Here is a 288,358-nt window from a genome sequence, read left to right as displayed (position 1 = left end):
TTAATGATTTAGATTTGAAAACCTAGTAATGCTGTTCTAGTGAATCTTTTTTTAACCACTACGTTTTCTCACATTAATATAATACACTCGACATGATGTGTGTTCTTTCATTCGATGTTGACATTTTGTGTATTTCCCTCGTCCAGTGCAATGTGCCTCTGCCGGAGACCGTTAGGCAAAATATTTTGGCGTCCTTTTTCTTCTTTTTATCAAGTTTCATTTGTAATTTGTTTGTATTTTGCTTATTGCTTTACATTTTAAATACGGCCACTTACACTGTATTTATTATTCATAAGCAAGGTTAAATTAGCCATGGCACAACTTATATTGTTATTTTTCAAAATGATTTTACAACATTTTCATATGCATTCCACATTAATTTTACCAGAATCAAGCAGTAACTTTTTTACTACACATTGTCTGTTTTCACCATGCTTATCAAGCGTTCACGTGAACGAAATTCATTTAAATTAATTTTAATGCAACACTACAAAACATGTAATTTCATGAAGCTCGGTTCGTATGAACTTTACCAACCCAGCACTTGTCTGAATAAATACAATGTTATTGCAGGTTTTGAATACCTTGGTTGTTACGCAGATGATTCAAGGAATAGATTGTTACCACATGGAAGAATGGATTTGTACGAATCCATGACAAATCGGAAATGTGCGCAACATTGCTGTTTATTTTTGTCAGATGCCACATTCAGTGGAACAGAGGTAACAACATTGGCTTCCAGTGCCATGTTTTAGAGTTTTTTTTACCATTAAGAATGTTAATCAATAATAGGAAGATTAATTGTAAAGAGTGAATAACCAAAATATGACCAAGAGTGCCGAATAACGCCTAGATTCAATGAGTGTATGGAACTTGCTTCTCGCAAGAGTAATTTTGACAGTGTCCTCGGCACGAGTGATTATATTTTGTTTATTCACGATAAACAATGAATTATCCTATTTATTATTTAGATTTCCCTCACGATGCATTGCTATTTTCAATATAAATTTCAAATTTTGTGAACGGCGGATTGATATATATGTTGTGTTGTTTCGGGAGAAAATCAGAGAGTGCAATTACCGAATTTATTTTACAGTGTGAATAATGGAAACTATTTACACAAGGAACATTCAATAAATCATTGCTTTCTATATGATAAATATATATAATCTTGTTTGTTCCAAGATCCAATGCTCTCAAATAGCAACAAAATGAAAATTACAATTAAGACGTATGATTGATAAAAACTTTTGCAGATTAACAAGAAATGAAATGTATTGTTTAAATGTCCTTTCAAGAACCTACATGTTTAAAAACCCAAAAGTAAATTAAACAAAAAATATCGATATTTCAAGAATGTTCTTGTAAAAAATGATTGTTGTCGTCTTTTAAATATGTACAAAAGCATAAACGCGAGATTAAATGTTCCATGATATTCCGTAATTTTATTTCTATACTTGTGTAGCTCGAGAAAGAGTGTTATTGTGGCAATATGGCGAGCATACCACACGTAGCACTTGCTGATAATATGTGTACAAGCAAGTGCAGAGGCAATAACAGTGAAATATGTGGTGGTGACCATAAGATCAGCATTTCAAAACTGAGTAAGTAAATTTTGAAATTTTGTTTTAACATTTTTGTTACTATCAAAACAAGTTTCATAAGAATTGTTTCCTTTGCAAGGGTTTTATTTCGTATAGACAGTTACAATGCGTGTGGTGGTAAACTATTGTTATTTAAGAGTAATCAAGGGAACCAAGGTTATAGCGGTAATCCAAAGAATGTAATCCATGGACAAAGACCAGACATTAAAAATAGACATACACAACAAAGAACAGAAAGTAACTAAAATCATACATACAAAGTAACAAAAGTAAATGAGCAACTCGGACTCCACTAAAAAAAATGGGAGCATGGACCAGGTGCACCATCGTTACCATGGTTACTGGTTGGTTTATATGTGTTGTAACAGTGTTCACCAATGCATTTACAAATCCTTAGATAGCTCACAATTCAAGCATTGAAAGCGTATTTCATTCAAGAATAATTTTGTACGTTTTTACTGTCTTTAAGGTAGATCATTCCTGATATTTCTAGAAGATAGTTATTCCTATCTTTTCTCAAAAATTACCTTGAATGAACATACGATGTACGTTACAATTTCAATGTAAAATATACATTTGAGATAATTTAGCATTAATAAGGCATTTTTACATTTTATATGGATTCTCTACGGAATTTTCAATATTTCGCAAAGTTCTAAAATAACTGGTAGATACAATTTCTTTAAAATTAATAAAAAGAACACTAATCTGACATATCTCATATTTCAAATAGAAAATTGGAGTCGCCGAACTCTTTTTCTTTTTTTTTTTTTTTTTTTTTTTTTTTTTTTTTTTTTTGAAAGAGGCTTTTTACCAATAATGTTTGTATTTTAATCATACATTTAAAAAAAACACGGAAACTGACATGATGCAAATTGGTTTCAGATTTGTACTTGACATCATTTGTAACAAATAGAAGTTCGGTATATGGGGGTACTGTAAAACTGTTTTTCTTCATAGTTTGAAAATATATATTCAATTTGCACAAAAAGTCATTTTAACATCGATACAACTCAAAATATAATTGTTAATAAGTGATGTTAAAAAAATAATGAAATTATGAAAACTAAAAATTATTTGCTGTAATAATTTCAATTTACATTTCATTTGTTGCATTTTTTTATATTTGTCATTTTGAAGTGTTTGAGCTTTCCCAATGCTTCGGAGAGCAACAATCCTTGCCCTGGAAATCCCTTAGAGTTTTGTGGTGCATATTTAAGGTTGAGCATATTTAGATTAAGTAAGTTATTGTACATATTATGTGCATGCTAATATTCACTAGTCGTACTTGTACGTGCTGCTGCCGTGACATAAGATCGATTTGTTTTGTAGGATGCCCCACACCATAGATTAAATTTCATCTGTATTTTTCAATGAATTGTGTCGAATGTTCATATTGATGCTAATCTGTAGCTGTTTATTGCTTTAAACAATGTGGCTAAATGCTTTCGCATTAGCCAACAGGGTATTTTATGGAAAATGATTTTATAGAACATAAAATAACACGTGTAGTACATTGTAATTTGCTTAAATGTAAAATAATGTGAACATGTTTCTTAGGGTATTGTACACAGAACTGTTGTGAAGAATTCTGATTTGATCCATTTAGAGATATGACTACCAATAATAAAAACACTAAGGGTTGTTTGCAAATGTTTCATAAACCATTCGGATAAGGCAATTTCTGATCTTGGTTTAAGTATGCATCATGATATAATCTAACCTTGGAGATAAACATTTCATGAAAATATATTGACCCTTGATGGAGTTATTGTTCTTTTTGACGTTTCGTCTTCCCTTTCTGATGATTCCTTCTCAAAGATTCACTCTTCTGAAACCAAGTGCCAATGTTTTGAAACTTTAAAGAGATTTTGACTTCGATGCTCTTTACAATTTCCAATTAAGTGTTGCTCTTTTGGCTAAATAGGTAACAGCTATGATATAGGAGTTACAGAGATTCCTCATTTGCAGATTTTTTTTAATAACTGTCCTCCAAATTAGCAACATTGTTACTCTATTATTAGTATCGTTCATTGTAAAAATCAGGAAATGGGTGGCACATCATGATTCTCAATTTTGGTCTTTTTTTGCCTTCAAAATGTTCGGTACCTCTAGAAAACAACTGAAAACCTGTTAAAATATATCCTGAAGCATCCATGATATAGATAATATTTGAGTGTTGATATAAGGAAAAAGGGCAGAAACATTTTCCCGCCATTTTTTAATTGTGCATTTCAACTTGATCAATATCTTAAAAAAGATAAGTTTAACAAACACTTTGGTGTTTATTTATGGAGTTATCATGTAAAAATACATGGTTAATACAATAAAATCTCCGTGTCTTGTGCCACACCTGATACACATTTTGCCCGATTTTTAGACCAGAGAAGTACTTAATAGAGCGGGGTATATGAGTTATTTATTAAACGAATAGATATTAGGTACAAAAATATATGTACGAGTAAAAGAGTTATTGATAATGACCTAACTTACGAATTCTAGATTGTTCTATTGATCAACAAATGCTACCGGAAACAACGCCGGAAGTTACAAGTTTGTCAGAAGCTGAACTGGATGAACGGGTCAATTTCCTCAGGGAAGAGATATTGGTAGATAAGAAAAAGACAAGTTCCTTCAAATACACTAAAGTGTGTGCGCCTGATGATAGGAAATCATCGCAGTATATCGGCGTTGGTGGCATTATAGTTATAGTGTCACCTGCTTTGTTTGTAATACTTAGTGATATTTTTAACAGATTCAGGTCTGTTGATGGCAAAGGATCGTCCGATGGAAAATCACAGTAATGACACTTCAGGAATGAATAATTATTATATTTTCTTTTACTTTTAAAAATGGATATGATATCAATATCGGACAGATAGTGTGGAACGTACATACCTTTTAAATTCATTTGGGTATGTTATTTAGCTAAATTCTTAATTCTATGATATGAATAATAATTTTGAAATATTGATATATAGTGTTGACTTGATTGTTCATTCTGATTAAAATATGAAAACAACCAACACGTAACAAATGGTAATCGAAAAACCTTTTACTCCTTCATATTTTAAAATATATATAATGACGAATATTTCATCACTTTAAAAAGCAGAAAATACAATGTAACATTATAGATAATATAAAATACATTACCACTGCTGTACTCAGATTGATTTGTCAATAATTTAAGAAATTTGTTATGTTTCGTTCACGACACAACACGCAAAATAATAAAGTCTCCACTTTTATGTTACTAATGAAATATAAGGATGACGATTATTGCTTAAATGTTGGATATGGAATATGTTTGGATAACTATCTAACTAGTACGGCAAATTTATTTGAATATGGTTTATAGCAGCACATTGTGCAGGCCTCGCGTGTAAAACTTCACCTTCTTTTTTCTTAGTGGTTCATATGCTTGATAAAACTCCAACCAGGCAAGATAGTCTATGTGACATTTGTTTTCCATTTTTTTATCAAATACAAGCACACTACATTAACAATTCGTGTATTATGGAACATGAAATTTATTAACAGGTACACATACCGGACGGTTAGTGTAATAGTAGTTATATTTAGTGTTATGGAATGTTACTTGTCGGTTGTTGTCTAAGGACGTATAAGTCAGTGGAATGTTCAGTTTTGTTAATATCTTCCTTAAGATATACTTAAGATCAAGATTACAATTTCAAAGACCGATACGAAGTTTATAACTTGTTAATAAGTCATGATATCTCCACATTTTGCGTGTATTGACTACCAATCAAACTTGACACATGCAGTATTTCACTCCCTTGTTATGTAATGGATAGCGCTTGAGGAGCAAGACATGTTTACAGTTCCTTAACACAATATTATCACTCCTACATTCCTGTCTTGTGGAAGTTCGAATTATCAGTTTTTGTATACTGTCTTGATTTAACAGAGGATATGTATAAGTTCTATATCATTCTTGAGAAATGTTCTTGTTCTTGGAAGAGTAAGTTGGTATCAACACAATATTACACAATAGCTGGCATAAGAGATACCACATTTGGGACTGATAAGATGAATTTCTGTGTTATTTATTGGTACGTTCCAATTCTTAATTTAATTAAATTCGTTTACCAATTTACACCCTTCTACATTAGGTGAAAAAAATAAATAAAAAAAAAATAAAGTTGTACATTTATCACTGGATTCTAAAACAAGACTAGGAGTCTTCTATAAGCCTGATATTTATTATCCTATTCTTTTCAGGTTTAGTGGATCATCATGACCATGAATGGTTGCGTAATCTTGAAATGTCTTAACAAAATTTTGCTAAAACAAAACCAACTTATTGTGATAAGTGTAACTAATCAAAGTTAATTATTATGTTATTCCCGTGTTTTATTTTCAATATCATTTGTTACGATGCTTTTGAAGCAGGTCATATTGAAGCCTAACACGGCTACTATGGTTCTATATTTCTTTATTTAGTCAAATTAAACAACAATTATTAAAATACAACATTATCATATATTAGTAAATATAACAATTCGCAGTCTAACTTTTCAATACCATCTAAAGAGTTCAATTTACACTCTCCTCCCGTTTTCTTGTGGCAATCAAAATTTGTCAACCCTATTGTCCTTGTATCCCATCCCTTTTTCATTTCATCATCATCATTTCATGTTCATCGATTGAATTTAGCTGAAATATTACTGCTCGGTCGTTAAACCCCAACAATCGATCAATCGATATGTATACACGTAATTATAAATAAATGACGATTAAGTTATTCAAGTTCAGAGCCAATTACTAAATAATAGACATAAATAAATATACAAATAACTTAATGTCAAATATTTTTATGATGGCTACAAATCTAAGGGACAAAGTAAACTATCTACAGCTACATGTATAACAGGGCCAGTATGGTACGTATTACATCGCCTGAAAATGAAACATGAATGCTTGGACCAAAGATTATATGAACCCATTCAATACATAAACCCATTTCATAATCTATGAGACAATTCTCAAAAATGTAAATACAAAATTATTTTATTATGACAATAATTATAGATAATGGTATACAATAATTATGACAAATATATAGATCAAATATAATATAGATCCATAAATTCCAGATTCAGTCAGTCACAGAATTTTTCTAAAATCTGTCATGCTACAATCAAATACAGATTCATTATATGATATAGAAGGTCTGCAAGTCTCGTTCTATTTTTCTGTAACGGAATTTTTGATGAAGAACATGTTGAAATCCGAAAATCGGTCTGCATTTTATTGTTTACCTCCGAGATCTCGAAACGCTGTAATACAATGCAAAATCGTCCATTTTATGTTTTTTCTTAACACTTTTATCACGTTGAAATAGATAGTTGTCATTTTTATTGGTATTTTTATACGAAAATTCATTTTGCTTTTACATACTGGACCAAACACTCTGTAAATGAATTGAATAGCAGACCAGGACCCAGTCAGATGGCGAAACGTACAAACCCTATTCTCAGATGCATAAACCAACTCCAATCTATCTCATCAGTCGGGCGAAGGGGTATACTTACTGTCTAGGCCACTATTAAACGTGTGTTGTATGAATCAGATTCTTTATCAATTAAATAGATCAAAGTTGCTCTCAGCTTCATATGCTTGTTTGTAATACAGAAATAAAACGTACTCATTGCATTTACCATTAATTCCCTTCCACAAAGTATATTTTAAAAAGCATTTACCAGATTTAGAGTATTTTTTTACAAACTAAATGAGTTTCTATGTGAATAACGTTTTCTGCATTCGAGTGTGCATTAAATGCTTCAATTTCTATTACGGTTGTGTAATATTACTTCTTAGAGTCATATATATTAATTAATTTAATGTGATCTAACTTTTTGTATAATTTCATACCCAGAAGATTTATGTCTGACCGCAGATAACAAAAACAGGTGTAACAATTATGGTTCCGCTAAAGGAAAGCAAACCAACAACTGAAAGTTCAATATTTTATTAATGTATGCCATAATAACATCATATCATATACCAAAATGCTCCTTTAATTTAGCACAAGTTTTCAAAGCCAATTAAAAACATTTTCAGAAATATAATCCTTGAATCTTGCATATAAAGGTGCCAGACTGCCATTAAATAAACATCTTTTGTAAGTCCATATTAACCTATAAAAAAGGTAACAAAGAGTAATCATGGGAACCAAGGTTATAGCGGTAATCAAAAGAATGTAATCCAGGGACAAAGACCAGACATGGAGAACAGATATACACAACAAAGAACATAAAGTAACTAAAATAATACATACATAGTGAAAGCAAATAAGCAACTCGGACTCCACTAAAAACTGGGAGCATGGACCAGGTGCACCGGTTGGGTAAGCGTCCTCTGCTTTTCTAGAAACATCCACCGAGTTGTTCATAAAAAAGTCAAGTCCGGGGTAGTCGAAAGAGGAAAGGAAAACTATGACAGGTTGAACAAATCAGTTTTCATCGCGCATATGAATACACCGTAACGATCTACGAGTTCATGATGACGACCACAAAACTTCTGTAGTGATGACTTCAATCTTATAGCAATATAATCCTGTTCCAAAAGCCTATTTTTTAGAATTCTAGCGCGATACAAAAACTTTGCGTAGTTCCGGCAAGTTCTGGCATAACGTAAACGCAGGTGCTGAAAGAACATTGCCAAATTTTTTTAATAAACATGTATCTGAAGCAAGTTACTCTTTGTTATGGATTATATATATACTTCGTTGTAACAAGTAAAATGCTCAAAATGAATTTAGATGGAAACCATTGATGTTGGGACTACTTTCAAATCTATTTATAGCTACTTTCACTTTCGTCTTAGTGAGATACATATGGAAGGTCATTTGTATTGAATTCAAGGTGTTAGGATTAGATACTAAATATTAGATTAACCAATTATGGCAACAACTACAATGTTTCAAAAACTATGATAGAGTTTTGCAATTTAAAAAAAACTGCTTGCTGAAATGATGAGTATAGATGTACATGTATATGTGAAAAAGAAAGACATTACCATAAACAACTTTCTTTTTGCAACCCTTAAAATAAGGACAATGTTGTTCATTTGATGTTCAGACCAAAAACTTTTCAAGGTAAATACGGAATTGAGATTTAAGGTTAATATTATAAGATTTTTCATTCAATATGGCATATTGGGAGGCAGAATAAAGGGGTTTAGTTCAAAATATTGGCACAAACTGCTAAATTATACACAATTGGCCCCTGAGAGATGGTTGAATCAAACAACCTTGGTTAGCATGCTAACATTACCCCGTTAGCACAAATCGCACTGTTTTGAAAATTTTAATTCTAATACCCAAAACAAAATTAATTGTTCCTTTGTGCTCTACTGGAGAATCAATTCTATTTAAGTTGTATTGCTACTAGCTATTTAACACATGTGAAAGTAAACTCAAATAAAATGCTTTGCAGGGTGAAGCTTGATGCGACTTCAAAGGCTGAACCCTGAACATATAGGGCAAGTGAAGACACACTATTTAAAATTGACACAGCCTTGAGACTTTATTATGACTACATATTTGACACAGGATAAAAATTTGACCAGAACCGAAGTGATCACTTATTCCAAAATGGTTCCAGTAAAAACCTATACAATCAATCCCGAACTTTCAGTGAAGATATGGCACAATTCCCTTTCACTCAAGTTATTGTCAGAAATCAGAGAACAAGTACATGTATATGTCAATTTAACTTACACTCAGTAACCACAATATCTATAATATCTAAAATAAGGTATACATCTTAATCTCTCTAAATCTACATGTTTTGGTACTATTTGTATGGACCTGTCACTGTTTTTTCCCATAAACAACCTGAATAATAAAAGTATACATATTTGTTTTCAACACTGACTATGTACATACACTTGTCTAATCCAGAGACAACTGGACAAACATTACACTTGTCAAATGTTGCAGACCCAGAGATTTTGAAAAGAGAGTGTTACAGTGACATTAAAAATTGAGGTTTCTAAGCTGCCATTTACTAGTTTTTCAACTGTAACAACCAGAACCATCACCTGGATCCTCCATTATATTTTTTTATTTATATTTTAACCAATCAGATTACAGTATTTATCTCAAATTGATTTATTTATTCACTACATTTACTCCACTGAGTCGATATTACCTTCATTTTTATAGACGGGCCTAGTTGGCCTTTGACAATTCTTGACGTATCATCTACAATGTATAATTCTTTTATATCTTCCTTATTATTAGTATGGTTCGAGTTGTCACAACAACAGTTTGTTTGTCTGTGGGACGCCATGTCCCATATTTCTTCTTATATAAGGAAAATAGAAGTATGCTTCCATTGCAAAATTGTTTTCAGAACATTTAGATATAATGTACATGTAGGTCCTGCCTTTTTATTCAAGGGCGCTACATCAACACATTTTTTAAAAATAATACAAGAAATATTATGGCAACAATAGATACTGCCTTTTTAAATTTTGTCTCAAGGCCTATCCTGGCTTGACATTTTTAATTTTATCCGATTCCCTTCCCTCCCCCCACCACAAATAATCCTTTACTGCTTGGAACTTTTATAAAATATTTCATATTTTGAATTTTGTATATTTTATATCCAAACAGGCGTTTTAGCCAACATGTGTTGTGTGGTGTTTAGTATATAATACATGACAACATGTAAGAAAATGCCCTCAATACATTTTGTGTTCATCGGACAAATATCACAGAGAACCATAAGAATACTTTTTATTCGTTTATGTCTAAAATTGTATATATATTTACGACTGAAACCTTATCAAATTAGCTTTCAAAATTGTTTAATTGAAGTAAATTATTTGCACCAAAGTGATAAATATATCGGATGAAGGAGCATGAAACCATTTGAACATTCGATTTTCGCAAATGATTGCGTTGAAAACCTGACGGAAAGTTTAAATCGAAGTCAGTTGTAAATAAAAAATAGATGAATACCCGCATATACACACCGATTTTAAATAATCAAACATTTTGTCTCTGTGTTTACATCTTTGGCATCACCGAATAAAAACTCACACATAACCGGATGTCATACGTCGTTAATAAAATCTTGAACAATGTAGTATAAAAACATGTAGCAATAAGTAAGACGATTTTTGTTTTCATTTAAGAGCATATTCAAATTTTAGAAAGAGAATCTTCACTGCAGAATTAAATATAGTTAACAACACATTTCAGAGCGGAGGGATACACCAATCTACTTACGATTTTGACAGATCTAGTTCTGCAGGATGCAAGCAGAAAATGAATATCATCATAAATACTTTTTAGTTACAGTTATGCAAAATATATTATGGGTAAAATTTGTAGGCAATGACCAGATCGGTTCATTATCAACCGAGATTTAAGACTGTTTTTACATTGCCCACTAAGATTTTTAAAAAATGGCGGCTTCTGCCATGCTGACTTCAAAGTGAAAGTAACCACGAAGTGCGTGAAATACAAATTCGTTACATGTAAGGGGTAATTTGCACTAGATAAATGTGTAATGAGTTACTGGGAACAATTTGGTATCATTTGAAGGTGTACTTTCGTGGCCATAGAATTTTTTTAGATTCTCAAAATAAATACATTTTTTTCATTATTATACTATTTTCGATTAGTGACACATCAACATAATATGATAAATATAACGATAATAACAAAATTAACTTCTTGGCCAAGTTTCAAGTCTTATTATCAGATAATAACGAAGAAATTAACAACTGATATTTTCCTTTAGCGGAACCTTAACATTTCAAACAAAACGCAAAGGTAGATGCTATTAAATTACGTCCAATGAAGTTCGACTGATCAAATCAAACATACAAGTGATCAATACATAGAGGACGACAGAAAATAGAATGACTACACAGTATCTGGCAAGCAATACAAAAAATATGGCAAACAATACACATAATATGGAAAGCAATACACATAATATGGAAAGCAATACACAGAATATGGCAAGCAATACACAATTATGACATAAGAATTATGAAACCGTAAAAATACAAGTCATCACATTTGTCTTTGTTTTGACGTCTTTCGTTTTAGTTCATATTAGAGTTATTTCCCCTGGAATAATAAATCATATTGCAATTTAACAAATATCTTACATGTATGATAAAATACTAAAGCCTTCAAAGTTGCTAATCGTCAATTTTCACTGACACTGATTTTGGCTTACTTTCAACATCCGAAATGGTACAATTCGATATTCTCTAAAATCGGGTGACATTCTCTAATATCTTTGTTTCTTTTACATCATTGCATACACTTTGGTGACCGTAATGACCCGAATATTTTAGTCAGCTGGAACAAGAATAAACAACTGGCAATAATGGCTATATATAGATATCGGTGTCCTGATATTTGACCTTTATATGATCAATTGTAATGAACGGCTGTGCTTGAATCGGAAACTGCTGGAGTAAATTTCGAACGTCAGACGCTGTTCGGAGCTACAATGTGCATACAATGTGCTTTGGTTTAGACAGATGCCCGATCTGGCAAGGTTAAAACTACATTTAAACTCATATAAAGGAACTTTTAATATATCTGGTTTAGACAGGTTTTAGGTGTACTTAGTAGTTTCATATTTTTCAATATTTTTACGTTTTATTCACATTTTATTTGTATTCAGTTCCTTTTTTTTTTACTTTTTAAACGTGGCTATTGTTCACTAATTCATTATTTAAGACCAGTTTCACTGTGCATCCTTTCCATACAAACAATCGGTGATAATATAATGTTCCTTTGTATAATAAATACAAAAATACCAATCATATATTATGCTGTACATGTGTTTCAAAGAGTGACCTATCATAGGCAGCATTAGAATCAAAATAATAGGAAGATGTAGACAGAGAATTATTTGCTTAACAGAAGTACTCAAAACCAAAACTATTGAAATAGGAAGTCAAATCCACCACCGAGAGTTTCTACCTTGTTCAATGCATGAAATGAAGCCGCAGTGTATGAGGTATATTGAAATTTGTAATCCTGTAAATTTTTTTTTTTAAATATCAATAAAAAAACTGATATTTTTCAGAGTCAAACAAGGCCAAATACTGGGTTGGTGAATCCCTCAGGGACCTCTGGTCCACAACCATTGGCATCGGCCCAGTGGTTAAAAAATACAAAAATACCGATAATATATATTGAAAATTGTGTTATGCTTTACACGTGTTTCCTCCAGATTCATGAAAAAAAATTTGGAAAAAAAGACTGAACTACGTAGAGTATTATGTAAGAGTGTAATAGTGTATATTTTATGGGTATTTTTTTAAGGTACAGGTAAGACACACATCGGCTTTGTGCATAATCCGCAGGACAGAGTGTTGCCGTATATCAGATATGATGATGACAGTGCTATGACGAATGATAGATGTGCCCAACAATGTTGTACTTTCCTGAATGATGCCACTTTTAGTGGGACAGAGGTAAATTGCGTCATGATTTTGATCGTTTCCGGTGATAAAGCATTCAACCAGATACCAGTCGTTCCACTATTCACTTTGAAATACCTGCAGTTACAAGTCCGGAATATGGTGGCTACATTTTCCCGACGATTTCTTTTCTTATGCGCTGAACTGCTTAATAGCGTGTCCAAAATTAACTAAAACTACACAAGTCTTGTAATAGCAATGTAAAAATCAAATTTCTCATTGGTGTCAGTAGAGTTAATACTGTCCAGTTATTATGGCGGAGAAACATTTTGATTGAAAAAAAACTATTCAATATGTAACAACATTTAAAGTTTCAAATTATCCTGGAATCTTTAATCGACAACATATTTGTCCAGTGTGGTGGACGTTTTTTTTCAACAAATGGTCGGCATTCCAATGAGAACAAATTGTGCTCTCCTACCTGCTGACCTATTTTCTCACTCTTATGAGCTGTTTTAATAGTTGATTTGATCCAAAGGAAAGAATATCGTTTAGCTAGATCCTTTAATCTCAGTTTCCGCTATATAGATGACGTATTATCTTTAAACAATCCTACTTTTGGGGATTTGATACATCGCATCTACCCCAAAGAACTTCGGACAAAGGATACTACAGACACTGTGAAGTCAGCCTCGTATCTTGACCTACACTTAGAAATCGATGGTAAAGGAAAACTTTACAACAAACGTGATGGCTTTTCATTCAAAATTGTCAACTTTCCTTTCATCTGTGGCAACATCTCTTTAGCACTTGCGTATGGAGTCTTCATATCACAACTCGTACGTTATGCCAGAGCTTGCCGACACTACGCAGACTTTTTGTATCGTGCTAGAATTCTAACAAATAGGCTTCTGGAGCTGGGTTATGTTGCTACAAGATTGAAGTCATCACTACAATATGGTCGTCATCATGAACTCGTGGATCATTACGATTTGTTCGACGTGTTATAGTTTTCCTTTACTTTTCGTCTACCCCGGATTTGACATTTTATGAGCAGCTCGGCTTCTAGAATAGCAGCGGACTCTACCTACCGGTGCACCTGATGCAGTTAGTGGAGTCCAAGTTGTTCATTTGCTTTTGTTACTTTGTATGTATTATTTTACTTACTCTATATTCTTTGTTATGTATGTCTGTTTTCCATGTCTGATCTTTGTCCCTGGATTACATTCTTTTGATTACCGCTATAACATTGGTTCCCTTGACTACTCTTCCACCAATGAAATCTCACACATTTCAGGTCTAAAGGTTTTATGTTTCATTACAGGTCAACGTCAGAGTCATTTAATGAATATACTTTATATCAATAGCAATAATTAAAAAAAATATCGGCAATTATTTTTTTTTTTTTTTTTTTTTTTTGGTGTTCCTCAGAAAAAATTAGTAATTACCAATGACTGACGTTGTTGATAAATAGAATAACGCCATTTTTGAATGTATGCGTCTCGGTGACTTATAACATCTCGCTCTATCGGATTAACTGCGATATAATCTGTCTCGACCTGGAAACTGGGGTTATTCTGTATATATTTTGCACAGCTGTAAATTGTTGAAATCCATTGAATGCACCGCATAATTCTATGCACCTTAATATGCATATCTTGTATATTGACGAAAAGATTTTTTCCACACATTTCCTGACCTCTTCCTTAGAATGAGTGGACCAATATTTCATTTGAGGGGTGTCTGATAGTGTTTTAAATAAATAACTAGGCTTTCAAAAATTTGGAAATCAGTATTCTAGCATCCACTACGTAGAAAATAAAATAGTTAAATTTTCTGGCCTCCATATTCTACTGTACAATGTGTTGAAAATGAACTCATTTGAAAATGGATCTTCTGATTTGCAAATTTAAGAACACAATAAATATTTTGCCACGACCAAAACTGCAGCAACCCCTTCCACAATCAAATGGACGTCTCTTATTTGCCCCTATTCAATATTGTTCTAATGAGTGAGTGGAATGATCCAATGAACAATATATATTTTAGCTGTGAGCGGAATGTTATTGTGGAAATATGACTAATGTGCATAGTTTACAAACTACGTTTGAATCAGACTGCAGTTCTGCCTGTACTGGGAATTCGTCAGAAATTTGTGGGGTGTTTGTTGGAATAAACATATCGAGACTGAGTTGGTACTACTGTTATTTAAATTCTACTTTTAAATAAAATTTCAAACGTTTGTAAACAAGAGGCTCTTAAAGAGCCCGAATCGCTCACCTTACAAAGCCACGCCCTATTAACTAAGTAAGTAAAGCTATTTTGCTTTGCTGCCATGTTTGACAACAAAATGCAGAAAAAAACATATATTGAAACATTCTGTGAGTTCAAAAGAGTAATTAAGGCTCTGTAAAATGTTGGAAATGCCTTCAAAGTGTTTTAGAACCTATGAAAAAAAATGGGCTGGGGTCTACCTATGCCCTGTTATTCCACCCGATCTGAGGGGACATTAGCCTAGCATACATTTACAGAAAACGAACATAAAATTCAACGGTTTTTGAGTGATTTACAAAAAAAACTGTTTTTCGTCCCCTATTTTTTTTTTGTAACAGTGTTTTTCATCAATCAAAAATCCAAACGGTCATTTTGTACAGGATACCCTAAAAAAACAGTAAAATTAACTTTCATGAAATTTTATGCAGTAGATTCTGAGGTTAAGATTTTTTAAAGTATTAACATCAAAAACAGGAAAACAAAACATCTAAAAAGGGCAATTATTCCCACATGAGTCAACAGATTTTCATTAAAATCTGACCACAGATAGATCTCATCATGCTGGACACGTTTATCCTCATGCCGGAATTTGGTAAACCTAACTAATTTGGAAATATACACAAAAATCTGCTGTCTGATCCCTATATTCTATTTTTAGTAATGGCGTCCATATTTTTTTACCCATAAAAAAATCAAACGATCATTTTGAGCAGGACACACTAAGGATCAACCATTTAAAGTTTTATACAAATCCATTCAGTAGTTTCAAAGAAGAAGATGTTTGAAGAATTGTTTATGACGATGGCGACAGACGACGACAGATGACGACGACGGGCGCCAAGTGATGACAATAGCTCGCTTGGCCTACGGGCAGGCGAGCTAAAAACGGCTTATCTTTATCGTGAACATCAGTAATTACTACCTTCATATTCAACAAAGAATTTTTATGTTAAATAATAGTATTTTATTTATACTGTATTTTTAACCTTTTGACTACTGAAAAGTACGGACGTTATGCGCGACATTTATTGAAACACGTTGTATTAAGCCATTTCAAGTGAATTTACATGAAGGAAACGAAAACCAATAATATAGTATGATCAAAAATGTTTTCTGTACTGTTTTAACGACTTAAAGGCAGGAAGTTTAGCGTGCTGTATAACATGGTTTAACCCAAAATGTTCATCGAAAATGCCTATACAAAGTCAGGAATATTGCGATTATTTCCAACTTTCTGGTTTCTATTAAGATAACATCGTCATTTGCTATAAGGAACTTCATTCCTTTGATTATTTTTTTAGTGTTGCCGACATTTTGTATTTACACGACAAAATATATGAGAAAAAAAATCAATATTTGAATACATAAATAATGCTTACAGTACTCTCGGTATTTTTTAATTATAGATTGCACTGATTATCATCAATCAATTTCCGGAAGGTCAAAAATACCAGAAAATATTACAGGAATATCGATAGAAGAATTGATTGATAAAGTCAATTCTCTGCGGGGGCAGTTACATGTTGAGAAAAAGGAAACAAGTTCCTTTAAATATATCAAGACATGTGCCCCCGACAACCGGAAGTCGGCACAGTATATCGGCTTTGGTGGAATCGTAGTAATTGTATTATCTGCTTTAGTTGTGATATCAAGTGACATATTGAATTTGTGTCAACCAAAAACAAAGAGGAGGGCAAGGCAGTAACATCAACACACTGAAATACCTATCTTTGCCATTTAACCGGAACCATTGACTGTAAATATCAAGTAGTTTGTCAATGCTTGAGCGTCAACAATTGAATATTAAACTCTTGTTATTAATTTTTTGAGAGTACACATTAATGCGAGTTAATGGTGTTTACATTTTCACATCTAATATGTTAATCATCACTTTATTTTTTGGAACAATCGTGCAGTAAATACTCAATGTTTTAACAATCAGAAATTACCAGTTTCCGTTTGAGCATTTAATCGACATATGGAAAGTTTGAACATTTTTTGACAATTAATTGAAACTAAAATAGCCACTTTGTAATGAAATATATGAAATATTTTAAATCATATGCACTTTATGTATCTACTATGTAGATGCTTGTTATCATACTGAGGATTATTATTATTCTTTATTGAAAAGAGGCTGGTTTGTCACCCCAAACTCACCAAGCCTTCGGGAGAAAATCGATGTTAAAAACAAATATCGTCAAGGAAAATTAGTTTGCGTTACATTTAAGAGCACCAAAGATCTATATTAAAATACTTATCCAAAAAAAAACCGAACTCCGCGAATTCGAAAAAAATCCGGAAGTGACAAAAATACAGACGGAAAATTGTCGATTATTTTACATCCTTTCCCGAGGTATACTTTGAAAATTACTGGCAATTACGAATGACCCCATACATATTTTACGATAGAAGGCCACCAAATCAATAGATGCATTTAGCTGGTTTGCTTAATACAATACAAGACATTCTGACGTAAAGAATATTTATATGCAAAAAAAATATTTTAATAGTCATTGTAAAAAAATATTACAAATTACACACAACAAACAAACGATAGTCAACCACAATTATTATTGATCCACGTGTGCTAATTATAAAGGAATCGATGGGGACAAAACACGCATCCAGATGTTAAGATTATGACATGACATGGTATGGTTGAAACATCTGTTCCATCCGAAGAGAGCTGCTTTATTTTATTCACTGCTCAACAAAAGTAGAGATATAGTAAAGAAATATGGCATATAATATATATTTGATTGAATGGATTCCCAAACTTTTTACATATCAGACAGAAAGCAAATCCATGTGATACATACATACATGTATATATACTTGTCTCGTCTATACTACATGTATAACTATATATTATACTCAAGTTACAAAAATAATTTCACCACTGGACTCATCGTAAGATCACTGTATAATGGATGTCTGTAATCATAAGAACCTTTATATACACTGTATTATATAAAGACCATCATAATCAAGTGTATGGACAGTTACATTACATGTACCACATGTACCGCCTCAGTAGGTCTAGACACAAAAGTATAAACATGGCAATAGTTCTTTCCTTCTCACTCAGACACATGTATGTTATTTGCTTGTAAATATCTCCAAATAAATAAAGGACGCTTACCCTACCGGTGCACGTGGTCCATGCTCCCAGATTTTAGTGGAGTCCGAGTTGCTCATTTGCTTATGTTACTTTGTATGTATTATTTTAGTTATTTTATGTTCTTTGTTGTGTATGGCTGTTTTCTATGTCTGGCCTTTTTCCCTGGATTACATTCTTTTGATAACTGTTATAACCTTGGTTCCCTTGATAACTCTTTCAAACATGAGTTGAAATAACATCACCGTATGATAGACACAAAAATAAATAGAAAGTAACTTAATACTTGAATGCACTGGCCGGCTTAGTCGGTCAAGCTCAAACAAGCTCAAAATGTGCATACACAATAGACAAAACGTGCAGAAAACTCTATTAGACAAGAAATCATTAGATTCTGTCTTCAAACCAGTTCTGAAAATAGTTGAAATCTGACAAAACAATTTGAGGAACACTGAACTCCTAATAAACAACATCAAAACCGTATTTTTCGAATAAAATACATTGAAGACCTCCGCAAGGAATTTTGTTTTTGTCCCTGAAGATAAAGCTGCAAAAGTATATTGAAATTCTACAAAAAGAAATTAGAAATTCAACAGCATTTTTACTGACTACATTTTTCAGAAACCAAAATTATGAACAAACACAAACTCGTCGTAGAATTAAAGTTCCTACTATATACCATCTTCCCAAATTTCATAAATCACCTGATAAATATGGATTCATTTTCTCTTCAAGTCATTGGTCAACAACGAGAATTTCTATTTTACTAATGCGCTCAATACCATAAAAAATCTGATTTAAGTGCTTGATCAATTACATGCCCATGTGGGACCTTTCGGCTCTGTTCAAAGTTTTGATTTTTCAACTTTCTATACTCTACTTCCACATGATATCCATTATTCATAATTCATAAAATTCATATATCTTTTCGAATGGTCATTTAAAAAAATAAGGATGTGAAAATGTTTGTTCGAATTCTTATCGATCATTTTTTGTTACGAAAAACATATGAACTACTTTAATTGGATTTGTTTTGATATGCTTAGAGCACTCTTAGTCCTGTTAGACTTTTTTGTACGCATAAGCGAGACCGCTTATTGTCAAGTTATTTGAATTCCCATGGTACCGATTGTGCACCATTTATTGCAGACCTCTTTCTGCAGTGGTAGGAATCACAACTTATTGCTAGAATAAATAAAGACCCTTCCAAACAATATATGGTTGAAACAAATAATGACACCTTTCCTAGAATCTTGCTTCCCTTGATTACTTAGATATTTGAACAACACTGTGGCTCTAAACAACGATTACTTCAATATTAACAGCAATGATATATATCCTGTAGAACTATCTTAGAATAAAGCAAATATTGATAATAAAGAATGCCTGTTTCTTTATTTTAATATTCTTATCGATAATGTTAAGCTTAATACTACCTCCTTTACACTGACTTAAAAGATCAAGGTATCAAGGTATAATGCTTTATTGCCATTACTAGACACCATGGACTGTTAAGTACTGATGAAATTTCAAGACTGATAAGTTGTTCTGACAAATAATGATTGTAACTGGACATTTTAGGGCAAATGATTTTTTCACTATAATTCTACTAATCTCAAAGCCTATGAATTGCAATGAGGATTTTGTCATGACGACTGGTGAGTTCGTCAACCCGCAAAAATGCGTAAAATTAAGACACCCCATATTGTTGATAAAGCGAGAGAGTGAACAACAAGTTTTAACGCATCAACTATGCCTTTTAAAACAGTAATAGAAATGGTAAATTGAATATTCGAGAACGACGAGCACAACTGACCACAAAGCTGCATCTTATTTTAGTACCTGCTCAAGAGTCAACAGATGTATATTAAAAAGATCAGTTTTAAATGAAACTGTTGAAATAAACTTGGAATCTCTTGTAATTCGTCTTTGCAATAAGGTAAGTTAAATGCAAATGTTACTTGAAAATCAGGAATTCTGAATATGTAAAAGAGGTTAAACTTAAAACCATTTAACGGAAATAAACGAAATCCTGAGGTATAACAAAATCTTTCCTTTCTATTAGTTCATCTAAATGAACTACAGTTTTATGCATTAAATTATCTAACTGATCCAAACTCAAAAGATTAAGACATAGGCAAGATGTTACAATGTACTGACGGGACCGTGACGTGTAAGTAGATACTTAGCTCTACCTCATCATTGCAAATGTATATATATAGAAAAAAAAGGGTAAACAAATGAGGGACGATCATGAAATCGATTGACGGAGTTATATCCCGATCAACAAAGAACTCAACGTCCTTCGAAAGATAAAATCACGAAGAAACCAAAACAAATAAGAACAACACTAATCGTTATAAAATTTGAAGTCTAAATACTCCCAGAATGAAGTAATTCTTATTTCATTTAGAAAACCTCTTCTATATCTGCAAAGTATTTCGGGGAAGGGGGGTTCGTCCCTGGGATCTAATAGGGGCACTAAGCAAGCACTTTAATCCCTAATTTAAAAGGTGTCTAGATCTATCACTTGTGAATATGTGTTTGTCCCAATTTGACTTGAAAAAAACTTCTATTTAAGTTACCAATTATAGATGAAATTGAAGAAAATATGAAATTCTGAAAAGTCCCCTTTTATGAAAAACTCATTATTGTCACACTGAAACTGAAAAAAAAAGTTCTGAAAATTCCCATTTTTCCGATCTTTAAAGTACTGTCACTCTAAAAGGATAATCTAAGCGCCTAAGTTGATCAGATATGTTAGGTACATCAATACCTTAATCATGAATGCCTAAAATATTAGTTCTACAATATCAGTATGCTGTGAATTAGAATTCTGTTTGATACTGAGACCAGTTTTCTATGGGTAGACGTAATATTTTTAACAATTTTTGAAAATCCGTTCTGAAAAATAAGTTTTTCGTGGTTTATTTATGTAGAAAATTAAATTAATTATCAAATGATACCAAATTTGAGACGTTTTAGTCGAATAATAACGTATAGAGTTGAATTTATGTGACTTTTGACCGAAAAATCGAAAAACCGATTTTTCGCATTTTTGATCAATTCCGACCACGATAATCGCCAAAATTCATCAAAAGAACCCCAGAATTATGAATTGTGATAAAACTAAGCAGAAATTAGCAAAAGAGCCACTTTTATTGAAGCATTAATACCCTAAAGGTTATGTTTTTTTCGGCGGGGTGGGAGTATAGTTTTTCCTTTTTTTACCGCAAAACCGTAAGTGTTACTGCAGTTTTCTTGGTACAGTTGTAAAGCTGAATTATTAGGCTATACGATTATTTCTAAATTTGTTTAGTTTGTTCATACATGCTAGGCCAGGAAGGCTAAGACGCTCAAACAATTGAGTCACAAAAATCTTGGCTTTTTGACCCAGTGGAGTACAAATATAGGTTTATACTGAAAAAGAATCCGAGAATATTCGTTTGCAACAAATTGATTCGGTAATGGGAGGTATAGAGGTACTTAAAAATCACCATGAAGTTGATAAGTGGGGATGGGTGCACGGTGAGCCCACCCAGCCCAAGGACTATTGTAGTACACAAATCCCACACGTGTGTCGTGAAAAGTGATCCAATCTGCTTACATAATACTTAGTATGTATAATTATATTGATTAACAAGTTTATTTTCGTAAAATCATAGTCAAGTAGCATCTTTCGATAAGAATGTAATGAAAAATTTACTGTCGTCAACAAAGTATTCACCAGACTCGAATCAGAATTACAAATTATCACATTTTAGTAAGTTGTTATCCATTACGTTTTAGAACGGTTTAAATCCTATATAAATGGGAATTTGATTGGCTGACAGATTTGCAAAACTTAAAGAGTATTGGCTTACTTTTCAAAAGTAAGCCGATACTTTTTTACTTTATGCATAAAGTTGTTTCTATCGGCTTACGTTTCAAAAAGTGGGGAGACTATCTATATGCACTTCTTAGAAATTTGGCGGTTAACTAACCAATATAGTGAAAACTCAGTCCTTTATTTTCCGTAAAGGCTTAGCTTACGAAATATTTATGACAACCTGACGAGAGGTTCCATGCGCGACAAAAACTGCCAAAGTTTAAACCAGACTTGGCCAGAACAGTTCATACATGGATCCTAGTAATTTGATGTCAACTTGAGCACTACACTTTCTGAATATTTTGGCATATAAACCGTTCACCCAAACTCTGAATTTAAAGTTGACAAAAAACGTCATGTGGGGTGTCCATCTTCAAGGAGTCATAAAACAAATTCTCACGGCAAAGCTTTTACATGCCATTCAGGGTTAGGTAGTCACAATACCGGTTTATTCACCACCAAATTTCCAGGGTTTGCAAATGAACCGTTCTCCCAAACTGGAAAATCAAATCTAGAGGAAAACGTTGTGAAACCTCTAAATTTCTAGGATATGTGAACTGTTCTGAAGAAGTCTGGTTTCAAGTTTTGCAGTTTATGCTACGCAGGGGATTCCTTTTCAAGTAGTCAAGAAATATTTCGAAGCGTTAAGCTTTTGTGGAAAACTAAGGGCTGAGTTGTCAATATTATGGTTAGTTAACCGCCCAATTTCTAGGATGTGCATATGAATTGTTCCCCCAAAATCGGGACCCTCCCCCCCCCAAACACATACTACTTATTTTTCTCATTTTAGTTATGAATAACTATTTATAGATGTGCATTCTGAGGAGTGAAAATTTGACCGTGACGGGGAATAATTTGTTTTTATTTCCTTTATTTTTTATCTGTTTTGTTTGTTTGTCTGTATATTGTTGTTTGTTTGTTTTGACAAAGAAGGGGGGATGGAATTTGTTTTTGTATTAATATTTTTGCATCATTCTATATAGAACTGGAATTGCTTATTGTTTACATTATTCTGTTTTTATGTAACTGATTTGAGTTAGATAATTAATGTTAGAGGAGTTATCAATATCAGATCTAAAGATTTAACATTCGGGGTCCTACATGTAACCCAGTGTCTAAAATAAATTATATTCAGTATGTTACTACTTTTTAACGCCTATCTATGAAAAGCTAAATAACGACTTTTTTCTTGTTTATTTTAATGAACCAATTTTCAAATCAGTTTTACATAGAAAATAAAACATTCAAAAAATAGTCATAAGTAGACTGGACATTCTGTCCCCTTTAGTCAATGTTAAGTCTAGAAATAGCATTCAACATTCTATTTTAAAAGTTTTCAATCTCAGTTTCAATACAGCAATTCGAAATGCATTAGAAGTACGTGCATTAAAATAATACTGTCAAATATTTTTTACGAAATTATCCAATGATATATAAGAATTGCTCAATTCGTTGCGGGTTAAGTTTTATGGTTTTTAGGTATTGAAGCTCTTTCTTATTGTTCACTAGCATGATCTAGCTTATTGTTCGCTAGCTTGACCTTGGGCTTGACCTAAGACAGTTTACCTTTCATTATACTTAGTGTTTTGCATGTATTCAATAAGATAGATAGCATGTATTACACTTAACCAAAAGATACAAGTGTTTTAAAATATAATCAATGTTATCCAGAATTGGTCAACAGATTTTCTATTTCACCCAGGTTTAATCCATTCCACTTCTGTTTTTTTTTTTTTTTTTTTTTTCATAAAGATAAGTGTAAGGTTTTCCTCTTTAAAATGTAAAATTGTACACCACGTGACATCATTTCCACGCTGTTCTCCATTGTTTATACTTGAATATAATTATTACGTCATTGACTAATATGAAAATGACGGGCAACAGTAAGATAAATACTCCGCCAAAACCCAAGTACTCGGAAGATCGTCTAGAATCATCCGCCGACTTCTTTGTACTTTTATACATGGAAGTGCTCTTCTTATTTACGGAAATTTTCGTCTGTAGAATACCGATCTTTTCCGCTAGTTCTCTGTCCGATATCTGTTGAAAAGCTGTTTCGTAGCATGGACACAAGCAATCGTGTGTATTCGGAGTTGTTTCCGGTTCCGGTTTAGTAGTTACCATGGTACTGAAACCACTTTCTTTTGGAGTGGGTTTCAAATTACTTGATGACGTAACAAGCTGTGATTCACGACCAGTAGTTGCAAATCGTTCATCCGATGTATATCTGACATTACTAGTTGATGTAAAGAATGGTGCTTCATGATCTACTGTTGATTTTGCACTAGAGCCAATTTCTTGTGTCGGCTTTACACTTGATCCTATAATGAAAACAACTCAGATTTTAAATCATGTCAGATGATTTCTCGGAATTTGTGTATTTATAGAAGAATAAGGTTACCGGTTCATCAAAGTGATTTGTTTTACGTTTTGGCTAAAATTGCCTCTTGGTCGAAAATAGCTGTTAAATTATATAGTAACATCTGAATGTGACTACATGTTGGTAATAGCATTGTAATTTGTAACTTTCTTCATACTTCTGTTTTCTTTATTTTTACAATTCTTGTTATTTTAATAATGATCATGTCAAGGAGTTCTAACTGAAGTATTTTATTTTTTATTAATTCTGCGTACTACTTCTTGACGAGAACTAATATTTGACCAGCAGTATATTCTATTTACATTTTAGGACTATCTTGTACCTGAACTAATTTTGTATAGGCTGATGTAATCCTCGCCTCCGCATATTTCTACTTCATTGCCTGCACAAGGAACGTTACATTTATTGGGCTCGAAATTTGGATTGACTGACAACCTTGTTACGTTGTCACACCAACAATCAAACCCGTTCTGAAAAAAAAATGGGTAAATAATTAGTTGTAATCTACCGAATGTCTATTTTTGCAAGAAATTCCACAAAGTGTCCATTGTCTGTGGGTCACAGAAACGACATCTGTCCATTGTCGGTGGGTTGAAATTTAATTTCCAATAGAATTTAAGTTTGATCTTTAATTAAAACGTCATTTGATTCGCAGACTACAGACTATTTACCTGTCCTGTAAAAAGACGGAAAATGGTACACCTAAAATATAAACAGAAACCTTGAACATTGTAGTAGGAATATTATACCGGAATCATTGTTACATGCTAAAGTATTGTACCTAATAAATCACGTAGGCTCTTCGGTGGATGTTCAAAGAATGCTTCAAGTTTAGCATTGTCAGGAGATATGGGTTTGCAAAGAACAAATTTACAGGAATCCACAAATAGATGTAAAATATTACTAATAAAAGATGAACTTCTTGATAATGGAAAATCAGAATGGTATTCAATAATAGAAATTAATCTGATGGTAATAAGTTACGGACTTATAGATTATATACAAAATGTGTTAGAGACGAGTTCATACATGTACAAAATGTATATTGAAAATGATCACAATTGAAACAAATGCATCATAGAAGAGTTAGATGTGGAAGATTACTACTTGAAAAAAACGTACTCTGTAGATAGTTCTATTAAATGAAAGAATTTGTATATAAAAATAAAAATCTATTGAAGATGAAAACAATTTTTAATGTCTTGTGATTTTTACTTCTGATTTTAGCTCTAATATTTTATTTTGGAAGGCAGAGGAGATTTGTAGTGATTTTGGCTTTCTTTACTTGAATAAAACACCAATTTTCAAAATACTATCTGAACATGGAAATGTGCTTGATGTAAAAAAAAGTTGGAAAACTGTGAATTAAATCATTGTACTTTAATCACACACCTCTAAATACAATATTGCAAAATAATGAAAAATAACGTAAATTACAGATACACAAATGTAGGAGAATAATATCAGTTCTAATCATTTGAAATAATTGTCAAAAATGACAGTGTTACTGAGAAGTTACTTATAAAATAACAAATAGAACACATTTTGCGTGAAATCCTGAATAATTGCAATAATTGAAAGGCTGTAACGTAGATTACATATCTTGAAATATTTTAATTCTTTCAAACCTTTCTTTGAACAGTAATGTAATTTTGAAGGGTCGTTACAAATTTGCTTTTCAGAACAGAGAGTTTCATTCTGACACATCTTTTTTTATAATCTCAACATGATATTATAAGGTAAATTACAGAACCAAAACAAAAATTAGAACAATCGTAAATGTTTAACGCTAAATGTTTCAAATGAAAGAAAACCAACAAGATCATTCTTTATAAGAACACATGATAATTTTATCATTTTCACAATAAAGCCTTCTCCATGGCTATCTTGGCTGACTAATAGTCTTCAGTTGTTCAAGTGAAGGTTCTAGCACTTCGACCTACTCGAACCGGTTACTGAACTCTACATAGAATGTTCATATAACAACCCAGATTTCATCGTGTAGGCTTGGCCATTTGAAGAGAGGATTGTCGGTTTTTCCATTGTTTTGTCGCATGAAAGTTATAAAATATTCATGGTCTTTCTCATCTATTTCGAATACTTTGCCAACATACAACTTGTCGTCATACCTAACAGCAACGAATTGGCCAAATTCATAAAGAATTGGCCAATTCATAATTCGACTGTTTTACCGGAACATCAGATTTACCTACTATTACCTCAGTGATATCTGAATCATCTTTTCTAGTTACATTTTCAATTTGATCGTCAGTGTCTTCTGGTATATAGACTTCACCTGTTTCTGCAGCAATATTTTGCTTCAAGAAATTGTTGGTTGTCATGTCATGAAAATTCACTTTTATGCATTCAGTGGAAGATGTAGTTGCTGTTTTAGTTCTCTTTTTTCTTATTCCGACCATCATTGTTTCTGGAATTGGTTTTATAATTTTGTTTGTCTTTGCAATTTTTTTCTCTCCAATTTGCACATTCTGAAGATTGCTCGAAAATGTAGGAGGCGCTGACGTGATATTTCTGTACATATTGAGGATAATCATGGCCATCCTGGACCACTGTTTTGCCTTAATAGCAACGTCTGCAATGCGCTTCAATGTGCCACCGATTCCGTCACATACATGTACACCTTTGCCCTGTCCAGTCTCAAGGTAGTTCCAGGAAGCGTCCACAGCAAACAGATCAGAATGACTAGACTCTAGATAAAATGCTGTTTGATCCTATATTGAGAACTTGGACTATCTGCCCTATAGTGAATATTTTTCAACTGTGTTTTTTATTTTGTCTTTATTTCTGGGATCAATTTCTGCATGATGGTGTAGACGGGTTCCAATGTTATGGCGTAAATTATCTGAAACAAAAACTTTTGTGTGTGCCAACTTTTCTTCAGAATCATTGAAACATGCTCTAGAAATTCACAAACCTGTTTACAAATTGTTTCTATAAATTCCGTCATTGACAATTCTTTCTCAATAATTTACGTTCTCTTTTTTCCATCGGCCATGTCGACTTTCGTCCACTGTTCGTACTTATTTCTGTCTCCCTTAACCTCAAAAATTATATTCTGAGGATTGATCTCTTTCTTTCAATGTTTCTGGATAAAAATTGTGTTAGATTTAAATAGTTGAGCCTCAATCTAGTAAAGGTTGTAAAATAGAGTTTCCTTGATATTTCTGTTTTAAACCTCATGTACAAATATATCATGCTATCATTTAAATTACTCTTTTCTGAGTGTATCCCACTCTTGTCTTCTTTCTGTCATTTTTCCACGGCATCTCTTTCATCTCTTTCTAGAAAGGTAACAACCATCTGCCGGAGTGTTTCCCTGCCCTGCCCATTTTTTTCTTTATTTCTGGAATTTTGTCAATTTTCTTACATTATACTTTAAAGTTCTGTCTTCTCATGCCTGTTTTTATACTGAGGATTTTCTCCAACTTGTACATTTTCACTTTGCTGCCTGAAACAATCTTGGATCCTAACGCCTTTCCTTTTATAGAGTTAGCTTGAAAAGCATCTCCCACTTCTACGTTAACACGTTTTCAAGAAGAAGTTTGTCTCGTAGAACTGTTGGAACTTTTCTTGGAGATAACTCTTCAGATGTAATCTCTTTCATTGTCGGTTTTCTTGGTGTACATGTTTATTGTATGTTAAAACTTTCTACTTCGTTTTGATTATCATCTGCCTCTGTCTTTTTGGATAGACGACAAACTCTAGTTTTCATTTTGTAAATAAGTTTTCCCCAATTTATCATTATGTGCCTTCCGACGGTTTACCTCACTCCTTAGCTTCGAAGTTCCACGACTAAATCGCGTTCTTGTTCTACACCAACAATTGCATTTCGGTAATGTAATTTACGTTATTAATTTCTGTTATCTACGTTATTATTATTTCCATTCGGATATCAACGCTCTTAAAGCACTATACTGCACCATTACGGTTAAATGATTGGTTGCATACCGTTGTTTCGGCCTTAAAACAACGCTGCTAAATTGATTACCATTACAGATTGATTTGACTGAATACTTGTTCTCTTCTATATTCTTCAAGTAGTTAAGCAAACAATAGAATAATAACGTATATTTTTGATCTAATAACCCGAGACACAACCTTCACAATTCTGTACTTTATATAGTTGAAGTCCCGATAACGAAGATTGGCAAAATGTAGGTAACAAGTCAATAGAAGTCAGAATTTTTTTTATTTTTCACTAAATGAACCTCAAATTTTACACAAATGTGCCTTGTGTGTGCATTTTTATGACTATAATCAATTTACTGTGCCATTTCCATTTAAATTATTGCAATATAAAATGTGCATTTACAATGTCCAAAGTTACAGCCGGAAAATTTCCATTTTAGCTCTTTAAAACAGATGAGAAAAAAAATTCTGCCGGAACTGCAGAAAAAAAGATAAGGGCAATATCAGTTTTGTACTAGGGTGCAAAATGGACAATTACTGTTTTACTTTTGTTTGGTTGCTATGCTCAAGTAAAACGAAACTTGAACCGCATTTACAGATAAACAAATCAATGGAATTGTGTCATGTAGTCATAACGCGTGACGTAGATATACAATGATATACATGTACAAATGTATGTCATTCGATCATGGTGGAAATGCCGCGTTTGGTTGTTTACGTTAGTCTAACAAAGTATTAATAAATCATGGTCCTCTGGAACAAATGAATGACAATTCAATGTTAATTTGCTAGCGTGATCACGTATTTTAATGCTAGGCCGAAATCACTATGGCGGAAATCGTCATTTTACATGCGTCCTACAGCCAATGAACACGTTCATTGCCAATGAAATTATCTGGTTCTCGGTTCGGTTCATCTTAATAGTAAATTGTTTTATAATTTAAAACTTTGTAATTCATAATTAAACCAGTCTTCAGCGGTGGTACCTCTTATCAAGCCATATGCATGTGTTCACTAATGCTAGCGACACACTATACATCTGCTTTTACGTGGGAGTGTCGATAATAGCTTAGTGTCTGACCAAAACATTTTGTTGCTTTCATTATTAGTAACGATTGCAATCGATGAATACAATGAAAAGTGACCAGTTCATTACAACGAGCAGGCTTTTACGCTATTTAGATACCTCCTTTGTTTACAAAGCGAACGCGTCACCCCATGTTTGAAAACAAAAACAAGTGCTTTATGCGAAGTGTCTCATAAGTCAATATTAACTGGGTAATAATATTTCTTAAAGAATGGTAAATGTTATTTTTCTTGAATATTTTTATCAATTCATGTACACATGTTATATATTGTTACTCAACGAATAATTGGAAATGTCGAAGGGGAGATAATGAACTTGTGTAACATTTGTGCAAGAATTATACCACAGGGGTCCTTTAATATTTAAATTTACGACCTACATGTACATGTTTGCGCACTTACCTGAGTACCTGCGTAGCTAGCGTTTGGTAAACCGTCAATGCAATGATTGATACATATTTCCTTCGTCAAAGCATAATGGTTGAGAGGGATGTAGTTCAAAGCTCTTGCAAAAAATGAATTCAGAATGCAACCAAGGTATTCGACTTGTGCATCAGGACTAACATCTGGAACAGTCAAATAATATGAACATTTAGGATGAAATTGACCCAGGAAAAATGGTGTATGACAGTAATCCATATGTATGTCATTGCACTGCAAAAACTGTTTGGTTTGTATTGTCATAATATGCATACGACAAGCTATGATTGGAGTATTACTGTGAAAGTACCAATTTTCGTGGTTTTCTTTGGTTTGACAAACTATGCAATTTTGTTCATCCACGAATTCAAGAATCAACGAACTGACGTTTCTTCCCAAAACACAAAACTAGTACCCATGATTAACACAATGTAGTTTTAAAATTTGAAAGACTGTCAGTTAAATATTCTTCATAAAAATTTTTAAGCAATTCTATATACCATTTTTTTTTATAGTTTGTAAAATATTGAAAATTCCTTACAGAAACTAATATATACAATGTAAGAAATGAGTACATTAACTTTGAAGGCTTAAAAATCTCGAAAACAAGTTCGGTGACCTACATTTTACGGTATTAAATTTTCGTCCAGTTTTATCTTGGAGAACAAAATAGAAAAATCTATGTACAAAAACATTAGGTAAGATGTACATTAAGCTAAACCAAAGCATGAATGTGTTACTGTACATGATTTTTCGGAGAATTGCAGGTGTAAAGAAATACGTCAGTTGAAATCCAGTCAAGCTATTTTTAGCATACAGAAGTTTATATTTCTGCGTCTCTAATTTACAGGCGTACAGTTTTAGAAGTTGATAGGAATTCTAGCTCACCAGACAATTCCAATATTATTTGTTAACATTTTTATGTCATATTATCTCTGATTTAATTAAACAATACGATCATCAGTTTACTACACAAGTTCAAAAACTTACTACGGAATATCTGATATTGATAAGTTATCAGGTTGATACAAAGTACAAATTTTGTGATGACTGTCATTACAAAAGTCGCCACTGCATCAGAAGCCTAGAACAGAAACTTTCGTTACGTTTGATTATTTAAGGAATGGTTCTGATTTTTGGACATTTGTTTTATAAAAAGGTGAACTGACAATAACCTGTTCAAAATTAGAAACATTGAACATTTCCTTATGCTTTAATTTCTAATGAATCAAAGCCCAAAAAATTATGTTTCGAAAGGTCATATTTGACTCGCAGAGTCCGGACCAATCGACGTTAATGACGTCAAAGCACATGTACCAAGTCACGTTATACAAAAAACCTGAAATTGATGATAAAATGAACATGAAATGAAAAAGGGGTGGGACACAAGGACAAAGGGGTCGACAAATTTTGATTGCCACTGCAAATGGGGAGAGGTGGGTAGGGTCGGGCAATTTAGCCTCCTGTGGCGTAGCCCTATGGTTCCTACTCCGGGAGAATACCACAGTAGGGTTCTTTAACGTGCGAGGAACGTGGCATATTTCCCAACACGGTGCACCACTATGGTTTGCGGTCAGGTTTTCCGTATTATAGCCTGACATGTAACACGCCAGGGGTACCCCATTCCACCACCTAGGGCACACATCCCAGTTGCTCTGTGGGCAGAGCGCCCTAGCGCCCGGATAGGGTTCTGAGCACTATTTAGTCGCCATTTACGACAAGCTTAGCGCTGCTGCAGGCCTATTCTTTTATCACCCGGACCTGCACGGGCAGAAAATCGTTTGGAATTAATTTGTAAATCGCCACGGGAAAGGACCACAGATAGCGAATGGGATAGGAATTACCTGTAATTAACTAAAATGACACTGATTAGTGATAGGGTTTCAGGTTTTCACACCTTTTATTACCCAAGCTGACAAAATGGCTGACGAGTTCCAGTTAGTGAGGTTTATTCTCTGAGATTTATTACCGAACGGACCGACTAGTCGGTTCGAGTTTTCGAAAAATCGAAGTTCGAGAAATCCAAGGTTATTTATATTGATTATATAGGAGAAAATTTTGGTACTTTAAATTGTGTTCGAGAAATCCCGGGGGTTCGAGCCATCCGAGTTCGAGCGAGTGAAGTTCGACTGTAGATCAAGCCGATATTGTGTTTGCTGGTGGTGGTTCAAGTCAACAAGTAGAACTATTTCACTTTGCCGAGTTCCACTTATTGACACAACAGTCTCACGGATGTAAACGAACTTTCAAATCCGCGGAAACAATTGAAAGAAATGCACTTAATTACTTAAACCTTAGTATCAAAAGAGTCGGAGCCGTATGTCGTGTTGAGACATACATGTACCTGGTGCACATAGTACTCGTTCGTAATGTCTCGTGCGATTGTGGAGGTTTTTAGAAATTGAAGGCTGTGTTTATGTTAATCAGGTCGGAAAATCGTCCGAAGTTAATATAGAGTAAGACAACGTTTACAGAAGATAACCAATACAATACAGTATAAAGTATGCATTGTTAAACGGACATTCAGTGCAAGTGAACTGATGAGTTATCGCTCTGTGCCAAGACAGTTTATTAAACCTGATCATGAAACTTTATCAACAGTGAAAGTTTTGGGTATATTAAACTTTAGACGAAAACGAAAACGATCGGCAACTACCAAATATAAATCTCATTTAAAGCACAGGAAACAGACGGGTGTAAATTTATCAAACCTAACATATCCAAAACGTTCCAACACAGTTAGTAATTTTAAAGAAAATGTCATTTCGAATATAATCATCATGGGAGATTTCAACTTATACATTAATGATGAAAGAAATGCTATTTCCGAATTCAATAATTCCTTATGCGCTTTCGGACTACTTCAACACGTTGACTTTCCAAGACACATTCATGGCAACACCCTTGACCTAATTATTACGGAGCTGGTAAAAGAATTAATCTGTAGCACTTCTGAAAATCCAATGCCAACCGTGAAAAATGAAAGCACCCTGGCTAACAAGCCGATTATTTTATGGAAAAGATCCAGAAAATACGTGATCCACTGAAGGACTATGAAAACTTTAAGCCTTCTGTTAAAGAGGTTAACTCTTTTGAAACATTTGACAACCTCTCCGAAAATGAAATTAGAAAACTTATTAACCAGTTACAAACCAAATCATGTGAATTAGATATCTTACCAACTGAAATTTTAAAAACATATATGAATGAACCTCTGCCAACAATCACGTGACTTGTGAATCTTTCGCTTTCAAATGGAGTTTTCCTTCCAAATGGAAACAAGCAATAGTAAGACCTTTGCTTATAAAATCTGGGCTTGAACTTACATTCTCCAACTGCAGGCCAGTTAGCAATCTGTCATCCTATCTAAATCAATAGAAAAGGCCTTATAGACTGAACAAGCATGTAGATGAACATGATCTCCTTCCGAAAAATCAGTCGGCATACCGTCAACATCATTTATGTGAGTCAGCACTTCTTCGGCTCGTAAATGACATTCTTGGCGGCATGGAATAGTAGGAGATCACTGCATTGATAGCAGTAGATTTAAGTGCTGCGTTTGACACGGTTGACCACAGCATTTTACTAGATGCCCTTGCATCACAGTATGGTGTGTCTGACTCAGCTTTGAAATGGGAAGATTCGTACTTAAGACCGCGTAGTTGCCAAGTTCGAGTTTACTCTAGCGCTTCATTAGTTCGTGACCTCAACTGTAGTGTCCCCCAGGGAAGTTCTCTTGGTCCGTCGCTATATCTGACGTATGCTGGTACTATTTTTGATGTTGTGGAACCTACCATCACAGTTTACGGTTTCACAGATGACCACACAGCAAATAGACGATTCAAACCATCACCGAGTGAAGAAATCAAAGCCATTAATGAACTCGAAAACTGTGCCATTACCATCAACAAGTGGGTGAATAACAATAAATTGAAAATGAATAGTGCAAAAAAGGTATCTGGGTGCTTTTCTAGACGAGTCTTTAACGTTTAAGGAACATATAAAAAATGCAAAACTGCCATGCTCAATTATTTAAAGATCAAAAGCGTTCCGAAGTATTTATCTAAAAAAGCTACTGAGACTCTTGTGTTATCTTTGGTAGTATCACATCTTGTTTATTTTAATGTAATTTTGTATGGTATTGCTCAAAACGAGCTATCTAAAAACTCCAATAATTCAAAATATGTGTGCCAAACTTGTACTAAATCGTAGAAAATGTGATAGCTGAAAAGAAGCATTGTTTGAATTACACTGGCTGCCAATTAAAGCAAGAATATGCTTTAAAACATAAACTTGCATGTATAACTGTTCAGTGGGTAAGGCACCACAATATTTGACTGATCTTTTGTCACGTAAAGAGTCTGAACGAATTATGAGATCATCTGTTTCCAGTGAAGGTTATTGTAATTCCTTTTAATAGAAAGAAAACATTTTCTGGTAGAAGTTTCAGCACTGTAGGTCCAAAACTATGGAATTAGATACCTTTAAACTTAAGAAATTGTGAATCTTTCGACGTTTTCAAAAGTCAACTTAAATCATTGTATTTTGCGGACTAATTTTCACTATTTTAAATTTTGTATGATTATATTGTGTACATATTGTATTGTATCATATTTATACTATATATATTTTTTTTAATTGTAAAACGCCATTGAATATATTTTATATGTAGAAATAGGCGTTTAATCAAGTAATGACGTTTGAAGTAAACTAAAAAAATAAAAAAAATAAAACAATCGCTGATAGTGCTACAGTTTTACATGTCCATGTATTGTGTATAATTATGCCAAGATCACTACATGTACCTTATACAGAGGCTCCGTTACAATAACCGAGATAGAAAATGACAATATTTTAGAAATAAGTTGATGCAAGTAGTAAAATAACATTTAAAACAATCTTAATTTTTTTTTCAGAAGACTCAAAGAGTAATTTAACCAAAAAGACATACATGTAATATACAAATTTATAACAAAAGAAAATCAAGACACAAGGATTACAGGATAAAAAGCAAAGCAAAACATAACACAACAACTTACCCGTATCACGACAAATTCCACTGGATAACAAAAACATCACAATCAGCATGGTTTGAAACACTTTGAATTTCATGCTCGAACGCAAATTCTACATGTATATAATTTAAAATAATGTTAATAGGATCATGTGCTTTGCATTTTGTTGCAATTATAGTTAAACTTTGTATTTTTTCCCATCTTCATTCTGGTCAAATATGTATATTATATATATTACCATCAATTTTGTGGTTGTTTCTCTTTCTTTCTTTCTTTTTTTTTTGTTGTTTTTTTTTTTTTTTTTTTTGTTGTTTTTTTTTTTTTGAAAGTTTAATCTCATAATATCCAAAATAAATCCTGCTTAATATTTCAGCGATTTTACTTCCAGTGCTGATAAAAGAGGGATTATAGAGTTCGGTTAGTATTTTTCGATTTAAAAAAAATAAGCGGATTAAAATGTCATTATTTTTACTCTCTACGGATAACACCTTATCCTTTATGTTTTTTGTTAAATCATCTCAGTTGTACTTCCACAATCAATTCATCTGAGTTAAAAACTTGAAGTTGAAGTTGAATAGGATCCCGGATGTTCATATGGGTTAATGACTAATTAAAAGATCAAGCTGAATAGGATTCCAGGACAGGCTGAATAGGATTCCAGGACAAGTGTTTTTAATGCGTTCTGTTACTTACATTCGAGATTAAGCTTTAATTTTTGTCGTCTCCAATAAAAGTAAAGCGTCGATGAGAATGTGAGCAAAGGATCATCAAATCTATGGGCTAGGATCAAATCTATGGACTAATGATCAAATTTAATAGGCAAGACGATGATATATGGTTAAAAATAATCCAGCATGAAGACTTAAATAAAACGGCAGAGTGCAAGTGGTAGAAACAAAAGCAGAAACTGGTTTGAACATACTAAAAATCCAGAACAGGCTAGTAACAAAGTTAGGTCAGAAATTATACATTAAAAAATCAAGGACACAAAATTTGATCGTAGCCCAGTAGTCCTTTTTCATATTTACTGAATGCAAGCTATTATATTGTTTAAAGGACATAAACCACAAACACACGACAACCTGGTTGAAAGTCTCATTGGGAAAAGGGGAAAAAGGAAAAACAGTTAAACTTTTACTATTTTAACTTTGGTAAATACCTGAATGGTTTGAAATAAGGTATTCAAAAGTATCCAAGTACCGTAGCTCTAATAAATTGAATAGCTGAATATGAAGTATACTGCTGTCCACTGCTCCAATTTGACAGTAAACCAGTCTGTTGGATTTAAAAAAATGTACAAAGTTACCTCCCTTTGCTTAAAATCTTAAAGAAGGACTAGCTCAAAGTAACAAATGGTTGCTCCCATAGTCATGCCATATGATGATGAACTAGGTCACGTGGACGACTGTCGCTGTCTTAAGTTCTTCACTAAATAACCACGATGGAAATTGAAAAAAAATGTTGTCAATTAACTAATAAGTTACATGTATGTTAATGTTTGGATTTTTTTTCTGTATTTGGAAAAAAACATATGATTTTGTATCATTTGAAAAAGTATCTTGATACTCTTGAAGCTCTCTCACGAATACATCAATATTTAGCAAGAACGTAGAGACGGATGAATCCAGATTGAAAGGGACTTTGATCCATACGTTCATGCAAAAATGTGGGGTTTCAAGCTGTAATTTGCTTATATTTGTCTAAACCTATTCAAAAGTAAGTATATATGTGTGTGTGTGTGTGTGTGTGTGTGTGTGTGTGTGTGTGTGTGTGTGTGAATTTATCTTTAAGCTTCTGTGAAGTAGATATTTCTTGACTGCTTATATAGGGAAGATTAGGGAAAACTTTACCTCCATTTTTCATTGGCAAACACTTTTGATGTGTTATTTCCGTAGGTTACGAGGAATAAATTGTTAGTTTGTGATAAAGCAATAAAAATTCTGCGTTTTTTTTTATATGAGTCATATATACGCCTTAAATATATTTTGCCTGATTCTTAAAAAATATACAGTATTACAATGTTTTTGATCTTGTAATCGGGCTTTTGATGATTTTGTAAACAGTTTTGGGAATGATTTGGACGAGCACCGTCCCTATCAGGTCGATTTCCACTATTTCGTTCGGGTTTGAACGACTAAGACATTTAAACTTACAAAGTTTCAGTCTATTTTTTTTTATTTTTTTTTGTTGTTTATTTTTTTTTGTTTTTCGTGAAACGCATCGATCACAAAAGTTGAATCCGAATTCAACAGGTTTTTATACTTCGTTTTATTGAGTATAAAATTTCTATCAAGAACTACATATTTGTATCTAAGTGTACCATCTTTTTTTTTGAGTAACAACGATGTATAATGTTTTTGAGTGGGAGTTTTAACTAAGTGTGAGGAATAGTAGTGTGAAGAGTTGAAAATTGATTCTGTTTCAATTGAATCTTGGTTTAAACTAATCACTGTTGTTATTTTTTTTCTTGGACACGGCTACATGTTCAAAATCAGAATTTTACTACATCAAACGGACTTACATGTAATCAAATGATTCATTGTTGAAGGGGATATATATATTTTCGTATTTAAACAGTATTGCCCCCCTCCCAAAAAAAAAACAAAAACAAAACAAAAAACAAAAAACAAAAAAAAACAAAAATGAAGAATTAAGTAAACAAATTGGTTAACAAATAAAAAAAAACTTTTAGGCTGTTTGTATAAGAAAAAAAGTAATGTATTTTTAATTAATGTGACACCTTCCTTGACTCAGTGCTTCAGCACTTTGATTTCTTTTTGTTTTATCTTCTGCCCATAGTATTCATAACCGGTTTAAACATTAAAACAATGGGAATAAAGTATATGTTAACAGATGACTACTTCATACATGTAAATACACCTTTTTTTTAATACCGGTTCACTAAATGCATCATCACAGAGGTGTATAATTTGTACGGCGGCTCAGGCGGCTTTCTAAAACCGAGGTTTATGTGTCTTTTTTTTCCTTTGCATCCTGTCCTTGTGTCATTATCCGGTATATTAGGCTACGTCATATCATATATTTCATCATATTTATTTGCACTCATTCCAAATTTCAAGTATTTTAACCAGTACATTTACATGTAATGGTCTAGTCAATGAGATTCCCTGTCGATATACATGTAACCTCTTAAAAAAAAACACTTGTGTAAGTACAATTTTCTATTGAAATCAAGTGTTAGAATATATATGCTCTTTTGAGAAGAACAAGCGGTCATTTCACAAACTATATAAAACGTTTTGTCGTTTCCTTTCGAAGTTAACAGTGCTACATGAACAGACAAATGTTAGTGCGGACTGTGATTTGTTTTATACATGTAGTTTTAAGTGGTAAGTATTGTTTATGTTTGAGCATTAATTTGTTTTACTAAAAGTCAGTCAAATGCATGTCTAAATTCAAATTACTCTCTACAAGTACTCCACCAAAGTATTTCGGCGACAGAATGACAAGGGGCGGTAAAAATCTGTATCACTTTCTGTATCGACCCAAAAATCCTATATCTCCCCAAAGGCCACCGGCCCGCGGAGTGACATAGGTCAAGGGTTGATACAGATTTTAACATGTCATGTTCATTTTATCATATACTTTCACCATACTTTAAGTATAGTCTTTGAAGGGTGCGATATAAGGTATGCGATATAGGTCTAGGGGTATGCCATAGGGTCAAGAGGTGTGATATAGGTTTTGCGATACAGGGTAGATGATATAGAGTTTAAACAAACACTTATCATGCATATACAAAAAAGTTTTATTTTAATCTAACTATATGATATAAGTGAATATTTAAACCTATTTCATTTACCATCGCACCCTGTTTGGATAGTTGAAATGTATCATATGATCATGAAATGTCACAATCTGTATCACTAGTCATATCAACCCTCGACTGTTACATTTTGTACCACAATTGGGCCTCTTGACGTGTAAAATTCAGTACTTATTTCGACATATAGGAAGACTAAGTAATTCCTATTGGTTAAAATATGGTCATGTGGTATTCATTAATGTGCGTTAAAATGACAAGAGCATTACCTTTCGATAATGCCCGCCATAGATTGTTCAATGAAATAAATACAATATAGCTAGTTGCTTGTGAAGAGGGCATTATCGATAAATTGACTGTCGTTGGGAAGCGATATAACCTTAATACATTGCTAACACGTTCACTTGTGGTTCGAGGCATTATCAACAATTCAGGCTTTGGGTAGCCAATTTATCATGATAATTTGAATTCACTTTATTGAAATAAACACCCTAGTTGTTTGTGATGGGAGCATTATCGTTGAATTGACTGCTGTTGGGAAACGATATTGCCTGCTAACATTGCTAACACTCAAAAACACCCCAACTGGCCTCACTTGTGGCTCGAGGCATTATCAACGTTTCAGGCAATGTCGCTGTCCCTTGGGTAGCCAATTTATCATGAAAATTCCCTCTAAAATGCAAATGTTGTATAGATAGATGTTTACTGTACTTCATGAAAGACGGAAGTATTACAAGGGCCTCTGTATATTTGTCCAGATGTTTTGCGTTTTATTTTTTCAGACAACCGTGACGGTCTCTCATTTCTGATCCTTATCGAACGCAAAATTATACTTTTTCAGTAGTCGTCGAGGGTGAGCAGGGGCCATGGAGAAGCCATGGAGACAAGGAGTATCTGCTGATCACCGAGAACATGACTTGGTACGCTGCTCAGACCGTCTGTCAGACCTTTGGCGGGCACCTTGCTCATGCTGATACCAAGTCCAAAAATGATTTTCTGATGTCGATAACAGATGGTAATTGATGCTCGATGTTGTAAAGACTTCAAAAAATATTCAACATATATGGGCGCGGAGTGTAGAAGATATTATCACTAATGCGATGTAGATAGAGACTATAATCTGTTTTAAGTGATTGTTTCTCTCATTTTGCTTCATTGAAAATGTGCTACGGGTTAACGCTTTTACAGGCCAATGAAACATTCAATTCCATAACTTCCATTTTTTTCATTTCTATTATATTTTGAATATACATAAATAGGCAATACACAGTGATGATTAAAGAAGCCCACTTAATTTAGGGCGCGGACTATGCAAGTGTAACGATTAGCGTACTTGAATGGTACGCACAGCAAATGTAACTATTAAGGGAAGTGTTTTAAACATACAAAATGTACCACTCATGCATCTTTAAGTCCTCATTTATAGCAAACTTATAAATGACTATAATTATAAATACACCCGTCTCAAAAATTAAAGGTTCTAGATCGCGTCAAATTTGTGTTTTTTGTTTTTTGTTTTTTGTTTGTTTGTTTTTTGTTTGTTTGTTTGTTTTTTTGTTTTTTGTTTTTGCTATTGCTCATTTACATTTTTAAACAAAGTACACGTTTTATCTTAATATAATCTCGTTATAGCATCAAGCTGGGTTTGGTTGGGAGGAACTGATATTCATAGAGAGGGTGACTGGAAATGGGTAAACCCCGAGAGGCCAATGACCTTTACCTATTGGTCTACGACGGGACCTCAGCCTAACAACGGACGTGTGTCTAACTGTATGTGTTTCTGGTTATCACGTGCTGGCTATATGTGGGCAGACGAACCTTGTAGTCGTGAATACCTGTCCATATGCGAAAGGTATGAACCGCTTCTTACTCGATTTCAATAGATTAAGCAGACAAAATTTTGCCTGAAGATTGCTTTTCTGAAAAATGTTTAATGAAATCGATGACGTATTCCTCCAAATCCTTTTTATAAAGTAATCATTTTAACATTTTATCAGTTAGTCATCCTTTCCGTTGTTTGTAACTGATGCATATTTGTTGAAATTATCGAAATAGTAATAAAAATGTTGTCCATGTGCATCAGCCTTAATTACCGTGCCCCTTCACGCTCAAGCTGGAATAATACTTGACATTAATCTGTTTACGGTGTGATACATTCTAGTATAACGACTATATTAGCACATATGAGGAGCTTTTGTTAAAATCAAAAATGCCATCCCTGAAAGTAAGAAGAATTAGAAATATTGCAGTTGAAACTTTCAAGATAATAAATAGACAGAGCCCAGTATATCTACATGACCGAATTGAAATAAAGGAAAATAAATATAACTTCAGATATCAGAACACAGCAAAACTACCCAACGTCAGAACATCGAGGTATGGGTTAAACTCCTTTAGATATTTTGCGCAAAAAACTGGAATGACATGCCAGACCACTTTCGTAGAGAATCATCTTTTTCTCAATTTAAGAATCTTCTAAACTCATGGAATGGCAGGTCATGTCATTGTTCTGCTTGCTATGTGTATCAGCTCTGTTTTATGCTTTTACATTGTTGACTCTTTATTGCTGCTCTTTCATTTTAATCCTATTTTACATTTGCTAGTATTTGCCTTATATGTTGACTGATGGTTTATGTATGTTTACATGAAAAGGACTAGATAGTTGCCATGTACTGTATTTGTGATGTAAATGTTATTTATTGTAATGCATGTATGCCGATTTTAAAAGCTGAGCTCAGGAGCTTATGTTGTATTGTTTTAAAATATCGACGTTAAATGAAGCTTTTGTACTGTATTGTTTTGTTTTTGTTTTTTAGACCAATAGACGGGAGTAGCGACGACTCTAAATTCACAGGCACTGGAAGGAGAGATAACGAAAAATGCATGAAAATCTGTCTTTAAAGAAAAATTGAGTCAAACCACAACGTACAGAAGCTCCTTTATGATTTTAAGTAAATAAAATAATACTAAAAAATCATGTCATTAATAAATTTATAAATAGTTACATCTCAGATCTTGGTCGGCATATGGAAAATTCTTTCAACTTTTTGCATACATAGAAATAATCTGGTATAAAAAAAGTGCGTTTGTTTTGAATGTTCAATGTTATATGAAATAGCGATCAGCTTAAATGACATTTTTTTCTAACATGACATATAAATGAACCATACAACAGTAATATATAAAGAAAATACAATATTTTATTTACTTTGTACGCAACTTAAATCTTTAGGATATACATAAACGTTTAATTTGCCTTCAGCAGCGCCCCCCGGACAGTAACCAAAATCGCATACAACGTATATACGTAGTTTCTATTTGCCCTTTTGCGCCGATTGGATAAAAAATCGTAGTTGAATTGCAGCAAAAAAATCCGTATATCCCTTTTCCGCCAGAAAAAGAGTAACTTTTGCGCCAATTACAAATAAGGAAATTGAATATCAGAAAGGTATACAAATCTAAAGTAAAACGATCATAAAATAAAGAAAATGGAAAAAAAGAAATGCAATCTGTTGATGTCCGGAGAACTCGATAGGCGATAATTTGTGCATACTCTTGGGTATATTCTATGTAAATAGTTCATTAATCTAGTTTTGACACCTTTAGTTTCGTATCTGATTGAGTTAGTCTTCATTGATAGAAAGCCATGCACTTCGTTATTATGTCTGGGCTTGGCTTAGAGACCAATCAAATAGCTTGTTTCTTGGAAAAACTATGTAGATTTATAAAATGTATCACAAAAACAGATTTTCTCTAGGCTTACCTTTTAACATTCTTAAGAGGTAAATGTTTTCCTGGGCTATGAATGGGTGAGTGTGTGAAGTAAATTGGGAGTGTGTGTCTAGTCTTGTCTTGTTTTTTGTTTTTGTTTTTTATTGTTATGTCATGTCTCTGTACCATTGTATTTATGGTTTATGAGAATGAAATATCTGTATTTGTGTCTGTATCTTGTTATATCTGATGGAAATAGCTAACCAATCAGATAGCAGAATTCTATATTCCCGGACAGGGTTTAGCCAATCAGATTAATGTGTTTTATTGCTGTCTGCAGCGCCCAGCGTCCCTCTCATCAGTCGAAAATTGGTTAAGCTGAAGCAAGCATCATTTTCAAGACCCAATTTTCCCGCCCACCATTCCTTTTATATTACCAGTATATGGGGTCACCGCTTAATATTAATAATATTGTTGATTAGATAATTATGTATATTCATGTAAATTTAATCACTTTGATATATTTATAGTTTGTGTGGTGAACCACAGTTTAATTACCAGTCCATATAAAATTCAGACACTGTCGGTATTAAGGTGATTCATGATGAAGAAAAACCCACCAATCTGACAAAGATTTTCCAATCAACGTAAGCTCAATTTTTACGTAACAGTTGTCCTTTCCGTATTCAGATCTGTACTTCTGAGGAAATAATACATTTATCTCCCACTAAAATCAACCAAATTGAACAAAATCAAGAACGATAACTCTTGCAAAGTGCTAATTTCATGTACAATCTATATAATTTTTTTCTCAAAAGCGCAACACCCAAATGAAAAACAAAGACTGGTTATGTGATGTATAGTGTTTTCTGAACAAGAAATAAACGTGACTTTGGTGGGTTTTTGACATGCGTGAATCACCTCCTGTCTGATGTTTAAAAATTTAAGACTGATACTTAATTATTTAAAAAAAATGATTCATGCATTGCCTTCGTGGCTTAATGACTTTTGATTATGATTAATTTTAAATACATGAATGCATAATAAACTGTGGTTAGTTTGACCAAACCTGAGTTCCATTTATTTACAGGTACAACTATACCATGGTTATCCACCATGCCTTATGCTCTAAATGACCGTTGTATCCTTCGCTGTGTATCCAAACTTGGCATGTAACAGTTTCAAAATAAGTCGATTTATAAACTATAAGTCATTACATGTCACGTGTTGGCAGGGAGGTTAAGAAGAGGTAAGGTTGCATTTTTCAATCAAGTATCAAGGTGGGTTATTACCATAGTTGCGTAGCCCTTATCTACCAGTTTCAGAACATAGGGTTAATAGTTACAAATTTCAGCCTTTGGAGAAGTGAAAATTGATATTAAAAGTGATTGTGATATAATCGGAACGATTTGTGCTTAAGGAACAGTGTATACAGTTCTACCTTTTATCTGCATGCAATATTAAAGTAACATTTTTCCAAAAATGAACATTAACTCCACCAGGGAAACCTGCCGGTCCAAAGCACGAAAAAAAAAAGGAGGAGAGTCTATATTTACATTATTTAACTAAAGTGAAAGTCTTTCTTATACCACTTATATTCTGTTGCAAAACGATTATTAATTTATTGGCGCAATTTAACAGCGAAAATAAAAATAAATAAACTTGCGGAAAAGAGTTGTGACGCAAAAAGAAAACGCTAATCGTTGAGTGGGGATAGAAAATGTAAATAAAAAATCAAGTTTGTCCATGATCAAGAGTTGCTCATATTCTAAATATATATATAAAGACAGTACAGAGTTTTTATAATATTCGTCCAATATTTTTTAGTTCAAAAATATGCAGAGTAGGTACTTTTCACAACATATGGTATAAAAATGTTATGCTAAAACTGTAGAAAAAGTCAATTTGTCCATAATAGGCGGTGTACATCTTAAATATGACCGTGTATACACACAATGCTAACTTTGAATATAATACTTTTAAACGTGTACCTTTCGACTTACAAATTACATAATGTAGGAAGCACCCACAACATAAAGTGACAAAAAAGCTGAGTATTACATGCTAAAAATGTAGAAATTTCAACGTTAAAAGAGCTAGGTGCGCACAATTCGTATATAAACATTATACACAACGTGGAAGTTCGACAAATATGACACAAATAGGAAGCTGAACATCTTAATTTTGTATATATACACTATGCAAAGTTTCACTACAGTTGGCGATACAGATTACCCAAAGTATGCACTGCTCATAAAGTAAATATTGCTGAATAATAGCTAAGTCTAACGTGCAAAATTTCATAGCAAAAATCTGTCCCATGTGCCCAAAATAGGAGTTGCACCTCTTAAACATGTTTATTATGAACTATATGAAAAGTTGAAATATGAAAAGATTTCACTTAGAAACCGATGGTGGAGAAAAACTATTGGCCAAACTTTATAACAAACGTGATGACATTTTATTCAGAATTGTCAACTTTCCTTTCATCTGTGGCAACATCCCTTGAGCACCTGCGTATGGAGTGTTCGTATCACAACTCATTCGTTATGCCAGATCTTGTCGAAAGTACGCAGATCTTTTGTATCGCGCTTGAATTCTAAAAAATAGGCTTCTGGAGTAGGCTGTTGGTACAAGGTTGAAGTCATCCTTGCAGAAGTTCTATGGTGGTCACCATGAACCCGTGGATCGTTACGGTGTATCCATCTGCGCTATGAAGACTGATTTGTTCAACGTGTCAACGTGTCATAGTTTTCCTTTCTTCTTTCGACTACCCCGGACGTTACTTTTTATGAGCAACTCGGCGGGTGTCTCTAGGAAAGCAGAGGACGCTTACTCTACCGGTGCACCTGGTCCATGCTCCCAGTTTTTAGTGGAGTGCTTCTGTTACTTTGTATGTATGATTTTAGTTATTTTATGTTCTTTGTTGTGTATGTCTGTTTTCCATGTCTGGTCTTTGTCCCTCGATTACATTCTTTTGATTACCGATATAACCTTGGTTCCCTTGATTACTCTTTCATTACAGTTTGACAAAGTATGTATACCAAAGTGTGACGGAAGAACACACGGACGAAGTTGAGCATCTACTAGACCTGTTTCCACGCTTAGCGACTCATGTTGGAACATCTATTGTTTTAAAATCTGTATTCAAATTGCAGCCCATTTATACATTCTGTTTCCTATCGGGACTGGTCCAACCTTTTAGTACAAGTCTTTGTAAGGATCAGGCAAAATAGGGACAATCTGAACAATGCATGTCAAAACCTATTTGACAAAATGCTTTCATACAAGTCTCTTGTTCAATAAACATGTTTGAAAATGTTTGATTAGAATGTGACAAAATTGCGGCTTTTGACAGAGTGAATATCTGCCCTTGAAATTCCCGTTTGGAATGCATTTTAATGGAATTATTTGCAAGGAGAAATTATTGCTCTCCGAAATTCAAGTAAGGCACAAAAAACTATCCTAGCATTGGGGGCTTGACGTGTTTTTAACGAAAAACTACTAAACGGTCTTTTCGAAAATTTAGGAATTTTTAAAAATATTTTTCCTCCTTTGCAAAGTGATTTTAATTCTAGGATTAAAGTAAAAAAGTATGGGAACGAACTCTCACGAAAGAAAAAAAGAAATGGAATAAACTCTAGTGATAGGTGTAAATTTCAGTTTCCTGGTTATCGTACAACTGCAAGTATTTCAACGATGATGGGTGTCGTCTTGCGGCTTTTTTTTCCTGAATTTTGCTTATCCTGGAATGTAGAGGCACGATATTTAAACCGCTTACATTGTATAAGCATATTTCAAGGATCGACCTAAAACATAACTTTGTGTTTATCATATTCCTTCATTCAGCAATAGGCGTGTACTTAAGTATCGGTCCATGTAAGAATCTGCAGACAGTCAGTTAAACGTGGTATGAAAAAAACTCATTTTGATAGCGTTATTCGACTATTTGCACCATCAGAATCAAGGGAAACAGACAAGATTTTCCATATCATACTGGACCATTGAGTTACAATTGCACTTAAATACACTGAATATTAACATTTCAATGGCAAGTAACTCTGTCAAAAACCTCATTTTCTAAGATTTTATTGAAAAATTTCTGCGCAAAACCAGTGATGGAGAGATCAAATAATGGTCTTTTCAAATAGAGAAAATATCCTTGAGTGATATTGCATTGTCAGGTCGGTGGGGTTTTGACATGCATGTTTCTGATTTCTCCCATTTTGCCTTATTCTTACAAACATTTACACTTAATTCATTTCTAGATCTAAAATCAAATGGAAGTGTAGCACAGTGATTTTATAACTGCGTTTTATATTGCTGTAAATAGTTAAACGGTAATTTCACAGAAATAAAGTATAGAGGCACTTGCCACATGCTGTTGAAAATGATCAAATTTCATACTTTATTGTGATCTTGGTTTATTTTCAATGTTGTAGTTAATAATATGTAGTAATTAAATTTATTGTATTTAGTTTTTGGTTTATCAGTGCTTCAATGCTTTGATTGGGTTAGTAGCTTGAGCAATTGATTACTATCTCATTAGTTATGTTAACGATATATGTATGTATATAAGACCCTAGTTGAACTCTTTGGGTACTATTGATTTTTATTGGGTTCATTGGTCAAGTGGAAATTCTGGCGCAATTTGTGAATTAGTACTCACTCTTTATATTTGTTTTGAATTGGACACTTGTTTGATTTAGTCATATGATTTTCCATATTTTCACGTTGTTCCCCCGGAGTTCCGTTATTCATTTCTAAAGGTTAGTGTTTCTTTATTTTCCATACTTATGTATACATATAATTTAATTATCCAACTTTTAATTTAGACTTAGACTAGAGACTGTGTGCTATTCTGCATAATTAAGACTGATCGAGCTCTGTATGATATTAAAACTATAAACTATTTTAATAACTTTTTAAAGCGATTTAAAAATTTAAAACTAATGTTGCATACTACGTTTTATGCAGAATAGAGTGAGACAGAGATCTTTATATCTAATAATTTATACACATTAAACTTGCATTAAATCATGATCATTTTGTACAATTTTGTTATTTTTATTATGCACATGGCTTATGATAATTTTTTCTAGTATAGGTGTATGGTTTAGACGCAATACAGTGAATAAGAGACTACGAACCTTTGCATCGACCTTCAAGGTAAACAATTGAGAGTTATTATATAAACACTCCTTGAGACGTCCACGTTTCCCGTTCTAACGTTCGTGCATCGTTTATCGTGCGTTTGCACATCGTTTTGCGTTCGTTTAAACGAATGATAAACGCACGATAGAAGCGTTCGTTTATTTTTGTTCTTTGATTATTTCCTTGAGTTTGCTGTTATTTTTATATTTTTTTGCTATATAATTTCATTAATTTTGTTTTCTATTTTTTTTTTTGTCTTCATTATGTCAATATTATTTTTCGTCGTTCGTCTATCGTGCGTTTAAACGCACGCTGGGAGCGTTCGTTTATCGTGCATTTAAACGCACGATAGGAGCGTTCGTTTAGACGCACGATAGAAGCGTTCGTTTATCGTGCGTTTGGGGAGGTTTTAGCGTGCGTTTGTGTATCGTGCGTGCGGGAAGCCTAAACGTCTCAAGGATTGTATATATTTATTTATTTTACTAATTAGTTTAGTTCGTTTCTTTTGTTAATTTTCATAATAGGTTTTATTTTTGTTCCATACTGCCTGATTTTGAGGGTTAATGGGATATAGATGTGATAGCTTTATATAAAGAAGTATAATTGTTACATTGCTTACACTTGTTGAGATCTGGAATATAGTTTAAACCCGATATTATTAAGTTACGTTTACTTGGTAAGAGTAAGTAAACCCTTTTACATTTTTCAAGTACGATGCTCAATATAAAAAATAAAAAATATATAAAATATGAAAAATGAGTTTCTTACTACTGTAGCATATTAATTCATTTTACAGGTTTAATTATAATATTTTGTCATCTTAAATTTAATTATAAATAAAGGATCCGCTGTTTTATGGATTAATTGGTATTTGTAAAAGTCATCAGTCCCATTGTTTCCTAAGTATAAAATGTGACGATCTTTTTCGTAGAAAATACACGTTTTCAAGACCGACTGAAGGTTTTTTTTAACATCAATGACTACCCTGTCGGGTCTCGCGCGGACGGTATGTTTTCACGTGCATTTTTGTCGTTTTATACCTAATTAAGACTTAAGAATATCTCGGGAGTTGTTTCTGAAAAAGGGACAGCTGCTGTGTAAGGACACTTATCAATGATCAGTTTTCGTTGGAATTATCGTAGCTCATTTAGGCTCCAACTGTTTATAACCGAAAAGCGTTACATGTAGAAGGGATGTCTAAGCAAAATCAAAAAATGATGAAAATGTAAAGACAAAATTAAATGAAAAATATAATGATCTGTGGGGAGCAGCTTTGTATAAGAGGTCAAACCCTGAACAGTAAGGACAAGTATGGGTCGTGACTAAATGTTTTACACAGTAAACTAGATTTCCGACATACCAGGGAATGAAAGTGTTCAGACTAGCTATTATAGTTCGATAAACATGGTTTAAAGTTGAATTATAATTACATGTGTAGCATAAATTCAGACTATGTTAAAATTAATACATTTTGGATCCATGCCGATTTGGACTGCCCCATAAATGACCCATCTAAAAACAGTGCTCAAAAAAGTGAAAATAAATATCTTGTACACAGATTAACAATATTGATGAACTCCAAAGAGATGAATATTTTGATGTGATCAAGCAAATTTCTTCTTGGGATCCTAACATAGGACAACTTTTCTCCAATTCAAAGCCAGTGATTAAAAGTGCATATGACTTTGTAATCGCCGGGTCTTGATAACATTTTTGCAAGAGATTTCCCAAATTTTTATTTACAAATTTCATGGGAGAACCAATCATGAAAACTATTTCTCCACTTTCTAGGACAAAAACAAGATTGTAACGTGCTCGCTAAAGCACTAATTACTGAAGTATAATCAAACAGGCAGGCCAGGACCCAAACAACCACAGTAAGATCCACATATCAAAGAATACAAATAACTGTAAATCAGATCTTCTCCAAGTTAGTCATGACGTAAGCAATTTACACAGTCTTTTGGATCTTTGTAATGAGGACGAATGATTGTATTTAAGACTATAGTTCATAAAAGATAGGGCCACAACCACGAAAACAATTCCAACCTTCAGATTGTGTTATATTTTTTGTTACAATTTCATAAGATTCATACACTCATACAGGTACACTCCTTGAGACGTTTTTAGGTTACCCACACGCACAATACACAAACGCACGCTCGTATCGTTCGTTTAAATAGACAATGGACAATTATATTTGCACAAACACATTTACAGTAAATGGTTATGGCATGAACAAAAAAACAGAACAATGTAATATATATTACACATAAAATAAATGTATGACCATTGTGCGACAGTGGTGTAAATCTGATCAAAACAGATTAATCTATATAGTCGGCGTCACATAAATAACATACTGTTAAAATTTGAATAAAAATATTTTCTACGACTTTATTGACACCTACCGTCGTTTAAATTGTCTTAAATGACTTGCTCATTCGTTTAGCCAAACGGCTTCTCCCTAAACATTGAATCGTTAAATTCCGGTCAGATTTTAATTCTAGGTGGCAATATTTACATTGTAAAAAGTCGGCCATGTTTACAGTGATCGGGTTGCTAGGAGATGTTGTTTACGTTTAAATGGTTTGTCCAAAAACCGAAGAACCCAGAATGCAATTCGGCGTTATTTCGGATATCTCGGATTTATTTTACGCGAACAACGTACAATACCGAGAAGTTGATCAAGCAGACGATTGTCACCGGAGTTCGACGGGAACTTACGCACTTCGTTTGTAAACAAATCGTCCCGTAAAAACCAACATGGCGGATATTAGTATGGGATTTTCCCGTAAGGATTTGTTACGCATGATTTAAGCTAATAAGCGACTTGTTTTTGAGAAGCTGTTTGGCAAAACGAATGAGCAAGTCATTTAAGACAATTTAAACGACGGTTGGTGTCAATAAAGTCGTAGGAAATATTTTTATTCAAATTTTAACAGTATGTTATTTATGTGACGCCGAGTATAGTTTTAACGTTGTATATTAATATAATTTCTGTTAAAGTAAATTGACCTTCGATTCCAACATTCATTCATGAATTTTATAGCTACTTTTAGTATTTCTATAGAGCTACTGTTTAATATATATGCTATGTCTCTTTGTGTGTGGTGACGTTTTGCTGAAGAAATTAAATTATGGTTATCCAATTTCATTCTGTATTGATTTCTTCGCGGTGTGTAGTGGGTGCACACCGAGAAGAAATGATATTTATCCTCTATGTTCCCACTATCACGTGATTTACAAATACATTTTTCTCTCTCCATGTGTTTGTATATTTCTGATGCATGTGCACTCAAACGAAACTTACTGATGATAGATCTTTCTATTTTATATTTACATAAATCAATATATGGGAGTCTTTTAGACGGAATTAATATTTTACGGAAAAATGAGAGTTTTTCACTCATAGCTGGTGAGCCTACTAAATTTTGCTTAAACTGATGGTGTAGTCTTTGTTCTATTCTTCTGATATAAAACTGAAGGTTATTAAGTTGTAAGTTAAGATGACAGAACCCTTAATTTATTTAGTAGATTTTTTTTACATGGGACATCCACAAGTTGTATTTTTAAAAACTTCTCTGAACATTTCGTAGACTAGTGTATCAGGGGAGTTAAGGATATTGTTTAAAAATTTAATCCTTTAGATGTAGAGATGTTCTGTTCAGTTCTGCTAAGCATGCAATGTTTGTAGTTTTACTACTTACTCCAAGGATTTCTTTTTTGAATTTCAAATGAAAATGTTCATATGGGTCAGTCACTGAAAGTTTTTCCAGCTCCCCAGACTTCACTTCCATAAAGAATAACAGGTATTACCAAAGTGTCAAATAACTTTTCAAATAAATTACAAGGAACATCTATATCTATAACTTTTTTTAATATTAAACCAGGCCTTTCTTTCCTTCTCCATTAGATTATTTTTTGATAGATTCAAATTACCATTGTAGTTAAATGTAATGCCCAGGTAGCAGTAAGATTTTACTGTTTCTAGCATATTTTTATCAGTACTGAAGGTTGAGAAAATTTTTACCATTTGAATTGAATATTATTATTTTTGATTTTTGTGTTTACTTTGAAATGCAAAAATCATTAAGAATGCTAAGTGCATTTTGCAGGCCTTTTTCTGTTTCTGACAGCAGAATAATATCATCTGCATACATCAGTCACGTAATTTTTAAATTAACAATTAATATTGGTTCAGTGTTCCCATGTTTTAGCTGATAAAAAATACCATTTATAAACAGACTAAAAAGGGTCGGACTGAGGACATCACCTCGTTTAACTCCACAACTGGAGGGAAAATATTGACTTAAACCATTTGAGAATTAAATTCGGCATTTTGTGTTTTGATACATAGAATAAATGATACTAAAAAAAAATATTCGGGACTTTTTGTTTTGATAATATATAGAAGAGGCCCTCTCGCCAAACAGTATCAAACGCCGTTTTAAAGTCTATAAAGGCAAAAATGTGACCAGTAGTTCTTGATTTTGGTTTGAATCCAATTTTTATCGATCACTTTATTGGATTCAATAAATTGATACAATCTTTCATGAATAATTTTATTAAAAAGTTTACCTAAATTAGAGGTAATTGATATATCCCACTATAGTATTTCTTAACGTCCGTGAGAGACCCCAAACCATAGCCAAGGATGTTAAGAAACACCCCAGTCCGTCAGGTATTATAGATATGAGTGCAAACCGGGTCTATCAGTATTGAGTATAACATGTATAGGAAGTATAGGAACAGTCAGCTGATTGTCAGCGTCATTATATCCTGCAAATGATTGGCTAACACTGTGTTACAAAAGATTTTTGGGGATTTTAGTGGTTTATAACCACAAAGAAAGTCGAATTATCTCCTAGAAGCAACAATGTTCTAGCTTTATAATGCACAAAATAAAGGATGTAACGGATATACGGAAAGTGGTATCATTTTCAACTTTATTGTCATAGTGTTATTTAATAAAAACTCCATATATACAATTTTAAATGTTTATTGAAATATATTAACAAAGTAAAACAAAACTGAACAAGAAATTATGACACTTAATTTTTGGTTATAATCTTAACAAATGTACAAATAATATCAAGGTAGTAAAAAGTACAAACAAATTGTGACAAATATGCCCTTTACCGACTACGGACAAATTGTGATAAATATGCCCTGATACTGACTGATCAAAGTCATGAAATTATTGAACAAATTTAAAATCAGCCTTAAAATCACTGACAGACACAAAATAAGATCAACAAGTTTTGGTCTTTTCATCCTGAATTGAAAACTAACAGATACACAGACAAAAAATGAGATAAGTGTCTCAACTTTTTAAGTGAGTTTGGGTCTTTTCTCCTCTGTACAGTCATCTTGTGAAGATATCAGTTCTATGGTATCTTCCTCATCATCAGAGAATAAAACTTGTTCTCCTGACATATTGTGCTCAGGGCTCATCATCTATGAAAACATGGACAATTCAAAAACTGATATTTTATAAAATAAGAAAAATCTAAAAAAAATTAAATATTTTGACCAAATGGCCAGATTTTACAGGCCAACAGGACATCAGAAAATGAAATACTGAAAACTAAATATACAAATAAATACACACACACACATATATATATATATAACAAACGTGTGAGATATAATCAAAGCGCTGAGTCAAGGATGTCCTTGAATACATTAAAAAAAAAAATCATAAAATTGGTAACGGTGCACATTTTTACCAAATATATGCCTCCGGAAAAAAAAGGAACATCAGGTTGCAAGCCATCTCCTGTCCAGAAGATCCACACTCAACCATTTCAGTTAAACATGAGAAAGGGAAACACGGACATCATGCGAAATCTATATACCAAATATCTTAGCATTCCCTTAAATAGAAGCTGAGAAATTTTTTACAAAAATTTCAAGTGTGCACCACCTTAAACATTACAAAGTCTATCAGTAATCAGGAAGTAAATGAGCCACAAACCTGTAAAGGGGAGACAAAGTACAAATCATCATGCAAAATATGTTATAAATAATTACATTATGCTTCATCTAAAATATTAAAAAGTCGAATGGTAAACAGCAAGTAGATGAGCAATGAAACTGAAAAGGGGGAGACACAGTACAAATTAACTTGCATACAGCAATATGCAAAATATCTGAGCATTACCTCAAATACAAGCTGAGATATCCGCAACAGAAAACTCTAACAGATGGACAAGGTGATTGCAATAGGCCTCCACTCTAATAAAGTGGGGGTTTAATCCAAAAATTATGTTGAGAGTTAAATAAAAGATAAAAAACAAAACAAAACAAAAAAAAAACAAACAAAAAGCAAAAAAAAAAAAACAAGAAAGCAAAAAACAAATGTTGTACATGTAATTGTATTAAAATAATACAACTTAAAATGCTTTTTGGTTGAAATGTAAATTTTGTCGTAATGTTTTTAAATGATAAATCAGTATATAAGATTTTAGGTTTGGCAAATCACAATTCTACATAATTACGACTAAAAGCAAAATACTCAGATTAGTTTGCCTTTGTCTAAAACTGTCCTTGTACATTTATTGATAAAACCAGTTTCATCAAAAGCTGCCAGCTATAACTTAAATTACCTTAACTTGAACAATATCTGTAGAGAATGATACACTCTTCCTATCTTTCTCTGGAACTTCAACTACAAACTCTGTATGGTTAAAGAGAAAACAGCATGACTAAATGAAAAAAAATATTAAATTTCATATCTCTTGCATGATATCAGTAAAATAAATGGCACTGATAAAATACATCATATAAATTTCAGGTGTAGATTCAGGATTTCAGGTTGGAGGGGTTATAAACAGAATCAAATACAGTGTAAAGCAAGCAAAGAAAGTTATTGAGGGTAGAATTTGTGAAAAATCAAGGTTCACAGAGAAAAATTATCCCCCCATTTTCGGGGGTTGGAGAGGGATATGCTGGGTCCATCCCCTATGAATGCATACCTGCAAAACCCTGTCATCATCCTTTGACTTTAGGTTATTTATGAGATGTCAGGTAAAACTAATCCAATCTTTTTGAATTTTAACATATTATTCTTAGATGGAGCCCTGTAGTTTTTGTCCACACCTTTTGGAAATAAGGGGCTAAAAGGGGGAAAAGGGTGTTATCATAAGAATTGATAGGAAAAGTTTATTGTCGACCAGACTTTAATGATTAAGATGTCAATCTGTTCCTTTTGAAATTCTGTTTAAAACAAATTACAGGGTAGGCTTATCTTTAACTGTTCTGGAGTAAAAGGGGTACAAAATTGGGCCATGCACTAAAAAAATTAACTTTTTTATTTTTGGATTCCTTATAAAAATTCCTGCCTGTGTTTTTCAATCAAATATCTTTAACAGTTTTCAAATTATAAGGGGTCAAAGGGGCCACATCAAAATAAAAAAAAAACTTTTAGTTTTGGTCTGACTTAAACAATTTCTTTTAGTGGATTCCTTATAAAAATTTCTGCCTGGGTTAATTTTCTCAATCAGATTTTATACATCTCTTACAGTGTTCAAGTTATAAAGGGTCAAAGGGGCAAAACTCTAAAAAAATGCCTTTTATTTTTGTCCTAACTTAAAAAAATTCTTTGTATAGGATTCCATATAAAAATTCCTGCCAGATTTTTTCAGATTTCAGGTATCTTTTATACTTTTCAAGTTATAAAGTGTCAAAGGGGGCCACATCCCAAAAAAATCAATTTTTTAATATTTGGACCGATTTTGAAAATATATATTGAATTCAAATTTTGTGCTACATGTACATTGTGTCCAAAAAGAACTGTAAGTGCCTTAAAATGCTTAAGTGAGTCAAAAGCTAATATTGTATCCACACAAGTGAACAGAGTTCCACGGCTGTGGTCATATCATGCCACATTCTGTTAAGCTCTATATTTCTAGGTATCATACAATTACTATTACACAATAAAAAAGTGTGCACATGAGCGAGTTTGTAAAAGTAAACTAACTTAATTAGTAGTGTTAGGAATTGATTCAAATTTCCGAATTGATGATCATTGTACGAATACTGATCAAAGATTGATGATCAGTGTTTGGGAGTTTGATTAGGATGACTCTTCAATACCGTATTGCCAGAAGACCTCCATTACCTAGTTTGGATATTATTATATCTTATGTAAATGTGTGAAATCATCATCAGTAAAGCCACACGTTAACTTGAGGCCAGTCCATCCCCGGCCAACAGACAACAAATGGGATTTTTCAAGGTTAACAACAGAACAAATTGTCTGTCAACAGAAAGATAATTAGTCCATTTCTGACAAAAGATAACTTCGAAAAGGATAAAGACAATATCCTCATATTTTTAATACAAGAACAATTTGATCTTGATATCCTGGAATCCATCATGGAATCGAAGTTCCCCAAACGATTGATAACTTGATGTTCCCAATGATCGATACACCACTAATGATAAGACCAAATTATTTATATATGCAGCTTTACAATGATATTGTTTACCTTTCAAAATGCCCCTCTTCTTTCTTGGCTTAGCTTTTTCATTTTCTGGAACAAATAATCATCAAATTTAAAAAGACATACAGAAAATATGTGTAATAACTATGTCAATAATTATTGACAATAATAAATTAACAAGAAGACAATGTGAACCTTGATGTTCCTGTTGTGTGTAAAATTTGGCCATGTGATTAGCTACCTTGACCTTTGACCTTGACAATTCAATTGGTTTTAGATGTTCAAAAGGACTAAGTATGTGCTAACTTCTGTCAAAATACATTACAAGTTACTGATTTTTCAATCTGGTAAGTGAATCCAGAGATTTTGAAAGGGGCTATTCATTGCTATTACTTGCGCACCTTTGCTCAAATTTTGCAAGAAATAAAGAAAAATTTCCTTACGAAAATGGGTAGCAGGGAGAGTTTCCATCTCCCAAAACCCCCCACCCCATCCTTCTCTATCTGCCACTATTCATTCACATGGGGGTATTTCAGACCGACAAAAAGTACCAAAGGTGAAAAGAAGTCACAAGAATAATTATACATAGATATAAAATGTATGTTTAAAAAAACTAACTATTCTTAATTTTGACCATTTGGTCCTCTCTGGGCTTCAGTAAGGCTCTATATCTACTGTAGGGACTTAGAACAGGTGATTGATCCATGGACCTCAAACCTCCCTGTAACCTTGTTGGACCAAACATTGGACTTATATCTGTCACTGGATTTGTTATAACTTTACACTTTGTCCTTTTATTGTCATTTAAATTCTCAGGTTCTTGAAAATCAGTGTCGTTTGCTTCTCTTTTTTCAATACCTCTCTTCTTTGTTAGAGACAATGAACCTCTTCTACCTGGTGATGGGGTTCTGACCTTTGAATCCACATTTGCATTTGATGACTTTTCTGCTGGTTGTAAAAACTCTACATACTTGGGCTGTTTGGGCAAATCTTGGTTATCTCTGGGTTTCACAAGCTTGCGACCAACTGCATTTTGCAGTGTGCTTGAAGAAGATATTTTACTCAGATACCCATCTAAATGGCTCTCATACAGGCTTAACTTTTTTGGTGTTTCACTAGATTTTGGAGATCGCTGCCCTTGATTCTTAGATGAACTTTGTCCTTGACACGCAGATTTTGTTGTGTAAATTTTAGCATCAGTACATGTGTAAGCTGCATCTAACTGGTCTATTGCAGATGTTTGTGCTAGAAACTGATTATCATCATGCTCTTTCATTTCCATCCTTTTTAGTGACTCTGACTTTTGTTGCATTTGATCTTGAACTCCAACTATTTTAACACTCCTGTCACTTTGAAAGGTTGAAACAGTTTTATTTATGTTTTCTGTCTTTGGCTTGTAAATGCTGAGAAAATTGTTGTTCAATGAAAATGCCCCTTTAGCATGGATATTATCTTTGTCAGTACCAGGTGAACATGTTTCTTCTTGACTTGAATGTGAAGTTTGCTGATTTTTGTTGCCTTTAAGTGCTGGCTTCTTTAATTCATTTGTTACATTAGTTCTCTCAACTGGAAGCATTTCCTGAGACTCTCTATACATTCTGTCCTGGGAAGAGGTAAAATCCATATCATCATCTGTTTGTTGTTCTGAGGTGAGCTGAGAATGTGACTTATTTTCTGCAGTTTTGTTGACTACTGTAGCAGAATCATTTGAATCAATCTGTTGTTGACTATCATCATCTATTTCTGAATAAACTTTTGCAGTATAAACTTGAGAAATTTCCTGATCTTTCAACCTGGTTTCTACTTCTAAATGATGTTCCAGGTTTGTTGCACTTGTTTCTACTGGGTGTTGAGAACCTGTATGATCAATCTGTTTGTCTTTTGTTTCTTGGTTTTGTAACTTAACTGTTTTATAGACTGGAACATATTCAAATTCCTGTTTAAGGATTTTATCTTTACTTGGAGTACCATATTCAATGCCTTTGTTGCATAAAGCAGTATCCAATGTCTCTTCCACATTTTGACTTGAAACCTGGCCCGGCTCTCCTGAAGCTTCATTTACAATCATTGTACTATGTTGAACATGGCTAATTTTCACACCATCTTCATTTGAACCAATGCTTTCATCAGTCTGTGCTGATCTGTTAATAAGTGGTGGCTCTTTAGTCTGTGTGGCATTAACTGCCAGAGCAGGTGTGTATGTCTGTACACAAACATCAGAACAGGGTAAAGGATCTGTCTGTATAGGTATATGGTAACATCTAGCTTGCTCAGTTTGACTACCAAGAGTAGATAACTCTGGCATGACCTGGCTAGCTGTATCTGAGGTGTTCAGCATACATAGTATTGTCTGGTACTCTCCATCTTCCTTGGGCCTGTCTAGTATTGCCTAAAACATGTAAAAGAAAATTTGTATTAAAAAAAAAGCCTTATTGTAAGAAGTCTAGCGTGATACAAAAAGTCTGCATAGTTACAGCAAGCTCTGGCATAACATAGGAGTTGTGATATGAAAACTTCATATTCAGGTGCTGAAGGGATGTTGCCACAGATGAAAGGAAAATTGACAATTCTGAATGAAAAGTCATCACGTTTGTCATAAAGTTTGGCCAATAGTTTTCCTGTACCATCGATTTCCAAGTGTAGGTCAAGATATGAGATTGACTTCACAGTGTCTGTATTATCAATTATCTCAAGTTCTTTGGAGTAGATGCGTTGTATCAAATCCCTGTCTAAAAATTGTATAGTGATGATAATTCCGTTTAGAATGATGTAACAATTAAAACTTTTAATAGCCACATTTTAAACATACTTTTAGTATTAATGCTGTGGTCTATTCAGTAATTGTAAATTAATGATCAATTAATAATCTTTCTTGTACAAGCTGCCCAATGTTTTATTTTTTTTTAATTTGAGAATTTAAAATATAAACAAAAAACAAAAAATATATGCTAGTGTGACTTCATTTAAATGGTTAATCTATCCAAAACTATTTTACATGAGAAAAGAAAGAAACTGTCTTTGAAGGAAGTGTTAAGAATCTAGAAAAAAACAACTTAAAGTAGTCTAAATCTATTCAATATCATATCGTTAAGATTTCTCCACTTGAATATCAACCAAAATCAAGGTGTTAATTTAAACTGTTAGAAGTGATCACTATATGACCCTTTAGTCATTTCATGATGGTGATTCATAAAAAAAGTCTCCAATCCTTTGGTGGATCCAGGGAGTGAGTTTTGGGGTAAGACCCGCAGCCACATGTTTAAAAATTTGTTGTCACTTCTTTTTAAAAAAAAAAAAAATTGACAAAAATGACTGCCTGGACTCCCACTTTTTTCATAAATACACTTCTTGATTGGAATCTTTTCTTTTTACTGAGTTTCTAATTTGATACTGTGATCTCAACAAATTCAACCATCTCTCAATAGTGAAAAAAAAAGCTCTGTAATATTTCGTGCTGAATCGATTTTGAATAGTTGTCTCCATAATAAATTAATGCTGCAAGTCATTAGAGAATTAGTATCATTTCAACTCTTGGCTGTTCTGAACTCTCCAAGGCTCAAGTTTCAAATTTTTTAATTTAACTATAGACGTTTGATATTATATAATCAATGTAGGAAGTTGATATTATTCTAATACAGTAGATTCCTATTTATTGCTTACAGCCTATAGGTAGAATGGTATGATTTCTCATTATTTTAGGTTGGCCATTCGTGTACCCTACTCAGGTAAATACTTACGGACACCGATTGGACAAATTGTGCTGATACCCAAAATGTTTAATTAATTCCAGGCTCTGACAATATTATACTTCTAAAAAATTGCATTACATTATTTTAAAACCATTTTATATAAATATTACATAAATTTTAAAAATTCATAATATTTGCAGAAAAAGAGGGGAACTTTGACCCCAAACATCATCTGCTTAAATTACTAAAGAATCGAGACAGTTTTGCTATGACTTTGATTGCAATTTTAGTTAGTGAAATGAAGATATTACTGGAAAAAAGTCAGTTTATAGCTCCGTCATTGTTTTAAAGTTGTGAATTTTTCAAAAGTTTTACTACTGTCGCCTATGGGAAATAAATAGTACCATTCTATCTATACTGATTTTTGGCAAAACTGAGAAAATTAATGTTCCAGGTTTTTTTCTAATTCTTGCTATACCTGAAATTGAAGAAATCAGTCCAGGGAGTAGAAATACACAAATATTAAAATTATCTTTGAGCAGGTTCATGAAATTTTGCCGAGTCAGCATTTCTTGATTTCTCCTATTATTCACCATGAGAAGATATCAAAAATGCTCTGAAATTAAGTTTTGTCTATATTTTGCTCCATTTCTTATATTTCCATGTTGATTAGGTACTTTTATTATATTTTGGAAATTAAAACAATGATATTTCTTCAACTTTTCATGTTATGATTCTTCTTATACCACACAGCAATGCATAATTTTGGCCAGTATATGGTCCATAATGCAAATTCAATTTAAAATTGCATCGTTTGAGGCAGTACCAAATTTCAGGGATGAGATATTCTATAATATAACAACCTGTAAGGAATTGTAGTATTTTTTTTAATTTGCTGTTTGTTTATTGTAAAATATAAGGTAAACAAGAGGCTCCAGGTGGCCAAATTTAACATTTTGGAGATTTTTGGGTAAAGTAGGCTTGAATTGAAATAATTCAAAGTTTGTGTCCATTTAAACCACTTTCATGAAAAAACGCAGTCATTTTTATACTTCCTGCATGTGTGACTGAGCAATCTAGAAAATATGTTTAAGTTCTATGAGAGTATATTTATCTCTATATTTTCTAGTTTTTAGGAGATATACTTTATTTTTCCTCTTTTAATCATGCTTTATTAATTTACAATGTAAATCCAGTCATCAATAATAATTTCTGTTATTTTTTTTTGGTATATACTAAAGTGTGGAATGGAGTTGGTGATGTGGTTTTAGAAAATGGTACTAGTATGAATAAAAGCTTTTTTAGCCTCATTTAGATGAAATATTTATGCAGTATTCTAAGTAAATCTAGATTCAAAAAAGGTTCTGACAACAACTTATGATGATTCCAAAGCATAAAACTGAATGAAATAACATTTATTGATACAGTCATGCCAAAAATCATAATTTATGTAAATGGGGGTAGATATAGAAAAGTGCTTTTGAGGATAAGACAAATGAAAGAAAACAACTGATTTTTTATAGAAAATCTCAATAATAATTTACGACTCATAACATGACTTTAATTTAAGATGTTAAGTTTCAAGTTCTCGGAATAAGGAAAAAAAAATATGCAATGAACAGATATGTTCAATTTAAGATAAAACACTGTGGAAAACTTACCCATATCAATGCTTAACTTTATTTTTTTTTATATTCCTTATTCATTTACAAGTAGAAATACTCAATATCAAATTCTTTGATGATGCACCCTCATGTTGTTATTTCAGATATCTCAATCACTGGTCCTTTAAAAAAGAGGCTCTCAGGAGACTGAATCGCTCACCAGGTTGAATTTTACCTTTCAAAGGCAATAAATTTAACAACATTTGTCCAACATTTTTGACTCAAGAAGACTGGTAAGACTTACCATATGTATCTTTACAAAAATTGAAAGTTTCTTTTAATCTTATCATAGTTTTCAAGATATTGACTGAAAACTGTAAAAAAAAGTCATTTTTTCCCTTCCAAGGCAATAACTCTTACAAGGAGTCGTCTGACAACTTTTATCCCTGAATACTTTTGTAGTCCTAATAATAAATATCAACTCAGCTATTGAAAGAATTTGGCTAAGCCTAACGGTTTTGGAGATATATGCGAAAAACTACTGTCTGACCCCTATGTTCTATTTTTAGTAACAGCGGCCATGCTTTTTGATGGATAAAAAATCCCCACAACAGTTCTATGCAGGATACACCAAGTTTGGTTCTAAGTAGTCAAGTAGTTTCAGAGGAGAAGAGTTTCGTATAATTGTTAACCATGATGATGGACACCAAGTGATGGCAATACCTCACAGGGCTTTGGGAAGGTGAGCTAAAAGGATTACTGCATTTCAAACACAGTCTTAAACTGCATTTATTTTTAGTTATAAGTCTGTACTATATTCATATCCATGTTTACTTTTCTTGTTTTCATACACACTGTATGTAATAATGTAGAATCTACTGTGTTAGTCATATGCTTAAGTACCGGTAGCAGTCTTTATAAAAATCAGACAGGAGGTGATTCATCAATGTCAAAAAGCCACCAAATTCACTTTTACTTCTTTTTCTTAATCTGTTACAGACTACATAACCAGTCTAAGTTTTTCATTTGGGTGTTGTGCTTTTGAGATAAAATTTATATAGATAGCACATAAAATCAGCACTTTGCAAGAGTTATCTTTATTGATTTGCTTTAATTTAATTGATTTTAGTGCGAGATGAATGCATGGTTTTCTCCAAAGCACGCATTTGAATACAGAAAAGACTATTGTAACATAAAAAAATATAGCATCTGAAGACCAAAAAAAAATTATTTATTCGGTAGCTTTTTGCAGACAATGAATCACCTGTACCACAGGAAGTGCCTGAATTTTATATGGACTGGTACATAAATGAACCTTTGCTGCTTCAAGTTCCTCTGTCAACTTTACATTCTGTTGTGCCCATGCTGTATTTAACTGCTCAAGTTCTGTTTTTTCCACCTTGTGGATCTCTAAGTCTTCTTTTAGCTTCAATATACTCAAATTCAAATCTTTCTCCTACAATTTAGAATATTTTAATTTGATATGTTACAAGCTTTCTGATTAATTGGTTTTCTTTGAGCAAACCAGGTTATGTAGGTATATGAGTAATCAAGGGAACCAAGGTTATAGCGGTAACCAAAAGAATGTAATCCAGGGACAAAGATCAGACATGGAAAACAGACATACACAACAAAGATCATAAAGTAACTAAAATCATACATACAAAGTAACAAAAGCAAATGAGCAACTCGGACTCCACTAAAAACTGGGAGCATGGACCAGGTGCACCGGTAGGGTAAGCGTCCTTTGCTTTTCTAGAAACACCCGCCGTGTTGCTCATAAAAAGTCAAGTCCGGGGTAAACCAGCGAGGAAAGGAAAACTATGACCCGTTGAATAAATCAGTTTTCATGGTGCAGATGGATACACCATAATGACCCACGAGTTCATGATGACGACCATAAAACTTCTGTAGTGATAATTTCAATCTTGTAGCAACATAACCCTGTTCCAGAAGCCTATTTGTTAAAGTTCTAGCGCGATACAAAAAGTCTGTGTAGTTTCAGCAAGCTCTGGCATTACGTATGAGTTGTGATATGAACACTCCATACGCAGGTGCTGAAGGGATGTTGCCACAGATGAAAGGAAACTTGACAATTCTGAATGAAAAGTCATCACGTTTGTCGTAAAGTTTGGTCAATAGTTTTCCTTTACCGTCGATTTCTAAGTGTAGGTCAAGATATGAGGCTGACTTCACAGTGTCTGTAGTATCCTTTATCTCAAGTTCTTTTGGGTAGATGCGATGTATCAAATCCCCGAAATTAGAATTGTTTAAAGATAATACATCATCTATATAGCAGAAACTGAGATTGAAGGATCTAGCCAAACGATATTATTTTTTTCTGATCAGATCAGCTATAAAGTCAGCCTCATAAAAGTGAAGGAATAGGTCAACTTAGCTAGGTACTATGACATCATTAATGTCGATTTGCAATTAATTTAAAATATTTGGACTTTCATGAATTAGAAATTAAATTAAAAGGAATGTTTCTAATTTTTGAACAAGTTATACTCAATAACTACAATATAACTCCATATTTTTTATAAACTGAATTTAAGTGTTAACTGCAGTAAACCAGGTTATTTTGGATGACCTTGTTATAAAATTACAAACATTCCTTAAAAATACAATACAAACTAGAAACACGGTAAACTTTGTTCACTTATTGATGCCCCATTTCCAATGATAAAAACGTCAATTAAAGGTCTTAGTTTTTGTTCTTAAGGAGGTTGACCTAAGGTAAGGGACTTAACTCTTGAAATTGGTGATATGTTTGTATTATATTCAATTTCACCAAAGCCTTTCAAGCTTTCCTAGGAAACAGAATGAAATCAGTCCAAGTTACATTGATGCTTATATGGAAATGTATTAAAATGGTGAATACAAATGTTCTAATAATTTGTAAGAGTTGTGTCCCTTACCATAGGTCTACCTCCTTAATTGATGCACTTTCAAGGTAATAATTATATAATTTTGTATGAAAAATTAGCACTTTGCAGGAGTTATCATTCTTGGATTAGTTCATTCAGGTGAAAGATGAATGTACAGTTTTCTCCAAAATACAGATCTGTATACAGAAAGGACTACCATTAGATTAAAATATATATTGTATATGTAGACCGAAAACATTGTTTTTTATGAAAGTACCTTGAAGTAGACTGAAAAGTACCATTCAGCTTTCTAGGATTCTACTTGTTTTGGACTTGTTTATGAATTGGATTCGTGTTTGGCAATTTTATTGTTACTCTCATTCCCATCATTTGGGGCAAATGAAATTTTGATATGGGAATATTGTTTATTATATTATACTCTCCCTTTGACAAGTTTTTAGAAAGGATTTATTAAGCTTGGAATTGAGCTAACTTTACATGTTTGAAAGTTGATTTCCCCATAGAAACATAAAAGTTTGAAAAAATCCTAGAACACTGATCATCTGATCAGTGAATTTTCTGTACCCTGAATCATCAGAAATATTGGTAATGCATGAATATTATTTAGATTAATACTCATGATCAATATTATAGTAATGACTTTGTGAAATAGTACACCATTGTTCTGGAATAGTGAACCACCAAAGAATCAAGGATAACAATTTTGGATCTAACATTAGTAACTTTATTTTGTCAGTTTTGTTGTATAAATGTGCCCTGGCCTTGGTTTCATAAAAAAAATCTCAATTTGAGAATCTCCTAAAGTCCTGTGTTCTTCATCAAATCATCATTTTCAAGTGATCTGATTGGTCGAAATTTGAGTTGAGGAAGGCTTTTAGGAAAATCTCAATTTGACATGTTCTATGAAATTGGACCCTGATTTCAGATATTTCATAGTGGTAGTCTTTGTCTTCAGACATGTACATGTATTTGACATTTTTGAACTGATTTTTAGGTGTGTTTAATATTGTAATATTTTTTCCACACTAACCAAATTTTGAAGGGAGAGGGTTATAGTCAAGCCATATTTTTTTTGCATCTTTCCCAATTCACAAATGTCTGGACTCTGTATGTCTTGTTTTTACTTTCACCTTTAGTTAATTTTTTTATGTTATTTGAAAATTTAGCAGCAACTCTTTTGCTGCACCTGTGTATAATGATGTTTTGGGGCAAGCTGCAGCCTGCCCTGTGGTGTGAGGGCTTCCTCATCCTTCATCAAAGACCAATGGGTTGTTTTTTGCTTGGGCCGACATTTTTATCCCAGTGGGGTATTTTTGTCTTTGATATATATATATATATACACACACCATATCTACTCTCATTATATTGTTTTGTTTTTCCACAAAGGGATATTTTTGTATCAGTTGAGGACTCAAATTACTATTATAAAAAAAGTGTATCAAGGTAATTTTGAGTTCTCATTTTGAATTTAAAAAAATCAGTAAAATATTATGCCAGCAAAGCTGGGCAATATAATGAGGTATCAAATTCTGTGGAAATACTGAGGCATTCATTATTTTTATATAGTCATACAGCTCAAATATAAACAAATCTTGTGCTGGCATTTAAGAGAACACTTTTCTAATACGTAATACATTGATAACATGTTTTTAGCAAGCAATATGACTACATTTCAAATTTAAATTTGGGTGCTATGCCTATCAGACTTACTGTTACAATATAAGTACACTGTGGTATGGACTCCTACCACCCTGAGCTATATATATTTCTTATTACCTCTTTCTGCCATCTTTCAACTGATTCAGTATGTACTGATTTCTCTGTTGCCAAGTCTTTATTTAGTAAATGATATGCTGTCTGTAACTTGTTCAGTTTATCTTTGCTGGTCCCTAGTTCTGTAGTCAGGTTGATTGTCTCCCTTTTATACTCTTCAGCATTCTGTAAGTGCCGTTCTATTAATTTGTGGGAATCTTGAAGTTTGAGAACAATCTCCTTTAAGAACAGAAAATATATCATAAAAAGAGGGCAAGAGTGAAAAATTGCTATTTAACTACAGACATGTATCAGTCAGCTGTGTATGGACTGGCCCCGTGCAGGTCTGGGTGTTAAAAGAATAGGCCTGCAGCAGCGCTAAGCTTGTCATAAAAGGCCAATAAATAGTGCTCAGAAACCTAGCTGGGCCTAGGCGCTCTGCCCACAGAGCAACTGGTTTGTGTGCCCCAGGTGGTGAAATGGGGTACCCCTGGCGTGTTACATGCTGGGGTTGTCAGGCTATAATAGTGAAAACCTGACCGCAAACCATAGTGGTGCACTGTGTTGGGAAAGATGCCACATTCCTTGCAGGTTACAGAACCCTGCTGTGGTATTCGATAGGAGTAGGAACCTTTACGCTCCGCCACAGGAGGCTAAATTGCCCGACCTTACCCATCCCCCTTTTTCTAGTGGCAATCAAAATTTGTCTACCCTATTATTCTTGTGTCCCATCTTTTTTTTCATGTCATCATTTCATGTTCATTTTATCATCCATTTCATGTTCATCATCTGAATACAGCTGAAATATTGCTGCTCGGATGTTAAATCCTAACCAACAACAAATGTATGGACCATATGTTTTTTTTATCCCTTTAAAGATCCAGAACCTAAAACCAGCAAAACAGGACGTTTCAAGGCCAAATTTGCCATAAAATATTGTCCCAACTTAAAGACTGATTTACCATATAACTCAGAGCAATGAGCCAATGTTTGAACATGTAAAAGTTCTAACAATTGATTTTGTTCATTGCTTAGCAACCACAATCATGTACATCATTATTAGCACATCAAACAATTGAAAAAAAGTTTCATTTCATTTTAGAATTAGTTATCTATATTCTATAAATCACATTCCAACAAAGCAAATCGTTGATACTGATAAAATATTGAACAAATTCTTTTATACATTGATTATCTCCCTCACACTGGTAAATTGATTCATAACTTGCATTCTTGTCAGTTTAAAAACTGCCATTCCTGGTATTTTTTTCTAAATATTCTTGCCCCATGAAAAATACTTACTTAAATGATTTTAAGGTGGTAAAAATATAAAAATAAAAACAAGCAATGTTATAAAGGATATATCAATATTGACGTAACAATTGGTGGGAAAAAAATTTAAACCCCCCCCCCCCAAAAAAAAAAAAAAAACAAAACAAAACAAAAAAAACTGATGTCTTTCTTAACCAATGATATTCAAAACTTTATGGATTTATTTTTCTTTTAAACCTCTAGACCCATCAAGATTTAGGAAGTGGTGAACTTCATGCAAGCCTTCCTGAGAAAAAATATACTGTAATTTTTTTATACACATGTAATTACTTTTAGGAAATTAACATTTGTTTTTTTGGTTTTACAAAATACAAAATTTGAAAAAAAAAAAAAAATCAAATGATTGCTCACTTTGACAATCAAAGCTGCCTAATGAATGGTGTTTTGTTGAATTATGTAGGGTAAAATATTAAAAAAAAAAAACAACATCTAGTTAAAACAGGGTTTCAGTTTCTTAAAGTTTTGGTTAAGACAGGATTCTGGATCATTTAAAGGTAGGTTCATAATTTGTTCACTGAACTAAAAAGCAAATATGATACCTCAGAAACTTGATAAGCTTCCATATCACTATACTTTGGCGAAAAGTCAGATAGTGAAAAGATGGCATTACTTCCTAGTTTAATTTTCCTCTTTTGTCTATCCCGGATTTGACATTTTATGAGCAACCAATGGTGGGTGGGGTTGGGGGGGGGGTGTTGTGTTTATAGAAAAGCAAAGGACTACTGGTGCACCTGGTCCATACTCCTAGTTTTTAGTGGAGTCCAATTTGCTCAGTTACTTTGTACATGTTAATTCGGTTATTTTATGTTCTTTGTTCTGTGTGTTTGTTTTCCCTGTCAAGTCATTCTACTCTAATTATATTCTTTTGAATTCCACTTGAATCTTGGTTCCCTTGAATACTCTTACATAAAATTGTAATTCATTGCATCAGACGGAAATAAGCTTTTATACAACAACTGTTCTGTTTAAGCAGTCTAAGTGCTATAAGTTGCCAGAGTGTCATCCACTTCAAATACAAAACGTTATTTTTCTTGCTTAAATGTCCATTTTCGTTTAAACTTTTGTTGCAGTATAAAATCAATGACAATGCACTGACTTCACAAAAACTTTGTTATACGAATTGGCTTGAACTGGCAAAAATGCTTGGCATAGCCTTGCATTTTCTCATGGTTCTAAGCCTCATCTGTATATCAGTTTTATGTCAAGTCAGTGCACTGATATTGTCTATATATTACTTATGCACAGTAAAACCTGTCTATAACCAGAACCCATTCTGACATTAAAGTTCTGTTAAGATAAATTTTAAAGTATGGTAAAAAAAATCTATTAAGAAGGTAGACCTAGGGTAAGGGACATAACTCTTGAATCAGTGATATGTTTGTATCATGTTCAATTTCACCAAAGCCTTTGAAGCTTTCCTTTGAATCAGAATGAAATCAGTCCAAGTTACTTTGATGCTTACATGAGAGTGATGTCAAATGGTGAAAATGTTCCAATGATTTGTAAGAGTTATGTGCCTTACTCTAGGTTCATCTCCTTAAATGAATTTGACAGTGTCTGGTTTAGACAGTTTTCAGATTAATGAGGGTTCAGTTGTTTAGACAGGTTTTCAGATAAATAATGGTTCAGTTGTTTAGACAGGTTTTCCGATTTTTCAGGGTTTGGTACTGACAGGTTTCTCTGTATTGACAAACCTTGTAATTCTCTGATGTCCTGTGAAGGTCTTTCTTCATGGAGGTAAGTTCATGATTTGCCTGAAAACAAATCAAACATGTACATGAACATGTATAATCATGTGACGTAGATTTAGAAACAAGCAATGACACAGTCCAGCTAATAAAATAAAGATTCCTGTCTGTATTCAGTTTTGTCTTCCAAGGGCAATAACTCATTAAGTAAATTGTAAATTCTTGTGTTTACATATCTGCTTTAGCAGTTAAATGTCTGATTCTGTAAAAATCAGGCAGTGGGTGAAACATGGTATGAAAAAAATTGAAAGTGTAATTTGGCACCATCAGAATCAAGAAAATAGAAGAAGAATTTCCAAATCATTTTGATATATTGGGTTATGATTTCATTGAGAACAAGGGCAGATGACTCAAAATCTCATTTTTCTAGCATTCTATTGAAAAAATTCTGAACAAATCCAGTGATGAAGAGATCATTTGACAAATAGTGGCTTTTTCATATAGAGAAATAATCCTGGAGTGAAATAAAATTGTCAGATCGGTGGGTTTTTGACATGAATATTTCTGAATTTTCCTATTCAAATACGAACACTAAACATGTAAAGAATACTGTAAACTTTTTTCAATTTATTTCAAATGAGCACATAGTTAAGCATGTTTTAGCGATCATCTGTATTCAGCAAAAGCTTGTCTTAAATTACATTGATTAAAATATCCCTACACCATGCACCTTCAAAAGTTTGTATTTATAATTAACCCATATATGGCGATCACCTTTCTATTATGACAATGAATTCAATCTCTCCCGGTCAATTTATTCAAGTTTCATTGTATACATTGGTATAGTGTACAAAAATCAACATAGCAGATTATGGTGGCAGAATGAGAATGAGAATGAGAACATATTTGTTATGTCATTCACACAAGATGCTTTGTTGTTCCCACAACATCATTCCCTCAAAATACTATGCCCTTCCCACAAAAAGTTTACACTGTTGCCGCAAGGAACTGTAGTTCTCAAAAGAAACTCGTCATTTCCTCTAACTATTATGTCATTTCATCAAGGTACTATATCGTTCCCTCAAAATATTATGTTGAAGGAACAATATGGGAACAACATTAAAAATGTTTATTAGATGTCCGCTTCTGCCACTGTAGTAGATATTTCTTTTCATGTATTTTTTTGTTGTGAAACAAGTAAACTTTAAAATGATACCTTTACTGTTATTTTCTCCAATGCTTACATTTACAAGCTGTTCTTTCAAGTCAAATAGTTCCTCTTCTTGTTGTTTTGAACTTGTAATCTCGGGCTTTAAGTCAAGTTTTACTTTGGCATCTAGTAATTGGTTTTGAAGTTGAGTTATCTCCCTTTTATGCAGGCTAATAATACATTTTTGATGTTCATTGGTGTACATCAACTCTTTGTTCAGCTTTATTGCTTCTTTGACTATAAACATGAAAGACAAAAATGAAGTTAATATGTACACATTTCTGATAAACTGCTGTTGAGTAACAGAATGATGTGATGGTTGCCAGATTGACAATAACAGTAGTCTGGTAGTTCTGTGCCATCCTAATTTTCGAGAGGACTACTTGAAACATTTTCATGGTAGTTCTAGTGGCTATCTGAATTTGTCTTATTTTTCATAAGATCTAAGATCAAAACCATCATTACTGTCTCTGGACTACCTGTTTAACCTCTGAAGAAGTCCTGTTCACCACCAAAATAAATGAAGTTAGTCTCAAACCCTGGCATTAATGACACAGGTGAAACTTGAGTGCTTCAAAAGAACAATAATTCACACCCCTTATAAGTACCTGAGCTGCTTGGTCAATATTTAATCAACTATTAGCATGTTCCATTGTGAAGTCATAAAATCAAGAAAGTAAAAAATTTATAGGGCTGCTAAAAAATCAGCAGTCAATTTCACAAAAAGTCATAGGTGTAAAATTGAAAGTGTGAAGATGTCACAATACTATTTTCTATTATGACATTATAAATTACAAACAAAAGCATAAAACAGTTTTTGCTGCTTTCATTGATCTGAAAAAGCCTTCAATAGCATTTGGCGAGATGGTCTGTTTTACAAGCTACTAAAACAAAAATGTCCAAACAACTTATACAGAATAATACATTCTAAGTATTCTGACACAACATGTAAAATTAAGTTTTCCAATGAAGTCAGTCTACCATTTAAATCAGAATGCAGTGTAAAACAGGGTGATGTCTTAAGTCCTATTTTATTCAATTTTTTTATAGATGAGTTAAAAAATAACTACGGTAATAACGTCTTTACAAATCCAGTTGCCATTGGTAATGTATCTATTGATATCCTCATGTATGCTGATGACATTGTATTGTTATCAGAAAATGAAGGGTTACAAAATTGTCTTGATGAACTATTTCTTTATTGCTCAAACTGGAAACTTCAAGTGAATGCCAATAAATCCATAGTTATAGTCTTCAATTCAAATGGAAGGACATTCTTAAATAAGTTTAGATGTAATAATAATATCATTGAAACAGCAAAACAAAATTTCTACTTAGGAATACAAGTAGTACTAAGATATAATGGAAAATTCAATTTAGCCATAACCACTTTAATGGCAAAAGCTTGAAAAGCCTTTTTGAAAGTGAAGAAAACTATAACTTTAAATAACCCATGTAAATTATTGGAAAAACTTTTTGATTACTTAATATCACCAATTCTTTTATATTGTAGTGAATTTTGGGGAATATTTTGTCATATAAATGACAGTGACCCATTTGAAAATCTACATTTGAAATTCATTAAAGAAATTTTGGGAGTTAATTGCAAGGCATCTAATGATGCTTGCCGGGCAGAAGTCCGGCTCCCTCTTAAAACTCTAATTCATATTTCAGTTATATATTATTTAGATCACATCTATTCTTCTGAAGGTACATTGCATTATCAAATTTTCAATGCAACTAAAAATCACAATCCTTGGGTAAAAAACACTAAAGAATTACTAAATAAACTTGGATATTCATATATTTCCAATAAGAATATGACTTTCAAAAAAGAAATCAAAAGTGTAAAACAAAGAATAATAGATCAAAATTTGCAAATACAAAACTCTAAAATACTTCAATTTTCAAAATTAGACTTTTTTTCAGAACCACATATAAAATGGGACAAAGTCCAATATATACAGATATTGTTGTAAACATTTCACAACATGCAGCTATCTCAAAAATGTGGACAAGCTCCCATTATCTCATGAGAGGAAAGGGTCATCATAGTAATGTACCTGTTTCTGAATGTTTGTGTAGGGTATGCAATTTAAGTCATGTTGAAAATGAAGAACATTTCTTACTTCATTGTCCTCGTTATGAACAAGAAAGACAGAAATTAATTGATAAAGTAAATACTTTGGTTTCTGGCATTACAGATTACAATAATAGATCTAAAACCAATATTCTTTTAAATAGTAAATCACAACATATTTTGTGATGATTGGGGGGTTTTATGGTCTTGACTATCCTTCATATCTTGCATGACTGCCCCTTACGGGGATTCTGTTAGTAAATGTCTGTTAGTAGTTGGAGGTAGCAGAGCCCAGCCTTCGGTATACCTTACAAAAGAACTCAGAGTATGTCCTACTAGCTGCTGGGCTACTCTGTTGATGCTCTGGCCTACTCCCAGACCCCACGTGGGTCCGAGAGCGTTTCTCCACTCTAACTGTTTGGGAGTACGTCAATGTGAAGAGTGTGAAAATATTTTAAGAATGTCCTCCATATTCATACTGAATTGCTTTAAAATTAGAGATATAAGTCTCCAATAATATTGAATATGACAGAAATATTAAGCAATTATAATGTTACATCTCAAATTGATCATGTTTCGCAGTAATGTACATTTATTGTTGTAATAGGACATAATTATGCACTGTAATTGAGTTTGTGCCAATTAAGTATTTGGATTTGTATTTGTATTAAGAAGACTGTACCATGATATTTCTATACAGACAAAATGTTCAAAAACAAGATGATTTTTTAAAATTTTATAACAAATTATGTCCCAATAAATATTGACAATGTTATCAAGAGTTATTTAATCTGCATCACAAAAATCATACATCTTTTTATCTGAGGCCTTATGGTAGATTAAAAAAAAAAACAACTTATTTTTAATGTCAAGACACACTGATTGATTGACTGTGTTTAAATAGTGGAGATATGATAAAAAGTCACTGTTGACACATTTTAACCAATTGAGGGGCGTTATCTTACAAGCAGATTCAATCTTACCTACATGTTTCTTAAAAGGGTTATAATGAAAATATTGTTACTTTTATGTTTTGTAGGAGTTACTTTTGGGTTCTTATTGGACAGTACTAATAGTGCCACTTCAGGAAAACAGACATATCTTACAGTAGCTGAATATTATGGAGACAAATCCCTAACACAGCAGGAATTTGATAAAATACGTCAAGAACTTATCTCCTACCATGCTGACCAAGGTAAAAACCTTAACCTACTAGCAGCACAACTACAGGACAAGTTAAATGCCTTTGAAACCAAATTACAGGGTCAAACCATTGGGCATGGAAACTCAGGAAACCAGCAATCGGTGGAAGCTTTGGATCATAAGTACCGAGAGCTTGAGAAACAATACCGTGAATTACAATATGCTTCTGATGGTCTAAAAGAAGAAAATGAAATTCTAAAGAACAAAACCTCTTACTTAGAACAGAAAGTCGAAGCCTTAAACCAACTAAAGAATGGAAACCATTCCCAATCACTACAAGAGCTTAACCAAAAGACAGATTCATTGAAAACTATAGTTGAAGCATTTAGCACTACTGAACAAGCACGTGGTCAAGATTTTCTGGCACTCCATAATAAAGTTAATCTGCTTGAAATAAATGGACAAACACGAGACACTCTTTTGAACGCAACAAGTGCCGGACTATCAAACCTACAGAAGAATTTAGACAATAAACTACATGTTGTGACTTTAAATCAGGCAGCTATGGAGAATAAGCAGACAAAATTGGTACTTAACTTAGAAACCAGAACCACACAGCAAATTCTGAATCTTAAAAGCACCCTGAATTCATCAGTTTCTAGGTTTGACGATCAGCTCCAACCAGGTAAGATCATTTTTCTATTCTTTATGTTGAGTGAGTTTTATATTTTTTCTTAGGTATGGTATTAATTAGTCAACAGTATCCCAAGAAAAGTTAAGGTTCATTTTAAGGCTGAAATTGGGCTCCTTTATTTTTGTGAAAACTGATGTTTGAGTCAGAGCAAACTTTATCTTGCTGAACTAAATTGTTAAACCTGAAGTTAATTGTCTATATTTGTAAGTTATTTTTACTGAACATTTTGGTCATAATTATTTGTCAAAATAGCTGGTTCTTATAAATTTTATCAAATCAGTGAGTAAATTAGCTATTCATTGTGAAATACAAATATCTTAATATTCTGAAGTATTTCTGTCTATTTTATCAAAATTCCCGAAATTTGGTGGGTTTACATTGGTGCAAGTATCATACAATTGACAAAATGATCAATTTTGTACTTCCAGTATCTATTTTTAAAAAAAGTGTTTTCAGCAACAACTAAACAATTCTAAAATGGTTATGTTATTGTATTTCGTTAAGTACTGATTTGTAAAGTTCTCTTGTTTAGAAATTCAACCTAGTAGGGGCCAAAAACACCCCTAAGTGTGCCTTGTACTTGAAAAAAAATAATGGAGATTTTTGTAAAAAACAATCATCCAAAGACAAAGCATTTGACGTAGTCAAGAATAAAAAAAATGTAGTGAAAAAATTTCAATTTTCTAGCCATAAAATTAAAAATTAAAAATTGTTCATCACAGTCTGAATACTGTAAATTCAAATGTCAATAGTCAACAACTTACACAGATCTTAACACATGTCTTCCTACACAGAATCAAAACTGAAAGCCCTAGTGATGTTAAAAGTCACACAAGAAAGAGAAGTCTAAAACAATTAAATAATTACATTAGTAATTAATGTTCTACAATAACATTTATTTGTTTTTCAGTGATCCTGACAGCATGTCAAGATTATCATTCTTCAAGACATTATGGACGCTACGGAGCAATGAATTTTCCAACAATAAAAACAGCAGTAGGCATACACAACATTACTTCATTCAAATCCACGGGTAAATTCAGATGTGAGGTTCCTGGGTACTACCTTATAATTCTAACAATGGAAACACAGAATTCTTGGGGTGAAGTCCAATTTATGCTAAATTCTCTCAACAAACACAGACAGTATATGACATATAATATGGGAAATGGTTTCACATCTTCTGGCATTTTTACATCAGGGACAGGCGCTATATCATTACACCTCAGGGAAAACTATGAAGTCTGGATCAAACTTTTACAATCCAATACAAGATTGGGTGATTCCTGTCTTACTATTGTGAAAATCAATTGAAATACAATTAACAAAGTCATTTTTACAGAATTCCAACAAATAAATATTTCATTATTACTACTTGTTTCAGCTTTTTAGCTCACCTGGCCAAAGGCCACGTGGGCTATTACCATCACTTCACATCCGTTGTCGTCGTCATCATTAACAATTTTTCCAAACTCTTCTCCCCTGACACTACTTGACCAATTGAAAATAAACTTGGTATGAATGTTCCTTGGGGTAAACTGCATGTAATTGATGTTTAGATTTTTGATTCGTCAAAAATCATGGCCACTGTTACTAAAATGATTAGATCTATTTAAGTCATATTTTGATTTTAATATCTTAAGCCATATTGTAGTTATTGCCCTTTTCAAGGTTTTTTTTTTTAATTACTATTTTTAATGTTATATTTTTTTAAATCTTCTTCTCTGACTTTACTGGTCCAATCAGAACAAAATTTGGTATGAATATTCCTTAGGGTGTTCTGCACAGAAATGATGTGGAGATTTTTTTATCTTTCGAAAAATATGGCTGCTTTTACTAAAATAAAACATAGGGGTCAGACAGTAGTTTTTTGCATATACATTTGTATTTCTAAACCTCTAGGTTTAGCCAAATTCTGACAGGGGTTAAAGTGTTAAGCATGAGGAGATTTATCAGTGGTACACTCTTTGCTTTTGTTTGTTCAGCCATGTTTGAGTTATTGCCCTTTTTCCACGTTTTATCCCTATTTTAATGTTATTTCTTTCAAAAATCTTCTTTTTTGAAACTACCAGACTAATAAAAACTAAACTTAGTATGAATTTTCCTTCATGTATTCTGTGTAGATCTGATGTGGGGATTTTTGATTTGTGGAAAACATGACCTTTGTTACTAAAAATAGGACAAAAGGTCAGTCAGAATTTTGTTAATAGAGTGAACCCTCCTTATTTTAACCCCTTTGGAACTCCCTTATATCAAATCTCTGAATCTGCCTATGATTTACATATTTCTCCATGAGAAATCCTCTAAATCAATGTTAACAAGCATACTAGCTGTTTATATCACTGACCCAAACACTACCTTGGATCATCAAGTATAAATGATTTTGAACAGAAGAAGGGATATTAACAAAGACCAGAAAGATGTTCAAATCCATTTAACAGATGCAGATTTGCAAAGTTTTATGCACAGACAATTTGACAAGTTAGGTTTCAAATAAAAATTGACTGATTTGTAAAAAAAACAACTCAATATCTAAAGTCTTCAGAACAAAAGTATGTAAAACTGAGTTTGGTATAGCTCATAAAAACCCCAATAAAACTGAAAGTTGGTAACTTTGGAAAAAATCAGCAAAGTGGAATGAAATATAAACTTGACCTGTAAGTAATCAAGGTAGACTCACATACCAAAAATCGGCTCAATATCTGCAAGCATTTATAAAAAAAAATGTGAAAAAACTTACATTTCGGTAAATTTTTCAAAATTAAAGGGCCTTAACTCAGACAAAAATCAGCAGAGAAGAAGGAAATGTTAACTTGTTATGCAACTCGTAAGGGTAGACTCTCAAACCAAAAATAAGTCAGTATCTGCAAGCATTTAGAAAAAAAGTGCACAAAACTTCATTTTTTTTCCAGACAGAGAGACAGAGAGACAGACAGACAGACAAATGGACAGATGGAATTTAGATGTAAAGTCCCCTTCAGCTAAAGCCAGTAGGGGATTAATAGGAATTCATTTTTCATCATATCTTTATACATGTATGCAGAGAAATTTCTAAAATAATGTCAGTACAAATCTTTTTATAGAACATTTGGACAGACTTGGGCAACCAGCAACACAAGTTTTTTTTCCTGGAAGTAAGAATAGTTAAAAGGTTAACAAACAAAAGATAACTGTTCTACCAACAAATTATGACAATTAAAATCAAAATATGGCAGTTCTACCTTTTGACAATAAAACAAAAGAACTTGAGAAGTAGCAGTTCTGTAATTTACAACATTTGACTTTACTGTGTGTTATAAATAATAGGGAGGTTGTGATCTATAAACATCATAAAATATGTATAGATTTACCAGATAAAGTCTGACACTTTACAGGTGTGACTAGGGATAATTACATTGTCAAATTATCGGTAATTACAGGTTAGTTCTTTAATCTATCTTATTGCTTAATTTTTCAGAAAAGGAAGGGAGAAAAAATAAGTAGAGATTTCAGTTTATTCATCAATTTAGCACGTTTAGCACATTAAATATTACATTTTTGTTGGCAATTATTTCAAAATTTAGATATAGATCATTGAGACATTCATTTACACCTTCAAAAATTTCAATTTATAGAATTGAAGATGACATGTTTTTTTTTTTTGTTTTGTTTTGTTTTTTTTTTGTTTTTGGTTTAAATACTGGTATTACACTTTACTACCATAATATTTCAAATAACACCAAAGAAAAAAAAACATGAAAAAAAAAACAAAAAAAAAACTGGACTTTGATGGCTTATTTCTACCAATTACATACTAATTAGGTTTGTTACTGAAACATCTGCACGTTGAATTCAGTATCATGGTCAAAATATATCAACCATCAGGATTCTTAATAAAAATCACACATAACATGGCACACCTGTCACCAGTAGCTCCAAGGTACCCATGACCCTTTCCCTCTGTAGTTTATTTTCATGCAAAATTAAGACAAAAAGTAGCCTAGAACACCTCTACTCCCTCCCCTGCTTTAAAATCCCTGGATTTTGTGTTGATTATATAAAGCTTTTGTCAAAATACCCAATGGTTATGAAAAGTTGCAGATGATAACTGAAAGGTGTGAGGTGTGATAAAGTTTGATGGACAAGAGGGGGTGATATGACTTAAAATGGCCAGAATTTACGTGTAAATAATGGGATCAATATGAAGTTCTAATCTGTATTTAATGATACTCAATAAACATACAAAATTTGAAAAAAGATCCTTCAATACATCTTCTAAAGTTATCATCCTGATACCATTTGGGGACAAACTTTTGGGGGGGGGGGTATCATATAATTATACCCCACCACTTCATGTGGCTGGGTAGAAAAATGGTGGAAATTTTACCACAGAAGGTACATTAATGGAAATACTACCCTTTCTTACTTTCATTCATTTACAATAGTAATATATATCTCCAAAATTCCAGATTTAACTAGAATTGTCCTTAAATGGACTGATGCCCCCTTCATTAAAATCCAGAGAGTAATGTAGTGGAGGTGTGGAAAACAATGCATGTGACAGTGATAAATGCTTAATGTGGGACAGATGGACAGACAGAGAGTATAATGAGAAAACTGAACATTAATTGAGCTCCCTTTAAGCCTATCGCTTTCAAACAGAGGTAGGTACTTGTGCCATGGTGGCCGAGTATGTGCAAAGCTCTTGGCTGGTATGTTTTAACCACAGAAGCCAAGTTGCTCACAATTCCAGGCGGGTTCAAAATAAAGAGAATTGTCACTAATCAACAGTTTATTACAATAGACTATACATAAAATACATGTTACAGGATAAAAAGTTATTTTGATATCAGAAAATTATGAAAACTCACATATATGGTGCACTCAATCAAGTTATCATCTAGAAGTTCTCAAATTCCTTAATACGGATTGGATCCATATGGTACAGGGGAGCAACTCAACAGACATCAACAATCGAGGAATTCTCCATATAGCGATAACTTCCTGTTAAGGCAAGTTACACTATTGTCAACATATACAATCTACGACCTCGGACCATCGTCTGGAACACGATAACTTCCTGTTAAGGCAAATTATACTAACGTCAATAATTCACAATAACTTCGGACCATTGTCCGGAACCTCGGAACATATTGTCCGGAATACAAATACTTCCTGTTAAGGTAAGTATACATCAAAATGTCAAACAAACATCATCAACAACAACGAGTTAACTTCCAGCTACGGCAAGTTACAACTCTCAGAAATAATATTCCTCTTGCATCACTTGTCTCGAAAAACACATCCCTTAACCACATAAAAATAAATCCCAATTTACATTCAGTCTGCAACCATATATTCCTAAACATAAAATCTGCAATCCTTCTCCTCCTCTCTCTCCTTTTTGGCCACTTATCCCATTTAATTCCACTACTAAATTTCAATCTCCAATCTTTTTTTTTAAAACTGAAAATCAAAGCCCTTATATACTTTTCAACACCAATTTTACACCAACTATTTTAATTATCATATCTTACATAACTGACCTAAATTAAGCACTAATTCAACACCAACTTAGCAACTTTGACAACTACTTAAAACAACATCCTACATGGGTAACATGATACTGTACTTCATCACCTTTCCTATAGAAAACCGCTTAAAATCATAACAAATATTAACTTCTTGATATAAGAATGACGGTACAATGACTAAATCAAAATATGCTTATATAGACATGCAACTAATTATCATGAAAATATACACCTCTACACTTGGTTACACAGGATATATTGATATGATTGGAGTACTGATTAATTAACAAAGAACTTTTTTCACAAAGGAGAATGATTCAATTTCAGAAAGTAATATGTTGCATTATACATGTACAAGTTGAGAAATCTTCTGTAAATTTTATCAACCAGTACTTTTGTTATTACCCTTCATTCAGCAGTAACCAATATAACTTTCTGACAGGATAAAAAAAATATGCATCACCTCATAGACCAGATTTTATTATGTGACTGTGACAACATCAACTATTTTTGATGTTATGATAGTTGAATTTCGATGCAGGAACTGGAACTGAATAAGTTTCAGTTTACAGGATATTTCTTGTACATGTTTAATACAACATACATGCATACATGTATCTGAAAACTTGATCCAACATATACATTTGTAAGTGTCTATCAATCATGCAGCAGAGGTTTGAATTAAAATACCCCCTCTCCACAACCACAAAAAATAAACAAATCTTTCTGGGTCAATGTTTGCAGAATCAAATTACCCCCTTCAGCAGAACTATAACGTAAAGGAAAAAAAAAAAAGACAGTTGAATTAAAGCAACTAACAAAGTTCTTCATTTAAAAATAAGCACATGTACTTTAAATCTATACAAAGTCCTTAAATATGAACAGCATTGTTTAATCAAACAATATTTCTAAGTGTTTATATAACTAACCTAAGGGGTAAACTTTGTTAAAAGTGACAACTTTGATTTTTAAAGTTTCTATACATTATGCAAACATACATAATTTAACCATTAACTGAAACATTAAATAGAAAATAGAATTGTTTGTTTGGATTCTTTCTTCTCTAAGGTAAGAATAACATTTGACTTGAGTTTTATTTTTATTCCTCCACAATCAATATACAACCAAGTTTTTTTTTTTTTTTAATCTACAAGGATGAAAAAGTAACACTATTCAAGTACTGAATATGTATATACAATGTCTCAGAATGTGAAGATTCTATTCGCTACACCGCTCCATCGGATCAAATTGATACACGGAAGATAACATAAACTTATAGCAGGGTCTGAAAAATTCCCAACGATGTCAGAACTGTCAAATTTTTGATGAAAATGTAAAAGCTCCGGATTTTTCAGTCCCAAACTAAGAATTATAAACTCTGAATATTGATTAATTGATTATGAATGCCCTATGGGAGATATTTCATACAGTTCAGGATGAGAACGATTGACCAATTGTACAGTCACTGTAGTACTCCGACACATTGAGTGGGATATTTATTACGCTAGCTGCTAACAAAAGCAAAATACCATAGGCAGGCATGCCATTCCATTCAAACAAATTTTCTGACTCCAAGCCATCATTTAGTCACTATTAAATACTGTGTGTTAATAGAGAGAGTAATCAAGGGAACAAAGATTCTAGTGGAAATCAAAAGAATGTAATCCAGGGACAAAGACCAGACATGAAACAGATAATCACAACAAAGAACATAAAGTAACTAAAATAATACATACAAAGTAACAAAAGTAAATGAGCAACTGAGAAAAATCAGTGATCACTACCAATTTTAAAGTCTTTGGTGTGACTCAACTGGGCAAAGAACCTGCAACGTCCCATACTGAGACAAGAATACTATCCTCAGCAAAAGAGGCAGTCTGAAAATTGATAGAGAGTCAGAATAGGAAACTCACTCAAATTCTGGCTAGTCCTGATAACAACTTTTCAATATATTTACTATATGGCTATACCGATTTTTGTTGAAATTAGGCAGCCCTGTCAAAAATTACCCTGTCTCAGGCTGGTGGGCAGGCTACTATTTCTAACTCTGAGACAGTTATAATATATCAATAGAAATAAGTAATTCATTTCACCAATTTAAATATGTTCTATTATTATTACATCTAAGCAATTCATATTTTTACTTTTCAGTGAATATGGAAAAGATTTAAGGGACAGAAAGGGAAGTGGAGTTTTGTTTTGATCCTACAAAGGTCAGTGGTAAATAAGTACTATCTTTAAAAATAGATAGCTGACGCAGTAAAATTTGTTCCTTTTACTTATAATTGTCTACATTACATTACATTACATACTACAAATAACACAGGGCACACACTTTTAATTTAGGATACAGTTTTTTCGAACACCACAAAGTAATCAGTATTTGGCCAAAAGGGAAACAGAATTGTAGTCAGGTGACTTGCTCTTCCATGAAAGAGTGTCTTTAAGGTCAAAGGGTAAAAGGTGAAACTATACTGACTGCGTTGGAAAAAGGTACACTCTACAGTCATTTATATAAAAGGATAAATTTAACCTTTTCAGTTGTGTAAACAATAGGAATGGAGTCTGAATTAAAACAATAGTTTACATCAGTAAGGATTTAGAGCTGTACTAAAATCATATCAGTTTTTCTACAACTTTTAATGCCTCAAAAATCAGTTTGAGAGAAAACAGCTTTTTTCAGTAGCAGCGTTGAACACTTTAAAATATACAGTTGACCCATAGTGAATATAAAAAAGCTTGGTATATCTGACAAAAAACAATTATACTTGCTATAAAAAGCCTTGCAGCATTCATGGTTCATATTTGGGTATAAACCAGTTATATTCAGTGAAGTATTGAAAAAATGTATGGGGACAGTCTAAATAATGCAGACCAAATACACTTCAAAATCAGCAAGAAACTGGCAAAAAAACAAAGTTTTCTCTTCACCATTTTTCTTTCAATCTAAAATCGAATAGCAAACCCACATTAACTTAAATCAAACTATGAAGGGAAACAACTCAGAATTTTAAATACCTTGCTAATCATTTGAAGTAAATATTGATAATAAATTAATGTATCTATAACCGTCAAATTATAAGCCCTTTCTACATAAAGTACTTGCTACCAAGGAAAACAATATTTATTAGTTTTATGTGCTTTAAAACCTGTTAAAAGCCATAAAGTGCCATATAATGTTGGCTAAGAACCAGTAAGCCAAAGTTTTCTACCCAAAGTACAACTTGTAAATTACACATCAATTTACAGTGAAACCCATTGATATTGTTGTTTTTCAAAACTAACTCCTTTTTAAGGGAGGTGGGGATGGGGATTTGCTCCTTTTTCTTTTAAACTGGGAAATCTGCAATTACAGTACAAAATCTTGAATTTGTTGTCAAAATGATTAATTTTATGCAAACAATATATCACAAAACCTGCCTTACCCACCACCTGCATTTTGCAATAACCTGACATATAAGACTATGATTAAAATATCCCTATTTAGTTCATTCCATGCAAAATTAACCTATCAAAAGATCACCTACCTAATGTAGCCCGGATTTTGTGCTTGCTTGAAAAGTCACACAAGGATGTTCACTGCTCAGTTTAAAAATAAAATGGATATGAAATGGTTGTGAAATCTTTAAATCTCTCAGACTAGAGCAATATGAAAAAAAAATGTATGGGTCAGTGTGCTAGTTTTTGAGACATAAGCATTTGTATTTTGGCAGAAAAAGGATTTCTCTGGATTTTTCATAGGTTTTGACTTAGTAGGTTTTAGCCCTGAAGAAATATCAAGAATTTCATAAAAACTTCTCAAATATCAAGTTAAGGTTTGTTTAATGAAGTAATGAAAAGAAAAGTGGGGGACACTGGGCAAAAAAATTATACTATGAAATGGATAAAACCAGAGATGTAAAAAAATCTTACAAAAATGACTGAATATGAGAGGCGAACATTCTGAAGACAGGTTTCACTGTATTTGAGAGTTCAGATTTAAATATAAAAGATATTCGTACTGATTAATCTAACACTTAAAGTAGTACCCTTTGATTATGGTGTTTGAAAGGTTTGCAAACTTGGCCTTAAACCAGGAAAATCAGAAATAAGTGAATAACAAATATCTTATGGTTTGAAGGCATAATACTGGAAATATTTGATTTTATTAGTCCAACTAAAGAAAAAAAATCCTAAATGAAATCCTTGCCCAGTTTATTACATTTCTGTGTGTGTGTTATACACCTTAAACCCATAATGATGATATAGCTGGGGAATAGGGAGGGGCATAAGGTCATTGACATCTCTTATGAGCCTCAACAGACAGACTGATGAAGATATTAGATTTTTATTAAAGCTCTATCATAAGAAAACTAGGACAACAAAAAAAAACACTATCTAAAACATAATTTACCTATTTTAAAGTAAAAACAGTTACAAAAATACAGCATGCATATTACAATTAAGTGCTAAACTAGTGAAATTTTATAATTTTTGCCAATTATTTCAAGTCATATATAATTAAAGCCCTTGTCATATGATAATCATTAAAATATTGAGAAATTCTGATATTTATTATTTTATAGCTGCATATCAGGGATGGATTCAGGCAGGGGCGTGGCGGGTATGCGTCCCCCCTAAAATTTGCAAGCATGGGTAGTCAGGTTAGATTTAGGTGGTTTAAGGTTGAAACTTAAATTTCCTGCAAATTTTACCACAAAAGATATCTGTATTGCACCCACTCCACAAGAATATTTCAAACATTTAACCTAAAAAAATTTTAATTGTGCACCCCCCCTCCCCCCCCCAAATCTAAAATCCTGGATCCGCCCCTGCATATAACAAGTACAGTTCCATCTAAGAATAATGCATAAGCTGACATTTTAGGTGATTCATCCATATCTTTTGCACAAAAATATCTTAGCTGGAATTGCTTCAGAATGCTTAGAGACACCTTTTCAAAAATGCAAGTAGAAGTTAAACATAAAACTGTTTTTTTATTCATCTTGCCTAATACGCTAGTCAACGTACATTTTTGTAACTTTTCCATTTTTTATGATTAAGTATCACTAGCAAACATAGTATAAGTACAGTCCTTAAACTTTGAACGTGACATGTCAGGTTGGTAGGAAAGTTAATAGGACATTCCAATACTGCGAGTTCTTTAATTCATAGATACCAAATTCCGTGAATTAGGGAAAAAACACATAATCATGGTGTCTTGAATTCGTGGTTTTGAGGGGTTTAGTATACACATCAATGGAAATCTCCTTTTTGTTGGGAAAAAAAATTTGATGTACCCATGAAAAGCATGAAAATTAGTACTCCACCAACAACAGTACTTTCACAGTAAATAAAACTAGTGTCTTAGGTCATTACAATACAACAGTCAGGAAATCACCACATTATAAGTTGATGAGTGTTCAATAATAAAGCATTATAGCCAAAAGATATTTATACATGTATTTGCCTTTAGCAAGTTGGCTAGGAGAGGTTTCACACATTTCATAAACAGATACTGACGGAAAAAAAAAAACTTCAGAGAAATGGAGTATCAAATAAGGGCTGACTTATATCATCCGCTGCATTATTTTACACTGAATTAAATCTGATAAAAAAAACAACACAAAACAAAAACATTTAAATCTCAAATGCTTGTGCTCTTTTAAATTTCATTTATTTATATTCTGCAATAAAAAATGCAATAAATTTCTAAAGTTACAGTTATAGTAAATACATTTGTATCATTATTTTGTTTACAAGTAATAATTGATAAGTCATAATATAGCAGACAAATAAGATATGTTCCCTTTTTACAAAACTTCCCAGACAAAACCCCAACATCTATATGTAAGTACCAGGAACTAATCTAACAGGCATTTTATTCAATCTTTAAACTGGATATCAAATAAACTTACAGGATATAATTAATAAATTAAATAACAAATATTGATCATATCTGTGAGCCACGCAGGGGACGTTTGTTTCTACTTAACCCAACCAAGTCAATATTATATACAATATGATTTTTAATTAGATAATTACTGCAGCTTATTGTACATAACCAAACAAATATAATTGCCAAATTAGGCCATGGATTTAGATTCTTGTTTTTAATAAGTGGTACAGATAGAAACTTTCATGGTTATAGCTTTCTGATCATTGATAGTACATTGAATGAGAAGTTAAAAAAAAACATTTCAAGAGACAGTATCAGTATCATAAACAATGCAACAGCATGTGTCCAAAATATATTAAATGGACCCTAAACATGTCATGATATTGTTCAGATTTGCCTTAAAAAATATAAGGTAAGAAAGGAGGACAAATATGGATATACTTAAGATGATGGGCTTAATTCAGTCAGGTCAAGCATGAATAGCTAATAGTCCACTGCCTTAATTTGGTCCAGTCTAGAATGAATGCCCCATTGCCATTTTTCAATCAGGTCAATCATGAATACTTAATTGCCTAAATTTAGTCCATTCTAGAATGAATGCCCCATTGCCATTTTTCAATCAGGTCAAGCATGAATACCTAATTGCCTAAATTTAGTCCACTCTAGAATGAATGCTCCATTGCCATTTTTCAATCAGGTCAATCATGAATACCTAATTGCCTAAATTTAGTCCATTCTAGAATGAATGCCCCATTGCCATTTTTCAATCAGGTCAATCATGAATACCTAATTGCCTAAATTTAGTCCAGTCTAGAATGAATTTTTGATTGTCCTAGTTGGTCCAGTAAAGCTCATTGCCTGATGTCTTTTCCATCTATGTACATAATTTATTGAGGTACAAACCCAAATATGTAGATAAAATTCCTTCTATCTTAAAATACAGTACCTGTACCGATCCGTGCAACAACAAAAATCGTGATCGGTCATTGATCACCGATCAGTTTCCGGTTAGTCATGGATCATCAAACCAATCCATCGTACTGGTGATTGCATCATGTGACCGCAGAGCGGTCACTGTATTTTATGATTTTGTTGTTTTCTTTGTCAATTTTACACATATTTACATAATTTAATAGATTTAAACATCAATTTATACTTTTATTTTACATTTCTTTTATTTCAAGCAGATCTTACATCATTTTACATAATAAAACTGCGATCAGATAGGTCACCGGTCATCGATCCATCAGCGATCAATCAGTCATCAATCCGTCAAATCGTTGCATGGATTGGTTAAAGGACTGTATCATGTTAATCTGCCACATGAACATCATTGCTTTTAATCTTGGCATTTGCAAGAAGGGCTTGTTTTACTTAGACATTTCATGGTATATTTTCATTAAATCCTGTTTTTATTGATATTTTTGTTTAAGTAACCAAGGTGTGCTTATCCGTTGCTTTCGGATATTGAACTAGCTTAAAGAAAAATGGAGTACTCTTTCGAGATAGATACACGTATTGTCTTTTGTCCTATTTGTTAAAGTATGCGTATTCTGTATCAATCTCAGGAGCTAAATCCAAATCAGATTTTTTATTTATAGTTGTATTTTTCAACCGCTGCCCTTGGTTAGGGGAGGGTTGAGCATTCATAAATATGTTCAGCCCCACCACGAACTGTATATCTCTGTCCCAAGGCAAAACGTGTAGTCCAGTGGTTGTTGTTTTTGATGATATACTTCTTTCTATAGATTAAGTTGATTTTCATCTTTTATGAATAGTTTCATTCCATTTATTTTGGGGCCTTTTACAGCTCGCTTTATGGTATGGGTTTGGCACATCTTTAAGGAAACCCTAAGGTGACCTACAGAAGTTTAATTGTTCATTGTTTGGCTTTTGGTGGATGCCTGTCTCATTGGCAATCACACCACATCTATTTTTATATAACAAATCAATTACATATCCTATTCACAAATTAATTGATAAACTTTGAACATGAAGTATTGAAGAACCTTTCAACATATAAAAAAAATATAAAACAATTCCCTTGACTTTTGAAAAATCATTACCTGGTACATTTAAATAGAAGATATTGACCCATCACAGTTGATTTAAACACCAAAAATACCATTGGCTTGGCCTTGTCATAACAGATAGTAACTGACTTTTTAAAACTAATCAGATGTTTCAACAGAGTGTTATAGAGACCAAGGGATAAGAGCCTCTCTGTTTGTCCTTTAGATTATGGTGCAATAATATGTTATTGTGGTTTCGTGCCTTTGATAAAAGTGAGACTTTCATGGACAAATAGATGTTGGGACTAATTTTTGACGAGGAATTTAATTTCTTACAAGGTTTGAATAGGTTTGGTAAAATGTATAGTTTCAATTAATGTTATAGATAACTGAATTAAGTGTAATGGTTACATCTTTTTATAAAGATTTGCTGGAATATTTCTAGAATAAAAAAAAATAGGGTTGACTTTTTGTTTGATGATGGCAAACAATACATTTCTAACCTTGCTTGCTTTTGGCTGTGTAGTCAATTTTTTTTTTTTTTTTAGAAAAGTTTAATGAGGTATGCTATGAGGTATGCTAAGCCAGAAAACACTATGCATTTGTAAACTGATTTTAATACACAGGCAAAATTATTTCACATGATTTTCACCTGAATTGAGCAAATAAACTAAGTAACAGAGTTCACCTGAAATTCGGGTGAATGGAGCCTTCACATGAAATTCACATGAAATGTTCACATGAAAATCATGTTAATTTCATGTGAATTTCACATGAATTTCATGTGAAGCTCGATTAACATGAATTTGACGTGAAAAATATTTGCCTGTATATTGTTTCAGTTAATACTTCAAGAAGCCATAATGATTGTTGGTAACAAGATATATAGAAAATGTTATATACTATTTTAACATTCTGTACTGTTGACTGTACAGCTTCTCTATCCAATAATTTTCTTAAGATGATGAACATCCATTGATAATTTAGTTATGGGCCTTGGGTCTATACATTTTATGTTGTTAGGTGATCAAAAGTTTTGTTTCTCCGTTATTAGTAAATCCTTGGTCAAACATTCTGCGTATCTTCTTAATTTTAATTGTTAATATTTCTATAAATAAGATTTGGAAATACAAAGATTTGGTTGTTTAGAATAACAAGTGTCAATTTAAATTGATTTTAACATGCTTTTTAAGAGTTTTGATAAAAGGTGTCATATTGAAATTGATAGTAAATTACCTTTAGAACTGATTTATCTTGGTATACTGTGGAGAGAATAGATAGCAGACCTATTGTCCTTCAGGATCTAAAATTTAAAATATCGCTTTTAAATTCTATAAAAGGTTTAATTTATCTGATGTCAACCATACAGGAAAAAACTGCAACATTCACAAGTTATAAGGCACAGACCATTTTCTTCTTGAGGGGAATCCAGGAATTTTTGTTGAATGAGATACAATAGCCTAATGATAGAATTACAGCATGGCCATGTTGGGGCCAAAAAACCTTTAAGACCAATACAATAATGTGGAACAGACAAACAGACCAGAAGGGACTGTTGCATGGTACAAACAGATATGTTATCAGTTCAAAAGTAACCTGCAACTTCCCTATATATCAATATGAGTCAGTTTAGTTTTTCTGATTGATTTTTCCTACTACTTTTTACATTTGTGAATGTTATCACCACTTTGCAAGATGAAATATTTTAGAGATCAAAGGAAATCAGATAATATTTTAATCATTACACAATATTAGAATTGTAAAATGTTGTTATTTTTGTGCAAGTTCTCTTTAAACAAATATCCAGGTCTTAATTAATTTTTTTATTTATTTTATTTCCATTTGGTTTTGCATTGGTCTATGGATTTGTGCTTTTTATTTGGGAGTGGGGGGGGGGGGTAGAAGTTTGTCCCCAGATCAGTAAATATAGATGCTTGCAGTTTTTCAAAGTTAATGATTAAAATATATGAATAATACACAGAAGTCAATATTTTTGGACCAAAATTCTCTTCAGTCTCTTCTAACAAAATGAAATTATCAAAGATTACAAATAATTTGATTGGTCAGTTTATTTATTTTGACCAATAACATTAGGTAGTAATCTGGGATATTAAAAAATCTTCTTTTACCAGTACATATGAAAAAATTGTCAAAAAAGGTGATGGATCCAGTGTAAATACCCTCCCCCCAAAAAGAATGAAAAAAGTACCTAGGCCTTCCCTTGTCTCTTTTGAGGGTGCCACATCACCCATTTTTATCACTACATAAATAAAATGTAAGGCACCTTTCTCATCTTTTGCATTCACTGTGAAAAATGTTGGAAAATATATTAGTATCTTCAACACTTTTTTGGGCAATGAAAGATTAACATGAAATACATTCCCGTCATATTCTTTTCCATGAAATTGGTCCTGGAAACCAAGAAATTTATTTAGAATAGCCTTTAAAGTAGGGCTTTATCATAATAACATTCATAATACTATACCCTTCAGTTTTATCATGATACACTTATTAGTGTCGATCTCACAACATTAAAACCCAACTGGTTCAATACTTTTTCATTTAAAAAAGATTTTTTACACTGAATGTACACATGATAAAATTGGTTTTTAAAGATTTTAAGTCCTCTCATTTCCTCATTTAGTCCTTAATTTAAATATTTCTTCATGTAAGTAAAGCCTTTACATGACTTGTCTGAAATGTTGAATTAAAATAATAATTAGGTGCAAACATTCGACTGCATGTTCTCTGTTGATGTTCTGGGAAGCCAATCTTGATTGGTCATGTTCAACCATTTTTGTCAATCGGAACTCCTCAGCATTTCTAGTTACACAAAAGAAAAACATTATTTTTTAGTGTAACAGAAATGGCCAAGTAGTTCTGATTGAAATTTTTGTCAGCTTTTCAGACTCCTCTGGTTTAATCTATTTCATAGCATTTATATTTTTTTGCCCAGTTGCCCCACATTTCTTTTCATAATTTTATTAAACAAACACCTTAAAATATTATTTTAGAAGTTTTTATAAAATCTTTGTTATTTCTATCGTGTTTTTTATAGATAAAACATACTTAGACAAAACCAAAAGAAAATCTAGAGAAATCCTTTTCCGCCAAAATTTCAATTGCTTACATCTAAAAAAAACAAGCTCACAGACCCATCTTTTTTTTTTTTGTCTTTTATTGTTCAAGCATAAAAGATCTTAAAAATAATCACCATCATTTGAAACCATTGTTATTCTTAAACAGACCAGCAAACAGTTCATAAAATATGCCTTAATATATGCCCTTATTCACATTAAATATAATGCTAGTTTCCCAATTGGAAGGTAGGTTATTAAACATCCCATGATTTAAGCAAAGATTTGACCTAATGATATAAAGATTGATTAAGATCACATCATTTTCAGCTTTCAACCTTCATGGGAAATTCTAGGAAGTTCTGTTAATTTGTTCTAAATTCTGGTCTACAACATTGTTTTGAAATTTGAAGATATTGAATGATTTCAGGGGTGTTACAGAAAGGAAATAAAAGAAACACATATACTGTCTCAGATATTTTTGAAAAGAAGAGAGGGAGGGGTGGAACAGACTAAAATTTGTTCATTTTGCCCGAAATTGGGGAAAAAACAGGGATTTCTATCCCTGGGAACCACTGCTTTATTCCTCATTACAATGACCATACAGGTAAAACCTTTAATTGAAAAAATAAAGTTGTTGTAAATATTTTCTTTGAGAAATTATCTGGGCAAAAGTAGTACATGAATAAACCGAACCCTAAAAAATCAAAAAATATGTCTCAATCAGACACTTTTTTAAAGTCCCTTTATATCAATTTAAATGTATCATGATCTTTTGTAAACCAAAAACCTGCCTAAACCAAGCCAATTCAAGTCCAGAAGAAGTCCAGTTTAGACTGTCCTTAAAAAGTTATACAAAAATTTCTAGTTTACAGTACATAGACCAGAAAGTCATTCAGAAAGATCAGCGCCAAAATAACTTTAATTACCCATATCAATAATCAAGGTTCTCTACACAATAAAATTACCTATATCTAGCCTAAATACACCTAATATAAAACAGCCATAAAATGTAACGGAGAAAAAGATACACTGATCCGTCCCTATTTAAATATTCATTCGTTAAAATAAAATCTTATATAAATTGAATAGGTATTTAACTACCTGAATAAATTAAAGTTCTTCTTTTAAATTCTAAGGACTATTATGTTTAAATCAAGATAAATATCTTAATATTAAAGTTGTTTTTGTGTATAATTTTGACAAATTAAGTGTATGGTTGTTTTCAATTTAAATTCCTCATTTGTGACAATTTCAAATGGGTATGTTTTGATGAAAGAAGAATGTAGTTACAGATTTTATTGAGTATCTGGAATGGGTGCATTACAGGAAGGGGACTTACAATTAGGCCACACTCAAAATAATGTTTGTTTCCTCTTATCTGACCCTACCTCCTGGATTTTGGTAGGTAGGTAGAAAAAATCTTTTTTTTCCCAAAGTTCATCTGATTCTGTAAAAACCATGATCAAAGAAGTGAAAAATGATGCTTTGATAATAAAAATAAAATCTTTTCAGAGAAGGGAAATAAAATTATTTTTATAAGGCCAATTTTTAAGGGTAGATAGAGAAAGGGGAAACAAACTTAATCATAATATTGGCCTTACACACAGTAGACTTACTACAACTTATCTTTATAAAAACCAACATACTTACAATATTCTCTAACTCTCCATCTAAAGTCAGATCCCTCCCCCCCCAAAAAAAAAACAACAACAAAACGGAAAAAAAAAAAAAAAAAAAAAAAAAAAACCCAGAAAACAAAAAACAAGAAAAAAAATCATATTGCATGATGACATAAAACTATTTAAATTCGTTATAGTATTCTGCTGTGCTGACAGTTACAGGTAAACAATTTTACATAAACCATATTTAATTTTCCTTGTGAAAAAAAGGAGTGGATGGGTTCAGTGAGATTTTCTTTTAGCAACAGGATTTATTTTTTTCTTTTTAAATCTACATTGTTGAGTAATGGGGTATCTATTTTACCGTATTTTTTCAATCCATGGCTGAGTAAAAAAAAAAGACTTATATTTGGAATATATTTTTTTCAAAATATCCTAGGCTACCCTTCCTAATTAAATGGTTGGTGCCTTAGGTGAGCTCAATTTACCAAAACAATAGGGAAAATCTTGTCTTTTTTCCATGATTCTGATGGTAAAAATATCAAAATGATTTTTTTTTCATACCATGTTTTACCCACTGCCTAATTCTTACAGAGACTGACATGTAAACTCTGTATGTTTTTTAGAGCATGGTTTTTTATACCTTTTTTTTTTTTTATACTTTTCAGGTTTCCTGAAGAAGCTTTCCTTGGAGGTGGGCATATAAGAATGAAAATAAAATTTAACTGAATAAAGCATTACAATGAACCCAATGCCAACATCACAACATTACTCTGCTTTTCGTACCGACGATGACATACAAAAAGCCGTGGCACAATTTATCGAGGAGGAGGCTCACCTATTGCAAGGGAAGTCAATACAAGAGGGAATTGGAGAGATTTCACAATGGCTGGGCAGCATGATACAACAAGAACGTGAAGGTTGGGCATACAAAATTAAAATGTCCATGCAAGAAATAGAAAATCACAGGAAAGAGTCACTTAAAGTTCAAGGGGTCATACAAGATTGTGCTCAACAGCTTCATTTAATATCAGAATGCTGTAACATGGATACCAAAGCCTTAGCAAATATAGAGAATGAAGAGCCTAAAAAGGCCTTGCCAATGTATATTGAATGTTTAACAGACCTTATCAATTCTTTAGTCGAGGATAGGCTAGAGTGTCTTCAGATTTTACATATAAATTACAATGATGGATCATCTATCTGCAAAATGCTAAAATCTTATACACAAGAAATGCAAATGAATGCAGACAATACTAGAAATGAACTAAATATGAGAATGGAGGCATTAGAACAGAGAAACAAGGAGCTCACCAACGAGGTGAGAAAACTTCAGAAACAAGTGAACAATAAGCAACAAGACTTGGACAAACTGACAACTCTTCTGCAATCCATTACTGAGGATAAAATACTTGGTAAGAAGAGTAGAAAACATGACTCTCAGGATTCTTACTTCCCAAATATCTATGATAGAGGGACTTCACCAATATCTGTGACAAGTTACACTTCTTCTAAAGATGAAAAGGACATTAAGATCACAAAAGAAAAGCTGAAGAAAATCAAACATAGTGCTAAGAAACTAGAGAACTCTCTCCAAGATGCACTTTCACAAATTGACCATTTTCGTAAAGGAAGTCACTCTACTATGAAGTACAGTCATGCTTCAGCAATTGCAAATAACATTAAGATAAGGCCACTTCTTGCCCGAGCTTCAAGTTCTTCAGATACTGAATCAATGAAGGATGGCGGTTCTACCTCACGACGACAACTTCCACAGATCCCATCACAGAACAGTGATAAACAAGGGTTAGAGGTCAGTGACCACACAAATGTTTTACCAACCCCGGGAAAAGACAAACGTCGTGACCGTGGCAAAGAAAATCAACAGCCTCCTCCTCCTTCACAAAGTGACCAACCTCCAAAACAAAGTCGTCAAAAATACCAAGATAGCTCCTCTAGGACAAGTGGTGATGAATCTGTCCAACAACCAAGGAGTGAAAAAGTGAACAACAGTAATCAGTCATGTACCTTTAGAACTCTGGTCAGATCGCTGGATGAAATGAGAACCCGTAAAACTTATAAAAAAGGTGGGAAAGTGTCTAAGTGTTTACGGTGCCAAAAATTATTTACCTTGAACGACAACCACAAAAAAGCTTGTCGATACCACTCAAGAAACAAAGAAAGACGTGAAGAATATACAAACAAGGGGAGATTGTCAAGGGTACATTATGTCTGGCAATGTTGTCACCAAGGGGGAGACAATCCAGGCTGTTGCTATGGACATCACTTATAGCATAGCAAATCAAACAGTTACTAATACTGAAATGCAGACAGACTGAAACTTAGCCAATCATTTTTTCAAAAGGGAACTGGGTTTTTAGCAGTGAAAATAACTCATTTGATTTAATTTTAAATTTGGACAAAAAAATTCAATATAACAATATTTTATGACATCATCTAACAAGCCATATAAATGACTGGGAAAACATCTATGTTTACCAAGTATGAAATTTTGAGGTTCTAGAATGCTTTCAAGCTAAATGAGAATCGCATGTCACATTAAAACACTTTTATCAATTGATATCAGTTAACTAAATTCAAAACATAAAACATGGCATTATTAGGGTTAGAGGTCAGCATGCCAAACGATGACTAGTTTCTTCTATACAAGTCTTCATTACCATACTGCAGGTTATTTTCATAATTGTCAAATTTTGTGATTTACTCTTAGATTCAGGGTAATAATTTTTGCAGTCTCATTTTTCACATCCACAGATACTTTCTATGGGAGATAACTGCAAAACATCAGGACCTTGATTTGATAAGCTTTTATTTAAGCAATTCCCAGAATCTTACCAATACAGCAAAAATTGTTACCTCATAAAAAATATCCAGCTAAATGGTGCAGACAAAGGTGTAAAGTCATTAAGTCCTATTTCAGGTTAACTAATATAAAGTATTTTCATGAATGATGACCAAAATTTAAGGATGTTCACTACTAAATTTTAAAATAAAAAGCTTTCTTAACATTTGGTACAGATTTGTAGACAATTGTCTTGGGAACAAAAATACCAAATAAAATTGTTGGGTCAATGATCTCATTTTTGAGAAATAAGAAGTTGAAAATTGGGTGGGAAAACAGATGCTTCTTGATTTTTCCTTGACTTTGATTTAGCACCATTAAAACTTGTTTTAAACTATGAAAAAAATAAGAAGGATTTGAAAATATATTGTCACATGGATCAGAATGATGTATATAATGAAATGAGAAAAAGAAAACATAGGGTCAGTGGACACAAAATTTAAGACAGTTAGTTGGGTAAAACCTGACAATCTCAAAAATCTGACAAAAATTCCAAAATGAAACCAGCAGACATCCTTTAGTCATTTCACACTGAAGAATTCTTACAAATGGATTACTTTAATTTTGTACAGCACCTTTAAGGTAGAAAAACAGATTTTGATCTGAAGTAATCTTGAAATTTTGGACTATTTGATGGTCTTATATTGACTCAACCTATTCCCTGAAATTAAATCTTGCATGCTCATCAGATAATTTTTAAAATACAAAGCTCTGTAATCACAGACAATAAAAACAGAGTAGAAAATCTGATGACCAAACATTCTTTTGTACCTTATCAGTATAGACTAGTCAAAATAAAGTTAAACTTTGACAAAGTGCAGCTCAACTGGTTTAATTCAAAAATAGAGCATTATGCCCCATATATACACAGAAAAAAGTCTTTGAAAAATAAAAAAAAAAACTCAAAATAAGCATTTCAATTAAAATTTCTATGATATTTATGCTGAAAAAGGGAGATAACTTTTGTCAAATGTATGTACTGATTGATACTTTGATGCAGATGTTGGTTCCTTATTGGCTAAATCTCACATGTTATGCAGCCCATGATGTGTAACTTTAAAGTATAGTAGGTACATTAATTTTATTTGGAAATTCTTAAAATTACAGAAACACTTTGATCATTTTGAATTTAAAAAAAAAAAAAAATTGAATTGTTTAAATCTATGAACTGTTTTTCAACAATACGAAATTTTAAACAATCTTCACACCACAAAAAAGAGTACAATCTTTTCTTTAATGTCTTTATCAAAATTGGAATTCTTGAAATTCATTCTCTAAAAAAACCTGCACATGACTTACTGGTTAGTGACTAAATCTGGGCAATCAGAACTCCTCAGCCTTTCAAGTTACACGAAAGAAAAACCTCAGTGGTACTAGGTGGAAGAATCTGTCTCAAATTTGACCCATCCATTTCTAAAGTAATAGTTTACTGGTTGACATTTTTATCATTTTTTTCCCCTAGCTCCTCACTTTGTGCCAAAATTCTTGTTCTTCAGTTTCTAGTGATATCTAACCAACTTTTTAGGGCCACTTGAAGGATAGAACTACTCTTAGTCGCGAATATGACTACAACTCCAGCAATTTTTTTCAAGAAGAAATTCTCCTTTCTGCGTCTAACACTATTTTTTAGTGAAATGTCAGAGTAGTTCAAATTGCAAATCTGGGTTGTTCTTTGATACAAAACGTGTCAGTTGTTTTTAAATTGTAGATGATCATCTGATTAATGCTAGAATGTCTATTTTCCATACATTTTATTAATCAGATAAGGCATAAAGGCATATTTTATATTTTGTATCAAATTTTATTACTATTTCATCCATTTGTGCAGAGTTATCTCCCTTTCAAATTGAATTTGAAATGCTATCTAATGTTTCTGTAAGTTAGATTTTGTTAGACTTTTTCTGTGTTTATTTGGGTCATACTGCTGTTGGAACTTAAAATCTTCTGTTGCAATTTGTTTAGAACTGAGATAAATTTTGCTAGATTGCCTGGACGAGTATACAAGTTTAAATGATGTATGTTGTACTGTAAATCACCAAAAAAGGAAACTGTTGAAAAAGTAACAAATGTTAGGAATTATGGATAATATCAGTACATCTCAATTAGAAAAGGAGTAAGGCACATGAAATGGACCCTCACCACCTGAAAAAAACACCCATCAAGTAACAGGACAAAGATTGGTGGATTCTATCACTTTAAACTTGAAATACACATGTACATGTTTACTACTCAGTTAAACTTAAATAAACAGAGGGAGGGATTAACATTTTATAATATGTTAAAAACATTTAGAAAAGCAAGATCATTTATGTATTAGTGTCATCAGTTTCAGGAAGTAGACATGGGACTGAAAATCAACTACTATATTTAGCCAAGATTTGCTGGATCATATTATTTTTAAATGAAAACGACAATGTACATGCCTCCAACGTTTCTAAATGATTTCCAGTATGAGTTTATTGCATGTGATTTGAATTCTTAAACATTATCATTACAGATCCATGCAACTATTATTTTCCATTCATCATTGATCATCAGTCAGTTGCAGATCAGTCATTAATCAGTCAATCTGATAACCACTTGACTTTTACATCATTTGACTCTTAATCAGTTAATGAATTTTTTTTTGAATTGATGAGAAGTCAAACAGTTGTGCACATTGATTCAGAGACTGTACTACACTCCTTGGGACATTTACGTTTCCTATCTTAGCATTCGTGCATCGTTTATCCTGCATTTACACTTCGTATTGCGTTCGTTTAAACGGACAATGAATGCAAGATAGAAGCATTCATTTAAATGCACAATGAATGCATGCTAAGAGCGTTCGTTTAAATGTTTTCATTTTTCGTCTATCATGCGTTAATAGAAGCGTTCATTTATCGTGTGTTTGGTGAGCGTTTAGCGTGCGTTTAGGTATTGTGCGTGCCGGAAACCTAAATGTCTCAAAGAGTGTAAATACATTATGTACCTGTCCCAAGCCTTGGGAACCTCGTCCAGTGGTTGTTATTGTTTTTATGTTCATTGTTTTTTGTTATTTTTCTTTTATTAAGGTCAATTTTTGTCTTTTATGAACAGTTTCACATTATTTATTTTGTTGTTCTTTGCTTGGCATTTGGCTAATGACTGTCTCATTGGCAATTGTACCACATCTCTTATTTTTATATATCCGAAATGGAATTTAATATCTCAAATCAATTGATTTTTTTTTTTTTTAGAGACAGGCAATCCATTCTTATAAACTTTCACATAATATATTCACTGTGAGATAAAACATAAACAAAAAATTGGTTAAGCCCATGATGATTTTTATTTTCACATTTCATATCCTGCAACTATTGGACAGATCCACAAGGTTTGCAATAAAAGTTGAACCCATTGGTTCAGGTACTTTACATTATTGAATGAAAACAAGGGAAAGCAGTTATGAGAGTTAAGTGTAAGTTTTGTAAGAATCAGGCAAAATGGGAAAAATCAGAAACATGCATGTCAAAAACCCACCAATCTGACATCATAATTTCACTAAATGCTTTTGATCTTTGAATAAATTATAATTTGATCTCTGCCCCATTGGATTTGCTCAGAAATTTTTCAAAAGAGTGTTAAAAAATGAGGTTTTTGACAGAATTACCTGCCCTTGAAATGTTCATTTCATTGTATTTCAATTAAATTATAACCCAATTTACCAACATGATATGGAAAATCTTGTCCTATTTCCTTGATTCTGATGGTACAAATAGACAAATTAAACTTTCAAAATGGTGGGTTTTTCATACCATGTTTCACTCTGCCTGATTCTTCCAAGGACTGACACTTAAATTTTACAGAGTAAACAACCTACTAGTGCTACAGTGAAACCTGTCTAAACTGAATCATAAATAGACTGAAAATCTGTGTAAATCAGATATCTTGTGAAGCCTCCTTCTGCCATTTTCATGCATTTTGAACCTGTAAAAAACAGCCTCTGCCAAAACTGAACAAACTCTCAAGTCAAACTATATGACATTATTTGGGTAGGTAAATTCTAGTGTTCTGGAGCTGTTTCCATACCTATACAGAAACTGCTGACAAAACACATGACATGAACACAAAATGTAGAAAAAAAATTTGAGGTGAAGCTTCTGAAAATCAAATACAACTTACTTTAAATTAAAGACATGAAGTTCAATGCTTAGTTCTAGGTATACTCTTAAGTATATCATAGAAAAATCCAATGAAACAGGAAGTTGAATTTAGCAAGTTAAATCACTTACAACATGTATATATATGTTTCATCCATATAAAGTCACATACTAATTTCAAAATCAATCTATCCTTTTTGAGCTGAGATAAATGTGGTAAATTAGGGCAGACTGAATAATGGTCAGAATGATGAATGGACAAGGTCATACTAATATACCAACCAATGGTTGAATGGGGTATAAATGCATGTTTAAATTAAAATAATTCTAATCATAAGATTATTCATGCTTATAGCTGTTAATTGAGTTCAGGAGCTCTGAGATCTGTTCATACATCCATGAACGGCCGAAAATAGCTGTTTAATCCTATAATGAAACTCTTTTGGTGTTCCCATTTCCTTTAAATTCTAAAAAGTTTAGTTAAGACAGGTTATCATGTCTTTAGTCACTTAATAGTTGTGAGTGCATTCTTGTTCAAAGGGACGTAACTACAATTAAAACAAGCAAACCATTGTAATAATGACAGTTATTTATTTTTATGGGAATTATTTATTTAAGCTTGCTAAATTTTCATTAGCTTGTGCAGGCTTCAGTTCATGGGTTGGAATTGATTCTCTATGTTTGTAAAGGGAATTTTACATTTTGTTGAGATTTGAATTTCGACCAAACCACAAAAAAACATGAAAACTGGTACCCCCAAAAGTGATAGTTCCTTCAGGGTGATCAATTTAAATACGAGTTCGAAAAAATATTTTCTTCAAAGTCAAAGACCATTATTAATCACAATGTATTTAAAACTAAAACTCTCTTTAAAAGACTAAATACTCCCTGCTACAGCATGAGGAATATGAAAGCAAAAATTTGTTTACAAAACTCATCCTAATAGAAAATTCTGACAGTGTACACATCTCAACTATAATGCAGGGCAGATAAATATAAAAAGGAGGAATCAAGGCTATAATTTGCTCAATTTTGCCCAAGTTTTGCATAAAATTAACAAAATGTTTCAAGGAAAAGGAAAGGGGGTTCAAACCTCTTGATGCCAATTTCTTTAATCTCCGTCACTTTAAAGTGATCATATAATATATAGGTTATCATGAAAATCCAGAAAATAGTAAAGTTGAAGTTTGAATTTATCAAAACAAAACTCCTTATATATATAATCATCTACCACCATGATAAACTTGTTAATAAAATATGCTTTGACAGAAACAGACAGACAAACAGAAATCTATTTATCAGTATTCGAAAATGTACATTAAAACATTGAGAGTGATTGTGACATATATTATTCTTCTTAGAAGTCTTTATGTAAAATGATGTCACATATCAATAGTGTGTACTCACAATACTAGATATTTTCCAAAGACAACTGTAATCCAAAAAATAAATGTATAATAAGATAAATAAAATGTGAAAATTGGATTGTAGAAAAAGAGAAAAAGGTTTCATGTGGAATGTCTCAAACTTGCACTCATGCATATGTCAATACAATAATGTCAGTATCAAAATTGAAAGTAACTATTATTCTACATGTACCTCCAAAGTTTATTCTCCCAGTTACAGCCACACACATTAATCACTATAACAATAAGCAGAACCAAGCATATAGTCAATTTTTACTTACAAAAATGAACTAAGATAAGTCCAAATTCTGATAATGGTTGAATCAGAGACAAATGTAAATTGAATAAAAACCAATAAAATATACATTCTACATTCATGTACCAAAATAATCTCAGTATCTTCAGTTGCTTAGCACCCTCCTTTCTGTGGTCTCATATAATGTTGTTTACCTAAACTTCTTGTGGTTATGGATTTTATTCCCCTCAATGTTGTACAAAAGAGTTTAAAATTAATAGTCAAAGCCATTTCTTCTCCGCAAAACAGACAGCATATTGAAGATATAGTGATGAAGCTCAAAGTCAGGGTACTGTACCTGAGTGGGCTGACAATTCTTTCTACTGACTGTTGCATTTGCGAATTATCTGACTCAGGGTATAGACTAATACAAACAGTGTTCCAGGATTCCAAATTCCTGTCATCCATGGCGAGTGCAATTTTGTTGTGGGTAAGTTGTATATAATGCTCCACTTTCCTATTGGCAAGAAAAGAACTTGAATTTCCTTTAAAGATTTCTTAAATCTAGAAGGCAGGCTTCAATTGTGGGGAAATAATCTTTCATTTGAAGTTTTCCATAGAAACTTTTTTTTCAAATCTAGAATACTGAGGCTGTTTGTATGATCAATAAAATGTTCTGCTCCCGAAATGCATGACATAATTGCTATAGAACTTTAAGCCACAATCAATCAACCAATCAATCAATCAAGTGTTTAAAGAAAAACTGACTGTTGATATGAATGATAATTAGGGAAAGCAAAGTCCTTTGATGATATTTATAAGGAATTAAAGTAAAAATCAAAATACAAAAATAGCCACCAAAAGGTCTCACTAACCACTTCTAACATTTCCATTACTTTACATGTTAAAAAAGTAATTTTCAAAGTCTCACTGTGAATTCCCAGGACAAATGACATCTTAAAGTTGCATACCGTTGCGAAGCTTGGAAAGTAAGGCTTCCAAAATCATTATGCTAATAGTACGATGATTATAGAAATTCTTCACAAAATTTACTTGAATAAATAATACTGAAAATCCACATTTTCACCTGTTCTGCTAACTGACAGCATGGAGGCAAATTACTCACACATGTAAACAATATTCATACACTTTTGTAGTTAATTACATATATGATTTTAAAGTACGCATTCTCAGCTTTATTTTGACTACTTTTAATCATAATACACACAAATAATGCACTTACAATGCATATGTCTAGGTTCAGTGTGTTTTTGGTACTACATAGGGGGTGGCCATTTGATCCAGAAGTGGTTAGTGGGACCAAAAGTAGCTCGATTTGAATTCTTTATTATCTCCCTTTTTAGTTACAGGAGGTATAAGAACAAGATAAATGGTGTAAAACAATTTGAGTTCAAAAAATAAAAATAAATGAAATGGTGATAGGGCCCTTTGAAAGATGAAATTACTAAAATTAGTACACATTTGCATACTTCCTATTTATTCAAACCACAATCAATTATGCATACTATGAGCAAGTTCACAAAGGGGAATAATCCTTTCAAATGGAGTGAAACTCAAAAACACTTAACAACAATTCCTTGAGCCATTTTATAGGGGTATGTTGCACCATGTAAAACCTTCAAGTTGGATTATCTAACTGTTGAGTCCTCCATTCCTCCCTTTACATCTACATGTGTTGCCTATTGTATTAACTTTCCTATACAATTACATCATAATCCATTGAGTGTCAGTTACAAGAAATATGGACAGATGAATGAATGCATTGACAATTAGATAGACAGATAAGGTGGTTCCTATATACTGTGAAAGTTCTATTGTTCATGGAGTAACAATTTTCTTGTTTTCATGGGTAGGCCAAACCACAAAATTTAGTTCACAACGAAAAGGATATTCTTATTGATGTGTATAATAAAAACCCGAAAACCACGAATTCAAGAAACAATGAACCTGTGTTTCTTCCAAAATCCCCAAAAATTGGTATCCGCTAATTAAAATACTTCACAGTACACAAAACACTTTGCAAATTGGTATAAAAATCCACCACTTTTGCATTTAGAACTCTAGGATTATACATTAAATCATACCTACAGTCTTACATTCTAGTGACATTCCAAAATGTATTGACATATAGCATGAGGGGATAATAAATAGGCATCAGAAAATCATCATCACTCTTCTTCTTGTACTTTCAGAAAACATAACCAGCACAAGGGGAGATCTAACAGTGAAGAAAACAGAAATTAAAGGCAGGGAGAAACAAACAAGAGTCAAGAGTAATCCCCCTTGGTACAGAGAAAACATCAGTAACCTTCTATGACTACAAAATGATGTCTTATTGTAGATAATCTATTTGAAATTAATTTTGTATTTATTGGAGATTAGTGAGTGGAGAAACAGTGATATTTGCTTTTGTGCAACTTTATTTATAGTAATGCAATACAAATCTATCAATTACAAAATTTACCAGGCAATTTTAGGAGCATATCATTTTTTATTAGTAAGAAAAGAGAGAGCCTGCTTAAATATATGGGGGTTAACTTTTTTTCTCTTTGTAGAATGGTGGATCATATTTATTTTTTGGATTTCTAAGGGTAATGTCAATTTGTTTTTCTCAAGTACTGGAGGGATTAAACTTTTTTTAAAATAATTTTAAAAGGGGGGATCAAGAGAAATGCAAGTTACTTTTTTCAATTGACCAGCCCTCTTCCTGGTAAAAAATGATAAGTCCCTCATAAAATATGTTGATTCTGAATGTAAATGTACAAATAATCAAATTACATTAACACATTGGTGGGACTATTTTCATGGTACGTGTTTCATTCACTTCCTGATTCTCACAGTCACTCAATGTAATAAAAATTATACCATTCAATAAATCTATTAATTTACAGTCAACTACACCAAAGATGTTGAAAAGGCAGGGGTTTTAGGCTATTATTTGCTTTTTTTTTTGTATGAATTTAAGTAGTAGTCTTTTTAAGAATTAGACAAATTCTGCAAAATGTGATTCACCCCAAAAAAAAGGCTACAGTAAATTTCATTTTTGTTATTAAGTTGCTTTATAGGTGTATATGATAAAATATATAATTAGTCATTCTGATATGCCAGCTCTATGAAGATAATCCATATGGAAAATCCAATAGTTTCTACTGTTTTTTAAGTGTCATTTACTAAGTTATCTCCCTTAATAATGAATTCTTCAGTACATTCTATATAATGTTCAACCGCAAAGAGCATGGGTTATATGAAAAAAACACATGTTACACTCTGTTTACTATGACATTTTATACAAAATTTCAAATATAAAAATATGTAGGCTTTCCAACCATGAATCACATTTTGCACGATTTTTATATTGAGTGCTACTTAACAATTTTTTTTTAAAATCCACCACTGTACACCCACTCCTGGAGGAAGTTACAGTACTAAAGTGTGACAAAATTGAGGTAAGAGTCCCCTTAACTACAAAGCATGTACCTAATATTTAGTCACAGAGAAAACTGGTGAAAAATTGGAAGGAGGAAGAGGAACCTGTAGCTGATGTTTCCTTAGCATATATTAGTACATGTACAATAGGCAGAAATTTTTAAAGAAATGGTTATTTAGACAAAATTGGTTAAATCTCAATAGACCTTAACCAGATTAAACTTGTTTGTATTAACATCATTTACAGTTTATATGGGGAAGTTTTTGTTGTTAATCCCTAACACACACACCCCACTCATCACTTCCTCTTGGTCTTTAAAAAAATGTGGTTAATAGTTGTAGTCCCATAAAAAATACTACATAGGATAAATTTCATATAGACATGATAAAAGATAAACAGAATCCCTTTTCCTTTTTTGAGCATGTAGAAATGAAACCAACAAGACATAAATAGTGTTGGGACTTTGTGTCAAATCAATTTATCTTGTGTAATTTATACCATTTTTAGAATTAATTCAAGGTGTCAGCAATATCAAATAGCCATCTTTTATAAACAAATTATGCAATAACAAAGAAATGTAAAGCAAAATTGTTTCTTGTCCAACTTTATGCATAAATTTGCTTTGTCATATTGCATCAAATTTACATATGCATTTAGTTATTCCATACAGTTTAGTAATGAAATACATTACAAAAATGACATTGAAGATCTAATACCCAGTATTTAAAGCAAACATTTACATGTTTGTTCATTTAGGTCAATTCTTTGCATAAAAGGAACTAAATAAGAAACTTATACATCAAGGCAAGTTATTTATTCAAATATATACCAACCTGTATTCAAATATATATACAGTTATACAGTGTTCTAGTATTCTTCAAAATTCTAGGTTTCCATGGGAAAACTCTAAATGAAGATTAACTTTTCCAGACTTGAAGTTTGCTTTCCAAACTTAACAAATTCTTAAAAAAATTCAAGCTTACTACTTGCCAAAGGGAAAGTGGGGCATAATAATCAACATTCTGACACCAAAATTGCACTTGCATTGGTTGACGGAAATGAGAATCCTAGTACACTGTTATATATATACGAAGTCAATGTAAATGAAGGCACGTTTTCAACATTAATTATAATATTGGATATTTTTTAAACTAAAGTTATTTTGTAACTTGATTGAAATCTACTTCAAATCTTTAAGCCATTGTATACTACTAAGTATATAAGGTTTATCTTCAGGTATTATTGAAAATAAGGTTTTTTTAATTTGCAGTGGTTTTCACAAAAAAAAACTTATGAGTCATTCAGTAACAAATGATAATAAAGAGCTTCACAGAGTGCAGCATGTTGAGCTCTGTTACGTGGAACAAGTGTCAGGAGTCTCAGGACACAATATCAGCTTTTGACCAACTTAAGCAAAGGAACTTACAGAACTTTGCATTTGATCCCCATAACTAAACTAGAGGCTCCAGAGAACCTGGATTGCTCTGGTCAATATAGTCTGTTAAACTTCCTAAAGTTGGACTCATGACACTACTGCACTACATTTATTGTCACATGAATCCTTTAATCAATAAAGGGCATGGAGGTTAACCATCTGGATTTCATATTATAAAAAAAACTTTTGACTTTCCAAGGGCAATAACTCAAACATGGATCAACAGATCTTTTTGAAAATTTCAGCATTAGTCTGTCTCATCATGCTTATCAATTTTACCCCATGAAAATGTGACTTGACCAATTAGTTTTCAAGTTATTTCCAAATTTCTTTGATTTTTAGTTGAGGTAACTGTATAAAAACTTTGTTTTTTTAATTTGAAGAAGTTGTTCAAGAAATGTGTCAGTTAAAGAAAAAATAACAAAAGTATCATTATTACAGTGCTCTTTAACAAAAATTTTAATATTCTTTTGAATCTTTGAAATCAAACTATAGTAACACATACAAATTATAAACGAAATTTTTGTATTTAAACTGTGAAAAAATTATTATTTTCAAAGTTTATTCCTTTATCACCATGATGATTCCAACTGTCATATGATATAAAATCTACCACAGGCATAATGTCCAAATTATCCCGAGAAAGAATTTCTCTTGTACATATCTTAAAAACTGGCTTCACTTTGTACATTGAAGAAAATACATCTCTCCAGAAAAGATTAAGAATAGAAGTTGACAACTCTGTCAACTTTTCATTAGTATAGAAACTCTTACATCCCCAAACATTCTGAAATCAGGGAATAAGAGCGACTGTCTTGTACCTCTCGTATCTTGTAGTACCCACCCAAATTTTAAATAATATTTATAAGCAAATGACTCAAAATGAACCATATTCAATCATTCTTGCTCATAATCTCCAATAAGTGTATTACACTTAATTCTCCCTGATATCCCATTCTAAATGAAGTAGAAAAATAAAGAATTAATCTTGTTTATACTATTTTGAGGCAAACTGGGTAAAGCTGATCAATTGTACAACCAAAAATCATCAGTCTGAAGTTGTTAGGGTTGCTTTCAGTTTCTGTGGAAGAAAAATGACAGATTTCAGAGGTCACACCAATGCAAAAATACTTCTTTTACCAATTACAATGGTACACAATTTAAGATTTTAAAATTCTATATTTTTTTTACATCTATCACTGGAAGTGCAAAAGTTTAAATAACTGTAGCCTTACCCAGGAGTGTAAGCTTTCTATGTTCCCATGACAGCAATATAGCAGACATTTCCTTAACCTCCTTAGAAAAATTAATATGAAGCATGTCATCTAATTTTAATGAAAATTCTAATCCAACACCTTTAAAATTTGAGACTGTGTAACCATTGAAGGTTTTTATCAGAACATTATACATAATCAGAATTTTTTTTTACTACCAACCCATATGGCTTTGGTTTCAGATGCATTCATCTTTAAGCCAGATATAAAACAACTCAAATACATTTCAAATACGATTCAACACCTAAAGTTGGACTCATGACACTACTGTACTACATTTATTGTCACATGAATCCTTTAATCAATGAAGGGCATGAAAGTTAACCATCTGGATTTCATATTATAAAAAAAACCTTTGACTTTCCATGGGCAATAACTCAAACATGGATCAACAGATCTTCTTGAAAATTTCAGCATTAGTCTGTCTCATCATGCTTATTAATTTTACCCCATTACACAGCTTTTAGCATCTAAATGGAAAGTCTTAAACCATGTGCAAATTGATGGACTAAAATTAAAACTTTTTAATGCTGCAACTAGAAATTTGCATTTAATGGAATCAAAAGCTTTTTCAAAATTAATGAGTAATTGTAATTCTGGCATATCATGCTGTTCTAAATAGTGCATCAAATCATATGAAAGTCTAGTATTTTCTCCTATAAATTTATCTTTAATAAAACCCTTCTATGTATCACTTATATTGTTGGTTAAAATAGTCTTTAACCTTTAGTAGGGGTTTAACCTGGTCTGGAGGTGGCTTTAACCTTTAGTAGGGGTTTAACCTGGTCTGGAGGTGGCTTTAACCTTTAGTAGGGGTTTAACCTGGTCTGGAGGTGGCTTTAACCTTTAGTAGGGGTTTAACCTGGTCTGGAGCTGGCTTTAACCTTTAGTAGGGGTTTAACCTTTAGTAGGGGTTTAACCTTTAGTAGGGGTTTAACCTGGTCTGGAGCTGGCTTTAACCTTTAGTAGGGGTTTAACCTTTAGTAGGGGTTTAACCTTTAGTAGGGGTTTAACCTTTAGTAGGGGTTTAACCTTTAGTAGGGGTTTAACCTTTAGTAGGGGTTTAACCTTTAGTAGGGGTTTAACCTTTAGTAGGGGTTTAACCTTTAGTAGGGGTTTAACCTTTAGTAGGGGTTTAACCTTTAGTAGGGGTCTGGTCTGGAGGTGGCATGTTATTTAACTGCTAGTAGTCCTCAGTTTGTATATTTGTGTCATTTATATTCAGTCTCTTTATTTCTGTTGTAAAAAGGGACTCAGACCTTTTTAACTGATTTTTAAGTGCATTTAATTGTGTAATAATTTTTCCACAATGGCAAGATTTTAAAGGGGGAGTGTTGTGTTCACGCTAAAGTGCTTAACTCCTTGCACATTTTTGCGCCTGTTACAAGTCAGGAATTTCTGGCCTCTATGTCTTTGTTTCATTTTCACCTTTATTATATTTTTTATGTCACATGAGTATATAGGGGCAACTCTTTTACTGTACCTGTGTATACAGCCAGCTGCATTCTTCACCGTGGTATGAGAGTTTCTCTGTCATTCATTGAAGACCAATGGGTGGCATTGGACTGACATTTTCCTCCTAGTGGGGTTGTTGTCTCTTTGACATATACATCATACCTATTCTTGTTATATTTAACCTATTTGCAATTGCTGCAGGAGCTATCTTCATGTCTATATTTAACAAGGTAACAGGTTGCCAATTTTTAATATTCCTCCTATCCTTGCATGTTTAAGAATACAAGTGATGAAACTTGATTTTTGATCCATTGAGAAACATGGCTGCAGTTACTAAAAATAGAACATAGGGGTCAGACAGAAGTTTTTGCAAATATTTCCAAAAAAATGGATAAAAAATCCCCACATTAGTTATATGCAGAATACCCTAAGAAACATTTATACCAATTTGAGTACTAATTGGTTCAGTAGTACATTGTATCAGAGGAGAAAAGTGTTGAAAAACTGTTATTGACAATGACAAGATAACTATGACGGTTGCCATATGATTGCAATAGCTCAAATGGCCCTTAAATTGGCCTGATGAGCTAAAAATAAAGGCAAAAATGTTCATTTATACACAGCTGTATTAAACAACTTGTATTTATATTTTAAGACAAAAATTGCTTGATACAATAAATATTCTGTGCTAGTTCTGGTAAGATTGACATGCAAAAAGGGAAAAGTATAATGTTTTATTAGACTACAAAATGTAACCCTGATGTAACTAAGAAATGCATAAGAGATGAACTTTTCAAGAACTAAATACAAGTGTTATTGTCTGTCTATGAATTCACCAATAGTGTTGATAGAACAATATTTGAAAGGTCACAATGTTGCTTTTAACTAATCAGGTTTTACATAAATTGATGTGCAATCACAAAACAACCAATTGCAACAGCAAATTTTTCATATCACATTGTCCATGATGTGATATTGCAAATATCTAGCTGTCGAAGTAGATAAAACAACCAAATCATTGAGTTTGTATTTCAGCCATGCCTTATCAAAAGAAGTAACATCATTTTTGATTATATCAAGTGCATGATATCAGTTGAGTTGAGTTCTTTCCAAATTTTGGTAAAATTTATTACAATATATTAAGTGTAGATGCATTTGCATACTGCGAAAACATTTTAGTTTATGAAAGTTTTATGTCAAAAATTTGTTGAAATAATATGCATTATTTCAGAACTATTTGCTCATTAGAAATGTATATTTCTGAATGATTCTGCAAGAAGACAGAAAAGAATGTTCTGTGTAATGATCTAGAAGTATTTAACAGAAGTCTAAGTTGTGTAGGATTTTTGGAACTTATTTTCAATATACTTAAAACCATTCATTAGAATTCTCAATAAAAGAATTTGTGGACACATATCCTTTTAAATCACTTCGAAAGGCATTCTTTTATAGGATGCATAGTAATTACATGTAAGTGTATACGTACAATAATTGCTTAATATTGCAGAGTTAATGAGATGGCAGAAGACAGTGTGAAACAATTTCAATATACAGATGCAAACATGAGATGTTTGAAATGTGTTTTTGTTGTGACTGACATATTTAACAAAATAATGCAAAGATTGATGGATGCATCCAATATTCCAGCTCCTGCTATTTATGCCAGGATTCTAGGGGACAAGAAATTCCAAAAAAAACTAACATCTACTGATAACAGCCTGTTACAGACTTTATTGCAAGATGGGTATACACAGCTTCATTTGACATTAATTTTCAAAATCATTACATACTACACTAATATGTTCATTAATCCCCCAACAAGAGGTTGGAGTTCAAATCCTCTGCCTTCTGAAACTGAAATAGGGGATGATGCACAACGACTCAGAATGAAGAGAAACAATTTTGTACATAAAGTCAGCAATGAAGTAAGTGAAACAGAATTTGAAGAATTCTTTTCTGAGATGATTAACATATGTGAACGTGTAGACAGTTTTTTGGACAACCATGGAGATGAATCATTTCAGCAAATTGTAAAATCTTATAAAACAGCACCTCTAACAAACCCAGATGAGGTTCAAAGGATATACAATGAGGAGAAACCAAAAGGTAAAGTTTCAAATACTATTACATGTATTTCAATAATTACTTACATCAAGTCAAGCATAACTTAAATAACACTCAGAAATACTTGCATCAGCAACTAATAGTTTTTAAATGATAAACTTGACCATAAGAGAAAATCAGTTTCTCCTAGAAAACACTGAGCTAAAACTTGTACCTAAATTCTCCTGCATTTAAAAAAATAAGGGGTCAGAACTCATAAAAAAATATTAAATTCAGTTAGTTAGAGTGGCCATTATATGTAGAAATAAACCAAATGTAATTCCCTGCCAAACACAAGCTCACTTGTGCAGATTTGATGTGCACTTTTTCCATAACAAAATAACACAAGTGCATTAAAACCTGTGTAGGACTATTTTTGCGTACATTTTAAAAGCTCAATATATCTTATCTTAACTACAATTGTTTATGAAAATTGGCACAGCTGTTTCCAAGATAGAAGTTGTGTTTACTAAAAAGCTACGGACAGACAGAACAAAAACAATATGTACACTTGTATCACTACCATATTAGCCAAAGACTTCTTTTAGTTCAGTGGGTAGATTGTTAGCATTAGTAAAAACAATCCTTGGTTTTATCTAGAAGGGTGTTTTTTTATGTGAATTAGCTTAATTGAATTATGGCAAAAAGTACAAATTTTTACTTGTTTGTACTTAAAACATTTCAATCTTCGTTGAATATGCATGATCATTGTGAACACTTTTTCAATAGTATTATGAGGATAGAAAAATATCATTTCATAAATTTTGTGAACATAAAACTCATTTTGATTGAATATAGCTTTTGTTAAATATGAGCAACTTGTGTGTTTTTAGAAAAGCACAGGATCCTGAGAAAACTCTAAAATGAACTAATTTCAAAGTCCCATAAAGTTTCCTATTCAAACTGTAGTAATTTTACTTGTGTAAGAAAGAGCTGCACTTTGAGCCCATGGTATGCCCATTGATCTTTTAACTTTTCCTTATGCTTTTAATGAATTTATATGTTCAACTAGAAATACTGTGATACCTGTCAAATACCCTCCCCCCTCAAAAAAAAAAAGTGAATAAAAAATGCACAAAAAATTTGGCTTTATCAAGGCTACCTCAAGTTCAACTAAGTGTGTTGTCTTAATTTTTTACCTATACATTACTATATTGTTAAAAAAACACTTTTCTGACAAGGTTACCAAATACCTTTTATATTTATTAGTCGATCATCATAACAAATTAAATGTTTTCGACGATTTTTCAACAAACAAACTTCCTTGGCCGTTTATGCCTTTCTTTTTAAAGAGTAAAACTTCAGTACATGGAAACATAAAATTTGACATTTATACAAATTGAAAGGACGCTAACTTCAATAGATATGAGCAATTCACCAAAGTTGGTGAATGTTTTTTTTAAGTAATTGTCCGGAGTGTCTCTGACAAATAGGCGGGTGGATGGATTTACAGACAACGGTACACCATAATATGTCCCCTCTTAGACGAAAATTCTGATTCCCACTGGAGATAGGGAGAGATGGAAATGGTTGGGCAATTTTGCCTCCTGTGCTGGAGCCCCAAAGGTTCCTATTTCTGAGCCCTGTGCAGGTTCGTGTATCAAAAGAATAGGCCTGCAGCAGCACTAAGCTTGTCGTAAAAAGGTGACTAAATAGTGCTCAGAACCCTAGCCGGGGCTAGGGCACTCTGCCCACAGAGCAACTGGGTAGTGTGTCCCAGGTTGTGGAATGGGGTACCCCTGGATTGTTACATGCTGGGGTTGTCAGGCTATAATACTGAAAACCTGACCGCAAACCATAGTGGTGCACCGTGTTGGGAAAGATACCATGCTCCTTGCATGTTTAAGAATCCTGCTGTGGTATTTGATAGGAGTAGGAACCTTTTCACTCCACCACAGGAGTCTAAATTGCCTGACCCTACCCATCCCTTCCTTTTTTTCGTGGCAATAAAAATTTGTTGACCCTTTTATCCTTGTGTCTCATCTCATTTTTCACTTCATCATTATCATCATATCATGTTCATCATCTGAATATAGCTGAAATACTGCTGCTCGAGCGTTAAACCCCAATAATCAATCAATCCTATTTCTGATGAATACCACAGCAGAATTGTTTGACTTGCGAGGAACGTGACATCTTTTCTAACACGTTGCATCACTATGGTTTCTGGTCAGGTTTTCCTTTCATTGCCCAACGACCCCTGCATGCAGAATGACAGGGTTACCCCTTTCAACCTCCTGGTAAAGACAACCCAGTTGCTCTGTGGGCAAGGGTTCTTATCATCATTAGTCGCCTTTTATGACAAGCTTAGAACTCCTAATGTTGATGAGAATTTATTTGCTGGGTTGGCAAAACTGGAACAAAAATATTTACAAAAAAGAAAAAAAAACCAACCCTGAACATTTAAAGTTTCCGTAATGAAATATAGATAAGTCGTCCATGAATGTGTTGTGTAAATTATTGAAATATTCATTCAGTGTGAAGTTTCCCTACACACTCTTTACTATGAATTTGTATAAGAGTAATCAAGGGAACCAAGATTATAGCGGTAATCAAAAGAATGTAATCCAGGGACAAAGACCAGACATGTATAAGTATATATCCAATTTTGCTATAGCAATATTATGAATTACTTTCAAAGCAAACTTGTTTTATCTGTCCCCTGAAATTTTAATAAACAAGTTTCACTGTATAAAGATACTTAAGGGTAGATCACACCTAATATTTCTAATTGACAGATGTTCATGGTTTTTCTCAAATATGGTCTTGAATGAACATACTTTAGAAATTTAGGTCCCTGAACTTGATCACAAGAAAATTAAAAAAGGCAATTTTTTACACAATTTTACATGGATTCTACAGAGAAATTTCATTAATTACCACGTATTCTGCCAACTATTAAAAAATTAGTATATAAGATTTATTATCAGTTAATTTAAAGAACAATTAACTGATTATCTTTCATATTTCAAAACGAAAATTGGGGATCACCAAACCTTTTTACTTACAATATCAAAAAGACTAAAATTGGCATTCCATTTCTAAAGAACAGTTCCTCTCCAATTATCTCCCATTTCATAGCATTTTTCAGCCAATAATTTCCTCATGAAAAAGGCTTACTGGTAAATTCTTTAAAAACAATTCTGAACATGTTGTTTTACATTATTTTAACACTATCAGTTAATTGAAAATGTATGTCTGTATTATTCTGCAAGATGATAGAAAAGAGAATGCTTCATGTAATAGGTTTTACTTTGTGTATATACCTTAATATGATTCTGACTATATCATTAACTAATACTCTAGGTCAAGGATGCTGCAATTTGTCGCATAAGGATTTACTGTTAAGGTCACATGGTGTTTAGTAAACCCTGCTTTATATGTAAGTTTGCAAGTATAAAACAATTTGTTAATTTACTTTGAAAAAAAATATAATGAACATATCCTGAAACTGAACATTTAATCTTTACAGCATTTGGCGAAGAACACATTGGTGGAACACACTTCATCATATTAAAAAGCAAAGCATTCATTGATGAAGTCCAAACCATTAAAGGTGGGCAAGAATATTTTTTTAAATTGAGGCTGGTTAAAACTTTATGAACTGATGATTTCATTTCACAAACAGATCAATAAGCAATTAAATGTTCATCTAATAATTTTGCTATATATTTCAATCAATGTTACTGGAAAACTTTATCTTAATTGTTAGTTTAATCTTAACACATTAATGTGACAAAAACAAAAACAAAAACAAAAAAACTACAATAACTGTCACATCAAAAGACACTATTCATGTAATAAAAGAATTTTAAAGATCTTAAATGAAGATTTGTCATTTCATATTCTTTTAATAGGTTAAATAAAACTTGAAGAAGAAAAAAAATCTTTGGATCACATTTATTTCACAGTTCCAATTTTTAAAAGGAATAATGACAAGAGCTCAAAATGAGTTATGGAGACTACTACCTTTCAAACTCTTGATCCCATCCCCAAAAGGCTATAGTCAAAATACAATGAAAAAAATGTCAGACAGAAAGTATGATATCTCTCAAGTCTGAAATTAGTAATATGTACATGTAATTGCAAAGTAACCAAAACTGTGGACAGAGAAACAGATATGCAGACACCATAAATACTATATTCCACCCACTATTAAATCAGGGGCATAAAAAGAAGAAAAAATACTGTACAAGTATCAATTGAATGCAACTATGTACTTAAAATCTGTATTTTTTCCCAGAACACCATGATCACTATATTTCACCCACTTTTTAAGCAGGGATGTATATACACAGAATTTTTTTTTTATAAATATCAATGAAAAAATGTATTTTAATTTTTTTTCACAGAAAGTGCGCAGAATGGTATCCCAGTCATACTGATTTTTCCTGAAATAGCAAATTCAGAGTTTGTGGAGACAATGAATAATTTAAGAGATAATATCAACAAAAATTTAGTTCATGTTAAAGTAGAAAGATTTTTGAGTGGTAGCTTGGTGATGGAAGTAAATGTACCAGTAGCCATATTGTTAAATGATGAGGAATTTGAAAAAGAATTGAAATATCTCCTGAATCATCTTTCGGGATTCAATGATTGGAAGCATAACATGGAAAAGTTGTCTATGGTAGACATTGTACTGGCACGCAATGATGGTAAAAGCTATGTTAATTAAAGTCCTCAATAAAATCATTTGCATGCAGCGAACAACCATGATTTAAAAGCATGCAACTATAAAATATGCTTTACAGAGGTCATCATGATATTCCACATTGTAGATATACCCCGGTATATCAATTGTATTGAAATTTAATGTTCATTACAGCATTAGATTTTGACCTGATCAAAAGAGGCCACTTAAAGAACTTATAATTTGCAATCAAACATTTACAGGTGTACAATAGAAAGAGAAACAGATATGATAGGGTTTGACAATTAGAAAATGAATCCTGATCTTTCCTACCACTATTTTATGAATATACAATCATTTTCTAAAGATTAAATTCTACCCCACAATTAATTTGACAATAATATCCTTATAACAGGTCCCAAATTTGTAGAACCACATGCATAAACAAATTTTAAAATGACCATTGTTTATACGAAATGAGTTACATCCCCTACAGTCTTCAGATTTCCTGTTATTTTAACAGGGCAGTATATTTCCCCAAATTTTTTTTAGCAATAGTTAAAAGAAATACTATCTTTTAAATAGTGATGATTTTGAAAATTCAGTTTCAACATTCTTAAATATATGTTACTTTTCCTCCACCACATGGTATGCATTTAATGAAAAGTAAGAGTTGCCCAAATTTCCTTCAACCTAACCTGAAGAATCTATATTGCATCACACTGTCACACAATCCAGGTTAGGCTTGTTTTAGCCAAAAAAACTTGCTGTACAATAATTCCTCAAGTTCAATCCTTGAATATTAACTCTTTTTCAATTGATATCAATTGATAGAAGAATGTATGTCCACAGTGAATTATCAAATAGTAGAAATGAAATTGAAGGTAAAGAAGTTTTCTCATACATTTTTTTGGAATTTGATAAAACTAAAGAATTTTAATTAGGTTTGGAGGAATCCAACACAAAAAAGGGGCTTACAAACGCCAATCTATTATTGTGCATGCACATTTTGTTCAAATGATTGATTGATTGTTGGGGTTTAAGGCCCGACCAGCAATATTTCAGCTATATTCAGGTGATGAACAGGAAGTGGATGATAAAATGAACATGAAATGATGATGAAATGAAAAATTGTATGGGACACAAGAATAATGGGGTCAACAAATTTTGATTACCACTGGAAATAGGGAGATGTGGGTAGGGTCGGGCAATTTAGCCTCCTGTGGTGGAGCCCTATGGTTCCTACTCCTATCGAATACCACAGCAGGGTTCTTTAACATGCAAGGAACGTGGCATCTTTCCCAACACGGTGCCTCACTGTGGTTTGTGGTCAGGTTTTCCGTATTATAGCCTGACAACCCCAGCATGTAACAATCCAGGGGTACCCCATTCCACCACCTGGGGCACACAACCCAGTTGCTCTGTGGGCAGAGCGCCCTAGCCCCTGGCTAGGGTTCTGAGCACTATTTAGTCACCTTTTGCAACAAGCTTAGCGCTGCTGCAGAACTATTATTTTGACACCTGCTCCTGCACTGGGCTTGTTCAAATGAAAAAAGGCCTTTTAATGCTATAGTGATTGTCTCATTCATATATTACTACAGTAAAATCCATGCAGTTTGCAAGAAATGTCAGTTCACATGTTGTCCCGCATGGAGATTTTCAAAAGTTGGCAGGTATGATGATGCCTTATGGTACTATTTCATCATGATCCATACACTGTCACTAAGATATATAGTGCAAAGAGCAAAAAAAGTATTTCTTATCAACTCTTTTTTTTTTTGCCTTTGCTATCAAGAATCCCAAAATCAATTTCTGTCTGACTATTGATATTATGAAACCCTTGTGTAAGAGATTGATATCTGTGTCAAAAATATAGAGCTAGTTGTTTATTTAATGCACTGAGTTCATTTTAAGCACAAGTCTTTTTATTAAAAGGGAATGAATTTGAGTACTGAAATTTCTATGAATCAGGCAAAAGGCGAAGCATGGTGTTTGAGATTCCTCAAAAACAGCATGAACTGAAAAAATACTACACATGATGAAAAAAATTGTCAATTTTTATCAACAAATAATAAAAATCAGTCAATAACTGGTATATATTCCTAAAAAATGAAGTGCAACGTTCCTACTCTGTATAACCTCCATTAGTATTTCATTAAACATTTTGACAGCTATTCTTGAAGATGAAAGTGATTATGAAATGATTGATGAAGAGAATACAAGATACCCAGGATCACTGCAAGTCAACCTTCAATTAGATTATACAGTTCAGTCGGAAAAATTACAAACAGAACTGAAACATGTTTTAAGCGTTATGGTAAATAAATCTGAAAATAAAATATTCCAATCTGACAAGCCGGTAGTCTCCATCATGGAACTTGGAACTGCAAGTAAGTTAATTCAGCTATAGTAGATTTTCATAATTGTGAATTCAACATCATGCAAGAATCAGTTACAGTTTTTTGTAATTATATGACTTCAAAATTTATCACCATTTTTATGATTAAAAGCATATTTACCAGTTATTTGTAAAACAGATGATCAGATGCACATACAATATGCCCATCTTGATGCTTTTCTTTTTGGTGTCTTAAGTCCAACTACTCTGATAATCATAACAAATGGCTATAAAAATGGACAAACATGCATTTGTGAGAAAGAAATTACTTTTAATTATTATTATTTACAGTATTAATATATCACATTATTATATAGATAGCAGTGTTTTATCAAATGTTCCCAGTGAAATAAATCTCGATAATTCATATTTTGAAATAAATTCGGTAATTTCACTCTCAGACTTTCTCCCGCCAAAATGTCATAACCTTGAAATCAATCCGCCTTTCACAAAGTTTGAAATTTATGTTGAAAATAGCAATGAATAATTGAGGAAATTTATATAACAAATAGTATAATCAATTGCTTATCGTGAATAACCAAAATATGATCACTCTTGGAAAGAACGCAGTAAGATTTAACTCGTGCGCTGAAAAAGTTCTGCACACTTGTTAAAGAGTAATCAAGGGAACCAAGATTATAGCGGTAATCAAAAGAATGTAATCCAGGGACAAAGACCAGACATGAAAAACAGACATACACAACACAGAACATAAAGTAACTAAAATCATACATACAAAGTAACAAAAGCAAATGAGCAAATTATATAGATTTATTTGATCATTCGTTGGTATTTTCAACATAAATCTAGGCATTCTTTGGCACTCGTGATAATATTTTGGTTATTCACTACTCTAAGTGCTTTATTATATTAAAATATAAAAACCAAATACAAACATGAATATACTACATAATGTCAGAAAATATTAACGACAAAATTTACTCAAAAATTGAAAATAAAAAAAAAGAAAAGTAAGTGAACAACAAAAGTATAAAATTTAAAACAACAGAAGCTGTACTAATTCTCACAATAAAATAATTGCCAATGGGGCAGAGTATGTGCAAAGCTCTTGGCTGGTATGTTTTAACCACAGAAGCCAAGTTGCTCACAATTCCAGGTGGGTTCAAAATAAAGAGAATTGTCACTAATCTACAGTTTATTATGATTATACATAAAATACATATTACAGAATGAAAAGTTATTTTGACATCAGAAAATCATGGAAACTCACATACTGTGCGCTCATTCAAATTATTATCTAAAAGTTCTCAAATTCCTTGTTACGAATAGGATCCATATGGCACAGGGGAACAACACAACATACATCAACAATCAAGGAATTCTCCATATAGCGATAACTTCCTGTTAAGGCAAGTTACACTATCATCAACACATACAAACTACAACCTCGGACCACCGACTGGCATCTCAGACCATTGTCCGGAACACGATAACTTCCTGTTTAGGCAAGTTATACCAACATCAACAATTCACAAAAACCTCGAACTATTGTCTGGAACCTCGGAACATATTGTCCGGAATACAAATATTTCCTTTAAGGCAAGTATACCTCAAAATGTCAAAGAAACATCATCAGCAACAATAAGTTAACTTCCAGTTACGGCAAGTTGCAACTCTCAAAAACAATGTTCCTCTTGCATCACTTGTCTCCAAAAACTTATCCCTTAACCACATAAAATAAATTCAATCTTACATTCAGTCTGCAACTATATATTCCTAAACATCAAATCTCTAATCTTCCCTCATTAAACTGAAAATCAAAGCCCTTATATACAGTTCAACACCAATTTTACACCAACTATTTAAATTATCATATCTTACATAACTGACCTAAATTAAGCACCAATTCAACACCAACCTAGCACCAAATTCCAATAAATCAAAAACTTTGACAACTACTTAAAACAACATCCTACATGGATAACACGATACTGTACTTCATCACCTTTCCTATAGAAAACCACTTAAAATCAAAATAAAGATAAACTTCTGTATATAAGACTAACGGTACAATGACTAAATCAAAATATGCTTATCTAAACATGCAACTAATTATCATGAAAATAAACAAATCTACATAATTTTCAATGAAGAAAAGTTACTACAGTGTGGGAAAATGCCATAGGACACAAAATGACCTAAAAAAATAAAAATTGTTACACTGGAAAAAAAAAGTGACTGAAAAATAAAGCTTCAGCTTAAAATTACAAAATGTGAAAATATGTCATTTGTATAAAATTATTCCACTGATATACCAGTAAAAGTTCATGAAAAGCCAAGATTATAAGATTATTTCACTGATATTTGCATAAAAGTTCATAAAAAGTCATGATAGGCCTGCCTAAATAAATAAAGTTTTTAACTGTGACTTAAAATTTTCTACAGTATCAAAAATCCTTAAATCACTGGGAAGATTGTTCCACAAGTTGGAAGCTGCCATGTCAAAACATCTATTACCATTTGTTATAGCTTTTACTCTCTGGGTCTGAAGTCTAATAGTATTTTAGGATCACAACAATCTAGATGGCTTATACACAGTCAACAGGTCTTTGAGATACACTGGAGCTATTCCATTGAGCGATTTAAACACATATACTAAAAGTTTAAACTGACATCCGAATTTAATTGGTAGTCAGTGTAGGTCAATTAAGACCGGGTGATATGGTTGTATTTCTTTTGACTAATAATTAAATGAGCAGCCTCATCGTGGACTCTTTGTTATCTCGCTAGTGCAGAAGAATTAACATCGTACAAAAGTGCATCATTGTAGTCCAATCTTATTTGGTTGAAACAAGATCTAGATACTGCAGAAATATATTGTTCCATATTAAGTGTACTGTCTAAATGAATACCAAGATTTTTGTCACTTTATTACCACTGAGAACAAGTTGACACGTTTGTAGATCTTTCACTCAATTTTTTTAGGAAAATATGATAAGCTCGCTTTTATCCTGGTTTAGCTTCAGTAAGTTGACTTTCATCAAAGAACTGATGTCTGACATACAATCCTCCGAACATGCGGCAATGCTAAGAAAAGCTATATTTTTTCTTCTAATTTGACAGTGTCAGTGGAGTAGCATAATGGGAGTGCTTGACCTTTGAATACTGTTTTTGTAAAGTGACTAATTCATATGATTCCGCCTTGTCTGATAAAAACCTTTGAGTAAATTAATACAAATGCACTAAATTTGCAACACTTTAACCTACATTGTAATAATGCCATTTGTTAGCCCACCTGGTCGAAGGCCTCTGACACCACTTGACCAATTGGAACCAAACTTGGTATGAATATTTCTTGGGGTATCGTGCATAGAACTGATGTAAAAATTTTTTATTCGTTCAAAAACATAGCCACCATAACTAAAAGTAGAACATAGGGGTCAGGCAGTAGTTTTTCGCGTTTATCTCCAAAACTGTTAGGTTTAGCTGAATTCTGACTAGGATAAAAGTGTTCAGCATGATGAGATCTATCTGTGTTCAAAATTTGGTGAAAACCTGTAGACCTGTAGAATTCAATGAAAGCTGGTATTTTTGTTTCAAAGGGCATCCTTAACAAAATGACCATTTGGATTTTTGATCAGTTATAAAGCATGGCTGCTGTTAATAAAAATAGAACATATTGGTCAGACAGCAGATATTTGCATTTATATCCAAAACGGTTAGGTTTAACCAAAATCTGACATAAAGGTATTTTTGTTTCAAAGGGCATCCTTAACAAAATGACCATTTGGATTTTTGATCAGTTATAAAGCATAGCCGCCGTCCCTAAAAATTGAACATTGGTGTCAGACAGCAGATTTTCGATATATCTGCAAAACAGTTAAGTTAAACCAAAATCTGAAATGGGGTAAAATTATTCAGCATGAAGAGATCTATCTGGTCAAATTTTGGTGAAAATTTGTTGGCCCATGTTTAAGTTATTGCCCTTTTTTTCTGCTTATGATGTTATTATTTTAAAAAAATGTTCTCCTCAGAAAATGCTCTACAGAATTCAATGAAAGTTGTTATTTTTGTTTAAAAGGGCATCCTTAACAAAATGAACATTTGGATTTTTGATCTGTTACAAAGCATGGCTGCTGTTAATAAAAATAGAACATATTGGTCAGACAGCAGATATTTGCATATACATGTATCTCCAAAACAGTTAGGTTTAACCAAAATCTGACATGGAGGTAAAATTATTCAGCATGAAGAGATCTATCTGTGGTCAAATTTTTGTGAAAATTTGTTGACCCATGTTTGGAGTTATTGCCTTTTTGGACATTTTTTTTTGTTTATGATGTTATTACTTTAAAAAAATCTTCTCTTCAGAAACTGCCCTACAAAATTCAATGAAAGTTGACATTTTGTTTTATAGGGTATCCTTAACAAAATGACAGATTTTTGATTGCTGAAAAAACATTGCTGCCATTTCTAGAAATAGAACAATGGGGTCAGTCAGCAGATTTTTGCATACATCTCCAAATCTGTTAGGTTTAGTCAATAGCTTTCAATTGCTGAAATCATCCTTATTATAAGGCTTACAAATGTGTCCAATGAATCAAATGGAGTCAAAATTGTCTAACAACTCCTTGTTAGATTTATAGCCCTTAAAAGGCAAAAATCTAACAAGGTGAGTGATTCAGGCTCCTGGGAGCCTCTTGTTTTAAGAATTGTTTACAGGCATTTCATTTAGTGACTGTGACTTTTATTACCTGCTTTAATATAAAAGTGCAATATATTGCAGTTACAGTCAAACCTGTATATTCAGCCATAACCTGTCTTCAAAAACTATGATGAAATATTCCTTATTGAATATTGAATTCCATGTTAACAGACCTGATAGATCAATAGATTTTATTTACTTTCTTCACTGATGCCATAATGCAAACACCTTCTTTAAAAGGCAATTTTACTAAACTATACTTATTAACAACCATTTAGAATTAAACATGATAGCCCAATGTTTTGTACAAATCACATGCTAAAAGTTTTGTATTGATATTTTAGAAACATTACACAGTGACACAAGAACCCTAGAAGTACCTCAGCAAGCTAAAACAGAAAAAGTATGAAATTCAGTTTTAAGATAATAATTTAAGTGTGGACTTTTAGTGTCAGAAAATGAGTAAAACAATTTAAAAAAAATGAAACCAAATTGGTCCTACACAGTGGTTATAGTCATGAAATCAAGACTATAGGGAATTGTTTTTTTTGTTTTTTGTTTTTTTAAATTTGAATTACTATGGGTCTCCATAAGATTCAGGTTTCAGTGATTGAAATATGGTATAAAATCACCCATCGCTTTGACAGTGTGATTTGACTATTTGTGCCATCAGTATCATGGCTTTCATATAACATTCTAAATGAAATTTCATTGAAATGCACTAAGTGTACTTTAAATGAACATTTTAAGGATAAATAACTAGATGTCAAGAACATCAATTTTCTAACATTCTAATCAAAATATTCCAAACAGACAGTGATGCACTACCAAAAAGCAGACATATTGATCAGAGAAGACTTGCAATATTGTCACATCAGTGGGGTTTTGACATGCATGTTTCAAATTTTTCCTTGTTAAAATACATGAATATAACTGATAAAAACAACTGCGTAATATGTTTTTGCTTCTCCTGTTGAGTTATTTAACTGTTAAATATCTGTATACTTTTAGTCAGCACAAGTGCCAGTACAAGAAATAAATGTACAACTTCTTCAGCAATTTGAAATGGGTAGGGGAAAATACAAAGGTTTCTGTTGTTTACCCGATGGAAAGCTGATTTTTACAGATGATAGTTTCATCAGAGTACGAAGCCCAAATGGAGACATCCAATCTATCTCAATGGAGCGAAATGATGCGTGTGATGTTACTATGACCAACAACAACATAGCAGCAGTATCTCATTTCAAGTCAAAAGCCATTTCGCTAGTAGATGTTGGCAAATTTGAGGTGGTAAAAGTTATTGACATGAAGAAATTTAAGCCTGCAGGTGTCACTTTTAAAGATGGTCAGCTGTTATTATGCGCAAATAAAACAGGTATAATGACTCTTAACTTGGACAGTAAGCACATGGACACACTACGTGAGGATAATTTAGTTGATTATGATTCAAAAATTGCTACATTTAATGACAGGATAAGTTATACACGATATGCTACCGTTGTAGTTCTTGATGCTATGTACAATGTCATTTTTGCAATTGAAAATCCAGATAAGGTAGGGTTACTTTGTTGTGTGACCTTTGACAGTCAAGGTCATATTTACGTTGTGAGTACGCATTCCCAAGCTGTAGTAGTAATTTCCCATGATGGTCTAACATTCTGTCGGATATTGGGTCCAAAAGACGGATTGAAAAATCCATCTGCTGTACAATACAATAGCCATACTAGGGAATTAATAGTTGTGTTGAACTATTTTAAAGGTATCGTGGGTCAATATTCAATATCTAGTTAATTGTTATAAGAACTATTTGGTCCATGGCCTCACAAATCATTGTTTGAATATTCTGTCTTTGAGATTTGACTTACAATCCTTAAATGGAATAGGAGTCTTTAGCTACTCAACAATTATTGACAAGTATTATAATAATAATAATAATAATAATAATAATAATTTCCAGTGGTACACATTTAATTTACAATCTAATCTTCCCTGAGGCCCTCATACACAAAACTGTAACTATTACAGTACACACAATTAAGCAAAAGCTGATTTGACAATAATCAAAGTACCTAATATAATATAGTAAACAGTAACAATTTTCTCTTTCATGATACTTTATTCAGATATCTCAATGTACTTCTTTTTGTTATTAAATTTGAATAAGTTAGTCGTGGCTTGATTATGTAAATATGTTTGGGTATCTTATTCCACAATACAGACCTAGAATTCATGAATTAATCTCTGAAAAGTTCAATCTTAGTTTTAGGCATTTAATGTCAAATTTCCTTGTTCAGAACTTCGTAGTGAATAAGGTTTATTTCCTGAAACATAAAATTTTCTGATATGTGCGATTTAGAGCCTCCCCATTGGGATATTTTCAGTTTAATAAGTCAGTTTTTGATATAACTTTACACAAAATAAATGCAACTTTCTTATATCTAGGGGATGCTATGCCTTTAAATTCTTCTAGGTACACATTTGTCTGTTAAGTCAGAGGGAAATTAGAGGTCAAATTGAGGCCATAATTGTCAAAAGATAATAATAAAGTGGTAGCAGTTTTTGGGAAGTTGCATCCACTAAGTCAAGTGTGACAGACAGAGGGAAAAAAGGACTGGTATTTCTGTCCCCTTCTGCAATGTGTCATGGAACAAAAAATTAATTTGATAGTGTTAAAATGCAATTAGGATTCAATGGGGGGATGTTACATAGTGTAAATAGGAAGTTTATACCATTCAAGAGTTGTTATTTACATACAATTTTACTTTTTAATATAATTCTTTTTTTTGTAATTAGTATTTTGGCATTTTCATTTAAGTACACATATTCTTAACTTGAGAAGCACTTATTTCCTTTTTTTATTCTTCTCAAGCTCATATTCTTCAATGTGCTGTTTTAAGGCAAGAACTAAATGAAAAGTTATGATGCTAAGTAGTGCACTAAAGACTGATACCTAATATTAACATTTTGCAGAATTTATTTTTGTGTTTTAAAACAGACCATTGAAATATGCCTGAAAAATTAGCACTGCACAAAAATTACCTGCTATATGATGGATGTTAAAATGTATTCTTTTATAGTCATTACTTTCATCATCTGGATTTTTTTAAGTTACCATGAAGTTTTAAATCATAAATCAACTCACAACTCATGCAACTGGCAGCTCATTGAAAAAGACAATATGAATAGCTCTACTTTTAACTGGGTTGTCAAATTGACTTTCATAAATTCAGTCCAAAAAGCACAATATAACTGCTACTTATTAAATCAAAAGTATGGATGTACTGGTATTATATATGCATTATATAAATAGAAGTGATTCATCCAATATTCCCTGTGTAATCAATTTTTATTATTGACATATGGAAATGCAGAATTAAATCATAAAAAAGAGGATCTAGTGCTACATTAGCAATGGTAAGCCCAGTGTGCAACCTTCACAGCTAAACAATTTAATAGTGATCAGTAGTAACTTAAAGCTCTAAAGAGTCTGAAGTATTCACCTCAAAAAATAAGAAATGAATAATGAATCAAGCACAATTTGTCTTTGAAATATTACATAATGCACTGGGTAATTCATTCCATAAAATTGAACCAGAATATTTTAAAGATTTTCTGTAAAGTTCAATTTTGGGTTTTGGGACAACACAATTTTTTGCTTTTTTACTTCTCATTACAAAATTGTGATTTGTAGAACCATAGTTGAACTTGTCTATAAGATATTTGGGAGCTAGATCTTTAACTATTTTATGCATAAGCAAATATTTATGATATTAAATCCTACAGTTGACATTCATAATACCAAGTTGTCTGAATAATGGAAAAGAGGGTGACATGTGATTGGCATCTAATATAAATCTAGTTGCACTCTTAAGTAGTTTTAATATTCTATTCAAATTCTCATTACTATACATCCACCCCATACGACAGTAATCTATCAAAGGTAGTATATAATCATTATAGATAGTTTGTAACCATTATAGAAAGTTGTCCTTTTATACAATGGTGGTTGTGTTGCCATTAACATTCATGAACTGTCTGAAGAGCCAAAAGGTTATAGCCCTCAAATTATGATATTGTGTGTTAGTTTGCTATTATTTATTCCATTATTTAAAGTGTACCAAGGAACTTTTATTTATATATATATATATATGCAGTAATATAATATTATGAAAATTGTATTTAATTCTATTGGTGGTGCAGTATGACAAAATGTGCCGTCTAACTTTCCTACACATTTTTTTCTGGAATAGTTCTAATAAAAATATGATATATTAAAAAATGAGTACAAAATTTCAGGAAAGAAGTCAGCTTTTGGCTTAGAAACCTCATGATACTCAAGTCAATGACATACTGTCCACTAGATTTTCTGTAAACAGAGTATAAGTCAAAATTATACAATGTCTCATTATTTTCATTTTTTTGTTTATTGTTCTAAAAATTGTTCAATTTCTTATTTTAATTTGTAATTTAATTGTACTATTAGTTGTGTTTGAAATTTGTAATAAACTGTCAATATTTTTTGTTCAATTTGATAGCTTTTACTTTGGTGTACAAGGAATACTTGATAATGGAATATATTATAAATATGACTATTATTTCTAAATTGCTTATTTTTTTTACTTAAATTTATTAAAATAATTGGAAGAAAAACCTGAAGTCCTGACAGGTTTGGAAAACAAATTGTATGATCAACATTAAATGTAAAGGCTGTTCCAATAAAACATATGAAGGAGGGCAGGGCTGTTCCAGTAAAATAATATCAAGGAGAGTGACTGTTCCATTTAAACATACGAGGGAGAGTGGAGGGGCTGTTCCTGTAAAACATATGAGGGAAAAGGGGGGTGGACTGTTTCTGAGTACCGAATATCTTTTGAAGGAGTAGTCCTAATAAGTACTGTATTATATGAAGTGTGTATTCTACACATTTCTAATAATTTGCCAGAATTGTTTATTAATGCCTGAAGGTTCAATACAAGGCTTAATTGTTAAAAAGCTAATCAACAAACCATATACAAGTAATAAAAGTTCATTGCATTAAAACACAATGGTGATAGCTGACAATAATATACAAAGGGGAACAATCCTTTAAGACTTGGACTGGATTCTCACTTGCATTGAAATTCATGGTAATGTATTCTATTAATTATTATAATTATTGTATCAATTTTTACTACCTGTGAGTGTACATGATTGCAAACAAAGCTATCTTATCCCATTTTATTTTATTTTAGGCTAAAGTTGTGTTTTCTGTGTTTTGCATCTGTGTGCAGGTAATATTTTCATTGGTTTTGTGGCAAAAAGCAAACTCAAAAAGCAAAGTCCAAATTTCTGATTTCAAAAAACTGATAATACTGCAAGCAGCATCTTTACCCTTTAAATTATTTCACTGACTACATGACATTTCTTTTCTATGGAGGAATATTTCAAAGATATACAATTCAACCCCCTAAGCAGCTGAAGCAACCAAGGCTACACACAAGTCTCAAGTCTTAATGTGCGGCTAATCCGTACTGAAAGCAAATAACAAATTAAAATTTGCTTTTGTCTGTAAAAAATTGTCTCCCTCATCCTGCAAACTGTTCTGAGCAGACATGTAAGCTATGCAGGTAAAAGAAATAGTTTCTCAATTTTAGATTATTTTCAGTTTGAATTTCTATCTGTGAGTGATATCATTATACAGTTCTTGGATATTGTTTAGGATTCTTAACAATTATTATATAATAACTGAATAATTTTTTTGTATTGAAGTTGTGCTGACAATGTAATTTATGATGATTTTTTGGCAAATTTCCAAGTTCAAAGGGGCACAACTCCTACATTAGGGGATCAAAATTTCCTGGTAATATGCACAACTACATACTACTTAATTACTCATACTTTGAAATGACAACCTTTTATCTTTGCATAACTGCAGGTGTAAGATATTGAAGTTTTGAGTTACTTGCCTCTGCATTTGCAGTTTTTATTTCATATTACCAAAATGATTAATTAAGGATAATTAACAGGAAAGATTGACTAACAAAAATACACATTGAATTAATACCTATACAGGAGTAACAAGTGTTGTGGTATGACTGCAGACCCTCTTTGACAGTTGAGAGTATAGAAGTTAAAAGTTTTGAAAGAGGTTTGGTGGTACATTTTGCAGATCAAGCTATGAAACGTTGTTTGTATGGATTCTTGTGAAATTTAGGAATCCAGTACATAGACGGTAAATCACAATCATCGTGCTTGGTAGAGAGACCAAAAGAGGATAGCACAGATTTATGGTTTTCCACAATCTCTTCTTGGAGAGAGTGGTAGCAGTATAGGTCTTGTCACTGCTATTATTTTCTACGTCTACCTCTGATAATAAACATTGGATATAAAATGTTTTGCAGACAAAAACAATGTTGTTTTGGGCTTTGTCTGCTGGTACGACAACATATTTGTCATGTATAGTAGACAATGTTTTTGCTACATCGGGGTCTTTGAAAACTGATGTAGCCTTGGCACTCAATGACCTACTTAAAACTTTCATTTGTTTCAAAATTAAAGACCTCATGGCCTTTAACCACTCTGACAGAAAATAAATGTCTTCTTGTTCTCGTTTATCCATTTTCTTGCATAGTCCTCGACGGCATCCATAAGAACTTTAAAAGTTATAATTCCAATTTATGGAGCGTGGTTCATGGTACTTGGGACCTTTAGAGAGGATATAACGCAGAGATTCGTTTTCAATAATGGTTAAATCTCCCGTAACGACGTGACTAGAAGGACCATATTTGAATGGAGAGGTTTTGCAAGAACAGTCAGGTGGTTTAGCCTTGAAGTCCTCAATCTCGAGGTTCTGCAATGGCCTTTTATAATTGAAAATTTTGGATGCGATGGGTGAAGTATAGGAATATGAAATAATTGGTATGGATTTGTCCTTGAAATATGGGGGAATTTTGTTGGTAACATTTTTGTGATGGAGGATGTTAGCCAAATTAATTGCATCTTTACCTTTGTTGACAAACGGTAGTGGAAGAAACGATCGTTTTTTCTTCATCTTTACTTTTCACACAAACTGGTTTAAAGAGTCTGTGGAAACCAATATCCAAAATGATGGCAACAAGTCTGTATAATGATGAGGTGGGGGTCAGAAACAGGAGTGTCAAGACTTGTTTTGTAAAGGGAGTGTAGTAGAGTGAGAGGTATAGAATAAAGTTTGGTTCTAATGTGTTGACGTCCAAGAGGTTTTTGTATGAAAGGAAGGAGACCATCTATGGAGACATCATGTAACTTAGGTGACGCGTATAGTGGCGATGGTCATGACTCCTTTTCCGTCTTGGATTTTTGTCAAATAAATTCATCACATTTATGCTATTGTTATATTGGCTTGAAAGGTTTCCTATACTTTTGATGTTGTCATTGCACCCGAAGGTATTGCAGTACCTAGTCTGCGTATCCAGTACTCCTCTCTTTCCATACGATAGTTTTTACTTAGAACAGGATTGTTCGTAGGATGGTAATTTTTTAAGACAACTTGCATTTGAACTCTTATGATGTCATAATGGTACATGTAGAAACTAATGACGTTAATTATAACTCTATCAAGAAGATAATGCAGGCTTATAAATTCCTTTTTTCCAGCCTGAGGACATGTTGCGAACAATGTACCGTTAATTGTCAGCTCTATTCCTCCAAGACTGGTTGATTATGATTCTTCTAGGGATGATTGCATGCAAATCTACACCTAGCTTGAAGAGTTTTTTTAATGGTATATTTCATGTTTGATAATCTCGATAATTACATGTACCTGCAAAGGAGTTGAGGATTTTGCTTTGCAAGGAAGTAGTTTATTCCTTGGAGCTTCGCTGTCTCTTGCAAAAGGGTTGCTTATCCTTTGGGAGAATAAATCTAGTATTTTCAAGGTGGCAGTGTACACTTTGGATATATCGATTTGTTTGATATGAAAAGGAGTATCTCATCCTTTTTACCAGTTTTTATCTTTGCAAGGAAGTAGACCATTCCTTGGAGATTGTGAGTGTAGATTCTTGCAAAGCAGTAGCTCATGCTTTGGGATTCTAGATTTTCTTAGCATCCTTACTTTGTTCTTTTCATCTTATGATAGTTTTTTTTTGTTTTTTGTTTTTGTTTTGCGCATTTTGCTATTTTTTGTGTTGCCCGCCAATATCATTTTGTATATAATATACCGGTATATGTTTTATTGTACTTTATTGATATTATGATGTATTCATATGTACATATTTGTTTTCACGTCAGCCAAAATTAATTAAAATTAAACTTTCTATAGTCTTATTTCCTAGTCCAGTCATAATTATACTAATTTTAACATCTACAAAACTTTTCGTAGGATCAAAGTTGTTGGATGGCTCTGATAGAAAAATGGTGTTTTTTATTTTCTTACAGTTTTCAGCCATTATATTGAAAACTACAATAAATTGAAAGAATTTTTCAATTGATAAAATAATCCGTATGATAAGTCCTACCAAAGTCTTCATGAGTCAAAACTGTTGGATACCTCCTTGTTGGAGACACTGCCTTGAAAGACAAAAAATTAACCAGGTGAGTGATTCGTGCTCCAGGAAGCCTCTTTTTTGTTCATTCTAAAACCTCTTTGAGTTTAGATTAACAAATAATCAGTGATTTATTACTCGGAAATCATGTGACTTCTGAGTCTGAAAGCTATTTGATGTCAATCAAAAGGACTTTTGGTTGATAACTGCCTTACAAGTACTTCCACTGCGAAAGCGATCTGGCAGATGAATATTAAAATGTATCAAATTAATTATTCCATATAAATACAATGCCTGTTTTTACAGGATACGATTGAAATCATATTTTACATGATTGATTGTCAAAGAAAAATTCTAATACACATATAGAAGTTTGGACTACATTTTACTAATGCTTTAGATATCCATATATGGATTCCACATGATTGGCTACATTTAAAACTAAAATTAGGTTGTAATGATTACACATTGAAAAACAAAATAAAAACGAAATGAAACAAAGCAACAAAAAAAAAATGAAACAAAATCTAAATTGAAATTTTGAATCATCAGTATTGTGTGGATGTGTAGTTCTAGTAGTGATGAAAGCACTGATCCTGTTGTAAATAATCAATCTTTTTGGAAATACAGAAGGAACAAATTACCATCAGTGGATTAGAAAGTTTTTAAAATCGCTATAAATATCTCATGACTTCCGAGATTCAACCCCATCAGCACTTTGATTTTAGTCATAAGCAGACCCACAACTGGTCTGCCATAAATAAGTATGTGGCAGCTAATTGTGCATATTCTTTTTCCAACTTACTACAGCATGGGCAGATGCTGAGTTTTCGAAAAGGCAGGAATTTCAGGCCATTAATTGCTTATTTCCAACCAAATTTTACATGAATTTAACAAAAATTTTCAACAAAAGGGGTTTCAGGGATCCATCACTGTACAACCAATGCCTGACTCCAGGACACAGGGGCTTTCTCCCACAACTTTGAAAGTACTTTAATTCAAGGATACCAATTTTTGTGGATATGGGAAGAACCATAGGTTTGTGGATTCTTGAATTCGTGGTTTTGAGGTTTCAAGTATATACATCTATGGAAGTTTTCATTGCATTGGAAACCAAATTTCGTGCTATGGCCTACCCACAAAATCCATGAAAATTGGTATCCCAAGAACAATACTCTTTTCACAGCATCAAATATGTAGCCCGACCAGGAGATAAATACAAAAACATGTCTGTCTAGCGATGTCACAGTAGTTTCACTTTCGATCCAAGTAGTTGTAGAAATATGGAGTAGAAATAAGGAATTGGGATGTACAAATCCTTATTTTCATTTAATCAGAAGTATTTGATGGTGATATTTGTGTTTATTTATTAGATTCATCATTTGTCAAGTGAGTGCTGAACAGTAAATAATAATAAATTTGATTTTATTTGAAAAAAAAATCAGTTAAAGCAAGGCACCCTGAAACCTGAGGTCACCCTTTTTGTATTTATCTGCTGGTCGGGCTGCATATTTGATAGTGGGAACAAGCCCTTTCGTCCTCTAGGACTTACTCAAGTATCACAAATCTGAGAAATGTGGCATCTGAACTATTCTGCAGAGATGTTGCCTTTCACATTTAATAAAACTGTAAAACAAATGAAGTAATTTATATAGAAAAGGAAGGTATGAAATTGGAAAGCAGGATAAGGACCTTTAATTGATGTTCTGATGAAGTACCTGTATCAAAAACAGAAACTTTTCCGAGGGGTAATTTTGAAAAACTGCCTTCAACCTCAGTAGTGCTTAACTAAATCATAACTAGTTTTAAGATCTTTTAAAAGCTTCCATGATGAAGATTTTGTCATACATCTCTCAGCTCCATGGCTATTTGATCTGATAAAAATTGGGTGTGATTTTTAGTTGCACTACAAAGGATTAATTAAACAACACTATAACAATAAAGTTGAAAACGATAGCACTTTCTGTATATCTGTATATCTTATAAAGCTAAGACATTATTGATTTAAGCAGATAATTCGACTGTTTTGTGGAAATAAAACACTAAAATCTCATTTTTGTGTATGACTTCTTGCTATTAAAGTAAAGTTTGTACATGTAAATAAAAATATAATTTTAATCACATTCATACTTAAAAATTTGTTAAAAGGGTGTGGATTTTATTAAGTATCAAGACATTGATACTATACACTTTAAAATAACTAAGTTTTGTGAAATTGTGAAGAAGATTTACAGGATTAAATGAAATAGTGATTCTAAAGTTAGTGACAGTGTTGTGAAGTACTGAATGTAGATACACGTTTTGTTGGTTCTGAAACAAGTACTATAGTATAGGAAACATTTTTCTGGCTATTTAGAAGTTGATAAATTGTTTGATACAAGATTTAGTTGAAATATTGATTTTGAAGTTTTAACTGTGAGCCAGTATCGATGGATTTAGCCTTAAAGTCCTTCATATATCGTATTGTAATTTTGATTCCAAAGAATTTTGAATGTTTGCTGTTGAGTACATGACTGTAAGTGGGAAAACTTTCAGTTTTGCAATTTTATTCTCCGTTGATAGAGAACTGTTTAAGTAGGACTAATGTAAAAACAAAGACCTTACATATGTAAAAAAAAATTTGGTCATATATTGGTATGGTGCTGACAGCATCGTCATCTTCAATGGCATCCGTGTCCTTCACTTGTTTTTCGTGTTAACTACTAAAGGAATGCTCCTATTTAATTTTGAGTTTACGACCCCTACCTTTTTCAAATTAGGGCCATCCAGGTAATTGACAGATACCACAATGTTGGTTTCTGTTAATCTAAAAAAAAAACCTGAGAGTCTAGAATTTTACCATGCTAACCTACATAAAGTGAAATGGTCAATCCTTAAAATGACATATCAATTTCAACACATTCATGCAACTACACCTTCAAGAAAGAAGCATTGTTATATGTATATGACTTGTCTTATGGTTATGGCAAGCCATTGTGGAATTTGTTCCCCATTTAGATGTTTAATAACATATGTTAGTAGATATTTATTAACATATGCATAATTCAATTATCAATATCAATAAATGGAGAATGGACAATGCAAACATGTTCAAGACAAAACGTATGTATGTTCAATCAAATTTGCTCTTTGGGCAAAACCAGTCTGCATCCATACTTGCCCCTTGGGCAATACCAGTCTGTGTCCACTTGTTTCTAATAGACAAATAAAAAGAAGTTAACATAATTCTTTCTCCTATTTGAACATGTAATAATGTACCAATTATATAAATTAGTGGGTCAGAACTTTACACCTGTATCTTATTATCAGTCCTGATAATATGTGATACATGAACATGTATTTGATATTTGCTTATTTTCTCATTAGTTATTTCCAATCTGTTTTATTTTCATTTCCTTGTGACATAAAGCTGAGTCATTTGCATCCACAAAAGAGTATTCATACAAATCTTGAATGTCCTTAAACAATTATAATCAAAATTAATTAAGAGAACTTTTGACTAATTCTATGCAATAACTAAATATGGACTATCTGCTGTTAATTAGAGGCAATCTGGCCAATAAATTGTGATTATGTTACTAAAATCTCCTTTACAATCAAATTACAGTGAACTTTCTGGTCTCAGTATCGTATTAATTTTCCCATAGACTTCTATAGTGAAGTGCATATTTTTAGGATTTAAAAAAAAATATGTAAATTGATTCAATAAAACTCACTTATGTAGCATTTCTAAGGACATGTGAAAAAATAATTTCCCGCAAAGAAAATTGAGTGAGTCCACGAAGATCGGACAGAAAAGTAGTCTTGAACTATAAATAGCCATTTTCCTTACTTTCACTTCCGTTTTGCACTCACCAAACCAACCTTTTCAGTGGAACATTTTTATGTTATTATGTTAGATTTTCTTTTAAAAAAGTTCTTCATCTTACAGTGTGATGTTTGCTCTATTTTATAAGTCATTGTTTATATCTTATATAACATAAAATATGCTCTGTCATATTGCATAAAGAAAAGTTTCAGATGACTTCATTTGAAATAATTTGATAAAGATTCAGATGTATCATTGTTACTTCTATATTTATAAGTGTATTGAAATTTAAGTCTCCATGAGACAGCAACAACAAAAAATATTTTTTAAAGTATTGCCATCATTTACTTTACATATTACACATTAATAAAAGAACAAAGTTATCATAAAAGATGCCCACCGATAACGGCTTATGAGATACTACGAATAAAACAAACTCCTGTAAAATTGGTTGAATAACAAGAGGCTCCCAGGAGACTGAAATGCTCACCAGGTTAAAGTTTGTCTTTCAAGGGCTATTAAATTTAACAAGATGTCAAACATTTTTGACTCAAGAAGACATTGGTAGGACTTATTATAAGTATCATTTCAGAAATTGAAAGTTTCTTTCTATCTATTATAGTTTTTCAAGATATTGGCTGAAAACTGTACAAAAAAGAACATAATAAGGAAAATAAAACATCATTTCTCATCTTTCACTGGCATACAAGGAGTCGCCTGACAACTTTAATCCCAGCAGAATTTTGAAGGCACTATTATAAGGATCATTTTAGCAATTGGATGTGTTTGGCTAAACCTAGTGATTTTGAAAATGTATGCGAAAAACTACTGTCTGACCCCTATGTTCTATTTTAGTAACGGTGGCCATGTTTTTCAACAAATCAAAAATCCACATATCAGTTATCTGCAGTATACCTCAAGGAACATTCATACCAAGTAAGGTTCCAATTGGTTAAGTAGTGTCCAGAGAAGATTTTTGAAAGAAATACAATACAAAAAAGAAAAAAAAAATGTCAAAAAAGGGCAATAACTCAAACATGGCTTATTAGATTAAAATGAAAATTCTGACCACAGATGAATCTTATCACGCTTAACACTTTTACCCAATGTCTGAATTTGACTAAAACTAACGGTTTTGGATATATGTGAAAAAAGAACTATTGTCTGAACCCTATGTTCTATTTTTACTAACAGCCACCAATTCTTTTTCCAAGGATAAAAAATCCCCACATCAGTTCTATGCAGGAGACCCTAAAGAACATTTATACCAAGTTTGGTTTCAATTGGTCAAGTAATGTCAGAGGAAGAGAGATTTGAAAAATTGTTAACGATGACGGAGGACGACTACGGACACCAAGTGATGGCAATAGCGTTCATGGCCTTCGACTAGGTAAGCTAAAAATGGCAGTGCAACATGATCAACCTGAGTACATATGATGACTTTAATGATCGTACAAAATTTTAACAAAATCTCTTGTGTGGTTTCCAAGGATTTGCGTCATCAAAGTGTTTCTATAGTGAAGCATCAACAACTAACAATCTTACAAAATTGGAACAAAATTCAGTAAGCAGTTTTTGAGGAGCTGCTTCCACAAAAACAAGTGTGACAGAGTGGTATTCCTGTCCCTGTTTGCAGTGTGCCAGGGGACAAACATTATTCTATGGGGAATGGGGGACTGTACATGGTGTAAATGGGAAGTTTATACCATTCAAGAGCTGTAATTTACTTAAATTTTACCTTTTAGTATTGGTTTTGATGTACATTTCTCAGTTGTGTGATTAGTATTTTGGCATTTTAATTTTAGTACATGTACTTTAAAATTGAGAGGAACTTATTTTTTTTTTACTATTCTCAAGCTCCTTCCTTCAATGTACCATTTGGCAGGTTATTTCAGTGGGTGTAAAGTGTGTTGATTTTAAGGCAAAACATTTTTTAAAGTTTTGATAATGGGAAAGAGGATGACATGTGATTGGCATCTAATATCAATCTAGTTGCACTCTTTAGTAGTTTTAATATTCTATTCAAATTCTCTTTACTATACATCCACCCCATACAACAGTAACCTATCAGAGGTAGTATATAATCATTATAGAAAGTTGTGGTTAACATTCATGAACTGTCTGAAGAGCCAAAAGGTTAAAGCGCTCAAAGTGAACATTATGATCTTGTGTGTTAATTTGCTATTATTTATTTCATTATTTAAATGGTACCTAGGATTTTTTTTTTTAAATTTCAACTATATGTATGTATATAAATATACAAAAATGTAGTAATTTAATGTTATGACAATTTTGTTTAATTCTATGGGTGGTGTAGTACAATGAAATGTACTGTACAACTTACACTTTTTCTAAAATAGTCCTAATAAAAATATGATATATTAAAAACTGAGTACAAAATTTTAGGAAAGAAGTCAGCTTTTGGCTTAGAAACCTCATGATACTCAAGTCAATGACATACTGTCCACTAGTTTTTCTGTAAACAGAGTATAAGCACAAAGTCAAAAGTGTACAATGACTCCTAATTTTCATTTTTTTTTTTTTATTGTTCTAAAAATTGTTCAATTTCTTATTTTAATTTGTAATTTAATTGTACTATTAGTTGTGTTTGAAATTTGTAATAAACTCTTAATTATTTTTGTTCGATTTGATAGCTTTTAATTATTTTGGTGTATAAGGGATACTTGATACTGGAATCTATTATAATTATATTATTTATAATAATTATATTGTGATAATTATTTCTAAATTGCTTATTTTTTTAACTTAAATTTATTAGAATAAATGGAAGAAAAACCTGAAGTCCTGACAGGTTTGGGAAAAAATTGTATGATCAACATTATATGTAAGGGCTGTTCCAGTAAAACATATGAAGGTCCAAGGAGGGGGCTGTTCCAGTAAAACATATGAAGGTCCAAGGAAAGGCACTTTTATTATTTGAATATTGGTGGATGTTCAGGTATCTTGACAAAATATAAAGTTTAATACAAATCATCAATATAACTTCTATAGATGGCGCACATAGTGAAAAAGCACCTTCCCTGGTTACCTCATATCTTAAAATGGGTCAGCCCTAGAATAAGTACTGTATTATATGAAGTGTGCATGTATACTAAACATATTCTAATAATTTGCCAGAATTGTTTATTAATGCCTAAAGGTTCAATACAAGGCTTAATTGTTAAAAAGCTAATTAAAAAAACATATACTGTAACCAGTAAAATTAAAACACAATGATGATAGTAGACAATAATATACAAAGGGGAACAATCCTTGAAGACTGACTGCATTCCCACTTCCATTGAAATTCATGATTGTATTCTGTTTGTGCATCTTTTATTCTTTATTAATCATTATAAATATTGCATTATTTTTTACAACTTGTGAGTGTACATGATTGCAAATAAAGCTATCTTATCCCATCTTATTTTATTTTAGGCCAAAGTTGAGTTTTCTGTTTTTCATCTGTATACGGGTAGATTTTACATTGGTTTTGTGACAAAAAAAAAAACCAAACATAACTGATTTGTTTTTTCTGTTTCAGCAAGATTTGAAACAATTGTTAGTGCCACAAGCAGTATCTTTCCCCTATAAATAATTTCCCCCAACTAGGAGAAAATGTGGAGATTTACAATTTACAACTAGTTTATTTCTTCAAACTGCAGTTTGACCTCATTCACAAAACATTATTTACTTTGTCTATTTCAAATGCATATTAACACAACAGGTAATTTATAAATTTTAAATGCAAAAACCACCGGTAATGAGAAATAAAAATGCTTTGAAAAACTGCAGTCATCAAATCTGGAGTTCTACTGTCAAAAAATCTCACAAATATTGACAATTATAAAGGATTCAATAGAGCTGTGAAAAGTAAAATGTACTTCTAACATATTTTAGCAATTCTAGCTCAAATCATACTATCAAAAATCCAACTAAGAATCAGGTTATCATCAAAGGTGTATATCAAATCAACCAACAACACCTTTAATTGTCAATATGATAAAACAACATGACAAATTCAAAATAGAACAATACATTCCTGGTCAACCAAGACAGATTATATACAGTGGATATCTTATATTCCTTTGTACAAGATGCAATCAAGAATAATGATATTGAGTTTCATTGGATTCTGTCCAGTAGTCCAGAGAAGATGTTTGTAAATACTGACATCCAGGATGATGGTCGCCAAATGATAGTAATAGCTCACATGGATTATGACCACAAGAGCTAAAAAGTGATGAATAGCCATCATTATGGGAAATAAACATGCTTTGATATTATTAAAACTAGTAAAATTGGACAGTATACTGTCAACAGTTCTGAACTTGATGTAAGTTAAAAGATACAGTAAAGCAATAGATAGCAAGCATATTTCTTTAATTTCCAATCATAATAGACAATTTAAAAAAAAATACTATAAAAACTCCAACATATGAATCAGGTTATCATATGATATCAAAGATAAATATCAATCAAGCCACGACACCTTTAATTACCAACCTTTTTAAACAACATGACAAATTCAAAATAGAACAATACAATCCAAGTCAACCAAGACAGATTAGTGGTTGTCTTACTTAACAATCTAAAGCTCAAAATAATTCAAAAGACCTGTTATATATAATACACCATGAACTTTAAACATTGAAATAACAGACTAAGATTAAATAATTAACTATAGTAGTTAAAGAATAAGTCTATTTTTTGTTGACATTCCAATGCAAAATATGTAATTTTGTTGTTTTAATTTTCTTTATTACAATTGACCACCAATACTGGAACTTAAATTGAATGGTGAGAAACTAACTCGGGGCAAAAAGGATTTAATGAACTGTGGTTTACAATATAATGTTGTGAAAAGACAAAATAATTTTTCAAAGCAGTAGGACAGCTGTGAGAGATAACATATAGGAACTTCATATTAACGAGCATCTTAATATTCCAAATGGTAATGATAACTAGATGGACTTTGTCATAAACTTTATGATTTGGGAGTGAGAGAAAAGTACAGGTAGGTTTTATTAGGTAATATGTTAACTCTAAATATATAAATATCATTGCTTGCTCGAGCTGACAGTTTATAAAGAGGAAATTAATTTTCTGACTAATCAAAATCTACAAAATAAAACACAAATATATAATAATAAATGATCTGTAATAGAGGATGAAGTCCTCATAACAGTATTTAATGCAAAATGAAGTCATTGCTTGGAAGTATTTCAGTCTGACAGGAAGTCACATTTTCAGAGATTCCCATACAAAGTTCAGTATTTTCGTATCTTCTTCACTAAAGTTGGTCTTTTATATGGTCTTAAATAATCATTAAAATTCAGATACTTTATTCATTTCCGACATGCTGCAAAAAAAGGCCATTAGCCAGAAAGTCTGAAGAACGTAAAAGATATACAGGTCTCACTAGTTAGTATCAAGGGAACTAAGAGTCTAGCAGAAATCAAAAGAATGTGATCCAGGGACACAGACTTTTATATTTAAGGAAAAATTCAAAAATTTGAGGAAAATCTCAACTATTCTTATGAAACTGGGCCCAAATGTATGTACCAAAATATTACGTCTCTCTTCCAAATGGCACATTACAAATCAAAAACCATAAAAATTATCAAATGAAAATTGTCATAGCTGTCTGGTTTGATTAGATTCACTTACTGTTGAAGTTTAAAACAGAATTGAATATCAATATCAACAAAGACATACTAAAGGTGAAAAAACAAAGACCATTGTAACATTATACACTTTCAGGACATTTAATTAGATAAAACACTTCATTGATTTCCAATATGATTTTCATTAATAGGTTACTAGTTTTAAAATACTTCAATCTTTCCATAGTTTTTGAAGATGGGCCGAACAAAACATCATTCCTGAAGATCAATTTCATATAGTTTTGAAATAGTACATGGCTCAAGATAACGCCCTATTCACCTCCACTCATCAATTCAAATATGATTTTCAGGCACCTCAATACCTACAATTTACAAATCAACTTGTCACCAAAAAATAAATTGAGGCATATCTATATTTGTATGCCAATTTTTATACTTAGTTAAGGGACAATTTTACGAGGTCATCAAACAAAATGGAAATTGGTAAAGTTGGAAATAAATAAATAGTAAAAAAAAAGAATTGTAACGGTAAAATCCGGATTTCAATAAGCGGAATTCCGCTAAGAAGCAGAAAAAAAACATCCCTGATCATCCAATTTAAAATCCAAAATTTGTGTTTTTTTATTCTTCAACTATCAACTTTCTACAGAAAAGTAAATTTCATATAAAGGTATCATCAGGCAGCCCAATGTTTCAGCTTTCAAATGGTACCCCAAAAGTTCTTTTGATGATGTGTGGCAATTTTCTTAGTAAGAATTCATCAAATATTGCTAAAAGTGGAACTTTCAAATACATATTACTTGGGCTCATTTGGAAGCTTAGACGCTATATGTAAAAGTACCATATCATATAAAAGCTTGTTTGCACTATGGGATTTATCACAATGGGCAAACAAGTGAAATAGAGGAAACCTGAAATTCTGAAAATTTGCCTTTTTACAATAATATAAAAGTTGTTGTATATATTTAGTTGTTTTAATCAGGGGGTGATTTTAGAAGGTCTACAAACACAGAGGGCATTGGCAAAATTGGATGTAAATATACAGTAAAAAAAAGAATGGTAACAGTAACTCCAGATTTGAAATAGAGGAATTCCGCTAAAACGTGGAAAAAAATCATCCCTGTTTAATTATAAATTGATTGTAGCCTTGAATTTATATGTCAATTTAAGAGATTTTTCGGCAAGGTAGGGGTATACATTTTACATCTTACTAAATAGCCATAAGTTTTGTGATACCATTGTATAACTGAGGTATTTGGCTACATGATGATATATATACATATTTAATTTATTCCTGTTTGATGTCCAAAGATGACTTAGTTATTAATGGTCTCAGCCCTGGTCTATGATTTCATGAAACTGACAAGTTTTGCATTTATTTAATATGGCTGTTCCAGTAGAACATATGAGGAGTAGGCACTTTTATTCTTCGTATATTGCTGGGTGTTCAAGTTGACAAATATACAGTTTAATACAAAATATCAATAGAACTTCTAACGGTGGCTCACATAGTGAAAAAGCATGGGTACCTCATGTCTTTTAATGGAACAGCCCTTATATGTAATCTGTACAATGTATAGAAAAAATTGAATAAAAGAATCAAAACAAACATCTTCCAGACAGATATACATGTAGTATGCCAGACAGATATACATGTATTATGTGACAGTTTGCTCCTTGTCAAAGTCTATTATTCAATAATACTGGCATGTTCTGTATTAGAACAATACTCCATGTTATGTGGATGTTAAACATCCTGTACCCATTGAAACATTAAACAGTATCTTTAAGTGCTATCTAAATCAGCTGTACATGACTATTCTAAGTAAAAAAGACTTAAAAATTGTTCCTATATCTCCATGAATTAAGCCATATAATACAAACTTCATGCATTATATGATCTTCCTCGACTGCACTTAAATCCCAGGGATTTTCTTAATCTAATAGCGTCTACTTACGACTTAAATAAAATCCATTCTAAATGACATGCAGCAATTTATGTAAGAAATTAAGCAAATTCAAAGTCTGTTTTTTTTTCATATTGAAAATACATGTATTGAATGAAGTTTTCATAAAATATGGTATTTAGAGATGAGACAATAATCAAAAACGAAAAACAAAACAACAATAACAAAATTAGTTACATTAAAAAAATCCATAAATTTGTTTATATTTTCAAATTTGTCTTTTAATTATTTGTTTCTGAATCTTTTCTGGATCTATGTTATTTATGAATAATAAGATGTATTATCATTTTTCCCTGCCAATCAAACATACATTTCTTAGTTTATTCATAACACACTAGCTATAAATAGATGATACATGTATTTGAGATTTAATATTAATTCGTCAATTGTCCACATGAACACTATAAACTAAGTACAAAATAAATTGATTGACAAGGTTACATTATCCCCTCCATCACCCATGTAAACTCAAAACTTTGTACTCATTCACTTTACTTACTTTGCATGGTGTTTAGCTGGAGTAATACTTAAAACAACACATTTTACACCTTGATTTTAATACACATTAGAAACTAATCCTCTATAACTGATCTTCTATGTAATATTACAAAGTCTCTGCCTCAATGGAAAACTGTTTACATGGTAAGTGTTAAAAACAGTTCATTGATTTCTACAAATGTTTCTTATTTTTTCTGTGCTGCTGAGTATCAAAATATTCATTTGCTTTGTTTGGTCTTTTTTATCAACTCCATTTCCATTTTGTTTGAACAATTAACATTTTTTTTTAGCTCAAACACAAATATTTTGAGTAAAAATCTTGAACTCGTATTGTGTAAAACCTATTTTTGAGTCATATTGTCTACTTAATTTCAAAATAACCAGAGGAATCTCTTTTGTGTTTTAAAAGACACAGTTATGAAGCAAAAAAGCAGAAATTGGAGAAAATTGGAAGAAAACATACAGTAGAAAAAAGTAGTCACTGATATGATATTTTATTTACACAGAAAGCTGTGTTACTAGAAAACTTTCGTACTTATATATTTTCAGGATATTATTTACCAACTGAACCCTAAGTTTTAAAAGGAAATTAAGCGCACTAGGAAAATCACATACATGTACATGTATCAAGTTAAGTGATGAAGAGCTATTCAAACATTAATCAGAGTTCTGATGAATACCTCTGACACTGGCCCTAAAAAACATAAAAATTTAAAAAATCTGAGAATATTTTTAACTGAAAATTAAATGGTGACTCCAATCATAGTCTCATGAATCATAGACTTTCAAGACAGAACAGTTAAGGATATTATCAGCCTGAATCATTTCTTTTAAGTTTTGGAGTCCTGGGACAGGAACATAAAACATTCATTAAGGAGCCTTTGTAAGAACATTCACAATACTGCACATGCCCATACTGGTATTCTCTTCAATGTTACAACGCATTCCATGACATTTGAAAAATTGGTAAAAAATAAAATAAATGGAGCACTATCCATGTGATATGCCTAAAGCATTCAATTTTTACTAAAACCCAATACCAAAAACAAAAATATCTTACTCGACCAATTTCTCTGCAAATCAATCCCATCCATGATATTTATGGCTAATAACCATTCACCAAAGTTTTGAGGAAATCTGTGGAAAAACAGAGCTTTGTAGTCGACAAGCCTAATTTAAATTATTAATTATAAGACAATGATACATGGTCTGCTATAAAATTGCAAAATTATTATTCAAATGCTGATGTAAAATGTGTAAGAAAAAAAATACAAAAAATATATCCCTAAAATGATAAATATTCATTTTATATTTTCAGAAGTTTATGAATAGTGATGGAAAGCAGAACAAGAAAGTTATCCATATACATGGAACAAGATGCCATGGACCAATCACTGTCTTCTGATGATCATGAGGAAGACATAATACAAGTGGATGATGATATCATACATACTGTCACAAAACTTATGAAATTTGGAAAAAATGGAGTTATCTCCCCTGAAAATATTGAAACTTCTTTGTGTAAACTTCTGCAAGCTGAACGCAATCAATGGAAAGACAAAACTGATGCTGCCATGAATCAAATTGAAAGGCAGCATAAAGAAATGTTAGCGAACCAAGTCTCACTTCAAAATCTTATGGATATGCTTCATTTCAGTAAGCGTAAACTAAGCCATACAAATTTGAAACTAGACAATAAGTCTGAGGAGGAAAAAGTTTCAATAGAAGACATGCTAGATGATTTAAAATATAGAATTATAAATCTCAAGCAAATGGCAGGGATCATTGATGAGATGGATGAATCTGAGCCACAAGATAAACTACTGAAATACTCAGATCGTGATATTGAATACTTGAAAAATGCAGTGGCAAAGGCACATTGGGAAAAGGAAACTACCCAGACTAAACTTACAGATAAAGAAAACGAGGTCAAATGGCTGACCACAGAGTTAGACAATGTTAAAATGCATCTTAGAAAACTACAGGATGTAGTAAAAAAGTACAATGAAGTAAACACAGGTGCTAACTTTCATTTAAATGAAGTGAAAAATGAGACAAATATACAAGTACCTAAAACTGCAGAAAGTCAAACCTCCAGTCCTAGACGGGCTCTTAAACACCTAAGTGCTCCACTAAGTTCCCGTCAGAGGACCTATGTAGAAGGGGATTGGTTGAAGGGATATCCAAATCCTCTTGATGAATCTGCTGCTTATAAGGCTAGACTACAGTCACATATCTATTCCAGCAAAAATGGAAATTCTAAAATGGCGGTTGCTCAGTGCTTGCGTTGTCAGAAACTATTTAAACCTAAAGACAATTCTAACAAATCTTGCCGTTTCCATCCAAAAGGGCGTGAAATAACAGAACAATATGACGTTACTGGAAAATTGGCTCATGTTGTGTATAAATGGGCCTGCTGTAGAAGAGGACTAGATTCACCAGGCTGCAGTTATGGCCATCATGTTTAATTGATTAATTAAATGTATATTGTGAAGACTGAATTTTAGATTTAAAATGCCATCAAATCAAAAAGAAAAGTCACAAACGTACCTAAAATTATATTAATGAAACGTTTAAATCAATTAAGGTTACCTCCCTTTGACTATTCCAGATATATGGTCATGCATATGCATGCAGTGCTTTCGAAGTAGGGATTATGCAGCAGTTTCCATCTGATACCCCTGCAATTTTCAATTTTACCAAATTTTGCATTCAAGTATGTGTAAGGGCTTTTGAATTGATAAACATTTACTCCTGAAACTGTTAACATTGAACAATTACCACAGTGCAGGTTCAAACTCAACATCCTTTTTTGCTATATAAAGTTCTACAACTCAAAAATGAAAATAGTGAAAAATTATGAAAGTTGGCAGAAGCCTTTCTAATGATTAAAAAAATGAATCTAAATTTTAAAAGATTCCATTAAATATTGTTCAAGATACAGAATGAAAAACTGTTGGTGACTGTGATGGTTCATGTACATACTAATAAAAGATGTATTTTCTGAAAAATCCAAGAAAAAATAAGTAAGAGTTAAGCATTGACAAACAAGACATTACATCAGTGATTGGAAGGTTAGAACCTCAAAAAGAAGGAAGGTTCACACTATTACATACATTTCTATTAACAAAACATAATAATAAAAGGTAATTATTATCATCTTCAACCAACAGTTAAATTTACAAAGAAGTTTAGTTCAGTATGGTCAACTTCTATTACATGTAACAAAGTTCCCCTAAACATAAGAAAAAGTCTATAACCTGAAAAAGAAAAATAATAATTTCACCAAAATGTATACTGACATTAAAATAACTGTGACCGATAACTGTGTGTGGTATGAAGTAAATCCAAAATGCCATTTCAAAAATATTGGATAGCATGTAAAATATTGATTCTCCCCCTTTTGTAATAAAGTCTCAAAACTCAGAAACTGAAACAGGAATTTTCTACAAAAGTAAACAGACTTTTTAACCATCCAACAACATTTGTATATAATAATAAAGATCCTTCTCTGATGGACATATATAAAAAAACAAAGACAGAAAACCACCCAGAAATTTACGAAAAACAACTAAATGAAAAAGGCCACAGCTAGAATGATGTACAAGTATATGCAATAACCAGTACATGTAAGTGTAATCAATTGATTGATTCTACTTTTATATTCTATGGCAGATATTTTTCACACATTTCAGGGTGAGAATGAATGCCAAATTAAACAGACCCATACTTTTTACTAGTACCACTAGCTGAGTTTGATCTTATTGTGCAAGAAGTAAGCCTAAGTAAACCTAAATGGTAGATTCTCATCCAACCATCACAAAAATATCTTTGGTAGGATTTAGATTTGATTTCTTAACAGATATTGCTAGCCTAATTTTATTTATTTGAAGTATGTGTATGTTCTAATAAAATCCATAGCCACAACATTTTCCGAGAAGAAACATTGTTTTAATCACCAAAGAAATGAACGATCTGTGTGTTATAGTATCTCAATATTAGAAACTGATGGGGGAAAGAATCCTGATTTTGAAATTCCTGTCAAATTTTTTTTTCAACAGTTTAGGAGCAGTAGGGGATGAGAATCTCCTACAGGCAATTAATTTTATTTAGCCTAACAGTTTAAAACATTATTCTTACTTCTAATCTTACTTTAAGTAACACTATCTCCCATATGCTATATGCATGTAAGAAAAGTTGTAACTACCAGTTTTAAAGTCACTGGTATGACTCAGATGAAAATTGCACTATGACCTCCTGCACTCAAGCCAAATGTATGTCAAGTCCTCTCATCATTAATTATTTCAATTTGCCTAAAGATACATTTGGAAAAGTAGAAACATGCAGTAAACTGTGTACATCTGTTATTTCTGGACATACAAAGACTATTTTATCATTCATTCAGAAATGTGTATTATCATTAATTGAATCATGCAGTTGGTAAAGCAATTGTGGTTTAAGGTTTGTATGTGGTCAGAGGGAAAAATTGTGGTGAAATAAAGCTTATATCTGTCAAAAGGTGATCATTGAAAGTATTGGCCTTGAGTGGGGTAATGATAATGGTTGCCCCAAGTGGTCCTTCAGTTTTTTTTTTTTATTTTTAGAACTGTTCTAAATTTTAATAGGCCACATATACAATATCAATGAAATGTTATTAAAGGGGAGATAATTCAAATTCATGTGGTTTCTATATATCTATTACTGTTTCAGTTTCATTTGTAATATTTTAGATCTTAGGATCGATTGAGCACAGAATTTTCTGACCTTAGCACATTAAACTCTGGAGTGGACACAATATTAGTTTTTGACATTTTTAAGCATATGGACTAAGCTACAGTTCATATAGACAAAACAACTGGTTTGGACACAATATAGCACAAAATTATGATTTTTTGGGTGTGACTGTTTTGGACCCTTGTAACCTGAAATACAAGATATCCAAAATCTGATTGAAAAATACTGGCAAGGATTTTTATAAGAAGCCCATTATTTTTTTGTACCAAAAAATAAACAAAAAATATAGTATTTGAAATATTAATGTTGTAATATTAAAAATTGCATGCTGGGAGTTTAATTAAGATTCTAATAATAAAAGTGTTTTTTTCAAATTCAAACCAAGAATTTTAAAAACAAAGACAGCAGCTTTTTCCCTCCTTTTAGCCCCTCATTATAAAAAGGGGTGAGGCAAAAAATTTCAAAAAAGATGTGATAAGTTTCACTTAATTTATATTTAATAAATGAAAGTCAACAGCTGCCAAAAATGATGACAACAACAACAGGGTGATATATACTGACTGAAAAAAATTGTGTAGCTGTTTAAAAATGGCAGTTCTTGATAAAGAACACTGAACTAGGTGAAAAGATAGAATGAAATCAAACCTAAGACAATCCTGAGAAACTGCTTAAATGGTCAACAGTGTTTGGTCATGTAAAGTTCTTACATAGACGGGCATAATTTCTACTTAAGGTTAAAGTGTCAGTCTCTGTAAGAAACAGGCAGTGGATGAAACATGGTATGATATATTAACCCACCACTTTGACAGTAACTTTATTATTTGAGCCATTTGATTCAAAATTTTCCATGTCATTTTGGTAAAATGAGTTACAATTTTATTGAAGTGTAATACAAGTTAACTAATTTTAAGCCCCCACCCCAAAAAAAAAAAAAGAAAAAAAAAAAGGGACAAAAAACCCTTTATTTTCTAAGAATAATGAAGGGAACCAAGGTTATAGCTATAATCAAAAGAATGTTATCCAGAGACAAAGACCAGATATGGAAAACAGACATACACACTAAAGAACACGAAGTAACTAAAGTCATAGAGTCATTGAACCAATCTGTGCACCAATTTGATGGATCGATGACCACTGACTGATTGTTCGCTGATGTATTGATGACCAATGACTGGTGACCGATCTGATGGCAGTTCTGTGAAATGACGGACGATCTGTTTAAAATATAAAAGAAATGTGAAATAAAAGTATTAATTGATGTTTAAATCTATTGCATTATGTAAATATGTATAAAATTGACAAAGAAAACAATGAAAACTGTAAAATACAGTGACCGCTCTGTGGTCACGTGATGCAATCACCAGTTAAATGGATCGGTTTGACAGATCAATGACTGACCGGGAACTGATCAGTGATCGATGACCGATTGCAAATGTTGTTGCATGGATTGGCTTAGATACCGTAAATACAAAGTAACAAAAGCAAATGAGCAACCATGAGGAACATGGACCAGGTGCACCTGTAAGGTAACATTCTATTGAAAAATTTTCAAACATATCCAGTGATGCAGAGATCAAACAGTGTCAGTGGTTATTTCAAAAAGAAAAGACTTCTTTGAGTAATATTGGTAAGAACAGTAGGTTTTAGACATGCATGTTTTAGATTTTTCCACTTTGCCCAAATCTACGCAAACTCATACTGAAAGTATAAAAAACTACAAACATTGTAAAAGGGTTCTGAACCCTGTAAACACTAAAAACCATGTATGCAGAGTGAAAAAAGTGCAGAGAATCACGTCACAAATCTTCACTCTTCAATACAGTAGAGTATAAGGTCACCTGTAGGTCCAGTATTACACAAACTTAATCCTGAGAAACAAAGATCTAGGATTAAAGATTAATCCACAGAAACATAAGTCGTTCATTTGTATTGGTTAAATATTGAAAGTCTTATTAATCCTATACTTGGACCATATACAATGATACAACAGTGATTAACATGAAAAGAATTGCTGAACTGGTGCTCTAAAACAGAATATGATGTAATAACTTCTATGACAGTTGGCTACAAAGTTCTACAATGTCAAAGTAAGGTTGACATTGTTGTTTTACTTAGGTGTTCTGTTCCTGGACTTCTTGCTTTTTGGAAAGATTAAAAAAAGCTGGGCATGCAAAGGTTATCTATATGTTTGGTCAAAACTGACTGATTTTACCTACAGGAGATTGACCAAATGCAGAATTAACAAGTAGCTAACCATCAGAGAATGTATTAGTGGCAAAGTTGGAGACCATTGAAAACCTAGAGAATTTGTACATCCTCATAACATTTCACAGGTAGCCAAAAGGAATTGCCCTGGAAATTCAACTAATCTCATTATAATCTCATTGACAGTTTAGAAGACCATAGTATATGTGAAAAAGTAAGACAAAATATAGGATTAAGATGTGTTTGGGTAAGGAATAATAAGAAAAAAAACAAAATTGTACACCCATGGAGAAACAAAGTTATGAATCTCAACTGAGGGAAAGGCAGCTTATTCATGGAAAGGACAGAGGCTATACCATGTGCTTTACTAGGCCTTTAGCACCAATAGGAATTACCAGCATTATCTTTAAATAATGTACAATAACCAAGAGTAAGATATCTGAAGAAATATTTGGAAGAAAATAGAAAAAAAGTGTAGCTATGCAAACATTACTTGAAGGGACTGTTGTTAGTGAAACTGCAATAAAATTTCAATTTCTACCAAAATTTTGATTGACTAATGCCGAGAGAAGTTAAAATGAATGAGGTACAAAGAATAGTCCTGCAGCGCCATTTTAGGCAGCTCTCCAATGACCTGATAATGACGGATGACTTCCTTGGAGCCATGTACCAGAGGAAGATCTTTGAGAGGAATATGATAGAGCTTATTAAGGTCTGTTAATGAAACTATACATATTTTTTCAAGAACAGTTGCTATATGGTCCCTGGACATGATCCATGAAACTTCTTGATGGATCAATGACTGGTAACTGACTACTTGCTGACAGGTCGATAACTGATGACCGGTGACATATCTGATCATTATCCATTCATGTAAATTTGCAGCTCAAAGAAATTGTTCTCTTCCTTTAGTAGTATAGAAGATGCAATACATTTGTTTATGAAAAAAATTCAAATTTGACCCCCACCAACACATTAATAAATCAATTGCATTCTGTCTTCAGACATTTTTTTTCGTGAATAGCCCTGACAGGTACTCAGTTCCACCAATATCACAGATAATGGTCATCTTCCATCTCATTGAGCAGAGGATGCTTACCTACCTGGCCATGGTCAATGACACAGTTTTCAGTGAATTTTGTTTTTAAGTATTTTAGTTATTTCATATTTTTTATTGTTTTTGTGTCTACTTCTTTGTCTGGTTGTTGTTCCTGGATTGCGTTCTTTTTTTATTAATGTTCTGATACTGGTTCCCTTGATTGTCCTTTCAATATTAAGTACTTCTCTGTTTAAGAATCAGGCAAAATGTGGGAAAGGTGTTTCACATGAAGAAAGAACACAGAAATTTTATGCCATTATCCAAGTAATTTCACCTAATGACCTCTAGAAAAAAACCATCGAAGGGTTTGTAAAATTTCCATTTTAAGATATTAATAGGTAAAATTTAGTTGCAATACACTACTGAAAATTATGGCGGGAAAATTTAGATAAACAGTAAAAATATATCTATGTCATACATGCTTCATGATAATTTTAAAAAGCTTTTCGGTTGTTTTCTAGATGAATTGAATGTATTTGAGGTATAAAATACCAAATTGAGAAAAATGATGTGCCACTAATCTTGCCTGATTCTTACACCAAATGGCACTCAAGTATTTGTCTTTCCTTCAGTCATCTATGCAAAAAAATGGATCTATATTTTTTTTTTAGAAGTTGATCATAACATGCTTTTAGTAAAACTATCAACTTAAAAATCATGTAGTGCAATGTTCCATACCTTTCCATCACCCTAAAGTTTTAATGCTTGCTGCCAAAGCTAAAAGATATTGAATACTTAAATGTTCAACTACATTTTAAACTCATGAGAAAGTTTAAAACACAATATAATAGAAATATCAATGTGAAAATGTAAAGATTTTATAAATGTATTGACTCCCAAACAATTTTAGGCTGAGAAGACACAAAGTGAACAAGTAATCAAAGTCTTAGAACTTTTACCCAAACGAGGACCAGATGCATTTGATAATTTTGTGGAGATAATAACAGAAAATTATCCCTGGCTGGCAGCCATGTTGGAGAGTAGTTATAAACAGGAATCCACGAAACACCAACAAACAACAATGAGAGCAGAGTCTTACAAATCAGACTTCTTCAGTGGTAAGATAATGTGGTTAAAAATCAGGGTTAATTGTTCTGTCATCAAAAATAATCTATGTAATTTTCAACACTCATCTGTTTTTTTTATTGAGAATTTTATATTTTTGCCTTAAATTTGGCTTTCTTTCTTAAGAAGGTAGACCTAGGGTAAGGGACAACTCCTGAAATAAGTGATATGTTTATGTGATATTCAATTTCACCAAAGCCTATGAAGCTTTCATTTGAAACAGAATGAAATCAGTCCAAGTTGCCTTGATTCTCACATTATATTGATGTAAGATGCTGAATACAAACGTTCCAATGATTGTTAAGAGTTGTGTCCTTTACCCTAGGTCTACTTCCTTAAAGTTTGCTATAAACATTATTATTGGATCAGGACTTTTATTCCATGGCTAACAATCTTGATTGTTTTTAAGCATACACAGATGTTTACTTGCTCATACATTTGCACGTATCAAATTTTCCATGACTTATGTCATCATTACCCAAGGCTTTACAATCTAGCACAATTTATCAGTGGGGAAGATGTGAAAACAAACTTTCATGCTTCTTATCTGGGAAACCCAAAAGTTTATTATTACTAACTTGTCAAGAAAAACTTAAGGTCCAGTCTACATAAAATTCAGACACTGACTATTGTAGAGATGATTCATGGTTTAGAAAAACCCACAGAAAAAACAATGCTTTTCAGTCTACATATTCTATACTTTTACATACCAATATAGTCCTTGCTGTATTAAGAAATGTATTTTTGAGAACAGCATTTATTCTTCTTCACTAAAGTCAACCAAATCAAGAACAATAACTCTTGCAAAGTGTCAATTTCACATACACTCTAAGTAAATTTTATCTTAGAAGTGTAACAACTATGAGACTAGCTATGTGGTCTGTAACTGTTTCTGAATGTGATAGGAACATGATAAAAGTGACTTTGGTGGTGTTCGATTTGCAAGAATCACTCATCGTCTTATTTTTTATTATTTTTTTTTTAAAAGACTGCTATTAAACAATACTGAAGAGATTGAGTAAAACTACCATTAATTGTTGTCATCTTTTCAGAAAGGGCAGAGTCTGTACGATTTTCTGATTGTTACTTGGAACCAGAGCCAGATATAAAAACAAAGGTTGCATCTTTTGTTCACAAACAGTTTGGACAAAGCAAACGAATATCTGAAAATGATAAAAAGGCAATGTTTCGTTGGATGTCAGGTCAGTTACAGCTGGAACGTAAACGGTGTTCCTCCGCAACCAGCCGAGCATCAACAATCATGCCCGCTCCTGTAATGGTTGATGTGGGGGTTAATACTGATATGTTGTCTTCGGAAAAATCTGACCTTGATATGAGTCAAGTACAAACTAGGGTAAAGAGAATCTATGAAAAAATTCAAAATATCAAATCAAATTCAAAAAATGACAATAATCTGAAGGTTAGTAATGGGATTAGTATTAAGCCTAAAACTCCTAATGGGGTCAATGGAGAAAGGCCACATTTGACACCAGCTAACCTTGACAACATTCTAAGTGAACTTGATTCCATGGTTGAACGTATTGAAAAACTTGAAGATGAGGTGAATAAATGTCATGTGATGCTAAATGATAAGGATAAGAAGTTGTCGCTTTCATTACATATCTATGACCTGTCACTGACAATTAAACAACGAGATAAAGATTTACAGCAAGAAAAACATAAGAGTGAAAAAATGTTGAATGAACTTTATGAGTACTCTAAAAAAGTCAATCAACTTGAACACTGTAAGTCTAACCAGAAAGCAACCATTGATAGCCAAACTGATGAAATTGAAAAGTTGAAATCTGAAAAGGACAAATTCTCAACTCAAGTAGCTCATTATGAGAAGCTTTCAATGATGCACAGTGAAAAACAGAAGACATTAGAAAATTTAAAGAGTATGGTGCGAGATTTACAAAATTCACGTGATGTAATGCAACAATCCAGAGATTATGAAAATCCTCGTACTAATAACCGCATGTCTCAAGAATCAAGAAGTAGTGTTAGGAAGACCAATGGAATTATGGGTAAATCTATACAATCAAATTCATCGCCCGTTCGTCCAAGTGTTAGTCGTCGGGGACAAATTGATGAAAATCCCCATTCAACAAGTCCTACAAGACGTTACACATTCAACAAATCTCCACAATACAAGAGAAAGACAAATAACTCAATCTATAAAGTTTGATAGCATGTACAAATTGTCATGAAATTATAGTTACATTTTTGCTTAATGAGTATGAAAACATGTTTTCATTGAGTAGCTAAAATGGATTAATTATGGGAAGGCTATATGCCCTCGAGTTAAAGAAAAGTACATACAGAAAACTCAAATATTAAAATTTTTCAATCCATATCATAATTAGACTCTAGGTTATTAAATTTAAATAACATAAAGAAACATCTTATGAGTTTGGGATCACAGGAGGTATTTCAACAAACTTAGGCAGAAAATATATCAGTTTATATATGTGAAAGTACATGCTGAAAGAGGCAGGATGATTTTCTCCACATAAAAAAATACTTCAAACTGAATTTACTCTAACAAGCAACTTGAAGCCTGTTCCCAATCCACAAAAAAAAGTTGAAGTACAAAAGTTTCATAACTCCTGTAAAATTTGTTTAATCAAAATGGCAGTTCAATATGATAAACTACAAAATGGTGACTAACCATCCTACAAAATCTGTCAAATGGTTTTTGAGGAGTTGGGTCCACAAGTGTGACTGTACAGACACACAGACAGACACTGGTATTTCTATGTCCTTTTCCGCATAGCGGCAGAGACAAAAAAGATAAGCTGGCAATTAAAAAAGAAAGATTAAACAGTTATTCATTGACACACAACATGTTTTTCCTAGGCTGTGTGTGAACTTAAATTTAGTTTCTAAATGCATGATGTTTTATTTTCATTCAATTCAAATGAATGATGGATGTCTGTACATGGTGCTCTTCTTATTTGCTTACTGCACATTTCAACTATAAATTGAATTTGTTTTGGTTGATTTTGGCAAGTATCTTGTATGAACAGCACAACAAAACTTAAGACCTAAGGTAAGGGATATAACTCTTGAAATCAGTGACATGTTTGTATCATATTCAATTTCATCAAAGCCTATCAAGCTTTCATTTCAAACAGAATGAAATCTGTCCAAGTTACTTTGATACTTATGATTGATGTAAATTGTTGGATACAAACATTCCAATGATTTGTACAAGATTTGTGTCCCTAATACTATACATGTACCTCCTAGAGAGTTTCTGACAAGTTGTACATGTACTAAACAATCATTTTCAATGTCTATTTAATTTTTTATTCATTTATAATTAATGAATTATAATTTATTAATAATATAAACATGACACATATGTTATCTAATCTGTAGAATTAAAATAACCAACCAAACAATATAATTGTCATGCTTAAAATTCAGTGACGTAAATACAATATATATTAAGACAGTAAATCAAAATTAAATGTCCTAAATTTGAAGATTTTGAAATCTTTTGTTTCTATTTGTTTATAAACTTAACACTGTTTGTTTAGAAAACTAAAATCACAGCTGTTCCTTGTGAAAGATTGAATAATCAATACTTTTGCAATGAATTTTGAATGTTCTAAATTATACTTGAAGTTAAGGAATGAACTCGTAATCATTCTGCATTACAAAATACTTGGAAAGTCCCATATTTCTATATGAAAAAAGGGTAATACATGTACATGTAACAACTATTAAAAAAAAATCAAATTATTTTAAACTAATACAGCATCAAGTAAAATTTAGGGCTGATTTAATTGAGCAATACTTCACAGCATTTGAAAACCCAATACACTTAAGTACCATTCTGTGCAAGAATCAGGCAAGGGGTGGCACTTCATATTTCTCAATTTGGTCTTTTTTGCCTCAATCATATTCAAATACATCTAGAAAACATCTATTAAGCTATTTAAATTCCTCCTGAAGCATTGGTGACATGGATATTTTTTGACTGCTTATATAGAAAAAAAAATTGGGAAAATTTTCAAGCCAGTTTTTCATAGTGCATTCCAACTAAATTTGACCTATCAATATCTTAAAAAGGCAAACTTTACCAACACTTTGACAGTAATTTCTTGAGGTTATGACGTATAAATACTTTGATAATGCAATAAAATATCTGTGCATTTTTTCTTCATGTGCCATACCTTATACACATTTTGCCTGATTCTTACATGGAGGAGTACTTAGGTATTAACATTAGGAATTATTTCAAATAATTGCCAAGTGTATACATCCGCAAAGACACAACTTGACATAAAGTTATCAACGTAGTTCCAATAATTCAATTGTAATTATTATGTCTATGTCCTTTTCAGGAAATCAAACACTGCATTTTTTAAAATCAGTTCTAAATAAGAATACCAAGACTAAAGCACACTTGTAAATGACAAGGTATTCTTTTTTGATGGAAGACAGCCACAGGTTTTAGAGAATTCACCTTAGGCAACTACTATTTCAATTCTAATATTTTCATCTACAGAATCTCCAGGGTTATAATTTTGTTAATGAAAAGAGTATGATTATAAGTTTAATTGAAATAAATGCTAATTAAAACAAGCAACTCAACTCATAGCCATATGTCCCCCGCCACTGCAAAAAAAAAGAAAAAAGTTGGAGAACAAAAGTCCCATAACTCCTGTAAAATTTGTCGAAATCAAAATTGCTGCACAATATGGTCAACTACAAATAGTGACTAACAATCCTACAACATTTTTAACAAAATCTGTGAAGAGGTTTTTCAGAAGTTCACCTGTGTGACTGGATGGATACCAGTATTCCTATGCCAGAGCTTGCCGAAACTACGCAGACTTTTTGTATCTGATTAGAACTCTAACAAATAGGCTTCTGGAACAGGGTTATGTTGCTACAAAATTGAAGTCATCACTACAGAAGTTCTATGGTCGTCATCATGAACTTGTGGATCGTTAAGGTGTATCCATCTGCACCATGAAAACTGATTTATTCAATGGGTCATAGTTTTCCTTCCCTCGTTTCTCTACCCCAGACTTGACTTTTTATGAGCAACTCGGCGGGTGTTTCTAGAAAAGCAGAGGACGCTTACCCTACCGGTGCACCTGGTCCATGCTTCCAGTTTTTAGTGGAGTTCGAGTTGCTCATTTGCTTTTGTTACTTTGTATGTATGATTTTAGTTACTGTATGTTCTTTGTTGTGTATGTCTGTTTTCCATGTCGGGTCTTTGTCCCTGGATTACATTCTTTTGATTACCGCTATAACTTTGGTTCCCTTGATTACTCTTTCTCTTCCGCAGAGTGGTAAGGGACAAATAAATTGATTCAATATAATTTACATATGCAAAACAGACAGACAGACAATGCTTAACAAGTACATTCAAGAGTGCAAGAAAGCAAACTACAAATGTATGTGATACAAATAACCTAACAAAATCTACAGGTACAAATAACCTAACAAAATCTACTGGTACGAGAACACAATTAATTCCCCTTGGTTTTTCGTTGAATATGAATATAGTTCCAACTTTGGTAGTAGGTACCTTTCACATTTTTTCATATTTTTACTGGAAACTTATTTGCTGAAGTTTTGCCTCTAATTGGTAGAAAATAGGTTAAAATTACATGGGATTTTTTTTTATTCATCAAATCTGACTAAAAGTTGTGCTTTGGTTCAGTGGGAGGTTAAAATTTAGGACTTTTAACTCAGTTCATTTGTCATGTTTACCCCATTTCCAAATTATATGTATTAATTTTAGAAAATGATGGTGAAATTTTCTACAATTTATATATAAAATCCTGTTTGTACATATCTTTAGGCCAGAGAAGTTTATTCAGTTTGCGCCGGTGGAATTTTTTAAATCTGCTGAAATGTGTATATTGAAATGCACTTTAATTAATTGCGGTCTCATGCCTACTGGTACAAATAACCTAACACAATCTACTGGTACAAATAACCTAACAAAATCTACAAAGAAACTAAATATCATAGATTTGTATTACATAAATAAAAATGTATATTGATCCACTGAGGTGGAGAAAACTTTGGTGTTAGATAATATTCCTTCAACTCCCACAAGCATGACAAAATATTAGTCCATGTAAGAATCATGGTGAAGATTATTTTTCCACAGTAAATGAAAAAATGATTGCCTTTAAAAAAACAGGCTTCTATTATAAACTTTCAGGGCAATAAGTCTACCCTTTTCTTTTTAAATACTTACAAAAAACATCTATTAGGCTTTTGATGTCTCTTATGGTTACAATATTTTCCTTATTTTACATGAACATTACATAGACATGTAATGAAATTGTTTTGGCTGTGGATGTCTCCAATATATACATTGTATATATCATTTCTACTGAAAAAGAACTTGATATATATAGACAACTTAACTGTTCAACCATAAGTCTTTAACTCAAACTTGATCCTAACTGGGCAGATTTAAACAAAACATCTCAAATCTGTGCAAAAAACTATTTCAACTACTATCCTCAAACACCAATTTCAATGATTTTTGTTATGAATTTAAAGAAACCATATCATCAATCTTTATTAGTCCTCAGCATGGGGCTAGTGCGGTAAGTCACAGAATGTTTCTCTATTAAATTAACTCGAAACTCAACAGATGTTTTTTTTTAAGATATTGCTCTTATGATTTTGGAAAATCTTCTGGTTTCAAAAGGAAAACTAAAAAAAAGCCCTTAAACACTCCAACAACTAAAGTTTGCTTTCAACACTTAACACTTTCTTTTAGACATTCAACTATTTTATTCAAAATTGTAATGGACCAGTGGAACATAATATTATTAATAGGATAATCAACTGGGAAAAGTGAATAACCGAAATATTATCACAAGTGCCGAAGAATGCCTAGATTTAACAAGTTAAATCCTCAAGCGTTCTCGGTACGAGTGATAATATTTCGGTTATTCAGGATAACCAATTGATTATCATATATAGATTTTCTTCATAATTTATCGATATTTTCAATATGAACTCTGAATTCTGTGATTGGCGGATTGATATCAAAGTTGTGACGTTTCGGCAGGAGAAAGCGAGAGAGTGAAATCACCGAATTTATTTCACTGTGTGAATTATCAAAATTTATTACAAGGGGAACATTTGATAAAACACTGCTATCCATATAATAAAAAATTTAATCCACACATCAAAACTGCACTGGGTGAAAGGAAAAATGGAGTCCCAGAACACATATTCAGCCTGTTGAAACACAATTTTACTTCTAAATCAATGATCAATTTGATTTTTTTTTATTGAAACTTAAAAAGATCATTTTGAAGATTTGTTAAGAATAAAGGTTACAAGATTTCTTAAAAGTTAGGTTAAAAATAGGGTATCCCATTATATGATACCCACCACATTTCAAACAACTTTTGGGGGCAAAAATTGCTTAAATTTGCCATAAATTTTGTGTCAATATTCTGATCAAAACTCACAAGGAAACTTGAACTTGGACTATATGAAATTTGACTAAGATCCTTCAATATCTTCTTAAGTCTTTATCTGAATCATAGGGGACAGACAGACACACAACTTTTCATAGGGTCTATCAAAAATCACTCGGGTGTGGCGGGTATAAAAAGGTACATTTATACCAAAGTAAGAGAGACAGACAAAATGGGTTCACCTTTGGCAACAAACGTTAAACAAGGATGTGTTTAGGCTGTCAACTGGACATCCCCATGCTGTCAAACAGAAAGTTGAAGTCTAAGCCTGAAATGAAAACCCAGGTAATATCCATACAACTGAAAATCTTGTATCAAAGTATCAAGTGGCTTTGACAAGGGGTTGCAGACAAAATTGTCAAGAAAAAAATGTGATAGGCAGATGGAAGAACAGACAGACAGACATTAACAATAAATCTGTGACCAAAGGGAGAGGGTATAGGCTTTCAAATCAAACACATAAAGTAAACAGATAAAACCTTACTAAACATTATTTATTAGAACATCAGAAAAAAAAAAATCATCTAAAAAAAATAATACCAAGATTATCTCATAGTCACTGACTGATTAATACCCATATTAAGCATATTCAAATTGGAAATTCCAGTTAAATCAGATAGGGACTATATATATTTAACATATACTGTAATAAAACACAAGGCCAAAATTTTATATGATATCATCTCCATGTCAAGTTCTAACAAGTTAAAAAAACATGACAGAAAGATTTAAACTCAATATACTTTACAATTTAATTGTTTTATCTTATTTGAATGCACATGTTAAATACAATACGGTTACGCCATATACCCTTTTAAAAAGAAACGAAAAAGGAGTTTATCTGACATGCCAGGGTCACATTAGAACATATTTGATTCCTTGTGTACATATAACACAGCTGATAAGACAACTTGGACTGAATTTAAATCCTTTAAAATGACCAGCAATTGCTTAGGATAATTTATGACCATTCAAAAGACAATCTATCATATGGAAACATATATATCTAACTAGGAGCGATAAGATCACTTATTCATTGAAGTTAACAAATTGTTTGACAATATTTTGTTGTATAATTTGAAGTTACACGTTTACATGGTTGTGTATGTTATTGCAGAAATCTATTGTCTGGTGATTTTTTTTTTATAACTTGTGATTTAGATCTGCGTAGTATTTCCACAAGAAGGATTTTCAAGATGAACTTATTTAGTAATTGATTTCATGTGTTGTGAATTTCAGGAGTTAAACACATGTGACAGATCTTTAACTGGATTAGGTCAACAGTTATTTGGATTGGAATTTTCATTTTGAAGAAGAGGACATTTCTGAAAATGTTCACTAAGTGCATGATGTTGGTTCAGGAAAAGGAGATTTAAGTAAATACCTTTCATTCTGCAGATTACTTAACTAAGGGTAAAGGTTATCCTTCAGACCAAAAAAAAAAGCTTCATGGAATAACTGATACCATCTGCTATCTTAAATATTGAGCTTTTTTTCTAGAAAAGCAAAAATAAAGAGACTTCTGAATTGCACTTTACAGCAGCGTAAAAAAATTTTGAGGACTTTGTGAGTAATAAACTGGCCTCATAAATGGATTACATCAGAATATCAACTGTAGGTGTCTGTGTAACCACAATCTTTGTCAAGTGGATGAACTTATGAGGAGACACTTTCTAAAATGCTCAGGGTTGTATTTTTTGCTCATGAGATTAAGACAAGACTTTTATACTATTCAAGCACACACTGAACTTAGTTAAACCTTAACAACAAGAAATAAGAAGTGTCATTCATTAATTACTTTATTCAAATGGTGCAGCATCATAATTGTAATTAATATCCCTACCAAGTTTTCAAAACCAGTGCCATGGCAAAATTTAATTTTTATTTTAGATTCTAGTCAATTACATTGCACTGTGTTCAAAAAAGAGTATAAATATAGCCAATTTCTAACATACCCTACTTACAAGAAGAGTGATTCTGCAAAAATATTGACAATGGATTCTGCTCAAAGAACGGTCCTTATTAACAATCATATGGAATTAGCCAGGGATATAGTGACTACTGAAGATTTCCTTGGGATATGTTACCAGCAGAAACTGTTTGATACAAACCTTATTGAAATCATTAGAGTGAGTATGAACTTTATTATAGGTGAATCAAAGGACTGCTTACTACCATAATAATATTCAAAAAGTCTGGCTGATTATAAAGACAAAATTGGAAATTACTGCAGCTAAACACCCTTCTTTTAGAATTTCTGGATCCACCAGTACCAATGCAAGCCAGTTTTTTTTTAATCTTAACTAAATGGATTGATGGTTCACAACCTATTATAAATTTTGGCATAACTATAAGTGTTGAAATGGTTAAATTTGCATTTAGGTAAACTGTTTTACATATGTAAGTTTGATTTGGTTATTTCAAAACTTTGAAGGTGAATATGATGCATGACTCCTCCAAAATAATCCACAATGTAAATGAGGATGCTTATGCATTGAAATCAGAGAAATGGGCATTGTAATTATGTAAAGATCAAGGTAAACCCCTCCAATACCATTCAATTACCCTCAGGTATAAAACTCATATTGCATGTTGTTGCGCTAAGGCATACACCCATTCATGAACTTGATATTGAACAGCACCCAAAATAGCAGATAATGTATGTCTATTATATATATAAAGCCACACACCAAATTTGAAATTAGTCAGTCCATTGGGAATTGAGATTTTTGTAACAAAAATCTTCTTTATCATTTCATTTAATGAAAAATGGCAAAGTCCAACACAGTAGTGATACCGCCACTTTCAATCACAATATAAGAAAAATAAACTAAGTCCTTGGTAAACAGGAAGTTGTCAAATTTTTCCAAAAATAGATCTACGGTATGGCATTATACCTGCAGATAAAATGTGCTGAAATTTCTAGCCACTGTGATGCAACTAGTCATTGAGAAACCTGATGGAAAAAAACTGTTGCAGACACACAGAAACATCGACAAGGGTAAAACAGTTAACGCCCCTCTCCTTTGGAGCAGGGGTATAAATATAGGAAGACTATGAATAAAAGATGCTTGTTCATCTAAGCATACAGGGTCAAAATTCCTTTTTATATCTACATGGAAGTGTTCCTACAGATTGTAAGTGTGGGATTATTTATACCTCTGGATAAATATTATTGAAAGGGAGTTTTATAGTGTGGAACATGCTTTACTCTGAATTGACTCTTATTAATGATTTTAAGTTGAAAGATTACTAGTAAATAGCAAGACTACTGAGCAGACTAAAAAGGATCTGATCAACTTATTAACCTGATAAATGTGTGACGCACAATACAAGAGTTGTGATAAACCCTAACATTAAAGAAAAGATCTACACTTTAAAGAGTTCTGTTATTAGAATATAAGAAATATTAGAATTAATCTTAGCTAACATTCCATTACAGAGCTCCTATCCATTTGTTTATGTTTTTGGCATATAATAATGTAAACCAGTCTCTACAACATGATTTTGTTACATGCATCTTTGGACACAATGTATCAATGCCATATATAATTGAATTATTTCACTTCAGGCACAGCCAGGAATCAAAGCTCAAACATTTAAAATGCTTGAACTCCTACCTACACGAGGACCTGACGCTTTTTATAAGTTCCTCAAGATCATTGAACCAGAGTACCACTGGCTTGCATCCAAACTCAAAGCTGACCTTGAACAGGAAGTTAGCAAAGTGCCGAAAAAAGAGCTATCAATTGTCGCGACATCTGCAACTATACAGCATCAACTCACTAATGGCAGTGCCACAGACCGAAGCCAAAAAGATGTTGAGATGATATCAGTAGCAACACAGAAAACACAACTTTCAATTATCACTCAAAACAATCATTTGCCTACCAGATCAGTATCACTGACTGAACCTCGTAAGTTTTTGTAACAATATAAGACATATAGCTTGTCAAGATACTCTACAGGTACATGATTTTGTATTGTGTATATTGGTAACTCAATTACTCTCCTTTTCATGATTTTACTTTTATGCATAAAAAAAACTAGTGGTACAAAAACACATGTACCACTGAAACATGTCATTCATAACAAGATCTGATGACATAACAATCACTCCCAATGTTTTGACAGATATTTTGGAATATCCTGTCATGTACAACAGATAGAGAAATAAGTACAGATTACTGATAATCTACATGTTAAGCAAGCTTAAATTCCCTACCCTCTTTTATGATTAAAATAAATGTTCAATTATCTCCCTTTACAAACTTCTAATTTAAGTGATTTTACCAAATGTACTTTATCTATAGGTTTTTCTAGAACATCGATCAGTGAGTAAAGTTTATAGTATACCAACTGACATATAATGCATACAGTTTTTTTTCCTTTATGATTTTGATATACCAGAAATGTAGAGGGCTGAGGGGGGTCTGGATACTTGTATTAAATCAAAGTACTCATGTACTGAATCAATTTATATCAATCATTTGAAATTTTACCCCTCAAATAATTGTCAAATTGCAAAAATATGATAAATGGGATAAAAGGAACGTGTGGGGAATGAATTCAATTGTATGTAAACACAAACTTATATATACTGAAATCTTTCATTTTTATTTCTCTTAAATTCACCATTCTGATTACCAAGGACATTTAATAAATATAAAACAAAATTTGTGATACATTGTAGCAATGCGCTAGTTAGCAATATATTCAGGTTTGATGTTGCTTCACATGGAACATCTAGATGAATGAACACAAAACTCACCAACATACTGCATAATTGTACTACAAACTACTGCCTTTCCCAGTTTCTTAATTTTCAAGTCGGAATTGAATTTAAACATTTCCAGGTCAAAACCGTTAAATCATTCAAACTTATGCAACAGTCATTGAAATAAAGCATGTCCTTAGATAAATGTCCCTCTAAACTAGCTACATTTCTCATTTGATAAGCTACATAGCTCAAATCCTAAAGTTATCGCATAGACACCTATGCCTTATGTAATCTGCTTAGATACTAGGCACCTAGTTCCAGACACATACATTAACTTAAACGCCAAAGTCTTAGGATAGAGTTTCAACAATTATGTCTTATGAAACACTAGCCATACACTTTTAGGGCCCTAAAGCACCTATAGCTCTATGATCATAACACATGGCCAAATAACAAAATATAATGACTACTGTGAAAGTACTTTTATTCATGGAAAACAATTTTCATAGTAAAAGGGAAAAATGATCAGTTCCTCAGATTCCTGAAATAGTGGATTTCACAACTCTATCATACAAACAAATGGGAAATTTTCTTTTTCATTGGGAACCAAACTTGGTGGTTTATTAACCCATTTAATCCACAAACATTGATACCCCACGAATAATTATACATTCATAGTATTACATAAATCAATATCACAGGACCACAGACTGAAACCATTCCTGAAAAATGCATTATTGAAATTCCTATTCATTGGTCTATCAGGAAAGTTTCATTTTTATTCGTTATCATCTGGCTTCTGATGTAACGAGGTGGTAACCATAATAAAAATACAAGATACAGTTGGTGATATATCAGGATGGTTTGGGGGGTTATGTTACCCTTTTGTTAAAAGTTTGGCAAAAGAGTGGCAAATAATAGCCTGGAACAGGGGTTATACTTCTTGCCTGGAACCTCTTTCTTTATATTGGTATCTTGTTCAAAACCATTGCCCCCTTTTGGAAAATATATGGATCCATCAGGGCCTGCATGAAATATCTGAACAATTGGTTTATACAGGTAAATGCATAGAAATAAACAGGAACTTATACGAGGTTAGAGGTCAACTGTTTTCAATTGGATTGTTGTTAATACAAACATTTAGATCACAGTAAAAGTTGTTTATTGGGTTTGTTCATTGGCATAAATAACATAGAATTAAAAATGATATATAAGAAATACCTATAAAGTGGACCTAACTATGTGCATTTGAACCTTAATAGGGTACGTCAATATTTTTCTGTCATAGTGTAAGATAATTACAGATGCTAACAGGCTTTACAAATCTAAAGGCTCTGGCGACTGCTACATCAATTCTGATCTTCGATCTAAACTGATAACAAAATACTGCCAACATGATATATTCCTACCTAAATGTTTGTTCCAGTAAGCCATTTTAATCATGAAGCAATTATATGATCTAGTAGGATGTCAGTGTAAAAAATAAATTAAATTTTGAAAAAAAAACAAGGATTTATTTATTTGTTTATAGGTTAGCTAAACCTACACTGGTGGCGACAAAATACCCGAATATTTAAAAAGATATTACATTTAATTCAATTTGCAGTAAAATTATGAAATAAGGATAAAAGATGCTTTATAAGATTATACAGCACACCTTAATTGCAGAATAGCAATATATGAATTTTCATGCATAAATGCATAAATTCATTTTGTGTGACAGTCTTTTTTTTATCATTGATATATGAAAATGCAGGAAATAATGCTGTCATTGACAACTGCAGAAACTTTTCAGTACCATAACACTTGCCTGTTTGTTTTTGTCAAATAGTCAAATCCTTTAATAGTCATATTAGTCAAATTGATAGTCTGGCAGGTTTTGTATTTTACTTTGTCTGACCTACATTTCTTATTTAGTTATTTCTGCAAATGTTGAAAGGAAATAGAAAACAAATACATGTACTAAACTGTTGAACTGACACAAAATACTGATATCCCCAAAAACTAAGATGTCTACACAGGATAAATTCATTACACATGATTTTCACCTAATTTCAGCAAATAAATTTTGTGGAATCCACATGAACTTTATGCAAATTAAGCCTTCACCTGAACATTCATATGAATTTTTCAAATGAAAATTCATGAATTTTACAGGAAATTCACTACTTTCATGTTAAGATCATGTGAAATTCAAGTAAAGCTCAAATCGTATGAATTTCAGGTGAAAAATATCTGCCCATGTAATTCCAAATTCTACATTTTATTACTTCCAATATGATGTCTCCTTTTACAGCCTCACAAAAAGACCTCACAGACTCACCAGTAAATGGACATCTAAATGGATACCAAGTGGTTAAAAGGAAAATCGGTAATTTCATGACACAGCAATTCAGTCTGAGTCGAAAACTCTGTCAAGCTGATAAACAGGCAATAGAAAACTTTATAACAGATCAAATACGTGACGTTCAAAAACAATGTCACCAAAAAGTGAGTGAGGTACGTGATCACAGACGACTTAATGACGACATACAGAAATGGTTGCATGACACATACAAGAAGCTTGAGAGACACGTGGGTCACATTAATCAACGTGATACAATGGACGGAGGTTTCTTAGATGGTAAATCTTCTATCAAAGATATAGATGAATGTCTAAAACATTTGACGGAAAGGTGTCATAAACTTGAACATGAGGTTAAAAAGTGCCATACATTATTTGGGGATAATAATGATCACAACTATTCTCTTGCCTATCATGTGGAAAGTGTTTTAGCAGAGAAGAAAAAGTTAAAAAGAGAAATTAAAAAGTTACAACAGGAAAATGAACTGATGGTCAGTGAGAACTATGACCTTTCTTCAGCACAACAAAAACTGAAACAAGCAAATTCTTATAAGGATGTAGAACTGGAAGTTAAAGATCGGCAGATTAAAAATCTGCAAACAGAAAAACATGATCTTAAAAAGGAGATAGATAGACTGCAAAGACTACATATTCAACATTTGGAGAAAGAAAAAACTTTGTTGAACTTGCAGCAAATGGTTGAAGCATTAAAAGACCAAAATAATGAATTAGCAGATGAAACTGCAAATCTACGAATCAGAATGCAGGATGATGTGAAACGTAATTCTCCTAGGAGGTCACAAAGTATGTCAAAAACTTCAAGAGTTCAATATACAAAATATAAATCTCCAACACGAAAGAAATCGATAAGACCACAATGAAATTACTCAATTTTATCAACTTTTCTTTATATTGTTGCATGGAAAATACTATCTTCTTTCCTTATTCATATATGTATCAAGTAAAAAGAGGGAAAAAGCTAGGAAATGAAACAAAAAGAGGATTTTTTTTCTCTTAGACTTAAGAGGAAGTAAACTGTGTGAGCTATTCAGATTTAGTAAATGAATATGGTGCTGGCATCATACATAGGCTGTTCTATTGCAATATATATGAATATTATGGGATATCTTAATCAACAGGGTCTTGTATAAGTGTAAGTCTTTGTAAGAATCAGGCAAAAACCTACCAATATGACAATATAACTTTACTTAAGGATGATTTCTCTTATGAAAAGAGCACAGTATTTGATACCTGTATTACTGGATTTGCTCAGAATTTTTCAAAAGAATGTTAAAGAGTCATCTGCCCTAGAAATGATTATTTTCAGTGCATTTAAATGAAATTATAACTCAATTTACCAAAATGGTATGAAAAATCTTTTTTCCATAATTCTGATGGTGCAAATAGTCAAATTACTCTTTCAAAATGGTGTTTTCTTTCATACCAATTCTTACAGAGACTGACACATAAAATACATGCAGTGCATTATTTCATCTTACTCTGGTGTGTAATTTGTTATCAGAACTATCCTTTATAATCCTGGGTGACCATGAAGCCTTTTACTGTACTCGATGTACTTAACAGCAATTTTGTTCAAATTTGCACTTTGTTGCTCATTCATTATGTGTACAAGCTAATTCATTTGATTTTGTTTCTGTTCTTATAAATTTTATCTGAACAGAATATGAAAGCTATGACATGTGTACAGCCATATCTATCTAATTCTATACCAGAGTACTTACTTACTGCCCATTACGCCCTCTGGCGTGTGGGACAGCAACAAAGTCCTTCCACTTCTGCCTGTCATTGGCAAGCTTCTGAAGCCGTGTAGGGTCCACTCTATACCAGAGTATCCTAAAACTATCATCAACGTACTTTTATTATTTCTCTATTGTTCTTAATGCCTTATACTATTATGAGAATGGATATGGTGAATGTCAAAAAGACAACATCCCCACCAGGATGGAAAATGTCAGCTCAAAGCCACCCATCTATTTTAAGCTTCAGTCATGATTAAAAAATATACTTCTAATGAGAGCATCATGTAAAATTAAAAAAGATGTTGCAGCTAACAGAATAATGCCAGATTAAGTGGAGAACAATGAATCTCATTCTTTGGGATTCATTTTAAAGAAATAGTTTAAGAAAATAGATCATGATGCTAAGGGTCATATCATAAGTCAATATATGGACCAGTTAATTGCCCAATAAAATTATCTGGATCAAAGTGTAGCTGAGAACCATTGATTGTTTTGATGTGACTAACTACTCCATACATGTATATTGCAATTTGACTTACAGTGTTATGAACTATTTGCTATACTTTTCAAATGTAGTTTACTCAGAATATTTGCGTTGGACAAAATTATGACATCACATTCTTTATTTCGAAGTGAGGCAATCCATATCATTTCTTAGTGGTTCATGCAAAGTTATATGGACCGCAAAGATATTTAAGGAAGGCTTAAGAAAGTAAACAATGGAAAAATTTTCTTATATTTTCTGTCTTTACTTTAAAACAGCATACTGGTATTCTGTATGCATAATATGGTCTTAAACTTATATTGTGAATGTTTTTCAACTCATGTATCTTATACCCTGTGTTAACCAACAGATATTCAGGTTAGCATCAGATTAGACTGGTTTCACTAAAACAAGGCATAATGTACTATCTGTTTTTCATATATTTTGGACTAACGAATTAACTCATGAAATGCATCAATAAAATTCATATGGTACTTATGCATGTATTCCAAAAGGACATCAGATATGTAGAGAGTATGGTTTTTGTATGATTTTTGAAAACATTTATTTTCTTGCTTCTTCATATGCACATAAACTCGTTTGTCTACATTGGTCCTATCCACATGTACCCATAAGTTTTAAAACATATGGAAACATATGTTGCAATTTTTCTTGAGTACAGCATCATGTGTCCTTATTTATCATTACTGTTAATTGTGTTCAATGTTGTATCAAAGAAACCAGACAAAGAGCTTAAGAGCTTACTGTGAATTTAACAAATTATCAGCCAATATCATTGTATAAAACATTCTATTTATGTGTCAAATCATCAAAGTCATACATGATCTTTCTTGTACTTTTATGATTTACCACAATTAAACTTTTATCACTATTCAATACATGACATGTTTTATTACATGTGCCAAAAAAGGTAAAATACATTTCAGGACAATTAATTCTACCAGTTCTTCTTTACAACAACCAATCTCATTGCAAAAGAGTATTGTGCACATTTTTTACAATGCATCAGAATTACTTCATGTGTATCATAAAGTGTCTGTCTCTGTAAGAATCAAGCTGTGTGTGAAATTTGGTCAGAAGTAGCCTACCACTTTGACAGTGTAATTCTACTTTTCTAGAAAAGCAGAGGATGCTTACCCTACCGGTGCACCTGGTCCAACTCCAAGTTTTTAGTGGAGTCCGAGTTGCTCATTCTTTTGTTTTCCATGTCTGGTCTTTGTCCCTAGATTACATTCTTTGATCACCACTATAATCTTGGTTCCCTTGATTATATTTTGTACTATTCCAATCAAAGAATTTTTCTTTAACATTTCAGTAAAATAAGTTATAAGTACATTGAAATGCACAACAAACTGTCAGTGTATGGTCAGAGCAGTGAGTTTCTTTACATGAATGTTTCAGATTCTTCACATTTTGACTGATCCTCTCAAAAAACTTCAATCAATGATGATGAAGCATAAATAAGTATATAATAAGTTAGTCCTGGCATAAAATTGTAAACTAAAATAAATTGACTAATTTTTAACAAACCCTGAAAATTGAGACCTCCAAAATATTTACTTCAACAGCAATTTTACCATTTTTGTATTTGTTATTAAATCAATCTACCTAGATCCGGTAGGTAATTGTGTAAAATGGGTAATGTAGTTCAAAATATCTCCATAAAATAATTTCTAGGTTATCCCTTAAATACATTTTGTCTATTTATAGTATAGTACTTTTCTATTTTTCAACAGAAAACCCCCTTTAGTTGTATTGAGTACAAATCACTTCACAACAATTTGGGTATATTGATCTTCAACATGTATCCTCTACCCTTATCTGTAAACAGTTCCATATAACCACAACAAACTATGGAATAAACTACGAGACAAAACCTAATGCTGATAAAACATGAAGTGTATTAGTATCAGACTGGGTTATTAATGACTTTTATTGACGGGTGATTGACAATTCTCGATAGATCTATTGAAGGAAACTTCATTCAAGTAACTATATAGTTAGACCTGATACATAGTAAATATATATATATGCCAAATCATTTCAAGCCAAAGTCCAAGGCCCATAATTCTGATCCTGATAAAACTAGGGGCCCTTTGAAACTTCATATTTACTCAACAAAACAGGTCAGAAGTAAAATGGATCAACTGTGCACTTTCTTAAAAAAAACCTATGTATACCTCTAGAAATATATATGGGATTATATCAATCTCAGCCCAATGGTCACAGTAAAGAAAAATGCATAACTAAAAACCCAAGAATTTCACAGTAAAAACAAAACAATTCTCCCCTCTCACTTTCACAATTCAGCACAAAACAGCAATATTGCTTTGGAATGTGAACACTAAAAAACTACTACTAGTAATACAAAATCACTGTGTTAAAAAAGACTAGGGACCATGAGACAAATAACGGTATATACACTACACAACAGTATTTGACTTTTCAAGGTGTTATGGTAAGCTTAAAATTCAGGTAACTTTTTTTTTTAATTAGATTGAGGGACAACAAATTCTGAGCAAAGATTTCATGTTAACAGAAATTAGATATTTGGTAGAGAAGTTTCACAAAATTAATTTTAAATTCAACATTCAGAGACCTACATATTTAAATTAAACACTATTTGCTAGTTATAGACTCAGAAGCATACAAACAAGTAAATTTTGGCTTCATGAACTGATGACATAATCAGCCTATATCTTTTCTAATTATTCAGATACAGTTTCTATCTATTTTTGTTAAAAGAAGATCTGGATTACAGTGCATACAATGATGATGTTCAGGGGCTAGAGTTGGTCTTCTCTATGATTAAATCACCTGAAGCCTCAGGTAATTACCTCGACAATTGACATGATGATTTAAATTTTCCATCAGAAAATTCGCCTACAGCCTAATTCCATAGGTATTTATACTAATAATACAAAGTTTAAAACTTCTTCACAAGAGTTCTGTTGCATGAGCTATTGTCATTAATCAAGGAAAATCCAACTCAATGCCCTGAACATCATCATCATATGCATTATAATTCAAATTTAAACCTATTATTGCCAAGTTTTACTTTTAAATCACTTAATGGTTTGCTTGAGTAGTTCTTCAAAGAGAAATGTTATAAACCACCATGCTTTATACATAATACAAAAGAAACAGTGTTCATAATACAGAGACTTCATCAATGGGTAAAATTTTATACTGAGGGGATCCATTTAAAAGTACCACAGTACTGATTTCAAAGCTTGAACCTTTTTAAAGAGATTATCTTGGATATCAAATTCATGGCTGAACCAATTAAATATATATCATTAATCAACACTCCCTTTAAATGGACAATTATCTGAGCAAATATTAAGGTAATTAATTTTATAAACTGATACATGTATATGGTCCTAATAGAATAGTCAGTCCGTGGTTTTAAGTAATAAAATATAACTGACATCTACCAATATGTATAGAACAGGATAAAGCATTCAATTCCCCTGGAACTTGTATATTACTGTTGTTTTCAGGGACTTTCAGCACTTTCTTAGAGGTGTATTTACACTTGTTGAAGACCTTTTGACAATCTTTGGACATATATATACTATTTTTTTAATTTTGGTATACACTGGTGCATTTATTACATTTCATCAGTATCTATATTTTTTTTTTGACTATATAAATTGCTTAAAGTTCAAATCAAATGTACAGACTCAACAAAAACCAAGATTTTTTACAAATAACCATTCTGACACATGTATATCAAAGTTCACAAACTACGAAAAAGAAATATTTAGATCTTATATAAATGATTGACAGGATACAGCCAAACCTTGTACAGTCAAAGGGACCAGGCAAAAATGTTTCAGTTATCTGGGGTTTGAGTCATCCGAGGTCAAGTACAACCAATCAATATATTGGTCAGCGATTGAACCTGCTTTTCAGATCTCTTTACACAACTTGATGACAATCCGTATTTTTCACCATATTCTATGGAAATGATCCGTAAAATCCTGAACTTTCTGAAATTTTAACAAAGGTACTAAGGAGATATTCACAAGCTGTAGAACATAATTTGCTGTCAAAATTCATAGAAAATATGGAAAATCTGTGTAAATCTGGCTGCTTCATTGACTTGAAAATGTTGTATTGCTGGTACATGTAGCAGTACTTCACTTTATCAGGGTCCTTAGTGATGTCTGTGTGTATCATATGGGAAGATCATTGTTATATGTTGCTGCCCCAGGAAGACATAGACACTTGAACAATTGAATCACAAAAATCTTTGCTCTTTGACCCAGTGGGATACAAATATAAGCTTCTACTGAAAAATGATCAGAGAATATTCTTTGGCGACAATCGATTCAGTAATGGGAGGTGTAAAGGTACCTGAAAATTCCCATGAAGTTGATGAGTAGGGGGTGCATGGTAGACCCTCCTGGTCCATGGATTAAGAGGACTGATTGAAAACCTCCAATTATCCGAGCTTTCGATTCATCCTAATTCAAGTCATTAGTCGAGGTAAAATTGTATTGGAGTAAGTTTTGTCCGGACAGTCAAATTAGTTGGAGTTATTGAAGATTTTCAACTATTCTGAGTTCAACACATTAAGGTACGAGTGTTAATCTTCATTCACTAACATAAAAGGAAAAGCTAGATCTTACACAGATAACCAGTGTGGAGTACAATTCTTTGTTCATAGATCTAATTCTGATTACCAGAAAGATACATGTATATTTGCATGAACAATCACAGAATACAAGAAAGAAAGCAGATGACAGATTGATACATGTTCTGCCTTGGTCCAGAAATGACTAAAGAAAAACAAAATTAACATTATTCATCAATGCTGATTGAATGACAAAATGCATTATTATCATACTTAGTCTGTATTTTCGAATAAAACTTCAAAATGGTTGTTACAATAAGCTACACATCCCATATGGACAGTTAAATGTTGAGCATAAAACAATCATCTTTCAATGAAGGACAAAGACTGACTATATTATTGTTCTAGTCTTTCTGTTGCTTTGTTGCATAAAACAAAACATTAAAGATGAATCATATCATACAATATAAAACAGTCCAAGGTAGCTGAACTAGAAAACATTTTGGATTTTATTGAAAAATTTGTTATATTTTACAGTAATTAAAAAAACAATAGTGCAAAAGTTCCAAAAAAAAAGTTCAAAGATCTGTTTGCAAATTATCATCTGGAAATCATGGGGGATGGACATGTAAATTTTTGAAAGTTATTACATAATACCTAACCACTTTGTTTGGCAGGGTAGAAAAGGGGAGTTAACTCATGACTTGTAGAAATCGAACTTTAAGTATATGGTAAAAAGCATTGTGTTTAAAGTTTGAAAATTTGTGTAGACCTTCATTTGTCTTCTGGAAGCAAAAAGTAGTATGCAATCATGGTCAAAAGGACAAATTAAGTGCTATATTTCCTAATTGATTCCTGATCGAAGAAACTGTCCACCATATCCAATTTTTATCCCGTGAATCAAAGAGGATCTTTAAGTCTGTTTACCTGTTTTATATAATAAAACAAACACAAAAAATCTATATAGTCAACAAAAAATAATTCAATTTACAACTCCACATCATCATAAAATGTACTGAGAATATAAAATTAAAATCCAAGTGATAGATAACCCATGTACTGTCTATGTAGACAACCCAATAACATGTGACAAATGAGGGGTAATATTTACACTACAGCTGATATATTGTGTCTATACAAATACTACAGAGGTTATAAAACAATGAAATCATAGATTCAACAAAGTGCTATGAGCTCATATAGACACTTCTCTTTAGACCTCTTGCAGTGCAGACATTTTATGGCCCAGTGTTGAGATTTATGGACATTAACTTGCTCAAAAGTATGCATTCCCGAATCCAACTTCATTAAAATAAGTTTTATTCCCATTATAAGTCTTCTTTTCTTTTATTTTTGTGCAGCCAAGTATACTTACAATTATCTATATAACAACTAATCAATTTTTTAATTATCTCCCTTTACCAGTACAACGATTTAACCTTTAGGTCTCAGTATCGTATTAATTTTCCCATAGACTTCTATAGTGAAGTGCATATTTTTAGGATTTTTTAAAAAATATGTAAATTGATTCAATAAAACTTTCACTTATGTAGCATTTCTAAGGACATGTGAAAAAATAATTTCCTGCAAAGAAAATAGGATGAGTCCACGAAGATTGGACAGAAAAGTAGTCTTGAACTATAAATAGCCATTTTCCCTACTTTCACTTTCGTTTTGCACTCACCTAACCAACCTTTTCAGTGGAACATTTTTATGATATTATGTTAGATTTTCTTTTAAAAAAGTTCTTCATCTTACAGTATGATGTTTGCTCTATTTTTTAAGTCATTGTTCATGTCTTTTGACAAAACATTAGTTTGTAGAGAGGCAAAAAGAAAATGCACTATATTTTTATGGCATCCATGTTTTGACGTACACCCGCTCAGGGATATGCAATACGATACTGGTACCTATTACTAATAAACATTTCAATATAATCCTAAAAGTTGTTGTTTTTCTGCTAGAGTATTCATTTCCATACTGAAAATTCAGAATATCATTGCCCTGCTACAAACATGAGTTTTCTATTAAAATTCTTATATAGGTACCCTATTCCAGGCATAAGACTAATATCTCAATGTTAGCCAGAAAATATTACTTTTGATAAAAAGCTGCTGCATTAATCAAACTAAGCAACTTTGTGGTTTATTCTGACATGGTAGATACATAAGCTGTACTATGAGTTCCAAATCATTATTTAATCCCCACTTGTGAGTTCCATATATGGAAATATTAATATCCGAACCTCCTTTTTTGTCTTTAACTCAAGGGAGCCTCTTGTTTAAAGTAAAGTATAATGACCGGTACAACCAACTGTTTTAAACTATAGATATGGTCATTTCAATTATAATAAATCCAGAAAAAATTATACCAATATCATAGTTTTAAAAAAATATAGCTTTTCATATGCAGAAAATACAGATTTTAAGCCATTTTGGTACCCCAGGCAGATACAAATGGACCTCAATGTCACAGGAAAAGGACTTTTTCTTTAAAACAGATAGCTATGATGCAAGAAATATAGTTTACTGGTATAAATATTATAATAACAATTGTCTGCTTTAGATACTTTTTGAAAAAATTCAGTTTTTATATGAAAAAACACCATTATTTTTCTTGCCGCATTAGAATCTGTCCATTTGAACCACTAAAAAAAGTCCACTAAAAAATTGGCTGATGACTTTTGTGACATTTCTGTGTTTAAATCAACCACACAGTTATATGGCAACTCATTTTAGCTATTTATTTGAAAGAAAAACAAAAAATAAAAAAAATATTCATTTTTTCATATATAAGAGGCAATGTATGGAAAGTGACTATTTTCAAGTCCTAACCACATACTTAAAATGTGTTGTAACTTGAAAACTATCCTTTATGCAGGAGTATTACTTGCTTTAGGTTACCTGAATATAGATATGCTCATCATAAATAGTCAAGATAATAATTTTATTGAACTGATATCCTACAAATTCATGAAAACAAAATGCATTTCCAAATTTGGTCAAGATTAACCATAAATGCAAAAAACCAGAGCTACCATAAAAAATCAGGTTCAAAAGTTGGCTAATTCATCTTAAAAGTGTTACCTGTATTGGGGTACTACTTTTTCAGCTGGTAAAGACCACTTGCTGAATATCCAACTTTACTTGAAAAACTGGCTTACTAGGTCTCAGTATCGTATTAATTTTCCCATAGACTTCTATAGTGAAGTGCATATTTTTAGGATTTTTTAAAAAATATGTAAATTGATTCAATAAAACTTTCACTTATGTAGCATTTCTAAGGACATGTGAAAAAATAATTTCCTGCAAAGAAAATAGGATGAGTCCACGAAGATTGGACAGAAAAGTAGTCTTGAACTATAAATAGCCATTTTCCCTACTTTCACTTTCGTTTTGCACTCACCTAACCAACCTTTTCAGTGGAACATTTTTATGATATTATGTTAGATTTTCTTTTAAAAAAGTTCTTCATCTTACAGTATGATGTTTGCTCTATTTTTTAAGTCATTGTTCATGTCTTTTGACAAAACATTAGTTTGTAGAGAGGCAAAAAGAAAATGCACTATATTTTTATGGCATCCATGTTTTGACGTACACCCGCTCAGGGATATGCAATACGATACTGGTACCTTTAATTATACTGTTACCAGTATGATAGCACAATAGCTAAAGTTATCTAAAATCAAATATATAATGATGTCAACCATTTAAATATCAGTCTTTATAAAAATCAGACATGAAGACATGAGGTAATTCATGCATGTCAAAAATCCACCAAGTTCAATTTTATTTCTTGTTCAGAAACAGTTACTGATCACATAACAAGTCTCAGTTTTTCATTTGGTTGTTGCACTTTTGTGATAAAAATTACTTAGACTGTACATGAAATTTGCACTTTGCAAGAGTTATCGTTCTTGATTTGGCTTCATTTGGTTGCATTTAGTGGGAGGTGAATGAATTATCATCTCAAAAGTGCAAATCTGAATGCAGAAAAGGTGGTTGTTATGTGAAAATATAGCATATGCATACTAAAAACACATGGTTTGTTTGGTGGGTTTTATTGACCATAAAGCACTCAATCATTGGCAGTGCCTGAATTTTATGTGGACTGGTACTTAATATTAATGGTAGTAAAAATTCAATAAACATTCAAGTAGAGATCATGAAAGAAATACTCCGGGGTTGTTCCTCAGATCTATTCCTAAATCACTGTTAGAATTTCATTTAAATAAACAACCATTTGATTGGCCAGTTTATGATGTATTCTTGTAAACCCCACCACAAACATCCAATAAGAGGTTGCCAAATCATATACAAGAGAACATTGACTGAACACCATATTAAAAATTAAATATGAATTAGATTGCATTTATACATACTTAATGTGCTTCATGTACATCTAGTATGAAAAGTTGTGAGAATTGAAAAACTCAAACCATTAATATAAGCAGGTTTGCCAAGTATATTTTTACAAATGATGCAACAACAGCAATTAAAAAAATCAACAAATGGGCTGGATTATTTTAAAAGAAATTTAGAACTTCAATGGAGCATTCCTCAACATTCTTCGTAAAAGTCTGATGGGACATGTCAGCTGGAATATAATAAATGGTGCACTTTAAATTTTAAGATTATGCATTTGACATGATTGCTCATTAACAAAATCTCCCTTTTCTTGCATACGATTATTAACTTAAATTAAGAAGTGATATAATGGTAAGTAGTGGTGTATTTCTAAACACACTGACTAAAAAAAAAAAAACAGACTTTTCTTAGATTCAAAACATCAGGTAACAATGTCTCTACAAATACATGCACTCAAAGAAAGTAAAAGAAGGGTTTGCAATTTAAGTCATCAACATAATAAGGTAGATTATACCTATTTACAAGAGCATTCTCTGTCATCTTGCAAAATCATAGGATGTATATATTTTCAATTACTGTGAAAGTACTTAAATTCGTGGATACCAATTTCCGTTGATTAGGGAAGAAATGCATGTTCGTGGATTCTTGAATTCATAGTTATGAGGTGTTTAGTACACACATCAATGGAAATCTCCTGTTTGTTGGAAACAAAATTTTGTGGTTTAACCTACCCACGAAAACCACGAAAATTGGTACCCCATGAAAAATAGCACTTGAAAAGATGTAAAATAATATGTTCAAATCATTTTAAAAGAATTTTTGACATTGAAACTTGTATGGTAAAATTTGGCACTATCATAACAAATGCTTGTTTTCAAAGATTTCTCAACAAATAAATTCCCTTGGCCGTTTCTGCCTCTTTTTAAAGAGTAAAACTTAACACGGAAACGTAAAATTTGACATTTATACAAATCAGAAGGGAGCTTACATCAATAGATATGAACAATTCACCAAAGTTTCATAAAAGTTGGTAAAAGTGTTCTTGATTTATTGTCCTAAAACTTGAAAATCCCACTTTTTTAAGTATAAAAATTCATAAATCTGAAATTTATAAAAATCGAAAAAGAGCTTACGTCGACAGATATGACCAATTCACCTCAGTTTCTTAAAATATGGTGACAGTGTTTTTGAGTTGTCCCCTGAAATGTTGATGACGGACGGAGAGACAACAGTATACCATAATACATCCCGTCTTACACGGTCGTATAAAAATAATGTGATAAAAAGCAACATCTTGGTAAAATTAACTTAAAGATTTCAAAGGAAATGAAATGAATCTCAGAGTAATTTTAATGCACTCACACAAGATGCTTCCAAATAATAGATATAAAGAGTTTTGTAAAATTGGTGGGATAATTCTTTCAGAGGAAAAAGCATTGGTGGGAAAATGGTTTATAGAAATGTAATGGAAATCTTAGTTTTTTCGACTATTATAAGAAAAAGAGTTTAGTGATACCTAATTTTCTGTTTGAAGTATGCAAGAATGTCAGATATGAAGTTTTCTTCAGATAAATTTCTAAGAAACTCCATATACCAGTTTATCAAAAGTTCAGTAAAAACTTAAAATTCCCACAGATTCCAAATAATATTGAAAAAAATTGCCTACATTAAGGCTCAATTATCTGGAAGCCAAACTTGGTGACCTAGGTTCATTCTTTTTTATATCTTGCAGTTCCAGTTCATATTATTCAGTGATAGGGAAAGCAGGGGCCATGGGCCATATACCAATTGAAGCTGAAAATGGCCCATTGCAATTACAGGATTTTACTAAGAATGTTAATAATGGCCATTAACATCTTAAATACTTTAATAAATTCTGAAAATGGCCCATTTGAAAGAAATTCTTTCCCAAGCACTGATTTTTGCACCAAACAGGTTTTAGTATAAGAGAGATATATATTTTTCAATGTGAGGTCTACATGTAAATATTTAACAAACCCCATAGGTCTGAGAATACTTTCTTATCTTCATCTTAAATATAAAATAGGAACCAACTCTATACAATATCCCCATTATATACATGTTAATTATTATCATAGGATTGGTTTTTACTCTGAGACGTCTGGTTCCTAGAGGAGTTTACATATATGTCCAATAAGGTTCTAATTTCCTGTTATTAGACACTAATTAAGATATTAGATTTATAATATAATAGCTTTACATACAGTCAGTAAATGGCCAAATTCAATCAAAAGCAATCATTTATATTAAGCATTTAAAATTTAAATAAAATCTGAACAATTATTGTCATGCAATTCTTTATTCTAAAATGATATATGCTACACAGCCCTCAATCAAAATCTCATTAATATTACATGTAATTCTTTACATTTCTACATCAAAGTTATACAATATCTCATTCAAAGAGAGAATTCTGAGAAGTTATAAAATCATGAATTATAAGTTGAATGTTTGTAAATCACAGGTGCTTTAAAAAAATCTCATCTTTTTGTCAGTATAACAGATATGTCTGAATATCAGCATTAATTTATAGTTACTACATACTGACTACTAAGTTACAATTGGAGAGACTGTAAAATGGTTGGTAGACAGAACACTCCATACTTCAGGTAAGTAAAGTATTGAGTTGTTGAGATGTAAGCATACTTACTTTCACATTATTGAGGAGTGTTACTGGATAAGTAGCTTGTTGCTCAGGATTTCACTCCTTTACTGAAGGTAAGCAGTTAACAAAATTCAACTTATATTTACTGACAAAAAACATAATTTTAATTAAATTCTGAAAATAAGGACCTGCTTAAATTAAGCCTCATTGTGCTTATATAGGTGGTGTCCAAAACTGTCCACATAGCCTGTAAAAATATAACAGAGCTTTTTTTTTCATTTATTTTGTAAGTCTAATCATTATTTGACTGGCCTTAGCTGACATAAATGTTGCTAAAGTACACCACAGAACTAATTTTACTAAATTGAACTGTGGTAATAGTTTTGATACATCTTTTAAAAGAATGTCTCTCTTGTAGATTATGGGTTTATTTGAAAAGGAATTGGTTCATAGTGTGCAACCCGACAAAAAAATTATAGTCGAGGGGCATTTCATGGAAAAGTAACAATAAAATGTACTTAGTATACACCTCAACAGAGGCAAATCCATGATTTTAAGATAGGAAGGGCTATGCAAAACAAGTTATGAACCTATCTTTTGTGAAATTTTTGCCAAATATCTAAATTTCATATTTGCATAAAATATTTTTTTTCACATTTTAGGCCATAGTGCATGTGCTATGTTACCATTATGAATGTACAGCTTGTTAAAATTTGAAAAATGTAGGATTTTTGCCAAAAAAACTAGGTTTTCTTATGACTTCAAGAATTTAAATAAAGAAAAGTAAAGGCTGCTGTCATAAAATAAGGCAAATTAGGAAAATAAGGGCCGGTCTTGAATTAAGCCTCATTGTGCTAATTAATGTGGTATCCAAAACTGTCCATATAGCCAGTAAAATAAAACAGAGCTTTTTTGCATGTCTATTTAAATGGGTAAATTACTTTCAAGGGAAAAGGGCCTAATACATGGTACAAGGTTGTGCTTCCTGTGGGTAAATGCTTTATGCATTACTTTAATAGCCTATTCTAGAATTACCCTGACACATCAATACATGAATTCAAATTGTAAATTTCTAAAGTAAACTTAGTTCTTTAGAATATACAGAGTCAAGTTTACTAGTTTAAAGTCTTTTCTAGCCAAACTTAATGCAGAACAATTTCTTTTTGAAAGATATTAATAACTATATTCTTCTCTATCAATTGTTTATGAATGCAGATTTAAATACACGATGATTGATTTCAATTTTACCTACACAGAGTATCATTTCTATGCCAATACGTGCAAAAATGTGACATTGTGGTTTTTACATACATATTTACTGATACCAAGATGAGACAATTATACATCACGTAAGCTGTTTAGAATTGAGATATGTAACAAAGCTATTGAATACTTATAGAATTCTATGCTAAATCTGTCACTTTAATAAAGCTTTGAATGCACATTTAAATGGCTGAAATCTTCAAAGTAAATCCATCAAGATATAATCCTTAAGTAGATTTACAATCTTTTTGTTGTTTAGTAAATATGGAACTTCACAAATCACTTTAAAATACTGCTGTTTCTAAGGCCACTCTAAAGTTAATTGTGTGTTGTTTCATAATGCAATAATTAAAAACCTTTAAAGGCTGAAGAATAGAAAAAAAGAAAAGATATGGAGAAATGCAACAAATGCATCATTGTATAACCCTTATACAAATAGTAAATACTTACAGAGATCACCAAAATGTCTTCAATAAGTGTAAACACATCTTCAAGTAAACTCTGTGACTTTCTGATATTTAAATAAATTTATGGCTGCTCATTAAGACTGAGCCTATTGAAAATATTGCAAATATAAATTGCACAAGCTTGCAAACCATGCTCTTGGAATGTACACATGCCTATTGCAAGTTTTATGTAATAAACAGCTCACTAAAGTATCCTTAATACATATTCCCCTTTTTAAGGAATAAAAAAAACAATATATCTGGAATGAAAAACAATGAAAAATGAATATGAGCATCATATGAAAAAATATAATTAACGAAACAAAAAATATAAATAAGCATAAAAGCATTTTTGACTTCTTATAGACTTACAGAAGACTTATGTACATGTAAATACATTAGAAGTATTTGTTTCTCTTGTGTTAGTTGTTCGTTTAGCGTGTGTTGCTGAGCATTTATTGTACATTTTGGTATCATGTGTGAGGGAAACCTAAATGACTCAAGGACAGTACTTGTTTATTACATATGATAACACCTCATGATGATTGGATTTTTTTACGGACTTGACTATCCTTAGGGATCTCCCATACCCCCCCACTTACAGGGATTCTGTAGGTAAATGTCTGTTAGTAGTTGGAGGTAACGGAGCCCAGTCTTTGGGATACCTGACCAAAGAACTCAGTCAGAATATGTCCTATTAGTGGCTGGGGTGCTCTGTTGACGCTGTGGCCTACTCCAGACCCCACGTGGGTATGAAAGCGTTTACCCACTCTGTTTGGGAATACGTCAACGTGTAGAGTAATCTTAATGATAGACAATCTACCATATATATATATATATACATATATAAGGGTCTGAAAAATTCCCAACGATGTTAGAACTGTCAAATTTGCGCAAATTTTTTATCGTTCCCTTCGTGGGACTGTGACATCTATGGCAACACCGCCTGCACTAAATCCAGTGCCCTAAACCACTCGGCCAGCTAGGCTATATAGTGCAGGTGGTGTTGCCATAGATGTCACAGCAGTATGAGATACGAGTCCCGCGGAGGGAATGATAAAAAATTTGCATCACAAATTTGACAGTTCTAATATCATTGGGAATTTTTCAGATCCTTCCATAAGTTTATGTTATCTTTCCTGTATCAATTTGATCTGATGGAGCAGTGTAGCGAATAGAGTCGTCACATTCTGAGACGTTTTATATATATATATATATATACTGAGGGCTGTTCCATAAAAAAAAACAAAACAAATGAGGTAAAGGGGGAAGGCATTTTTATATTTTACATATGGGGGTGTCAAAACTCTTGAAAAATCAAATTAATTTAATTAGCTTATAATTGCTTCAATGGGTAAATCCACTTCACTCGTCACTTCATCTAACATTTATTTTTAAGTTGTTAACTTCTTTCTTTTGTTATTCAATCCCCACTTCTTTATTCATTACATCATCCATGTGAATAGGATATAGATTTAAACAAAGCTTATATATTGATATTGAATTTATTTTTGTCATGGCCTAAAATACAACATGTAAGATGATTTGAATGGATTGATTTTTCTGGGTAAATCCCCCATACAATAGTCTATATGATATTGAACATAACAGTCTGACGATGTCATTTCTTTAATATCAATGGATGGTAAATAATGGGCAACACATGAGCAAGGTAAGGGGGCAAATAAAAGCACTGATTGGGATTAGATGTGGCCATGCATCAGTTGTAACATTTTCAAACTGAAAATATACAATTAAAACCAGAAATAGTTAAGTATATTAACAAACAGCCTGTTGGAATTTTTAATATCATTAAAAATAGCCCATAAAGCTACAGATATAGACATTAATGTTAAACAATTATACTTATAGTATTAAAAATATTTTGCATCTCATTTACAAGACTTAGATGTTGTTTTTTTTTTGCAGTGAAAATATTGTCTACATTTGATGCAGTAAATTTAAGATTTTATTTCTATTTCCTATTTTACAGTTAACCAAAAACTGAATACTAATTAATTAGATTTCAGAAATACTAGGCATGAAATCTGTGGAATTCTGTCTTAATTGTGGTTTCAGTGATAATTTAAAATGCAGGGTGCAAAATGTAACAGAGCTCTAGTAAATAACTGTATACAAAGTATATCAGTACAGTGATAACAAATTCTTGGGAATTCCAAATTTTATTGCTGCTTTTTATCATTTGGAAAACTAAAGTTTGAGTGGTGAAAAACAGAGGAACAAATGGACAAGAGGATCAACATTAAGGGAAACCTGTCTTAAGGTGGAGTAAATTTGCATTCACTTAAATTAAAATAGGTGGTCTTTTTATACAGGTTGATTTAATTTTAGACACCTGTAAAATGCACACCACAAAGGTATAAATCAATCAAAGTCTTTAAAAATAGGTTATAACTAAATACAGATGTTCCCAAGATATGTTTGACTGTATATACAGATCTGTTTTAAATATGATGCTATTTTTAAGAACAACTTTACTTTTAGTTGTAATTTATGAAGATGATTTTTAAAATCTTGAACTTGGTGTCTTTTTAACATAGTATAATGGAGAGGTTCACAATCCATATAATATAATTGGTAGTTAAATTTGGTAGAAAATATATATAAATACCTGTCTTGTGTCAAGCAGTAATAGAATAAGAATAAAAGACATCAGGGAAAAAATTTATAGCTGATCAGTAATTATCATTTAATTATTACATACCAATATTAAATTGTGAAAAAAACAGTTTTCAGTGTTTTATTGAATAAGAACCACCAAATAATTTATAACAATATATCTTTTTTTTTTATTGCAGAAATCTACCAATTTTCTGACTTCCTGAGTCTTGCCACAACACAGTGATGCGTCTTCCATCGGAAGATATGAATGCCATAGAGAAGATAACATTGGAGAATTGTAGAAATGTAATACTTGAAGATCTGGACCCAACTTTGTCATTTCTTTCTCAGCTATACTGTCAAAGGGTAATAACTGAGGATCAAAAAGATAGAATTCAGGTAATCAAGTAGTCAAATAATCATTTAACAATAAAAAAAAAGTTTCACAGTTGCAAGATTTTCCTTCTGATTCTTACCTAATGAAATGTCCATGGCAGTTAACTGGACAGTTGACAATTTCTTTCAAACATATATTAAAATACTTACATTATCCAGTTACTTCCCTTAGGGAGTTCATCAGGAAATCATCAATTAAGCCCAACTTATCATTTTACTTTGCTGAATCAGGAAAGGTCTCTGAAGCAATATACAAGAGAACAGTCAAAAGGAAAGAAAATTCACATACTATAAGGTATGATAGTTGAAACCCTTGAGCTGGCAATTTTTTCATTTTTTATCTGTGGTCAAATACGGCAATCTATAAACTCTGTAGGACCTAGGACCTCATCTAACTTTCAAGACATTTCAAATGATAATTAAAATTTATCTAGCTTATAACTTGGTCCTCTTACAGGTTACACCTTCCTCATATAAATGAATAACAGAAATAATAAAAATTTGGTTGATAAAATTTCAAATTTGTATTGTAGAGTCACAGAACAAGACAGGATAAAGTGATAACCCTCCTCGATATCCTACCAAGACGTGGTCCTAAAGCATTCAGATATTTTATAAAAGTCTTGGAGAGGGATTATCATTGGATTAAAGACATATTAGAAGAAGAATTACAATCCCAAGAATGTAAGTAATATCTGTCTTTAACATAGTGGGGATATATAAAAGATGTAGAATTCTGATTTAAAGACCATGAACAAATAATTTTGGTTGCCCAAGAATACAATTAAATATTCAATAAAAAATACAGGAGCATTAAATTTTGTTTTTTAAAACAGGCTTTTGATTGATTAATGTCTTTTAATGAGCAATCAATATGCATTATCTCCCCTTGACAAATATGGCCATGTGATAAGGGTATACTGATTAAAAAAAAATATTGGTATTTCAGTTCATCCTCAAAAACAAAGCCTGAAATCATATCATAACTAACTTCAGGGATAGAGTTGGTTTTCCATTTCTTGATTAAATGTTGAGGAAACTGGACAATTAATTGACATGGAGATTGACATTTTTCTATCATTTCATAAGTTCTATTTTAAGCAAAGTTTGATTGAAAATTTAAATCTTGTTTATCCAGTGAACTACCTTAGTAAGACCATCAGGTATACGTTATTTAATTCAGGGAAGACCAAACTCTACTCCCCAACTATGTAACTCGCTGAAATTTATATCAATTGGTATATCAACATCTGGTCCACTGAGAAAATACTATCTTCATATTATTATTTCAGACCAGAAAAAGATTCTAGATGCTATTGAAGAGAGATTTAGACAAAATGGTGAATATATTCGTGATAAAGACTACATCAGCAAAATTATACGGGAAACTATCCTCCCTCTTGTTCTGCAGGAAGTTCGCTCAACTCCTCCTTCTAGCCCCATGACAAAATTAGATCAGCAACTAAAAGAATTTGTGACAAATCATCTGATGCCATTAGCTGGGATATCCCAATCTAAAAATAGACCAGAGGTCCAAGATATTTCTTTTGAGAGAACATTGGAAATTATTGAAGAACTGAGAGAAAAATGTTCTCAATGTCTTGGTTTCTCTAGTGAAAGTTCTTCTGACAGTTCAATCCCATCAATGATTGAACATAGAATGATAGAGCTCAAGTCAGAGATCAATATTCTTAAAAAAGACAATAAAAAATTAAAGAAAACAGAGGAAAAATTACTAGCAGAAAACTCCAAGCTCAAAAATGATGTTACAAATCTAAAAGGTGATGTAAAGAAAGCAAAAGAGGATTCAAAAGGGACAAAAAATGAATTGAAGAAATTGAAGGATGAAGTTCATAAACTCAAAAATGAGAATTCTAAACTTAAGCATGATAACAGTGTACTACAATCAGCCCTGGATGATGCAGGAATGGATCTAAGAATATCTTCAGATTTTTGTGCAAGCTAATAGTCATTCTATTATGACACTATGAACAATGGTTTTGTGTGCAAAAGTGTGTTCTACTACTCAGACATTGACTAACAAAGGCAACACTGTACAATTCTTTGTATTAAACAGTTAAGTCCTGCGCTGATCTTGCTAATGGCAGCTAATTATCTGAAGGTTTATAAGACTGTTCCCATATGTAGTAACAGAGGCATAGCAAGTAACTAAAATTCTTGTTAAAAACTTTTTAATCATGGAATATTTTACGACCGTCATTTTTGCTGTACCAATCCAGATTTGGATGCTACACCTCTGAGTGTAAGTGGTACTGTTCTTGTAATTATTGTGTTACATGATGAACTGTCAGGTATTTTTTGTAATACATTTATAGTCTACACCAAACCTTCGCTATTAACTTTTTGAATGTACCTTACAATTTTTCAAAAGAATTTTGCTAAAAATTGATGCATCTGAACTAACCCTTGGATGCATTCTTAAGTCTAGCCAATGCATTTTCATTGTGGTTTAGAGTTCTCAATAAAAGCAGTCTCAGATACATGAACATACAATCCTATTGACAACCTGAGGACTGATAAAAAAACTTTATGAAAGAAATTTATGTTCTCCTACCAATGTGGATTGGGTCTTTTCATGTTTTCCTACCTATGTGGATTGGGTCTTAATACTTCAAGAATGTTACAAATTAATTAATGTGCCAAGCAATCATTCTTTAACATTTACATTTGCATATTCAGAGGCAGCTAATAATTAAGTATATCTATTTATAAAAACCAAGCAGGGGATGACTCATGATAGAAATGAAGTCGCATGCAGCATCTTGGTTGGTATACACCCACTCATACAAGAAAGTGATATTGTACAGCACCCAAAATCACTTGCAAATGTATGTTCCATTCACACTAAATCTGAAATCAATTAATCCCACTGGCAACTGAGATATTTGCAACAAAATTTGCATGGACAGACAGAATGATGAAGAGACGGACATAGTTATTCAAATATACCGACCACTGAAACCCATGTAATTTTATTGGTTTTGTATTAAATGAAATAAGCAAAACAAATTCAAATAATGATGCTGAGTTTTTAAGATACTAATTTGAATAATACTGAGATAAAAATCAGATATAAAGAATGCATACTGAAGGGGAGATAACTTTTAAAATTGCAAAAGAATGTATATATTGAACAATCAATATCTCACTTTCCCATATTCATAACAAAAATTTTATTTTATATTCTTTAATAGAAAAGATAAATAAATCAAAAGCATAAAAAAGTGTGGGATTTCTTTTTTAGTGAATCACTGCTGTTATGGGACCTGCCGAATTTTTAGATATAGCTGTTCCTAAGTTTCATTTAAATTCAGTAGATATCATTTCGCATGAAAAAAATTGAAAAATCAAGTTAATTAGCCTTTCATATATGATCTCAAAAGTCTCATATGCAGAAAGAAATGTTTTTGAATAATTTCCATTAATGCATATGATTTCACTTACATGAATTAAAAGCCTGAAACTCTTGTCAATTACTAACCGAATACACATTCATAATTTTGATTTGTAAATGTAATTCAGTTAAAAAAACATAAGTAACACCCCAGATAAGAATCATGCAAAATGTGATTCATAGTTTGAAAGCCTACATATTTCTATTTTTGATATTTTGTTTAAAATGTTATAGTAAACAGAAATTAACATGTGGCTTTTCATATAAGCTGTGTTCACAGAAGATAAAAATTATATAGAATGTACTAAAGAATTCAACATTAACCAAGATAACCCTGTAATTGACATTAAAATATAGTAAAAACTTTTGGATTTTCAATGTGGATTATCTATCAAGAACAGAAAGATTGAAATGAATAATTATACACCTATAAAGCAACTTAATAACAAAAATAAAAATGTGTAGCTTTTTTCAGGATCTATCACATTTTACAGAATTTGCATGATTCTTACAAAGATTACTACTTAAAATATTTCATTTTGTGAATATATATGTAACTATGTGGATGCTGTATCTTTAATGTATTCACTATATCCATTCTTGTTATAACTATGTGGTTTGTTTTCCAAATAAACAGAATATTGTCTCTGTGCACATTTCTTTATCACAATTTCCTTGGGAGGACATTTTAACAATTGTTAAAACTATATGCAATAATCAAATATCTCATTCATTTTTCGTGTACAATACATGCATAAACAAAAAGTTGTACATGTAATAATATGAACTTTATTTTTAACATCCTATTCATTTATGTTACTATTATCTTTTATCAAGTTCTAAAACCCGTCAATAAACTGTTTTTAAAGGTGTCATCTAATGCAGTTACTATCCATATTAAACACACCATCCTTTAAAATGTATATTAATTCTACCTTAAAGCTCTTTAGTCGTGATAGCAATGTGTGAAGTATTTCTTAAATACCTGAAATTCTATCTCTGTGTACTTTAACTTAGATCTGCAGAGTCATTGCAAATTTTAATACTGTTTTAGGTTTAAAAGAAGAACTTGGTATGTTTGATTGGAAAACAGACTCTTATTTTTCAACTATGTAACAAACAGAGCCAAATATGTTTGCTATATACAATAAAAATACATTACAGGGCAAATTGTTCTGCTTCCAACCTAATGTTTTAAAAGCATGAAAATAGAAAAAGTCACTTCAGTGGTCACAATTCCCTCTAAAAAAAACTATTGGTTGTACTTTGACAAGTTGACAGAATGTGGGAAAAAGATGTTGGCCAGTTGTTAGCAATGTGTCGTACATGTTGGTTGACTGACATTGAGGACGACGTTGGCCAAATGAGCAAAATTTCATTAGGCCAACATCATTTCCCATTGTTGGCCCAAAGAAGATGCCAACATAATGCTAATGTTGGCTCAACATCTATTTGCTATCTGGGGTGCAACAAACAGAGCCAAAAATGTGAAACAGTAGTTACTATACAGTACACAACAATTTCAAGACATGAAGTTATTTGTTGTAAGAGTAAGACCAACAAAAAATGTCTTGGTTCTCAGAGCTTCATTTTCCTTACCATGTACCTATAATCACAGAAAGTTATATGTTGCTCTGGTCATTTTTTACTATAGAGTTTCATGTATTTATAAGAAAGAGGACTTAGATATCTACTTAAAAGGATTTTTTACCCTATTTAAATTAAGGACAGAGCACAAACATACAATTAGGACTGGCAATACATGGGCACCATATGCATGCAGTTTTGCTGGCAAAGAAAAGAAAGTCATTTCTTCAATTAGTTTTCCTCATTTATCAGCAAGTATGCTCAGAAACGAACTCAAAATTTCGAGGAAATAGCACATAAATCTAAAAACAAATATTGTAGTCTGGGGCCTAACTAGAGATTCTGAAAGGGGGTGATTCCAGGCTACTTTCTGTCCATTTTTGCCCCAATCTTACACAAATAAACCAAGTTTTTCCAACAAGGGGGTTTCAACCCCTAGGTTCCATCTCTCAGTGGGAATTTTTATTCTAAAATCAGAGTTTGCAACAAATGATATTCTCTAGGTGGTCCCATCTAACAGTTCACTAATATTGCCTCCCCTGAAAAAACAATGCTGAAATTTTGTCAGTCAGGACTGATGGGAATGACCTTTTCCCAAACTCTGAAATCAATATTATCAATATTTTTATTGAACTGGTAGAACAGTGAAGTTAATCACTTAACATTTAAGTTCTCTGCTCATGTTTAATAATAGTTCTTAGTCATTTTTGTCAGATTTTCAGATTCCACTGGTTTTATCCATAGCATTATTAAGCGTTAATATCTCTTGCCCAGCAACCCCCACTTTTCTTTTCATAATTTCGTTAATATACCTTAAAATGTTATTACAGAATTTTTTTTTATGAAATCTTCATTTCTTCAGGTTTTTAAAAACAGATAAATGGAATATCAAGAGAAACCTTTTCCTGCCAAATTTCAACTGCTTTACATTTAAAAAATGGTAACAGTGTTCCCTTAATTGTTTCTATTAATATTGCTCTAGCATGAACAATCTCAAAAGATTTCACAACATCTTAAAATCCATGTTATTCTTAAACTGAGCAATGCATATGAGTATTTGTAAGCCACATTAATTGGTACATGATTTATACCACTTAACACTACAATAAAATATCATAAAGGTATTATTGCTTAATTACACTTTAACTTCTAACATATGCACTCTTCCTTTGTACAACAATTATGGGCACCAAGGCCAGTAAGAAGATTAACCCTTCAAGTGCCAAAATAAATTTCCCATACTTTTCTGACTCACAGACCTAGATTCTAAAAATTAGCCCAAGTGAATATCTAGACCATGAAACAATGAAACCTGTCTAATATGGACTGATATGGTTATGTTCTGTTTAGGCAGGTGGTTAACAATTATTACAGTTTAGATGCCTTGTTTACACAGGTGTCTGTTTTAATTAAGGTTGGTGTTTGGTTAAAACAGGTTTCATACAATCAAATGAGATCATCAGTTCTTTAAATACATTGAATTTACACAACAGAGAATAGCTGTGAACTAGTCCAACTAATCCATTTAGAAATTGTATTGATATAAGTAGACTATCTGTAACTAGATCTCTCAGGGTCAGAGGAAGTACCGTTTAAGACCCATATCTAATGTCCAAATTAACACACATCGCCTACCATATAGAAAAGTAGTGAGAACATGAATATATCCTTCCTCATGTCACTTCGACCAAGTTAAGAGGCCTATCATTGGGTTTATATTAAAGAAGAAACATGTTTGTTTCTTGTGAGAGTAGTGCATTTAATTGTCCTACTTTTTACCATACTCAAAATCAACTTATTTTTGCCAATTTTCTTTTCTTTTTTTTTGAATTGTTCAGAGAAATTAGTGAATTATCCTCAGACCTGTTTCCCAAAAATTCACAATCAGAATTTTGACTATAATGTATTATATGTGAATGCCAATAATAATCAATAAATACAGATTTTTATTTAGGCATTCAATTCATAATGTGCATTTTTCAGTGAAAAATGCAGTATAAAATCGTGAGTAGGAAATTTCCTCAAATCTTCAAATTGGTCAAAATTTGAGCTGAGAATAGAATTGAGGGAAAAATTAAGTTTGCTCCCCTTACCCTACCCACCCATAAGAATTGGCCCTGCCCAAATAGTTTCATGGCCATTCTCTGACAAGATCATTTTTGAATTTTCAAAACAACATTTTTCACTTTTTTATCATGGTTTTAACAGAATCATATGAACTTTGGGAAAACAAATTAACTACCTACCTACCCAAAGCCAGGAGCCTGGGTCAAGTAAAAGGAAACCAACTTTATTTTAAATGTAACCCACTTTAAGACTCTTTACATCAAAACAACCGACAAATATGGCATTACAAACATTCGTAACATTAATGAATAACAAAACATATATGTTTATCCCATGGTTAGCCTCAAAGTGTAATAATATTGCAATATCTGATATAATATGTCTATTATGACATGCATTTAATTGTTATTCTTTCGTGCATTACTTATACTTATATAAAAATATGAAAATCAAAAGTGAATGGAATTCCCCATTAAAACAATGTAAAGATACCGGAGGTCCTTGATAAAAAGAAAGGAAGAACTTAAAAGTAAGTTGAACTGTATCCTGTACCATTTATTTTCCTAATGGGTAAAAACAAGATTTTTTTTTTTTTTTTTGTTAGGGTGAATTAATTAATTTATATAATTAGTTTTGTTTTGTGTCATGTAAAACTAAATAGCAGATGGTTTGATACATTTTTACAAGGATTGCAACTTATCAATAGATCCTTTTGTGGTAAGTTGGTGAGCATGCTCAATATACCCTTCTGCGAGGTAGAGCATGGGTAGAACAAAAGAATTTTCCTAACGGAAGTGTATATTGAGCATGCACTACGCATGCTCATTGACTACCCCAAAGTTAGCACAACAGGGTCTATTTCTAAATTTTCTTCATATGTATTTAATTGCATAAAGAAAAAATATATGGTACATTAAGTGATATCCCCCACATAATGGTGAAAAAAGAGGAAGGTAAAATGTTAACATAACCTATTAAACTTGGAAACTACATATCGCTAAAAAATGTTACTAAACAAGTGTGCAAAGTTTCATAAAATTCATTGATCCCTTCCCTGGAAACGGTCGGAGATGGACAGACAGAGGGATGGATATGCAACTTTTGGGAGAGTATCAAATAATACCTGGCCACTTTGTGTGGCATGGTATAAAAAGGGTAAGGAAGGTGCTGTTATTTATACTTGTTTTCAATCTGAATCATAAAATTGTATTGGTTTTCAAAAGTTTGAATAATGAAGAAAATGTGTACAATGTACTTCAAGGCAGATGTGAGAAAACAAAATCCATAATTCATGATCAGTCAATGCCATCTAGTAGGAATTTAGAGGTAATTTGATCAAGAATCTTCTCATTAACCGAAAGCATTTCTCTTCTGAACTTTTTAGATGTAAAGATCACAGCTTTTCTTATTCTTCTTACAATTTTGCTATTTGTCTAGACATAAACGTTAAAGGACAAGGCTAAAACCATGGACCCAAATCAAGTAAGAGCACTTCACAACTGCCATAGAGATCTATTACATGACCTTGACATTGACAGGCCTTTCCTACTAAGTTTATACCTTGACAACATTATCACTGAAGAGCAGAAGAATGCAATCCTGGAGGAAAAAACAAGAAGGTCAAAATGTGCAAAGCTTTTAGAAATCATTCCAAGGAGGGGACCAACATGTTTTCCAATATTTGTGGCTAAAATTCGTAAAGACTATTCCTGGATCGCTGAAAAACTGGAAAAAGAATTAAACAAGGAGCGCAGAAACATACCAAAAGATGTGAATGAAAAATTGACAGAAGTGATAAATCAGAAAATATGTCCCATGGTTTATGGGTGTGAGAGAAACATTATAACACCAGCCAGCAACCATCCTGGGCAGTCAGTTTCTCGACTGTCAGAACTTATGTCATCTCTAAAGTATCGAAGCCTCAGGGCTTTAGAAATGTCAACAAATGACAGCAGTATAGCCGAGGTTTCCCTACCGGGGTTGATAGCCAAGAAAGTACAGTTACTTCATGATGATGTGAATGAAATCAGAACAGAACTTCATACTGAGAGGAAGAAAAGTAGAGCTTATAGAAATGGTGATGAGAAAAGGGTAAAGTGATTAAATCACTATTTTTTTCTGACCCTCGCAACACATAAGTTAAAAAATATTAAAGTCTGAGAATATTCTAAACTTCCATGGTAACTACTATCAAAGTCTTTGAAATTGATGATGAAAATTGGAATTCTCTGGATAAGAATGCAGTAAATAAATGCTAAGAAAAAAAATCCTATATGTTTTTTGGAAACCAGTTGAGTTGTTTCATTAATATTCTATCTTTGTTTTGTATAAATTATATTTTTTACAAAAGCTTGGACTAGATATTTTAAAAAGTCCAAGTGTTTGTATTTTGTTTTTACAAGCTTAAGTAGTAGTCTTTGTAAGAATCATGCAAATTCTGTAAAATGTGATACACCTTAAAAAAAAGGCTATATATATTTTTTTTTTTATATGAAGTTGTTTTATGGGTCTATATTATGAAATGTGTAATTATTCATTCAAATCTGCCTGCTCTTAGGAGATAATCAATATTGAAAATCCAATAGATTCTATTGTATTTGAGTGTCATTTAAAGAGTTATCTCCCTCAATTTTTAAATCTACAGTGCATTCTATGTAATTCTTATCTCCTAAGAGCATTGGTTATATGAAAAATCGAATATTAATTTCTGTTTACTATGGCATTTCAAACAAAATATCAAAAATAAAAGTATGTAGGCTTTCCAACCATGAATCACATTTTGCATGATTCTTAGCTACAGTATTACTTAAAAACAAAAAAGGAACAAAATAAACAGCCACTTTAACCATTAAGTATCAAAATTTAACTTCATTTTCAGGTCAACAAAGATATTAACAAATTGAAGAAAGACCTCCAAAAACAGAAAGATGCAAACAAAAAGTTGGAACTATCAATGAAAAACAAAGATAAGAAAATCAGCAATCTGCAAAACTCAAACCTACAACTTGAAAAGGAGAACCTTGACCTCAAGGTCAGACTCGATGAGCTAGAGAAACCAAACACACAGCGCTATGGTTCTGCCAAGACTCAAGCCACACAAGGTGTGACAACCATTACAGAGTTATTTGACTAAGACTGCAATCTAATAACCATCAACATAAATGGACATAATTACAAAAAAAATCAACCTTTAAATTGACCTATTATAACCTTGTATTTTATACATGTATTACCATACAAATTATTATGTAAAAAATTCTTTAAAATAATATTAATATATATTTTACGCCATATCAAACACTATTAGGGTATTGAAAGTGCTTACTTTAAATTCAGAAATAATCGCATGCATTATTTATTATGATTTTGTCATTTAGCTGAAAATGTGAATTCCTTTTTTTCAATACATGTATATGTTTTTTAATTTAATTACTGTAAATAAGGGCAGTGAGAGTTTTAATATTGAGAAATGCATGTGTATCATTATTTTCATACATATCATTTACATTTTATGCTGAAGAAAGAGAAATCGTTTAGCAGTCATCTTTTCTATTGCATTATGTTTGGTGTTAACATATTTACCAATCAACCTATACAACTGTAAAATTTGAGTGATGTTTGTCCATTCATTGGCAAGTGGTTTCTTCTTCCTACATCCAAGACTAACCATGTCTTTGTTAATGGATGCAAGTTACAATTTCTTTGTTAAATAAATTTGTTTTAAAATGCCTTAGTTAATGCTTCTGTAGTAAACAGTCTAGTTAAACCTTCATGAAACATTGACACACCTACTGAAAGATGCAGATAATAGGAAAGAAAGAGAGAAAAATAAAGACAGCCTGTGACTGAAAAGTTTTTGAAGGTTGAATACTACGAAATATAGATAATGTGATTTTTTTAATCCTGAATAAAAACCCATTTAAAAAATGTACTTGCATGGGTAATACTACGTCAAAATTTATTTGATAAAGGTGAGACTGAGGTTTTTTCCCCACCTTTTTCATATGACTGTTATCAAAACTGTATACCCTTTATTAAATATTACTGAGATCTAAAAAAAATTCTTCATCTTATTCATGATTTTGTTTGGTATTCATACATGTACATATATATCACATACTCTATATTACACCCCTAGACCTATATTGCATACTCCATATCACACCCCTAAAAAGTACACACCTGAAGTATAGTTAAAGTATATGTTATGATGAACATATGACATGTCAAAATCTGTATTTAATGCTGTATCAATCCTTGACCTATATTATCACAAGCCGGTGGCCCTTGTATGAGTTTTACACTGTATTGGAGTCTCTGGTTGATATGGCATATGAGAAGTTTTTGGCATGAAATGTTCAGTATTTATTTAAAGCAAAGGGAAAAACTAAAAGTGTACCTGGTCATCATTTAAAAAATGGAAATCTTAATAACCAAATCCCTATGAATGATACCCCTATTCACATAAGTTTATGGTCAAAATTATGATGATGAATCAAGTCTACAAACAGAAGCATGAAATCTATTCCCAATATATATCACACACCTATATAAAACTTGTGGCAAAATATCAAGTGACTTTGACAAGCAAGAAATTGCAGAGAAAATTTTTTTGAAAAAAGTGTGATGAACAGATATTGGAAAAGGAGTATCCTATCTCCTTTGGAGCTGGGTACACACAAGCTATGATCAATGACAGAATTATTTAAATTATTCCATACAAGAGCCTTCAATTATAAAGCATAATTTTAAGTGAATAGTACTTAAATAGATCTTACTTCATTTACTAATTACTGATTATCAAGATTTAAAAATAACAAGTCATCCCAAATAAGCTGATTAAAGGGGTTTCCCATTTACGCCACAGTATAAATCCAATACTAAATAAAACTAATATCTAGTTTCAAAAAGAGAAGTTTAAATTTTCCAATTGTAATCTTTAATCATTTCAAAAAGCATTTCATCATAAACCACATGTTGAAAAGCTTATTTCTTCCACAGATACCGATTGTAGACACACATGAAAACTGCATTGTAAAATTTAAAATGTTTGAATCTTTAATCCTAAACAAATACGGTGGTGTTTAATCATAAGCTCCACAAGGACAGGATACCAGGGAGAACTGTTACGTTATCTTACTAAAAACTAATAACGATCAAAAACCTGCTATCTACATATACCTAGAACTCTGGGAGAAGGAACAGGGAACAAAATCCCTTCTGGGATGTAGTATTTACCATCACAATACTTCATGGAATATGCTTGAAGTGTAGTAGTAGTAGTAGGATAGATACACAAGAAAAGTAAGTAGATTTTAGAAATTTATCTAAGAGCACTAGCCAAGTTAGAACTTAACTGAACATCAACATTCTCTAGTTTTTTTGGCTACTTCCAAAATGATACAACTTACTGAAGCTAAACAAGAGTTTTACATCAATAAATTGCCACATATTTATCATAATACAGAAGTGTAAGTTTTCTTGGATTCATATGATTTCAAAAAAGTAAAGGCTTCTCTGGATAAAATAGTAGGGGGCAATGAGGGTGAACTTTTATTTGTACTTAGCAAACAAAATTCCACATTTTTTTTAATGACAAATTAACTTTTAAAGCTTTTTCTAAGTCAAAATCAACTATTTATTCAATGCCTAAAATTTTCAAGATTGACTGAAATTGATATACATATATATAGCACCAATTTTGGACTAAATTTATGTAATTTATATCTTATTGCATCCAGTATATGTAGTTGGTGCTATGTACATTCTTTCCACCAATTTTGATGATTTTAGGCACTAGAGAAATAAAAATCTAATTAGAGAAAAAAGACTGTGTAATTCAATTGGGCAAAACATAACCAAAAAAAAAAAAAGAAATCTCACTAGTGATACCCCTACCTTCAATTATGAAATAAGGATATAAACAAAGTCCTTGCTTAACAGGAAATTGTTGTCAACTTTTTTATAAAAATGGATCCCACCTTATGGCATACAAGAAGGATGTGTTAAAAAATGGATTCCACCTTTCGGCATACAAGAAGGATGCGTTAAAATGTCAAGTAAATGTGATGTGTAGTTGCTGAGAAAACTATAACGAAAAAAAAAATATTAGGGACAGATTACTCACGGACAATGGTATAACAGTATACCCATTCTCCTTTGGATCGGAGATATGATAATAATATCAGGAAACAAGAAACAAATAAAATACAAACGTGACACTCAAGAGTTCATAATCATGAAGACAACACAAAAACATTTCCAAATGAAAAAAATTTTAGTGTATGTTTCATCAAATACATCATATATACAAATACAAACATATGACACCTCAAAATAAAATAATTCTTTTTGTTTTTCCTACCCATTTTTTTTTCCACATGAAATCTTCTTTTTTGCCCCTCCACTCATGGATGGACAACAGTATACCTTAAAATGTTTCATCAACATTGATGGGGTGTATATAAAGAAAAACTGTGGAACTGTTTAATAAATTTAATTTTTTTTATCCCAAAATATTTCTCTCTTACATGTGACTTTGATACTTCTGTTGGTGAAACAAACAAAACACAACTTTAAAGATGTGGATTACAGTCTTACAGACACATATATCCCATACAATGGTGAAATGGGCAAAGCTCTCAAAATTTATAATTTCATAAACTGAACTCCAAAGTCTTGGAGATGCTTGGTCCAATCAAATCTTGGTCCAATATTTCATATATTTCCAATGTAACGCCATCATATTCACTCATGGGAAATCTCTGTTCTACCATCATGCAGAAATTATTATGTATCAGATCCACACTTTCTATTTAGCCATATTTTTGTTATTTCTCTACCATCTAGGTCCTTTCCAGAGCATTTCATTTTGATACAATATCATTTAATTCCAGAAATGGATCAAAAACAACAAAGGGCACTAAACCAGTGTCATAGGGACATCCTACGTGACCTTGACATTGATAAACAGTTTCTCCTTGACCTTTATATAGAAAACCTCATCACAGAGAACCAAAGTAAATTAATTGAGGTAAGTAAAAGATATTACCATGGTAACTGACTCTTTCATAAAGTTGTTAAGTTGATACATTACCCCACAATATGGTACTTATAAAATATGCATAATTTAAGTTGAACCAATGACCTAAAATGTCAGAAGGTATCTGCCATTCTTCGACTTTTAAAGAGAAGGTCCTCTTAAAAATCCATTGTTCACATGACTATCATTTCCACAATTTAGAACTGCTTTAAACAATGTGTAATTCTTAATTCTAAGATTTCATTTTTTTTTTTTTTTTAAAAAGTCCAATAATTGAAGGAAGCAAATAATAAGCCAGAAAAAAATTTTATAATAGAAAAAAAAATCTGACCCAATGTCTCATTGACAATTACTTAAAGATGGTAGCTTGATAGCAAACAAATGGCTTATTTATTTATAGTCTTTTCAAAAGGAGAATAGATACTTGAATTTTAAATTTTTTATTATGACTTTTTTAAGGAATTAAATTTTCTTCCAAGTCCTTATATTTGATAAGTATTTTCAATCTTTACACAAAACACAGGAAGTGAAGTCAGCACTAAATAATACATACATAGAGATTCTTAACAGTCGTTTCTTCAAGGTGTTGATTATTTTCAATGCAAAATCCATTGATATTGATATCCATTGAATGTGAATATCGTTCATAGACCCATTTACGTAAAGGACTAAAAAATGAACTATTTTTGTGTCTACTTACTAAACTTGAGACCAACAGTCTATACATCAACAGACACTTAGTATTACATGGTATAAAAAGTCAGGAAGAATCAACGAAAAAGGCATTAAACTCAAGCATCCATAGTTAAGCTCTTTACAATTATGTAGTACTCCAGCTAAGAATAACGCAAAATGTGATTCATGGTTGGAAAGCCTATATATTTTTTATTTTTGATATTTTGTTTGAAATGTCATAGTAAACAGAAATAAATATGTGGTTTTTCATATCGCCCATGCTCTTAGGAGATAAAAATTATATAGAATGCACTGTAGATTTCAAAATTAAGGGAGATAACTCTGTGAATGGCGCTCAAATACAATAGAAACTACTGTATTTTTAATGTCGATTATCTCCTAAGAGCAGGCAGATTTGAATGAATAATTACACATTTCATAGTAAAGACCCATAAAACAACTTAATTACAAAAATAAAAATATGTAGCCTTTTTTTGGGGTGTATCCCATTTTTCAGATTTTGCATGATTCTTACAAAGACTGCTACTTAAGTTTTGACTCTTTGGGTTTCATGTTGATTGTTTAAACTTTAAAAGATTTTTCAAATTAATTTTAAAATTGCCCACCCAACCCCCATGCATTTATTTCTGGAATATCCCTTAATTAAACATTTCACTTTTTTTTTTAAATCTTTTTACTTGGAAGTTTGTTGGAAGTTGTATTTTCAAAATCTGAAACTCATTTTTTCTTGTCAACTTTATTGAAATGGATATACATTTACTTTATTTTGCCTTTAATAGAAAAATAACCTTCTTATCAATATTTTTTACACTGTTGTCACTTATTGTTGCTAATTAGCAAGACTGGTATTTTCTTTCATACTATTTAACCTTTCTCTCTTGCAAACTCTTAAGGTAAATCAGACATGAAAAAAATATCTAAAATTAAAGTAATTACTGAAGACCATACAATAATCGCTTTTAAGTGAAGAAGATACCAAATTATCTAGATTTGTAAGGAAAGCACTGCACAACATTTACTTCCTGTCAGACCGAAATCAGGCTCTCAGTGCTTCTAAACTATGACATTAATTGGCATCAGATACTATTATGGATCATATACAATGAAACCTGTCAAAAACTGACCCCTATTGGACTGAAGCATTTGTTTGGTTTAGTCACCTAGATAATTTCTGTATACCCTGGTCCAAAATACATTTAAACAGATTTTAGAAGAGTTTAGACAGGTGTTCGGTATATTTAGGGTTTAGTTTAGACTTGTGTTTGGTATATTCAGCATTTGGTTTAGACAGGAGTTCAGTATATTCAGGATTTGGTTTAGACAGGTGTTCTGTATATACAGGTTTGGTTTAGACACGTGTTTGGTATATACAGGGTTTGGTTTAGACAGCTGTTTTGTATAAAAAGGGTTAAGTTTAGACAGGTGTTCAGTATATTAAGGATTTGGTTTAAACAGGTGTTCGGTATATTAAGGATTTGGTATATACAGGAGTTTAGTATATACAGGGTTTGGTTTAGACAGATGTTTGGTATATTAAGGATTTGGTTATAGACAGGAGTTTGGTATAAACAGGGTTTGGTTTATACAGGTGTTTGGTGTATACAGGGTTTGGTTTGGACAGGTGTTTAATATCTTAAGGATGTGGTTTAGACAGATGTTTGGTATATTAAGGATTTGGTTTAGACAAGTGTTCAGTATATACAGGATTTGGTTTAGACAGGTGTTCGATATCTTAAGGATTTGGTTTAGACACGTGTTTCGTATATTCAAGGTTTGGATTAGACAGGTGTTTGGTATATTCAGGATTTGGTTTAGACAGGTTTCACTGGATTCATCCAAACTGTCATCAACTTCCTAATTTGTATATGGAGTAATGCTTGAATACTTGAAAGGAGTGTCTAACTTTTTTCACAACCATAAAATTACGTCCAGATAATAAAACTTGGCCTATAGAAAACATTAGCACAGAATATTTTGTGCACAATTATATAGTTCAAAAATACATACAAATTAAAAATTTCAGTTGTCAATTGCAAATATTGAATTTAAATTTCGCATTTATGTGAATTCAATAAGACTGTCCATATCAGTCTGATCGTATATTTACTTTTTGTCAAACCAAAGCATTGTGACATCGAATCGTCTATGATGACACTGTAAAACTTTGTTTCATTTGACAAGCCAATTTATTGACAGATGCATTTAAAACCATGCAAAAAGATCATGTTTGTTTACACAAGGACATAAATTTATAAATCCAACAACGCTGTGAATAGATACCCAGGATAGAATAAAGATTTGATTTTGATAAGCACTAAGAATTACGTAAAAGAATGATAAAGAATGGTCCAGTTTTCTTACATACATTTGTCAAAAGTAAAAAAATATATTGAGTTTCTATCAAAATAAATCTCATGACTTCGAAAGAATTGTTTAATATAGTCCTTTTACTAAGAGAGCTAAATATGTACCAAATTCTTTTTTCAATAAAAAATACTGTATTGACTTTCTCTCATAACGTATCTATTTTCTTTGGCCGAAATATGGAGACTAGTTCTCCTGCTTGGTGAACGAATCATGCTAGGTGGTTTTTAGTAATATGATCAATACAGTGGAACTTCTCCAAACTGGACCCTCAGAAAACCGGTCTTCCCTTCAAACCGGCCATTTCAAAAATCCCGGCCGATATACCTTAAAACCTGTGTGTTTTGTCTTCAATAGACAGGCCACCCCCTAAAACCGTACCTTGGCCAGTTTTCAGAGTTTTAGTTACATATTTGAAATAAAAACAACCTCTCAATTCCAGCCACCCAGTTATTGTTCACCTGTAATAAATGTGTCAACAAAACTGTACGTAATATTACATAATTAATAATTCATTCACTGACTGTTTTGCATTTCATCAGTGGACAGATGATAACTGAAAGGGACAGTAGTTAAAACAACAAATTTAATCCAGACATTACATTTTGTCACTGGTTGGCTGTTAATTGGTGTGTACACACGTCAGGCAACCAGGGTCATTTAATAGTACAATCTTTACAATCTTTTAACTGTTAACTAATGTGACCTGTGCCCAAGCCTGAACAACATAGGGGTGAAATTATTAGACTTTGTTGATAGGTAATTTACAAAAACAATGCAAATAATTGATTACCATCAATAGCTCTTTGATCTTTAATAAACAGATTTCAAAACCGTGAACATTTTTTTGTTGGCAGTACCGTTTGTAAAATCAAATCTTTACAAATGATGCAAGCTTTGAAATGTAATAAAAAATTAGCAAAAATATGATTCATGGTAGGAAAGCCTACATATCTTTATTTTTGATATTTTGTTTAAAATGTTATAGTAAATGAATTAACATGTACTTTTTGTATAACTTTTGTTTGTTCTTAGGTGATAAAAATTATATAGAATGTATTGTAGATTTTAAAATAAAGGGAGATAACCCTGTAAATGACACTAAAATACAATAGAAACTGTTGGATTTTCAATTGGGAATTATCTCCTTAGAGCAGACTGGAAAGAATAGTTATACAGTTCATCATAAAGACCTATAAAGTAACTTAATAACAAAAATAAAAATGTGTACCCTTTTTTGGGGTGGGTGTATCACATACAGATTTTGCATGATTGTTACAAAGACTAATGGTTTGGTTTAAACAGGTTTCACAAATATGAACTATTCCAAACATTATCAAGCATTCTAATTATTTATATCAAAGAATATAATTTATAATTAGATTTTTTTTTAATTTATTGACCACCTATATTATTTGTGATTACCATCAATAGCTCTTTGATCTTTAATAAACAGATTTCAAAACCGTGAACATTTTTTTGTTGGCAGTACCGTTTGTAAAATCAAATCTTTACAAATGATGCAAGCTTTGAAATGTAATAAAAGGCCAAAAATTTTGAATTTGCATTAAAGATGTCTCGACCAACAAACTGACAAGGTGTAGGGTTATAGAACACATTAATGGAAACAGCTCTTAGAATGTATTGCTATTTTTCACAAAACCGGCACCCCTATAAACCGGCTATTTTATCTTGTCCCAGTGGTGACCGGTTTTGAGAAGTTTTACTGTATATGAATTTGATGAGAAAATGAGCAAAAATTATTCCAGAGGACTTACAATATCTAAATGTCTTCTTGGCTGTCAATTCAAATACTACTTATAATAAAAATAAATATTTTAGGTCCTGACGCAGATGATCAAGATCATTGCAGTGAACAAATAGTTAAGACTCCCATTAAAACAACAATGGTCCTTTCCTTCAAAATTCTCAACGACTAGTTTTTTGTCTAGTTATTTTAACTTGTTATCTTTTAGCTCTATCTAATCCTTATGATGTAACTTCTCAACAAACAGCACTACCTCGTAAAAAAAAAATGAAAACTGAAGCTAGATTATTTCTTCAATTTCAGACCGAGACTTCAAGGAGAGCCAAGGCTGCCAAACTAATGGAAATCTTACCTAGGCGAGGACCCCAATGTTTCCCAACCTTCGTCAACAAGCTTAGGAGAGACTATTCTTGGATTGCTACTAGACTGGATAGTGAATATGAAAAAGCTCAAAAAGAAATGCCAAAAGACATAAATGACAAACTTATAGATGTAGTAAATATGAAGTTATGTCCCTTGGTTTATGGTGTTGATGACCAAAATAGTACAATGTCACATGACACCCATCCTGGTAACCTAGTGAACCAGTTGGCAGACACTGTTCATACACTGCAGTATCGTTGTTACCGTGCATTAGGAACATCATCACGAGATCCTGCTACTTCATACATGTCTTTACCAAGACTAATTGATCGCAAAGTCCATAGTTTACAAAACACTATAAATGAAATGAAATTATCTCTGCAGGAAGAAAAGAAGAAAATAAGATCCAGTAATGGTTCAGAGAAAAAGTCATCAAGAGATGTTACGAAATTGAAGAAAGAGTTGGAAAAGCAAAAAGAAACAACAAAAAAGCTAGAATCAACATTAAAATCTAAAAATAAACAAATACATTCTCTTAATGCACAGAATGAAGAACTTGCTGCCAAAAATCAAGCATTAGAGAATCATGTGAACAATTTACAGAAAGACAGTTTGGTGTACCACCGAGGAGCTATGATTACTGAGTGGAAGATGTAATGGTCATACTTATTTATACATATATACAGTTTGCAATAATAAACATGAACTACAGAATAGAGTTTAAAATGTTTGAGATTGGATAGTTAATATAATGTACATTAATTAATTAGTCAATCCCGGATAAATTCAATATGTTAAGTCGAAGTAATTCTTGCAACTTTAGGAGCACTGCTGACATGCAAGTGTATCACACAACCAAATCTGCATAGGGATATTCATAAAAGTAAAAATAAGAATCAATGGCAGATTTCGTCAAAAAATCTCAGTGAAAAATTACCTACATATTTTGATGTCACAATACTTAGATAATTATGACATCATAACTTAAAACTAATTCTACACTTAAGGCTGTTCCAGTTAGACATATGAGGAGCAGGCAGAAAGCACTTTTTCCTCTTTGTATATGGGTGGATGTATAGGTCTCTTCACAAAATAGAGATTATAATACATAAATAGAATTTCTATAGGTGACTTCCCTGGTGAAAAAGTGTCTTCCTGAGGTGGCCCATATCTTTTAATGGAACAGCCATTAAGATTTTTTTTGTCAAACTGACTGCAAGTTGTTTCATAATCAATAGATCTCATTAAAAACTTGAAATGGCAGCGTATTTTAGCAAAACTTGATCATGATAATCACATAACATTATTATTACTCATCAACTCACTTTGGGCTAAATGCTGGACTAGTCTCAAATCAAAGCTCCACGCTACTCATTTCAAAATTTATTGGTGGATTTGAAAAAGAATGAAAAATTCTTTTTGATCATTTTTCCTATTTATTCGTAATACTCTCTAACTTTAATTGACAAGGTTTGTATTCAAGGTTATTTTGTACTTGCTTTTTTTTATTTCTTAAATTTAACTCTTGTCATGCTGCCTCTGGACCTGTTTAGGATTGGCCCTGGTTACACTTTATTGGTTCTCACAGTGTTAATCTTAGTTTAGGAGAGCCCAATTAGTGTCCATCTGCAAGCAGCGTGACTGTGCTTTAAAATTAGGCTATCTGATATAGAATTTGGTAAAAAATAATGACTTGAGAGCTGAAAGAAGAGGTCATGAGTTTCCGCAGCCCAAAAAAGTGTTATTTTTTTAGGGAGTAGGGCTCATTTCTCAACCCCTCGCCAGAGCAGAGTTAATCTATAGTGTTCTATTTTGCCTTGAATCTAAATAAGAATGATGTCACCGTATCTATGTCCATCCCTTGTATTGACTACTTACAGTTTTAGGCCAAACTGAGAGGCCAAAAATTGGAAAAAAAATTCTAAATGTTTCACATGAGTGACCCTTCAGGAGACTTCTGACCCCCACATGTGACTGTAACAAACCTTATTTGGCTTCAGTAGCCTTCACAAGGTACAGGCTGTGGGATGAATGTGCTTTGGTTCCTGTTTTGCTCCTGTTGAACCCAACATGTATCAAAAAATGGCCAGAAATGGCCAACAATTACCATTTTCGAGTGACAGACCCATTATACCGCATTGAAGTAGCACTCCAGATAAAAATTAGCAAAAATATGATTCATGGTAGGAAAGCCTACATATCTTTATTTTTGATATTTTGTTTAAAATGTTATAGTAAATGAATTAACATGTAGCTTTTTGTATAACTTTTGTTTGTTCTTAGGTGATAAAAATTATATAGAATGTATTGTAGATTTTAAAATAAAGGGAGATAACCCTGTAAATGACACTAAAATACAATAGAAACTGTTGGATTTTCAATTGGGAATTATCTCCTTAGAGCAGACTGGAAAGAATAGTTATACAGTTCATCATAAAGACCTATAAAGTAACTTAATAACAAAAATAAAAATGTGTAGCCTTTTTTGGGGTGGGTGTATCACATACAGATTTTGCATGATTGTTACAAAGACTAATGGTTTGGTTTAAACAGGTTTCACAAACATGAACTATTCCAAACATTATCAAGCATTCTAATTATTTATATCAAAGAATATAATTTATAATTAGATTTTTTTTTTAATTTATTGACCACCTATATTATTTGTGATTCATATAAGCAATAATGTTTTTTCTAATTGGTTTATTTCCAACTAAATAAATGCTTCTCTGCTATATGCATTTTTTTTCAATCTTCAATACATTTATTGTATACCATCTACAGTTGCAACACCAATAGGATGTTAAGATTTTCAGTTACCAATTGTGATACAGAACTAGATAAAATATATTACCTCAAGAATACAGCTATGAGTATACCTAGATTGTTTGGTAGAGTAATTGGTAAAATCTAAAGTCCATTTTACTGAAGGTTTGTGCTAAAATTTGATGAGTAATGACATCACAATGTTCTTTTGTACCATGACATCACACTGTACAACTTTTTTTGAAAAAAATCAACCAATGCCTTTAAATTTAGGCCATATGTCAGCCTTTTTTTTAAGTCTTATCTGAAGGTGTCACAAACTTATGTCTGAAATATTAAGATCTTTTGGAAAAAAAGCTTCAGTAAATAGCTATGACTCTAACCCAAATAAAGATTAATCTTAAATCACAACACAGCACACACATGCAGCTATAAAGAATAACAAAAATCTGGTAATTACCATAAAGTCACAACACTATATTTTACTAGGAGTAAATTCACTTGTCTGTAGTCTTTAAGAAGACAGCAGAATACTTAGTGTATATTCTTGGATAAGATCACTTTTATATGAAAGGTAAGTATTGAGTGGAAACCTAGCTTAAGGCAGAGAAAAACTAAAAATCTGGTTCTCAGATTTTATCACTTGATTAAATGGAAGAACAGAAGAGTCCTTACAAACATTATTATCATAATACTCTAACCTCCAATAGTTCATATCTTGCACTTGTTTATTAAAATCATATGAATGTTTACCATATTCTTCAATATGGAAAGATTCTTATTTTTAATTGTCTCCTCTGGAATAATTTGTACAAGTTTTAGCACATGAACCAAAAAATTAACTTTACATGGTCTACTTTTTTACAGTATTCTACATATTCTAAAATTTCCCTTTCATGATCTCATACGCAGTACATATTAAAAGAATAAATTTAAGAGCATGTAGTCACACTTCATAAATTGCTGTTAAGAGTTGACTATGTAGAAGCATCAAAAACTAAATCTTTGAATGATATCACATTATTTTTCGGCAATTATCAAGTGTAAAAACAGCCCTTTTTAAGGCCAAATAAGAAGGCTCCTGCATTTCCAGTTATTTTCTCTATGCCAAACTTCTTCAAATGATGTATGACTGTACATTCGTAACAATTCACTCTAAAATTATTCATTACAGAATTGATTAACATGACATGCCAAGAAAATACATAAAAAAGAAAATAAGATTATTTAATTTAATTTAATTGATATTTGTCAACAATTTCAACTTAGAGAATTTTACTGCCAATTAACATAATCTGAATTATGAAAAGCACCAAATGGAAAAAAAAGGAAGGCCAACAAGAGTATCAATTTTACAGGTAATGAAAGAGATTTATTTAACTAGAAATGCTGGATTTTGAAATGAACCTCTTACCACTTCTTGCTAATCTCTCTTGACTGTTACATAATTTCTTACAGTATGCTGACACTGACTGGAACTTTTCTTCAGCTGATGACAGTTGATGTAGATGCTGATTAGCTGATGATGTCTGAAACTGGAGTTTTCTCCCTTGTTCTTTTAATTTCTTTTCTAAATTGTAATTTGTCAACTGAAAAGAGCCAACATATGTTATTAAAATTCTGATTTTGAGACTTTAAGATGTATGGCTGTTTTTGTATCTGGTTCCTTATCATTCCCAGATCTTGTATTAATTAAGCTGAGGCAATAGCCAAGGCTTAATAGCGAGAATAAAGGAATGATATATGACTCAATAAAAGATATACTGCAATAACATGTTCCAATAAGAAAGTTTGAAATTGAAATCAGACCAGTTTTTCAAAATTTTATCCACAAGATAAATATTTATCCACTGGATACTTGAAACTAGTATAGATTGTACAAGGCTTATCCAGTGGATAACCTTAATGTCCAACAGCTAAATCTTTTGAATAGCAAGACCCTGGCTCTCATGAGAAGCAAGATCTTGATATTAGCGTAATAGCCTTTACATTTTTCTCGCATCAGTAACAGACATATATAATCGTGTAATGTTGTTTTTTTTCTTTTTTTTGTGTTAAGTTTTGCCACTTCTTAACAATGTCTCCATATTTCCTTGACTACTTTATCTATAGACGAGCAATGTGAACATACATTGTCTTAACTTTCCAAGCAAACAGCAAGCAAATTTGTTCCTTAAGCTGTCAATGTATAAATTTTGTTAGCTAATATTGCTATTTATATTCATTAGAATATTTTAATCATGGATCTTTTTTTAAACCACTTTAAATGTCAATACTTTAAAATATATCATACAAAAACCTGCAAATTTCTGATGTCATCTTTGAGAGCTTTAGTTTCCTTCTGGGTACATTCTTTAAATACATCATTCTGTTTCTAAAAAAAAAGTCAGCTTTTTCTAGTGATCGCATAAAAAAGATTATGTTGTACATATTCAAATATCTTCTCAGGTATTCACGCAGTCAATGAAAAAACAGATGTGCCTTAAGTTGGATTATTTTCCCTTGCATTCATACAACAATATTCTAGCTCACATTTGGTCTTGCTTTTAAAGAACTATTTTAAAAAATATTAAATATTTAATATTAGAAGTAAGAGAAGAATAAAACACAACGTTAAAGAGCAAGACTAGGAAGTTTCAGACAGCTTCTGGTAAAACTGAAACCTAACCCTTGATGCAAGATACATATTTCTCCATGTTATAGTACACTCAACAGAATGATGAGAAAAGGAATGAACAGTTAAATTTAACTGTATGAATAAACCAAGGATCACCCAAAAACAAATTTCAAGTGTGTACTAGTTATTAGTACCCCAAAAACATTTCCCAGCCAAGGCTTTAATTTAAATTCATCATGGGCTCTAAAAGAAAATCTTTTTGGTACACAGACCAATTTTGAAACTGCTATGTAATAGTACAGAATACTGGCAGTTTGGAAGTCGTGGCATAAAATATCACATTGAGTCAGATAGTGCAGGATATGATGTTCTGTCAACACCTTCAAAACTGACATAACTTGTCATTAGTGATTGCAAACATTTTTTTAAGGATCACAGCAGTATAGCCTGAGATAGAAAATATCAGGCTGTAAGTATAATTAGGAAAACAATCAAATTGTGGATAATCTATAAATATCTAACCACTTCAGTCTGTAAAGACTTGATTTGGTCATCATACTGCCTTTTTATCTCTTTAGCTTTCTTATCATTATCCTCAGAAGCTGTTATCAAATGTGACTTTGCAGTATCCTAAAATATATCAAACTTATATCAACAACAGACAAGGGTAAAGCTGACGTTTGGAAAACTTCTTCATTAGAAGCTGTTATCAAATTTGACTTTGCAGTATCCTAAATATATCAAATTCTTATCAAATATAGACAGGGGTAAAGCTGACTTTCTGAAAACTTCTTCATTTAGTGTCAAATGAAATTTAGAAATGTTAACCTTAAACAGTAATAATAAGTAGATTTTACTGCAATGTTTTATTTTTGCCCATTAAAGTCATGGATTTTGTTATTCATCACATTGTATGGTGCATTCTATAAATTTTCCAGAATTTTGGGATTCATAAACCCTCTTCAAATTAGAATGAGATACCAAAGTTGTTCTTACACAATAAAATAGCCACTGTGAACTTACTTATTTTTGTAAGGGACTTATTTTTCCTTATTTTCACAAGCAAGACAATGTTTGCATAGTCCCAAAAATAAAAAGTTGGGAAATCAAATTTATTATATCCTGAAATGCATGTAAAAATAAATTGTTTACAGTATTTTATGTACACCTAAAAATATTTGGTTCTTCCAGATCATGACAGCTTCAAATCAAACTCTTAAATAAAATCTTATGAGTACTTAGAGATTTTATTATTGAGGGGAGATAACTTGAGAATTTAAAGAAACCTTTTCAACTGTCAACAGACTGTCCATAATAGGATATGTAAGTCTCGTGACGTGACTGTAGTTTCATGAGAATGAGTCCTCGTCTACCATTCAAATGCATGGAGATTCTTCATTAACATAGCATTGAATTCAATAAAAAAGCACATATCTTTCTGTGTATAAAAACTAATAAAAAATGACAAATATCTAGTTCTACAGGATAAAAATGTTAAGAAAAGCGTAAAACAGAAGATTTTGCATTGTGATGCAGTGTTTCGATTTTCTGAAAGTAAACAATAGAATGCAGATCAGTCTTTGGATTTCAGTATGTTCTAAATCATAAATTCCGGAAAGGAAACTGAAACTAGAACGCGACTTACAAACCCTATTTAATCTTAATTCAAATTTTGAATATATTCTAAAACAGGCTTATTATCCATGGAACAACTGTAAGAAGTAAATAGACTTTAAAAATACCATCAGAATTGATTTAATTTTCGAAGTTTTAAAGTGTCATACCAATTTTCTTTCCAGTTCATATTTCTCCTGCACAAGGTATCTGATTCGGTCTTCATTTTCAACGTCATTATTCTGTAAATAGATAAATGATAAGATGCAAAATAAAAATAGCTTAGATAGCATGCAATACAGCTAACTCTCCTTTTTCTCTTTTATGCCCCATAACTTTCATAAAAAAAAATATTATAAAACAATGAGAAATAAAAGGCAGCTAAAATCGGGCTCTCAGTGTTTCTAATGTCAAAAGTTGAATTTGAATTGATCACCATTATGAGGGCTTACTATTTATATCAGTGTGCTCTACGTGTCTGTCTTATAACTGTTTGCCTTATTGCTTTGTCAATGCATATTACATGTATGCATGCAATGTAAAGCTATTTACATACCTTATGTCGGTTATAAAAGCTCTGAAGAGCATAAATGTTGTATTGCTGTAATGAACTTGTCGATTTAAAATAAAGCTTCTCTGATTTGATTTGATTTGATTTGGGCTACATCCTATACAATGCATTAAAGTACTGGTAAAATAAATAAAACATGATGTTTTTTTAGCTCTGTATCAGAAGCTTAAGACCAGCACAGTATTTGAAGGCATGTTGTATGTATCAAAAAGGCATCAAAACATTTTGATCTGGGTTGCTAGCTATAAGCCCTTTAACTGATTGTGGCAAATTAGAAAATTTATTTTGGGAAGTCAAATACCAGGATGGGTGCAGTTTTTTCCTGTGACAGCAAGAAACCTGCACAATTGGCTGAATTCTGAAAGGGTTACCATTTCTGAGATCACAGAGTTTTTCAGCTTGCCTCATTTCCCTGATTCTTGATTTTTATCTTGAAAAGATACGCAAAAAACTTACAGATACCAATGTATACAAGAAGTCGACAAAAAACAGCAAGCAAAATCACTTACAATAGATGTATACCTATAGTTGTATACCTGTAGATCTATATAAAGCCACTTAACAAATTTTAAATCAATCAAGGGAGTTAAGAAAATTGTGACTAAGTTCTGAGACAGAATGACAAAATAATAATGTGTTTTCCTAGTGCCACCCACTCATTGAAAGGGAATTTGATTAAACCTCTTTAACCTCATACCGATTTCCTTTTCTCTTTTGTCTACCTTTGACTTCAGCAGGTGTTTCTAGAAAAGCAGAGGTTACTTACCCTACCAGTGCATCTGGTCCATGGCCAGTTTTTTTTGTAGACTCTGAGTTGACCATTTGATTTTGTTTCTTTGTATATGTCGTTTTGTTATTCAGTCTTCAAAATTGGGACAGCCCACCAATCAATATTGGTAAAAATAGATGAGGGCTTGCAGACATTTTGCTTCCAAGCTAATGTATTTCATATAAAATTCTTTTCAGATTAAGGGTAGGAGCTTGTTGTTTGAAATTAAGATGGCAAAGACTGGTTGTCAGTGTTCTATGATTCCTATTTCCCATTACACAGGGCAAGTGAAATTTGGGTCAGGGAAAGTTAGGTACTTAGTTACACTTTCCAATGGCAAGTTGAAAACCTCATATGCTGTAAGGATTTGTTAGGAAAGCAGTCATTGACTGTGGGAAAGTTGATTTTATATGGGCTTTTCCTGAGGAAACCTCAATTTTTGAAAAATCCTAGAACACTGGTAGTGTGTATGTCTAGTCTTTATTTTTAGACAACTATTGTAGTCTTTATCCCTGGATTGAATTTGTTTGATTCCTGCTAAAATCTTGCTTCCCTTGATTACTCTTGCAATTTTTATATAACCTAACATACTCTTCTTAATTTCAGCTCCTCTAATATTTCAGTGAGACCATTCCTCATCCTGATACAATCTACATGGTTAATGGCATGAGGAATAAACATCTGAGATACATGGTCACCCTGACTGTTCACTGCAAAGAAAAAGCATAGTTCATTTATCAATTGCAGCAGTCTACAACAATTACTCCACTGATCTGATTAGGGTATAAGACCCTCTACTTCCCCAAATAAAAAGTGTATTTCTTTTTGTGTTTGAATGATATTGAAGGCTTTTTTTAAAACTATTTTTATTGGGAAAATGTGCATCAATCTTTCTTTAAATTGGGAAATTTGTGAAAACTTAAAGTTCGTAGTTAAAGTCATTAAACTTAGAAAAACACAAGTCATACATAATTAATCAGTGTAATTTTAATCAGAAATACCATATTCAAGACTAAAAACAAATGGTAAATATAATTTAGCTTTTTTGGAATCAATCTTTAGCCATTTATTACACAAGGTAGGAAACTTTCATTAGATAAAACAGCTTTATTTAGGAGATGTTTAAAGGCAAACAACATCACAAGTTTGTTTTTTTATTATTATTTTTTTCTGATATTTATTTTCACCATTCATTTGGCTATCAAATAGTTTGTATATGATGTACAATTCAGTGCATATACATGTATAATAAAAATGGTAATAAAACTGTGAAATGTTTTCATCATAACTGGGGGTTTCAGGGACCTTTTCATGAGACGTTTACAGGCACACCTGGTCCATGCTCAACGTGTCCCTTTCCTCTTTCGACCACTACCCCGGACGACTTCTTATGAGCAACTCGGCGGGTATTTCTAGAAAAGCAGAGGACCATTACCCTACCGGTGCTCCTGGACCATGCTCCCAGTTTTCAGTGGAGTCAGAGTTGCTCATTTACTTTTGTTACTTAGTACGTATTATTTTGGTTATTTTATGTTCTTTGTTGTGTGTCTTTGTTTTCCATGTCTAGTCTTTGTCCCTGGAATACATTATATTGATTTCCACTAGAATCTTGGTTCCCTTGAGCACCCTTACTTTAGCTTTAATATCATGCAATACAGGTATAAGGTTTGAGTATTTGATAGTTGCCCTTCATGCACAGGAAAAATAAAAAATCTTTCATACCTAAATAATTTTATCTAGTTAGTGGTTTAGGCAGGGTTCTGTGTTTACAAAATGTTTAATCAGACAAATTAATGACCTATCAACAGAAATAAACACAGAAAAAAAATATATCCCATATTCTTAGAAGTTTAAACTGATTATGTTAAAAGAAAGTTTAAAACTGAGTTTGTGTCAGACATGTTCCAAGAAGAATTTTGCTAGGACTGCAAACTACATCTACATAATATGCATTGAATTATAAACAGCTGTGGTCTAAGCCATGGTTCATGAATCTATAATCAGCTAGAAATCATTTAAATGGAATCCATCTTTGTGAGCCCCACTGTGGCAATTAAGCCATATATACTGAAAAAAAAAGAACAAGAGGCTCCCAGGAGCCTGAATCGCTCACCTGGTTGTGTTTTGCCTTTCAAAGGCAATAAATTTAACAGGTAGTTGTCCAACAATTATGACTCAAGAAGTCTTTGTTAGGACTTATCATAAGGATCGTTACAATAACTGAAAGTTTCTTTTAACCTATCACAGTTTTCAAGATACTGACTGAAAACTGTAAAAAAAGTCATTTTCACCTTTCAAGGGCAATAACTCTTACAAGGAGTCGTCTGACAACTTTTATCCCTAAAGACTACTGTAGTCCTAATATCAAGTAACATTTCTGCTATTAAAAGAATTTAGCTTAACCTAACTATCTGTTCCCTATTTTAAGTAACTGCAGCAAAAACACAAAAAAAACATTAAAAAAGAGCAAGAACTCCAACATGGCTAAACAAATTAAAACGAATATTTGACCATAGATAGATCTCATCATGCTAAACACTATCACGCGATGTCAGAATTTAGCTTAACCTAACGGTTTTGGAGATATATAAAAAAAACTACTGTCTGACCCCTATGTTCTATTTTTAGTAACAGCTGCCATGTTTTTCGAAGAATCAAAAATCCCCACCACATTTCTATGCAGGATACCTCAAGGAACATTCATACCAAGTTTGGTTCTAATTAGTCAAGTAGTTTTAGAGAAGAAGAGCTTTCTATAATTGTTAATGACGACGATGACAATGACGACGGATGACGACAATGACGATGGACAACGACAACGGACGCCAAGTGATGGCAATAGCTCACATGGCCTTTGGTCAGGTGAGCTAAAAAACAGAATTAGACCTTGAAGTCAGGCTCAAGGTCATAGGTCGCTTTCCATATTGTCTTAAGCTGATCTACCCATATGCCAAATATCATTAGCCCACACAGAAAGACAAAAAAGTTATAGCCCTGACACAAGTTTGTCACCGAAAAAATGGGAATTTGACCCTGAGGTAACAGTTCAAGGTTATAGGCCACTATCTATGGAACACAACACATTACCTTTAGGTGATCAACCCAAATTCAAAATATTGTAAGTTCATATCGAACGACAATAAAAGTTACAGTACAGACACAAATTGTAACAGACCAACAGTGATCAAAATAGGGTGACCACCACTTTTTGTGGCAGGGCCCTAATGAAACAATATTTCAGTTTCAAACCTTGAACAATTATATCTTGCATTGTTTAAACAAATTTATACCATGTTCTTCTTTAATATCTGTCTCTTCCAAGATCAGCACACTGTCTGACATTTGTGAGGAGATAGGACTTTTATTTATCATGTGTATAGTCTCTCCTTGACGATCCATCACTACAGCTAACTACCATTTATCCCTGTCAAATCAATTTCCCTGTAAGCATAGGCTATTTTCTAACAAAAAAATACTAGCAATGGCAGTATAACTGTACTTAACACAAATCTTAAAATTAATCTTTTATTAATATATTAATTATTGAGCAATTAAGAAAAACCCAAAGTTGAATTAACTCCATTTGCAGTCATTAAACAACCTTCCCCACTTGAAAGCTTAAGTTGATTTGAACTTTTTGTGGACAAACGGACAGATACCAACCCATTACCTTCAACATTTTCCTTCATGATTTATGATTTAAATCAGTTGAAATGCAGAAGTCAGTTTTTACTTGTCATGAGCTAAACTACTTCAAAATAGAGTATGTTTTACCAATACTTTTTTAAATTGTTCAATATCATGAGCTTTTTTTTCTTGAAATAATTGATATTGATATGAAAGAAAATGTCTTTCAAATCCACAGAAAATATAATACAAATATTAATTATAATGTGACAAATTCAATATATAAGACAAAGGGGCAACAACCCAAAGATATTAAGACCCCACTATATTCAACAAACTTGAGAAAATCACACTAGATTATAACTAAATCATAGCATGTTTGAGCACTTAAGTAATAATATGATGGGTGCACAAACAAAATGGAAATCATTAAAGCAAGACATTTTAAGGTACCCAGTAACCTATACCCAGTTAATTAAGGTATGAAAAATTAGAAAAAAAAATTTATATTAGTACTTCTCTTCCAAAAAATCTGGCAAAATGGGTATGGCAAATGAAGAAAATAAATGCAAAGATTTTACTACATTGTCCAAGTATTTATACCTTATATTCAGTTCGTCATTCTTGTAGAATATACATTTTGTGTGTTACATGAGCCTTATGAGTCTAGAACCAAAGTCTTGTAACAGAAGGTTTATAGTTACAAAAACAACTTACTCTGTGGAAGTACATAAAAGAGTATAAAGTTTGACAATTATACTTATTTTTCTTTTTGGTTAACTAAAATTGACCTTGAAAATTTATATCAGCAGGATTTTCAATACAAGGAGGCACCAGGTGAATTTCCCCGTTTTATGTCAATAAAATCACCTTGAAAAGTGGAGAATTTTGTTAAAGAACTTCAACAGAAAAAAATCTGAATTCATTTGTTCACAAATCTTAATTTCTCATGTTGAAATACCTTATTGAAATCAGACCAAATAAAATTATACATTGTACTTCTGTTTCCTGTTACATGTCAAGAGAAAAAATGGAATATTATTTTATTACATTTACTTATTTTATTCCCAAATTTCATAATCATAGAAAACAACTTTAAAAAAAGTGATCAACCACCGGGACTTTGTGGAAACTGAAATTCGAATGTAAAATGTCGGGTCATTTGGTGGTACTTTTTAATATATGGTAACTTAAAAATAAGTCGGTCAAGGGGTCAAGACACGAGTCGGTCTTGTAACAGGAAAGGTATAATTTTGTTTGGCCTTAATTTATTTGAAAGCAAATTAAGAGTAGTCAGTTCAGTACTACTACTAGGCATTTAATCTAGTTATCGGTAAAATCTGTCTTTTTGTTTGTTTGTTTGTTTTTGTTTGTTTGTTTTGTTTTGTTTTTTTTTAAGAAATTTACTTGTTTTTACCATTTGTTTGTTTTTTTAATACATTAAGTGAACGATGTCAGGGAATAATTACGCAGAAACAAAAATTCTAGCAGATGACAGATTAGGCGGAAGTCTCAATATTACAATTTCCGAAATCGAACTGGTGACGTTTTCCGCGAAGCCATATACAGTAAATTACTACTTTCTGGACACGTCTCTGCGTGATGGGTTTGAATATCTCAATATGAACGGTATTTTTAATGGGATAATTAATTCGAAAGAGTGAATAACCAACATATTTTTAAACCATATCCTTAGCTCCCCTGATACACTAGTCTACGAAATGTTCAGAGAAGTTAAAAACACCAACTTGTGGATGTCCCATGTAAAAAATATACTTAATAAATTAGGGTTCTGTCATCTTAACTAAAAACTTAATAACCTTCAATTTTATATCAAAAGAATCGAACAGAGACTACGCAATCAGTTTAAGCAAAATTTAGTAGGCTCACTAGCTATGAGTGAAAAACTGTCATTTTTCCGTAAAATATTTATTCCGTCTAAAAGACCCCCATATATTGATTTATATAAATCTAAAATAAAAAGATCTATCACCAGTAACTTTCGTTTGAGAAAAAAAAACGTATTTGTAAATCATGTGATTAGTAGGAACATAGAGGATGAATATCATTTCTTTTCGGTGTGCACCCACTACACACCGCAAAGATATCAATACAGAATGAAATTGGACAGTATTAAACAGTAGCTCTATAGAAATACTAAAATAACTATCTAATTCATGAATGAATGTTGGAATCGAAGGTCGATTTAATTTAACAGAAATTTTATTAATATATAACGTTAAAACTATAGATTAATCTGCTTTGATCAGATTTACACCTCGGTCGCACCATGGTCATAAATTTAGTTTATATGCAATGTGTATTACATTGTTCTGTTTGTGTTCATGCCATAACCATTTACTGTAAATGTGTTTGTGCAAATAAAATTGAAAATAGTCTATTGTCTATTATCACGAATGCCAAAGAACGCTAAGAACTTGTTCCTCGAACTAATTTACTTCAGTCATGATCAAATTAAGTAGAGTATCAAAATGCATATCAAAATTTGGTGATAATTTATGTTATGTAACTTAAACAGAGAAGGTGTATTACAGTAATATATGCTTAAACTGAATTTAACTTAAGCAAATATATCTATTTAATGTAGCTGGCAGCTTAGTCAAGTGAATAGGTATTATCATATAGATACATGTAGCAGTGTTTTATCGAATGTTCCCATTGTAATAATAATAGAATAATTTACTGGAAGGAGTGAAAAAAACAATTGATTATCTTATTTATTATAAAGATTTTCTTCATAATTTATCGATATTTTCGATAAATTGTGACATTTTGGCGGGAGAAAGCCTGAGAGTGAAATTATCGAATTTCACAGTGTGAATTACTTTATGTTAATAAATATGTAATTTCATATCATATGGGTCTTATTTACAAATTTTATTCGCATAAATTTTAGTGTATTTTATCCTTGATAGGCGTATATTTGGGACAAATTATATGAATAGTGCAATGGTTATATGGCATCATAGTTGATTGCTCCGAGAAAATCGTTGTCACCGCGAGGCGTAGCTTTTCAAGGGGTAACAAACTCTATCACCCTCTAAGCTATACATGTATGCTATTTTTTTTTAATATACCGAATGTTCCATTTTTACTCTTTTTCAAAGTACATGTTAGCCATAACAATCAGTTTTGTATGATTGTCTTGTCTTTATTTTCTTCATTATAATTGTTTTATTTTCTTTCAAATTTACATTCAATTAGAACTATAAACGTCAATCGTGGATCACATCCCTTTTTGTTCAATGTATCGGTGGTTCACCTTTTCTCTGCTCACAAACATAAATGTCAATACAATATTAAATTTCGTTTTTGTGTTTGTTTTTTGTTTTTTGTTTGTTTTTTGTTTGTTTTTCGTTTGTTTGTTTTTAAGTTTTCTTGTATATAGTTATTTAATCCAATTGTTACCGTGGGGATTTATGAGACAGAGTTAACAACAAAAATACAGAAAAAAAACCCAAAAAAAACAAGGTCAAGTATACATTGTATAGACATGTAACAACAATGAAATTTCGTTTTTGTGTTTGTTTTTTGTTTTTTGTTTGTTTTTCGTTTGTTTGTTTTTAAGTTTTCTTGTATATAGTTATTTAATCCAATTGTTACCGTGGGGATTTATGAGACAGAGTTAACAACAAAAATACAGAAAAAAAACCAAAAAAAACAAGGTCAAGTATACATTGTATAGACATGTAACAACAATGACATACATTCTCATTTGAACACTTTCTTTTCCAGTTAGAGCCTCAGTTACTTTTTTTTAATTTGACAATACAATAAGAAATGTTTGACAGATGATACACCACAGTCAGTGTAATATAATGTACAAATTTAAAAGAAAATTAAATAATGGGAAAATTTTGGGGATACCCCAGGTCTACTACCTTAAATATGACAAGACAAATCTAGAAAAAAAACTGCGAGCAATACTCACTTAACTTGATAACCCCCTATCCAATTTGATAACTTGCACCATTTGACCTCCATATTGATTTGGATCAAATCATAGATAGGAGGTGCACAATGGAAATATGTATTGACGGTTCTGTGAAAATTTCATTTAAATTTCATTCAGTGGTATAGGAGGAGTAACGGATCAGAGATGTGGGATCAGAGATGTGGGATCAAATTCTACAATAGCATTTACTACTAGATCTTTTTATAATCAAAATCAATATTTTGTCACAAAAATCACAAAATTCAATTCTCTGAGACAAAATTCAATTTTGTGTCACAAAAGTCGATTTTGTATGCAAATTAGTTTACAGAATCCTTTGGATATGCAAATGAATTCTAAATGTGCAGCATCATGCATGTACACGTGTATTACAAACTTAAAGCATTCACTGCAATACAGTGGATAAGGTACGAATGTGCACGATTATAATAAAGCACATAAGTGAAAGAAATATCGGATATCGTAATCGCATAACCCACTGTATCACTTAACCTTGAATCTTAAGATAGATCATTTGAGCGTTTGTAAACAAAAGGGAAACGAAAGTTAGACACATACTGTATCGGTTTTTCATCTCGCCCAACCTGTTCCACCGAATTTCTCATGTCATACATCAATAGAATTAGAATAAAATAACGAATCTATATGTATCAGGCGAAAAATAGTTATAGATAGTGGAACAAAAAATCTTCCGCCGACTTTGACATATTAACAAATTTCACCGCACAACACATTTCTAATATGATTTTCTTGGCTAGTCTGACATTTCATTTCTTTTTTTTCCAGCAAAATTTGGGACAAATACATTAATACAAATTATCTTGTCAAATTTTAACAAATTTGGTTGCGATTAAGAGGTCAGGCAAAGCACTTTAAAGTTGAGTTCAAAGATGTCAGGAAATGATCACGTGATCCACCATGAGAAATCCCAATAAATCGAAAGTTGTGAAAATCCCGTATTTCAAAACTTGTTCTGGGGCGGATCCTGAATTCGAGTTGGGGGGGGGGGTAATTGAATTAAATACAGTGCAAAGCAAGGCAAAAATGTTATGGTTTGAAAATTGTGGTAATTTTTTTTACCGATTTAGGGGGGGGGGGGGCGCGTACGCCCGGTACGCCAGTCCTTGGATCCGCGCATGTTATTTTATCAAACAAATCTCATAGAAAAGGTATAAAAGCAATTTTAGTTATTTCAAAACAGTTTTACTGTAGAATGCAACTTAAAAGATTGTTTTTAATTTCACTTAATACGGCCTTAACCGTCCTGCGTTGCTCGAAGTAATCGGAAACCGGCGGTTACTCTATCCAATGAACAACCTTCTTACAAAATCATGATGAGAGAATTTATTTGCATATTAAAGGATTCTGTAAACTAATTTTGCATACAAAATTGAATTTTGTCTCACAAAATTGAATTTTGTGACACAAATTGACTTCAGTGACAAAATTAAATTTTGTCTCACAAAATGAATTTTGTGCCACAGTATTTACTTTTGTGACACAAAATTGAAAATTTATAGTATGTTATAAATTTTGTTAATCTGACCTCATTTTTTGTTGAACAAAATTCACAAGTGTCCCATTCGGCGCCCCGTAGTTACACAATGGAAACATGTAATAAAGAGTCTGTGAAAGTTCCATTGAATTCAATGCACTGGTGTAGAAGGAATAACAGATAAGAGATGGCTCCAATCCACGTCTCTATATTTACAAATGACAAAGTCACTGTTTCGCTATGTGAAACTTCCAAATACATTCTGATCAAAATCTAAAATAGGAGGTGTTCAACGGGAGCATGCAATAAGGATTCTGTGAAAGACAAACAAATAAAAGCCTGAAACAAGTTTTGTTGATCGGAACCACTGCCCAATTTTTGTCGATACTTACTTAGTGTATGGATCCGCCAGGGCCTGCATGAAATATCTTAAGGTAGCTCTTCCAATGGGTACTCAACATTCCTCTTTCTATATTTCATTTATATGATCGATGGCTATTTATAATCTTGTAGGTTTTTCATTTCTAGCTAAACATCAAATGGTTCATTATGCTTCTACAGGGATTTATATTTTTAACGTCTTGGCGTATATAACTAAGAATAAACCATTTGTGGACAACTTAAATATATATCTACAGTAAACGGTAGGTTTATTCGGGTAAACAAATATAATAAACAGGTTCTGATAAATGGTAAGATGTCAATTACCTTTTATTGAGTTTGTTTATTGGCGGAAGAATCATCGTATTAAATATGATGTATCAGAAATACCACAGACCTATAATTAATTACAGTTGTATGTAAATAGAAAAAAAATGAACCTATAAAGTGGACCTAACTATCTCCATTTGAACCTGAATGGGGTATGCCAAATAATTGCAGATCCTAAAAGGCTTTACAAATCTAAAGGCCCTGGCGATTACTATATAAATTCTGATCTTCGATCTAAATTGATAAAAAAAGTCAAGAATGCAGTATATGGACAACAATGAAATACACACAGTTCGGATCACTTCTAACCTCGCTTCGATCCAGTCAGGATTGGCTGTGATAAAACAGTTCTAAACTGTCAGAAACTGTTCTGACCCGCGACACACCTTGTCAGGGTGTCAGGGCTTTGGACAAGCTCTGTCACAATCTGTCATGGGTCCTGACACCCTCCTGTGAGGAACTGTTCTAGGTAGAACAGAGATGTGAATTAGAAGAGTTCCTGACAGATTCTGACAGTCATTAGCTCCAGAATACTTTGAATTCTCTGAATGAATTACATACAGTACACGTACCTGATTCCGAAAAAAAGGCGTAACACCCGAATCCCGATTCGTACGACGTGGAGGAAGCATTGCCATGTTTAAACTTGTTTTTATTTTCAATTGTTGAACCGACTTTTATGTAACGCATGTAGTACCAACAAAAATTATTGTCTGTCGTACTTGTTATGCCCCTCCTGACTTTTAAGAATTTGGACTGGGTTCTTTTGGTTGCAGATCTAGACACCGGTATGATACAGAGTACCTATATATATATTGACAATTTTAAACAGTTTATACAGAAATTTCAGACCTTATAGTGTTCAAACTCATACACTTTGAAAGAATGTGACATTTTTGAAGAGTTTTGACTGATGTACAAGATATGTATACATACGTTTTTGAAGAATTTTTGCTGAATTATATAAGTCACATGGTAGTTATATTACAAAAAATAGCATTTTAGTCAATAATTTTAGACCTTTGGGAATTAAAAGTGCTCGCACTCATACATATTGCTGGAATATGACATATTTAAAGAATTTTGACTAAAGTTAATATGTCGCAGCCCCTATACGATAGTTATATAGAAAAATTTAGCATTTTACTGTTTAATTTTATACCCTCAACCAAATTAAAAGTGCTCGCACTCATACATTTTGCTGGAATATGACATTTTTGAAGCACGTTCACTCAAATTAATATGTCACAGCCACTATATGATAGTTATATTGAAAAAAATAGCATTTTAGTCAATAATTTCAGACCCTAATGGAAATCAAAAGTGTTCGCACTCATACATTTTGCTGAAATATGACATTTTGAAAGAATTTTGTCTCAAATTAATATGTCGCAGCCCCTATATGATAGTTGTATTGTAAAAATTATCATTTTTGTCAGTAATGTTGCATGTATACCCTCAAGCAAATTAAAAGTGTGCTCATTCATACATTTTGCAAGAATATGATACTTTTGAACAAAAAAATCACCCAAGTTAATATGCCACAGCCATTATTAGAGTTAAATCGAGCCATTTACCATTTTAGTCATTAATTTTAGATCCTCATAGGAATTAGAAGTGTGAGCACTCATACATATGCTGGAATATGACTTTTTGAAGAATTTTAACAGAAATATATGTGTCACAGTTACCCAAATGATAATTATATTGAAAAAAAACATTTTAGTCAATAATTGTAGACCATTATGAAAAATGAAACTGCTCGCACTCATACACTTGCAGAATTTTTAGAATTTTTACTAAAATACAGTTCTCACATTCACTAATATGAAACTATCATTTTTAATTCCTACATTTTATACTTATCAGACCATGCAGTGTTCACATTCATATTTGTTGCTAAAAGTGGCATTTTGAAGAATTTTAACCAAAAAATTTAGGTATCAGTCACCCATTTAATGCTAAAATTGTCAATTTTAACATCTTTTAAAATGATTTGTGTCCCTTATTGTTATTAAAAGTAGCTTTCACTCAAAAAGTACTTTGTCAATCTTGAACTTTGCGAGAATTAATAAACATCTGAAAGTTACTGGTTACTACTTTTACACTTAGAAAAGAAATATAGACGTTTAATTGTTTAATTAAATAATTTAATTTAATTGATAAAACAGGTCTATCATAGAATGTAAAAAAAAATATACATGTAAACAATGAAAATGTTTGAACGATGAGTGACTTGACCGTGATCGACGAAAATTGGACAATGAACAACGAACGAATGATTGTGGGATGATGATCACGACGAGCTCTATATATATATATATAATTGGAAATTCACTGTAAATTTTGAAATCAAGATGTTTTTTTCTATTCGGATTTGCTAATTTACATTAGTCACACAGTTTCATTTATTAATCGCGGACTTCCTGTTCTAAATTACGTCACACAGGATAGAAAGATTTAGTGTCAGGAACTGTCCAGGGGTATGACAGTTTAGAACAGCTTTTCGTATTTTCTTTGTCATGACCTAGGACAGTTTCTGTCAGGATCTATCAGGGAATAGGGCAAAACTTGTCCTGACCAGGACAGCCTCTGTCAGACCCTGTATGGATCTGGCAGGATTTCTGTTCTATCTGCTTTTGTAGAACATTTTTCCTGACAGACTCTGACAGAATTTAAGAGAAGTTAGAAGTGATTGCAACTGTATACATTTTCATTTGAACCTTTTCTTTTTCAGTTACAGCCTCAGTTACTTTGTAATTTGACAATACAATCAGAAATGTTTGGGAACAGAAACGTAGTAGATTTGGCATTATAAGTAAAATTCGATGTAATATCAGTTATTTATATAGACTTCTCATTTAAACGCAAAACTGGCTAAGATTGAATTGGTATCTATTTTTTTACCGGAACCAGTTTAGCTTTTCACGAGAGCAAAATAGAAAAAAGAAATGTCACCCTCTGAGGCATGTGATAGTGCAGAATATTACCCTCGTATTAGACCAATCAAAATTCAGCGAATTGACATGAAGCATAATACATGTAATATCTTGTGTGTGTGTTGATTTGTTCACAAGTATATATCCGACATTAACACGTAAACAACCTTTTACCTATTTTACCTTCTATAAAAAAAAGTTAGGTGAAAGACAAACACTGTAGGGATAATATACTGGTAAGTAGTGGTTTTTATAAAAATCAGGCAGATGGTGATTCATGCATGTCAAAAATCCACCGAATTCACCTTTATTTCTTGTTCAGAAGCAGTTACTGATCGCATAACTTGTTTTAGTTTTTCATTAGGTTGCTTTTGAAATAAAAACTATGTAGATTATACATAAAATTGGCATTTAGCAAGAGTTGTCCTTCTTGATATGGTTTGATTCGGTTTATTTCAGTGATAGATAAATATATTATTTTCTTAAGAGTGCAGATCTGAAGCAGAAATGCCAACCGTTATGTGAAAGTATAGCATATTTAGATTGCAAAAGTGGGTTTGGTGGGTTTTTCTACACCATGAATCACTTAACCATTGGCAGTGTATGAATTTTACATTGACTAGTACTTAATAATATGGTATCACGGCTTGACATGGTATGAAATAAATGTTGCTTTATAAGCAGACGTTCGTTCAACCTCCTCTTTAGCCCGGAAATGCCATTAAAAATGGACCAGATAACCCCGTTCCTATAAAGGGAGTATTAAAATAAAATATAAATTATTACAAAATAAGACTCAACACCAAATTTATTGAAATATATCGAAATAGTCTAATTGCCTAATTCAGAAAGGAGTTGTTTTACATATTAAGAAAACATTTATTCCTATCCTCCCTGGGTATTTGTTTGGTTTTAATACATCAGTTGTGGCTACATTTTTTTTATATTCTTCTTTATTATTATTTACACCATATTCACATGTAGCAGCCTTCGGATATAAAGAGAGATTCAACACAAATATGGCGATAAATCTCTGAAATTTAGTATAATAAAAATATTTAACCGTCCATATTGGACCGCCATAGACTACTTTAGTTGCATTTTTTAAGCCTTGTTCAAAGAGTAATTTAACGGTGTCCCTTCAAAATCAGATATGTTTGAATTGCATGTTAATTATGACCTATAGAACTTCTAAATACTGTTAAAAATTTGGAATGACACAATCTCAAAATCATCTATAACATACATTGATGCCAAGCTTTGCAAGGTTTGAAATAAATCCAAACGAATTAAGTCAGAACAACTTCATTAATTACCCCAGATTAATACTAGTAATATGAAAATTCTTCAACTTCTCTTTATTCAACAAAATAATAATACATGTTAATGCAACAATAAATCAGTTCACAATTATAGTTAAAACCAGCTTTAAGTTACTTGCGATTTTTCTCTCCTTTTTTACCTTAAATATGACAAGACAAAACTAGAGAAAAACTGTGAGCAATGCGCATGATAGCCCCACTTCCCTATTTGGTAATTTGCAGCTTTTGACCTCCATATTGACTTGTTTCAAAATATTAGATAGGAGGTGCACAGAAGGAATATGTAATAACGATTCTGTGGAAGTTTCATTGAAATTCCATTTAGTGGTATAGAAAATGTCACGGATGAAAGATGTGTCCCCAGTATATCCGTATTCACAAATGAAAAAAGTCCAAGTCTTAAATTGACTTCTTCAATAAGGGGTAGACAATGGGAACATGTAATAAAGAGTCTGTGAAAGTTCTGTTCAATTATATTTACTGGTGTAGGAGGAGTAACGGATTAGAGATGGGTCGCATCCATGTCTCTATATTTACAAATGGCAAAGTCAATGTTTTGCCATGTAAAACCTCAACATTCATTCTAATCAAAATCTAAAATAAGAGGTGTTCAATGAGAATATGTAATAAGGATTCTGTGAAAGTTTCATTCAAGTTCATTCAGTGTAATAAAAGAAGAAGCGGATAAGAAGTGAGTCCCCCAGTGTAAGAGAAAGATGGACGGGAGGAAAGAATTTATTAAGGGAGAAGGACGGACACCCCCAAGTGGGGTATAAAACAGCAACAAAAGGCGAATGGAAAAGCATAATGATAGCAAAATTACATATCATATGATTTTTAATCTGTTTTGTTTTTGTTATCAAACCAGATAATATATAATATGACATTTCGCCATTTTTAGTATATCATGTCGCAGGAACTTTATTAACTATACAATCCTTGCATGTCGAAAGGCATACGCAATAAACATTTATATAAAGATTAACAATTCAATGATAGGTTTGGCAACGCTAGAAGCTTTGGAAAAAAAAACAACGGACTGATTTTTGATGCAATCTTTATATAATTAAATCAACTCATCGTTATTGAAAATTTACAGATTCTACGCGTCCACTTATCAACCATGACAATGAGTTGATTTTGATGGGGGTCAAAATGTACCATACTTGGTCGCCTAAATCCGTTATCATTAACAAGTAGCTGTTGGACTGTCTTACCATCTGGGGAGATCAGTACTAAATTTCTAGTACTGTAGCCTGCTGCATAAATGTTACCATTATTATCGATCGTGATATCACGGGATCTAATTGGGAAGTATTTGTCGTAGGGGTTAAACAAACAGATTTCAATTTCGAAAATTACATCGAATTGTAAATTAAGGACTTTTATTTTATCAGAGACTCCACTGCTGTAGCATATTCTATCATTCATTGATACAAGTTTAGAACAAGTGGAGACGTCTGTATCCAAATGAACAGTTGACAGTGTAGACGTTTCCGCATTGGTAGATAGTCGTACAAGACCGGTTTTATCAGCACAGAATAGAATATCCCCGGATGTAAACGTTATCCCTCCCGGATTATATTCGATTGTATACGTTTGTAGGACCTTACCTACGTCTGCATCAACGATAGATATAGCTTTTGATTTAGGGTGAGTTAATGCTACATATGTATCCCTCATAACGGTAATGTCGTACACCCGTTGTTTTACTGGAGTGATTGATTGTAAAGTTCCATCAGCCTTGAATTTTTTCATGAGTGATCTTTTTCTATTATTTATAAAAATTATTTCGCCCCCTGGTAGAGTACAGCAACTGTAATAATTTCCAGGTCGAAGTTCGAACCGTTGAATTTGTTTTAACTTTGGTTTTTCGTTTCTTCTTTGTAACTCACTATGTTTGAGTCTTTGATGATGAGACTTTTTGAAGTTTTCAGGTCCTACCTTCGAGAATTTCATTGTGTAACCCTTTTTACCCAATTTTGAGGTTTTCATTGTGTAACCTAGCTGTTTTAACTTTGAGTTTATCATTGATGAACTGTAAGGTTGATATCGTTTACAATCGACATGAAGACCTGTACATAAATCACATAGATTACATTGATGATCAATGCAGAACGCAATTGATTTATCAACAGAGGTTTGACATTCACAAAAATCATTTACTGAAAGACCAATATTATCTAGACTTGTTGAATGTCTTTGATGCTCGTATAAATCACTTCTTAATATTGGCTCCAAGACTTCCCGAATTCTACTGGATCGATTGTCTTTGATCTTTACCAAAAATATAAATGTCATTTATTATACATTAAAAGTTGATGGTGAATGATGCCAATACAATGACCTGAGGGATAATTTATGACAATGCATTTTTACAAGTTATAAATTTATTGCTGATTTTTGTGATAGATTATGATAGACTTTTAGATATCCAATAAAATTACGTGATTTGCTTCTATAAAAAAAATAACATTTGTAAATGTGTATCAAAATTGTGATGATTTTATATTGAATCGGCATATTGTTTTGACAATGAAATAAACCTAACACAAATTCATACTTATTGTTCATTTTCCTATGACGTGCTTCAAAGCTCTTTAGATCACAGCCATGGTGAAAAAAAGTGATAAACACATGACCAACATTCAGTGCAACAGATAGGCTGCGTCTATTAAAAATATGAAGAAACTAGTTCTCTTTGAATTAAAATAAATCACGGAAACTCCGTTTTCATCATTGGTTTGCGAAGGGCTGGTCCATTATGTGGCTCTTTACAACAATGCAACATAAATGACAAGCCCGTAGTAAAACAATAATAAATGGATTTTCCGTGATTTATTTAATCAAAGTTAAATAAGTCTTCACACGATCATCATGTAAAGTACGTTCTCGTCAGTTAAATAAAGTTTAAAGCCATACGTACCTGTGTATGCTGTTCAATATCCTCGTGTATTTCACCTACAATATACAATTCTATGACATCATTACGTCTGTTCAGGCATTGCATTTCAACACTACACACAGAAATATGAAATAAGAAAACCCTAGACTGAAATCGCACGCGTTCAGCTTACGACCTGCATATATATATATATATATATATATATATATATATTATATATATACAACGTCTCAGAATGTGACGATTCTATTCTCTACACTGCTCCATCGGATCAAATTGACACAGGGAAGATAACGTAAACTTATAGAAGGGTCTGAAAAATTCCCAACGATGTCAGAACTGTCAAGTTTGCGAAGCAAATCTTTGTCTTTCCCTCCGCGGGACTCGAACTCGTACCGCTGTGACATCTATGGCAACACCGCCTGCACCAAGTCCAGCGCCCTAGACCACTCGGCCAGCTAGGCTATATAAAAATATAGCTTTCGCTGGCCGGGTGATTCCTCCTCGTAGGATTAATATATATATATATATTCATAAAGCCAGGGGCGGATTCAGGCGGGGCGTCGCGGGCGTGCGTCCCCCCAAATTTGCAAAGCATGGATTTTTCAGGGGTAGATTTAGCCGGTTTTAGGTCGAAACTTTCATTTCTCGCTAATTTTACCACAAAAAATATCTACATTGCACCCACTCTAGGAATATGTTTCAAAAATTTAACCTCAATCTGAAATCCTGGATCCGCCCTTGAAGGCAATCTTTATTTATCAAGGAATATAAACCAATCCATCACATGAATGTCATTGTTGTTTACCATGGAATGTGAAAAAAAATATCAGAGTAAGATTTAATCTTAAATGTTTTTTTTTTTTCATATTGAGAAATAGACTGCACACTGTACTACACTGGCAAAATTATATCTCATTGTTACATATTTATTTCAAGCGACTTTAATCTGAATTTGGGAAAAATAAAATTTGGTACAGATTTCACGTGAAAATCATGTTAATTTCATGTAAAGTTAACCTTTGTGTATTAGTGATCGGATGAACCTCTTCTAAATTATCTGACTTATCCAACATAATGGACATCTTTGTAAGTTTGTATCAATATATACCTGTAATTTGTGTAGAATTAAAGTGTTTTAAGAATGAACGCTGAAGTCTTTGGCAACATGACTTTGACTCAATTGAGTTTATCGCTTCGACCACAGCATCAGTTTCTTCAACCAAAAAGTTCTCCGAATTTGACAGCTTGACCTCCATCGAACAGAGATTTTGTAGTAATTGCTCTTCAAATTGTGACAAACTGCTTTCTCCCTTTTGACAGTGTAGAATAAAATAGATGGAATGGATTTCGAGATCATCAATGCCAAAAGGTCTTTCTTTTAACTTCTGTAGAAGCTCATCACAGGAAATCCCGTGCCATTTGATACTGCAATCTCTATTGCCGCATTTGCAAGGCGCATCTTTATCACTATTTTGATTTACAATATGTTCTTCACATGATTGTAACATTTCATCATTGAATCTAATTTCAAACAGGGCTCGCGCAATTTCTGTACCAAAATCAAAAAGAGACTGCACGTCATGTTGACTTATTTTTCTCGGTTCCATTTGTCTTAAATGAAAGATAATTACATACATAATGAGTCGTTTCATGACAACAACAATGCATTAGTATTATAAGCTTATGATCAGATTGCAAGATTGTTATCATTATTATCTACTTATTCCCAAACACAGGGGTAATTGTGACGGTTCTGTGAAACATCGTTGTTTGAAAAATGTGGAGTGTTGATTTTTTCTAAAATTCAAAAAGATGTTTACAATATCTTTACATTTAAATCATGTTTTTTATACCTAAACAAAACTTGAAAGACAATTCTTGATAAAAATAACCATGCAATTGTTTGTTGAAGAAAAACCAAAACAAAACAAAACAAAACAAAAAAACAAAAAACAAAAACAAAAAACAAAACAAGAAACAAGAAACAAGAAACAAAAAACAAAAAAAAATGATTCGCGTTTATGTTTGACTAAAGTGCACTAAATCCAAATGGTACAATTTAATTTCCTTTCCAAATATTACCAGACAGAGACATCATATAAAAGTATACTTTTAAAATATAAAATTCAGTTAACGGAGTGAATAGTCTTCGTGGGAGAGATATAGCGCATTGAAATTGAAAATGGAAGGTTTCTTAGGGATGAGATGCCAGAAAGAAGGCAATGTTTTTCTTATGATGATCAGGAAAATATCTCTATAAATTAAACAAATCTACTTAATTGTTGGTGAATTTTGGTGCAATTGATCTGTCATTATTGCACGTTAATTATACACAAAATAATTTCAATTCAAATAGCATTATAATTTCAAACATTCAAATCATTATAATACTTACATTTTTAACCGGTTCAAGTTAAAGAAGTCACTTACAGAGCATTTGAACAACTTTCCCCGAAAAAAAAAAAATTACTGGCTCTTTTTTTCCTTTCAATGATCCGCATAAAATGGCTCCTTGTTCTTTCTTTATCAACACAATGTCCCGGCAATATGTTTGCAATGGTAATGTAAACAAGCGACCTTTCTTCTTGTCATTATACAAACAAAATTTATATGTATCTTAATCACGAATTCAATTATATTTAGGACCATGTATTTTACAATGTAATGTAAGATTACAATCCTATAGTTGTGACACCTATATAGTTCTTTTAATGTAGATATCTTACGTTGTGTAAGATAACCTATAGCAAAGGTTTTCATGTACAAAACAGTTGTTATAGTAAAATAATCGATAAACTATTGTTAATTTGATACGATATATCTAAGTTTAATTAAACAAACTCAGCATTGTATGTTCCGAAGTCTAAAGCTCATATCATGATTTAAAAAAATGTAATGTTTAAAGGTATTCATGTTTTTCAATACCAGTAGCAAATTCATTGTATAATTTATTCACCTAAAACCAAGATTAAGCAGTTATTTATACATTGTTTCTACAATTGCCCTAAGTTCAACAAGCTTGTTTTATGTTCTTCGTTGCATGTGTCTGTTTTCCTTGTCTGGTCTCTGTCCCATGATTGCATTCTTTTTATTTCCACTAGAATCTTGGTTCCCATGATTACTTTTTAATTTGAAAAAAACACATTTTTTAGATATATTATATGATATCACATAAGCACATAAGCACAATAAACTATATTACTTATTACTTCAAAATAAAGTACGTTTTACCATACATTATGAAATTGTGATATTTTTGTACTCCTAAACCAAGGAAAACGTAAATGCTCTATCGAGAACAACATATTTAATTTTTTTTTTCAAATGAAATCATATTTTGTTTGTTCTTTAGAGAATTAAAATGGTATTGCGTCAGTCCAAAGAACTATATATGTTTTAAATGGAGCCAGAGCCTTGATAGAATCTAGGTTCCCTTGATTAAGTTACGCACATGTACGTAAAAGTGTGGTGCATAAAACAGGCTATTCAGTATAATATGACACATATTCCTGCAATTGAAGTTGATACCCCAAGTAACACGTTAAAGAATTATACCACCATTGACCGCGGCTCTGGTGATATATCAACCTCGTGTGTTACTTCGGCGTATCTCTTGTGCAGCCAATATGTGTACAATATCATTATTTGTCTTTATTGTTATAAACTGATATGTTCATATTTATAGTTGTTTTAAAAGCTCAACAAGGCTTTTGACTTCATATGTTTTATATGTATCTACTTTAGAAAAATACGTTTGACTTTGACGTCGACCTATCTTATCAATTTCATGTCCTTTCCGATGTAAGCTCGAGTGTCATCAAGTCATCCCAATCAAATTTAGAGTACAAAATGCACTGCGTCATCATTTTATTTCTAACTGTAAATGGGGTAAAACATCCAAACAAATTGTACACGAATCGTCCATCAAAAATGAGATTATTATGATAAGTTCTAGATCTTAAATGTTATGTTAAAATATAGAGTCTTCAATTTTCTATTTTTGGGAATTCGAAGAGACTGAATGCAACTTGATTATTAAATTATTGTAAAAGATACACATGTATGTATTATTTTAATATATGGGTTTATGGCTATTTAAAACATATGATTGAATAGGCCCTTTACATACATTCATGGATAAGAAGAATGCATCGTTGTATTGATACGTTTAGATGGTAGTTTATTTTTTATGATTCCTAGTATCTTCGACTAAACAATTACAGGTGCAACCTAAGTTTGTAGACCTAAAATTCATATTTATGATATTTTTAGGAATGTATTATCAGCACTGATTTTGGTATTTTAATTTATCAATAATGAATTTTAGAATAGCATGGACAAACGTATATGCAACCAAACGCATATACTAATAAGCAAAACAAAAACAAAAAAGTAATAAAAGAATATTCAAAGATACAGGAAATTACGGAAAAGGTCTGATAAAGTGAAACTCTAAATATATTTAAGATTTAGGAAAACTAAGACATGTAGAACAAATCAGTTTCCATGGCGCAGGTTCATCTGTGGCAACATCCCTTCAGCACTTATGGAGTGTTCATATCACAACTCATACGTTATGCCAGAGTTGCCGAAACTACGCAGATTTTTTGTATCGCGCTAGAATTCTAACAAATAGGCTTCTGGAGCAGGGTTATGTTGCTACAATATAGAAGTCATCATATCTGCGCTATAAAAACTGATTTGTTCCACTTGTCATAGTTTTCCTTTCCTTTCTGTGTTCTTTTTCTATTTTAAGGGGAGTTTACATTGGAAGTGCAAAATGTTAAGGTCAACATTACATTAAAACAGGACATAACCAACGGTAAGCGTACATATTTTGTATTAAACCATTCATCTTATACATATAAAGCTTTGTAAATGTTTCTCTTTTTGTGCAAAACTTACGTAATTATATGCAGTAAACGTTTCATTCAATGATAAATTTTGGGAATGGGGATTTAATTTTGAGTGGAGATTTCGAATAGGGGAGAATTGTTAAAACATTTTAAAAGTTAGTTATATAAACATTATATTGAATTTATACATATGTATATAAACACTATTTTCAATGTCAAAGAATTGATCAAATACATGTGAGACTTAAGTTGATACTGTGTTTATTTGATAATAAAGAAATGTGCTATTGGGATTTCAATGTGTAGGGGTTCTATGGAGGAAGGTAATTTTTAATTCATTAACGAGGGGACAAAATGGTAGGAAAAAGAGGATGGTTGTAAAAATGGGATGTGTATACAAATCAAATCAATAAATATTTTGCAAAATGATGCTATATTTCCATATCTAGAACCCAAGAAATCCAACACCCCCCCCCCCCCCGAAAAAAAAAGAAAAAAAAAGAAAAGTGATTCAAAATCATATGTTATACTTAAGTTAATAGTACTTCGGAACAAATAAAACATTCGATACTTTCTCTTGCAGGTATAAACCATATGAAATCAACTGTACACGAGTTTGATAGTACAGAAGAACAGATTCTAAAAACACAGTTAGAAAAAACAGAATGTGGGCCGTTTGAGATTTCGAGTGCTTCACAAAGGTTAATTATACTAGACCTGACAGCCGACCTCGCTTTTTTTGATAGCCCAAAAAGTTTTAAAGCTGCCGTGATTAAACTTATAGAAAAGGTAATGGATGTTTCCGATATCAGTATTAACACTAATTAAATATGCAGTTAACAGAATTTGTGAAAAGAACCAACAAATCTTTTTTTAAAAAAGAAAATAAAATTACTTTTTATATATAGTTTATGTCTCAATGTAGAGCCAAAGTTGGCTCAAAGTGATGATTCACTTTAGATGCAACACAATATTTGCTTTCATATGTCTGGATTTGCTTTCTTGTTTTACTATCTCTTGATTTTGACATACATTTTTGCATCAGCAATTACATGAAGTTTGTTTCAGCATGCGATTAACCAACGTTGTTTCGAGGTAGTTTAATGTTGGTTCAGTGTTCACTTACCGTTTGTTCTGTAGAAACAATTTTTGAAAAAAGAATAAACCAAGAGGAAATGTTTTCCATAACAACTTACTGCTACCTTGGGTAAACGTTAGGCCAAGATTGTCTGGCCAACGCCAACTAAGAGCCAACGAACCAACCATCAGCCACTGTTGACCTAACGGAGACGTTCTGTCTAAGGTTGCAGTGATCTGTACTTATTTAAATACTAAATACTTTATATAATAGTCAACTGATGAATTAAATTTGTATGACTTCCGGAAACCGAACCTCTTGTTAAATAATGATATCAACTTTGATAACTTCCGTTATAAATATGAAACATCGTACATCGTCAATTGGTTTGTTAAGTTTAGCTACGAGACAATTTCCTACATACTAAGTAAATAGGTGTGTTAAACATAAATGTAGTGGTATACAACTCAATACATATACGTATTGTTAAATTTCAGTTTTATTGTAGACGTATAATTCAAGGTAACTAAATACATATGTGCAGGTAAAGGGCGTCTTCTTTATTTTCATCATATTTACAGTAAAGGCAAGGCTTTAAAAAAAACTTTCAAAATAAGTTATTAATTCACAATAATTTAGCGGCCAATATCAGGGACAATTTTAACATTTTTTGTATTGTCTCAAAGTTCTTTAACATAACAATAAAAGAGAAACTTCAAGGACTGATATTTTTTATACATCTGTAAATTCTGTTTTTTTTTTTTTTTTTTTTTACTTTTTTTGTGAGCGCGCGTGTCAATATTTCCTGTAATGACTTCAAAAAAGAATGGTACTCGTAGTTTTTCTTGTAGTAGTTTTTCAAGTGTTATGTATTTATGTTATATTATATGTATAGGGAGCTACCATTCGATTGTTTTTGGGGAAAGTGGGTTATAGGATCAAATATAAAATAAAAAATGCAAGACTGAAATTTTCAAGCAATCAAAAGGTAGGAAAACCCTTTAAAAATAAAAGGATGATCTAGAATTGTTCTTATATTGTTCGTTATGTTAATAATATTCGGCACCAAAAAGAAAGGACGGGCTTATTGCTCCATCATAAAATGTCAGGGACAAATCATGAGAGGGTTAATAAAACTTTTCGTACTGGTAATTTATGATTAGAAGATAATGATATCTTCAATCTACTTGTAAGCATAATTTAAAAAAAGGCCAGTGCACCGTCTCAAATGGCCAATAGGTACAAATACCAATGATAATGTTGATACATACATGTGTATAGTAGCATGTCATGTAATTGTAATGCATATATTGACACAATTGTTATTATTGTGATTGTGTTTTTATTTTTTATTATACATAAACAGAATTATCTTTCAGACAGTGAATAAACTTGTTTGTTTTTCAGAAAAACGGAAATGGATTCAAGGAAGCTTGTACGAATCTTTATGTATTTAGCAACAGTAATGGCTGTTGTTACAAATGCAAGTCAACAAATCTCTAAATGCCATTCAATCGTAAGCCGTAATGCCTCTTCCATTGAAATACAACCAATAGTCGTATTTCTTCAACATTCACAGAGAAGTGTAACGAACGGAAGTCCGTATGGTCCCAAAGTAATACAAAATGAAATGTTCCATTTTAACAACACGTCACAAGTATATTGGACAAACATAAGAAGCCAAAGTGGGGAATGGTTGAATGTGTCAATGTCAGTTAATGAAACGCACACATGCACTTCAAGCGATTTCATTTTGATTAGAGATGTGTACGGCAACTACAACGAAAACAGAACGTGCAAGTCAATATGTTTTCAAATGGACCAATATTATGAAAGATATTCTATCCAAGTGTTCCATAGGTACAGAAATACACAAAGTCTAGGTTACTGGCACCAATACGACTACTTAAAACTATACACAGCTCCTACCAAAGGCCTTCTATGTCATTACAGGAATGAAACCTTCGATTTTTGGCCTCATCACAAAACGGATTTTTTACAGATACATACCAGTACGAAGAGGTGTCCGATTGGTCAGGGTTGTAGAATTACATATGCACGTAGGGATTATTCTAGAATCGTAAACCTTTTTATAGGCTGTGATGGAGATGATGGACAGTTCGGTGGCTGCGATGATTGCAGGTATAACGAATATTTTGGATCACCAACATATCAAACCTGGCGACAGATGTGTCGGTATTGCTGTTTTGAAGATCTGTGTAACAGTCCACAGAAGTGTCAAAGCAATGAATGTGACTTGAAACAGGTCTTAAAACAAGAAACAAATCCAAGTAATGCAGGAAACTTTAATAAAGTTTATTTGATCGTTTTCTTAACAAATGTTGCTTTTAGGTATATGATATGAAATAAAATATATTCTTTGATAGCTTTTCAAAATTAAAGTTATGCCTTTTTGATCGCTGATTCCTCTATAAAACTTAACTTGAAAATTGTTTACAGATGCCTTATCTGATGTCAAAGCTGCTTTTTGAATTCGGAGTGTAAAAGTAGCGTCTTCTAAACAAATATGCAAAACGCTTTTACTCGATTATCATGCGGATAAGTTGGCATAAATTTAATCAAACGTTGATTTTATCAGTGTTCTGGTACAAGTATGCCACAGTTGAACGGAAGTACAAGAGGATTATTGAATTGTCTTAGGCAATCAAATTTGACAAATTATCTTACAAATAATAAGCAGGAGGGGATAATCTAGAAACTCCAAAAAGTATCGATGAATGAGTAGATTAAACCATTTCTATGCAGGCGACTTCTAACTTAACATTTACTTTGTAATTTCTAAAACACCTTTCTTAGAAAATAAATTTAACTCCCCAAAAAATGTACCATCTTATATTTTTTCTGTAACATAAAGATTGTTAGTTCGTGCACGTTAGTCTAAACATTTGATATTGTTTTTGTTTTCTATAAGTGCAGAATGAGGAAAACATTAATCTAAAATGTTGATTTAAAGGCACAAACATGTTTTAATTTTGAAAAAATACAACGATATTGTCAAGGAGATGAAATTATTTTAATAGAATCTTATGAAAATGAATAATAAAATGAAAAATATGAAGTGCATTTGCTATTATAAGAAGATTTGACAGTACGTTCCAATCGATTAACATTTTAAATTTATTGCATTCTTTATTACTCTAGACTATCTGTATCACGACATTTCTAATCTCTATTCACCATAAAAAGGATGAATTTAGTTTAGTCACCCTTATGGTACATTTGCAATGTCATGCCCTAAACCCACTGATTTTATTTTTTTTTATAAAAAAAAATATTTAATGCGATTTCCTCAATTGTCTTGTGACAATACCAACTACATGCAACTCGTTAATACTAATTCCAACTTTAATCATTAAGTTAAAGAACTATAAACCAATTTAAAGTTGTTTGGCATCATTTTTATTGGTAGGAAACATAGATTCTGGCATTTCGATTTGACCATGACATTTTTTTTTAACAAAAAACGAATATAATTCACACGAAGGATTGATATACAAACAACTTCTTGAATATGCTAGACTTCTAACTTATATAGAAATAAAAATGCCAACGGAACGTTTGTGTGATTTTTTTCAAAGTCGTAAGATAAAATTACACTAACATATAATAAACCTGTTGCTTGAGTTTCAAGCATGTAAATAGCTGGAGCCTGACATATGAATGTATATCTATATATAAAGTTCATCGTTAATATAACGAGAAATCAGCCATGTTTCATTTATTTTGCACTTTCCGTAATGAGTACATATTTCGATTCGCATATTGTACATTGTCGTGCATAAATTTTTAAATTTCAGTCATTATTTGGATTTATAAGTCAATATCCACCTCTGCATTTAATTTTGATGCATATGTTGGTGAACTGAAACAAGCAGGCATTTCAATTTTTCTCAAAAAAGGTTTTGAAAATAACAATGAAAGGCAACCTTATTGTTGCCACAGTAGTACCATGTTTTACTCTGTTATTCCATATTTGGAGCCTTTCTGTTCTGTGTCGAAAGAACCATTTGCAGAAAAACAGGTTTTTAACTCTGGTTCTGAGTTTAAGTTTAAGTGATGCTTTAGCTGGATTAGAAGGTTCATTTCATGGATTATTCAGTCTGTTTGACAACGAGAGAAATTTATATTCTTTGCAATGTAGTGTAATTATGAATATGATTGGAGGTACACTAATATTTTCATTATTCCAAACACTTCAGATTTGCTTGCTACAATTACATGCAACTTTCGTGGTGAAGAGAAAGTTCTTTCTATTTCTAACATCACGGAATTCAACAATAATTGGATTTTTATCTTGTAACATTTATTCTGTGTCTCGTGGTCTTGTCAAAAACTTACATTTACCGCCACCATGTGGACACTCTGAAACAATTGATTTCAGTTTTTACATTTCATACGATATACCAATTCTTATAAATTTGTTATTGATCATTATATGCTGCTGCTTTACAATGGTTAGAATAAAACGACACATGCGGAAGGTGGTCAATTTACCGTCGATAAACAAGAATTTACTATATGACTTAAAAAGTGCAAATCTCAAAAGAAATATTGTTACTTTGGTAATCATTATATCGTTAGCATTAATTGCTTATATTCCAAGGGAATTGTATCTCTTTATTTTTCATGCTTCTGGACTGCCCCATAACGAAAGTAGTATTAAGGCTATAGAAATGCTTAATACTACCGTAATGATAAATCCACTATTTGATCCTGTCGTTTATCTTATACGAATGAGAGTGTTGCGAAATGAATTGAAGTGCAAATGTGCTACTACTGTGAGTCCGGATCCATCCCCGACTGACATTGAAAAAGGAGGACAAACATTTTAGTATGCCGATGTTTATTTTGAGAAACTTTTCTCCATGGAGAAGGATTGTGGATTTCATATGAACATCTTAAAATGCGTTTTGTTCAGAGAATATGATAATTGAAACCTTTTAAACACACGTTTCTAATGGATATGTATAAGTAAATAATTTCGCACAAAAATTATGCTGATAAAAATGTTTGCTCAATTTGGTATCAGTATTGTTCGTTTTATGCAACTTTCGGTAATATTTAAGTACGAAACCCTTGTTTTAAGATCTTTTTGTGATGAGATAAAAGTAACTGTATTGTTTCTCCTCAACAAAGGTCATTTTATTTAACTGAGAGAAACCAAAAAGAAGCAGCACCGATAAGAAAAGTTAATTATATACTGTATTTTCACCGTTAGAAAAAAATAGAAATAATTTCTCTGTCGAATTATTGATATATTTTATTAATCATTTATAATTCTGTAATATACAGTTTGCATTATCCAAATGGTCAAGTCAAATGCAACATATGACATTGCAAAGCCGTCCGCAATTTTAAAGGAAAATAATTAGTTCAAAGTTGATGCATATCTATTGCCTAAAATTTGCAGCTTGCTATAGAATTTGACACCCTCATGACGTCAAATGTATTTGATATAAACAATTTAAAAGAAACCAAGTCCGAGAAGTTCGCAAATACATTCTCGGAACAAAAAAATACTTCCACTTTTACTAAAGCACTGTTAACTACAACAACAAACACTTTGAAAAAAAGGAAAAAAAAAAAAAAAGAGGGAAAAACAAAACAAATTGTTAACAAGTCTTCAAATATGTTTTAAATGTAAATCTGATTTTACTTTTATTTATAATTTAGTTTTATTGTTTAAATTGCTATCTTTTAAATACACAATACATTGTTGTACTTGATCACCTGTTTAACACGTGTTATGCGCCAAGTACAATAGGTATTATGCAAAGCAGCTTATAAATGTATTTCCATCATTTTTTTTGTACTGAAGTGTAGAAATATTTTTTTTCCATTTGATTTAGCTGTTTTCTGTTGTTGTAGAAAGGCTTCACAAGAGGATAAAGTTAATCTCCGTTGTACTATCTAACCTTTCGATCCTTTCAATCTTTTCGTCCATAATCGTGTAAAAAATAAATATTAACATCATCAAGTATCAACTGCAATCTATATACAATTCAACCATCGGCTTTGTACAGGCTGTGCACTGGGAAGACCGAATAAACAGTGTCTTTCCAGTGTATATGTGCTATATTTTGACGTAATGATAGTCGTTTCTGTATTCACATCTGCAATCCTTCGAAAACAAAATCATTCATTATAATCAACCAAATCAGATTACTCCTGCAAAGGGCTAATTATATACGCAATCCACATAACGTGTATCTCCAACGTGTAATACGCGTATAACGACCCAGTTCTTTCATCTGTAACTGTTACTCAATTATAAATAAAAGGGAATTATGTGGAGTTTTGTCATGCATAAATTTTTACCGTTGTAGCTTGTATTTACGACAAAAAATATAGATTAATTGTTTTAAGTTGCAAATAAGACTGAAGAATTTAAAACATATTTTTACACCTTTTTCGATTTTAGGCCTATTTGTTAATTTAGTTCAGATTGATTGATGCCCGTGATGCGTTCTTTTTTATTATTGTTGTAAAACTTCTTTAATGTTTTGTCGGGATGATGATTCGGTTGAAAATATTTAGATACAAATGAAATTTGTGTACCAAGGCTTAATGTAAACATATTGTAATAATGAGAATCAATCTATATTGACACGAGATCTGGAATGGATTCTATGTATTGAATCATTTAAAAAAAAGAAAATGTTTAACTTCCGACGTTTAAACCTTTTCGCGAATGTGATCAGATTTAATTCAGATTACCTCCCGTTACATTGTTCACTATAAGATCAAGATTATTGAACAAAAAGAACTGCAATCAAGGCACTTTTCCAGAGCCGCTGAGAGTACATATGTTTACCAGGAAATACAGTCAGAATACATTAGAGAACTTGACTGATGGTCAATTTTGTTGGAATCAAGAGAGTAAATCTAAAAATAAACTATTCGATATTTACAATGTGCATATTTTCTTTAATAGTATATCGATTAAGATATCATTACCAAAAACTCATTACATTTGTATTTAAGTACTTCTCCGTCTAAGAATCAGGAAAAATGTGTATAAGGTTTGACACATGAAGTAAAAATAAACAGACATTTTGTTACATAATCCAAGTATTTATACCTCATTACCACAAAATGTAAAGTTTGCTATTTTAAGAAATTGATTGTCCAAAATTAGTTGGCATGCACTATGGAAAGATAAAGGGAAAATTTTCCCGAACTTTTTGCTTATATAAGCAGTCAAAAATATTTACAATGCTTCAGGATAAAATTATTTTGTTTGTTTTTGGTGTGTTTGCAATAACGTATTAATTACTCCGCATCCAAGCTATGAACATAAACACAACTATCAAATACAACTAAAACTTATGGACCCAAATTTTCTCAATATTTTAATAATGAATTAATTATTGTGTTTAAATTTTAATATACTTAATGGACTTTATCACTGATCATTACTATACACCTAGAGAACAAATAGGTTCTAATAACGATGTATCAATCAGAGATAAAGTAATGTTCACACTATGAAGATTTTCCTTAAGCATGGTAAAATATCGAGCGAATTCGTGCCTAAAATTATAAAAGAGCTTTCACAGTCTACCAAATCAACAGACAAACCGAAATGTGATTAAAAAATATTTGTAGCTTAATATTTCAATATAACAATGAAATTTATGAAATAACGGATAACTATAAAAGCTCGGTCAAATTAGTAGTAAAGTTTTTTTGTTTTTTTTTTTTTTTTCGGAGTTCAATGTTAATTCCAAATCGTTGGTAAGGGTAGTTAGCCATATAGCCAAAATATTTATGAAAACAAATCAGACAGGGTCAAAATTCTACGCGATTTTACATTTACTTTTTTTTAAAAACACTTACAAACCAAATAACCACTCTTAGTTTTTTTATTTAGTTGTTGCGCTTTTGAGATTCTGTATGAAATTTGGTACCTTGTAAGAGTTATTCTTCTTGATATGGTTGATTTAAATTAGAGATGAATGTATTTTTTTCACAAAAATACAGATGTGTTGATAGAAATGACTATAGTAACATCAAAATATAGCTTATGTAGACCTCAAAAATATTTTGTGATTTTTTTTCTCCTGTTTTGGAACACACACCACCTCAAGTTCAATGACTCTGCCTGTGAAGATATCTTAATTATTGTATGTATTGTTGTGTGATTTGTATGCTATGATAGTGTTCCCCTGTACACCTATTGTGTCTGAGGTTGTCAATAAAGTTGTCTTGTCTTGTCTTGTCTTGTCTTGTCTGAAACGTATGAGTATGTATAATAATACTTGTATGATTGCGTAACTTGTTACTCTTTTCCGAAATTCAATACAAACAACTGGGGTATGTTGGATAAGCTAATTTGATACCGATTAAAACACATACTGTTTATTAAAAGATTATTGTGTGTATTTATTCTAGCAATTATACATTTATGCTGAATGTTTGATTACTATTTGTAAATTTGAAAAAAAATACAAACCAGTAGTTAAAAATCGTATGATGTGAATTTATATTGCGAATTTGAATTCACTGTAATTTTTCGAAAAAATAAACGCATTTCTGTGTTTTGTTTTAATTAACACTCTACGTAAAGCCGCGTATAACCACAATTAGATTTATGTAATATAATTTTATGCATTTACACGTGTATAAAAACTACGTGCTTTGGAAACAAAACGATAATCAAGAAACACTATTTTGACTATATTTTGCTTACGTTCATATCGTATTAGATGTCCATTAGTTGGTTTCAATCAAATAACTGACTAATATTTTGGACTACGATGACGTAAACGTTAATTGCAGTATAAAGATTTCTTTCTCTTGATCAATTCCATTTAACGTGCTGTTTCTTAACAAGGTAAGTATATTTAATTTCCAGACAGAAGCGAAATGTCAATGATAGGTTTATACAAAGGATTGAATTGTTAAATATAAAAGGAAGTACACAATGAGCATACTTTAATGTAAACATTCATCTTATACCATTAAGGTTTGGAACTTTTTGCTGTTTTTTCTTTAATGTTGCTTTTCAAAATGTGAGTTTTTTTCATCTATTATGAAATAGCTGATTAACATTGTAATTATGTTTTTCATTAATCTGAGTGTTGTAATTTGATGTTTCAAAGTTTGTTTTGCAATACTTATTTGGATATTTTTTATTTTGAAAAATGTTCTATCTTTTAAGTTGAGAGTTTCATTAAATTATTATTTTTGTCATTGCCGAATGTTACTTATTTTCAATTTTTTATTTATTACATTTTACATTTTTAACTATTGGCTGCTTTTGGAAATGATGTTTTTGGTAACCGAAACTTTAGATCAGACAGGGTGATTACTTCTGATTTTGTATGAATCTTTTTGAACTCAAAAATACCAATTATGCATATTGCAAATTTCGATAAGCTGTAAACGTTTCAAGGAGTAAGGTAACAATAAATGATGAATTGAACAATTTAATCAACGACCTATGATACGAATTCACAGTTTTTTTTAAACATTCTACTGATATACATCTACTGTTTGAATTTCAGTCAAATCGCCATTTTTAGGAACAACAACCTGGGACAAAGGACAAAGATGAATGTATGTCATTATTTTATTAAAATATGTCCTTTCATGCTAAATAGTAGACAGTTTATGTTGTTTCACATTACGTTTTTTGTACCCTACAGGTGCACCTAGTCCATGCTCCCAGTGTTTTATGTTCTTTGTTGTGTATGTCTGTTTTCCATGTCTGGTCTTTGTCCCTGGATTACGTTCTTTTGATTTCCTTGATTACTCTTTCTATAATTACTTTGATTAAAACTCTTCTAAAAAGAGTATCAAACGCTTTTGGTAGTCTTTAACTTCAAAGTCCATATTAAAAGAAAAAGACTTCATAATATTCAAAAACATACGTCAGCGAAATCTTTACCTTGGACACGTTTCACAATGTTTTTAACATGCCTTGGGTTTCTGTACATGTGTTGTATTCCAATGCAAAACGGCACATATTTATCTTAATATGTACATCATAAGGAGAAAGCGCTTTCATTTGTTTAGTTTTCTATAAACAAACTAAGAATAGCTGACGCAGATTAAAAACAAATTATGAAGCATTCTATCATTGACATTGTCATCAACAAGTTTACACGACACACCATTGTTTGTTTTATTCGAAGCTTTAAAGTGGGAGACTAATTCGGCTTTTTTAATATGATTCCATCGATTATGTCATAGAAATGACTTTACCAAGTAAGGAAAATTGACGTTTCGTCCGCCTTGTCAATTCTCATCTTCATCACTACAGAAGTTTTATGATCGTCATCATGAACTCGTGGATAGTTATGGTGTATCCATCTGCACCATGAAAACTGATTTATTCAATGGGTCATAGTTTTCCTTTCCTCGTTTGTCTATCCCGGACTTGACTTTTTATGAGCAACTCGGCGAGTGTTTCTAGAAAAGCAGAGGACGCTTACCCTAACGGTGCACCTGGTCCATGCGCCTAGTTTTTAGTGGAGTCCGAGTTGCTCATTTGCTTTTGTTACTTTGTATGTATGATTTTAGTTACTTTATGTTCTTAGTGTATGTCTGTTTTCCATGACTGGTCTTTGTCCCTGGATTACATTCTTTTGATTACCGCTATAACCTTGGTTCCCTTGATTACTCTTTGATATTGTCCTTTTTCATAGCTTTTTTGCTAATTGTTTTATTTATCTTTTCTGTTTACTCAGTCACAATGGTCCACAATAAGCATCAATGTGTGCCTTATCACTTCATGCTGCATAACCAGGTACAGTTAAAAACTAAAATGATTTTTTTTTTCTATTTACGAAAAAAGTTACTTTTTAAATATAGAACTCTTTTGTGTAATATATGACAAGCGAAATAAACTTAGTGGACCATAACTGACAATGCTATTCGTTATCGAGAATTAAGTTTCGCTATCCCATTGATACCACCCACTTAACCATAGATACCTCCAACTTACCCAAAGATACCTCCTACTTACCCACGGATACCATCCGTTATTAATAACCCCTTATCTTTACTAATACTGTTAATGTAACATGATATTGATATGTCAAGTGTCTATAGAATTGTTGATGTACTCCGTTTCATTATCCGTCTGCTTAAAAACTATACGATAAATTGACAACTTTGATGACGAGAAAACGTGTTTGTACAGCCTAGTTTTCTTTCAATAAACTAATACTGTACAATCCCTCAAGAGATTGTCCATGTAGAAACCAGGCAAGGCCTATGACATGGCTGACACCGAATGACTTTATTCCTACATTTTTTAAAATTTGTTTTTCACTGTTCTGTTTAATTCATTATAATGTCATGGAATAGGGATGTCTCTGTATGAATATATTAACATCAAAATATATATTGAAAGTTTCCAAACTGATCTCAACTAATTATGAATAGATAAAATATATTTTCCCTTAATTTTAAAGTTCCAAGAATACATACAAGAGTTTGTTTTCATAATTGGATGAAAAAAAAAACATGGACAAAATATTTGGTCATAAATGGACACCAATAAAGCGTTGACATATTTTTTTTTATCACTAGTGTCATCCAAAGACCTTTTGGCAAAGTATAACCCAACTCTCTAGCTTTTTGTGTCATTGAGATGGGAGTGTGTGAATGTACACACGTTATTTTAGATATCTTAAATACACCTAGTTTGTTTTATCAGTAAAGTTCATATTTACTTGCGAGTTAAACAAATGATGGGATGCGCCACTTAATTGTAACTGAAAATCAGTGAAAAGGGTAGATTGAAAAAAACATTATAAAGTAAATACCAAAGTGTCAGAAGTAGGATGCCCATCAACATGAACACGTGACACAAAGACAATCTACTTATTTTTATCGACCCGTATACAATAGATTACACATAAAAACTGAAAATTGGAAAATAGACGTCACTGCGAATAAGGACAAAAAGCAAAATTACTAGTAATAAAAACTACTACAAACAGACGGCAGTAACATCAAGTGTAAGCATGTTCTGTTCTGCTCCCGTCATATTGCAAGTGAGTATACTCCGCCAGTAACGAAGCGACAATAATACAGCAGAGTTCAGTAACAAATATCAAACACTATCCACACTAAGGCGAAAATCATTCATTTCAACAAAGTATCATGATGTTAAAATAGTAAATAACTTGGATTTGTGGAATTGTGGAAAAATATCCAAAATTGGGGAACTTTGAATATGTATTTTGCGTCATCCCCTTTATTACAGAAACATCACCACTCAATGACATCATGATGATCAAACAGAACATTGAAAATAAAATAATGACGGAAGAAATTTATTTGGTTTCATCCATGTCATAGGCCTTGTCTGGCTCCTACATTTAGTCGACAAAATGAGATACAAATTATAAAAGAACACCATAAAAAACACCATTACACCATTATCAATATTTTTCTAAACCGTCGGCATTTAATCTTGAACTTAATATCTCAAAGCAATAAGCCGTGCAATGAAAAATGGCATGGTACCAAAAATGCACTTGAATATTTCAAAAGAAATGAAATGAATTTATCACTCAACGCACTCAGACAAATATTGATAGAAGTCATTAAATGACAATGAAAATTGTATTACCACCATAAGGTTGACCTGTAGGAATCTTTAAAATGTGTATGTTTTCCCATAAAAAATATGAAAAATATTTTTGGTCAATTGCAAGTATTGATGTATAAAGAAGTATTTATTGTGCTAAATCAACTAAAATTTATGATACTTATTTTGTAGATCAGCGACAACGAATTTCATGATACCAGCAGTTACAGTGGCACATTAATAGCATTCGTGTCATGGTCAGCTGTAAATTGTTTCATTAAAATTATCCTAATCTGTGTTTACATAAAAGCCTTATCGACAAATTTCCATCATCTTTCAGTCCGCTGTATCCTCGTTAGCGATGTTTGTTTGAGTTCAGCATCGTCTTCTTTTTCGATGTCCCGAAAATATACTAATTTTACAGTATGTGTGATTCAAGTTTATTTTGTTTTCTATTTTTTACTTTTAAATTACTGCTTTTTACTTTTAGTATGTGTACATAGATTTATAGTTTTGAAAACAATGAGCTTTGGAAATATCAAACAAAAATTTGAAATTTATAAATACAGGATCCTTGCTGGAACTGTTTTAATTCCGTTTTTTTATCAACTTGGAGATTCACTTCTCATTCCAATGGAACGATCTATAGATGCGTGCAGTTCTCCGAATCTCTACGGCCGATATCAACCCCTTTTCGTCGGTCTGAATATAGTTCCAATTACTATTTTTATGGTGTTGATAGTTGTTCTTTACATGGTAGGAGGCTATATCATATGGAAAAAATTTTTACGAATCAAATCGTTTGAGAAATGTAATGATGATAGTTTGTTGCGTCGGCGTGATACAGGGGTGGTAGATATAACATTTACAAACAAGAGGCCAGTAAATAAAAAAATTAGTGGTGGAAATGTCAAGTTCAGCGAAGATACGGTTTGGCATAATTCAGATGAAAAATCGGGTTCTGATACAAATTTTAAAGAGATTAGTGTCAAGAATAAAATTCTACGAACAAAGAGTCAATCTCTTGACGACAATACGGGTATCTGCAGTAGTAACGACGTTGATATATCGTTATATGATAAAGACAATCTTGAGAATGCCATATTTTCATCAAAACCGCAGAATGAATTAGAAACATTAGGTTGTAAGAAGTTAAAAGACGGTGGAAATGAAACATGCGATCAAAATGGTCCCAATGATAGGTACGCAAGTGATACCCGTAGATCAAAAATTATTGATCAAAAGAGTGCTAACAAATCATGGGAAGTTAGAGCTTTTTTCACTTGTCTTATAATAGCATTTCAAACTGTTCTTCTGACGGGCCCAATAATCTACGGTTTCTGGATAGATGTTGTTACACGTAATCCAGTGAGTGTGCAGTTCAAGTTTATTTTGTCGTTTCCTTACCTTCTTGCTGGCCTACTTAACGTCTTTGTGTACACATGGAGATTTCAGGAGATTCGGAATGAATTTCGTAGACTTTGTCGTTGACAAAACTGACAAAAGGACAATAGGACTTGTCGGTCTTATTCTCCATTACTTTCATACTGACTTTCTATTGTAAAATATGCAAAACCGAAGAGTAACTTGCACCATGTTTGATCCTGCAAGGTATATGACAATAATACATAATTATCAGAAGTGTTTCAATTTTGTCCTATAGAAATTCTTAAGTAAGTGTAAATAGTTTGATAAACACCCAAATTTTATGCTTTTGATTTGAAATAAGGGATCTATTCTCACGAATTCTATACCTATGTTATTATAATCAGTCTTACTAATTTTGACACCAATAGTATTATTACAAAACTGATTAATCATTCTCATTGTCTCATTTTGTTTGTACAATAAAACATATAAAGAAACCTTCACATTTTGTTTTGAATTAACCGGTACGAACAAACTTTCATGTTTGCTACTTTTAGTTCATCGACTGAGATGTACCAATGGAAAGGCGCAAACCAATTCGAAATTTCAAGTGTAGCGAATCCCCTACATTCGAAAATACTCTTTCGAGTTTCGATGGAAAGAATTTATTTCTATGAATTGTTCAACATATAATAATCCTGAAATGTAATTCCACATGTGATAAAAAATATCAGTATGGGATTGGTCACCTAAGTTCTGATATAATTAAAAAGAAAGATGCAACACACGTTGGTACAATTACAGTTTTCATCACACACGATTTCTGTTCAATTCAAGGCTCTTGTGTGTAACATTTGACCTACTGGTAATCATGTAAGTTTATCATCGTTTGCCATCATTGGTAAAAGTCAAAGAAAGACAGTCACCCCTTCTTTTGTTTCTGATGCATTAGGTTCGTATTAATGGCCAGATCATTAGCCACAGAAGGATGGATTTGAGCATTGTCTTAGACAAGAAAATATGTGTACATAGAAAAACAAAACATCTGCACATGCGACTATGTTTAAAATAAATGTTCTTTGGTATTTGGAAGACACCGAACTAATACAAATCATTAAAGGGTTAATAATCAGGTCACATATCAATGAAATCCCTGGATCTAATTTTTTTTCTGTAATTTCCTGTTTGTTTTATTTATTTATGTTTTTTTGTACAAAGGCCTACTTACAGGCTTATAATTTGAAATTGGTAGCTTAATTTTATTAAAAATCCTGTCAGCCGCATGAAGTATGCAATTTGTTTGTATAAGTATTACTTCTAGTATGGATTTACTGTGAGTCCTTAAATGATTTATGTTCATCAGAAGGAAGCCTACCATATTTTCAGCAAGGTAAGTCGATGAAATATGAGTAAAATAGGTGTAGACCTCTGTTCTTGACTTTCAACTTTATAGCACCCTTTTAATCACCGGATCAGTAATTAATTCTTTCTGATTTGCTTTAGTATCTAATTTCTAACGTTTTGGGGGCCTCTTTGGTTTCTATGATAAATGACCATATAAAGAAACTCCGGAGTTAGAGAAGTGAAATTTACATTACAGTTAATAATCCACATAGTCAGCAACGTAAGCATAAATTATCAATTAATATATGTATAATCAGTACTCAATTAAATCAAACTAAACTAAATGGCAATCAGTGGTGTGAAACAAATATACAAGAATTTTAATGTTTAGTCTGTTCCAACACTGCAGTGATTGTTCTGAATGAAATGAGTACAAAATGTTTCTATATATATTGTGAAGCCAGCAAATAAAATGTGACATCCCGTGAATTAGGGAAAGAAAATCTATCGTGACGTAATTAGCATTGTTACGTCATTGCTTGCTATAAAGGTTATTTTTTGGCGAACTATAACGGTACATTTGATGTCGTTCGCTAATTCATGTAATGAACACTAATGTTATGCCTCTATCTCCAAAATATAATTGGCCAAGCTAACCGAGCCAAACACGATATTTGAACCTATACAGTAAGTCAACTATACAGCTAGAATTAATTATAAATACACGACAATTTATCTGGCAAATTACATGAGTTTAAACACTGTTGTGTCAATGAGCCATGATCATGGCATCAAAAATCAGGACACGAACCGTCATGATGAAACGCCAATAACTCCGGTATGCGAACATATATAAATCGTCGACATATACATAGGCAAAGTCATCAAATATTTTATAAAGCTAAAGATAAAGCCTTAAATTCGAGTGCGTATACAGTATCATATCATACCTTCGTACTTGATAACTTACTTTCTCATAAAGTAAGTTGTATAATGACCTGTTCAGATAATTCTGACAAAAACTATTACAAGAAACACCTACAAAAATCTAAGTCAGGTAAAATAAAAAAGCATAAATATATTCCATAAAACAGGCTACAACCGTAAACATATATACTATACATAAGCTTGTCCCAGAAAAGCTGCCCTGAAGCTCCCTGTACAAATTAAAAGCATTCTTATTCAACAATCTATTCACCATATTTATAATAAAATCTTACATGTATTTAAGTGTGCATATATACAAATACATGTATAAAAGCATGTACAAAACTAATTTGAAAAGATCATCTAATAAGTAAGTACAAAATTGAGATCTATCCAAATTTCGAGTTTTTTCACGACATAACTAACCCAATTAAAATACAAAATCGTGTTACCATGCCATCATTCAGAGTTTGATTATTGCATGTAAAACAGCCAGTCTTAAGCTACGAAAATATTTGTTTTGAATTGTGTGTTCACAAATTATGCGTCTTTGAAAAAAATATATATATACTATTTTAACATGTAATTACGTTTTAGAGTTCGTAAATATCCTCTACCAATGCCAAAGCATCATTTCAGATCGTACGAAGTTATTGTTTAACGGATGTTCGTTATTAAGCTAACATTTACCATTTTCTACCGACAAAACTATGTCACATTATAAAAATTTTACACTAACGGCCCATTTTTGAAAACAAAAGTGTCAGATTCCAAAGAATAGTGAAAGACAATGAATGATTTCCCGTATAACGTAACATATGTAACAGAATTGGCTAAACTGCACAGATGACATCTAATGGCACTTTTTGAGAGTTGGTATATTTGCATTCGTATAGCTTCTTCAGCCACAACAAAAATTACTAACCTCAGTTCATAGATCTATACTTGCAGTTTAGACCGGGTCGTGCATACAGACTTGACCTCCCATCCGAATTATTCTTAAATATCGGAGGAATCGAAATAAAAAGCGTTCAAATCATAATTTTATGTTCGCAAATTCATACATAAGCCAACATTACTGATCAAAAATTAATAAAAAACGTTATATAGAAACCATGAAAATTACATTTTCTTCCATGTATATACTAAGCTGATTCATTTTCATGTCACGTGACAGAATGAACTAATTAAGTACCATGTTTTTTTTTGTAATGCATGGGCTGCCAGAAGGGAAATAGTAGAAAGATAATTGTTTTATTCATTCGTCAGCATAAAATCAATTATTAAATAAAGTTTATCACTGTCAAGCTCACAAATATCTTTGTCCAAAAATAATTTGCACTGGATGCTTTTTAAAAGCATACATATTATATATTATTCCATTAAATGTATAGTCACTAGCAGCTTACAAGAACAATCAACATTGTAGATATGCAACTGAATACGTAGGGATGGATGTTGATAGCATATAAGCACGTTTCAATAACTTACCTTTCAGCAGGGCACAGACATTGAGACCAATAACATTGAAGGACTAAAACCAAAGCATTTTCCAAAAAAAAAAAAGAAAAAAAAAAGAAAAGAACACGTGACCAGGCAAATTAAAGAGCCAAATACAGGCCCTATATATCTACCAAATGAAACCTCATTGTGGTATGGTGTTTTCAATTTATATTTTGTTTGCATATTTTCGTAAAAAATAGACGTGTTGTAAAATTATATCAAGAAAGGTCTAGAATGTGAATTATCAGTTCTGAGTTTTATAGTAATAGGAATTTGACAAAGGTGTTCAATCGATCATTTAGCCATATTGAAGGTTAATGAAAACAATTCACTTAAACTTAATGTCATCATAAAACATGCACACTTGTTCTTCTTAAATAAAGTAGTCACATACTGATAGGAGTTAATATGTTTAAGACTTGCATTGTGCGTGTCTGTCTGGCAGATAAGTTTTCCACACTTCAAGTTATATTTGACATTTGTTTCAATCGTTCACATTTGTGTGCAACTTTCTGTAATAATAAGATAATATAAGACAAGATTATTGAAGAAATTTCCATGAATGAACATGTAATATAGAAAGTAGAGGAAATGCAAAATTATGAAAAATTGATATCCACAAATTTATAATTATAGATAGCATTGTATATAACAACCAGAAAATGTATTTATTTATTTGGTGTCCCAGGGGAAATTATGCATAATCATGAAATACTGTTTTGAATTAGCCGATTTTGACTGGCAGCAATTTGATGCTACCCATACTCGAACTCGTACCGCTGTGACATCTATGGCAACACCGCTCGTACAAAGTCCCGAGTAATGATTTTTAAACATAAAAAGGGGAATTTCCAGACAATAATTAAAAATCACTTTCACTAACATTTATGAAAATTTGGTGAATATATCTGGAATATATTTGGTTGTCTATATCTATTGACATAAGCTCTCTTTCGATTTTAATTAATTTCAGATTTCACCTTTCCATGTTATGAAGTTTTACTCTTAAAAAGGCAGAAATAGCCAAGGAAATTTATTCGTTGAAATACCGTTGACAGAGAGTCATTTGTTATGATAGTGCAAAATTTCTTATGCATTTTTTCTTTTTCTTTTTAGGGGGTGGGGAGGGTATTTGACAGGGCTCACAATATTTTTAGTTGATCATATAACGTCATTTAAAGCATAAGGACTAGATAAATTGGCAACGGGCGTATCATGCGCTTAATGTGCAGCTCGTTATTGTTTTTAATTTGTTTTGTTTTGTTTTCAATCATTTAAAATCCTTTTGATCTGAATTTATAATAATTATTTTTTTATTATTATGTTGTGATCCTTTGCCTTGGTTTGATGATGATACGAAATACTTGCAGAACGAGTATCCATTATATAACTGTATACCCATACCTTAAAAAAACTGATACATTTATAGATGCTATATGGCGATTGACATATGTTGACCTGGTCTCTATTGTTTCATGTAACTTTTCTTTCTTTTCTTTTTTTTTGGGGGGGGCAGGGTTGTTGTATTTTGTGTTTTGTGTTTTTGTTTTTGTTTTGTCTTCTGCTGTGTTTGTTTTTATTTTTCTTTTGTTTTGTTTTTGATTTTTGTTTTTGTTTTTGTTTTTGTTTTCTTTCTATATAATCATATGTTTATATTCCTAATTTATTTAGTTATTGAATTTGACTACACAAAGGGAAATAACAAAGTTACACAACTGATACACAAAAGTGAATAGGAACAGTTAATAGAAAGAAAAGTATTTATAATAAATGGCAATATCAAGGCAAAAACAGGAAAATTAAAAAAAGCAGCAATGTTCCTGACTTGGTGCAAGCATGTCCCATAATCATGTTTTTTTCGCTTCTGCTTTAATAACGAAACATTCTTACTGATATATTTCAATACCAACAGGCAGTACAAGACTGCCATGGAAAATAGGTAACATTTTCATTCAAAAACAGTACGGACCATATGTAAGATGATATTATTAAAATATAATCTTTTCTACAGAAATAGAATATTTCTAGATATTTCTCAATTAGATTTGGATATTTGAAATAAAACTTTTGTCAGGTAGTGTATGACACGTAGTTTATTTTAAACCTTGGTCGAGCTCTCAGGCAAAGATGGCACATTGAGAAGTAAAGGAAAATACAATCAACCTACACAGCTTGTTACGTCTCCATCTAATGCATGCTTTTTTTCTTTTCTCTCTACTTTCGTAGAGAGCAACTCGGTGGGTGTTTCTAGAAAAGCAGAGGACGCTTACCCTACCGGTGCACCTGGTCCATGCTCCCAGTTTTTAGTGGAGTCCGAGTTGCCATTTACTTTTGTTACTTTGTATGTATGATTTTAGTTACTTTATGTTCTTTGTTGTGTATGTCTGTTTTCCATGTCTGGTCTTTGTCCCTGGATTACATTCTTTTGATTACCGCTATAACCTTGGTTCCCTTGATTACTATTTCGTACAAATCCATTACAACTTAGTTCGTCGTGGTTTATTAAATGTGAAGTAACCAATATAATTACATAAATAAGATTATACATTTATACATAATAATTTGGGAAAAGTGTTTAGACACTTTATGTAAGAATTTGAAATTGATCGACTTTTTTTCTTGTTACATCACTAACCAACATTGACATTATGCCAATGAAGAAACATTTGTACTGCATGGGTCTACAAAATTAAAATGTAAAGTGTGAAACAATGCAATGTTACTTTACCTGGCTTACTTGAAATCGAACCAACCTAGAAATATGACAAAAACTAAAATTAAATATTCCGTGTCTATTTACACAATTGTGGCATAAGAAAAATGTGGTCATCTAAATGAAATATGTTTGGAGAAATTGTTTTATTATGTTATGTTTTCTTTCAAAATGTGTTTATCCATTTTCGCTTGACCTGTTTTACTTTTTTAACTGTCTGATATCAATATTCGATCTAGATGCTGTTTCATTATGTGGTGGAAAATGTTTATAAACAAACTTAGTTACTTGAACATTTCACAGTTAAAAAATAACCCTCTTGTTGTAGATAACCACAATTAATTATCAGTAAAAGTAATTACTACGGAACATACTTACACAGCAGAATTTAATACATGAACAAACAATGTTTACTTTGATACTTCGTTGGCCATCTTTGAAAACAATAATGTCTTATCAATGATATTTCGCACCAATCAATGCTGTTTACTCTGATAATTTAAGTCCAATGTCACTAATTTCTATCGTGTGTACAGCTTTTTTTTCCATTGTTTTTGCTACAAGATTGAAGTCATCACTACAGAAGTTGTATGGTCGTCATCATGAACTCGTGGATCGTTATGATGTATCCATCAGCACAATGAAAACTGATTTATTCAACGGGTCATAGTTTTCCTTTCCTCGTTTGTCTACCCCGGACGACTTTTTATGAGCAACTCGGCGAGTGTTTCTAGAAAAGCAGAGGACGCTTACCCTACCGGTGCACCTGGTCCATGCTCCCAGTTTTTAGTGGAGTCCGAGTTGCCATTTACTTTTGTTACTTTGTATGTATGATTTTAGTTACTTTATGTTCTATGTTGTGTATGTCTGTTTTCCATGTCTGGTCTTTGTCCCTGGATTTCATTCTTTTGATTACCGCTATAACCTTGGTTCCCTTGATTACTCTTTCTGTGGTGAAGAATTTTTTTAGTATTTCAGTTTTTGTTTGCAAGTAAAAGGGAAGTAAAGTGTTATTTTTGCGCTTAATTTGCATTGTACATAGGCAGATCTAAGGGAGATTGTGGTATGACATAAAATATATTGTGTATAATGATTGTTTTCTTGGTTATATAGAAAATTAATAAAGCGCCTCACTCTTTTGCCGGTAAACGCTCCGCCTACTCTTGCTGTCTATGTGGTGCATACCCCTTATTCCATGTTATATGTACCCCAATCTTCAAAAATAAAATAATTATAGCTATGAAAATGCGTGAATAAGAAAACAAATTAATGGGTGAATTTTTGTAACATTTTTTCCTTTTTTACTTTGAATTTCTTCAACGCTTCTTTCATTTCACAGCTACGTTTTGTATAAAGCATAGTGTGTTGGATGATTTTAGTAATTTATCGGACATAGAATAGTTTAAAGCCTATAAGAAGCTATTATTTTTCGACACGACTCTAATTTTGTTGTTTAATGCAAAACGGTCACAACTGTTTAAAATTAGTGTAAACCTGAAGAAAATATATTAGAACTAGCAGAAAAAAATAACACACGCTTGCGAAAAGGTAATTAATTAACCTACAATTTGAAGAATTTCTTAACGCAAACCGTGTTACAAGATTCGTGATTTAATTTGAGGGTTACAAATGAACCAACTTAATTACCAACACCTGCATACAACAATCCATTATGCAAAGAAATATATAGTTACAAAACTGTTAGTATATTGATTTAACTTAAAAACTAGAAACTTCAAAAATTAAGTTTTATCCATGATTTCGATTATTCAGTGTTTTTAGGGACTTATCGTGTCTGTCACTCTTTCTTCTTGTTTCGCCCTGGACGGACAAAATAATCTTCAGATGGCTTAGACCAAAACATTTGATCATCACAAAATAATCGGTTGGTTGCTTTTAACGTATTGATGCTGAGTCGTCAGAAATAAATGAATTAGCTATAAGACATATCGTGTAACTATAAAAGCTTTAAATTAACCACAGTTTTCAACATGTTATTCAGAAAAAAAGTACCAGTGAGGAAAGACAATTAAGATTTTCATGTCCGAAACATTCTTGTAGGTCACATTTCCTAAAGCAGGGAAAGTTATCCTGTCATCTTCACAATACTAATTTTTAGAAGTCGGGCCTTTCTTTTGGACTTAAAGAGGCCTTCTTTCTGTTTCGAAGCTTATAAACATGTCATATCACTAACTATGACATAACGTCATCAAACATAACATTTGGAATAGGAAATGTCCAATAATCAAAAACAGAATTATGGTAAAATGGTACGCAAATGTGATAAACCTTTTTATCTAAATGGTGACCCCCCATTTTTTAAAGAGTTTATACCATCAGCAATGTATCAAATTATACAATGGATACCCTTTTATATGGCAAGTTTGAATAAAAACTCTTAACGTGGGAAGTATTTCAGATTACTGTGAATATGGTTCAAAAATTAGTTTTTCTTTTAGCGGGAAAAATTAGAAGTTTTTTTTTAGGCGGATAAAAATCATTGTCGTTGTTTTGAATGCTGTAATACACTGATGTATAGCATTTGTCATTGTAAAATTATTGACCAGATCGGAGATGTCTCAATTGTATCCAGAAAATGACAAAAACTACCGATTTAACGAATTCTTTAACTGCTATATCTTCATTAAAAGCACGAGGGTCTATACATTTTAGAAGCCGATTTAAATGCCTTTCTACTTGAGAACATTTCAGTAACGACATTCTTAACATCGAATTTGTCTTCAAGAAGCTGGTATGGATTTTAGTTCTACTTGTGTAGGATTATTTTTCAATCTTGAACTTCCTAAGATTGATTTGGTTATAATGCTGGTTATTAGGGGTTACTCCTTGAAATACCTTACCGAAATTAGCAATAGGCTAAAAACCACTAATTCCACTTCCCATAGGCTTCTATGCCAATTTCACAATATTCAATGGCTTCTCTGGACTTTACCTTAACTTTAACCTGCAGAGGACTATATATCAGCATGATTCTACATATGTCAGCTCACAATCCTCAGAATGGCATGTGGGGTTAGCAGACTTGCAGTGCAGTACTGTTCACCGGAAGTGAAGGGTCTATAAATAGCATGGGAAATCCCAGTGTTTTCACAAGATAGGGGTATATTTAAAAATCATTATGGAGATTAGGCTTCACATCACAAGAAGCAAAATGCACCTATAAAATGTACAGAAATGTTTTTCCTTTCAGAAACTGTTTCAATTTTTAAAATAAGATGAGAACTTTTTTCACAGCACTATGAGGAACAGGGGTAATTTCTGCGTAGGACTATTTTTGCGTACGTTCCAAATGCTCATTGGTTGAATTGGTGGTCTGTAACCTAAAGAGTCATTTTTTTGTCTTAGAAAAAATAAATAACTATACAGGTATCTTCCTACACACATACTGAATGCATTTGCAAAGTTTCAGTGAAAAATGACAAGCACTTTTTTAAATATTTGATTTTTAAATATAGGGTAACCAAGTTGTGCGAGCAAAAAAGTGACAATATTCTACCATACTTAAATGCATTAAATATTTGCAAAGAACTTTTTCTGACTTTTCAAATAAAAATATCAATCACAACTTGTTTTTTAACAATATTAATGAAGAAATAGTTTTAAAAGTAATCATTTTCTGAGAATTGGTCTATTTTTAAAAATTTATTTCTGACATGCCTCCCCCTTTTTCTTGATCACATGTCAAAAATCCTAAATCTTTAAATTTTCACAAAAGGTGATATTTTTGGCTTTAAATTTGTAAATACAGTGTTTTCACATTAAAACATGACCAGTAAAGGGCACCTAAAGCAAAAAAAGTGCTCAATAATGGATTTTCCATGTTGCCATAGGGGAATGCTTATATGGCCTTAACCGCAGAATGAAAGTGAGTTTTTCCTCATTTCTAACCTAATTTTTGCTCAAATCTACACAAAACTTGATTTCAAGTGCTTATTACCACCATATTTAGGTAAATATAGCCCTCAAAGTTTAATATTTGATATTTTTACTAAATTTTCTACACTTTTTACAAGATAGGATATAAAAATCAGCCAAAAAGACCAATTTTCCATAATTTGGACCTATAACTTAAAAAAATGCATATTTTGAAGGATTTTTGTAGTGTATTCCTCTCATGGCAAAGTTAACAAGATCTTCAAGTAGTTTAAAGCTATTTCAAGAAACTTTTCATTTTGCCATGGCTTGAACTTAAGGCTAAAAACCACTAATTCCACTTCCCATAGGCTTCTATGCCAATTTCACAATATTCAATGGCTTCTCTGGACTTTACCTTAACTTTAACCTGCAGAGGACTATATATCAGCATGATTCTACATATGTCAGCTCACAATCCTCAGAATGGCATGTGGGGTTAGCAGACTTGCAGTGCAGTACTGTTCACCGGAAGTGAAGGGTCTATAAATAGCATGGGAAATCCCAGTGTTTTCACAAGATAGGGGTATATTTAAAAATCAATATGGAGATTAGGCTTCACATCACAAGAAGCAAAATGCACCTATAAAATGTACAGAAATGTTTTTCCTTTCAGAAACTGTTTCAATTTTTTAAATAAGATGAGATTTTTTTTCACAGCACTATGAGGAACAGGGGTAATTTCTGCGTAGGACTATTTTTGCGTACGTTCCAAATGCTCGTTGGTTGAATTGGTGGTCTGTAACCAATATTCGTATGATTAGTATTTGTGTATATATGGAATATCAAATTAACCTATCAATATTCTATCACTTTTACAAATGCAATATTTTTGTATGGGCTAAATCAATAGCAATAATTGAAAAACAGCATTCAAGTTTTTAATGACAAAATTTCCTTGTAAAATTCTTTGTATTTATTTACGGATTGATAATTGTCAATGTGAAAGTATAAATTACAGATTCAAACTAGACATAATCAAAACAAAGATATAGAACAATCACGTGGTTGAAACATGTTTATGAACTTACTTCTGATCAAATATATTTTATTGAAACATTCTGTTATGAAACAACTGCTATGTGACCAAGATTAATTTTAAGTTAATTAATTACTTCGAAACATACAAACATCACACCTATAGTACATGTATAAACAGTAATCACTTTGATAATTAATTGGTCATCTGTTACACTCTAAAATTTGTGATGTAAGAATTGGCACAGAATGACTTAAAGGTTAAATACCAGTGGTTTGTACGCTTCTCGATACTTTATATCCATATCATTTTCAAATTGGAGCGTGCAAAGGTAAGAAACTTTCTTTTATCATTATAAACATTTCGTTAAGCCAGAAGTACAAGTATTAAAATTGTAAGAGACATATAAGCCGAACTAGATTATTTGTAAGGTAGTTAGATTGTTGCATGGCTAGTCCGTCACGGGAGAATAGCACTAGAGGAAAGGAGAGAACTATAACCATCTATCCAGAAAAAAGAAGTTACATTTCGTGGCTCTTGTCGTATCCATCGCTTTTCGATCTTAACAAAGACAGTATGATGGAAAATGTGGGCCTCCCCTTCTTCTTTAAATACATTTTGTTTTTATTTTATTTGTATTTCATTTGTAATTAAGAATACTTTTACTCTAAATATGGCTAACTTTTACTTATCTATAATTCTTGTATGCTGTTAAGGAAGCCAAGACAAAACTTCATTTATTTTTCTTAGTAAAATAACAATATTACCGAACACTAAGCCGATCCATAATCTAGTCAAGTCCAAAATAAATCTGACAAAATAAATAAATAACATCATCGGAGTAGCTGGTACCGCAATGGTCCTGACTTAGTACAAGCATTTCAAACGAAATGGTGGGTTATATCTAGGTTTTACGGCGCCCTACATCCCCTCTTACATTGCGGCTTCAATAACCCGGTGGTGATTAAATAGCATTTGCATAATCGGTAAATCAGTGGTCATATCAGTACAAAGAAAAATCTACAAAAAGTTTTCAATACTTATTACTTCATTAGAAGGAACTAATGAAATTATATAACTTACCAAAAATACAATATTGTAAGGGTCGTATTTCTTGTACTCATTTTAAATCATATACAGATGTATAAATCATATAATTATTCAGGAATCAACATTACCACTACCACACAAAGATAACAAGTATGAACGTAAGTCAAATATGTTATACGTAGTGTAAATAATTATTTTTTATTGCTACAGTAAGGTGATTAGTTTTGAAGTATTCGTGTTCTATGTGTTAAAGCGTCTGAGTAAAACAAATTGGAAAGTTCTTATACTAATAATAAATGAAAGTTCAGTATTCAATTAACGGATTTATTTATTTATTAATTTATTTATTGTTTGTTTGTTTGTTTGTTTGCTTTTTTTTTGGGGGGGGGGGGTTGTTTTTTTTTTTTTTTATTTCATGTCAATTCCCGTTTTTTTTTAATTTTTAAAATAATTGCATAGAAACATGCATCTAACTATTTAGTGACATTTTTTATAAAAAAATTCCAACAAGAATGTGCTTTGTGTATTCGTTCGTGCGGGACCCGATAGTGGGTAATCATGGACATTACAAACTCCTTAGTCATTCGATTGATGCGTGTTAAAAACCCACCATATTTAGTTTTATTTCTTATTCAAAAACACTTGCACACAACATAACCACTCTTAGTTTTGTTTTTTGTTTTTTGTTTTTTGTTTTGTTCTTGTTTTCTTCATTAATTTGTGGCTCTCTTTAGAATAAACTATATTTATTGTATATGCAATTGGTAGTTGAGGGAGATGAATCTGTTTTTTTCTCAAAAATGCTGATCAAAATACAGAACTGACTTTCGTTACGTGAAAATATAGCATTTGTAAGTGAAAAGGCATCGTTTGTATGGTGGGTCCTTTTCAACACCATACTATTGGTAGTGTCTGAATTTTATATGGACTGGTACCTAATTAGTAATTATATGAATCATTTGTCTATGCCAAACTTTTTATGATTTATCAACTATTTTTTCAAACATTAAACACAATTGTTTGCTTGTATTAGAAATTGCTAAAATCATGAATTATAATGTGACATAACGTTTAGAAAACAGTACTCCTTTTTGTAAAAACCCATGACTAATTTAACACTTTTGTTTTTATAGTGACAAGGACTTCTGTTTTCCTTTCACCAACTTTCACCATCTTACAAATAATACCATATATGGTAAATGTTGTGTGATGCTACTTCATTAACAAGTTCAATGTTTTATATCTACGTGCATAATAAATTATCTGTTTTCTCAAAATGTATTTATCTGCGCCATAAAACTAATTTATTCAACGTGTCATAGTTTTCCTTTCCTCTTTCGTCTACCCCAGACTTGACTATTTTATGAGCAACTCAGCGGATGTTTCTAGAAAAAGCAGAGGATGCCTACCCTACCGGTACACCTGGTCCATGCTCCCAGTTATTTTGTGGAATCCAAGTTGCTCATTTGCTTTTGTTTCTTTGTATGTATGATTTTAGTTACTTTATGTTCTTTTGTTGTGTATGTCTGTTTTCCATGTCTGGTCTTTGTCCCTGTCTAACGTTCTTTTGATTACTGCTATAACCTTGGTTCCCTTGATTATTCTTTCACAAACCTCATTTTGTATATGTGTAACTAAAATCAACATATTGTCAATGTTCAATTTATTAGCATATTTTCCATTATTTTGTATGATTCTCTCTGCTTTCCTAAGCTGCACGTACTTTTCGATAAAGACGTAGTTTGTGATGATTTAACAAGAAAATAAGAAAAGGGAATCAATTTTATCTACTTTATTGTTGTTGTGTGATGTGCATTTGTATGAAGATTTTTTTTGCTTATTATTTGTTCATTTATTTTTGTCATTGTTGTTTTGTTTTGTTTTGTTTTGTTTTGTTTGTTTGTTTTTTTTTCATAGATTTTTATATCTACTGAACACAAATTAGCCTTGAGTATAAGTTTGTTCAAAGCATGCAGGGGGGTGAATCTGTACAGTAGTTCATAAAAGCTTTCGTCTTGCTTTGTAGATCACAGATACAGGAATTCATGATATCAGCTTAAACAAATTCACAATAGTGGCCTTTGTGACATGGTCTGCAGTGAGTGGATTTATTAAAATTGCTTTAATCTACCTTTTCTGCAAGATTTTGTCAAAAAACTTTCACCAACTCTCCATTGTGTGTGTCCTTCTGAGCGACGTTTGTTTAAGCACAGCAACTTCATGGTATTCATTGACGCCACATATTACTAATGTCTCTGTGTGTACAACTCAAATTTTCTTAATGTTCTACTTTTTACTTTTAAATTACTGCTGCCTGTTTTTAGTATGCATTCAAAGGTTTATTGTTTTGAGATCGCCTAAGTTTGAGATTGGAAATCAAAGATTTGAAAATAATAAATACTGGATCATCACCGGAACGGTAACAATACCATTCGTTTATCAACTTGGGGATTCGCTGCTCATTCCAATTCAAGGGTCAATATATGCCTGTAGCACCCCATACCTCTACGGTCGATATCAGCCTCTTTTTGTCGGTCTTAATATAGTTCCAATTACAGCTTTGATGATTTTAATTGTTGTTTTATACGGCATCGGATGTCGTCTCATATGGAAAAGATTTATCAGAATCGTTCCCGTGGATGCAAAGGGCAAGGACAATATTATATGGCGTCGAAAAGACACATTTGATATTCCATTTCACAACATAGAGTTAGTCCAAAATGCTAGGTCGAGTGATTCGCTGTCATTGAGTGATGCTGCCATTCCCATAGCCTCTACTGGTGGATCGGGTAAAAATATAGAAAGAAAAGGAAACATTAAACCTATCAAAATCTCATGCAAACCTAAAAAAAGTCGCAGTTCATCCTATGAGGGAATAAAATCTAGACCTGACGCTTTTGTGTCTTTGTGTAATGATTTGCAAGGACCCAACATAAAGCGTTCATATAATTTAAAAGTTGAACTTTTTACATCAAATGAAGATAACATTAATACCAAACCAACAGTCAATGACAGGAAACATAACAAAAACAACGGCAAACCTCGAAGATTAACCGTTGTGGATCAGAAAATTAGTAACAGAACTTGGGAAATGAGAGCATTTTTCACGTGTCTTCTTATAGCAATACAAACTGTTCTTCTTACTGGACCAATTGTCTACGGCTTATGGATTGATGTTGTGACGGGAAAACCGGCTAGTCTGCAATTGAAGTTAATATTGATATTTCCATACTTAATGGAAAGTCTTATAGGCCTTTTTCTTTATACTTGGAGATTTAAGGAAATTCGTCAAGTACTTTGCAAATGGTGCACTAGACAAAAATAATAACAGTAGTTACATAGTTGGAAAATTATTTTGCATGTTATTGATAGCACTTGAATCCAAAGAAATGTGTGTTCTTCATTATCTTGTTGATTACTTTTAAACTAACCAGTTGATATGCAGTCGTAAATATGTCAAACACATAATTAAATATCTGATAAACAGTATTAGATATTACGAAAATAGTATAAATTTAACGAAAACAGTCTCCATCATCTTAGGTATAACACAAATTGAAAAAAGGCACTACGCCATTTGATCTTCTTATATAGTAACTTTGTTATGCATGAATTAAATTATAAAGCTTGAAGAGTGTTGTTTATACGATATTCTTCTATTCTAAGTCGTCGGTAATTATAAATACACTTTACTTTTTCACCATTTGACGGTAATTAAATTTCTGCGAAAATTCTCCTGCATTTTTATATTTTCCAAGGTTTCTTCAGATTTCATAGGAGAAATTGATTCAAATTGTTTCTTTCTCGAGATGGTAAAATTGATGTTTCCAACATTGATCGTTATGATGTGTCCTTCTGCACCATGACAACTGATTTATCCAATGTGTCATAGCTTTCCTTTCCTCTTTCGTCTACCCCGGACTTGACTTTTTTATGAGAAACGTCATATCAGAATTCAGTTTTAACTGTACGCAAAAAGAACAGAATTATTTCATGATGACATATAGATTCTCCTGCAGTAATGGGTTGTATAAATTATAAATCCATTCTGTATTGTAAAATTAAGATTTTAATATGATCGCGAATGCGCAAATGTTGGAGTAATCAAGAGAACCAAGGTTATAGCGGTAATCAAAAGAATGAAATCCAGGGACAAAGACCGGACATTGAAAACAGACATACACAACAAAGAACATAAAGTAACTAAAATCATACATACAAAGTAACAAAACAAATGAGCAACTCGGACTCCACTAAAAACTGGAATCACGGACCAGGTGCACCGGTAGGATAAGCGTCCTCTGCTTTTCTAGAAACACCCGCCGAATTGTCATAAAAAGTCCGGGGTAGACAAAAGAGGAAAGGAAAACTATGACCCGTTGAATAAATCAGTTTTCATGGTGCAGATGGATACACCGTAACGATCCAGGAGTTCATGATGACGACCATAAAACTTCTGTAGTTATGACTTTAATCTTGTAGCAACATAACTCTCGTCCAGAAACCTATTTGTTAGAGTTCTAGCGCGATACAAAAAGTCTGCGTAGTTTCGGCAAGCTCTGGCGTAACGTATCAGTTGTGATATGAACCTCCATACGCAGGTGCTGAGGGGATGTTGCCACAGATGAAAGGAAAGTTGACAATTTTGAATGAAAAGTCATCACGTTTGTCGTAAAGTTTTGTCAATAGTTTTCCTTTACCACACTGGGCAAATATGTTGTCGATTAAAAATTCCAGCATTTTGTAAACATCTTCTTCTGTATATTTGGAAGATGCTTTGGATTTCGTTCTTACAAAGTATGAGTAATCTCTACCAAGAACTATATATTTGTATCTATGTGTACTATCTTTTTTTTTTTGGAAAAAATAATGATGTTTAATGTTTTTAAGTCGGATTTTAACTGAATATGGGGAATAGAAGTATGCAGTGTTGACAAAACTGATTGTCTCCAAAAGATCTTTCGAATTTTTCCGGATCCATATTGAATTAATACCACTACGGGAGTAACAAATGTTGTAGTAGGACTACAAATCCTCTTTGACAGCTGTGAGTATAGAAGTCAAAGAGATTTGGTGGTACATTTTGCAGATCAATCTATGTAACGTTGATTGTATGGATTCTTCTGGAGTTTAGGATCCAGTACATAGACGGTAAATCACAGTCATCGTCCTTGGTAGACAGACCAAAAGAGGATAGCACAGATTTATGGTTTTCCACAATTTCTTCTTTGGAGAGTGTGGTAACAGTATAGGTTTTATCACTGCTATTGTCTACCTCTGATAATAGACATTGGATGTAAAACGTTTTGAAGACAAAAACAATGTTGTTTAGGGATTTGTCTGCTGGTGCGACAACATATTTGTCATGTATAGTAGACAGTGTTTTTGCTACATCAGGGTCCTTGAAAACTGATGTAGCATTGGCACTCTTTGACCAACTAGAGAGACTCCTTGTTGTAACACGTGTAGATAATACAGAAATTAGCAATATTGATGTGATTGGTATTTTTCTATTAACTAATTAGAAAAAAGTAACAAACATAATGGGCGACTCGGACTCCACTAAAAACTGGAAACATGGATCATGTGCACCGGTAGGGCAAGGGTCCTCTGCTTTTCTAGAAACACCCGCCGAGTTGCTCATAAAATGTGCAATTACGAATCTGTTTTATTTCTGCACGTTGTTTGTTTTTATTTATGAAAAGTAAATTAAAGTATCAAAAACAACTACAAATATCCACTTTATGTGGTCCTAGTCGTCAGTGTATCTACATAGGATAGATTGAAAACAAGAATATTACATATATGCAGAAGTCAGCCTTTTAGGTTGATCTTCAGTTTTCGAAAGAAAGTATCAAAAAAGATTTCAACTGAACAAAAGCTTATTTCGTCATTCATTATTAATTATCTTTTTAGATGTAGTAATATTCACACAACTTCAGATTATCGATGTATTTGTGTTACTAACTGATTATTATTTTCATCTATAAAGTATATCTCATTTACCGAAATTCTAGACTGGGCTGAACTAACAACGGGAAAATAACTAGGGAAATGTACTTTTTCTCACTGATTAAAATCGCAATTAAACACCGTCAGTGGTAACTGAGATTAATTAAATCAACACTATAACGATGAACTAGTTTGTGATGACGACTAAAAACATTTAACAATTGTAGAGCGAAATAGCTCTTTTCCAAGAGCCTTATGTATATCACTTTGGCTTTAATAGAATTTGCGCTATTCACTTTTCTGCTTGTACTCTTTAATAGCTTTTGTAAAGAATTATGTGTTCTTCAGTTACGACCATTTTAAAGTTCCAAAATGTTTTCTTTTGTTTGCCTACGGTATAATAACTTCTCTTTAATAATACATGTTGTGTGCATTCCCCTTTGGTCTGGGAAAAGCACATAAAAAATCTAAAAGGAAATGTATTTTACCTTATTGTAATAAGGTCACAAAATTATTTGACCGGGTATAACATTTGCTTCATCGAGATAAAATCAGTGTTAGCTCAGCATTCGCTGAAGTTGGCAAAATTACTTGGACAACATAACTGTATTTACATATGAACTGAGATTAATCGTGGCAAATTAGGTGTGAAACATTTCTTCTCAGTGCCTGCCACTTTTGACTCAAAATTTGTGTCTTGTTTAAATACTTCTTACGTATGTAATAACATTCATTCGTTTTAGTTTCTACCATATCTGAGATATTCTTTATTTTTTATTATTTATTATTTTGAATTTAAGAAATAATTACTTCCTCTTCCTCATTGATTTATATACAACTGAGTAAGTCATGTGGTTATTGAATTAATATAAGTGTATTTCAAGTGCAATCTGGAGAAAACAGAAACAAACAGGAAAGGAATAACAGCTTACTCCGTCCTCAGGCAAAAGAATAATAGCTTACTCCGTCCTCAGGAAAAAGAATAATAGCTTACTCCGTCCTCAGGCAAAACATGTTATACTTATACTGTAATCTTAATAAATGGCATCATTGTCATCATCTTCAAATGTTTGGCAATCATATGTAAACATCTTAACACCAGTGCACCAGAAAAATTATACTGTAATCTTCATAAATGACATCATCGTCATCATCTTCAAATGTTTGGTAATCATATGTGAACACCTTAACAGTTTTAGTAAGCCCACCAGAAATGCAGTTTAACATTTAATTAGCACAACCCGAACTAAAGTTTATATAGATAAACCAAATTTAGATTTAGCGACCGCTAAATGTAATTTACTCGTAATAAAAACAGATTTTCGAATTTTTGTTATGCTTGTTGTCGCGTTCCATACACATCATTTGTTTTTTTTAAGCACTTCTGGCTCTGTAGATATTTTATATTAGATATATTATATCTTGAAACAATTTAGAATCAAAGCACTTGATTAGAATTTATATATACAAGTCTCCGAGGTATTCCGAATCTGTTGTAAGGCAGTCCGTAAACAAAGCAATAAATAAAGAATATTATTACAAATGTAAAATAGCTGTTACAATGAATGATAACTGGCGACTTTGTATTTGTTGAGAATTGAATCTTACATATTTTATTATTTTTATTCTTATGAGTTATTATTTCGTCTACCCCGGATTTGCCTTTGTATGAACAATTCGGCGGGTGCTTCTAGAGCAGCAGAGGTCACTTACCCAACCGGTGCACCCGGTTTATGCCACCTGTGTATTATCTTACTGTTTAATGGAGTCCGAGATGCTAATCTAATTTTGTTACTTTGAATGTATTACTTTGCTTTTTTCGTGTTCTTTGATGTGTATGTCTGTTTTCCATGTCCGGTCTTTGTCTCTGGATTGCTTTTTTTATTTCTGCTAGAATCCTGGTTCCCTTAATTATTCTATCGTTTGGCCACAGTTATTATAAGTGACATACAGACAGGGTATATATTGAAAGGCTAAATGATAGAATACAATATAATGCATTGTTTTAACACTGAAATTCAGACAGAGCACATATCATAACTATTGCAATTCAAATATTCTTTAAAACAAAACAGAGAAGAGTGACACCAGGTGCTCCGGAAAAGTAAGTATCTTTTGCTCCAATACCATCAGAATAAAGACAAAATTAAATAGCATTTTAAGGAGGTAGACCTAAGCTAAGGGAAATAACTCTTGAAATCAGTGATATTTTTGTATGTTATTCAATTTCACCAATTAAAGCTTTTGAAGCTTTCATTTGAAACAGAATGAAATAAATTAAAGTTACTTTGATGCTTACGAAAGATTTAATGGAAATAAATGCTAAACACAAACGTTTCAGTAATTTGTAAGATTTACGCTTCTTAGCATAGGTCTAATTCCTTAAATTCCTGGCAAAATAATTTTGTATTTTGCTTTGTGGTATGTTGTGAAGTACATTTTTGTAGATGAAATCATGACCTTTCTCTGCCAAAGACGGTTTTATGATCGTTAATCTGTTGGATACTTTTACTTACCAACAAGCTCAAATGAGACATTCCCCGTTCAACATTCGGAGAAATATTTCAACTGAGATCACCATTAAAAAAATTATATCCTAATGTAGTGAATGATTTGATACTTTCGTACGACTGTAGTCAAACCATACATGTCAAAAAATGAACAAGTTCCGCTGCAATATGTTTATTGTTACGCATTCATCAATAGATTGACAAATTGACGAAGCCCCAGAAAAGGAAATATAGATTAATGGTCTAGAATTATCGACGATTTTTCAACATTTGGGAAACTTTTGGGAAAATAACGTTATATTTAACAGTTTTATCAGTATTATAATAATATTACAAATGGCTTTCCGCGTTGGACAATATTGGTCTAAAGATTTTGAAATTCATAAAATCCTTATGCCAAAATTGTTTATTTTAGTTTCTATTCGGTTAACATCAGGAATTTTGTTCTTATTGAAGTAAACGTTTATGGGGTAGGAGAGGCAGTATTGTTCCTGTTTTATAGGTTTAAATAGAAAAAAATATATTTTTTTTTCTGGACTTCATGCTTTCATAAATGGAATTATTCATCGAATAAATTAAAGTTAATGCGTTTCCAACCAATAATTTGTAGAAGCAAATAAATACGATTTTGAAATTTAAAAAATAAATTTCACGTGTCTAATATTTTTTATTACAGTTGACCATGAAAATCGCCACAAGTCATTAAAAAAGGGTATTCAAAAAATGACACTGTTTTATACCAACAAGCAGAAAATACCATACAGTAACCATGCAAAAGTTCAGTGTGGTTATGGTACATATGTTTTTGATACCATAAGATGGCTTTAACATTGGGAAACAAAATAATACCTATGTATTATGATTCCTTTCGCTTCATAAAATATAAAAGAGAAATGATCGATGCATGCCTAAATGAGGAATAAAAAGTGGTTAAATATTGAACTTGGTGTAATTTTGTGTACAGTGTCATTTTAAATGTTTAAGTAATAATTTATAAATAGAAGACAAACAGTAATACTGTGCAAAATGCAATTCTAATTCAGAAAAGGTTACATTACTGGTCTTTGTTTACAAAGTATATTTCTGTTGTTGCACTGTTAAACTCGATAAACTTCATATGAATTAAATGTGCAAGTGAAACTTTGCGGAAGAAACAAATCTTGATTTGACTAGTTTGAAATGAACTTTGTAAATATGACGTAAGTATGTACCAAAAAGCATTTTCTGTTGATCGGTATTTCTACATCTTGCATCACATCTCCATTTGGAAATAAAAATATTCTTATTCTAATTCTAGTTTTGTATATTGCCTATCTCAGAAATATCTTTCACTTATATCAGTCTATAGAGATTTCTTTTGTTTCGATGTGCAAGAAAGGGACGACAAAAAAAAATCGCTAATCCTTACATATAAACAAAAATGGACAGTCTTGAACAATATGGCCTTATTGCATAATGCATGGATCAGCTGCACCCAATGAAATTATTATATTCTATGATATATGCTGTAAGAATGGCTCCACTTCATAATTTGCAAGTTTTTAATATTTAATTCAAAGAAGTTTTGACATTTTAATAAACCCGCCCAGCAATGTTTATTTCCAAGGAAACACTTCATTTTTCAAATGGTTTTAATGTAATATGCTAGACGAAATTTGACGGATTATTTTCACATACGTTTACTCCTACTAGTATATTCTGATATTTTGACGGATTTCATATACATTTTCTGATACTTTTCTTATACTTTAATAAGTGTTGTTGATATTCATGATATTGTTTTTATGATTTGTGAGGGCCCAATCTAATTATTCATATATTAAAGACATTCACAAAACTACCTTTCAGCTTCTACATGATTATTACGTGAAGCTATATTCAATTCATCAAATGATTTCTTTTTATACTTTTATTTTGCAATAAAATTTCACAACAAACGATCGCAAATCATGTTTGTCTCGTCATAAGACGTCAAGTAAATTTATATTATAAAAGATCATGTGAACGGGCTGAAAATACATCTCGTAGCTACCAAATCAGAACTTTAATATCCGACATGTAAGTCTTCTTTTCGAAAATTATCATTTATTTATTTCATTGAACTAGTATCTTTATAATTTCCTAAAAACCGAATATGGTTAGAAGTAGCATTTTGATGTCTATTATTCAACATGGTTATGTTGCTACAAGATTGAGGTCATCACTACAGAAGTTCTATGGTCGTTATCATGAACTCGTGGATCGTTATGGTGTATCCATCAGCACCATGAAAACTGATTTATTCAACGGGTCATATTATTCCTTTCCTCGTTTGTCTATCCCGGACTTGACTTTTTATGAGCAACTCGGCGGGTTTTTCTAGAAAAGCAGAGGACGCTTACCCTACCGGTGTACCTAGTCCATGCTCCTAGTTTTTAGTGGAGTCCGAGTTGCTTATTTACTTTTGTTACTTTGTATGTATGATTTTAGTTACTTGATGTTCTTTGTTGTGTATGTCTGTTTTCCATGTCTGGTCTTTGTCCCTGGATTACATTCTTTTGATTACCCTATAACCTTGGTTCCCTTGATTACTCTTCGATACAAATTACTATACATGTGTAAAATACAAATGCTGAACACACGTTTCAAATATGGATTCCATTGTGCAGAATTAGACCTAAATACTTAGGAACTGAATGTTTCAAAAGGAAATTGTACACAAGAAGTATACATGTATATTGTAATACAAAGTCGAATTGAGCACCGATGAGTCTTTCCAAAGATCGTCAAAGGATCTATCATGTTCAGAACAAATGAAGGTATATTCAAAATCCATAGATCAATCTTAAACCCGAAAGACGTAAGTTAGAATAAACTGAAAGAATAAAGTTTAAATGAGTAATCTGGACTCCAAAAACAAAGTGGGACCAGGACTTTTTACAAGCTAAAACCGAGAAAATTGGAAGATATATATGGGTCAGGTATTGGTCAATTTACTTTTATGAATATCGCATTTGTACTCACATTTTTTTATCAAGAATGTAAAATCAATCCCGATGCTTCCCATGGGGGGTTGAGAACCACGGTACAACATAAGTCATACAATAAGGACACTACTCATTTCATGCCAAAACTGCTTTTAGATATAGTGTTTTAATTTCCTTGTATAGTTTCTGTGAGATTCAATGTTAATACTAAAAAAATGATATCCTTAACGATTTTACAACAATAACCTAATTATATCCTGTGCGAATGAGTTTATTCAACGAGCTTTTCGTGTCTTGTGTAGAATATTACAGTAAAACAATGGGTGAGAGAAACCCGTACATGTTCATTCCTTACAAGTACATCTGTATTTGAGAATGATTTCCCCTGTATCGGTAGAAAAAGTTTGTAAATGATTTTATGGGCTTGTGATGTCGAAAACCTTGATGTAACCTCTCGGTGATCTGTTACAAATACGAGCAAATTGAACCAATTGCGATATGTAAACACCATGTGATGGTTACAGAGGGACGTCACCATCTAAAACGGATAGATGACAACAAGGAATGAAAATTCGTCCCTTTTATCGTAAATTTTAGTATTAAGTTCACCATTATAGATATGAATACTAAGATCAAGAAAACGAACCTTCTTTATAATCAATATTAGCTTTAATCAAAGACAGTTCTATAGGGTATATATCCGAAGCGTCAATATTGAATTCATCGTTATTTAGAGGGAAAATATCGTCCATATATCTAAGATTTAAAATCCAAAAATAGTGTATTCCACTATTTTCAATAGCTTTGTTCAAATAAAACTATAATATCAATTTAAATGAAATAGAATATAAGCAATCTACTAGAAATATATTTTAGATCTAATTATATGGTATGTAAGTTTCGTCACGGGACTCCATGGTTTCATGTGAATGGGTCCTCGTCTACAATTCAAATGCATGAAGAATCTTCATTAATATAGCATCGAGTTCAATATTAAAAGCAAAATATCTTTTTGTGTAAGAATACTGATAAAACAATGACAAATATCTAGTTTTACATGATAAAAATGTTAAAAAAAAACATAAAATAGAAGATTGCCATTGTGATAGAGCGTTTTGATTTCCCTGAAGTGTACAATGAAATGCAGATTGGTCTTTTGATTTCATTACGTTCTACATCTGAAATTCCGAAAAAGAAACAGAAACTAAAACGAGACTTATAAACCCTATTGCCCTTAATCTAATCCAATGGCTGTTCCATGTCAAGAATAAGCTGTATTTGGGGGTGTTTTTTTGCCCTGTCTATTATATTGTTAAACTAACAATTTGATATAACGAGAAAAGGTATGGTGTATATGTCAAAGTGATAACAACCCCACCGGGTTGAAAATATCAGCCTAAGGCCACCCATTGGTCTTCAATGGAAGACAAGGAAATCAATACTCATACCACAGGGCATGCTGCAGCTGGCCCTAAAAATATATCTGTTGAAGCCTAGAATGATTATACACTTCCTAAGTGGCATCGTGATAGCATACTTGGATAGTTTGCAGGAGAACCACGATTCGATTCCTGGTCAAATCATTCAAATTACTTTCAAATTAAGAGTCGCTGTGTTTTCGCTAAAAAAAAATGGCACATGATTGCCGTGGTCTAGTCAGAAGATATTGTTTGATTTGTGTTTGTTTCTAAATTGGCATGTCATAGGTGTCGTTGTTGGAGCCAGACATGCTTACTCTAACGGAACCCCTGATGTCACTCTTCTGTATTCGTTGGTGGTCATAATTCTATGGAGGTAAAGGGTTGTTGCCTTTACCCGCTAACTCTCGTTCATGGTGTCAGGCTTGTACAAAGTGGGTTATATTTATTGCAAAAAATGTTTTTGTATTGAAATGCATTGACCTCTTTAGTTTTTTTCCCTACTGGAACAGAACAACGAGGTTTAAAACTTAGGATGTTATTTTACAATAGCCAGCTTCTTCGTTGTGTGTCAATGTTGACATAGCATAAAACGGACATAGCGGAAATTGTGTGTATTGCTACAGTCATAATTCAATTCATTTGTTTTGCGTTTGGAGTTGAAAAAATGTACAATTCATATAATGACCCTTCTAGACCTTTCACGTTGTTTTTCCTTTTTCGTTTAAAAGAATAAATAAAAACATGTATTGAGTTTTGAAAAAAAAAAACCAGTCTCAGAATTTAACCTACTGAATTCCTTTGCTTCTAATTTACTTGGATTTGTAGTAGAACTCAACACTTGTAGTTAAGTAGCTGACTTTGTAAGAATCATGCAAAATCTGAAAAATCTGATACACCCCAGAAAAGGCTACATATTTTTATTTAAGTTGTTTAATGGGTCTATACTATGAAATGTGTATTTCTTCTTTCAAATCTGCCTGCTCTTAGGAGATAATCTACACTAACAATTCAGTAGTTTCTATTGTATTTGAGCGCCATTTACAGATTTATCTCCCTTTATTTTGAAATCTTCAGTGCATTCTATATAATTTTATCGCCTCAGAGCAAGGGTTATATGAAAGAGTAATCAAGGGAACCAAGGTTATAGCGGTAATCAAAAGAATGTAATCCAGGGACAACGACCAGACATGGAAAACAGACGTACACAACAACAAACATAAAGTAACTAAAATCATACATACAAAGTAACAAAAGCAAATGAGGAACTCGGACTCCACTAAAACCTGGGGGAATGGACCAGGTGTACCGGTAGGGTAAGCGTCCTCTGCTTTTCTAGAAACACCCGCCGAGTTGCTCATAAAAAGTCAAGTCCGGGATAGACAAACGAGGAAAGGAAAACTATGACCCGTGGAATAAATCAGTTTTCATGGTGCTGATGGATACACCATAACGATCCATGAGTTCATGATAACGACAATAAAACTTCTGTAGTGATGACTTCAATCTTATATCAACAGAACACTGTTCCAGAAGCCTATTTGTTAGAATTCTAGTGCGATACAAAACGTCTGCGTAGTTTCGGCAAGATCTGGCATAACGTATCAGTTGTGATATGAACACTCCATACGCAGGTGCTGAAGGGATGTTGCCACAGATGAAAGGGAAGTTTACAATTCTGAATCAAAAGTCATCACGTTTGTCGTAAATTTTGGTCAATAGTTTTCCTTTGCCATCGATTTCTAAGTGTATGTCAAGATATGAGGCTGACTTCACAGTGTCTGTAGTATCCTTTATCTTATGTTCTTTTGGGTAGATGCGATGTATCAAATCCCCGAAATTAGGATTGTTTAAAGATAATACGTCATCTATATAGCGGAAACTGAGATTGAAGGATCTAGCTAAACGATATTCTTTCTTACTAATTAGATCAGCTATAAAATGAGCCTCATAAGAGTGAAGGAATAGGTCAGCAAGTAAAGGAGCACAATTTGTTCCCATTAGAATGCCGACCGTTTGTTGAAAAACACGTCCACAAACCACATGTTAATTTCTGTTTACTATGACATTTCAAACAAAATATCAAAAATAAAAATGTGTAGGCTTTTTACCCATAAATCATATTTTGCATGATTCTTGGCTAGAGTACTACTTAATTATGACAAGGTGGACCTGTTTTTTTATTGATCTAATTTAGACCTTTAGATAAATTAGAATAGGGAGTATTGATCTGTTGTTAAATGCGTTTGCCATATTCATATATACATACAATTTTCAGTATACAGAAATGACGGAAATTACTAATACATTACAGCAAAAGACGATACAATATTGTTGGAAAAGGTTACCTAACGAATTTAGCATAGGTTCATAATATTGCTGCATTGGATAGGTAAGTTGTGTTCTTTTTTATACTTATCATTTTGTCTACCCCGAATTTGACTTTTTATGAGCAACTCGGAGGGTGTTTCTAGAAAAGCAGAAGACGCTTACCCTACCGGTGCACCTGGTCCATGCTCCCAGTTTTTAGTGGAGTCCGAGTTGCTCATTTACTTTTGTTACTTTTTATGTATGATTTCAGTTACTTTATGTTCTTTGTTGTGTATGTCTGTTTTCCATGTCTGGTGTTTGTCCCTGGATTACATTCTTTTGATTATCACTATAACCTTGGTTCCCTTGATTACTCTTTGTATTGTTTGGAATTCAGTTAAATACATGTATAAATATATGTATTTCAAAATTGATGTGCCTTTTGTTAAAATTTTGTTATGTGCTTGTTTATTGATAAATACCTAAACAGTATTCGAAATAAACATAATCTTGTTCATAAAATATATTGTTAAATGATACCCAAGCGTAAAATGCATAATATCGACCGCTATGTGTTGTTATCAAACCCGTGTTCACAGTACCATTTCTTTCAGGTACAAATTGTTATAACCGAACAAAAATGGCAACTAAATCGCAAAAGTAGTATGTTTGTATGCTTATATGATGATTAATTGTAATGAGTGGATAATATAGATATAATTATGAGTGCTGAAGAAGTCATAGAATTAACGAGCGCTTTCACGTTCAAGGAAAATCGTTAAGTGTTTTAATCAAGAGCAATTATAATATTATCATTCACAACAACCAAATATTTTCATATGCTATAGAGGAATTAGATTCTTGTGGAAATCAAAAGAATGTAATCCAGGCACAAAGCGTAGACAGGAAAAACACACACATGCACACAAAATACATAAAATAACCAAATAATACGTAAAAAACAACAAAAGTAAATGAGGAACTCGGACTCCACTAAAAAATGGGAACATGGACCAGGTGCACCGGTAAGGTCACCGTTCACTGCTTTCCAGATACCGCCGAGTTGCTAATAAAAAGTCAATTCTGGGATAGACGGAAGAGGAAAGGAAAACTATGGCACCTTGAACAAATTGGTTCTCATGGTGCAGATGGGTACACCATAACGATCCACGAGTTCATGATTACGACCATAAAACGTCTGTAATGATGACATAAATCTTGTAGCAACATAACCCTGTTCCAGAAGCCTAAAAAAGTCTGTATGGTTACGACAGCTCTGGTATAACCTATGAGTTGCAATATAAAACCTTTATACGGGATTGCTGACAGGATGTTGCTACAAATGAAAGGAAAGTTGACTTTGTCAATATTAATTATTAACAATATATATCAATGTTACAAAAATTATCACCATATTTCATTGTCGAGAACGTAACATGGTGGTATGAAATAAGGAATTCGTTTAATATTTAAAACAGAAAGATATTACCTGTTAGTGTTTTACTAAATATATAGTCAACACATTTTGTGTGCTCAAATAGAACGATTGCAATATAAAATTGTTTTGTTTCTTAAATAACCAAGAGGAAAAACACTAGAAATAAATGGTTCCATCCAATATTTCAAAGTATTCTTTTTCATACAGTCAAATATTTCGAAACTGATTCCCTTTTATATTTAGATTATGAAAGATAGAGTTCATTTTGCCAGTCCTTTATTTTTTATGTGATATCTTGGTACCCTCATCTTCAGATTTTGTATGTAATATTTTAGTCGATTTTATTCACTTTGATACATTATGTATATGTCTTGTGTTCTCTATTATGCCATTGCCATGTTGTTTTGGATTTTGACTGATTTGAATCACAGGTATTTCGACTTTTTTTCGTATTAAGTTTTGTCGGGGTTTACATTAAATGTTATTTCAGCAAGTTTATGTTTTCGATTATTGTAATGACTCTAATATGGTATAGGCATGTGCAGACATAACAAATACGATTGCCGTTTCTATTTTAGAAAAGCTATGCCTTGATTTGAATAATACAATCGGATCTATATTTTTCCCTAGGCGGATTAGGTCCTTGCCTATCAAGTTAAACAAAGGAGAAATATGCCCGAACATTTACAAGCATATATCGTATCGTATGACGCATGAAAAAAGAGATTTGAAGGAATGCATTAAAAACGACTGTACATTTACAATGATAAAAATTAAAACTAATATGTACCAATTATTGCTACCGATTTGTGACATTTTCTTTTGTATTTGGTGTGGAACTTCCCTTTGTGCGTACTATCGAATAATTTCCTGATTGCCTTATGACTTACACAGGGGACCAATGTTTTTTTTCACATACATACATTTTGCTGTACACTTTGCTGATGAGCTCACTTTGTGCTCGATATTACACATTGTTGAGGTTGCATTTCAATGCAATATTTATCATTGTATTGTTATGTTAAAGATTAAGAGGAACTACGTTTGTACGATGCACAATATTTATGAGACATTTTATTTTATCAAGTTACACGGGAAATGAAAGTTAATCGTTTGTCACTGTTCCCACAATATGAAAACACATGACATTATCCTTAAAATAAAACTTAAATAGCTTCAATGTTCCATTATGGAATGATCCGACGAAGACATATCTAATTAATGACTTTCTTCTTTAAACTAGTACCAGTTATTAAATAATCACTATGCTTGCATTTTTTTTTTTTTTTTTTTTTTTTTGATTTCATAAGTCTGCCCTGTTTTACTTTTCTTGTTTGTCTTTTTGTTTGTTTGCTTGTTTGTTTGTGTTTTTTTATGTTTACTTCTTCCAATTTCATGTTAATTAATCGGAAAAGGTGAATAATCAAAAAGGTATCACGAGTGCTACATAACGCTTAAAGTAAACTGTATGGAACTTGTTTCGCGCACGAGTTGAATCTTCAGTGTTCAATATTTTGATTATTAACGATAACCAATATTTATTATAATTTTTTCATCCATAGCTAATTGCAATTTTCCACACGAATTTTATCATTTTTTTTTTTGGAAATTGATTGATTGCTATTCGTGTTGTGTCGTTTTTTAGGGTTATTAAGAAAAAATGGTGGACAAATATCTCAAATATATCATATCAAATGGATGTAAAATTGACATTGTTGTCAATTCGTCTGAAAAATAATTGATTGAAGGCGAAATCATCCTTTTTTGGTGGATTGACAGTTGTACAAACGGGAAAACATATGTCTGAAAACAGTCTGTAATACTGATTCAAAATTCATAGCGACAACGCATCAAACAATTTCTGGATAAAGTATATCAATTAAGTAAGATCAGTTTTTAATCAGTTAATCATTTTTCAGACATATAAGTAGGATTAAATCATGAAATAAATAAAATTTATCTATTTCCATTGGTTAATTAAAGGTAGACAATTTGCCAATCGATTCAATTTTATACTGATATCATCTATCTGTTTCCAAAATTTAACATGGAACGATCGCTTTAAGGTATAACAGAAAAAAAGACTTTTTCCCCTACCGGAAGTGGGTGTGTTTGATATTGATTTTTTTTCAAATCATAGCACACTTCACTACGATGATGACTGTTATATTGTATATTTGCCACAGTTTATTTATTTTTTTTTTTTGAATTTCCAATACGCTTTTTATTATGAGTTTTAGTGTATACATAATTAAATATTATGTTTTTAAAATATGTCATATATTCGAGGTATTTTCATAAACAAGTCTGGCGTTATTAAATGCTAAATATGTTGTATCTGTTGAGGTTTTCAAGTGTATTTTTGGCCCTGTGCTTTTCTTCCTTATTTTTGTGCCAAATTCCATCAGTTCAAAAATCATTGGCGTTAGTGATTTTATTTTTTACTTTAATCTATTTTTTTTTGTTATGGATTTTTTTCCAAAGTTTCCAACTTATTGACTACGTTTGGTATTAAGTTAAAATGAATGATTTTCCCCTGTGTGAACAGTGTTTTACACCTGTCGCGGAGTTATATTGTTACTGATGGTTTATTACCGATTATAATCACTTCCAATATGGCGGATGCCGCCGGAAGAGCAGGGTATGCTTTCCCATCCGGAGCCCCTGGTGTAACTCCCAATTTTTTTTTGTGGGAGGTCATATTGCTAGTGCTTTATCTTTTTTGTTTGTCGTCTTCTTCCCCTTATCGTCAGGTTTTAAGTGTAATATTTTCTATTCGATTCGCTACATTAATTATGTGGATCGTCTCTGTTTGTTGTGTTTTTATTCAAGTCGTGTTTTATTTTATTATTTTGACGTACGTAAATCCTCCCACTGCTACGCTTAGGTATATTTGGCGACAGTTTTATTATTTCGTCCTTTTCGACATATCAGAGAGACTTACATAATTTGATAAGCGTTAGTTTGACACTTTCAACCACAAATAACGATTTTGGACCGTTTTGAAAATCAAACAATATAACACGTATGATTAAACGTTTCTGGATAAAATCAAATTGAGAAATTACATTATTTACCTATATTGATTGAAGACAATCAATTTTCCACACTGAACAGTTTATTTGTAATGATACAGGAAACATTAAATCTATCGAACACTTTCATTGACCATTATCAAACAAGAAAGGATCGTTTAAACATATAGTCATGCAACACGGTATTGGGCTGACATGAACAACACGATACAGGTTGTCAGGTCTAATCTAGATACAAGACGAATCGTTATTTACAACGGTATTGATGAAGGCGTTTTCATGTCAAAATGAAGTGAAATTTGCTTTTAAAGAAACGCGTTATCCAGTACTCACATAAATGTGTGATTATTAAAATTATTGGTTTTGACCAATATTATTAACTAATTTCGTAGTGACGTTTATACTTATTACCTATTTACACATTTTATTATTCATTCAATCATCTTACTTCATGCCATGAAGGTAAGAAGGTTTTATAATCATTACGTTTCAAGACAATACCGACGGGTAATTGTTATCATCAAAGTAAAAACTTATATGTATAATACTACATTGAAAGTTTATGCTTCAGACTATTCAAACATTAATTTGTATTATTCAACTACGTTTTTGTTTATGTTGACTCTCTAAATTGTTCATGTGCCTATGTACTCTACTTTATTTCATTTATCATGAAATTTGTTTCCATTCAATTTTTATTTCATGTTTTTGTTATTTAACGAGGGCTTTTTATTTCGTTCAAGGTATTGAGCGTATTTTCCTTCCAATGTTTTTTTACATTTGTGTGCGTAATTATTTTTATTTTATTTTATTTTAATTTCATCATTTTATTTTTGCTGTTTGTTGTTGCTTCGTTGTATTTTGTTAATGATAGTCAGTGTTTATCTAAGCTATTGCTATTCAAGAATTATAAATAGACAATTAAACTATGTAATATATATTGTACAAGCATTTTCCCCTGGTTGTTTGTTTTTCTGAAACATTTTAATACTAAACATGTTCAAACCGGTAAGATATAAAGGCAGAAATCGTGCAAAATAGATGACTGTGTCAGATTTCTGTGTTGTCAGTATTTTGATAATATATAATACATAATATTAATGAAATTTATCTTGATTTGAGATTGTGATTGTCACTATATATCTGCGTAAAATGTGTTCGACAAATTTTCAACATTGCCTAATTAACATTCGACTTAATTAATTTCTGAGCTTGAACAATCACAGCAAAAGTGAAAAAAGTAATCAGAGTTACGATAACCAATGATACTCTACTTAGTAAGACGTCGTGAATTGTAACATTGTCAATAGCAGGTGTACCATATGGCGACATTTTCCTTTCTACAGTGCTAAAACAGTAACAAAACTGTACAAATATACAGACTAATCAAATACTGTTTTTTTCTGTGATTTTAATTTGACGACCGGAACAAATATTATTTACTTTACGTAAGATAGAACATTACTTACAAAACAAACAGATTATATATTAATGCACAAAATGATTTCAAACATAAGAAACATAAGAAAATCATACTTTCATTAGAAATTTGTAGGTGTAAGTATATTTATCTATAAAGTTAACCAAAGTACAAGACCTGATAATTTCGCTATTTGATTCTGCAAATAGAAATACCGGATATTTTGGATCTGCCTGTATTTGGTAAAGATACTGCCTGAGATCCTATATTTATACTGTGTTCGAAGAATATTTAAAAAAAATTAATTTTCTTTTATTAAATATTACTGAATTATCTATTTGGTATTGTTTTCTTCAATATTGAAATATATTGTTTTAGATAAAAATGTTTCATAACCGACATAAATATGATTCTCATTTTTTTTTTAATTTTCGGAGCAGAAAAGTATCAGTAAATAATTAAAAACCTTCTTTATTCTTACAGATATATCCATAAAACCGTGTTATACAAGATGAATGTCAGTGAAAACGTAGGTATCACATTAAAAGAGTACTTATGTACTTTTTAGTAACAGTATCTAGGAAATACGTAAACTATCTGTGTTTGCATGGATAAAAGCCCCTTCAATTTTGAATCATATATTGCGATAAACTTGTGTTTATTACGATAAATTAAACCAATCAAACCCCTTTTGTTGTTTAAAATTAGTTCTGGTCAGGCAAGTGCTCAATTGAGACGGTTCAGATATTTAATCGGATACAAAAATTGTCTTTCTTTTTTGGCAATAAAAGATCGAAAAAGTAAAAGGACGTATATATTTTGAATTCTTGTTTCACGTTTCCTGGTTAATTTCGAAACGACGTGTATTCCATATCATAAGTTGCCTACATGCTTTTGTTTAAGTTACAGTAAAAACAATACCTGGATTTATCTTTTTTGTAGGTCACAGGTGATGAATTTCATGATGCAACCTTAAGTACCGCTACAAAGATAGCATTCGTATCATGGTCTGTCATTGCTGTTTTAATCAAAATATCGCTTATTTGCGTTTGTTTGAAGGCTCTAGCGAAAACTTTTCATCATCTGTCTGTCCTCTGTATACTTGTGAGCGACGTTTGTTTGAGTCTATCAACTTCAACATATTCAATGTCCCGCAATTTAACAAATACTTCTGTGTGTTTGTTTGAGGTGTTTTTAGTTTTTTACTTTTTGCTTTTGAATTACAGTTTTCTGTTTTTAATATGTGTTCACAGATTTGTTGTTCTGAAAACTTGTAGTTTTGGAGCTGCCAAACAACGATTTGAAAATTATAAATACTGGATCATTACAGGGACAGTAACAATTCCGTTCTTCTATCAACTCGGAGATTCACTGCTTATGCCAATTCAGGAATCCATACACTCGTGCAGTGCTCCTATACTTTACGGTGAATTCCAACCACTATTCATTGGTCTAAATATAGTCCCAATTACTACTTTCATGATTTTGATTGTTGTTTTATATGCAGTTGGTAGTCGTATAATTTGGAAACGGTTTTTACAGACTACACCGTTTAATGGAACTACCCAACAAAAATTGGAAACTACGGGTGGTGAGGACACAATTGTGATTGACATTACACTTGATTACATGAAATCGGGCAGAAATTTGGTCGTGGATGAGCCAGAACTTAGTATTAATGACATTTCTATATCATCCGTTGAGGCATCATATTCCACTTTCAAGCCGTTAGATAATATCGTGTCAGCAAAGGCTACAAAAGGTCACGTTAAACAAGTCTCTGACAAATTCAAAACGAAGCATAACGTAGATACATCATGTGTCCGACATGAAATAGCCAGCGGAGAGTGTACGTCCAAACTGAAAGACAATTTACTAAAACATACTGACATGAAAGTGCAAAAGCTAAGCTCAACAAACGGGATGGATGTAACGGCCCAAACAAAAAACGAAAATGCCGAAATAGTCCGTGAATCAAGTATTAACGTAGAACAAAAATGTGCTAAAATATCATGGGAAATTAGAGCATTTTTCACCTGCCTCTTAATAGCAGTACAAACTGTTCTCCTGACAGGACCAATCATCTACGGTTTTTGGGTGGATGTTGTCACACGTAATCCTTCCAGTCTTCAATTCAAATTTATTTTGTCATTTCCGTACCTTCTTGCAGGTCTCATAAACCTTTTTGTTTACACATGGAGATTCCAGGAAATTCGGAAAGAGTTACGGCGACTTTGTTGTAGGAAAAATTGACAAACAGATTTTGGGTTAACCATCTACATTGCAGAACACAAAGTTTTATCCTTTTATTTTTGCCTTTATCCTAAACAAGGAAATGACTATAGGCAAAGAAGTATTATAACCCATAAAGTTTTCTTCGATAAAGAGTTATAGTTTCCTCAAAAACAAACAATATTCCCCTGGTCTTTCTTTTTTGTTTAATCGATTGAAAGCGTCCCCGTATATCTTAAAATTTTCTGTTGATGCCAATGTTGCTATGGTATCGTGAATTCAAAAACGTTAATTTTAATTATCAGTAAATTGTACTTTCTGGTTGAACGCACGGGGTCAGTTTATGTTCCGAAACCATTTTAAATGGTTTGTTAAGTCATTACTAATTAGTACATAGATTTCCAATACTTAAATACCTCCACAAGGTGGAACGTAATCGTAAAGCTCGCGAACACGTTTGTATAGAAGTACTCTCACTTAAATTTTGTACAAAGGGTCCATTTAATTTCCGCTATGATTACTCCGATAACTTATACGCTTAACTATACAAGCATGAGTACTACTCATCACAAAACCACAGCGATGTGTCTATTGTATTATACAAAGCTTGAAATGGCGAATAAACATTCCGTTCAGGAGATGTGGCTAAATTTATCTGTACACAATGTTATATGAACAGAAAGACAAATAAAATATCTTGAAAATAAAAATGGTAATCACTGAAAAAGAAAAATATTCAGCTCATATAAACTTAGAGTCAAAGCAACAATTAAAAATCAGAAACAATGAAAACGAATAGTGAACGTAAGATACAGTACTATATGGGGAAAATTGATATGAGATACTGAGGAATAGAGCTATGGACAAAGGACATGGGTCAAATGGGGCATTGGGGTATTAGGAATTAACATGTTAAATATGCAACGTGGAATAGGGAATACGACATAGGACACGGTATATGAATAATGGAATATGGGGGAACGCTACAAGGGAACGATGGGGAATCGAATATAAGGTAGACATATAGTACATACATTATTACACTCATTCTTGTTTATTTATGAATGTAAAATGTTGTACTTGTTAAGGAAGAAAATTAGTTCCTTTATGGTCCGTGATGAAACGACATGGCTGCCTTATGTTGACTTATATAACTAGACTTTCATATTTTTTTCACTTTGTGATGTTTCTTCTTCACTTTGTTGTTTTACTTATTAATTTGTTATGATACTTTTTTCACTTTGTGGTGATACTTATTCTCTTTATGGTACTTTTATCACTTTGTGATGATACTTTTGAACTTTAGGTCATATATTTTTACTATGTAAACAAACATTTTCTACATTTTCACTTGGTAATGTGGCTTTTGAACTTTGTTGCCTATATTTGATCGAGGAATAACGATTATTCACTTGTGGTAATACTTTGTTTTCACTTTGTGGTTTTTTTATGGTGTTATACAGTAGAAGTCATGTAGTGTACAATGTAGTGGGTCCAAATCATACCCGTTAGAGAATCATTGAGGTAAAAGTAATCAAGGGAACCAAGATTCCAGCGGAAATCAAAAGAATATAATCCAAGGGCAAAGACCAGACATGGAAAACAGACAAACACGACAAAGAAAATATAGGAGCTTAAATCATACATACAAAGTAACAAAAGCAAACGATCATCTTGGACTCCACTAATAACTGTGAGCATGGACCATGTGCAGCGGTAAGGTAAGCGTCCTGTGCTTTTGAGGTATTAACGGTTTCAGTAGACTCGTCACATTTTCTTAAAACCTATAGCAATATGTCATCGAAAACCGTAATTATATGCTTTTTTTTCGGTGTATTCAAATTTGGTTTGATTCTTAGGGTTTTATCTGACAATGGTTTAGAAAAGCATGTCTGTAGCCGATGCTGACAGACAGAGGTGAAGGCAGAATGATTACTGGATAGTAGCACCCAGAATCAGGGCTTAGATCGTTTTTGGCGGGATGTATTCTAGTAAGTTTCGGCTATTTCTATAGTTTATTCTTCTACATTGGAAACGAACAAATTCTCCTGTAAACACAGTCCATTTTGGCAGTTTTGCATTGTGTTTTATGTTTGTCTGGTAAGATTGAAATTCCAATTGGTGTACTCCTTACTGGAACAGAATTACAGAATTATAGATTTAAAGGGTACACTGATATTACCCATTCTGAGGAAGGTGATCGGTCAATCCTTAAATCATTCAAGTAATTAACGATGACTCTTGGGAGAATTTGAGGAAGGGAGTAAACAGACATAACAATTATTGTGGAGTTGATAACTCAAAAGATACGTGGAAATCATCCAAAGATAGTAAATATCTTAATACTCACCGCCGTCTTACTAAATGCCCAAATAATGATTTTGGAACTTACTGTTCTTGTCCCGTTCTTTATAATTATTATGGTTATTGTCCTTTGGTGCTACATGTACATCTAAGATGTAGCACATACACAAGTTATTGACATAAATATGTCATATTTTCTTTAAACTGGCCAACTACATGTAGTTTCAGAAAATTTGTGGCAATATTTTTGAAGGTTATGATAGGGGTCATTTCGAATGGGGGTGCAACTAACGGAAATTATCTAAAAACAAATAGGACTCTATACGTTATATCTTTATTCTCAAACATTCAATTCACAGAAAATCAACAAGTACATAACATACATATTCATGAGCAAACACAACTATTTACACTATGTACAAAACAAATTGTGTCAAAGTGACGGTATAGACAGAAAGTAAGCCAGGAGACCGAATAGTATCGTTAATATGTTTAACAAAGTTAAATTGTTTAATAACTTTTTGCTTTTACTTTACATTAATTCAGAAAACTTAAAGGTGTTATGAGCTTTCAGATAATACCTAGGAAAAAGTTTTTTGCGTTTTTGTTTATATTGATACATTCAAAAATATAGTGATATTCGTCTCCTAATTTTTTACATGAGCAGTGATGACAATGTCAGTTTTCTCTATCTATGTTTTGCCATCAACCTTTCGCTATTGGTAAGTGATGGTTTGTAGTTCAGAACCTGCAAAATTTTATCGCGTCAGTTATCTAT

The 288,358-nt window shown here is 32.1% G+C and overlaps 14 protein-coding genes and 2 long non-coding RNA genes across 44 annotated transcripts; 13 read left to right on the top strand and 3 right to left on the bottom strand.

Moving 5' to 3' along the window:
- Positions 1 to 24,015: 24,015 nt before the first annotated feature.
- On the bottom strand, positions 24,016 to 38,239 carry LOC148598549 (uncharacterized). Of its 3 annotated transcripts, none has more exons than XM_088561024.1 (6): positions 38,009 to 38,239; positions 36,288 to 36,556; positions 35,153 to 35,240; positions 30,096 to 30,259; positions 25,000 to 25,147; positions 24,016 to 24,618 (listed from the first exon to the last, which is right to left on the bottom strand). In XM_088561024.1, exons 3-6 carry the CDS (start codon positions 35,223 to 35,225, stop codon positions 24,101 to 24,103), a joined length of 903 nt encoding a protein of 300 aa, XP_088417150.1. In that variant the 5' UTR covers positions 35,226 to 35,240; positions 36,288 to 36,556; positions 38,009 to 38,239; the 3' UTR covers positions 24,016 to 24,100. The 3 variants fall into 3 exon arrangements, with proteins under 3 accessions (XP_088417150.1, XP_088417151.1, XP_088417152.1); XM_088561025.1 differs by having other exon boundaries at positions 36,288 to 36,403; XM_088561026.1 differs by lacking the exon at positions 36,288 to 36,556.
- A 77-nt stretch (positions 38,240 to 38,316) lies between these two features.
- LOC148598548 (perlucin-like protein) lies at positions 38,317 to 41,886 on the top strand. Of its 2 annotated transcripts, XM_088561027.1 has the most exons (5): positions 38,317 to 38,478; positions 39,754 to 39,927; positions 40,545 to 40,764; positions 41,247 to 41,288; positions 41,729 to 41,886. In XM_088561027.1, exons 1-5 carry the CDS (start codon positions 38,421 to 38,423, stop codon positions 41,811 to 41,813), a joined length of 579 nt encoding a protein of 192 aa, XP_088417153.1. In that variant the 5' UTR covers positions 38,317 to 38,420; the 3' UTR covers positions 41,814 to 41,886. The 2 variants fall into 2 exon arrangements, with proteins under 2 accessions (XP_088417153.1, XP_088417154.1); XM_088561028.1 differs by lacking the exon at positions 41,247 to 41,288.
- A 10,877-nt stretch (positions 41,887 to 52,763) lies between these two features.
- Positions 52,764 to 217,832, bottom strand: LOC148598537 (uncharacterized). 2 transcript variants are annotated; one of them, XM_088561012.1, is made up of 15 exons: positions 217,743 to 217,832; positions 215,989 to 216,139; positions 213,290 to 213,408; positions 211,529 to 211,600; positions 210,267 to 210,374; positions 209,427 to 209,501; positions 208,542 to 208,716; positions 70,428 to 70,630; positions 69,190 to 69,249; positions 66,188 to 66,403; positions 62,836 to 62,976; positions 56,846 to 58,616; positions 56,273 to 56,317; positions 54,389 to 54,459; positions 52,764 to 53,237 (listed from the first exon to the last, which is right to left on the bottom strand). In XM_088561012.1, exons 2-15 carry the CDS (start codon positions 216,095 to 216,097, stop codon positions 53,112 to 53,114), a joined length of 3,291 nt encoding a protein of 1,096 aa, XP_088417138.1. In that variant the 5' UTR covers positions 216,098 to 216,139; positions 217,743 to 217,832; the 3' UTR covers positions 52,764 to 53,111. The 2 variants fall into 2 exon arrangements, with proteins under 2 accessions (XP_088417138.1, XP_088417139.1); XM_088561013.1 differs by having other exon boundaries at positions 215,989 to 216,122.
- Positions 61,130 to 69,233, top strand: LOC148598547 (uncharacterized). The gene is made up of 3 exons (XR_015918450.1): positions 61,130 to 61,813; positions 62,090 to 62,262; positions 69,154 to 69,233. It is a non-coding gene; the product is annotated as an uncharacterized LOC148598547 (long non-coding RNA).
- Positions 73,396 to 75,681, top strand: LOC148598546 (uncharacterized). Its single transcript, XM_088561023.1, has 2 exons — positions 73,396 to 74,301; positions 75,221 to 75,681. Exons 1-2 carry the CDS (start codon positions 73,461 to 73,463, stop codon positions 75,622 to 75,624), a joined length of 1,245 nt encoding a protein of 414 aa, XP_088417149.1. The 5' UTR covers positions 73,396 to 73,460; the 3' UTR covers positions 75,625 to 75,681.
- On the top strand, positions 77,659 to 94,993 carry LOC148598545 (uncharacterized). 7 transcript variants are annotated; one of them, XM_088561019.1, is made up of 3 exons: positions 77,659 to 77,729; positions 81,975 to 82,036; positions 93,081 to 94,993. In XM_088561019.1, exon 3 carries the CDS (start codon positions 93,155 to 93,157, stop codon positions 94,703 to 94,705), a length of 1,551 nt encoding a protein of 516 aa, XP_088417145.1. In that variant the 5' UTR covers positions 77,659 to 77,729; positions 81,975 to 82,036; positions 93,081 to 93,154; the 3' UTR covers positions 94,706 to 94,993. The 7 variants fall into 7 exon arrangements, with proteins under 7 accessions (XP_088417145.1, XP_088417147.1, XP_088417146.1 ...); XM_088561021.1 differs by lacking the exon at positions 77,659 to 77,729 and adding an exon at positions 79,301 to 79,472; XM_088561020.1 differs by lacking the exon at positions 77,659 to 77,729 and adding an exon at positions 80,872 to 80,891.
- On the top strand, positions 105,127 to 130,719 carry LOC148598544 (uncharacterized). The gene is made up of 7 exons (XM_088561014.1): positions 105,127 to 105,289; positions 110,157 to 110,755; positions 114,225 to 114,308; positions 115,105 to 115,407; positions 117,554 to 117,772; positions 122,791 to 122,849; positions 123,458 to 130,719. Exons 2-7 carry the CDS (start codon positions 110,167 to 110,169, stop codon positions 124,235 to 124,237), a joined length of 2,034 nt encoding a protein of 677 aa, XP_088417140.1. The 5' UTR covers positions 105,127 to 105,289; positions 110,157 to 110,166; the 3' UTR covers positions 124,238 to 130,719.
- On the top strand, positions 139,361 to 145,341 carry LOC148598543 (uncharacterized). 2 transcript variants are annotated; one of them, XM_088561629.1, is made up of 2 exons: positions 139,361 to 139,772; positions 144,166 to 145,341. In XM_088561629.1, exon 2 carries the CDS (start codon positions 144,182 to 144,184, stop codon positions 145,313 to 145,315), a length of 1,134 nt encoding a protein of 377 aa, XP_088417755.1. In that variant the 5' UTR covers positions 139,361 to 139,772; positions 144,166 to 144,181; the 3' UTR covers positions 145,316 to 145,341. The 2 variants fall into 2 exon arrangements, with proteins under 2 accessions (XP_088417755.1, XP_088417756.1); XM_088561630.1 differs by lacking the exon at positions 139,361 to 139,772 and adding an exon at positions 142,901 to 142,991.
- On the top strand, positions 150,346 to 154,254 carry LOC148598542 (uncharacterized). Its single transcript, XM_088562033.1, has 3 exons — positions 150,346 to 150,498; positions 151,736 to 151,943; positions 153,003 to 154,254. The coding sequence occupies exons 1-3, from the start codon at positions 150,346 to 150,348 to the stop codon at positions 154,136 to 154,138; spliced, it is 1,497 nt and encodes a 498-aa protein (XP_088418159.1). The 3' UTR covers positions 154,139 to 154,254.
- LOC148598541 (uncharacterized) lies at positions 160,237 to 169,633 on the top strand. 2 transcript variants are annotated; one of them, XM_088561126.1, is made up of 4 exons: positions 160,237 to 160,804; positions 161,319 to 161,557; positions 163,000 to 163,345; positions 166,445 to 169,633. In XM_088561126.1, the coding sequence occupies exons 2-4, from the start codon at positions 161,423 to 161,425 to the stop codon at positions 167,371 to 167,373; spliced, it is 1,410 nt and encodes a 469-aa protein (XP_088417252.1). In that variant the 5' UTR covers positions 160,237 to 160,804; positions 161,319 to 161,422; the 3' UTR covers positions 167,374 to 169,633. The 2 variants fall into 2 exon arrangements, with proteins under 2 accessions (XP_088417252.1, XP_088417251.1); XM_088561125.1 differs by having other exon boundaries at positions 160,237 to 161,557.
- On the top strand, positions 180,115 to 189,124 carry LOC148598540 (uncharacterized). 5 transcript variants are annotated; one of them, XM_088561477.1, is made up of 4 exons: positions 180,115 to 180,336; positions 184,861 to 185,062; positions 185,593 to 185,743; positions 186,352 to 189,124. In XM_088561477.1, exons 2-4 carry the CDS (start codon positions 184,907 to 184,909, stop codon positions 187,023 to 187,025), a joined length of 981 nt encoding a protein of 326 aa, XP_088417603.1. In that variant the 5' UTR covers positions 180,115 to 180,336; positions 184,861 to 184,906; the 3' UTR covers positions 187,026 to 189,124. The 5 variants fall into 5 exon arrangements, with proteins under 5 accessions (XP_088417603.1, XP_088417604.1, XP_088417602.1 ...); XM_088561478.1 differs by lacking the exon at positions 180,115 to 180,336 and adding an exon at positions 180,355 to 180,445; XM_088561476.1 differs by lacking the exon at positions 180,115 to 180,336 and adding an exon at positions 183,572 to 183,713.
- Positions 192,534 to 195,861, top strand: LOC148598539 (uncharacterized). 4 transcript variants are annotated; one of them, XM_088561833.1, is made up of 3 exons: positions 192,534 to 192,657; positions 193,566 to 194,219; positions 195,007 to 195,861. In XM_088561833.1, exons 2-3 carry the CDS (start codon positions 193,596 to 193,598, stop codon positions 195,259 to 195,261), a joined length of 879 nt encoding a protein of 292 aa, XP_088417959.1. In that variant the 5' UTR covers positions 192,534 to 192,657; positions 193,566 to 193,595; the 3' UTR covers positions 195,262 to 195,861. The 4 variants fall into 4 exon arrangements, with proteins under 4 accessions (XP_088417959.1, XP_088417961.1, XP_088417960.1 ...); XM_088561835.1 differs by having other exon boundaries at positions 192,571 to 192,657; positions 193,513 to 194,219; XM_088561834.1 differs by lacking the exon at positions 192,534 to 192,657 and adding an exon at positions 192,744 to 192,845.
- Positions 197,028 to 207,096, top strand: LOC148598538 (uncharacterized). The gene is made up of 3 exons (XM_088561426.1): positions 197,028 to 197,432; positions 199,025 to 199,161; positions 204,302 to 207,096. The coding sequence occupies exons 2-3, from the start codon at positions 199,027 to 199,029 to the stop codon at positions 205,016 to 205,018; spliced, it is 852 nt and encodes a 283-aa protein (XP_088417552.1). The 5' UTR covers positions 197,028 to 197,432; positions 199,025 to 199,026; the 3' UTR covers positions 205,019 to 207,096.
- Positions 217,833 to 226,783: 8,951 nt separating the features above from the next.
- On the bottom strand, positions 226,784 to 235,855 carry LOC148598536 (uncharacterized). Of its 5 annotated transcripts, none has more exons than XM_088561231.1 (5): positions 235,735 to 235,834; positions 232,072 to 232,257; positions 230,785 to 231,287; positions 229,695 to 229,729; positions 226,784 to 229,045 (listed from the first exon to the last, which is right to left on the bottom strand). In XM_088561231.1, the coding sequence occupies exons 3-5, from the start codon at positions 231,281 to 231,283 to the stop codon at positions 227,840 to 227,842; spliced, it is 1,740 nt and encodes a 579-aa protein (XP_088417357.1). In that variant the 5' UTR covers positions 231,284 to 231,287; positions 232,072 to 232,257; positions 235,735 to 235,834; the 3' UTR covers positions 226,784 to 227,839. The 5 variants fall into 5 exon arrangements, with proteins under 5 accessions (XP_088417357.1, XP_088417356.1, XP_088417358.1 ...); XM_088561230.1 differs by lacking the exon at positions 235,735 to 235,834 and adding an exon at positions 235,659 to 235,725; XM_088561232.1 differs by lacking the exon at positions 232,072 to 232,257 and having other exon boundaries at positions 235,729 to 235,855.
- Positions 234,424 to 237,994, top strand: LOC148598535 (uncharacterized). Of its 6 annotated transcripts, none has more exons than XM_088561236.1 (3): positions 234,424 to 234,498; positions 235,116 to 235,321; positions 237,018 to 237,994. In XM_088561236.1, exon 3 carries the CDS (start codon positions 237,028 to 237,030, stop codon positions 237,973 to 237,975), a length of 948 nt encoding a protein of 315 aa, XP_088417362.1. In that variant the 5' UTR covers positions 234,424 to 234,498; positions 235,116 to 235,321; positions 237,018 to 237,027; the 3' UTR covers positions 237,976 to 237,994. The 6 variants fall into 6 exon arrangements, with proteins under 6 accessions (XP_088417362.1, XP_088417363.1, XP_088417361.1 ...); XM_088561237.1 differs by lacking the exon at positions 234,424 to 234,498 and adding an exon at positions 234,669 to 234,687; XM_088561235.1 differs by lacking the exons at positions 234,424 to 234,498; positions 235,116 to 235,321 and adding an exon at positions 235,981 to 236,132.
- Positions 237,995 to 244,307: 6,313 nt separating this feature from the next.
- Positions 244,308 to 248,474, top strand: LOC148598534 (uncharacterized). The gene is made up of 3 exons (XR_015918669.1): positions 244,308 to 244,467; positions 245,141 to 245,192; positions 248,371 to 248,474. It is a non-coding gene; the product is annotated as an uncharacterized LOC148598534 (long non-coding RNA).
- Positions 248,475 to 288,358: the final 39,884 nt, after the last annotated feature.

The sequence above is a fragment of the Perna viridis genome, chromosome 14, assembly GCF_037379345.1.
Source record: "Perna viridis isolate PV_CMFRI_1.1 ecotype Kerala chromosome 14, ASM3737934v1, whole genome shotgun sequence".
Lineage (NCBI taxonomy): Eukaryota > Metazoa > Mollusca > Bivalvia > Mytilida > Mytilidae > Perna > Perna viridis.
Note: the sequence above shows the minus strand (reverse complement) of the source record. Positions and strands in the feature narration are given on the sequence as shown.

Excerpts from the sequence above, each read along its gene's own strand:
- LOC148598542 (XM_088562033.1), top strand. The coding sequence starts at position 150,346 with ATGCCGAGAGAAGTTAAAATGAATGAGGTACAAAGAATAGTCCTGCAG. Across the intron at positions 150,499-151,735 it reads ATATGATAGAGCTTATTAAG|GCTGAGAAGACACAAAGTGA; the intron begins GTCTGTTAATGA and ends AAACAATTTTAG. Across the intron at positions 151,944-153,002 it reads CAAATCAGACTTCTTCAGTG|AAAGGGCAGAGTCTGTACGA; the intron begins GTAAGATAATGT and ends TCATCTTTTCAG.
- LOC148598546 (XM_088561023.1), top strand. The coding sequence starts at position 73,461 with ATGTTTCTTAAAAGGGTTATAATGAAAATATTGTTACTTTTATGTTTT. Across the intron at positions 74,302-75,220 it reads TGACGATCAGCTCCAACCAG|TGATCCTGACAGCATGTCAA; the intron begins GTAAGATCATTT and ends TTTGTTTTTCAG.
- LOC148598549 (XM_088561024.1), bottom strand. The coding sequence starts at position 35,225 with ATGAAATTCAAAGTGTTTCAAACCATGCTGATTGTGATGTTTTTGTTA. Across the intron at positions 25,148-30,095 it reads CTAGCTACGCAGGTACTCAG|AACGGGTTTGATTGTTGGTG; the intron begins GTAAGTGCGCAA and ends TTTTTTTTTCAG. Across the intron at positions 24,619-24,999 it reads CCTATACAAAATTAGTTCAG|GATCAAGTGTAAAGCCGACA; the intron begins GTACAAGATAGT and ends TTTTCATTATAG.
- LOC148598539 (XM_088561833.1), top strand. The coding sequence starts at position 193,596 with ATGGACCCAAATCAAGTAAGAGCACTTCACAACTGCCATAGAGATCTA. Across the intron at positions 194,220-195,006 it reads GAAATGGTGATGAGAAAAGG|GTCAACAAAGATATTAACAA; the intron begins GTAAAGTGATTA and ends CTTCATTTTCAG.
- LOC148598543 (XM_088561629.1), top strand. The coding sequence starts at position 144,182 with ATGGAAAGCAGAACAAGAAAGTTATCCATATACATGGAACAAGATGCC.
- LOC148598538 (XM_088561426.1), top strand. The coding sequence starts at position 199,027 with ATGGATCAAAAACAACAAAGGGCACTAAACCAGTGTCATAGGGACATC. Across the intron at positions 199,162-204,301 it reads ACCAAAGTAAATTAATTGAG|ACCGAGACTTCAAGGAGAGC; the intron begins GTAAGTAAAAGA and ends CTTCAATTTCAG.
- LOC148598544 (XM_088561014.1), top strand. The coding sequence starts at position 110,167 with ATGGCAGAAGACAGTGTGAAACAATTTCAATATACAGATGCAAACATG. Across the intron at positions 110,756-114,224 it reads CAATGAGGAGAAACCAAAAG|CATTTGGCGAAGAACACATT; the intron begins GTAAAGTTTCAA and ends TAATCTTTACAG. Across the intron at positions 122,850-123,457 it reads AGCAAGCTAAAACAGAAAAA|TCAGCACAAGTGCCAGTACA; the intron begins GTATGAAATTCA and ends GTATACTTTTAG.
- LOC148598545 (XM_088561019.1), top strand. The coding sequence starts at position 93,155 with ATGAACCCAATGCCAACATCACAACATTACTCTGCTTTTCGTACCGAC.
- LOC148598540 (XM_088561477.1), top strand. The coding sequence starts at position 184,907 with ATGCGTCTTCCATCGGAAGATATGAATGCCATAGAGAAGATAACATTG. Across the intron at positions 185,063-185,592 it reads ATCAAAAAGATAGAATTCAG|AGTCACAGAACAAGACAGGA; the intron begins GTAATCAAGTAG and ends TTTGTATTGTAG. Across the intron at positions 185,744-186,351 it reads AGAATTACAATCCCAAGAAT|ACCAGAAAAAGATTCTAGAT; the intron begins GTAAGTAATATC and ends TTATTATTTCAG.
- LOC148598537 (XM_088561012.1), bottom strand. The coding sequence starts at position 216,097 with ATGGATCGTCAAGGAGAGACTATACACATGATAAATAAAAGTCCTATC. Across the intron at positions 211,601-213,289 it reads AGGAGCTGAAATTAAGAAGA|AATAATGACGTTGAAAATGA; the intron begins GTATGTTAGGTT and ends ATCTATTTACAG. Across the intron at positions 69,250-70,427 it reads TGAAAGAACAGCTTGTAAAT|GCAAATCATGAACTTACCTC; the intron begins GTAAGCATTGGA and ends ATTTGTTTTCAG.
- LOC148598536 (XM_088561232.1), bottom strand. The coding sequence starts at position 231,283 with ATGGAACCGAGAAAAATAAGTCAACATGACGTGCAGTCTCTTTTTGAT. Across the intron at positions 229,730-230,784 it reads TAATTCTACACAAATTACAG|GTGAAATACACGAGGATATT; the intron begins GTATATATTGAT and ends TGTATATTGTAG. Across the intron at positions 229,046-229,694 it reads ATATTGAACAGCATACACAG|ATCAAAGACAATCGATCCAG; the intron begins GTACGTATGGCT and ends TTTTTGGTAAAG.
- LOC148598548 (XM_088561027.1), top strand. The coding sequence starts at position 38,421 with ATGAACAGACAAATGTTAGTGCGGACTGTGATTTGTTTTATACATGTA. Across the intron at positions 39,928-40,544 it reads TCTGATGTCGATAACAGATG|CATCAAGCTGGGTTTGGTTG; the intron begins GTAATTGATGCT and ends ATCTCGTTATAG. Across the intron at positions 41,289-41,728 it reads CCCAACGTCAGAACATCGAG|ACCAATAGACGGGAGTAGCG; the intron begins GTATGGGTTAAA and ends TTTGTTTTTTAG.
- LOC148598541 (XM_088561126.1), top strand. The coding sequence starts at position 161,423 with ATGGATTCTGCTCAAAGAACGGTCCTTATTAACAATCATATGGAATTA. Across the intron at positions 161,558-162,999 it reads ACCTTATTGAAATCATTAGA|GCACAGCCAGGAATCAAAGC; the intron begins GTGAGTATGAAC and ends ATTTCACTTCAG. Across the intron at positions 163,346-166,444 it reads AGTATCACTGACTGAACCTC|CCTCACAAAAAGACCTCACA; the intron begins GTAAGTTTTTGT and ends CTCCTTTTACAG.